At 42.1% G+C, this 264,838-nt stretch overlaps 4 protein-coding genes and 1 long non-coding RNA gene across 16 annotated transcripts; 4 read left to right on the top strand and 1 right to left on the bottom strand.

The window, feature by feature from the left end:
* Positions 1 to 7,604: 7,604 nt before the first annotated feature.
* LOC310700102 (uncharacterized protein) lies at positions 7,605 to 24,560 on the top strand. The gene is made up of 7 exons (XM_083489039.1): positions 7,605 to 10,276; positions 10,852 to 11,038; positions 12,847 to 12,889; positions 13,968 to 14,118; positions 15,578 to 15,927; positions 22,162 to 22,255; positions 24,132 to 24,560. Exons 1-7 carry the CDS (start codon positions 10,192 to 10,194, stop codon positions 24,176 to 24,178), a joined length of 957 nt encoding a protein of 318 aa, XP_083345165.1. The 5' UTR covers positions 7,605 to 10,191; the 3' UTR covers positions 24,179 to 24,560.
* A 3,650-nt stretch (positions 24,561 to 28,210) lies between these two features.
* On the top strand, positions 28,211 to 96,409 carry PFKFB4 (6-phosphofructo-2-kinase/fructose-2,6-biphosphatase 4). 6 transcript variants are annotated; one of them, XM_083489012.1, is made up of 15 exons: positions 28,211 to 28,635; positions 67,616 to 67,732; positions 69,154 to 69,250; positions 69,639 to 69,705; positions 71,000 to 71,074; positions 72,367 to 72,423; positions 73,715 to 73,836; positions 75,049 to 75,256; positions 75,943 to 76,089; positions 77,325 to 77,429; positions 79,441 to 79,570; positions 80,867 to 80,929; positions 82,436 to 82,500; positions 87,844 to 87,930; positions 93,159 to 96,409. In XM_083489012.1, exons 1-14 carry the CDS (start codon positions 28,554 to 28,556, stop codon positions 87,901 to 87,903), a joined length of 1,395 nt encoding a protein of 464 aa, XP_083345138.1. In that variant the 5' UTR covers positions 28,211 to 28,553; the 3' UTR covers positions 87,904 to 87,930; positions 93,159 to 96,409. The 6 variants fall into 6 exon arrangements, 4 of the variants coding, with proteins under 4 accessions (XP_083345138.1, XP_083345139.1, XP_083345136.1 ...); XR_014522416.1 differs by having other exon boundaries at positions 28,249 to 28,635; positions 87,844 to 90,661; positions 90,744 to 96,409; XR_014522417.1 differs by lacking the exon at positions 28,211 to 28,635 and adding an exon at positions 57,731 to 58,084 and having other exon boundaries at positions 87,844 to 90,661; positions 90,744 to 96,409.
* LOC310700117 lies at positions 82,777 to 86,846 on the top strand. Its single transcript, XR_014522430.1, has 2 exons — positions 82,777 to 86,203; positions 86,378 to 86,846. It is a non-coding gene; the product is annotated as an uncharacterized lncRNA (long non-coding RNA).
* A 3,420-nt stretch (positions 96,410 to 99,829) lies between the features above and the next one.
* PRKCD (protein kinase C delta) lies at positions 99,830 to 155,570 on the bottom strand. Of its 4 annotated transcripts, none has more exons than XM_083488981.1 (18): positions 155,434 to 155,570; positions 126,745 to 126,881; positions 122,763 to 122,962; positions 121,890 to 121,962; positions 114,773 to 114,929; positions 113,870 to 113,901; positions 112,949 to 113,034; positions 111,866 to 111,995; positions 111,125 to 111,225; positions 109,668 to 109,764; positions 108,559 to 108,680; positions 107,732 to 107,905; positions 106,506 to 106,597; positions 106,001 to 106,063; positions 103,596 to 103,734; positions 102,491 to 102,679; positions 101,907 to 102,035; positions 99,830 to 101,248 (listed from the first exon to the last, which is right to left on the bottom strand). In XM_083488981.1, the coding sequence occupies exons 2-18, from the start codon at positions 126,857 to 126,859 to the stop codon at positions 101,090 to 101,092; spliced, it is 2,058 nt and encodes a 685-aa protein (XP_083345107.1). In that variant the 5' UTR covers positions 126,860 to 126,881; positions 155,434 to 155,570; the 3' UTR covers positions 99,830 to 101,089. The 4 variants fall into 4 exon arrangements, with proteins under 4 accessions (XP_083345107.1, XP_083345109.1, XP_083345110.1 ...); XM_083488983.1 differs by having other exon boundaries at positions 121,902 to 121,962; XM_083488984.1 differs by lacking the exon at positions 155,434 to 155,570 and adding an exon at positions 155,115 to 155,314 and having other exon boundaries at positions 121,902 to 121,962.
* Positions 155,571 to 217,685: 62,115 nt separating this feature from the next.
* RFT1 (RFT1 glycolipid translocator homolog) lies at positions 217,686 to 242,470 on the top strand. 4 transcript variants are annotated; one of them, XM_083488997.1, is made up of 13 exons: positions 217,688 to 217,962; positions 220,277 to 220,362; positions 221,273 to 221,389; positions 222,839 to 223,028; positions 223,831 to 223,932; positions 225,137 to 225,271; positions 228,583 to 228,661; positions 230,472 to 230,522; positions 231,293 to 231,423; positions 232,821 to 232,965; positions 235,292 to 235,397; positions 238,025 to 238,274; positions 238,941 to 242,470. In XM_083488997.1, the coding sequence occupies exons 1-13, from the start codon at positions 217,879 to 217,881 to the stop codon at positions 239,106 to 239,108; spliced, it is 1,644 nt and encodes a 547-aa protein (XP_083345123.1). In that variant the 5' UTR covers positions 217,688 to 217,878; the 3' UTR covers positions 239,109 to 242,470. The 4 variants fall into 4 exon arrangements, with proteins under 4 accessions (XP_083345125.1, XP_083345124.1, XP_083345123.1 ...); XM_083489000.1 differs by having other exon boundaries at positions 217,706 to 217,962; positions 220,277 to 220,357; XM_083488998.1 differs by lacking the exon at positions 220,277 to 220,362 and having other exon boundaries at positions 217,687 to 217,962.
* Positions 242,471 to 264,838: the final 22,368 nt, after the last annotated feature.

Below are 264,838 nucleotides of genomic sequence, written 5' to 3'. Positions count from 1 at the left end.
GGGTTAAGTACTTAATTCGTTCCGGAGGTCTGTTCTTAATCTGAAACTGTTCTTAACCTGAAGCACCACTTTAGCTAATGGGGCCTCCTGCTGCCGCCACGCCGCTGGAGCCCGATTTCTGTTCTTATCCTGAAGCAAAGTTCTTAACCTGAAGCACTATTTCTGGGTTAGCAGAGTGTGTAACCTGAAGCGTATGTAACCCGAGGTACAACTGTATGTGAAATAAGTAGGAAAGATCAAAACCCTTGTTTTTGTCACTACCTTTTTGTTTATGAACAGAAACACTTCTGCCTAGTCGCAGCTAGCTAAACTCATCAGCGCCTGAATTGTTTTCTATGGGGCAGCAATCACTTCTTCAATAGGGAAGATTAGCATAAAAGTTTAAAAACCAAACCGAAAAGTCTCTTCTGTAGGGACAATGGGTTTTTCAACTCTAGGCTTCAGCTTCATTAACATGTGATCCGCTTTCCTAAATTTCAATAATTGCTGTGACTCATTTATTGTCTGGAAACACTGAGAAGTGTGATTAGGCAAGTTTTTCACAAAAGGAATGAGGAGATTAGTGCCTTTGCTCCACACCTCCTTTCTACAAATAGTAGAAAATTCCTTACAAATGCTAGGTACCCAAATGAGCCATGATATGTAGATTCCCAGCTTGCTTGCTTGCTTTTTTTTAAAAAAGGAATTGCATTGTTGCTTTTGGTAGATTGGGATGGGGAACCAGCCTGCACACATGCAGCAGGGTGGGGTCTTCCCCTTCCTGGGTTGCAAAGGTAGTGCCTGAACACTACTGTTTTCCTGCCTTTGGGTTGAGAAAGGGTGTTGATCAAGGCAGCAATTGGTCCCTCACTCTATGCACATACCATACATTTAAAGCACTTGACATCCTCAAAAGAATCTGGGAGCTAGTTTGTTAAGGGTGCTGGGAATCTTAGCTATGTGAGGGGTACACTACAGTTTTGGTGTTTCTTTGGGGGCAGTCATGTGCTTTAAATGCACGGTGTGCACACAGCCTTCAAATATAGCTATGTATGTGTAGCAAGGGAGGCATTGTTGCTTAAAAATGCAAGCTTCTCTTCTTCGTCAGGAATGATAACCCATACACAGGAGGAGATGATAGGAAGAAAGAAATTATCCAGTGGCCAGTCTTGAAAGTTTTTATTTTTCTATATAAAATTAAGAAGATAGAACCATTAAGGGTATTATATCTGATAGCTCCTCTGTTTAATTGTGAACTTGACCAAAGAAATAAAGGCCAGTTACTCTGCTGTCCTGTAAAAATAATGTTAAAGCTTCAAATATAATTCATTCTATTTGATTAACATGATAACTATTTTTTCAAGCAGCAGTCAAAGAACGTGTTAGAGATAATTAACAGATGCCTGCTGGCCTGGAAATGAAAAAGCAAGGAATGACTCACTGTAAACTAAACGACTTTCCATTTTCCAAGCCCAGAAGTCAAAGCTTCGTTTGTAGTTCAACTAAGCCCCTCCTTTCTACCACAACCTACTGCCTTCCCCCTGTGGTTATTTTTCTAGCCTGTTTCCCCAAGTTGAGAAACAACGTACATGCCAGCAGTGATTCATTTCGCAATTGGTAGAACTATGAAGAAGCAAATGAAGAACCACAATGTAACATTATGGAGGACTGCTGCTCTAAATGTGTTGTAAACATTTTTTGCTTACTGGCTAAATCTCTTTGTTTTTTTCTTTTTAGTGGTGAAGCCCCCTCCTCAAGTTACATTGGGAGGTGTCTAAAACTCCCCTATGTTATTTTTCCATTGAAAATCACCCACTTAAAATTGGTTATTTGCTGCAATTTTAAAAAGAATTGGGTCAGAAAAGAACCCACCACCACACAGCACAGTCCCAGTAGGGACCAGGGCTCCCCCCCCCCCCAGATGCTCTTTGTAAGCAAATAAATTTGTCCAGTCACAAAGACATGATTCAAAAAGTAGACACATCTAGCCTGACCCTCACATATCAACATATCAAGGCTTGCTTAGTTCTCAGATCTGACTTGTTCCGTTTCACATTCACATAGCAGAAAACAAAATCCAAGGACAGAGAAACAGTATTGAGTCAGAGAACACTAACCCTTCCCCCTTGACATTTTGATTTTCTGTGTGCATGATATTCCCATGTCTTAAATAAATCATGTGAGTCTGGAGTCTGAAGTAGTACAACCAGAGATTAGGTTTACTGTCTCATCTGCTGTTTTTGAGAACGAGGCCTAAAGCTGTAGCAGAAGCACTGCTATAAAACAGAGGTAGGAAACATCAGGCCTGAGGGCTAGATTCAGCATTCCAGGCCTCTCCATCTGGCCCTTGGTGGGGGGGGGGGGCTTCCCAGGCAACACCTCTTCCCAGTTCATATCCGCCATCACTAGCCTACACCCTGCAGTGGTCCTGCTGTGCACCCTCCTTGAGTGGTTTTGCCTGTGTGGAATCAGCCTGAGCTGTGATGGTGCCTCTTGTGTGGGGTGTGTGGCTGCTTGTAGAAACATCAACTGTTAGTGTACAAAAGTAAATGTCACGCTAGTTGCTCCACCCACCACTGGCATGAGGTCTCCAGAAGGTTGCCTGTGATATAATATAGTCTTCAGGCTCCAAAATGTCCCTCATCAGTGATATATAAGCCTTTCCTACATCATAGAATCCGCAGGAAAGATCCCACACCAATGAATAAATCCTATAGGGAGGGAGGAATTCAACATCACACCGTTACAAACATTCTGCTAGCACAAGTGTTTCTGCTCTCCAGACAGAACAGTCTTCCCCCTTGTGCTATTCTTCCCCCTTGTGCGGTTCTCTCAGCTACTATCACCCTGACACAATTTAGCAGGGTGTATGAGAGGAGGAAAGCCCCATTGCCATAGTGGAAGTCCTTCTATTAGCACTACCTGGGGACCTCGGTGGCGCTGTGGTCTAAACCACTGAGCCTCTTGGGCTTGCTGATCAGAAGGTTGGCAGTTTGACCACCACGCGAGGGGCTGAGTACCCATTGCTCTGTCCCAGCTTCTTCCAACTTAGCAGTTCGAAAGCATACCAGTGCAAGTAGATAAATAGGTGCTGCTGTGGTGGGAAGGTAAATGGCATTTCTGTGCACTCTGGAACTTGTCATGGTCCTCCGTGCGCCAAAAGCAGTTTAGTTATACTGGCCACATGACCTGGAAAGCTGTCTGTGTACAAACTCCAGCTGCCTTGGCCTGAAAAGCGAGATGAGTGCCACACCTCATAGTCACCTTTGACTGGACTTAACTATCCAGAGGACCTTTACCTTTACTAGCGGGACCAGTTAGTTGAATCCAGGCCATGATTCATGAATGGTGAAACATCACTCTTATTGCAGAGAAGCAAAAATCTGCACTTGGTGACAGTGTTGTAGTTAAGATTCCACCTGCTTAGGTAACTTCTCTATGCTAGGAGTGTAACCACATATGTTAAACGTTTTTAATAGTTTTCAATTCTTTCAATTAAGTTTTTATTGTACTTTAAATTGTACTGTTTCAGCATGTTGGTGCTTGCAACTCTAGGCTCCTTTGGAATAACCTAATTAGTAATGATAACAAATGATACATGTAAATGTCTGTTACTGATGCAATTTTTAAATGTAAGGCAATTTAACTGGAGAAGCAGCAGCAGCAGGAGGAGGATGCATAGCCCTTCCTCTCTTGCCAGTTGTTCTTCTTTTTAACTGCTCCAGCAAAGTGACTTTCCCCTTGTGAACTTAAAAAAGCCATGTTATTATCTCTCCCGTGCCCAGATAGGTCACTTTTTTGTTGCCATTGCTATGATTGTGGATGTTTTGTTCACCCTTAAATTTATATTGGCAACTTACACAGAAATGCATAGCTTACTTTGTAGCATCCTGTGTTAAATATCATGTATACACTCCTCAGCTGCTGTTTTTATAAGCTTACTGAGCATGGCCCATGTTACCTGATTAAATAAGCCCCACCTGCAGCCTAGCAAACCCTGCCAATTTCCTCTTGGCTGCTTTTGGTGCTTGTGGAATTGCTTCACAAGCCTCCTTCCTTCTGGCTGCCTTCTCACTGTTTAGTGACACTCCCTTTATTTCCCAAACAGTGTAAGGGATTCAAGGCTGCCAACTGACAGAGAGGTGGGGACCCTGGATGGAACTGCTGTTGTGCAATTAACAGCAGCAACATCTGCAGAGATCAGCAAGCAAAACTGGAGCATCATCACCTGCTGTTGATATTTAATGCCGTTAAAGCTGAAGGAGCAGGAGGGGGGGACCCCAAGATCTAACCTAGAATATAGTGCCTTATTCCCACTTTGTAGGGTGGGCAGCATGGTTAGAAGATGCAAGGAAGGAGAAGGCTTATCTATCTTTAAAACACCTGGTGCAGAGCAATAGCCATCACAAACCTCCAGATGTGACTGGGTTACAACTCCCATCAACCTCAACCATAATGGCTGATTGTCAGGAACTATGGGAACTGGAGCTCAACAACATCTGGAGGGGCACCATGTTGGATATGCTTGGTGTACAAGATGGACTTTTGGTAGGTGCAGCTTTGCTTAGTTTGCAGAGCAAGCTGCACCAGCCAAAGATGAAAGACATAGGGTGAGGAACCCTTTAGGCCACATCCCCATGGTAGGCAGCAGTGGCGTAGCGTGGGGGGTGCAGGGGGGGCCGGCCGCACCGGGCGCAACATCTGGGGGTTAGGGTTAGGGGGTGCAAATCCACAGGTTAGGGGGCGCAAATTACTTGCCTTGCCCCGGGTGCTGACAACCCACGCTACGCCACTGGTGGGCAGGGTCAGCAGGCAGAGCATTAAATGTGAATGTTCTCCTTTTGTAGTAATCTAGTTTCTGCACATGCAAACATTCCTCCTTATCTTCCAGCCAGGCAGGGCTGGTGAGAGGTGGGGCTTGGGGTGGTACAGGACCAGGAGAGAGACCTGGGGGGCCAGATAAAAAAGCCTGGAGGTTCCCCATGCCTGGTCTCTGATATGTGTTTCCTTTAATGCTATCCAAAGAGACACAAGGCAACAGTGGCGTAGCGTGCGGGGTGCAGGGGGGCCCGGCCGCACCGGGCGCAACATCTGGGGGTTAGGGTTAGGGTGCGCAAATTCACGGGTTAGGGGGCGCAAATCCACGGGTTAGGGGGCGCAAATTACTTGCCTTGCCCCGGGTGCTGACAACCCACGCTATGCCACTGCAAGGCAATTGCATATGAGCGCACTCATGTCCGCCATATTTTTGCACACCTCTCCTGGAGATCAGCAACCACTGCGCTCACGAAACAGGTCTCTTGATTCGTTTTAGTCAAGCAGTTTGTCTGACGTATGCAGAAGCAGCTGAACTGAAGGGATGACTGAACTCTGAAGCAGGAGTACTGGTGAATAATTCAAGCGCGCAACAGGGCAAAATTGCAGCCAATACAAAGGCCAAGGAGAAAGGAAGACTGTTTGCTGCATAGACTTTTGTTTTTAATAGGGAAGTTTTTAAAGAACATTTTAAAGAACATTAAAGAACACCCATTTAAAAATAAATGGGTATGTTTATGGCCACATTTTCTTACTACGCACCGTTCAAGCATATAGGATTGCTGGGGGTGGGGGAAGACAGTATTCCTGTACCTGTAACAGCATCATGGCAAGCAGTAATTAAGCAATTAATTACAGCATGTAGGTGCATTTTCTGTACCGCAGGCTGAAAAAAGAGCTTGTGGGAGTGGTTGGGTGCAGGGATACCAAAGAGGAATGTCAAAAACATCAGAGTTATCAGTTCTAGTGCTTTATTAAAGAAAGGTGTAGACTTACAGCAGAGCAGCCTGCCAAGTCTCCCAGACCTAACAGATGGGGGATGGACATCGCAGCAAGGAGATGGCTTGCACTCCCCCCAGCAAACATTCATACATTCTTTATCCACAAAGCAGTCTATGTCACTTTGGCTAGGACTTCCCATCACGCCACCTGACCAGATGAGGGCATAGGTGGCAAATACCCGAATCTTACAGATAGTTGTTCCCCTTTCTGGGTTCAAAGCACAGCACCCCAAGCCCCTAGATAAGGATATCATCAAAGCAAGCCAATTAGCCTATATCAGGGGTAGGCAACCTAAGGCCTGTGGACCAGATGCGGCCCAATTACCTTATCAATCCAGCCCACGGATGGTCCGGGAATCAGCGTGTTTTTACATGAGTAGAATGTGTCCTTTTATTTAAAATGCATCTCTGGGTTATTTGTGGGGCATAGGAATTTGTTCATTTCCTCCCCCCCAAGAAAAAAAAAATATAGTCCAGCCCACCACATGGTCTGAGAGACAGTGGACCAGTCCACAGCTGAAAAAGGTTGCTGACCCCTGGCCTATATCAAAGCAAGTGAACATAAGCATATATGAGCTCACTGCTACAACAACTACCAGTTAATTGTGGGGTTATCTTGACTACCAAGATGGCATCTGCAGAGTTTCCGGAACAGTTCACCTTTGGTTCAACACAATGCAGGTAGCTACGTACACACAATACTAGGAGTGGAGAACCTGTTGCCCACTTGCCAATCCTGGCGCACCAGATTCCCCATTGGGTGCACAAGACAATTTTGGACAAGCCACCCTCACCTGCCATAAACCTGAGCACATTCAAAGCACATTCTTCTTCTCTAGGGCACTGTAGTTTATCCCTCACAGAGTTACTAGCAACTCTTAGCAAATTGCTGTCCCATAATAATAATAATAATAATAATAATAATAATAATAATAATTTTGGCAGTGGTGGTGGTGGGGGAGGAATGTGTTTCCACTGTGCTTTAAAGGTACAGTGTATACATCAACAGCTAACTGTGTGAGCCTAAATGTGTGTGCTCAGAAGTAGGTCCTATTGAATTCAATAGGTCATGTGGCCAGAAAAGTAGAGATAGGATTGCAGCCTAAATTACTGAAGGTATAAGCTCAGTATGTCTTGCTAAAGGCATTGGTAGAGTGCAGCACATTCCTATGTATATTTGCTCAGCAGATACAGGTGGTCATCCATTTTATTAAAAACAGCAGCATGGCCTCATAGTTTTGTAAATCATCAATGTATTATAATTTTAAGGCTGGCTTCTCCCTGTCACATCTGTGGGAGTGTCCAGCTAGTCAGATTTTTAGAAAACATCAACTGTATGTTATATTTTATTTCTATACATGTCCCCACAGGTCCCCAGAGTTGTGAACAGCATATTAATGCAAAATAAATAGACTGATGGTATGCAATCTAAACATAAGACAGCCAGGAAAACCCCCCTGCTAGATTCATGTTTATTAGTGCTATTCTCTGCCCCAGTGAAAACAGGCTTCCATCTTTTACATGCAGACCGTGTATCATATAAATGCAACAGAACAGGGACTTCAGGAAAAAGCAGAAGTCAAGTGCTACATTTGTGACATTCTGTTGAAGATTGTGTGTAAAGGCCCTATGGACTGGTACCACACTGGTTTCCCCATAGGGTGTGCACATGCGTATCACCACTAGAGGCCACCATATATCTAAATCATAACCAAAAGTGGCTCTGAATCATTCATAAATACAGTAGTAAATCCAATCAACACACTCATGTTGAAAGGTCTTCTGATTTAGATGGTTAGAATTGCCCAATGCTTGTTCTCTGCCCATCGTGATGTGAGATTTCTACTGTGTATATCGGAGTAGAGACATAGAGACAAAACTGAAGGAAAGGAGAAGCAAAGGCTACAAAGTATAAAACCAGCATCTAGTAGGTTGAAGTTAAACAGAAAACTAGCACAACCACATCAACAACAAAAAGAGATCTATATACTCTTTTTGTTGTTGTTAAATAGGGAAAGGAAAGCATTTCCTCCACAGACAAGAATGGCAACACTAAAAACAAAACAAAAACAGGCAAGAAGCTGGCTGAGACAACCCACTTTATTATTCTGTAGTAGATTACAGTGGTACCTCTGGTTACATACGCTTCAGGTTACAAACGCTTCAGGTTACAGACTCCGCTAACCCAGAAATAGTACCTTGGGTTAAGAACTTTGCTTCAAGATGAGAACAGAAATTGTGCGGCGGCAGCAGGAGGCCCCATTAGCTAAAGTGGTATCTCAGGTTAAGAACAGTTTCAGGTTAAGAACGGACCTCCAGAACGAATTAAGTTCTTAACCAGAGGTACCACTGCATATTACTATTGAAACAAATTTTAACTATGCAAAGAGCTTTATAATATTCACATTTCTCAATCTCAGAAGAGCGTTGTTGCAGACAGTGAACTGAAGCTGAAAAATTGAAACTTACCCAACAACTTGTCAAGAGGTTCAGTTGAGATTTAATCCAAATTTCACCACTCCTGATCTATCTCAAGAGGCACTGGACAGACAGTGCTAGCTTCTGTAATAGGTGTACTTAATATGGCACAGGCTTCAATCCTAAACATTCTGGCGAGGGAATAAGTCTAACTGAATTTAATAGAGCATTAAATTATAAGGGGGAGAACCATGTATGCCACCTTGAGCTCCTTGGCGAAAAAGATAGCATGGAAGTGCAATAAATAAATGACTTAATTTTGAATGAACATGTTTAGGATTGCATAGTGAGGCTTGCGTTTGTCTGCAGCATACTTTGAGGCTGAAAGTTACTCAGTTATACTTTTAGACTTATGCACATTGATTAGAGAGTAAGTTCCAACTAACATGGTCAAACCTTTTCTGTGGACTGTGGGGGAAATCAGCTATTGACTGTTTAGTTTACAGAAGAAAATTTAAGCTCATGTTTCCTGATTTGTTTTCAGATACATTGCTCAGGAGTAGGATGGCCTGGGCAAAAAAGGAAGACTGGAATCCTGCACTTTTCAAGGTTGTGTAGAAGAGAGAATTTCAGCAAAGGTAACCACACCTGCTGAAATTCTCTCTTCCACAGAACAGGACTGGGGTGGATAGAAATTCAGTTCAGTTGTTTTTTTTATGCAAACTGTGGGGGAGGAAGCGAAAGGAGAATGTTAGCCGCTTTGAGACTCCTCTGGGTAGTGATAAAGCGGGATATCAAATCCAGACTCCTCCTCCTCCTCCTCTTCTCCTCCTCCTCCTCCTCCTCCCTAATAATGGAGCTACTTGTCAAAATGTGCACTTCTCTGAATTTTGCACTGCAATTCTACAACCAAAGAAGTATACAAAAATGCACACATTATGGGGAAATGTGTATGAAACTGGATATACATTTCACTGCCCATGTGAGTATAGAACTTGCATGAGCAATTATTTGCCTGGCTGACCCTCAGAGTCGATCCTGAATTGCCTTAAGTGTGTCGCAGCCAGGAAAATAAGTTTAGCATGTTTTTTCTGGACGACACGCCCCAAACTTGGAATCTAAAATTATCCTGGCCTGCAGTTTGATAGCGGAACAAATATTTTAAGCAGTATTGCCATCCTTTGAGCAGAAGACATGCTTCCCATGAGTTCACTGTATAAACCTCATCTGAAGAAAAGTTTTACTTTTGAAGGATGGATAGATGCCTGCACATTTGCAGGTAACATTGTCTTGCCTGGAGGGTTTACAGAAGGCACTCCCTCAAAAAGTTACAGCTGTAAGATCTGCATGGCAGACATCTGAAGTACATGTCTGTTGTGCACAGTGTGTATCAGCCTTGGATCATGCTTAGACTCCAGCTGTCCATCGCAAACCTCACCAATTTCAGAATGTGCTGTGAAAGAGGGTCATGAATTCATATCGAGGGCCAGTTCCCATGGCTATGTTGAGAATTGCTCCATGACTGCACAGGATACAGAGAAACCATCCAGCTGCCATTCCATAACCCTTTTCTGAGCGTGAGATACATTGGATTCAGTGGGGCTTAGTTATGAGCAGACATGTATCAGATTTCACTCCCAGACTATTTAGGGTTATTCTGGGAGGCAGCATCAGTTTAGAAAGCCTAACACTGTATTCAAGAAAACATGTTACACTAAATACTAGTCATCAGTGTAAGATTTTTTCAGTTGGAATCTCCACAAGCCTATCTGGTTGTATATGCAGGATTAGAGCCATGCTGAGGACCCAAGTTCTCAGTTCTGAAACTACTCAGCTCTAATTAGGCTGTAGCAGTGTTAACCACCAACTGCAGACTCTTTAGCAGTACTGTTCCTTTATCAATCAATAGACACAGATGATGTGAAAGCAGTACAATTACATATATATTAATTGCTTACCTTCTTATATAAACTCTTTCATGAGCTGTTCTCCCAAAAGTAGTGGGGCACAGTATACTTTGCATTGTGAGAAAATGACATTGTTTAAAAGCATTGTTGTTATTGGTAAGTTCTATATTTTTAAAAAAATATTGGCTGCGGGAATTGGGGACTGTGAGACTTTAGGCTATATATTTTCTCTTTATATGTGTGTTTTCTCTTTATATGCATGCTACCCACACTTGGTTTAATTCTGTTCTTATTTTTATTATATTGAATGAATAAAAACCTCTAGCTTTTAATAAAACTTATTTGCCTATAACAATGTTTGAGTGCCTTGGTCAAATGATTTAATTAAAATATTCAAAGCTATTCTTAGCAAACAGAGCCTCCAGTTCAATTTAAATGGGAGAGAAGAAGAAAGAAAACTGCTTTTCAAATGTTGGAAGGATTAATCTCTGACTCATTGCTAAGCGACTTTTAAAAATACTAATATAATGTAGCTCTTGCTATTATTAGAGATACAGAAAGCTCTAGTGGCCTAGAATGACTTGACTGAACCTTATAATAATCTTAAGGGGAAGAAAATTTAGGGACGAGATTCAAGAAGTTATTGTAACTACTAACCCTATGTTGAAACTAGCCCAAACTGAGAAAGAAAACTATTGTTAATTTAACAGAAATTTCTGTTTGTCTTGCAGCTCCTGTAGCTGAGGCAACTTGTCCATTATCTGAGCCTCATCATCCAACCACAAGATCACCAAACTGTAGGGTCTCATCTCCTTCACGTTGTGTTTCTCAAACACTGCGTGAGATAACAAATTGGAAAGGAAAACCCAGAAGGCATAAGCTAAGCAAAGACTATATTGGTGGCCCCAGTAACTTCAAGTAAGTTAAAATCAAGTAGCTTAAGTTGGATTCCTGCCTGCATGCACATCACTGAACTGAACTGAACTGTGTGAACTGGAAAGCACTGCATTCAGGTTTTTCAGGTTGTAATGAATGAAAGAAAATTGCTTTGGTGGCAGATTCTTTCACACGTACTAGTTGTGAATCTAGGCAGTATAGCTTCAAATACACAGTGGTGGAGCTTCATGCTCCGGCCCTGGGGGGCAGAGAGCAGGTGGGCACATGTCCTGGGGGTGGTGCGCTCCCCCCCCCCACTCCCCTTCCTCCACCACTGTGAATACAACTGTTGGGAATCAGAAGTGAGGATAGAGCTGTTGTACTTGAGCTCAGCTTTTGGGCTTCCCATAAGGGACTTCAATCTGTTGAATTTCATTGTACACAGGTTGTACATTGATAATAAAGGTATTATTATACAAGGACCTGAGAGACCAGGGTTTAAATCCCCACTCAGCCATGAAGCTCACTGGGTGACCTCAGGCCAGCCACCGCCTCTCAGCTCAACTTACCTCACAGGGTTGTTGTGGGGGATTAGATGAGAAAGGGGAGATTAGATGAGCTCCTTGCAGAAAAAGGTGGAAGAGAAGTATAAAAGTATAAATAAATAATTTTTTTAAAATTCAGCATCATACTGCTGACTATTCAGAGTATTCGCTAATCATTATACAGTCTAATTTCTTCTCTAACAGAAGGGGTATTGCATGGCTGGTGCTTCAGGTCAGCTAATGTGGATTCCAGGCAACTGTTGGCAGAGTCCACATAGTGCTAAAGGAGCAGCTTTGAGGCTGTAACTTTCTGCTATGCCTTTAACAGTTGCTTGATCTGCAGACATGAGCAGATACTGTAAAACTGAAGTCCCCTCCCCACACCCCAATGAAGTTGGTGTTAAAGGCACAGGAGGCAGGTCTGACTAGTTCTTGTCCCATGATCATCCCTGCCTTAGTGTCATATTGCATCTTAACTTGGGTTGCTTCTCATGTAGAGGTATACGGAACTAGCTGCATCAACTGGTTCTCAACTAAGATGGGGAACTTAGTTGCTGACCTGGGGAAGAGTGTTGCTTACCTGAATCATTAACTGCCTATAAGAAGAGGATTTTTTTTTGTTTTTATGCAATCTGCTGTAGTCTCTTAAGCTCCTGGCTATTGTTTGTTGAGAGGCATGTTGTTAGAATAAGCCTCCATGTGAGAAGTTGGTAAATTTACCAGTATTAATAAAATAAATAACAGCAGTTGGTCAGAGCTGGAAAGGAATCTTGTTGAAGCTTACTTGGGAGTAAATTTACAGGACAAAGCTCCTTGAAAGGGTTTGCACAGAACCAAGAAGGGGGATGGGTGGCAAAAAGCCTCAGAGACAGCCTCTTAGCGGATCTTATGAAAATGCAGTCTTTTAATGATCCTGTGACCAAATAAATCCAGTTCAAAACCTGACCTCAGATAGACAAGCTGCACATGGAAGTTCTACTTTTGACAAACAATTTGCTTTTACTGGAAGGGATGCTCATCTTCCCTTTGGTCATAGTCATAATACTACTTAGGATTTCTTTGTATTCAAATAAAATATTGCTTATTTTTTATGCCCTTTACAAATAAATGTGTTGAGGTGTGTGTTTGTGTATGTACACAAACATGCATCTGGGGTGTGTGTGCCAAACTAGGTCTTTGACCTGGGTGACAGAAAGCCCTAAGTTTCTACTACAGTATTCTAACTAACATGCTTGCTTTGATACACTTGCTTTGACAATCCAAGTCTTCAGTGATATCTGCTAAAAATGCTAATCTGTCTTTTAGACATCTCTGTCACATTGGATGGAGTCCCCAAACTGGTTTTGCTGTAAGTAACTGCTGTGGGTTATTGCTTGCTCAACTATCAATGCTTCCTCTTTTCCTCTCCTTTTTAAAATGGTTGCTACAAAAAACGAGCTTTCCCTCATGATGTGAGCATGACATTCTAACTTGTTTGAGCCTTACCCTTATGCAAGCTTTTTTGTGAACAAGTATGCATGCAAAGAAAGGTCCTTTTCTTCAAAGGCAGGGGTCTCCAAAGTGGTGCCTTGTACACAGCAGTTTGCCCACCATTGCCTCCTATGTCTCCTGCAAAATGTCTTGGTAAACAGCCATCTCCAAAATCACAAGGCACGAGAGACTGTTTGCTCTTCTTAGTTGCCAGATGGGCGGGGTATAAATAATATTATAATAAATTGTTGTTGTTGTTATTTGTTGCCTGGTCTTTCCTGCTTCAGATACATTCCCTTAAATAGACCCACTTTTCAGTAAATACAAAGCCTAGACATCTACCGTACTTTTTCTTCCTTCCCCAACAGAGGTGAGATGCAAAGACCTTCTCACTGTTGGTGCACTGCTGACTGATGCTTTCTTTTCCGCTGAATAGAGCATGTCTATATCATTTTATGTTTATGCCCTTTTAAGTTGAGGCAGCCTTTTAATGTTATGTCATTTTCTGACTGGTGCCCATTGCACTTCTTCAAAATTCCAAATGTGTCACAGGCTGGTGGTGAGCCCTGTTTTCAAAGCTCTGTAGCCGTTACATCCTCTCTCTTTTTTGGACACAGTTGAAGAACCTTGTCTACAGCAAAGCTCTGTTTATTTGCCCCTTATGGTTTGCTTATGGTTTTCCTCAAATAATGATGGGACTTGGTTAAGTAAGAGACACTTAATGATCTCTTTCAATACTCAGCACCTCCAACTAGTTTCCAGGTTCCCTAGCAAGACGAATGAACTAGTTTACAGGATTAGTGAATGAGAGGCCACATTAAAAAAAACACAGGAAAATCGTTTTGAATTTGACATGCTTTACAACTCAGTCCTAACCGTTTCTAAATGGGAAGTATTGGGGGGTTCATGATTAAGAAACATGCTGCTCAGTTTTACAATTGTACCTTGTCTTGCAGACCAGCTTAGATCCTGAACTAAAGATGATCTTTGCTAAGGCTGGCATAACGCAGGACCACCTGAAGGACAGGAGAACATCAAAGAAGATTTTGGAAGTAATTGAGAAATGTGGGGGTGTAGAAGCAGTATTGAAAGAGGCAAAGGCGACAGGTATTGCACTTGAGCACCTGTGTAGGTAGTGAAAACATTTTTCTGTATTAATGTTATGTAAACATTTATTCAAGCGGTCAGATGTATTGGTATAGTCACTGGCTGCCTTGCTGCATACAAACGCAGTATGGAATGTGGTTGCACAAGTATGGCAGCCACCAGTTGGCTAGTGACTGTGCTGTGTGAAACTCTGGGTAGACAGCTTTCCCTGCCCCCTTGTACCATTGATAGTTTCTAAAGATGTTTGTTTAAAGGCTTACCGTAATAGTCCCTGTCTTGTTTTCAAAAAGTGAACACCAGGGTGGGACTGTTCTACAGAAAAGGCCCTAGCCACCACCTGTCCTGTCTTTCATCCTTTGCTTTTATTGGTGCTTGGTGGGGCTTGTTATTTGTGCCATACCCATCCCAGGTGAAAAGACTATGCTTGCAACTGAGGGCTGTATCTGTTCACGCTTGCACTGATGATGGCACATCTTGAGTGAAGAGCACTCTAGTCCAACCCTCTGACTCTCTCTCCATCTCCAATCTGGCTAGTTCCATGGATTGGCAGGGTGGCTCCCTGGCTACTGTGGGAACCTTGTTCCTCAGAGGCATGGTGGAGTCCGACTTCCCCTTCCCTACTGGGATGTCCTAGGGCCGCAGGATGGGACCCTCATCCAGATCACTGTTCAAACTGCCTCTGCCTCGCTATCTCTGGGGCCTCTTCCTCCCCCTTCGAGGGATCCTGCCATTCCCGCCCCATCCCACCTGGGACTCGGCTAGATTGGAAAAGCAATTTACGGTATATATGCGTTGTGTATGCTATAGAACATTGTGCCACCAGATGGCGCTGTGGAGTCCCGTTTTCCTCTACCTGTTTTCCCTTTTTAAATTTACAACGCATTTAACTGAAACACTTCTTTGAGGTGTCTAGATTCAGCCCTGGTAACATGGGCCCATGATACCACCATGCATGCTTTGGGGTGCTGAGGAATCAGATGAGAAAGCAGGTCCCAAACCATCCAGGGCTTTAGAAGTAACCAGCAACTAACGGGCAATTCCTGCAGATCTCACAGAACTGGTATAATAGAATAAACCTTTCAAGCTGTTCTAACTACCTTGACCAATTCATAAGCAAGCACCCTTTTAGATTGCATAAAGTTGGTTTTAATTTTTGCATGTGGATATTTGCATTTTTACGTGCATAGCCCTGAATCCATATGTGGATTTGGAAACTGTAAAAATAAAGAAATCTGTGTTTGGGATGTAAGTAACAGTAGCTTCGTACATGGACATCAACAATCAAATTCAATATTGCTCTTGGTAATTTTTTTTTAAATCTTGCTTTACTTGGGACTTTGCTTTCTTGCTTAACTTGGTGGGGCTTTGGAAGAAAACAGCTGTGTTGAAAACTTTAATTGAATTGGCTGAGGAGCTGAATAGCTACACAGTTACCTGTTTCACACCTGTCTTTCTGCAGGCTTATTGAAAAAACCCCTTGACCATCCTCTGCTTTATCCTGCAATGCCCACGGAGCTGGATTGCACTTGCAGCCCAAACAATAAACAAGACTCCCGTAGTTTAGGAGTGAAGGATAGATTTAAGGATGTACTAGCAGCACCTAGCTCCATATCAAAATCAGATGAGTCGTCTCATTATGTTGATCTCCCTGCAGTTGTCATGTCTCCTTCCAAAATGGTATCTCAACACAGTTTGATCCAAAATTTGAAGGACGTGCAGCTGAAAAAGTCAAAGAGTGACAACCGACTAACTCCTTTCACCCGCAACATTCTAATGAGTCGGATCAGAAAAGGGACACAACTGAAACCAGCAAGTATCTTTTATTTCAATACTGCACCGGTTATCTGATAATAGCTTAAGCGTTCCTGTTAATCTCCTCCCCATCCCCTGAGTTGGCTTTTAAAACAACACTTCTCAAAATGCAAGCTTTGTGCCTATGTCTTCAGCTAATTTTCTAGTGAACTTTTAAGTCTAAAAACCAAGCCAAAATGGTGAGCACATAATAAGCATTCACTTAATAAACCTGTTTGCCATATCTCGGAGGTAATGCTTCTTATCTCTGTGCTCTGTTTGGAAGCTGGGGATTACCTAGAACAGGCATCCCCAAACTCGACCCTCCAGCTGTTTTGGGACTACAGTTCCCATCATCCCTGACCACTGGTCCTGTTAGCTAGGGATCAGGGCCGTCTTAACCGTTGGCCCAAGGCGTGCGGGGCACCCAGGAGCTGGGCTCTCAGGGGTGCCAGGCCGAAAGTCTGGGGCCTGAGAGTTGAAGTCTGGGGAAGAGCCCGTCGGAGCGCTGCGGGCTCTTCTGCTGCAAGGCACTGAGGTGGCCGGCCAGCTCCACCCTCCACCCTTATTCTCACCTGGGCTGCATGCGCACAGCTCCTCCGTAGCAGAAAGAGGCTGCCAGCTGGGGCGGAGAGAAGCTGTGGTGTGCGAGGTGCCTGGCTGTGGCTGCTCCATCCAAGTCAAGCCGGGGTGGGGGTGCTGGGCAGATCTTTGCACCCCGGCGCCCCATATGCTTAAGACTGATGATGGGAGTTGTAGTCCCAAAACAGCTGGAGGGCCAAGTTTAGGGATGCCTGACCTAGAAGATGGGAGACGCTGAACTTTGGCCTGCCTAAGTGGGTGGTATAACTCTCTCCATTTTGTTTTGTTTAACTTAATGGCATCAGCAGGTGGGTGGAAAGATGTTATGAGTAGTAAGATGTGATTGGGAATGAACCTTGTCTCATTTTGAGAGAAGGAGGGAAAATGCACAGCTTGTTCCACTGTACAGGGCCTTGTTCCAAATGTACATGGGTACTGTACAATGTAGGAGCTGCATTAGGCCAACAATACCACAGTGTTGGAACCGTTGTTCTTATATGTGAGGTTAGGGTGCCACTGGAGAATTCAGTGTATCCCATTAGATAAATATAGCTGTTGCTATGGTAAGTGAATACTGTATACTTATTCAGACTTTTGGACCAGGACTAGGACTGTGATACCATGAAATAGAATGTTACAAGGTAAACTAGCAGTGGTACCACACCAATCTGATGCAGGCCACACTGCCATAGCTTCACCCATCTCCACAGCGGATTATGGAAGATGGCTGTGAACCAGTGTGCAGATTAGCAGAACAATGAGCTAGTTCTGTAGAAAAAGACCATAGAACAGATTCTGTAGAGTAGACTTGGCTAAAGCCATAAACTTGACAAAGAGACTAGTTTGACAACTTTATGTTAATAGCTTCAGCAAAGCCTGTTAAGCAGAAGGAGCCAGGCTCACAGCGTACTTTTGAAAGCTTAGCGCCATTTGGGCCAAGTGACGAGGAGGAGGTGCACAGGTGCAAGGTGAGAGCACGGGACATTTCAGGAACCAATCAGAAGCCAGGATGGCTTCTGTAATTCCAGGGTGTCTCAGTCAAATTGGGACAGTTGGGGGTATGGGTTGCCCAGCTCTGCCATAGATGACCTGAATTTGCTGTGTTTGTACCTGACATTGCTGACGAGCTCTTCTAAATGCATGCAAGCTGAAACAAGAAATCCTCAGGGTGCTTATAGTAAGCTGTCTTCAGTTGCCTTCAGGAAGTGAGGCAAGTGCAAGCCAGCTATATAACGTGAATTCTGCACTTGCACAAGCTCTGGTTACACAAGCAAAAGGACCTTAATAACTGGAGGCTTATTCTAATCTCTTATGTTAAAAATAAAATAAAAATCAGTCCTAAGTCCCAGTGACAGGCTAATTACCTCAGCTGCTTTCTTGAAGCCAAGAAGAAAGCAGATTGAGTTCATGCATCTTGCTAGATAAAACGCCTGGGGTGATGGCAGCTCTCATCTAAGAGACAAAGCTTTGTTTCTAATTTGCTAGTCTTCAGCTGTTGGGAGCTGACTAAAAATGGATTGTTGTTTCTTAGAAGTCTTGGAACATTAGAACACTTTGCAAATTCAATAAATAAAAGCCCCTCTGGCCGATTTGTCTAACAAATTATTTTAATTATGACTGAAACTTGTTTAGAGAGGGAAAAAATATGGAATTAACATTATGTAGCAATAAATATTCAAACCCTGCATATCTCTAAATTTTATGTTGTAACTTTAAGTATAATGTGTCTAAAAGTCTCCAAACATTGACAGTCCTTGCTGTGTGGCTGGCCATCTTTTAAAAATCAGATTTAGTGGGGCTGACTTAAGTCGCATGGATGTGATCAACTTCATCTTGTGGAAAGTAGAAAATAATTTTTTGGATTGGTCCTTGCTTTCTGATTCAGAGAATGCTTTATGTGGGCATGGTGGTTTTATATCATGTGCCCTGTTAAAAAAAAAAGCTGTTTGGCAATTTAATTCATAAATAACAGACTACAATTGCCAGAGGTGGGGGGGGGGAGGGGGGATCTCTTTACAATCTGCCCTAGACAATCATTCAGAATATATGCAAATTATCTAATACAATGAGTTCATGGATAGTTTGAAGGATTCCCATAGGCACCCTGTTACCAAAAAGAAGGAAATGAATCACCAGGAAAAAGACAAGGATTTGCATATTGATATTTCCTTTGTGTTGATGCAAATTTATAGATAATGACTGCAATTTAAGTGGAAATGCATCTTACCACAGTGGGGAAGACTGGTTAGGGTGCCTACTTGGTATTCTGTGAAGGTGCTGTTGATGAGCACTTTCAATACCTCTTCTCATGCTTTTTTATCTTTAAACCAACTAGGGCTAGAAAGCCCTTGAAACAGAGAATTACAGTGGCACCTTGGGTTAAGAACTTAATTCGTTCCGGAGGTCCGTTCTTAACCTGAAACTGTTCTTAACCTGAGGTACCACTTTAGCTAATGGGGCCTCCCACTGCCACTGCGTGATTTCTGTTCTCATCCTAAAGCAAAGTTCTTAACCCAGCGGAGTCTGTAACCTGAAGCGTCTGTAACCCGAGGTACCACTGCATCTTCTGATGGTCCTTCTGTAAAGTAGGACACTTGGCCTACCCTACTGGCCACAGAGGGAACATATTAGACTGCACAGGCCTTAGTCTGATCTTCACTTATGTTACCTAATGTAGGCAAGGGTGCTAAGCTCGTTTCTTGAGGCTTTTCTTTTTATGTTTTGCCTGGCTGTTTTTATCTGTATTGTTGTATTTGCTGATGATTGCCTTGTGGGCAGGAAGATGATTCATAACATACTTTTAGGAATAAAAACAAATACCGAATTTTTCTCTCCATAAGACGCACCTAGTTTTTGGAGGGGGAATGCAAGGGAAAAAATATTATTTAAAGGGAGCGCTGAGCAGAGCCTGTATGCATCCCAGGCTCTGCTCAGCGCTCCCTTTCACGAGCCGCTTGGAGCGTGTGTGTGGCGCTTGCAGGCTTTTCCCCGAGGAGAGAGAAGAGCAGCCCGTCACTGACGGGCTGCCCTTCTCCCTCCTCGGGGAAAAGCCCCAAAGATCCGCACACACACTCCGGTGGCTCTTTAAAGGGAGTGTGGCTCTTGGGGGCTTTTCTGGGAGGTGGGGGAAGGGACAGGGGGCTAAGCCAGAAGCCAGGACAGCAAGCGGGATCGCTGCACAGCGATCCCGCTTGCTGTCCTGGCTTATGGGATAGCCGCGCGCAGCCTCTCCCAGGCAGTGGGATGAAGGCTCCCCCAAGAGCCACACTCCCTTTGAAGAGCACGTGGAGCGTGTGTGCGGCTCTTGGGAGCTTTTCCCCAAAGAGGGAGAAGGGCAGCCCCCAAGAGCCGGACACACGCTCCACACGGCTCTTTAAATGGACTGCTGAGCAGAGCCTTCCGCCTGCATTTGCTCCATAAGACGCACACACATTTCCCCTTACTTTTTAGGAGGGGAAAAGTGAGTCTTATAGAGCGAAAAATATGTATGTGGGCATTTACACTCCACCTTTTTAAAGGAGGCAATGAACAATATAAATCACAGCAGCATAAAAATACAACGGCAAAGTGAAGGAAAAGAGATTGCAGATTTAACTATAAAATGTAAACTGAAATAGAGCAGTCCAAGTACTCAGATTTAAAACTGGCCAATGATAATGGGGCTGGGGGCTGGGGCTTTCAGAAGAGAAACAATTTCCACCTTTAAAATCCTTTGGGCTGTCCAGAGAACACATACAGTGTGACCATAGTAATATAGATCTCTTTGCTCTAAATTATTTGTTAATCAAGTTGTTTTCCTGTCCACCACATACATATTGTTGTACTCTTCTGATATCCTTTCTAAAACCAACTATTTTCTCTATGCTGCTTGAAAATGGGAACAATTCAAATATGCATACTAAACAAGACTGAGGCCCCTGAGTCAACACAGCAATAAAAGTGGAGATGATTGCCTAGGCATAATTGCCATGTATGATAAAACAGAGATCTAAGCTTATGGAGGAATAAAATAACTTTCATTGCAAGTTCTGTATAAAATTATGTGGCCCTTTGAGACTACTTGCAGAAGATAGGAGGAAAAGAGACTTGAAGGTACAAAACTGCTACTTCTGGAACTTTTATTAAATAGTCTTATTTCTCCTTGTGCAAATGCAGAAGCACAATTTATAGTTTTTGACGTATAGTAGTAAACTTCCTTCTCCAACATAGCTAAAAATGGAGGCTTGCTAACTATATCTCCTCAATGGCATGGCTGCAAGAAAGAAGATGGATGGAGATATACTTTTGTTTTACACTGAGACATTAAGGCCCCATCTCAGAGTGATTTAACAACCAATGTGTACAGTGGTACCTCGAGTTACAGGCGCTTCAGGTTACAGACTCCTCTAACCCAAAAATAGTGCCTCGGGTTAAGAACTTTGCTTCAGGATGAGAACAGAAATCGCGCAGTGGTGGTGCAGCGGCAGCGGGAGGCCCCATTAGCTAATGTGGTGCCTCAGGTTAAGAAAAATTTCAGGTTAAGAACGGACCTCCAGAACGAATTAAGTACTTAACCCGAGGTACCACTGTATTCCCAGGGAACTCTAGGAATTGTAGGTCTCTGTAGGAATAAGGGTCATCTAACAACTCTCAGCATCCTTAAAGAACCACAGTACCCAGCATTCTTTGGGGGAAGCCATGATTGTTTAAAGTGGTGTGATACTGCTTTAAAGCTAGAGTGCAGATGATGGGAAAGACAAAAGGTAAAAGATGGGTGGGAAAGACAAAGCATAGCAAGGAAATATTTGATCCTTCTCAATCTGCTGGCAGCGAAAACTAGGAAAGTATGGAAAATAAGTGCTGAAATTATGCTTGGAAATGAGAGTTTTGTACTATTAATCCTGGAAGGGTAAAACTCATCTGAAGAAATGTTTTTATATAGTACCATCTATGTACATGGTGCTTGTTGAAGAATGAGAGACCACGGTCTCTCCTGCCCTCCCAAGGGCTTCCATTTTAGGAGACAACAGAAGGGAAAGAGGGAAGTTGGCAGAGGGGAGAGAGAATGTGAGGTTTTTGCAGCTATGTGCGTTTAGGCTTGGATACAGCAAGGCACAAAGATGACCAGTGACTTGTCCCGAAGTACTAATGGAGAAGGAAAATTTTGAGAAGGGGGTTGAAAGAAGCAGTGGGTGGCACTGCAATCATTGTGAGAGGGAGGAGCCCACTCCTGTAACTGGTACATGGAAGCATAGCATTAGAGGCTTTATGGCCATCACAACTGCTTTTGACAGCCAGTGTGGTGTAGTGGTTAGATTGGTCGGACTAAGACCTGGAAGACCAGGGTTCAAATCCCCACTTGGCCATGAACTTCACTGGGTGACTCTCAGCCTAATCTCCCTCACCAGGTTGTTTTGGGGATTAAATGGGGGAAAGAACCATGTCCCCCACCTTAGGAGAAAACGAATGGGATAGAAATGCAATAAATAAACAAACTAGCCACTGACAGCCTAATCATGAATTTGCCTAGATGTTTGTGTTGCTTCTTGGAGCAGACACAAAGCTACTTGATCCTGACAGAATAAAAACTTCTAAAAAGAACCAGATGGCTGATCAGTTATGCTGATAGTTCCAAAGTAGATTTGACTTCTAAAAGCTACATCACTGTTCATTTTTGAACTTTGAAAACAGGTGGCTCAGAATCCAACGCCTCCCATTGATGACGACATAGTTGCTGCTCTTAAGGATGTTGTTCAGAAGAGACACAAGGCAATACACCTTTCAGGTAGATAACCTGAAACCCCCTCTCCCTTCAACATGTAACTTAAAACTATATTACTTTATTGTTCCTTCGGACAAGCATCTGTTCAATAATTTTCACTGGAACAAAGTACAGTAAGTCATCCCCCAAGAACTGGGTGAATACGCTTCTGAAAAGCCAGTGCTTCCTTTCCCTTTTAAAATGTTGAATATTCATTCATTATGTCAGTTAGAAATGTGTGAAGATGGCAAGGATATTGAACTCCAACTGTTCCTAAAAAGCTATTGCTAAAAACAGCTGAAATATTGGGTGAAGTCTGGGATAAATGTGGCACCATATGAGGTCACGTTCTATTTAATTTTCTAAGTCTAATGGTAATGGAGGGGGGGGGGAAGTACGATGGTTATGACAGATTGAAAGCCATATGTGAGGAATCACAGAGGACAGAAGCTGAAGCTGACATTTATGATGTAGCAGCAATTAGCAAGCAATGTCATATTTAGAAAGCTGGATAGGAACAGGAACCACAAACTCATCTCTCCCTGGTGTTTGTAAATTTTTTAAAGGAATAATTCTACTTTTACCAGGCCTCTTCCAGATGTTTTTATGAGACAATGTAGCTTTAGAGAACATTCAGTGGACTAGGGAAAGTTATGCATCTCTTCCTGCCTTTAACTATTGCTTCTAGATATAAAAGGTTAATATGTTTACTCAATCAAATAAGCAATATTTTATTACAAAATCAGAGTCCTACACAACTACCTGCCTTTTAAAAAAAGGGGGGATTATAAAAGTTATTATCTGTACTAGAAAGAAACAAAAGAACCTTTTTTGTTTGATACTAGAAACTGTGAATGAAAGATCACATTATATTATTCTTTGCACACTCTTGGGACACTGATCTTGGTTACAAATTCTTTAGGTAGGTAACTGACATTTTATGTGGTTACATTGTACACACTTCTATCTTGTTTTTATTTATCTAAAAAATGTTATACCCTGTCCCCAGCCCCAAAAAGGGAGTTTCCCAAAGATGGTTTCAAAAATATGGGTGACATCCAATGTTAGTCATACTTGTTTACTCAATTTTTTATGAGATGGAACGCTGACTACTGCTCCAGTTCCAATACAGTTGTACATTGGTTCTTGAACGGAATTTGTTCCGGAAGTCGGTTTGAATTCTGAAAATATTCGGAAACCAAGGCGTGGCTTCCGATTGGCTGCAGGAGCTTCCTGCACTCAATCTGAAGCTGCGAAAATTGCGTCTGACATTCGGATTCCAAAGAATGTTTGCAAATTGGAACACTTACTTCTGAGGTAGCGGTGTTCGGGAGCCAAAACATTCGAGTCACAAGGCATTTGAGAAGCAAGGGGCAAAATGTATTCCACTGCCTTCTATATATGGTAAGATCACTCCCTTTAATAGGAAAGTTGGTGAATGCTGTAGGAAATTGAGCTGAAACAGACACTGAGAAACAAGAGAGAGATACTGCTGTCCTTGGGGGAACCTGAGGTTTGCAGAGGAACCTGAGGTTTACAAAACCAATACAAGGATTTTTTCAGTGCTGTAATTTCTGCATTACTTATGTACAATGTCATGCTCGTATTAATCTCCCTTTAGTTATTTGCAGCCCAGCCATTCATGCAAAACTTGCCCCACAATCCTAGCTGAATGGGGCTTGCTCCCAGGACAAGTAAGGCTAGAATTACCTACTTTCCTGAAAGTAAGCCCCATTGAACCCCACAGAGGGTTATGCTATTAATCACATTACAATGACTTTAAAATTACAATGCTATTAAATTGCAATGATCTCCAATATTTTTAATTAATGACATAATGGAACACCAGTTCATATTGGCTTCAATAGAATACACTACTATCCTCAACCTTTTCTTGCAGATACTGAAGAATCTGACTTGGAGAATGGCGATGAATGGAATGATTAAAATTACCATCCTTAAGGAGAAGAAATTAAACATGTTAACTACTACTTGATCTTTTAATACTTGATTGTTTAATACAAATATTTTCCAGGATACTTGGAGAATATGATATACTTTAACTGTAGGCTATTTAAATACTGAAGATGTCTAATATGGCACTGACATGACTTGTCTTAGTATTGTTTTTTAACAATCATGTGCAGGCTATAAGCTGTTGCTTGATTTTTCTTTCTTTCTTATTTCCTCCCAGTGCTGTTTTGTTGGTGAATGTATTACAAATATAAACAGTTTCTGCTTTTAACTTTTATTCCTGCTGATACTCCATTTAGTATCTGCTCCTACAATACAGATAATACGTGTCTAAAAATCAGTAATAAACTGTGTTTCCAGGCTCCAGTGAAAAATGACTTCTCTTTTTGGTGTGGTCATAGAGACAGTGTTCTTATCTGAAGGTTATAGAAACATGTTCCTGCCTGCTCGTCCGCCCAACAAAAGGAAGTTGTGTCAATAGCATGGAATATGCTTTGCCTCACTGTTCACCAGAGCTTTGGGTGTTTTTCCTCCACCCCCTGAAAGTAATGACCCTATTCTTGGTTTAAGTCCTCCTGCCACTCTCCCTGCAAGCTTTGGCTACTCATGTGTATTTGTTGCTTCACCGATCTTTCCATTTCATCATATGTATGTCCCTTTTTAAAAACCAAAGTTTCCCAGAAAGCCACCTTGGTTTCTTTATGCGCTTCTCCATTGTCTTGCTTTCTGGAATGGTTTGGGATTGAGCCTTTAACAACTCACTTTTAAGAAACCCCTACCCATCCTGAAGTAATTTCTCCTTTATTTAAGAACATTCATGACCTGCTTAATAATATCCAAGACAAATCTCTAAGCTACATACACAAGTCAATATGTACAACCCATATAAAACCATTAATCCCCATATGATTACAACAACAGACACCAATCCAAAGTTGTCAAACAGAGTCCAGCTTCAATAACCAAATTCAGTGGTCTGGGAAAGCTTGTGTAAATAAGTCTTGAAAAGATACCTAAAACAGATAATAGAGGAAGCATTCCATATGGCAGAAGGAAGAGCAGTCCAAACATAGAGCTGATGACAGGAAAAGGCCAGTTTCAGAGTTGTTGTCAAATTATAGTCAGTAGAATGTGGTGCTACCAATAAGGTTTTCGTAGGGTTCATGCAGAAGATCTATATGTGGCCAGGCAGTATTTCAGGTTACTTGACCCAATGGTCTTCAGGGCTTTGTAAGTCAACATGACCTTGATAAGTAACTAGCAGTCATTGCCATTTTGTCAGCAGTACAGGTGTACTATGTGCACATGAGGCTGTACCATCCTAGATCATTGTCAAGGAAAGCTTTATACAGTCATAGAGCACATTGCAGTAATCTGCTTGTAAGGTTACCAATGCATGAGTCTCTCTCTAGACAAGCTGTCCCTATTCAAGGGAGTGTGAAGTTGGCATTGGTAGTAGGGTGCCTTGCCACAGAGATTACCTGGGTCTCCAAGGACAAAGGTAGACCTAGAAGCACCCCTAAACTATGTACCAGTTCCTTTCAGAGGGAGTGCAACACCATCCAGTGTCTCTCTAGGAAGCCTCTCCCAAATTTTCTTGAGGTTTCTAGCCTCTTTTTTTTAAAAAAAAAACTTTGGAAATGTTTTCCAGATGTTACTAGCGTTTTCCCCCCTTTACTGGGAAGCCCAAGATGATGTGATCACTTCTAAGGTTTCTATGACTTTCATCTCATCAAATAGTAGTGGTGCTGTTGCCACAGAACTTACCAGGCAAAGGTCTGGGGCTGTTGCATAAATGCCACTCGACAAATGACCAGGAAGCAGTGGCAGTGGGCAGATAGCAGCAAGCTAGGAAGATACCTGATGGCTGAGACTCCAACTGCACAGCACAGTTTTAAATAGAACATTAAAAACTCCCCCCAAAGTGAATGTAATAAGAGTGGCAGTGAACTTGGTCACTCAGGTGACACTTTTGGGGTTTGGGGGGGGTAGTGAGCACATTATTGCAGAGAGGGGGTGGGCTTGGCCTGCCCCTCATTTATTGTGCCCTTCTTTTATTAACACAAGGCAGTCCAAAAAGTAATAATAATAATAATAATTTTTATTTATATCCCGCCCTCCCCAGCCGAAGCCGGGCTCAGGGCGGCTAACAACAATAAAAATTACCCAGGCCCCAACTCATATAGGGTTTTGCTTTACATAATCCCAGCAAAGCAATCTAGCGGAATGCTGTGTGTTGATATAGTGATGCAAGGTTAATTATATTTTTACTACCCAAACATGTCATCACCTTTATCACAGTTTCCACTCTTGGAACACAGCTCCCTCCTATTCTTAGACAGAAGTATGTATGGCATTGAGACAAGTTTATCAAAAGCTCCGCCAAGCCAAGAATTCTTCCAAGTGCTGTTTCTACAAGGCTACATTAAGGTCCACTTTCAGTGGTGGTACTGTGCCCACTGCTGGAGTACTGTTTGGCACTCCAGCAGAATCATTTGGTTCACAACCTATACTAAACAGAATAATGTAGAGAATCTATAAAAGTAGGGATTGATGTATCAATCAATATCATATGTACAAATAGGGATGGCGTATGAATAAATAGGGATTTGGTTACTTTCACATTTCCTATTTTTCAAGCCATGCATTCACTTTGTCCCATAAGGTTGCTTACAGTTGTGGACTTTGAGGTCTCAAATTTCAGGAGCACTCTCTGCATCGCCAAAATTCAGCATCCCTTACCTTCCGTGTTCCATTCTAAATAACAGCTGTGGTGCCCCCGAGTCTCTGCTCCCAGTGTGGCCAAATCAGTCGTGCTCCCCTAAATTCGCCTCTGTTGCCTAACATTGTAGTGGAGAGGAGCACGTGGGCTGGTGCTGGTTCACTCAAAATGGCTTAGCAGGCCTGAAACCTGGCCTACAGCAGCTGTTAGCAACTCTTGAGGGGTTCAGTCTTTCGCAACTCCATTTGGAGATGTCAGGGGTTGGTTTGGGGATCTTTTGAACGCAAACCAAGTACTGCACTGTTTTGCTTATGCCCCTTTCATAGGCCTTATGAAAACAGCTTCCAAGGCAAGTCATGGTAGATTTCTTCTCCCCACCCTGCTTTGTGTAAGACACACACATGGGTGGAGACGCTTTTTCAGACCAATGGCCTCCCTAACTTCTGGGCAACCTTCCAGGGGCCACATGCCAATAGTGGGCAGAGTGATGAAGGTGACTTTTCCCTTTGTACACTAGACAAGTGTCTGCACAGGCTGCTCACACGCCCATCTCTATGCTCAATCTGGGCAAGCCAGAGCCATTATCAGAGCTCAAGGTCCCACATCCCAGCTAGGCAAACACACTCAAAGCAGCACAAGCAGGGTTGGTATGGGATGTGGCAGTGCAGTAGCTATGGGGCAGGGATAGCTGGGTTTCCTGCCCCAGGTGAAGCCTCCAGAGGGGCGTCAGTGAGGCTCTTGGCCTGTGTGCATATGCACATGCTTGTGGGGTGTGTGTACCAAACTGGGTTTGGCCTGGGTGAAATAAACCTAGTTTTGCCCCTGGATGTGGCCTAGGGATGGCTGGAGCCTGCAGAAAATTCTGTGAGCCAGAGGGAGGCCTGGGGTCCACAATGGACCCTATGGGTCCCCAGCCCTCTGGTGCAATTTGCAGCCTGGTGAAGGTTGCTCACATTGCGTGTCATTTCGGTCAGTCCTGATAACTCTGTCGCTTGACTAAACATTTCTGAAGTGCTATTTGTGGTGTTGCTTTACTGAGTCTTATGGACCAACACCTTTGCTTTTTTAAAAAAATTCTCGTTCTAGGAAGCCTCCCCCCCCCAAATTAGACCAGAACCAGCCGTGGCCGTTGCGCCAACCGTTCCCCCCTCCTGCTCTTCTCTTAGTGATACACGAGGCGCTTTGGGACCTTTCTGTACGGAAGGAGCCAGTTATGATGGTGGCGAGCTCTCCCCGCCCCTCTCGTCCCAGCCCTCCAATCGGCTTGCCCGAGCGGCGGGAGCGGCTGGAGCCCTGGAGTGCCGCCGCCGCCGCGCACACGCCCCCTCCCTCCTTCCCTCCACGCCGAGGCGGGGGAAGCCTCTCCCGGGGCTTTGCGCCCTTAGCAAGATGCTCCTGCTCGGCGCTCAGGAGCCGCCTCAGAAGGACCCTCTCAGCTCCGGATAGCGAGCGGCGTCGCCCGTGCCCAAGCCACCGGGAGGAGGAGAGGGGGGTGCTGCCGGGCTTGTTTCCCTGCCTCCTTCCACCCGCTTCGGGGCGGCGACTGACTGAGGCTGGGCTCCGCTAACCCAGCAGCCGGTGCAGCGCCGAAACCCGGCTGGGTGGCGGCTCGCCTGAGGCGCACGGATGTCGGTGTCCATGTGCGGCGGCGACGGTGGCGGCAGTGGCGCTCGACCCGCGCGCTCTGTGCAAGGCCGGGACTGGAGAGGTAAGAGCGCAGCGCGCGCTCGTGTGGCGCGTGTCTGCCTGCGAGTGCGGGGGGGGGGGACACGGCGCGCGTGGAAAGTACAAGCGCCCTGGGGAGCGGGGCAAGGCGGCGTTCACGTACGCGGCTGAGGGCGCAGGAGCTGCTGGAATCCCGCCTCTTCCAGCCTGCCTGGGAGCGTGTGGCTTGTCCTCCTGGCCCGGGGCTATTTTTATGACTTGCTGCAAGCGAGGAGAGGGGCTTGTTTGCAGCCTGCCGTGCTTGGCCTCGCCCAAAGGAAGCTGGAAGGACCGGGGGGGGTCGCGGGGGGCTCAACATGTCGCTCGTCTTCCCGCCGGGGCGAGCTGCGACTCTGCGAACTGGCTGCTTGAAGGACGGCTGCCTTGTGCTGGGGGGAACTTGGCCTCCCACCCCCACCCCACAAGAGCTCTCCTTTGGGGAAGGTGGCGCGGCGCCCCGCTTTCCAGAGCGGACTCCCTCGCCTCAGGTCTTCCTCCCGTGGCAATGACCACCCGGAGGCTTCCTAGTGCTCCATCCCGGGGCGCCAGTCCCATGTTATGAAGCGTGTGGAGCGTGGCGTCCTCCGCCCCTCCTCCCGCTGCTGCTCTTATTTCTGTTGGCCCCCCGCCCCTCCTTGTGTTTACCATGCGCTGCCCAGGCTGGGCTGGGCTGCTGCTGTTTCTGTTGCCGACAGGAACTGCTCCTGACCTCCAAATCCACCGTCGTTTTCTCCTTCCCTCCAAACACACTACCATTCAGGAAGTGGTTAATTTATTGAAAACATTGGATGTGCAGAGAGGACTGTCAGATAGATCTTCTAAACTAGACCATGGTATCTTAATGGAGGCTTAGTGGCAAGGGAGTGGCACTCCACACGCGCTCAGAGGCACCTCTCTTTGTTGCGCTTTAAACACTTTTCAAGTAGAAAAGCAGCTAATGAGCACCCTATGGGCATATTTCCTATTTTAAAACTTCAGACATGTTTCAGGGCTTCAGAGAGATGGCTGCAAAAATTGGAAGGAGGTCAGTCTTCTGCTGCTTTAGGGATGCTGGGCTTTGCATCCTTTTGAGCTTCTGGTGGCTAACTAAATGTCTCCCAACCATTAATTATCTTTTTTGACTGCATTGTTTTGGGCCGTCAGTTTGGTGAAGTAGACATCTCTCTCTCACCTTACCATTCTCTGTTCATTTCTATGCTAGCAGTGCTAGTATCGGGTGTGATGGATAGTCCACTTACGAATATTGTATATAACAGTTCCTGCCAGGTGCTTCAAGGGAGTAAATGGCCCTGAGGACTGTGAAACAATGATGTTGTGCTTGTCCAGCAAGCTAAGGAAATACAGGTATAAGCAAGATTTGTTACTAGTTGCCATGATCACTTTTGGTAGAGATGAGTTTGCATGCATTTTTGTGTCAAGGGTTGAATGTGCCTCCAGTACCAACTCTGGGCCAAATGCAGGTCCCTCAGCCTGAGTTAGTTCCCTGCCTGGTAGCAGCATGGCTCATTGATGGACCAAGAATAGAGTCAGTGCATTTCCGGTGTAGCAATAAAAGGCTAAGAAAGGAAGTTGGGAGTTGGGAGATGCTTCCATGTAAACGTTTCCTAATACACTGAACTCTGGTCACTCCTGTGTGGAAAGGGATGTAATTACACCACTTAAGCTGTAATGTTTCCCAATGCTATATACATGTGAATTGCTTTGCATTGTGCTAGAAAGCAATGATTGGTTGTAGCTTCTCAGCGTGTATGCACACAATGAATTATCAACATGTGCACAGAATTAGTATACTATTTAAGTTATGCATGAGTTGCACACTGCTATCTGCACATGTGGCTTCCATGTAGGAAATGAACAATAATGTGAAATGGTCCTTCTGTACAAATAGATTCATTCTGATCTATTCCCCTGTTACATTTTTTGATACATCTGTGAATTTCAGGAGCATTCTCATTAATAATAGAACTAAGATTTTGGACAAATGGCCTATATAGTTGACACACCAGTGTGAAATAATTTTGTTGAATTGTATAGAGAAGAGTGATCTAGAGAATTGTATAGAGAATTGTATAGAGAAGAGTGAAATACAGACCGGGATCAAAGTAACTAAAAAAGTAAAATACCTCGGAATTTGGCTAACGATGAAGAATATAAATTTAATGGAAGACAACTACACAAACACATGGAAAGAAATAAGGAAGGACCTGGATACCTGGAATAGAATAAAACTCTCTTGGTCGGGAAGAATGGCGGCAATTAAGATGAGTTTATTACCGAAGTTGCTGTTCTTATTTCAAAATATACCGATAATCGGGGGAACCTCAGTATTCAAAGATTGGCAGAAAGTACTCTCAAAATTTATTTGGCAAGGGAAAAGGCCAAGAATTAGATTCAAATTACTCACAGATCAAAGAGATAGGGGAGGATTTGTGGTTCCAAATTTGAAGTTGTATTATGAAGCCTCGTGCCTTTGCTGGGTTAAAGACTGGATTGTTATCAAAAACACAGATCTATTACATTTAGAAGGCTTCAACATAAGATTTGGTTGGCACGCTTATTTATGGCGCAATAAGGAAAAGGTCCACAAAGGATTCTCTAATCATATTATTACAGGGCCACTGCTGGAAGTATGGGAGAGAAACAAAAAATTATTGGAAAGAAATACCCCTTGGTGGTTATCACCTATCGACATCTTAATAAAAAAAATAAATACTGAAGGAGAAAGATGGACTTATGAAGATTTGCTAGTAAAAACAGAAAATGGATGGAAGATTAGGCCATATGAGGAGATAAAAAATAAATTGATAGGCTGGATCCAATTTCATCAAATCAATGCTATGTGGACTGAAGATAAAAAGAATGGGATGAACGAAAAAAAATCCAGATTCCAGGTAGAAATATTAGAAAACAAATCAAAACTCCTATCAAAAATGTACAGCCAGTTGCTTGAATGGGACACTAAAGATGAAGAAATAAAAGAAGTAATGGTGAAATGGGCGATAGACTTTGGATACAACATAGAGTTTGATAAGTGGAAGAAACTTTGGAATAAAGGTATGAAATTTTCGGCATGTACAACACTTAGAGAGAACATGAATAAAACGATGTACAGGTGGTACATCACGCCGGTAAAATTAGAAAAAATGTATAAAACTGGAGACAAATTATGCTGGAAATGCAAGATTAAAGAAGGCAATTTTTACCACATGTGGTGGTCTTGTGAAGTAATTAGAAAGTTTTGGGAATCTATTTACAATGAATTAAAAAAAGTATTTAAATATACCTTCACACAAAAACCCGAGGCCTTCCTTCTGGGGATAATTGGAGAAGAAATTAAAAAGGAAGACCAAACATTTTTCCAATATGCAACAGTGGCTGCTAGAACACTAATAGCACAAAACTGGAAGACATCAAAAATCCCAACTATAAATGAGTGGCAATCAAAATTATTTGACTATATAGAATTGGCAAAAATGACACAGAAAATAAGAAACCAAAAAGGTACAAAGTTTAATAATGAATGGAATAAATTTATGACATATATATTGAAACAGATGTAAAAAATCTAAAAATCACAGTAGGCTCGATATAACGCTTGCGACGCAAAGAGTTTTAAGAAAACGAAACTGCAGATAGGAAACCTTTTGTAACATATTCCAAAACCGAGTTGAAGGGAAGTCAACTATTGTTGTGTGATTTAGTTATTTAGTTATTGTAAGTTTAACTTGTTGATGTTTTATGCTATGTAATGTTTTTCTTCTTTTTTGTTGTTTTCTTGTGTTTTGTTTGTCTTTTTTGTTGCTTTAATGTTTGGTGTTGCATAATGAATTTGAAACTAATAAAAATTAAATTTAAAAAAAAGAGAAGAGTGATCTATGGCAATTGCCTCTTAGTTTCTGGTTCACTGTTCACTGTTTTGTATTTGCAATGGACAGCTTACACAGTGGATCCCTGCGTTCCATAGGTTGGTTTACAGCACAATCCTATCCTATGCTGTGTGCTCAGAAAAAGAGATCAACAGCACAATTCGGTGAATCCCTACTCAGAAGTTTCAAAGTCCAATTTTGGTCAATGGGTCTTCCTCTCGGGTTACTGTGTATAGGACTGCAGGTGTATACACACTTACTTGGGTGTAGGTCCCACTTTGAATAGAAGTGCATAGAATTGTGCTATAAATCTACTTCCCTTCTCCTATACCTGTCAACATACAGAGAATTCTCCCGGTGTACAATTCAGAGTTAAAACAAAGTAGACGTCACATATGATGCTATTTACTAGGTTCTTTCTTGGTCAGAATATAGGGATCTGTCCTGTGGAGTACAGAACAATATTATTATTGCTTGAAAGCGCAAATCAAGATTAAGTTAGGGCCGTAGATTGCAGTGAGAGACGGTAATTAGTTTAAAATACGTTTTTAGGTCTTTCAGTTCCTATGTAATTAATGAGAAACAGAGTGCAGCCTTTGATTGAGTTGGAAGACAGAGTGCATCAGAAGGTCATCCTCTCTAGTTCAAGGCTTAAGCTAGAGTGGGCTGTGGCTGGAGCAGTGTTAGAAACTCAGATATATAGATCGCCAAGTGGCACCTTAAACCACTTAAACAGAATGTCTAGGCACCATTTTCCCCCTCCCCCGGTTATGAAGATTGCTGTTATTATTATTCATTTCATTTCTATGCTGCTTTATATTTTAAAGGAAAAAAATGGTTTACAACACATTAAAACATCAAATAAAAGAATCCAGAATAAAACAAATTCAAGTGTCAAGGAAAATATTTCAGCTCCTTCTCTAAGTGGCAGTTTGCTTTCCCCATATTTACCTGCTTTGTTTATGTAGCTGCCCCATAGCAGAAGTATTCTAGGAAGCTGGTGTGGTATAGTGGTTAGAGCAGGGGTCGGCAAGGTTTACCTGGCCTGGGCTGGTTCACTCCCATGGAGTTTGTTCCATAGGCCAGATCGCATCTGCGCACACGCAGTTTCTGGCGCCATGGAAGCGAGTCCCCATTCCGCGCTGTGCCGGTTTAGCGCAGTGTGCGGGGACTCACCAGGCGGGCAGCTCGGTTCGGGGGTGGCTCGTGGGCCATTTAAATGATCCCCATGGGCCACGGGTTGCCGACCCCTGGGTTAGAGTGTTTGACTAGGACCTGGGAGATCAGGGTTCAAAAATCCCCACTCAGTCATGAAGTTCACTGGGTGAACTTGGGCCAGTCATAGCCTCTTTACCTATCTCACAGGGTCATTGTAGGGATTAACTGAGGAGGAGGTGAACCATGTACACCTTGGAGAAAAAGGTGGGATATAATTGCAATAAAAAAGCTCTTCTGCTAACCTGCTTAAGGAAACTGAAGGGGCCATAGTTATAGCCACAGTTATGAGAGATTTATCGCCCCAGCCTACTGCTTCTTGCTATTTTAGAAGGCAGACTACACCTGCCTAATGATGAGGCTTGTTTCCTGTGGACAACTCTGTTTTGGCTGTATAGTTTTTCAGTCACTTCAGAAGCAGGAATTATTTATGGATCTATTTGGTTTTGAATTATGTAGTGCCTTCAGTAATGGCGGCGCTTCTCCCTGGCCAGAATTCCTAACCAAGGCTTGTAGCTGGATAAGAATATTTCGTCTTAATCATCATATTGGTGCTATTGCATCCTTTAGGTTTGGTTAAGTGGGGGATCCATTGCAGAGAAAGATTGGGCTGTGTGTGTGATATCATAATTTCATGGCCTGTTCCTGATCTCATAAGCACAAATAAGGCCTTTTTTTTTTTTACAACTGCGCTGGCTGCTAGTGCACCTGTTAAAAATGGTCTAAGGCAGAGTGGTCCGACTTTTCATTCCAAGTGGGCTGCAATAGTACTTGTTGAGGACCATGTCAGAGCCCTCATGCCTCCTTCCCAAAGCCCAGCACCTCGCTTACTCAGCTTTGGGAAGGCAGGGTGAGGACTGGGGGTTGTCAAATGTTGCTGACAGCCGCCAAAACGCCTAGGGCCTTGTGTTGGACCACCCTGGACTAAGGTATAGTCGAAGGTATAAACTAATTTTTTAATCATGCCTGGGGGCGGGAGAAGAGTAGGGGCAACAGAGGGGCAACACCCTGAGTGAACACAGACTAGAGCTTTACTGAATGGATGATTTCAACCAGTTTGGCACCAAGAATACATGGACCCTCGTGTTGTAATGCCTGCCTGCTGATGAAACAATGGAAGGGTAAACAGCACGAGTCAAGATTGGCAGATGACCAACCAAGACATGTGTGTTAACCACACTCTGCAGCTCTATTCAGATTTAATCAGAACTGGGATTAAATAACTCCCGTGGGCTCTGCCCTTATCTCCCAGCATCATATCCCCCCAATGGCATCCCTTCTCCAGCTGAATTCACTTAGGAGCCTATCTGCAACCAGAAGGACTCCTGATTGCTAAGTGAGTAAAAGTCAGAGGTGGAGTTGGCAGAGGTGCGAATCTAAGCTAAGCTAGTGTTATGCCTATTATGTGTCATCTGGAAAGACTGTAAACAGCATTCATGCACATGATGTGTAAAATAATTCTCATTCCATCTAGTTAACCATCCTTTCCCCCTTCAACTTTATAACTGCATCAGGTGCCTCCTTCTCCATTTAGTATTGCCAGAAGAATGGAGAACGAAGTACTTATTATCATGCTACGCAGGTTCATAACCTCAGGAAAAAAAAGTCTTTCAAAGTGAACATATGTTAACAGTGCACTAACCTTTTTTTAAAAAAAGAATTCTAATTCTCTTTTTAAGAATCTAATCCCAGCAATTTCTCCCCCTGATTTGAACTAGCACTTTGCTGTACTCTTGTGAGAAAGTACAAAAATTTGGGTTGGGGATACAGAGTGAGTTTATACCCTATAAACCTTGGCTTGTCTACTTCTGTTTATTGAAAGATATAAGGGACAGCACCAATACAATGATGTTTTGTCATTAAACTTAACAAAGTTTTGCTGCACACAACATAACAAATGTTTATGGAGCTTGTTTAACAACCTTTGCTTTAACTACAGTTACTTTTCTGTTTCATGTGAAATACCATCAACTCCTATAATAGTGAATTGATTGTTATCTCCCTGTGTTAAAGGAGAACCACGAGATCCATGAGATTCATAGATTATGTGGTGTTTGCAATAATGGGACATAATTCTATTTATTTATTTAAAGAATTTATGTACTGTCCTTCAATGAAGCTTCCAGCATGTTTTACAAAGTCAAAAGTAAAATGCACAAACTACTAGAATCTCTGTAGTTTGTCCTTCCTTTTCCCTAGCAACCAGGATGCATCTTTCTTATGCGGGGGTTCTTCTGAAAGCAGGTACTCTCTAGAACAGTGTTTCCCAATTAGCTAAGTACTGCAGACCCCCATTTTTTCCGAAAGCCAAGCCATGGACCCCCTAGCTTTGAAAATGTTGATATCTCTATAGTAGTTTTTGTTATGTGAATGGTGCCACCATACCTTCCAACATATCCCAGTGCCTTACAGGCTACACTCTTGCATGAGTTACGTGAGAGGATGCCCCCCCTCAAAGGAATGTCCTGGACAGTTGACAGATATGTGCCACGGATCCCCTTTGTGGATTACACAGACTCCATCGGGTGTGTGGACCACCAATTGGGAACCACTGCTCTAGAATACATTTTCTGCAAATGCTGTTACACAAAAAGTGTGGTGGATGTTAAAGAATCCCTTTCCCAAATGGTAAATGAAAAATGTGAAAACTTTGCAAAGAGGCTTAGGTATGTCTCCTGCTGTATGTGTTAAGAATTCACTATATAGTTAACCTACAGTACGATGGAATGCATGTCTATTCAGTAGTATCCCTCTTGGTATTAATGGGGCTTATTCCCACGTAAGCAGATACAGGTTGGCAGCCTAAGCTTTGGTTTAGGGTTGGCATTGCGGGAAACAGGTTTGTTGTGCCTTTAACAGCTGTATCTCCACCATCAGAACAAGCAGGACATAGTTGACTTCCCATGATAAACATGAGGCTGTCCAAGACGTGAGTGGGTTGGTGGGTGGTAGCAATAGCTGTACTCGCTCTAATTTTGTTTTGTGCCACGCCCCTTATGGCAGTCATTTTGTGTTTGGTGCCCACAGCACTCTCTCAAAATTTGAAATGTGTCCAGTAGTCCAGAATGTTTGGCGAACTCTGCATTAGTGTATAAGAACCATTAATAAAATATCTTTGTAGTTATTTTAATATGGCTAACATGACTTCAACAGGAGTGAAAAGAATTCTAAAAATCATTTTCTCTCGTGTTAAGTTAAAAATAGTTTGGCAGTTGCTTCACTGTTAATGTGAAAACCCATGTTCTAAGGGAAAAAAGTGGTCATGACCTTTTTCAGTTCCATGGCTGGAGTTCCTTGGAAAGGAATATCACATTAGCATGGCAATGTGTCATAACAAAAAAAGGTCAGTCTTGTCTTCTGAATTAAATATTTCTCTTTTCTCTTGACATTGTTTTTTTGTTTGAATAATTTTATTGATTTTTAAAAGAGTTTTATTTTTTTTACAAAGATTTAAACATCCAGTTCAAGAATACATTCAGTAAAAAAGAAGAAAAACAGACATGATTATTTTGTAGTTGTTTTCACTATATATCCATGACCCAATCTCCAACATCAACCTAGGCTGATGAATGTTTAGCATATGTTACAAGAAAGAAGTGTCATTGTGACACCTGCCTTGTGTGCTTGTTTTCACTAAAAACAAAAACTGAGAACTCTAATGTATCATAGAATCATAGAGTTGGAAGAGACCACAAGGGCCATCGAGTCCAACCCCCTGCCAAGCAGGAAACACCATCAGAGCACTCCTGACATATGGTTGTCAAGCCTCTGCTTAAAGACCTCCAAAGAAGGAGACTCCACCACACTCCTTGGCAGCAAATTCCACTGTCGAACAGCTCTTACTGTCAGGAAGTTCTTCCTAATGTTTAGGTGGAATCTTCTTTCTTGTAGTTCTTTCTTTCATTGCTTTTAATGGGACATATTTCCCCCTTGTGATCAGTGGGACTTAGGCTGCAGGCCTGTACAAGCCTTGGACTAAGCTGCACTGAAATTGGTGACACCTTTTCTTGAGTAGCTATGTATAGGATTCTACTGTCGGGCCTAATTCTCACCTAGGGGGTAAATTTGTGCCTAGACCAGGGGTCAGCAAACTTTTTCAGCAGGGGGCCAGTCCAGTGATCCTCAGACCTTGTGGTGGCCCGGACTATATATATATATATATATATATTTTGGGGGGGATTGAACGGATTCCTATGCCCCACAAATAACCCAGAGATGCATTTTAAATAAAAGGACACATTCTACTCATGTAAAAGCATGCTGATTCCCGGACCATATGCAGGCCGGATTTAGAAGGCGACTGGGCCGCATCTGGCCCCCGGACCTTAGTTTGCCTACGCATGGCCTAGACTCTACCACTTGAAAGAAAGCCCAAGAGAGGGAATGCTATTAACTCTGAGAAGGAACAGCAGAATTCACCCATGTATCAGGCACTTCTGATCTCTTAACTAGCTTTTATCTTGCTTATTTGACAGATTTATAGACTTCATGGCAAAAAGGCATTGACAAGGTATAGAGAGTAAATACAAAATAAAACGCAAAAATGCAAACTCTTAACAATAAAATCAATTCAGTAAACTCAAAAACCAGTGGAAACATTTAATGAAATATAAATCTGATTTTCCATATATGACGGGGTTAGCACTGCAGAGAAAGCCTTCCTAAACAAAACTGTCTTCAGTAGAGGCATAGACATCATTGTGCTTGGTGTCTGTCTGACCTCAGCTGGTAATTGATTCCAGAGAGCTAGAGCTGCAACACTAAAAGCCTGGTTTCTAGTACAGGCTAAATGCACCTCTTGTGTACCACCTGAAATGTGGTTCTGTTACATTTGCATTGGGCTTAACTTGGGAAATGTCCAGCATTGTGGATCATCAGCAATGAGGTTCAATTGCTCATATTCTGCTTCCATTCTCTAATACCTAATTAAAAGTCCCGAGATTTTGCAAGATAAGTGAGAATGCTCCAGGAGCTCCAATAATGCTTTGTTTCCTGCAAGACATAATGTAGGGAAATAACACTTGAAACATTCTTTCCCAAAGAAACAACATTTTTTTGTTTGTGGAAAATAGCAAACACTTACGTGTCTTTTTGATCTCTCAGCTACAAACTAGTTAGGTGAGGAAATGCCAGAATACAAAAGTGTCTTAACTTGGTAAAAGAACAGATGGTATACCTTTGAAGAAGAATATGGCAATTCTGTTCACCTGCTTAAACTTCTCGTAAGCCAGTATAACCTTTCTCTAAAATACATTACTGTACCCTTCAGCTGTGACACTAGTAATATGAATGCAGAGTTTGCCCTTTTAAGCTGTAATAAAAATGTTCTCCGGTATTACAGATAATTGAAATTGAAGAATATACTGTCTGCTTCCCAAATAAACTTTTATTGGATAAAACAAAGGAAATCTGAGGAATGCTGCTGTTTTGGGTTAATGTGATTTTAAAGGTGAAAAGGAAACTGTGGCTTGAGCTGAACTCTTGACGCGCATGTTCACAAACTAGTCAAAGGTCTGCCAAAGTGTGAGAGGACATGTGGTTCCTTGTACAGAAGACTTCTTTTAAATGTTGTTAGCCGTCCCTTGTCCCAAAGCAAGAGAAGATGATTCTGGAATTGCCTTTGAAACAGATACAAGATTTGGGCAATAGTCTAATGCACACTTATGGGACGCGGGTGACGCTGTGGGTAAAACCTCAGTGCCTAGGACTTGCTGATCGTAAGGTTGGTGGTTCGAATCCCCGCGGCGGGGTGAGCTCCTGCCGTTCGGTCCCGGCTCCTGCCAACCTAGCAGTTCGAAAGCACCCTTAAGTGCAAGTAGATAAATAGGGACCGCTTTATAGCGGGAAGGTAATGGCGTTTCCGTGTGCGGCGCTGGTGCTGGCTCGCCAGACGCAGCTTCGTCATGCTGGCCACGTGACCCGGAAGTGTCTCTGGACAGCGCCGGCTCCCGGCCTCTTGAGCGAGATGAGCACACAACCCCAGAGTCAGTCACGACTGGCCTTCGGGCAGGGGTACCTTTACCTTTACCTAATGCACACTTAGCTAAGTAAACACGAAAAGGATGGGTTTGTGAATGTGTTATTTGTCATTTGGTTCCTATCTTATTTTACATTTCATCAGCTAATACTGCTGTAAAAAGAAGGCACAATGTAGAAGTATAATAATAATGTAAATGGCAAGAAATGGGACATTTTTGTAGCATACCTTAATTCAGATTTGAAATGAATATGTACTTTTAAGGAGAGGGATGCCATGAAGTTGCATTTTGGTTATTGCTGACCAGCAGAGTGGGGTTTTTTTTTAAAAAGTAGTCATTTTTTTAAAGAACCAATTTTGATTTTAAAAAAATCAGTTATGTTAACTGCCACTTAAAAATAACCTGGACTGAAAGAGATATCTGAATAAACAGAGGAAGGCTACCATTATGAGCGGCTCAAAGTGCTGCATATGGCGCTCTGTCTATGGGGTAGCAATGGATGAAGCTCTTAACTTTGTATGGTAGCCTACATTCGAGCCACACAAAAGTCACACCTCTCTCCATCCCTTCAAGCCAGAGAGGCATTATTGCAGGTCAAGGATGCACTCCAGCTACACAAATACCCCAGAGAAAGGCGCAGAGCAAGACTAGTGTAGCCTGGTGAGGGAGCGTGGCCTAGCGGGTGTTCTGAGGGACAGTCAGAGAGGTTTAGAGGGATGCATTGCATTCCTCACCCCTATCAACCAAATGGCTCAGATATTTCGCTTCCATGTCATGAGGAAACAATGTTATGCTGAGGGCCTTCCAGCCTTTGCATCTAGCAAATATTTGGCACTTTTTCTTCTAATGAATGATATTGCTTAGTATCACAAGACTCAAATACTGTAGAACTCTTTAGGAACAGTTAAGACATGATGGCTAAACTATGGTTAGGCCAATGTGAGGGGCCACGTGTCCTTCTCTTCTGTAGGCACTTACTCACTTTGGGCTTTATGATAACCATAGTAATCTGTGATATGCAAGTTGGGCAAACTATAGTTGCTGCTAACCTTTGTTTGTTTGTTTCCAGACCAAAATTCTCCATGGCTATTAAAGTGAGATAAGGTTACTTTAATGTGTGGTGTGGATGTCTCCTTACTATACCTGATTGAGTGGCTCTGCTTCCCATCTATCCCTAATGGAATTGGTTGCTAATTTAAGAAATACAGTGGTACCTTGGTTTGCAACCTTTTTGGATTACAACCACATTCAACCCGGAAGTGTGTGTCCATTTTTTTGGATTACAACCCATTTTTGGGGAGGCCCCATTGGCAAAAGCACGCCTTAGGTTACAACCTGTTTTGGTTTACAACCAGACCTCTGAAACGGATTATGGTTGTAAACCAAGGTATCACTGTATATCTAATGCTATGAGTCCAGTCACAGAGGGTATTGTAAATTGAAGAGAGAGGTAGGTGATTTTTACAAATTCAGTTTTCTTGCTACAGTCCCCTGTGTGTGTGCACACGCACGCACGCACGCAGACACACACACACACACACACACACACACACACACACACACAGCATCACAGAGTTGGGGGAACATCTGGAACAGTGTGAGAGGTGGTGCAAAAACTGGATCCAAGAGCCTTCCATTGATGTAAGAACAGCATCTGGTACAATCCATTTTTATTGACCCTCCCCCAGGTACTACTTAGCACGCATGCTTGTTCAGGAATGGATGAATGAGAAAACTTGATACAGTACTGATAATCAGTTCTCTTTGCATGAAAAAACCACCTCAACACTGCATGTGGTTTTCCTCTTTTAAAAAGACCTCTAGTGAATCCTAGAAGTTTCCTGCAAGTGTGAACCTGAAAAATGTGTGTAGCTTGGCTTTTGTGTATATATCATGTTGAGAATATTAATTATTGTGAAATTTTCTCCAAGGAATTCAAAAATTTGGAGATTGCAAATTGCCATTGCATAATACAGTCCATATACATATTTGGGCTGAGGCTCTCATATTTTTTGGTATAGCAAAATTATGTTTGGACATTGTTACAAGTAACAGAGTAAGTAGAAACAAACATACTAAAACCTTAAAACTGTTTAGAATTTACAGTACAGTAACTAATATTTATAGGAAGTTGCCAATCTTCAAAGGAAAGTGCTTGTATCTGTCAGTGATGTGTATCAGACCGTCTCAGAATTAGGGTTGAATCAGCTCAGTAATTAGGCACTCCCATGTTGCCAAGTTGTAGAAAAATAGGAGATAAAAACTTAAGCAGGACAGCCTGCAGTTATCTGTATGGGTGAGTGAGCTGCAACAAATTTATTTGTTTATGAAGGAGTGACTGAGCTATTCATTCACAAATATGGTGTGACTTTAGACTTGACAGCTCAAAGCAGACATTTGTAGAACAGTCCATAGAAATGCAAAAGATCTTATGGTCAGATCCAGACACATAGAGAAGGTACATGTCTGCTGTGTATTTAATGGAGGTGAAATGATTTAATTAACCAGTAGGATTTATGTACCACTTAGTTCTCACAACCTCTATGTGGTTTACATTAAAATGACCAATAAAATCAGATGAGTAGTAGCCTAACTACTTAAGAATGGCACTGTGGTCTAAACCATTGAGCCTCTTGGGCTTGTCGATCAGAAGGTCGGCGGTTCGAATCCCCACGATGGGGTGAGCTCCCTTTGCTCTGTCCCAGCTCCTGCCAACCTAGCAGTTCGAAAGTATGCCAAAAAGTGCAAGTAGATAAATAGGTACCGCTCCGGTGGGAAGGTAAACGGCATTTCCATGTGCTGCTCTGGTTTTGGTGTTCCATTGCGCCAGAAACGGCTTAGTCATGCTGGCCACATGACCTGGAAAAACTGTCTGGGAACAAACACCAGCTCCCTCCGCTTGTAAAGCAAGAGTTGTCTGTGACTGGACTTAACTGTCAGGGGTCCTTTACCTTTTACCTTTGGTAGCCTAACATTTTTCAAAATAAAATCAGCTGTTTTAAAAATACAGTATAATATTATAAAATCACACATTAAAATACATGCCAGATCTACATGTCTGGATCAGCTTGCTGAATTGTATATCTTATTGCTCTTTGTTGTAAAGCTAACACCACAGAAGACTCAGAGTAGCCACTGCAAGCATTTAAAGAAGTAAGTTGTGAAGTTCATGTGGTTCTATCCAATAGGCGTCCCACTGATGATGGGATGCTCTTTGATCCAGGGGAACATTGCATCAGTGGAACAGGGATTGAGGGAATATGTGACAATTCCTTTCCCCCCTGCAGCCTACCATGCTGCCCCCAAATCTAGAGTTTTGGGGTAGAACAGGAGATGATGCAGGAAACTGCAAGGGGGAGGGGGAGCTCCCAAAGATTGATTCAATCCCTGTTCTGTTGAAAGAAGGCTCTGGTGGATTTAAAAGCCTTCCATTAGTGGAGGGGCACCAATTGGATATCATCCATAATATGTATTACAAAGCTGAGTAGCTTGGTGGATATATATATTAAATTCTTCAAGCCTCTAGATACCTTTAGTATTGGTACAGATTCAGTTTAGGCTGATCCCCCTTTTCTGATGTAAAAATATAAAAATCTGAATTGCAAGTCAAAAAATATGACATTGGCTAGATTTTTAGCCCACCAGTTCCTGTTGGGTGGAGGTTAAAATCCTATTTATACTAATTTAAGTTTCATGAAGAAAACCTTCCTGTTGCATAAATGGGTTCAGAACAAGAATTGAAACATTTCTATTGTGTATAATTGTGTGTGGGGGGGTTTTCCCCCTTTTGGGGAGGGGTGTGTGCCATGCCTTTAAAGTGTAAGATGATGCATTCTCAAAAGGGTTATATCCAACCACCAGGGCAGATGAATTAAGGCTTGTAAAAATAAATAAATACGTCATTTGTTTCAAAGGTTTCATTAGGATCACTTGAGACATGCATGCTCCTTGCACAGGACAGGAAGTATTTTGAGAAATCTTTTCTCCTTTCATGCCTTGCCCTGGGAGTAATCATTGATGTTGCCACAGAAACAGCACGTACTGCATTACGCAATTCCTTGCTTAGACTGGGGGTGTGTTGGGAAGTGTTTTAAAACCCGCCTTGAAATTTTGATACAGCACACTGTGTTTTCATTTGTCAGCTACTTCCCTGACTTGAGATTTATTGTCCCGTTCCAGAACATCCAGCGCTTACAGAAATTCCAAGTATTTTGAAGAGGAAGAAGGAAAAATGAACATTCAGGCCCCATCCCCCCCCCCGGTTAATTGTGGCTTGGACTCAGCAGTATCTTGCACCAATGTAAAGGCACTTCCTGTGCAAAGCAGCTTCTCTGAATTCTGGCAGCCCAGCTTCAGCCTCTGTGCCCCTCTATCATTACTGTTCCAGAGGATTCATTGACCTTCTCTGGTGGCAGTGGCTTTTTGGGGGGGGGGGTTGCTGCACAGAGGGTGGGCTAAGGAAGTCTCATTGGATCCTTCCCTACATGCAAATTTGCATATTAATATTTTGTTACTTAGTCTGAGATAAGTGCACACCAAGTACATTAAGCATTGTTGTTTTGTGCCTGTGAACATCCCTTTAGCTAGTTGTCTCATGTATGAATGCAGGACAGATTGTGAACAAAACAAAAGGAGGTTGGCTATTAGAGGGAGGGCCTTTTTGGTGTTGGCACCATCAGAGAAGCCTGCCTGGTGCCTACTTGACCATTTTTGGTGCCAGGTGAAAATACTTTCCATCTTAAATCATAGAATCATAGAGTTGGAATAGACCACAAGGGCCATCGAGTCCAACCCCCTGCCAAGCAGGAAACACCATCAGAGCACTCCTGACATATGGTTGTCAAGCCCCTGCTTAAAGACCTCCAAAGAAGGAGACTCCACCACACTCCTTGGCAGCAAATTCCACTGCCAAACAGCTCTTACTGTCAGGAAGTTCTTCCTAATGTTTAGGTGAAATCTTCTTTCTTGTAGTTTGGATCCATTGCTCCATGTCCGCTTCTCTGGAGCAGCAGAAAACAACCTTTCTCCCTCCTCTATATGACATCCTTTTATATATTTGAACATGGCTATCATATCACCCCTTAACCTCCTCTTCTCCAGGCTAAACATGCCCAGCTCCCTTAGCCGTTCCTCATAAGGCATCGTTTCCAGGCCTTTGACCGTTTTGGTTGCCCTCCTCTGGACACGTTCCAGTTTGTCAGTGTCCTCCTTGAACTGTGGTGCCCAGAACTGGACACAGTACTCCAGGTGAGGTCTGACCAGAGCAGAATACAGTGGCACTATTACTTCCCTTGATCTAGATGCTATACTCCTATTGATGCAGCCCAGAATTGCATTGGCTTTTTTAGCTGCCGCGTCACACTGTTGGCTCATGTCAAGTTTGTGGTCAACCAAGACTCCTAGATCCTTTTCACATGTACTGCTCTCAAGCCAGGTATCACCCATCTTGTATTTGTGCCTCTCATTTTTTTTGCCCAAGTGCAATACTTTACATTTCTCCCTGTTAAAATTCATCTTGTTTGTTTTTGCCCAGTTCTCTAATCTGTCAAGGTCGTTTTGAAGTGTGATCCTGTCCTCTGGGGTGTTAGCCACCCCTCCCAGTTTGGTGTCATCTGCAAATTTGATCAGGATGCCCTTGAGTCCATCATCCACGTCGTTGATAAAGATGTTGAATAAGACCGGGCCCAAGACAGAACCCTGTGGCACCCCACTAGTCACTCTTCTCCAGGATGAAGAGGAACCATTGATGAGCACCCTTTGGGTTCGGTCAGTCAGCCAGTTACAAATCCACTGAGTGGTAGCATAGTCAAGACCGCATTTTACCAGCTTCTTTACAAGAATATCATGGGGCACCTTGTCAAATGCCTTGCTGAAATCAAGGTAGGCTACATCCACTGTGTTCCCTCCATCTACCAGGCTTGTATTTTTTACTCCTTTTTCTATTCTCTTTTTCTGGTTCTATTCCATGTTAGATTTTATTTTCATATTGTATTTCATGTTTTAAAATTTTATTTGTAAACCACCCAGAGGGCTTTTGTCATTAGGTGGTATATAAATATTGGAAATAAATAAATCTATGTTGTGACCAATTATTTATTTAGCGCAGTTGGTGTGTATTGTGCTTCACACAAATCAATATGACAGATCCCTGTCCTGAATAGCTTAAAGTTTAAAAGTTGACACAGGGGAAGTGGAGGAAGGGGGAAGTAAAGGCAGGGCTAAACAGGGGAGAGTATGGAATTGCTTCAGTTTCCTGTGCATAGCCTTGGTTACAAAGTTGCAGCAGGGCGTGAGTTTTCTCATACAAAACACACAGCAGAGCAAACAACCACTGTTGGCCTTCCTGGTTTTGTGACCATTATCAGCCATTATCTGGAAGAATGTGTACAGTGAATGTAGGTTCATTGGGCTTAGGTCAGGACACAGATTGTGAATGGAACTATTCTCATTTCAGCCGAACTGTGTTATGATTTGTGTGGGCTGACACCTTGTAAGTGAAATATTAAAACACAACAAAACCTCTTTTTTATTTACAGCATTGATCATCTAAGCTAGGAATATCCAACAAGGTGGCCTAAAGATGTTTTGGATTACAACTCTGAACAGCCCTAGCAGTATGGCCAATGGGAAGTGTAGTCCAAGACATCTAGAGGACACTACATTGGTTACCCTGATCAAATGCCATACCCGCGACAACAAAGGGCACTTTACCAATGTGTATTGCCCAATGAATCTTCATATTGTCTTCATTAGAGCAAACTCAGATGTTGTAAACCTTTCCTCATAGGGGAGTTGCCTTGCTATGTAGAAGTATGAGTTACCTCTGATTTACTCTCTGTATTTTATTCACCTCGAAGATTATAGATAAACGTTTTTTCTGAAAACTTTGCTTGAAAAACCAAACATTTCAAATTAGAAAGGATTAATTCAAAAATGGACGTTGTGTCTCACTATTCTTAACACCGTCAAATAACAAATTATTTTCTTCCTAAGAGAAGTTGTAAAGTGGAGAAATCTGTCCTTACGTCATTAATATGTGAAATGATTCCTGATTTTCTGCACATTTCTGCATAATATGATTCATGGCTATAAAACAAGATATGTGACCTTTTGAGTCACAACTAGAACGTCTTCCTCCTTTTGCAGATCTGGGATTTACCTTTGGTCTCTCAACTAGCGTTTTTTTTTGGGGGGGGGGGAAGCGGTTAACACCCTTATTTTTCAAACATCATTATAATATACTTCATTGCAAAATACTTTTTAAAATGGACTTGTTAATTACCAATTGTCATGATGACATTAAGGTAGTCAGTATGTTAAAAAAGAAAAGAAAAAAGCAGCAGCTATGGAGTTTGGCAAGATAAATGTACCAAAAAGGCACTTTCAACATCCTAGAAGTAGGATTTCAAGGAATATATAAGTGTTGGAGGATATGAATGAGATTACAAAAATTTGGTTAAATGTAGCCATTTAGGCTATGCACATCTTTCTTAGCAAGCTTTTAATCTGGACAGAATATTTTGTGTTCATTGTCTTCAGTGTCATCTGCTTTCCCTTTGTTTACATCCCCACGCCGATAGGCAATCGTGTTGAAAACTGTACACACACTTATATACAGTATACACTTAAGCTTTATGGAGCACACTGACTCTCTTTACAATAGAAACATGTATTTTATTAATTTGTGGTTCTAACAAGTGGGGGGGAGTCTTTATCTGGAAGTGGGAGGCATGCCTATGTTAAAATGATTAAATAACTTTGCGGTGATTTGGATTTTGAAAAGAAAAAGAGTAACTTGCTTACCAGTTGTTTGGGAAATGAGACGTAGTGTTTTATTTTCTAGTCTCATTACTCTGCACCATCATGTAAGCAAGGATTGAGAATTGAAGACAGAAGGCATTCTGACCTCATTCTAAGCTTGGGCAGAGCCTAGTTGACACTGCAGGGATTTACCCCTTGACTGATCTTCAAACAAAGCTTGCAGTGAACAGGACAGAGCAACGTAATGGCTTAGCATGGTGACTAGACATCACAATATTAGTTTTTAATTGCTGGAGATAAGGTACTGTTCATTCTGTGTTGTGATGCATAGTTAAAAGATCACTTTGAGTAAACATATGCAGTATGTGGCATATGTCTACATTGACTGGGATTTGGGCAGCGTTAAGTGAATCTAATGGGATTAGGAAATACGTAAAATTCAGAAATGGTTTTGTCCTACTCTCCTGTCTGCTCAGCTACAAAACATTAATTGCATAGTCTTGGCAATTAGGCTGAGTTCATGCCCTAGAGAGAGCGAGAGAGAGCATTTATATACTTGGAACTCATTTGATTTTAGCCTGACAAGAGTACTGTTAGTTATGTAAGTCTGAATATAGTAGTGACTTCTCTAATATCACTAAGCAAAACTTTTAAGGGTTCAGGAAGTTGAACTTGGGTTTTCTGCACTAATCCCAAACTCCCTGGCTTTTTGAACAGTACAACAGCAAAGCACTCTAGGCCACGGTTCCAATTATATCACTGTAGTTATGGTCCCTTAAAGTTTTCATTCCAGTTCTCTGTAGTTGCTTCTCCTTTCCTTCTTGCAAAATTGACTGGCACTACCTTTAATAATTTATTTTTTGTACCCCGCCCATCTGGCTGGGTTTCCCCAGCCACTCTGGGCGGCTTCCATAGAAACAAAAAAAACACACTAAAATATCATACATTAAAAACTTACCTTTTTTCTTTTTGTAATAGTGTTGTAACTTCTAGTGGTTAGATCAAGGGTGCCTAACATTTTTTGGCCTGTCAGCTGCCTTGATTATTAGCCATGCCTCTGAGGGTTGCATGTCTGTGGCGGATGTAGCCATCATATGTATGTGCATGTACATACACACACACAATCAGCACTTCCAGCCCTCCCCACTGGGGTGCAGCTGATTGGAAACACAATCTTTAACATTACACAGAAAGGCAGTTTTCCTGCCTACCCCCATTCCAGCACTGGGGTGGAGGGAAATGCTGCTTTTTTTTTTTTAACTCTTAAAGAGCAGTCAGGCTCTGTCTCAGCACTGTGGTGCTTCGGACAAAGAATAGAGAGAGAAAAATCCTTTGGTTCTTTTGGGGTTATCTCTTAAGCAGCATGCATATATACCTTTTAGCAGATCTTGGTGGGCCAGATGCAGCCTATGGTCCATGAGTTATCCACCCATGGGTATCGCCAGGATTTTTGTTAGGGGGGAAGAACATCAGCTTTGTATTGATTATAGGGGACAGCTGCCTCCCTGTCCTCACCCCTGTATCCACCCCTGTTTTAGACAGTGGACTTACCCAGTGTTGTGGAAGGATGATACAGTCCAGGGTCACTGATTTTAAAGAGCTTGCAAGAGGGAGGAGAGGCTGAAGAATGAGCACACATGGGATCATAGTTCAGCTGCCCTTAAAGCAATGCACTGGCTGTGTGAGAGCTACAATTGTGCCCCTCAATTGGCCTTGAAGGCAGCTGTTAAAGACTTTATTTACTTCTGGGAATTAAGGGGCCTAACAGTTGTAAGAATGATACTGTAATTTTGAGCATGCTTGTGTTTTTATTTACTATTTATTGCTATTGTGGAATATTTGTAATGATGTTTATATTAAATGATGTTTAAATTATAATGTTTACCATCCTGGATTGCTGCTTGGTAGGACAGGCAATAAAGAAATAGAAAGAAGTGCCTTTCTGTGTAATGTTAAAGGCTGCTGGATCTGTTTTTCATGTAGCCTAATGACAAGCTCTGGAGAACTCAAAAGCTTGCACGCTGTTTTGTGAAATTTTGGTTGGTGTAATACGCAATATAAAACAAAATCTTTATTTGGATAGCCAGCTGCAGTTTTGTTACAGAATCATGTGTATTAGAAGAGGCATGTTGCACACAGATGTGGAAACAGTTGCATCGCTTATCACATGTGGAAATTATATTTCTGATTAAGGACTATTAAGCATATCTAATTAAATGACACTAGCTATTATCTTGCTCTGGGGGAGCCAAATTGAGACAAAGGATTGTACCAGTGCAGTGGTGTTTAGGATAGAGAAAGTTAACTGTTTTCTCCGGCATTTCTTGATAGAAAGCTATTGAGATTGTCTTTCTCAATATTGAACTTCAGTATTGAAATATCCATTACATGAACCAGATTGTTTGAGAGAAAAAGAGAATCTACAAGCGTAGGTTGGCTAGATTGGTCATGTTTTAAGTGTCTCATACTGGGATTATGAAGGACATTAATTTTAAGGCTTTGAACAGGGAGCTAAAAATAGGTGGTTGGATCCACAATTGCGTGAACGGGAGGTCATTTATACTATGGGACTTTCCTGCTTTGTCTGTTCCCCCCATGTAACTGCTAGTGTACATGAGAAGCATTTCCGGATGGTTGGGATTTGTTATTCCAAGCTTAATTTCTTCCTCATTTACAGTGTGCAAAGTACCATCAGATGAAATTTTTTAAATGGCAGAATAACAGAATTGCAAAGTTGGAAGAGACCCTGAGGGCCATCTAGTCCAACTTCCACAATGCAGAAATCCTGTTCGCAGCTGTCTCTGGGTGGGCTTGAACCACCCACCTTCTGGTTAACAGCCAGACGCACTGACCCATTACACCACCTGAAATATTTAACCCAGGATTAGAATATGAAGGCCAAACAGATAAAACACATGAGAGTTATGGGTTCTAACATAGCTCCCTCTTCCACATATTATCTCACCTTTGTTCATTTTCTATTCTTATTGCTTTGGATAAATGAATGAGAGCCAGAGCACAAAATCTTCCAGAAAATGTTGTAGAGAGAATCTCTAAATCTTTGTTTCCTGCTAGGTGATCTGGAAATAAGCTTCAGTTCTGCTCTAGAGCAATAAAGTTGTTTCCCCAAAACTTTCTGCATAGAGTTTCATAACAGGTGAAGGCAAAAAGGTAAAGGACCCCTGGATGGTTAAGTCCAGTCAAAGGTGACTATGGGGACTATTGGTATGCTTTCAAACTGCTAGGTTGGTTACCTTTTTAGTTTGATTACAACTGGCCTGTTGTCTCCTTAAATCTTCATATACATAGTGCTTGGCTATGTGACTATGAAGTGCCATCTACTGGTGATATTTGACTTTTTAAAAAAATGTGTGATATTTCATGTCATTAATTTTTAATTATATGAAATCAAGTAATGCACACATACACATACATATTTGGTTTACAGGATCAATTTAATTGATTAGCTGGTTCAACTGTGATGGAAGACTAAAGGGTAAATTTTAGGAGTAAATTACTCCTGTTGACTGAATACAAACAGATATAATGCAGATATTGATGAATATAATTGCTGTCAGAACTCTGCTTATTACTGATTAACTGACCATGCTGGGGAAACCCAGCCAGATGGGTGGGGTATAAATAATAATAATAATAATAATAATAATAATAATAGTCTCTCTCTACTGCCAGAGGCAGTAAGTCTCTGTATATCATTTTAGGAACCACAGAGGGGAAGAGTGCTGTTGTGCTCAGGTCTTGCTTGTGGGCTTCCCATGGTCATCTGGCCAGTGGCGTAGCTTGGGGGGTGCAGGGGGGCCAGCCGCACCGGGCGCAACATCTGGGGGGGGCGCTCGCACTCTCAGCTCTCTGCCCCTACCTGGCTCACTCACTCTCACTGCAGTGCTGGCTGTGCGAATCTGATCCGAGCCGCCGGGTCGCCGCCCACTGTGGGGTGTGTGTGTGTGCCAGGCGTGCGGTGCGGGGAGAGAGCGAGGGACTATCTGGGGGAGGGACAGTGCAGCGGCCGCCCAGTGCAGCGCTGAGCGCGGGAGAGAACCACACCAGACCAGACCAGGCAGCAGCAAGAAGCTGGCAGCGGCGGCAGGTTAGGGGTTAGGGGGCGCAAATTACTTGCCTTGCCCCGGGTGCTGACAACCCACGCTACGCCACTGCATCTGGCTGTGAAAACAGAATGCAGGACTTGCTGGGCTTTTGGCCTGATTCAGCAGGCCATATCTTGTGTTCATATAAACACACACATAAAGAGAGCAAGGGAGTGATATTTAATACTAAGATTGATTGATTTTTTTAATAAAAAGTTTGAAAAGTGTAATAATGTATATAATATTTTTGTTGAAGTGATTTTTTATATGTATATAAAAAGAATGTTTGTTAGCTTTGTGGATAGATATATGGTTGTGGTTCCTCACCCTCACCATGTGTTACCATTTTTTTTGGTCTTATTCACAATTTGCCCTTGCACTGCATTGTTCAAACATATATCATTGGGTGCAAGTAGTACTAAAATGCAGTTTTGCCTACCTGAGTCTCCTGATCTAATATAGCTGCTATGTTCAGGCACAGTAATGACTATTTCCTTTGTGCCAGGACTTTGACAGACATTCTGACCAATAATTTTAATAAACCACAATATTATAAAGAGATTTGCAAGATCCATCACTCTAGCTCACTACAGAAACTGTCCCGGCAAGCAATCACTTTCTCATCTCAAGTAATTGAATGTAAATCTTGTATTTGCCACACAGCATGTTGCACTACCATGGAATTCTGAGAATGAAAAGCAGGTCAAGCAACATGCCAGCATTGCAAACTACCGTAATAAAGATCTCACGTTAGAGCTCCCAAACATCAGGAAGTGCATGTAATGTTTAGACCTGGCCTTGCAGTATGGTATGTGAGAGGTAGGGGGAGCACAAGATCACAATGCTTAGACTCAACCAATATCATTACATCTGAGTCAAGCCTTAGAATCTCATAATATCACAAACCCTTTAAATAGCCCTAAATGTTAAAAAAAAAAACACCAAAGAGCAAAATAATCCTTAAAGAATGTCATTACAACCTCACATTATCACAGGCATATTACTTGGGAGAAGAGTATGTTTTGTGTACAGATTGGCTATTTTCAGTAGACAAGATTTTAACCTAATTTTTACATTAAAATATTTAAAGCATTTATTTGCACAAGTATTGTCTTGCAGTCTTAAGATACAGTAGTAAAGCACCTTTGAAGGTAAGCAGTTTAGCTAGACAGCAGTAGAACAATTAGTAAATCCTTACTGCAGTAATTATAGATAGCTTCCTGACCCTCTTATTGTTAGGTTATGGTCAAGGCCATCTTCCAGATGATAGAAAAGGAAATGGCACTAGAAAAGGAAATGTCTACCCAATCAGCTTTCATATTTGGTCACAAAGACTGCACTTGCTTTGAAGTTAAGTAGTACTGAAACATCTACCACCTGGGAAATAATTAAAAAACAAGAAGTTCCCATTGCTTTATGAGAGGCTTCCAAGGCTCAGTGTGATATCAAGGACAGCCCCTAAATCCCAGTCTCCCCCAACTGGGCGCTTTCCACATGTTTGGTGTGTGTCCTCTATCAGTCCAAGCTAACCTGGCTATGCTGGGTGAAGGTTGATGGGAGTTCCAAACACCTTCAGGGCACCAGATTGGGGAAGGCTGCTTTAAAGTGTCGTGGGACTTAGTTGTTTTTATACTTCTATACCACGATTTTCAACACGTGTGAAAATAAGCTGGGCTAAGTGGCAATTCCCCACCTGCACCCCAAGAAAGCAGGTGCTTAAATCCTGATTTGCATCAGAGGGACTGAATGAGCAGAGAACACATTGTAGTAACTACTGTCCTGCCCCATGATTCAGGACCAGAACAGAACATTTAGTTTAAAATTTCTGTTTTCCCTCTTTGTGTGGGAAAGACTAATATAAAACTTAGCTCTCAGCTGTTTATCTTATGAATATTCTGCAAATGGCTCTTCAGCGAAACTAAGAACAGGTTTTTCATGCCTTTTTAAGTACCACATCTAGCTTTTAAGAAGCTGGATAAAAAGAAACATAAAAGTTTTCTAGTGGGAAAGTATAACTCCTACTTGATAATTGCACAATTATGTAAAATACCTTTTCCCCCTCCCGCATGTTTCCAGGAACTCATAAGCCTTGCGTAAACGGGAATCGAGAGCTACCAACTGATCTTCTGGCTGGTTTCCAGTAAATGGGCATGGATTCTTCAGCCAATACTGCAGATCTGATTGGCTGGCCAAATAGTGCAGGATCTGCAGTACTGTTCAGAGATTAAAACCTTCGAGCATGTTTTTATTGCATGTCCTTGTTTATTGAGGTGAAGTTGTTGCTGTTGCTGTTCTGTATCTTTATTTGCTCTTTGGCACTCTGTATTTCTCCTGATTCCTGCCCTGGCCACTCCATTTCCCTCCCTCCCCTCAAATATTGTAGTTCACTCCCTTTTATCCTGTCTTCCCCCCTTTCCCTCCTACCCTCTCAGTTGCTCCACTTTCTGTTCAGCTATTGATCTGAGCCTTGAAAAATATGTAGAGGAGATGGGAAAAAGGGTCACTCTTCCAGCTTAACTCCTTTAGCTCCACATACTTCTCAGTGTGGAAAATAGGTACCCCTCCTCAGTATTTCAAGGAAGATGAGCTTTGAGGCTTCATGGGCACCTCAAAAGGGGCAATGTGCTATGAAAAGACTGGAGAAAGATGGATGGCAATAGGCAAATGGACTGGGTGTCCATCAATATGCAGATGATACCCAGCTCTACCTTTCTTTCAAATCAGAACCAGTGATGGCGGTGAAGGTCCTGTGTGAGTGCCTGGAGGCGGTTGGAGGATGGATGGCGGCTAATGGATTGAAGTTGAATCCTGACAAGACAGAAGTACTGTTTTTGGGGGACAGGGGGCGGGCTGGTGTGGAGGACTCCCTGGTCCTGAATAGGGTAACTGTGCCCCTGAAGGACCAGGTGCGTAGCCTGGGAGTCATTTTGGACTCACAGCTGTCCATGGAGGCACAGGTTAATTCTGTGTCCAGGGCAGCTGTCTACCAACTCCACCTGGTACGCAGGCTGAGACCCTACCTGCCCGCGGACTGTCTGGCCAGAGTGGTGCATGCTCTAGTTATCTCCCGCTTGGACTACTGCAATGCGCTCTACGTGGGGCTACCTTTGAAGGTGACTCGGAAACTACAGCTAATCCAGAATGCGGCAGCTAGACTGGTGACTGGGGGCGGCCGCCGAGACCACATAACACCGGTCTTGAAAGACCTACATTGGCTCCCAGTACGTTTCCGAGCACAATTCAAAGTGCTGGTGTTGACCTTTAAAGCCCTAAACGGCTTCGGCCCAGTATACCTGAAGGAGCGTCTCCACCCCCATCGTTCTGCCCGGACACTGAGGTCCAGCGCCGAGGGCCTTCTGGCGGTTCCCTCATTGCGAGAAGCGAAGCTACAGGGAACCAGGCAGAGGGCCTTTTCGGTGGTGGCGCCCGCCCTGTGGAATGCCCTCCCATCGGATGTCAAGGTGATGGACAACTACCTGACATTCAGAAGACATCTTAAGGCGGCCCTATTCAGGGAAGCTTTTAATGTATGATATTTTAGTGTTTTTTGGTTTCTGTGGAAGCCGCCCAGAGTGGCTGGGGAAACCCAGCCAGATGGGCGGGGTACAAATAATAAATTATTGTTGTTATTATTATTATTATTATTATTATTATTATTATTATATGTGCAGGATCAAACTGGGGTTAGAGATTAAATTCAGGTGCCTAAAGTAGCATAGGTTACTGGTTTGCTTGGAGAGCAGAAAGGACGGAAAAATCAGAAAATTAAAGAGGGAAAAGAACCCGGAACATGGTTGTTATCAATTCCCAGGGTAGTCAATATGTTGTCATCTAGATATACTTTGACTCCATCTCCCATCAGCCTTGACCATCGGACATGTAGACTGGAGCTGATGGGAGATGGAGTCCAATAACATTTGGAGAGCACCACATTGGCTACCCCGACTTATCAGCACTTGAGGGAGGATGCTGTCCTGTAGATCCTTGACCAGTCTGCAATAGAGTAACAGGGGGGCAAGCCTTTTGGGGTGAAGGCATAGAAGAAGAATTCAAGGTTGCAGTTTCCCTTGGAACCCTGATGAGTACAAAATAATAAAGAACCAGGGAACAAGGTAGGAAGGGTGAGCAGAGCTAACTAACTTGACTGAATGGGCATGGCCTGAACACTGCTTTTAGTTTTTTATCCTTTTAGAATTTGGTTATGAGAGGGAGCAATTTCCCTAGATATTTATTTAATTTAAAGCACCTGTAATTTGCTTAATATTTAAAAATCTCTAAGCAGTGTACAATATTAAAAACATCCATTATCATTAAAACAAAAAATTCAGCCTAAAGCTAATAAAACTACAGTATAAAAGCATCTAAAACAAAACCAATAATGCAGGGGATAAACAAGGAGGAGAGCATTTAAAAGAGTAGAGGCCTACCATGGATGACAAGTGCAGAACTGTGTGGGGTGTAATAAGGGGTCCTGCTTGAAGGGAGAACATTAACCTTGATAATGGGCATTACCTGTTTCCTGGTACTTGCAGTGCCTCAGGCATGGAGCTTCCTCTAGGCCAGGGTTCAGAAACCAATTAAAAGGTGCCACGCGTGTGGCGCTGTGGGTTAAACCACAGAGCCTAGGGCTTGCCGATCAGAAGGTTGGCGCGCTCCTGTTGCTCGGTCCCTGCTCCTGCCAACCTAGCAGTTTGAAAGCACGCCCAAAAGTGCAAGTAGATAAATAGGTACCACTCCGGTGGGAAGGTAAACGGCGTTTCCGTGCACTGCTCTGGTTCGCCAGAAGCGGCTTAGTCATGCAGGCCACATGACCCGGAAGCTGTACGCCGGCTCCCTCGACCAGTAAAGTGAGATGAGGGCCGCAACCCTAGAGTCGTCCGCGACTGGACCTAACGGTCAGGGGAACCTTTACCCTTACCTTTAGGCAAGAAAGGAAGGTGTTTTCCTTTTCTGGAGTTCTTGGTCACTTCTGCTGTAGAAGCTAATGACTGATCTTGTTATGGCTCTCTAAGCATCAGCTTAGTTCACCTTCCCAGACAGTGCTGAATTTTTTTGAGTCAAAAGTGCTGAGATATAATTAAAAGAGTGGTGAGGTTGAGCTCCTTGGTAAGAATTTAGGGGATTGTTCTGTGTGAGAGAGTGGCTGGCAGCAATGCAGTTCATTGTTAATACTGCTGGTCAGAGGTGAAGCTTGTTTGGATTCCTAGTTTTAAGAAAACAACTCTTCTAATTATCAGATTGCAACAGTCAGTCGCCTTAGACCTCATGCCAGAACAAATCCATGGCTCTGTTGCATGTATTAATGTTCTTAATGTTCTCTTGAGTTGCAGGCAGACTGGTTGCACTTTGAAATGTTCAGTACCTACTTAAATAAAATGCTTGAGCATACATTATGATTCATGTTAGAGCAGGGGCTTCTGTCTTCACTTTTAACTCCCACCCACCCAAAGCACACTGAGCACAGCTAATGGCAATATATTATTCCCCCTCAATTTTTAAATCAGGTGGTTGGAAATTTCTGCTGGCAATCCCAGAAACTGGGCATTTGCAGGGCCTGGCTGCCATCCCATGACCGCTGCAGCAAAGGGACATTTTTTTTCCTGCCCCTCCCCCCCCTTTACAACCTGAGCGATGGAGTTGTATAAACCCCAACGCTGCCAGTCAGTGATTAGGACTGCAGTCCAATTTGACTACCCCTCTGGAGATTTAAAGTGGTTTAGGCTGCAATCCGATATACACTTACCGTCCAATTTTAACTCAACGGCGATCACTTCTGAGTTGACATGCACAGGATTGCACGGTTAGTGATGTTGGATTTTTTAAAAAGTCGTTAAGGACTCTTAACGATCTTCCACACTGAGCCTTCTCCTAAAACTACAGCTCCCAAAATGCTAAGGCGTAACAAACCTGTGAATGACTGTATTCCCTCCCCCCCCATCCCCAAGGACAGTTGCGGATTAGCCTGAACACATTACTGCAGACGTTAAGTGGCATTTAAAGCGGGTTGATGCTTCCTTTACCCATATGCGCCTACCTACGAGTAAGCACCATGGACCCCAGTGCGGCTTTGCCTTGTGTTACCCCAGCCCGTTTCTAAAGCCTGCGCGGCCAAGGCATCCCTTTGTCTCCGCGAAGCGCGCAGGGGGCGGAGCCCAGCCTCGGCGCCTCGCGCGCATTGCTTCGCTCCGGAGTTGGGGGCGAGTCTTCCTGCTCCGCAACTTGTTCCCCGCGCTGGCCTGAGGGGGCGGAGCGTCCTGCAGGCCCCACCCTTCGGTGGCCTTGCCAGCACCCCCCCCCCCGGTGTAGCCGAGGATCCAGGACACGCGCCGGCTGGCTGGCTGTCGGCGGCGCACCTTCCCGGATCTTCCTTGGAGCTTGTCGCAGCAGGCGGGACCGCAGGAGGGAGCGAGCCCCCAATGCGAGAATGGCGTCTCCGCCGGCTCGAGAGCTCACGCAGAACCCCCTGCAGAAGATCTGGGTGCCTTACAACAACGGGCTGCCTGCAAAGCACAGCGCGCAGCGAGGCGGTAAGCAAGTAGTGGCGGGCAGATCTCGGGGCGCCTTGGCTTGCGGGGACACCGGAGTTGCATCAGCCCGGAGCCCGCGAGGGTGTGTGCCGGGGATTGAGGAAGCAGGACGTGGTAGCGGAGGCCTCTTGAGGGGAACGAGAGGCGATGCAAAAATCTTAACACCTCAGCAGAAAGAATAGGAAAGCCGGCGTCTTCCGAGGAGAGGCGGGGTAGCTGGATGACCCTCCCTCCCGCTGGTGCCCGGAGTGGCTGTGCTCCTCGCTGCCGGAGCGCCGTGTCCAACGCATGTCCATTGGGGTCCTGGAGAGGCGCAGCTCAGAGGGATCGAAGCGATGCCCTCTGAGTGCCCGTTATTCTTGGCGCAAGGGCTTCGCGACTCATACAGGCTCTGGAGATATTTGCTAGCTGCCATTCGCCTTCTGGTGGGCTGCAGTAAAAAGTACATAGAATGTGTTTCGCCTTAAAGATCCTGCCAATAAATACTTGATAACGTCCACCTTTTGGGAGGAAATCAGGTGGTTTCTCCATACTCTTGACATTGACCCCCTTTGCCAAGTGTACTGCCCCCCTGTTCCTCAGTCTCCCTGTACCCCAGCTTTCTTGCACGCTCTTTGCTTTCTAATAAAAGAAAGAAAGAAAATAAAATAAAAGCTATAGCAGGAGCAACATGAACAACAAAAAAGGCAAGGGGGAGATAAAGGAGGAATTCAGCTTTTGACAAAGTACCTCACCAAAGACTGCTTAGTAAGCCTAGCAGTCAGTGAATAGAAGGAAAGGTCCTCTCATGGATCATAAATAGGTTACGCTGCTGGAAGCAAAGAGTAGGAATAAATGAGCAGTTCTCTGAATGCAGTGAAGTAGAAAGTGGAGTCTCCCAAGGATCGATATTGGGACCTGTGGTTTTTAACTTACTCATAAAAGATCTAGAGTTTAGAGTGAACAGCAGTGGGCGTAGCCAGGATTTTTGGGGGGCAGGCCTTTTGTTAGGGGTGCAGAACCTCAGTTAGCTATGTATTTTTATTGATTTTTATTGATTATGGGGGGCATCTGCTCCTCCCTGCCCCCCTGTGGTGAGCAGTGAGGTGGCTAAGTTTGCTGATGATACTAATTTTTTCAGAGTCCTTAAAACAAGTAGAGATTGCAAAGAGTGGCAAAGGGACCTCTCCAAACTGAGTGAATGGGTGGTAAAATGGCAAATGCAGTTGAATGTAAACAAGTGTAAATTTACACATGTGGCTGCTGAAAATCTTAGTTTTACATACATACTCTTGGGGTCTGAACTGGGGTTGGTGGACTAGGAAGAAGACCTTGGGGTCTTGTTCAATGTAGTAGATAGTTCAATGAAGATGTTGACCCAGTGTGCTGCAGTGGTGATGAAAAAGGAAAATTCCTTGCTAGGGATCATTAGGGAAGGAAAAACTGCCAGTATCAAAATGCTGTCGTACAAATCTCGGGTATGACCGTATTTGGAATACTGTATAGTTCTGGTTGCCTCACCTCAAAAAGGATATTGTTGATTGGGAAAAGGTTCAAAAAGAGGCAACTAAAGTGATTAAGGGGATGGAGGGAAGGTTGCAGCATCTGCGACTTTTTAATTTAGAGAAAAGGTAAGGTTTGATATGATAGACATGTACATGGACAAGTGTGGCATGGAGAGAGAGAACGTTTTTTCTCCCTCTCTCATAACACCAAAACTCATGGCCATCCAGTGAAGCTGAATGATGGAAGAGTCAGGACAGATAAAAGAAAGTATTTCTTCATGCAGGGAGTGCATAATTAAACTATGGCATCCGCTTCCATAGGAGGCCTTGAAGGCTACCAACCTAGATGACTTTAAAAGAGGATTTAGATATATTAATGGAGATGGCTATCGAAAGCTACTGCTATTCCCTGCCTCCACAACTGTAAGCAGTAATGCTTCTAAACACCAGTTGCTGGAAACCACAGGATGGGAAAGTGCTCAGATCCTTGCTGTGTGTTTCCCACAGGCATCTGGTTGGCCACTGTGAGAAGAGGATGCTAGACTAGATGGGCCATTGGCCTAATCTAACAGGCTGTTATTCAGTGATCCTGCGTGTGGCCTTCTGGGACTCTGGGTTTCTCAGGCCGGTGGATTTCTTGCTTCTGCACTAAAGAACACATGCAGGCAATGGGTGTCAATATTTTTGGTTTGGTTCCGTTCCAGTAATAAATACCAAAGAACTGGAAAATGAGGCAAATCCTGAGAAGAGATGGGCTCCTTGTAAGCAGGATGTCTGTTCACCTATAGCAGAATGCATACTTTGTCCCACAGTCACCCACCCAAAAAATCAGGTATATCGGCAGGTGCGAGCCAACATAGTTTGAAAGAATGAGTGTGCCTGCCTGCCTGTCTATTGGAGTCATATCTAATCAAATTGGCTTTCACTTAAGAGGATACTCTTGTCTCAAGATTACATAGATTCATGTCCCCTTTGGCAATTTATTTTCTCCAGTAATCTGTCTCTGGAAGCTTACAGATGCCTTCTGCTCCTTTGTTGCACTACCTTTGACCGTATCAGGTATATCAGCCCCCATGTTGGCTGCAACCATTGAAAAAAAATGACAGCATATGTCTAGCATGCCACTTGGCAGGTTGCAGGGTTAAGTCATGAGCAGTACAAGTCACTTCCATGCCTATGTCTAAAATGGTGGTGTGGATTGCTACTTGGCCTAGCTAAGTGATCAAGTGGTTATTTGCATCTCTGATACAGGCAATGGCATGTTGTTATGATCTGAATGGCAGTGGTCCCCAAACAGTTTACAAACGAATATACTATTTTTTATCTAATTCCTGATATTGAAAGTAAAAGGCACCACTCTTGGGTCTTTTTTTTTGGCCTCAACGCTAATCTCTGGTTTGCATGCTCCTCCTTCAGTATGGCTATGAAGAGGAGATTGGAAGCAGCTGCTTCTGTTTGGGAGTTATTTGTGTTATTTATTACAGTGGTACCTCGGGTTAAGTACTTAATTCGTTCCGGAGGTCAGTTCTTAACCTGAAACTGTTCTTAACCTGAAGCACCACATTAGCTAATGGGGCCTCCTGCCGCTGCTGCGCCGCCGGAGCACGATTTCTGTTCTCATCCTGAAGCAAAGTTCTTAACCTGAGGTACTATTTCTGGGTTAGCGGAGTCTGTAACCTGAAGTGTATGTAACCCGAGGTACCACTGTACATTTATATATACCACCCTTTTCTTCCAAGGAGCTCAAGGTGCATGGTTCTGATCCTCCCCATTTCATCCTCACAACGACCCTGTGAAGTAGGTTAGGCATAGTGAGTGGCCCAAAGTCACCCAGTGAGCTTCATGGCTGAGTGGGGAGTAACATCAATTTGTTTTATCATCCCAGATTGGGTATATGGTTTTGGGAAGCAAGTCAACTTCAAACTATACTTTATGCATCTGGATTGTTTCAACTAATCATGGTTCAGATTAACTACAGTTTGGGGTTCAGAGGACTGCAGTTCCATCTAATATGGAAGCTTCTGATCTCCTTGCAGGAAGGTGAGGGGTGTATGTGCATGCAAGGCTCACTGACTTGTAGTGGTAAATCATGGCTTAGTGATATGTCCAAACATTCCTGTGTGTTTCCCACTAGTATAGGGGAAGGAAGAGGCTATGGAGCAGGGGTCAGCAACCTTTTTCAGCCGTGGGCTGGTCCACTGTCCCTCAGACCATGTGGTGGGCCGGACTCTATTTTGAAAAAAAATAAATGAACGAATTCCTATGCCCCACAAATAACCCAGAGATGCATTTTAAATAAAAGGGCACATTCTACTCATGTAAAAACACGCTGATTCCCGGACCATCCGTGGGCCGGATTGAGAAGGTGATTGGGCCGCATCTGGCCCCCAGGCCATAGGTTGCCTATCCCTGCTATGGAGATGCGTGGTTGAGAAAGGAAGGGTAAAATAAAACTGCAGAAGAAGACTATAGTTCATAGTAACAACATCAATTTGCTCAATTCCTGGAGGGGTCTGTGCGTCCATGTGTATTAACTATAATTTGGCAAAAACTGTACTGTAGATGTTACTGTTTTCCTACTTTCCTCTAACATGGATTTTTCATGCACTAACCCCCCCCCCCAAAAAAAAACTTTAGTGGTGTTGGGACAATGGGAATATTAGTGTTTTGAACAGAGTGATTTATTACCACAGAGGCTGAAGGCTAGGAAAATGAAGATAGAAATTGAAGGAGCTATTAAAAAGTGACATTGAACTGACTAACGGGGGGGGGGGGAGAGAGAGACTGCTCTTAGCTTAAGTTGAAGCATTAATGATGAAAGAGTGTGATATCCATCTGCTATCGTTTTCAGTAATCTAATCCTGAAGATGTTTTGTACTAAGCCGAAACTGAGCGCAACCTGGCCCTTCTATAATTGGCATGAACCAAAGTTATTTTGGAGTTAATCTTTCAGGTTGTTTTAAGATCTGCACAGTCCTCCCGGAACCTGTGTGTGAATGTGGAGTTGAATAAATTTATACAGCAGTTTGGCCCCATTTTGGCAGTATTCCAGAAGGATTTGGCTGGTTAATGGTTTCAAATAGCTTCTTGTTGGAATTATTTGAATTAGTGCTTCTTGGAACACAGTTTAACACTTTAACTAGTGCTTTAAGTGTGCATTTGGAATAAGATATGGTCAAAATAATGGAATACTTCTGTTAAGACTAGGGGAGAGGGGTTTAGGCCTGTTCTGAACCAGCAGGCATACGTGCAAAGATCTTAAAGGTAGTACTGAGTATAAAATAAATGCATAGATGGTGCAGTTTCTAAGGCTGGGATGGGGAGCCTGTGACTCCATTTGTTGGACTGCAACTCCCACCGGCTCCAGTCACCACAGTGCATGATCAAGGATGATGTAGGCCTGCAACATCTGAGAAGAGGACAGGTTCTTCCTTTCTGTCCTAAGGAGACTGGCGCATGAACAAATAGCAGATATGCCACTTCAGACCTTTGGTCCATCTAGCCCCGTATGGTTCTCAAGCAGGGACATCAACTGCTTCCTGATACTTTCAGCTGGAGGTGTTGGGTATTGAAACTGGACCCTTCTGCAGGCATGTGCTCTGCCACCAGACTTTGGCCCCTCTCTATAGCAGTAGTGCAGGACTGTCAAACATTTATCATAGTGGATGTCTCTAAACATTGGGAAAACAATTGTCCAGGCCTTCCCTCATGTGAAAATGGATGTGCAGAGAGAGAGAGAGTTCCGGTTGTGATGGTTATCTTTGTCCTTGTCATGGAACAGGCTGATGAAAGTAAAGAGGAATGCACAAGGTTACTATTTCCACAGTAGCTGAGTAAAAGAGCTCAATTAAAAATAGATGACTGACCCATAAATGTTTTTGCACTGTTTGACACTCAGTACAAAAGTTGGTACTATTGAAGCCTGGGCAAAAAAAGAGACAAGGACTGAAGGGAAGTATAGGCTTAATGGTAAGTCTTTACGGCTGGCTTTGCTACAGAGATGGGGAACCTATTTCCTTCCAGACAATATACATGAAGTGCTTTCAACGTCCTAGAGAAACACTTCGTGTAGTAGAAAAAGACAAAGTATTATTTAGCATTCTGTCCTTGAGGTTGTTGTCTCAACGCAACAGTGCCCCAAGCTGACCACAAGTAAGCAAGAGTAAAACTGCTAAAGGGAAAGTTTTGTGGTTGTTGTGCTGCATTTCAGTAATTGCTGGCTATCTCCCTGGGGGGGAAGAGTGTTGTGTGCACTGGGATAACAGGTTTATTTCTCTAGCTCTTTGGCAAGTTGTTTAATCTGATGTGAACAAGGACCTTGTCATTTAGTGACTGGCTAATTGAACAGGATGGGTTCAAAGGCAGATAAATGCAAGCTTCCAGTGCCAGTTAATAAGAAGCTGATTAAACGCTTTAGCTTTTGAAAGTATGAAAGTGTTTGTTGTTGTCATTGATAAAGTCCGTGGACTATTAAACTTTGGAATGTTTTTCTAGAACACAGGTTCTCATTACTTTTACAACAACATATTAAAATTCAGTTTATTACTCCACTCAAGTAATGGTCATCATATCATAGTTCTAATGCAGGCTGTAGAAATACAAAGAGACGCATAAGGTTAAACCAAACCATGGCTTAGTGCAAACAAGCAAAGGTGCAGGTTTCTGGACTGAATATTGCAGCTGCCTCACTCCTGTCCTGGTACTGCTGCTGCCCTGGAGGCTGAGCCCAGGGGCTGACTTAGTATTACATTGAACCCATACTCATGGTTTGTCTTGCTCTAACAAACCAGAAGTTGTAACCAATGTTTGTTCTTGGTTTACTGCTCATAGCTGGCCTGGGGGGTGACAAACTATAAGTCTGGGTACATACACAACACTTAAGACAAGCCATGGCTTAGATGCCAGCTTCAGTGTTTACTCTGGGAGGCCTATCTAACGATGCCTTATGAGGAATGGCTAAGGGAGCTGGGCATGTTTAGCCTGGAGAAGAGGAGGTTAAGGGGTGATATGATAGCCATGTTCAAATATATAAAAGGATGTCATATAGAGGAGGGAGAAAGGTTGTTTTCTGCTGCTCCAGAGAAGCAGACACGGAGCAATGGATCCAAAAAATTTTTTTAATACATGTTTGATTGGGTGTTTACAATAAAAATATTGGTACCATATTTTAGTTTTCAAAGCACTCTACTTTTTATTGTTAAATTCTTTAACATATTGTGTCTATCCTTAACATATACTTTGAGGCTTCAAAGCACATACATTTCAGTAATACAGTGATACCTCGGGTTACATATGCTTCAGGTTACATACGCTTCAGGTTACAGACTGCGCTAACCCAGAAATAGTGCTTCAGGTTAAGAACTTTGCTTCAGGATGAGAACAGAAATTGGCAGCAGCAGGAGGCCCCATTAGCTAAAGTGGTGCTTCAGGTTAAGAACAGTTTCAGGTTAAGTATGGACCTCCGGAACGAATTAAGTACTTAACCCGAGGTACCACTGTACTTGAGCGTCAGCCAGGTGCAAAAAAAAATGGCACCCAGACTTTTTGAGGTGCTTTCAAATGAAGAATCTTTGGGTGTAAAATGTTCCCTGTTAATTTCAAACCCTGCTCTTAAGTGCAGAGTTCCTCCCCCCTTGGAATAAAAGACATGGTCCTAGTGAAAGTCTTGTGCCTGCTTTAGATACTCAGTGGTTACATTCTGGCAGCTTTGAACATGCAGGCTTCTGTAACCATGGTTTCACACCTAGACGTCACCTAGTTAATCCAATATTTTTATTCCCATTTCATTTTGTGATAAGCTCCTATTGCCTTTTCCCCAGTCATATGTGCCTTGTGTAATCCTTAGTTGATTTCTGGTTGCTCAAAGCACCCCCACCCGCCCGCACATTGCACTGAATGCATTCTGTTTCTCGGTTCATCATATTCTTGCTTCTATATCAGCCACTCGGCCAAAAGGGAGTCTGCAGGCATCACTGATCACCTGGTTGTCGGGTCTTGCTTAGCCTCTTGCAAAGCATTGTGGGTAATAGTAGTATCTTGAAAGGGGCTTCTCAAGGCCAGACAGTCAGGTTATGTCGGGGGATTGGCTGTCGTGAGAGGTGGGGGGGACGTGATAGCCAGACCCAGTTCACTCACCTCTGATATGAAGAATAGTTGCAGTACGTAGTGGCTTTTTTATTGAGAATAGTTTGTACAACTTTCTAGCATGGAGTTTTCTTCAGGCAGCTAAGTTCTAGTGTGTCTGATGTTTTCATTGATGGATCTTAAATCAGAATTAGGCCAAATTCCTTATCTCTCAGAATGGATAACAAAGGTAGAAAATTATGTATTGTTTGCCACAAACATTGGCAACTTCATTTCCCCCCATTTTCTAGCTAATAAAAGAGAGAGCAAATGCTATATTTGCACTGTTCGAGCTTGAACCCGAAATAGTCTGATTTTGTATATTTTCCTCCCCCTTTCCCTTGTTGAGAATAAATCTTAGCTTTTTTTCCTTACTTATCAACAAAATCGCATATACTTTTCATAGAATTTCTTACTGTGCTCAGCTAACTAGGGTTGCCATATTTCAAAAAGTGAAAAATTGGACACAAAAGTGGTTGGACTTTTTTTTCCTTTTCTTTTTTGCAAACCTGCTATATTTTAAGGAAAGCTGTTTTTAATGAAAACTGCCGACATGGGTTGCCATACGTCTGGATTTTCCCAGCTAGTTTTCGCCTGGACATTGCTTCCGACTGCAGTACTCCAGGTATGTCCTGGAAATTCCAGATGTATGGCAACCCTAGCATTGGCTGCAATGCTGAACTTGGTCTGAAGGACATTTTAAGCATAGCTAACTGCATATTGTCTTGTGGCCATCATTCTTTGTAAGTAAGTAGAGCTGCGGAGGTGATGGCACTTGAGTAATATCAAAAGAGTGTTCGAAAACATGCTTCTACTAGCTCACCTTTGTGGAGCCCGAGGGAGGCTGCCCAGCATTTTCTGACTACAGTTGAACAGCTCCTTCCAGGACCTCTTACGGTATAAAGTAGTGTGCTTTCTTCTGTGTTTTCCTTGCACTCAGTCAACAAAAGTACTTAGTGAGGGAGACTAAAATGGGACTGATAAACCAGTGCTTCTTAGCCTGTTTAGGGACACGATGTGTCTTTCACATGTTTGTTCCTTCTTGTTTTTGTTTCTCAACACATGCTTCTGTTGTCACATACTAAAATTATTTGAAAAGACTGTTGCACAACATTTCAGGCACTTTCCTAAGCGAGTGGTTGACACATGGATATAGCGTTGCACATTGTTTGTTTTGTAATTTTGAATTCCTTTCAGAAGTTCTAAAGTTAGATTGCTTGCACTGAATTTGCCCTTAGCAAAGGGCTTGTTAATGTAATCAGAGATGCTGAAATTTGCTTTAGAATTTCAGCTGGTGGTTGTTTCTCAGTAACCCTCTTTTCAAGTTAGCCATAACAGTGTGTTTGACCTTTTTGCTGTATTTGGAACACTCTGTGATTATTTTGAATGCTGAAAATGCTGAAAAATACTGTTTATGTCAGGAAGAGAGATATATGTTCACTTAGGCCAATTAGCACAGGCTAGGGACTCCTGAAAGAATAATAACTGTATTGGTTGCAAACAAAAGTTTTTAAGTGGATTAAATCCATTTATCAGTGCTGCTGCCTGTTTTCTACCCTGCTTTTATAGGATTGAGAAAAACTGAAAAGATGACTCAAGGGGAAACCTTTGGCTTTGCAGAAATTTAAGAATAAACATATAGAACTGATAGCAAGGATTAGGAATGTGTTAGATTTCTAAGCATCTCTTCTGATAAAAGTAAAATGTAGCTTTGTACAGTTCATCCAGTTAGGCAGGCTTTTTTTGCTGGGAAAACATCAAGAGTTGTGTCAACCAAAAAATCCAAAAACCAAAACAAAACCACAGTGGGAACGACAGTATGTTCACATCCTGTCCAAAAAAACACAGCTGTTTCCTAAATGGACTTAATTGTAACCCGAACTTCTACTTGGCATGATTACCAAGTATATATCTTTATTTTCAGTATGTATGACCAACTGCCCTACGCTGATTGTTATGGTTGGGCTCCCAGCAAGAGGGAAGACCTACATCTCAAAGAAATTGACACGCTACTTAAACTGGATTGGAGTACCCACAAAAGGTGATTGCTTTTTTCTTCGTATGGTACAGATTTTGTTGGGAGTAGGTTGCTTAAAATTATTTTGTTAACTTTAATATTATGATTATTTTTTATAGTGCTATCTGGGTGCACGACACTTTGGGACACACCTGGGCAAACCATGTTCATCTCTTGACTAATTCCCCTGTGGCCCCCAGCTGATTCTCTCCTCTCTCCCCCCCCCATTGAGCTGGTTGACATTGGGAACAGCTGAGGAGTGCAGCAATTGGTGTGTTCTTCAGATGTTTCCAGCACTAAAAAGCTGGGCAGTGGGAGGATATGATGAATCCCTGAAATCCCATCAAGTGCTTTCTTCCCCCTTCCCAATTGTCCAGTTGATTGGTGCTGGGAAGATCTGAGGAGTCTCCTGATTGGACCACTTGCAGAGGGCATAGCGTGATAATCAACATGTTAGTTTGAGAAGGGAAAGGAATGAGTTATTTTCATATAACCCAAGGGCATCCATGCAAAAGCATAAAACCCAAATGTGTTTCATCAGCAAACAGTTTCATCTGTTCTGTTTTTATTTTCCTTAAATTTTGAACTTGTCATGCAGCCCAGTCTTATGATGACCATTGAGGGAAGGGGGAACTTCCCTCTCATTAGTACGGCTTGTCATATGGCTGTGTTGCTTAAAATCAGCCTGGCGGTTTATGTATTACTATCTAAAGTTGAGTGTTGCTGTTTTGTTCTTAGATGAACATTATATTGACAAGAATCTAGAAAGTTACTGAGGTTGCTAGGAATTGTTACCGTTTGCTACAGGTCAGCAAGTGTTACGTATTTTATTACTTTGTGGATCCAAAGGTTGCCATACCTGAAGGCTGATTCATACACTCCCAAGTCACAATATTATCCAAACCAGGATACAAGTTGTTTTAGAAAAACAGAACATTATTTACTGTTTTCTTCTGCAAACTCATTCTGAGTAAAGGCAGCCAGGCTTCAACTAAACTACCAAGACCTTGTGTCAACGCATTGGTCTACACGCGAAGCCTTTCATACAGTGGGAATCCTGAGGGTTGTGAATCATGCAGCCTACAGGTGTTAGCCTATGAGACTCGCAACATGAGGCTGTTCTCACAGGGCTTGCTCCTAGGTATGCACACAGGGCTGCAACCTAATACAAGGGGAAGCAAGAACTAACATGCATTATCTAGTTGCACTCCTTACAAAACCCTGTAAGGTCAATCTGTATTATTGCCTTCCTATATTGTACATGATTTGAAGCAGAGTGGTTGTAGCCACCTGTTGAGTACATGGCACAGGTGAGATTGAAACCGGGGTGGGGGTAGGGTTCCTGATTCGTAGGATCAGGATTGATGCTATGCTGGCTCATCTATACATCATAGGAGAAAGCAGATGTTGTTAAAGCCAAGTTTCTTGATTTTTTTTCCATGCAGAATTTAATGTTGGTCAGTATCGGCGAGACTTGGTAAAAACATACAAGTCTTTTGAGTTCTTCCTGCCAGACAATGAAGAAGGCCTGAAAATCCGAAAGTAAGTTTGTAATGTGTCTTTTTCCTTTTGCTTCACAGTGTTGCTTTGATCTGCAGGAATGTTTTGTGTTTTCAGCATTTGAGGCAGCTGCTACCAGCTCTTATCAATTCAAGGAAAGGGACCCTACAATGGCTCAAATTATTGACCAGCCCTAAGGGTTGCATTCCTCATACAGATTATAATCTTAGTACTACTATACTAGCTTTATGGTCTGAAAGAAAATGTTTAACTTGTTTCTACATTTTTAAAGTGTGTGTCTTGGATGTAAAATAGGTTAATTGATTCCGAAATTTTGTATTTTGCTTTTAAGCATGCTGTAAGTGCCATGTATATTTAATGATGCAATTTTTTCGGGAATATAATTGTTATATTATCCCTTCTTTTAAAGACAGTGTGCCTTAGCAGCACTGAATGATGTTCGGCGATACCTTTGTGAAGAAAATGGGCATGTGGCAGTAAGTGTTTCTCTCACCCCTTTGCAAAAAACAACAACACCCCAAACCATTAACTAGCTGCATTTTCTGACATTAGTTACTGACACCACCGTTCTAAATGCAAAATTAATATTGCAATATTGTTCAGACCAGTGGGGGTTTAATTATTGATTCCATACTAGATGGAGATTAGGATGACATGTTTATGAATTATAATGGAAAGGTGGGGGGGGGGGAGAGACCAAGTTAGGACCATGAACCTCTTCTCATAAATTCTGCTTTAGGAAGTATCTCTCCTGTTTGAAATATGATGTTAAGTTTCTGGTGCAGTAAATGTTCAACAGAATTTGCAGTGTTTCCATTTTTCTCCTCTTCTTGCTTTTTGAATTCCAGGGAGATGTCTAGTGTACAGTTTGTGCTGCATAGAGTTTGTGATGTTGACATAGACCTTGCATGATTTTTCTAAGAACAGAAAGAAATGATAACCCAGTAGCCATCCTTGACCTTCATTCATGCAGTTGATTTCCCCCCCTTCCTGTTGATGAACTTGTGCCTTTTGCTACTTACTGGTTTCCTTATTTTAATCTTTAAAATTGCCCCTCAGCTTTCTAGCCTGTAATGTTTGTTTGCATGGTTTTGTTGAAAAAGCTTCTTGAAAGCATGTTGTGGTGTTACACAAGGACAATGATGAAATGTGTGGGAAGGCATAGTTTACCAGGAAAGAAGAATTCCCCACATATTTCATACGTACCATTGTTCATTGTTCAGAAATGATCGGTTCCAGTCCACTTACATAATCCAGCTCTCAAATTCTATGAATCAAACCTTAGTCAAACCCACTGGAAGTTCTTAATTGTCTAGTCATTTGTGACATTTGTGATCTGGCAAATGACCTGAACTGTGAGGACTAAATGATAAACCTGATTTGATGTCTCAGTATATACTTGTGTTTAGTGGTACAAAATTGTTGAGTTTATTGCACAAAACAACAAAAAGCGAGCATGAATTTTTTGGGGGAAGGGATACCAAATTTGGGGGTTTGCACTGGGCTATTTGGACTGCCTCCTATCCTTGTTCCATGAAGTGAACCAAGAATAAACTTTGTACCTCTGTGTTTAAACATGTATGCTTCACAGAGCCAGTAACATGAATTTGCTATGTGCCTGTATTTCATTTCTACAGGTACATGTAAAAGGTTTGGTGGGGAAAGAGTAGTTTGTGACAAATCTGTTCCCTTTGGTTGCTGTTACATGAGATCTACTCCTTCCGGGTTGTAGCTTTCTATTTTCTAATATAGCATTTATTTTTCCTTTAGGTTTTTGATGCCACAAACACAACAAGGGAACGCAGAGAAACCATCTATAAGTTTGGGGAGGAAAATGGGTATAAGGTGAGTTAAGAGCCAAGATGTTTGAAATGGCTCGAATGGGGGAGTACAGACTGATGCTTTGTTCTCAATACACGATAGTTAAGCGATGGCATTGACTGGAACTTCATGTGATATTTTCCAGTAGCAGTCTTGTGGAATAAGTATCGCCTCCATTAAACCATACTAATTGCAGCTCCTAATGTGTAATCAGTCGCCCTGTTTGCTGATAATGGGTCCTACTGTGCTAATGGTTACTGCCACTGAGTGGGAGACAGGATTCTGAGACCCTGTTCTAGGATTTCAGACAGTGGGCTGGAATAAACTGTCTTTCTCCTTAGCATATCATAGTTGTCTTATTAGCATTTAACTCCCTTGGCAATACAGCTTCTCTGTGGGTGGATTGCTTTATGGGGGAGCATGCAGTTGCAATGCAGGTGGCGGGATGAAACTGCAGGGCTGCCTTCCCAACACAGGCACCTCTTCTCCTTACCTAGACAGAGCTGGATGGAGGTGGTAATGGGGTTGGGGCTGTGCGACACCCACCCACCCCACTCGTGGTGCTTCCACTGGTCTTCTGCTTTGTCCAGTGAAGCAACAATGATGCCACTATTCCAAAGGGCATCTCTATGACTCTGCCTCACCCCACACACCACTACTGGGGCGTGTATTCTTTGTTCATCCTCCCAAAGATACCTTGCATAGAGTTCAACTCAAAAGCATCTGTGTTTGTTAACAGTTTGTAATACTGCAGCTAAGTATTCTGTATTAATACTTTTATTTGCTGGTAGGAACGGCCTGTTTATACACCTCTTATTCTACTTTCTGGGTCTGTTTTGTCTTTGCTGCTGGCAAATCAACAGTGCTGCTTCTTCACCACAGCAGACTTCACTGACAGAGAAGTAGTATGGTGTGCCAACACCCCAGGCTTCTACTTTGTGTTGCAATTTTGGAAAGAAGCTGTACTTTTTGATCAGAGGTTATGTCAGGCTACAGTAAGGCTTTGCTACTGTGCCGTAGGCTCTAAGCCAGTGTGCCGCCTGACTCCCTTTCAATGACTCGCCCTCTTAATTTGCAACTGCTTCATTAACACTATGCTGTTTGGAGGTGCCCAAAAGTACCAGGGGAAATGCATAAAGTGTGATCTCTGATGGGATGTTCAGCAGAAGGCGTATTTAAAGGCAAAACATAGTTTGTAAGACTAAATATGCTGCTGCCTATACAAGCCTGCATTTGCAGTATTAGTCACTGGATCTGTTCTAACCCTTTCCCTCTTTTGTCACTTCCATAATTGTTTGTTCCTGTTTGTCTCAAAGACTTTCTTTGTGGAGTCAGTATGTGTTGATCCAGAAGTCATTGCTGCAAATATTGTGGTGAGTATCAACTTCTGCTTTAAAAGAAGGAAAAGGTTTTATGTCTCAATATAATTTCCAAAATCAGTCACATGGTACAGCTGCTTCCTTTTACCCTTCTCCATTTTACCTACTTTTATACAATCCTTTGGATTTATGGATTGCACACAATCTGTTTCTGCAGTTTTCTGTTGAAGATTGCAATTGAAGGCATTTGGCCCACAATGCTTCCTGCATTCTGCTTCATGGCAAATCTTGCACATCGTTAGATGCAAGGCTTTGTCAGAATTGCTTTGAACAAAAGCTCTTGCAATGTCCACTCCAGTTTCTTCACAATCATTATATTTTTTAAAAAAGGAAGTTTCAATATATGTTTTATTTGAAAAAAACCTAAATTACAAGCAGGCAACCATTTTTTCCTTGCAATACAGGTTACACGTGATGTTTGCTGTTGTGCAAATTTGTTATCTTAGCTTCTATTAGACCGTATCGGAGCACTGGTCCATCCAGCTAAGTATTATCCACACTGACAGGCAGCCTGTCCCCAAGGTTCCCAACAAAAGTCTTTCCCTGTCCTACCTGGTGATGCCAGGGATTGAACCTGGTCTGTTCTGCAGAAGAGCAGCCTGCTTGATCAGGCCAGTGGGCTATCTAGTCTAGCATTCGGTTATCACTGTGGTCAAGCAAATGCCTGCAGGAAACCTGCAAGCAGGATCTAAGCTCATTAGCACTCTCCACATCTGTGGTGTCTGGTATTCAGAAGCATACTGCCTCTTGACAGTGGAAGTCAAACATGGCGGTCAGTGTTTGTAGCCATGATCGCCTCTATGAATTTGTCTAATCCTCTCTTAAGGATGACGACCAGCACTGCCTCTTGTAGGAACAGATTCCATAGTTTAACTATCTTCTGTGTGAAGAAATACTTCCTTTTGTCTCACCTGAGTCTTCTGACATCAGTAACATTGGATGTTGCAGCCTTCTGGTGTTATGAGAGAGGGAGAAGAACTTTTGTTTATTCACTTCCTCCACACTATATGCATACACTTTGTACACTTCTATCATGTCACTCCTGACTTCTCTTTTTCTAAACTGAAAACCCTTAAATTTTATTGTATATTGTTAACTGCTGATTTTATTTATGTTTTGTAAAAAGAATTCGATAACTTAACACTGACTTTTATTGATGCTTTAATTTTATGTAAACTGCTTAGAAGAGGTTTTTTTAATAGATAAGCGGTATACAAATTTCATTAAATAAGCAAGGGTATTTTTTTTAAATAAAAAAGAATCCCATACTTTCTTTCTCAACCAGCAAGTGAAGCTGGGAAGTCCTGATTATGTTGACTGTGGTAGCGATGAAGCTGCAGAAGACTTCATGAAAAGAATTGAGTGTTACAAGAATTCATACGAGACACTAGATGAAAATCTAGACAAGTAAGTCGCCACAAGTCTCCGTGATGCTTCGTTTACCTTCAGAATCTTAATTCTGCCTATGTGTGGCTTAATTCTCACTGGTGTGATTAAATCTATGCCTATTTGAGATTTTCCGCTTCAGATTGCAGGTGGGGCTCACTCCATTTGAATTCTCATCCATGCCTTAAAAAATCATTAGTTGTACTTGGAATACTAGGAGGGGAAAATAATCTAGTTTCTTCTGGACATTTTAGTTTTCTACATGTAGGGATATATTTTTCCATGGGGAGGCACTCAGTTATAGGAGCCCAGTTCTGCGGTCTTAAAGTGCTGCCAAGACACAGGTTTATCCCCTCACTGGAACAAAAAATTAGAGAGACAGCCACCTTCTAACAACCTTATGCTTACCATGGAAAGTCACCTATGTCCTGTTGGTCCAGATTGTGGAGATCACACAATAATAATGATTTTACACACCCACACCCACACCCCTATTGCTGTCTAGCGGCAACAGGAAGCATTCCTCAGTATCAGGAAAAATATACAAAGTGCCCATACCACACTTACTATCATTTCACCGAAATTGCTTAGAAGTTGCTTGCACAGTTGCCCAATAACCTTCTTTCTAGGTGGGTTAGAACCTTTAAAAAAAGAAAAGAATGAATGAATGAAAACTCGAGAGAGTTTTGGGTACCAGTGAATGCCTTCACATTTGCCATGGTGCCTGTGGCTGCTTGGTGGGCAAACTATGCCCTAATAGAAGTAAAATTTACACACACACACACACACACACACACACTTTCAATGAGGATTGGGGATGCTAAATGGGCACAGAATGCTGACTGACTGTTGAAGGATGGGGAATTATTATTTATTATTATTTATTACATTTCTATACCGCCTATACCCGCTGGTATCTCCTGCAAAAGGGCATGGCTGCCTGACTATCTCCACCACTATAACCAGGGACACCATATGTTGCTGCTGGTCCTGCTTGCCTTAACTAATGGCAAGTTATCGGGATTGGATAGTTCTTCCCATTATGTTAGGGTATAATTGTGCACTACCCAACTTTCCCTTGCTAGTTGTTCTGGGGAAGTTGTTTCCATCATATTCTAGCACAAGGTAAAAACAACCCCTTATTTGTGATCTGGTGCCTTTGGAGGAGATAAATGAAGCACTGGTTTGAATATTGTAGTTTTCACATATAGTTTTGTCTCTTACCGTGAATAGGGATCTTTCTTATATTAAAATAATGGATGTTGGACGGAGTTACCTCGTGAACCGAGTAATGGACCACATTCAGAGTCGGATTGTTTACTACCTCATGAATATCCACGTAACTCCTCGCTCCATCTACCTCTGTCGGCATGGTGAAAGTGAACTCAATCTAAAGGGAAGAATAGGAGGAGACACCGGGCTGTCTCATAGAGGGAAAAAGGTAGGGTTTGTAATCTCTAATGTAGGGATTCTTTTTCAACCAATTTATATCTAGACCAGCTTTTCCCTACAGGTGCCTCTTTTGGACTATTATTTCCATCAGCTCCAGCCAGGACAATCATGATGGCTGGGGCTGATGGGAATTGTAACCCAAAGCTCCTGGAGGAAGACACCAGGTTTGGAAGGGCTGACCCCAGACTGTATTTTAAAATTTAATTTTAACTGGTTAAACTTGTTATGTGAGCAGGATTCCCCCTGGCTGCCTCCATCCTTCTGTAGCCCCCTGTATCCTGTGAAAAACCACTACTCAAAGTCAGAAGACCCTCAAGAATGGTGTCCAATGTGACAATAGAAGTGCAGGGGACGGGGGGGGGGGCGCAGTGAGAAGGGAAGACTGGTATAGATTAGGGAATGTCCCACTCCTTTTGCACAAGTGGGAAGTGTATTGTAGTTGGAGAAGTGCTCAATTGGATCCAAGCTAAAGAATAGCATAGAAAAGTTGAATATCTGTTGTGGCCCTCATTTCACAGGCCAACAGACTTTGTTTTGTTGAAGGCATACACGGAACCTTTTTGAAAGACACCATTACCTCACGGTTAGAGAATTAGGTCCTATTGGCATCTAACTCGACTGGAGTGCTTCAGCTGCAATTTCCTCATGACATTATTATTTGACGTGCTTTTACAGTTTGCCAAGAGTTTGGCACAGTTCATTAACGAGCAAAACAGCAAAGATCTGAAAGTATGGACGAGCCAGATGAAAAGGACCATTCAGACTGCAGAGGCTTTGGGAGTGCCTTACGAACAGTGGAAAGTTCTGAATGAAATAGATGCGGTAAGATCATCTCATGGTCACATCTGAAACGGTTTTGAATTTGTATGATGGAAAGAGACTTACTTTATGATGCATTAGTAGGAGTTCTCCTGTGTGTGTTAGATTGCAAGTCTGCAGGTACTTGTTTTCATAATTTATAGGTTGAATGGCACCTAGCTATGTATATGCATTATAAAACAGTGTTGTATTTGTCATCATTATTAGGATTAGAAAGTAATAATGATTAGATTCATGTTAGTCCACCATCCTTGAGAAGTCCTTCAAGCCTTTACAGTGGTACCTCTGGTTGTGAACGCTTCTGGTTGCACACGTTCCGGGTTACGAGCAACGCTAACCCGGAAGTAGCTGCTCCTGGTTGTGACCTTTGCCCCAGGATGTGAGCGAAAATCGTGCGCCGGGAGACGCCATTACTGAAAGCGTGCCTCAGGATAAGAACGGTTTCTGGTTACGAACGGATTCAGTTCGTAACCAGAGGTACCACTGTATCTCACTTTGGTACTGAGCTTTATTAGTTCAATTAGATCTGCATTGTATTTCTCATTGAAGCATCACTCAACTTACTTCAGGGTATTTTTAAGTGAAATCATTGATCGGCTCACACCCTCAAAGTTCTAAATGAAGAACACCATGCTCCCCATCCTGCAATTCAAAATGCATTGGGAGTGTGCGGTGAGGAAAATGTGCAGAGTGTGTGATTATCTGTATTATCTCCAGCAAAAAAAGAAGGAAAGGGAGATGAAAATAGTTTGTCTTCTCTTCTTGCAGCTTTTGCCGCGAGGATAGCTGGCAGGACTGTATAGATTGTACAAGTAACCCAAGCACTTGCTTCAGGTAGCAAGACGCTTAAGACAGCGTGGCAGTGAAGTCGCAGTAAAACCCAGAATTTTTGCAACACCATAAACGTGTGTTATACAATGTGCACCTTCGGGGGGGGGGATGTCACAAGCACTGTTTAAATGTATATTACGTTGTAAACTCCAGTGCCCTTATGGAATTGGTAGTAGTTGTAATAGTAATAAAAATACTTCCATAGTTCTTTTTGAAAATCCAGACCACTTACTTGTAGTGCTTTCTACAACCTAGGTAACATAAGTCAATACTTTTATTCCCATATAGTACAGTAGGTGGGTGTCTGATGTTGAGAGTGTTTTATGTCAGATGAACAACCTCTATAAACAGCCCAGTCTTTTAACCATAAACCTACACTAATTCTCATGTTTTCGTTGTTTCCCTAGGGAGTCTGTGAAGAAATGACATATGAAGAAATTCAGGAACATTATCCGTTAGAATTTGCTTTGAGAGACCAGGACAAATACAGATATAGATATCCTAAGGGGGAGGTACGCTATTTTGTTATATTTTCTCTTCTTGGATGCGAAGTGTGTAAGGATACCTAGCAGCAAATGGGATGCTAAGTGCAATGTTTAAAGGGGGGGGGAGCTTTTGAGGCAAAGAGGAAAAGCGATTTTTTCATATTAGCTCTACAAATGTCTTTCGGCAGATTTCCCCCCATAATATCTATCTCTATCTCAAGTTCTCACTTGTATACACATGTGTTAAACATAGCAGTTTGTTTTATGTTCATTGTGGTATACCTTTTTGTTTCAAAGGGTTGTTTTTTTTTTTTTTGGTAAAACTGAAATACCTTTTTAACCATTCAAAGTTGTAGGCAGTGGGGATGAAAATATTGAGCTGGGCCCACCACCTTTCATGTATTTCTTGAATGTATGGAGAAATAATTTCTGAGGGGAGCTAAAATAAACTAATACGGTTGAAGCAGTTAATTCTGCATCAGGTGGTCCAGTCTTCTACATACTTGCATTAGAGGTCAAGCGTTAAGCTGTGCTTGGAACAGCTGTTCCAATATTTGTAATATGTGCAACATGCCTTATTGTTAGCTGAGTGTTCCACCTCCCATGAGTTGGCTGTGTGATCACCAGAACAGTCCTGGATCCCAGGTGGCCATTATTTGTAGCACATTGAAGCAGCCGTGTCATAATAGAGAAAGCTTTCTAGAGTTGTTTGCTAACCTTTCAGAAAAAAGAAATGGGTTTTTTGTTTGCATTAGCGGCCGTGCACCCATGCTTAATGGCTAATCTTTGGTGTTCTTAGCTGTAATTTGTTCATGCATTCATAGAAGTAGCAAAGGTGAATTACTGACTAAGTGTTTCAGGGTGGTTAGTCCCCAAGAAGTGCTAGTTTTTATTAATATTTACAAAGTAAACATATTACAAAATGAGTCATTAGATCAAATCTTGATATCTAACAACTTAATTAAACATGTTCTGAGTCCAATTTACAAACTGGCAGCAAATTTAGATACCTTGGGTAATTTGTATAAATCAGGTAATTTGTATTAATCAAAATGGGAAAAAGGTTTAATAAAGATAATCCTTTCAGCATGGGATTAGCTGTTTGCCTTGTACACAACAATGAAAGAGAATTTCTATAGACAGATGTTCAGGTACTATTTGATACCACAAATATGTACAAACAGAGGTAAATGTTGAAGGTTTAACTAATACGGTGAATATGTATCATATTTTTGGTCATACCCCCAGATCAAGTGATAATTGGGTTTTCATCATAAGGGAAATAACAAAATTACAGTGGTGCCTCGCAGGACGAAATTAATTCGTTCTGCGAGTTTTTTCGTCTTGTGAATTTTTCGTCTTGCGAAGCACGGTTTCCCATAGGAATGCGGTTTTAAGAAAAAGGAAACAAACTTGCAAGACGTTTTCGTCTTGCGAAGCAAGCCCATTGGGAAATTCGTCTTGCGAAGCAACTCAAAAAACCAAAAACTCTTTCGTCTTGCGAGTTTTTCGTCTTGCGAGCCATTCGTCTTGCGAGGTACCACTGTACTGTTTTTGATTTGCAGTGGACCTACTGGTTATCTTATTAGGTTTATAAAAGGCAAACTATTATGGAGATCTTTAACAGCAGCAGGACTCTGTCGGTCACAAAATGGATAAACCTTCCTTTATATAGAAGACTCTGGTGCTTGAGAGCATTCAATATGGCTTACTCAGTTAAGCTTACAAACATGATGGAAATCAGAGAAGGGAGACAGCAAAGCTACAGATTTATTAAGTAGAGCTTTTTAAATGAAATGATATAAAATGGGAATGATTAAGTATATGATACAGCTTAACCACACTCACTTTGGTACTGATTTCTGTGATGGTGCATTCTTTCAAGATAAATTGGTTTAAATTTAGTGTTTTGTCTTGTACGTGTGTATGCACACTTATCTGCAGAACATCTTATTATGTTTTGTCTATAATGGACAGCTCTTTGTTTGCTCTGTGTATACAGTCAAGAGGTTGATTATATTGTTGATTTCTCCCCCAGTCATACGAAGATCTTGTTCAAAGGTTGGAGCCAGTGATTATGGAGTTGGAAAGGCAGGAAAATGTGCTTGTAATCTGTCACCAAGCTGTTATGCGCTGTCTGCTTGCTTACTTTCTGGACAAGCCTGCAGGTAATTATATTTGCCTTAACATGGAGAATTTTCACCTTGGTCAATCAGTAACAATTTCGTCCAACAATTATTTCATGCGCATCTTAAATGAGCAGGAAAAGTGCTGCTCTTCATGACTCATGCCAGACTTACATTTTCGCCTGTGCATGGGTCAAATGCTTCTTTAATCAACACTTGCTTTTCTGGGGTATCAGGGCTGCTTTTGTGAACCTCCTATGCTCTAAGATCATCAAGGGAAGACACTCTCTGGGTTTTTCAGCCTTTTGTGGTCAGGGCAGGGGAGATCTGTTCCACCCCATCCCTGTCCCATAATGGTGCTCCACCTGTGGAATACCCTCCTTAAATCTGTGTTCGTGAAGCCTGTAGTTAGGAGCTTTTATTCAGGAGTTTAAATTCTGGGTACTTTTTATTATGGCAACTTCTAGAATTTTGGATATCTGAGTTCTCAAAGGATTTGTTGCAAAGAGACAGCATGGTTCTTTATCATGCCTGTTTGTTTTTATGATGGAAGTCTCTGCAGTTTTCTTTGAGATAGGATAAAACTTTATTGAATAAATAAATAAATAAGGGATCCCCAACCTTTTGGGCTCAGGGGAACATTTGGAAATCTAAGAAGCTATCACAGGCACCACAAAATTCTTCAGTTTCACAGAAGAAGAAGAAGAAAACAATCTGATGATCAAAAGGGCAAATAACACAAATTGCCCCATGGACAAAACAAGCAGGAAATACCGTCTGAAAAACAAGCAATGCCCCCCCCCCCCGCCACAAGCAAGCAAGCAGCAGCAGCAGCAAGATATACACACTGAGAGACAATTAAACAAAACGCAAGTGGTGGCAGAAGCCCTTTATTTCTTTTCTTTTCTGTTGTGTTTTGGGGACGGGGCACAGGAAGGTCAGACGCCATCCTCTGAGAGCCCCCCCCCACTCTTTTCTTTCTCTTCCAATGAAGAATGCATATGTGGGGCCAGAGGCCTTCTGGGAAACAAAAAGGAAGCAGGCAGAGCAGCTGGAGACCTACACATCTCTTCCTTTGCAGCACAACCACTGCTAAATGTGGTTTTTGAGAGAGAGGGAGAGATTTCAAGAAAAGCTGTATTCCCCACCCCCCCAAAAAAAAATTGTGAGTGGCTTGGAGCCCCAGTAGACACAAAGTAAAATGTCTAGGGGTACTATGGCAAGTGCAGGTGCTTTGTTGGGGACCAGTTCCATTGCTGCACTAACATGGTTAGTGGTTTGGAAGAGGGGCATTTCTGTTACTCTCTATTAAGTTTATTTTCTCTCCATCTGTTTTAGAACAACTGCCTTATCTCAAGTGCCCACTGCATACTGTCTTAAAGCTAACCCCAGTGGCTTATGGTAAGCTGTTCAAAATGTATTCTATCAATCTATTTGTATTTCAGCTATTAACTGTACAGCGGACACTCAGGTTGCGAACGTGATCCGTGCAGGAGGCACGTTCGCAACCCGCAGTATTCACAACCTGCAGTGGCGTGTCTGCGCACGCGCGGGTTGCGATTCAGCGCTTCTGCGCATGCGTGACCGCCAAAACCCGGAAGTAACCCGTTCTGGTACTTCTGGGTTTCGGCGCGCCCATAACCCGAAAAAATGCAACCTGAAGCGTCTGTAACCCGAGGTATGACTGTAATTATTAAAGAAAACATCACATTTGTCGATGGCAGATATCCAATAGTTTAAAGTTATTTGTATATCAAAAGGAATTGTTCAGTTTTTAAAATAAAGTTACCAGAAAGTCCATGACAGTGTTTCATAGAACCATCCTACGCATGCCTACTCAGATGTAAGCCCCGTTGAATTCAGAGAGATTTACTCTCCCATTAGTGTGCATAGGGTTGCACATTGCAAATTGTAAATGTGCAGGTCATCATTGGGATTTGATTGCTTAGTTAATCATCCTGTTAAAATTAAAATTTATTATTTTTGTCTCTGTTCTTCCTGAGTCTTCAGATTGGGGCAGGCTAGGAATTTACATGAAACAGATTGGCAATAAAATGTAGTGTGGTTGTGTTAAGGATGCCAGCAAGCCATGCTCTCTTTGGGGAAACACAATTCCATGTCCCTCCCTCCCAAATTTCAGTCTTCCCCTGCCTAGCAGACAAGTCAGCATTCTAGGTCCTGTCCTCATTGGGCTGTTTGAGGGAGATTTCCCCATTGTTTTGTGTGGTTTTTCTCTGTACCTGTACGAACCCTGCTGCTACCACCTCCTTGTGTGTAGATGATGCCATTTTGACTAAAGGGTATACACTAGGGCATTGAGTTTAATATTGGTGTGTGAAGGATAAAAATTAGAACTCATGCTGATGATGTATTTGTAAGTTGATGGCACTGTTGTGTGTGAAATGCTTCCCCTGTGAACTGATTTAATCTTAAGTATTATCTTCCGTTTCCTTTTCCCCAATATAAAATTTCTGAAGTGGCATAAGCTTTGGCTTACTTTTCCTTTTCTGATCTCAAGCCTGAGAGAGTTTGAATCCTGAATTTTGAAATTCTAGCTGGTTCAACTAAAGTACATTGGTTACCATTCACTGTGTTCTTGTTCTTTGTAGCCGGATTGGAGCACTCTTTTAATATGTGGTTGTTCTTTTAAGAAACAGAAGTCTGTAGTGACATCTAGTGTCCAAAATAAATTGTGAATTGCAAATTCATTTTGTATCTTAATGCTTTTGTATCTTAACTCATACTCTTGAGTAGATCCATTAGTTTCAATGGGCTTAAGTTAGTCATTACTGACTTTTAAAGTATTATCATTCCCAATGTGGAGATGGAAACAAGAACTGATTTTACAGTGATGGCGGCTCCCAAAACGAGGAAGACAAACATCTAAAAGTTTCCTTCTTTTTACAGGTTGCAAGGTGGAATCTATATTTCTGAATGTTGAAGCTGTAAATACGCACAGAGACAAACCACAGGTAGGTGTCTTCTGCTGTCACAAATGTGAATTTGGAACTCTGCAGGAGGAATGGTGGTGGTGATAGAGACTGGTTTAAAGTTGAATAACTGGGAAAAAGAAATAAAGAAATAAAAGCAGGGAAAGAGTTAAGCACCCTCTCCTGCCCCAGTTTTCCATTCCTAAAGGATATTGTAGGTACCTGTGCTTTGATATCTAGCTTCACCTTTGGAGTAGAGGTTTGTACACAACCAAGTGTGTAAGTGTGTGTGTATATTATATTATATTATATTATCATATCATATCATATCATATCATATCATATCATATCATATCATATCATATCATATTAGTGACAAAGTATGCTGCTATTCTCTCATATTTAATGCCCTGCAGGCATGTTACCGCAACCTTTGTTGCAGCCCCTTCTTCTTTTCCCTACCCTTTTTCTTGCATTATGCCTTATTTAGGCCATCCTATTTTCACACATTATTGAAGCAGCCTCGTTAATGCCAGATACCCAAATTGTGTGGGTGCTTCTCCATGGCTAGCTGCCTGTGTGGGTGTGAAGCAGAGCTCGGACCAATTTTCTTCGTACTTTGGTTTTGTTTGATTTTGACTTTACGCTTTGCTCTTCATTTTAGAAGGAAGCCTCCCACTGAATTCTCTGGCATGCTGAAAGTTGGGATGACTGTACTTAATAAGAGGCTACTAGCTGCGTGGGGAGGTGTCTACATGATTTGCCAATCAAGAGAGCCATGTATCCCACCCCCCACCCCCGTCTCTCATGTATGCACTAGGCCTGGGTGATGAATCAATACATTGGCCAGGACTGTTTTGAGGGCCAGAGAGCGATGGTGCCTTCATCTTGGTGATATATCGCTGGTGAAACCCTTGCCGCTCCTGAGTCAGGATAACAATAATGTGCTGGTCATGCCTCTTGATGTTATTGGATTCAAGTATGACAAAATGGTGCATATTTATAGCCCAAGTTATGAGGTCAAACAAAAGTATAACCTGCACAGGATAAATGGCCTGCTCAAATACGAAGTCGGGCCTCTTATATCTTGTTGCTCTTACATGTGTGGGTTTGGTGAACGTTAGAATAAAAATCAAGGACTATGTATAATGCATTGCAAGATATATTTATGTAGACTGAACCAATGGTAATTATTCTGGAAGTTTTTGAACAAGTCCCTTGAGAAACAGTAACCAAAGTGAGCTAGTATAGTGTCATTGGTTTGAATGGCCTGGGGTGATGATAGGATTGTAAGCTCCCAAACATGTCATTATTTCTACTAGCGAATTAGCACACAAATGCCTAATTATATACCATTAAAAATAGAGGAAAATGTGCTATGTTTGCTCCTTTGTGATGCTGGAAAATGACCAGATCTTCATTATATACCTATTTTTTGTGATGTCATTACCTTCTGCACATGGTCTCTGACTTATTGGCATCACTTGAGGAGAAATAGAACAAGAGGTCATGTGCAGTGGCGCATACAACAGTCATTTAATTTGAGCATTTTTTAAAATGGAGCTTGTAGTGGATTTTGGAACTTCAGGGAAATGCTCTGCAAAACAAAGGAAATTGTTTTATTCTCTGACAACTCATCATCTTCATGCCTGCTTCACTTGTGTTTCATGGAATCTTCTCTCCTTCATGACAACATTATGACACTCTTTAACTGCACAGTGCTTTCATAATACAGCGTATGTCATCTGAGTGAATTTGGCAGCTAATTATACGACTCCACTTCGGGGAAATAACAGTGCCTCAATTGTGACAGTCTGTGTAGCCTTGTATTCAGGTGATGTTATGGTGAGCAGTGATGCAGAGCAGACAGCAAGCTGTTCAATGAAAGCCCTAAAAACTGCCACAGTTAGGCATTGTGCTGCAGTTGTGCCGCCACCCAATTGTTTGCTTAACTCAATACAGTATTTTCATTGCGTTAAGTCGCTCTGTTGGATCTGAATGCTGTGTGTTTTTAGCAGCTTTAACAGTGTTGCCTTACTCTTTTGATCAAGGAGTGTTTCGCAAATGACTCATCCATGGCCACTTGGTTGGTAGGCAGCTGTTAACGGCTTCTATTTAAACTGTGTGTGAATAAAAAGGTGAGAGAGAAGCTTTTCTGGGCATGCTGAAGCGTTTAAGAAGCACTCATTCTGTAAAATGTGCAAGTCCTTGAAAGGCAACCATGTGTTTCTTTGTTTGTTTGTTTGGGTTGGTTGATGCAGCGGCACAATACCAGCATTCAGTTCTGATCTGGCTTCATGGTGCATAATTGTGTGAAACTGCAGGAAGAACAGAACCTGGATGAAAACATTAGAATATATTTTTGAGATTTAGGATTGGTTTCTGTCAGCTGCTCAGTGTCTCATAGGTTTGGGTAGCAGGGTCTCTGGCTCGTTGTAAATGAACATCTTTTGGTGACTGTAGGTATCCTCTTGACAGTGATAAGATTGTCCTTTAGGATTGAGCAGTAACTCTATTTTTAGTGATGTTTCATGGGAGATTTTTTACCATGTTCTTGCCATCATATTCTTGATTATGGCAAAATGATACTGGATATCAAATGAATCAAAACGGCCACTAAGACATTTTTCCAAGGCTGCCTACAATTTTAGCCAGCCTTGGCTGCCAAATTCCTGTTTTACAATGTTTGGATACTGAAAGTAAGTAGGTATTGTTAGCTCTGCAGTTTTGGGTAGCAGGTTTAACGATGTTTTGTCACAATAAGAATACAAGCCGGCCATATACATGTCTTCCAATATTACTAGCCAGCCTGTGTACACACACAGGGGTGCAGTTCCCTACTCACATAGTTGGGAGTAAATCCCATAGAACACAGTTTCACCTGTTTCTTACTAAACAGGTATAGGATTGATTGCCCATAAAAGCAAGCCTGAGAGTAAAGAACTATGGTAATGCCAGCACGTTCCAGGAACTCTCTTTATTGTGACTTATTTTGGGGTTAGTCTGAAAGTTTGTTTGGGCCATGGATGAGAGCCAGGAGGCTGAGAGGTGTTGTAGAAGGTGAATATGCTGTCTGTAAATATTTATTAGTAATTTCTGTTAACTGTTTCATATGAGGGTCCCCCCTTTCTGTAGACTGCTTAAAGATCTTTTTATATATTCAGCGGTAAGGAAGTGCTCTAAAGGAAATGAATAAATAAAATGTGCTGCTTATTTTTTCCGCCTTACCCTTCCTGGTTATCAGTGGAGAGAAAGGAGAGAGACGTGAAAAGTAGTGATGATATTCATTAGCCGCAGCAGACAGTTCCTCTGATTAGATACTCATTTGGGCTAGTGAGTGAATAAGAGAGAGAGTGTGCCCTCATCCAGGTGGTGGCCTGGTCCTCATTTCTCCCGCTCCACTTTCTGCTTCTCAGCCATGTTTGTTGTTTTTCTGTTTTGCATTAATCAGGACTGTTATGGCGAGCACAGGTAGTGTTATCCCAGAGGGAAACTTTTCCTTCTTCTTCTTTATCCACAATTGAAGAGTTCCCAAGTTCCCAGGGTGGGTTCAGGCACTGCTAGCATAAGCCTAAAGCAAGGGAGATTGACATGTTGTTGGACTACAAGTTGCATCATCCCTGACCATTGGCTGTCCTGGCTGGGGCTGATGGGATTTGGAGTCCAACAGCCTCTGGAGGGCAGTGCATTGACAACCCCTGCCTTAAAGGTGCTGAGAAGGCAACGGATAGTGTTCTGTTCTTCCGTCGTTTGTTCTGAACCCATTTGTTCGGAAGTTTCTAGTACCCAAGTTCACAGCATTTTGTGCTCCTGAGACATAAATACTGCTGCTGCAGTTGCACTGGCACAACCATGATGCAGTGCTGGCACAGACCCATGATGCTTCATCAGTGAATTGACCTTAGAGTTCTGTCTTCAGCTGTTCCTGCTGTGCTGATAAACTTCAGAACGTGAAGGCACAACTTGTGACATTTCAGAAGTCTGAAAGGGGCCAATGAAAGGAAATGGTTTCCAGGGCTGAGGGGGCGGAAGAGGAGGCAAGGCTCCAAGGCCCATTAGAGCTTCTTCTAAGAACATCAGAAGAGCTTTCTGGATCAGGATAATGGCTCATCTCGTCTAGTATCCAGTTCCCACAGTGGCTGACCAGATGCCTGCGGGAGACCAGCAAGCAGGATTCGATCACTCTCCCCTCCCGTGCTTTCCAACAACTGTCATTCAGAAGCTTTGCTGCTTCCAGTTGCGGAGGCAGAGAATAGCCATCATGGCTAGCCACCATTAACAGTCCTCTCCTCTGTGAAGTTGTTCAATCTTGTCCTTCCTCACAATGAGCAGAAACATTATAATAATTTATTATTTATACCCTGCCCATCTGGCTGAGTTGTTTTTTTGTTGTTTTTTTTTTTTTTAAAAAAGCTCATGTACTTATTCTGTGTAACTTAAGGAAGAGAGCAGTCTCTTAATGGTCACAGGATTTGATCTAATTTTGTGCCAGATACTCAGTTATTGGTAAGTTCTCCATATAATTTGAGGGCTGTAGTTACAGCTTCATGACTGAAAGACATGGAAATGTATGCTATCCTAGACAGTAGGAACTCTCTATTTTCCGTCCATAAGACGCCCCCATGTATAAGACGCCCCCTATTTTTGGGGACTCAGATTTAAGAAAATGGGGGGGAGATGTATCGGTGGATAAGACACCCCCTAATTTTTGACATTATTTTTAAGGGAAAAACCCTAGTCTTATACATGGAAAAATACAGTAATATACAGGGGCTAATGTCACAATATGACTAAAATTATTCCAGTAGAACCTATGCACCAGGACACATAGGAATGTAGGAAGCTGTGTTATACTGACTCGGCCATTGGTCCATCTAGTTCAGTATTGTCTGTATTCAGTGAGTGACTCCATGTTTTCAGATAGGAGCTTTTTCTCCAGCTCTGCTTGCAGATGTCAAGAGATGCTCTACCAATGAGCTATGGCCCTTCTCCTGGCACCCAACCCCCTCCCAATTGTTCACTTCTATTTAATGGTATCTGGCTGATAAGACTTGCTTTTTGCAGTATGAATGTGCTATGCATAATGTAATGAATCACAAGCTTTTAAATATAGTTATATAGTTGAGATACTCTAAACATAAGCAGTTTCTGTGTGTGTGTGTGTTTTGAGGAGAGCTGCCAGCACTTAGCCTGTGGTCCACAGAATTATTAAACGCAGTCTATAAAGAAGGCAATTCCACTGTCTCTGGTTTAAAAAAAGCTTTATTGCTCTAGATACGTGACTATATTTGTTAATTTAACAAGCTCGGCTGTTTAGTTGTGAAGAAAGCTGACTGGCCATGTTGCATGATAAACATTTTCCTCTGTATTTTTATTATTACACAGAATGTAGACATTTCAAGACCTCCCGAGGAAGCCCTTGTAACTGTCCCTGCTCACCAGTGAAGCCCGTGTCCTGATCAGCTATGAAACGTGTGGTGCTTCTTTTCATCATATTATATTAAAATTATTTCAATTGTTCCAATCACTTTGGAATCATCCACAGATAATATCAGTTTTTGTGTAGCTCGTGGCTTTTAGAAATCAAACAATCAAATCTTATGGTCCCCTACCCCCTGGATTGGAACTAATTGGCTGAGCCATCTGATTACTGGCTTCTCTGATGTAACACTTGATCAATTGGTGATTGCTAATTTTAAACCTGATGTTTTATGTCCGTTAAGGCTTGATCAAATCCTGTTGGGAGATAATATGGGGCAGTTGTCTATTAATGAGTATTTTTATTTTCTCTTGAGTGATTGGATTGTTTTACATAGAGGAGCATAATTAATAGTCTTTCTACAGTTAGTTTCACAGCTAGTGAATAGTATCGGCAATGTAGATAGTCTGCTAATTCATAGAACCATAGAATTCTATGACTGTTTAATAGTAGCTTCTGGGAAATAGTGTTCTTGCCCCTGTCTTTGTGGAAGATGTATTTCTGTGATTTCAAAAAAAGGTCTGCAAAATTTATTATGGGATTAATTGATCATTTAAAGTTTAATTTGTACTTCTAATTACTTTGACAGCTAATTTTTAAAAGCTAATTTAAAAATATTGTTAGTTTTTAAAAACAACAACTGCAGGTGGTGTTAAGACTCTTTTAAACACCCATTAAAAAGAGGCCTTTCTCTTTTTGTTCACATGAGAAGGAATGCCTCTTCTAAGAAGTTGCCTGCTATAACTAAACTAAACATTTTATAAGAAAAAAAGAAATATGCTTCTTGCTTCAAGACTCTTTTATTCTATTCAGATGCAATTTCTGGAAATGGCATGAATTTTAGTGAATAGATTCAATCAGTCAACTAAGGTGTTTTTAATAGGGTGGCAGCCCTAATTTATAATTTATATGAAAAGGACTCATAGTAGTAATGTCTTAATTTGTTTTCTTTATAAAGTAGAATCATAGAAATATATTTCTTCTACAGTTTGGCAAACGGAGGCAAACTGTTATTTCTTACTCCTGTGAAGTTGCTAGACATTACTAATACCAGGGTAAACATGCATTTGAAACACTTCTGGATAGAACCACTGTCAATATGGAGTAAAGAAATGGCACTTGTGGAAAGGAATAATACACAACTACTCCTTTCCCTGTTGCTTCTCCATTCTAGGCTGTAGATGGTGCAAAGTTGGGCTGCTGAGGGGTGTGGCCTGGGGGAGAGAGGGTATGTTGCTGAGGAGGAAGAGGAGAGTCCTGAGACCCAGACAGAGAAGCCCCCCAGGCCTGAAGTTCCCAACCCCTGACATAAATTTACCTCCTCGGAGATTCGAAAGCAGCTTGCGGGGGGGGGGGCGGTTCTGAGAAGAAACATTCTAGTGCACACAATGGCATTTGTGCCTCAAGATGATGCTGTAAAATTCCAAAAGGAAAAAGGTGGAGCTTCCCCATATGTCGAGATGGGCCAGTAAACTGCAGTCCTTAAAAAATAAATACAGTGGTACCTCGGGTTAAGTACATAATTCGTTCCAGAGGTTCGTTCTTAACCTGAAACTGTTCTTAACCTGAAGCACCACTTCAGCTAATGGGGCCTCCCACTGCTGCCGCACCGCTGGAGCATGATTTCTGTTCTCATCCTGAAGCAAAGTTCTTAACCTGAGGTACTATTTCTGGGTTAGCAGAGTCTGTAACCTGAAGCGTATGTAACCTGAAGTGTATGTAACCCGAGGTACCACTGTAAATCATTTCATACTTCCTGACAGCCAAATAATTCCCAGGGTGATTCACAAAACCAAACCAAAGCAGTGTAGCTGCTGCTAACTTACATACTCTAAATTTGACACTTGAATCCTGCATTGCCACATATAAACAAAACTATTATAGGGGCCAGAGATGTTGCCAGGAACAGCCTCTCCCCCAACAGAGGCACTTGCTTTGTTCAACCGATTTTCACTAGACTAACTTCATGTTGGGGGTTGGGGCTGGAGAATCAGCTTCGGTGGTGCTTATGGTTACATTGCTTAGATCAGGAGTGGCCAACCCATCAGCTAAGAGGTTTGATGGCTTCTTATTTGAAACGTTTTTGGCAATTTCTCTCCTCTTCCCGCGTCAGCAGAACAAAGAAAACCAATGGCATCAGCATCACAGTGAATAAATAAAATGAATTTGTGTGAATTTTGAGTGGCGGAAGTGGGACTTTGAGGGAAAACAATCAGCTAAAAGTATATAAAAGAAAATACAAATAGAATGAATTGGGGAAGGAAAGAAATGGGTTGGCTTAAATGGAAAGATAATAAAAGGGATTAATTTCCTTCTTTGGCCTTAGCCCAGTTTACCATTCTTTTCACAGCGTTGGGCATGGGTCAGTGCAGCCCTTGACCAGAAAACATTAGCCCCCCTCCCCAGCTTAAATCCAGGAGTTTTAGTTTTGTAAGATCAATATCACAATTATGGTGATATCTCGTGGCAAAGTAAGGGAAAGGAGCACATATCCTTGTGAATCTCTAGGAGGTCTTGCATTTGAGAACTGAAGGAAAAGATCCTAGATACTGGATTTTTTGTTCTTCAGGACTGGTTAAGATTTCTGTATCTGTGTATCTTGGATTCCAGTAAGATGTTTAACTGATGTTAATCTCAAAGGCCAGGTGCAAGACTGTAACACCCTACAGTGCTTTGATTAGGGATCTCATGTCTTTCCTGGATAATAGTCAAGGTCAGGCATAGGCAATTCCCATCATCCCTGACCACTGATCCTGTTAGCTAGGGATGATGGGAGTTGTAGTCCCAAAACAGCTGGAGGGCCGAGTTTGCCTATGCCTGGCCAAGGTAATAAAGGGAGGAGAGGATCTGGTAGATGAGGCTAGCAGCTTAAATCAAGAGCCCTTTTGATAAGAATGCATGTTCTCATCTCACGTTTTGTGTTTGAAGAGTGCAAATACTACTAATGTCTTCATTCTAAGAGATTGAGTTCATTCTTGTTAACTGAAACCTATTTAATTTCACTTAAGGGTAGAATAACAGCTCATTTTTTTTGAAGTCTCCGAGAAGGAGAATAACAACTGTTATACTGCCAGCGGCTAGCAGGCCTTGCTGAAAACTGATACCTGTACAGGTGTCTTATGAATGTCTTCTTCCTACTTCTTTGATCTCTGTTCTGCACCAGGAAGCCAGTTTGTAGAAGTCGATGTGTAGATGAATGGAAAACGTATTAGCAGCAATTTTCTTAAAAGTTGCCATGAACCATGCAAACCTACACTGGAGCAGGTATAATCATTAGGGTGCCTTGGGTATGTGCCTTACACATTTGTGTTTTGTACTTCCATTGAAGAGTAGGATGACTCATTTCATCCTGCAAAGAGATGAGTTCACTGCTCCCAAATCTGTTACCTGGAAATCTTGCTTTTGGGGAGATGTACCACTTCTGATGGTGGAGAAAAGTTGGTTCAGGCTTTTAGAATAAAATGACGGTGTGCTTGATGGTAGGTAAAGATCATTGGGGCACTCATTAGAGCTCCTTGGGTACACATCTGTCTGGCTCATTGACAGGACAAAATGTTCATATTGTGCGGGAGAGTTGAGTATCGGATGCAGTCGGACAGGACAAACTTTGAAAACTCCAATAGGAGTTTGAAAATGTGTAAGGAATATTGGAAGCTGCTGCATATTAGATCAGGCTCTTGGTCCATGTAAGCCCAGTATTACAGTAGCTCTCTAAGGTCACAGGCAGAGGTGTTTTGCATTGCCCACTAGCTGAGATCTCAGGGATTGAACTTGGGATCTTCTGCATACAATGCATGGGATCTACCTTGTCCAATAGCCCTGATTTGAACACAACTAGAAAACTATTTGTGCATTTCATTGCACTCTGTAGTGGTAACACAAAGCCTATGTATAAATGGCTTTTTTTGGCCTGAGCAGAAACTATGTAGGGCTGTATAACTTGACCTCAAGGATCAGGTAGCAACTTGTATCCAATGGCTGCTGCTAGAACGACTGTGGTCTAGGATAGACTGAGCTTCTAGGATAGAGATTTGCAATTGGCAGCCTTTGAGTCCCTGAGGGGTAATTTTTGGTTGTTCAGACATTCTACTTGTGTGTAAAAACAACTTGCAAGTGGGGAGAAGTGCACTAAACTTCACCCACTGTTTTCCACAACACTTGAGTCACCAAGATGTTGCTGGGCTACAACTCCCACCATCCCTGACCACTGGTCCTGCTAGCTAAGGATGATGGGAGTTGTAGTCCAACATCTGGAAACCTAAGGTTGAGAAAGACTGATCTAACATGTACAACCTCTTGTATCTGTGGAGGCTTCCTTAAGCAATTTCAAACCTATATCTTCCTGGGTCCATAATCACACTGGAAGCCTCCATGACTGTAGGAGGTTGTCTGTCCCAACTTATGGAGGGTGATGGAGCCGGAGCTTAGCAATTTGCCTCTGCTTGCTTGTTGTTTTCACATGCCACTGGAATGCCTGAAGACTAGTATGTTGAGTGTTAAATGTGTCGTGACATATCTTATCTGTGATGAGAGGTGGTAGTATCACATAGCTTGTTGCCTAATACAGTTATTGGTTTAAAGGGAAGGAAAAGTATTGTGTATAGGCATCGTAGCTGGGTTCAAACTTGTGACTCTTAAGGATCTCTCCCTCCTGGACTTGTGCATGTGTCATTGCATTGACTGTGATAATGAAAACATTTCATTTGGGTTGTTCAATCAGCTAGCAGCATGTGCTTATGTTGGTAGTTCCCAGTGAATACTGGAAAAAACCAGACTTCTACCTAGGGCTACATAAGGGGCCCAGAGGCCTAAGACCAAGCATTCAAAGTGCAACTGAACCTATATTGGGATCTCTTTGAGTTTCTGATAAGCTGGTGTTCAGAACAATGGAACTGAAGACTGATGCATATTGAGAAATGTATTCGGGAATGATGGAAATTGTTACAACACATGAATATATAGAGGAACCAGCTAAGACAAAATATTGTGATTTTATCCAACCCAACTCTATGCATATTTTCTGGGAAGCGAGGCTTCACTGATGTCGGTGGGTCTTATGCTAAAGTAAATGTGCATAGGATTACAGCCTTAATTTCACCATATTTCCATGAACTAGCAAAGGAAAGCTCATAGGTAGTGAGAAGTGTTCAGGAATTGGCCAAAGGGCAAGCATTGTGTTTGAGTGAAGTATATAAAGTTTGCTGTCTTGTTTTCTTTTCAGAATGTATGCGTTAGCCGCTCTCGAGAAGAAGCTTTGAGGACTGTACCTAATCATTTGTAGCACCTTTGACCTCCCCTTGCCAGCACCGTCCCAAACTGCTGAAGCAGTGCTAAGGAAACCACTCAGGGAGCTGAGAATGAAGGCAGCCTTCAAGGAAGCCAAGCAACACAGAAATGCATGCACTCCTCCTCTTCTTGAAGACGTGTTTCAGCTGCCTGGGTCTGGCACAAGGCAAAGTTGGCATTAAAGGTTGAAATGGACCAAGTATTTGTGGAACAGAGAATGAAACTGCTTTTAAATTAATATATGTTGTCTTTATCCTGTTGTTCTTCGACTGTGGGTGTTAAAAGTATGAAATGCTGGTGTCTCTCTTAATGCTGTATCTTAGCTTTCTTCTGCAATACTTTCCTAAGCCTTTCTTGCTGTGATTTCCTGTTTTATTCCTATATTATATATAAAATCTTTACCGGACATAGAACAGGTGTTTCTTCAACTGAGGATTCTTCCAACTATTTATTTTAGTATACTACATAAGGTACCACCAGTCTCCTTGTGAGATATATTAATCCAGTTAATATATCAATTTTAGCAACAAGCAGTGTTGTCCACTTCAAGTCATTGCTTTGCAGTTAAACATTTGATTTTCTTTCTTTTTTTTGGTAGCTGCACTAATTTCTAGGTAATTTTACTAAAGGCTCCGCTTGATGCTTCACATCATTTAATGGAAAGCCAGAATAGGTAATATTTTCCCAGATGCATTCCATCTATCGTGTTGAAATGTTCCAGAACTCCTGGGTTATTATTATTATTTGAATAGTGTGTGAATAGTTTCCTTTCCACATCATGCATACGGCAAACCTATTTTGTCTGTTTATTGAAAACCACATATTTTACTTAACTGTTTTTACCTGGTCCCCCCCTTTTTTACACCCCCTCAAACTCCAAACCCCAAGCAGAGAAGCTATGAAAAGGGAGGGTTTTTAATTGACACTCATGTAAATATTGCTCCAAATGGAGCAGATTGTAATACAATAAAACAATGTGCATGGTGGTTACCAGAGGTGAATGGCAATAACAGTGCAGGGAAGGTGTAAGACAAATTACTAGAGAGACCAAATTATTATGAAGCGCTCCTGAGTTATTGGCATTAATGCAAGCTTGTTCTTACCCATCTTCTTGAACCAAAGTCACAGATGAAGTATTAGCTGTTTTGGGTTTTTATTTTTCTTATGTATTGGTGATATTTAAGTTAAAATGCATTGGATGGGAAAGATGAAAGCGATCCTTTATTGCATATCTTCTAATTTATTGATGAGAACAGGATTTGCACATTCATAAATGGAAACAATCTTCCGTCCCCCCCAAAAACGAGGACTCAGGATTCTTTCTTTCCGTGAACCTTAAGCAGCCACATCTTTGCCTCAGTGCATTCCTTGAGTGGAGCTCAAGAGCATAGTGAAGAACGGGGCCCTCTAGGATTTTCAAGTATTTATATGCAAAGAGGGATGCTATGCTGTAAGTGAACTTGTGAAATTGGATCAGTCCTGCTTTAGGGTCACAACCCAACAGGGATAAGCTCCAGATATATCCTGTTGCAATGAATGGGAGACGTGTGAAAGAAATTCCTGTTAGTGATAAAACTTCATGCATGTTAGGCCAGTTGTGTTTGTTGTACTAAGCCAACGTATAGTGTAAATAATCTGTCCATGTGATACAAATCAGCAAGCGGCAGATTAGGTGCCTGTTTGTTCTTTAACCGAAGAAAGCTTTGTCCCGTGTGATTTGAATGCTTTTTTGCCTTGCTGTCTGTGCTGGTACCTCATCGAACCTTGCCATGCTGTTAATGTTAAGAGTTCTCTGCAATGGACTATGTAAGCTTTGCCTAGTGGGGACTCGTTTATGTGGCAGGGTGCTATAATGTAACATACTGCCGTGTTCTTCATTTCTTTAATAAGGTAGCTTAGCAATATATTCAGCGTTCTGGAGATAAGCCATAAAGCCAACCTTATTTCAGAAACATAAAAAGGACTATGTTAAACTATCAAACACTTCAAAAGCGCTTTAGCAGTACTCCATCCTTTAAGATAATATGCCTTGACATCATAATGTATTTATTCAGGTAGATCACTACTTACTGGAGTAGATGAAAAGGGAGCGTTCTGCTGTTGGCCCACAGTACAGTGTCAGCTGGAGAAGGGGATTTTGGGTAATGGCTTAAATCACAGATGAATCGTGTCAACAGCCTAGTCCTAACTTCTCTAGATGTGAGCCACAAGTAATTATTCTTATTATTGGCTACTTAGTGGGCTTGAGTGAAAAGTTGGGGATTAATGAGCAGAAAATTGTGCAGGTATAACTTTGGATTTTAAGTGGTAAATGTGGTTCTTATAAGAAAATACTCTCCTTTGAGTTAGCTAAGCCTGCAAGCTAGCCTTCATTGGCAGGTGTAGCATTTTCTTCTAACCTTTTCTTAACCAGAAGTATTTGCTTTCTCTCCCCCCCCAACCTTCATATTTCTCAATGTGCTGTAAAACTGTGGCTAAATATTTTATGTATAGTAGATATTTTTATAGGCTACATCTAAATATACTGTGATAACAGTAGTTTCTATTTACAAGATTGTATAACTGAAAAAAAATGTTGTGTGTAAGAATAAATTATAAATGTATGTTGATACTTGAAAATGAAAATACTAAGAAGCTCTGGATTCTAATTTAACTTAAGATGTGATCCCAATTCCACAATTTGGAAATGAGCCCCTTTGAAATGAGTTTGCTTGCTTCAAAGTAAATGAGTTTAAAAATGATATGTTAGATGGTTGGTGTGCCACCAGCTTCATCTGGGTTTCTAGTGATCAACTAATCCAGAAGACCTTTTGCATTTGTTGATCCACAGGACTGCTTCATTCTCTACTTTTGAAAGTGTGAATGAAGAGCGTTTCTAAAAATATGGATCTGACAGGTACATTTATCAGAGAGTTGCCATTACTAGCCATTTCCTTTTAAGTGTACACTTGAATAAAAGCCGGTGGCTTTGCTTATGTGAAATGCCTCTCAGTAGGTACTAGAAATGGAAAAGGTTATGAAAATTATTTCCTTTTGTCATAACATGTATCGTAGACCCAAATGATTTTGAATGAGACTAATTAGGATGTGACTGTTAACTCACCTAGTTCTAAGGATATATTTGGCCTTCAATTTAATCTTACATGAGATTTATTCCAAGCTAATAAACATTGTTTTAAATTGTGAGGGATGCTAATTGACTTTTCTCTCTCCTGGATTTTTTTTTTTTTGACACTTCAGGTATGTGCAAACATGTCCATCTCAAGTGCAATGATGTTCAAACTGAAATCTGTCATATTGGGTCAAGCATATATTTCAAATGCTATTGATGAATACTGAGTCATTTCCAGGTTTTTATATTCTATAACAACAGGCCAGGAACTGTGAGGTTTGCTGGAGTTAGTGCTAGATGAACTGTCAATGTTTGGTTTTAAGCAGCACTGCTGTATTTACATATGTTTTTTAAAGTGTTGCTGGCACTTTGAGACTAGCAGAAACAGGGGACTGCTTCTTTTAAACACCTACTCCTCCTTCAACCATAATTTATTTACCCCCTGCCATTACTCTTAAAACGACTCTTCTTTTAGGCTGCCATTGCCAGTGTTTAAATAGCACTGTCGTTGTTCCAGGTTGTTTCCTGAAAATGTTGGATTAATTTAGATCAAAGAGAATCAGAACCTTATCTTTCTACAATTTTCAGCTATCTTTCTACATTTTTTTACATCAAAGAGTGCGATTTATTTAATGTAGTGATGCAAGTGTAGCACTGTATCCTGACATGTCCATTTTATAGGGCATAGAACCCACATGGCTCGTAGCCGCTGGGAGAAAAGGAAAGCATTAGGACAATCACTAACTCTGTTGTCTTCATGACTGCTGTATGATAATTCTATGAACACGCATCCCTCTCTTTTCTTAATTCATTGTACCAGTCTTTGGCCAGAATACATTGTCTTAATGTATGCCTTTTAAAAAATTCCTGTGACTAGGGTAGAGCCCGCTAATAATTAGAGCTGACAGCAGCAGTACAGTCCCCTCTATGTAGCAAATATTCTATAACTCTCATCACTTTTCCAGCTGCCATCACTCTTTCCTCGGCCATCCCTTCTTTTCCATCTTTTCCATCTTCCTCTGTGTTTGCATCGTTCCTTTTAAACTGAATTGTTGAGAGATTTCACTCCCTAGAGAATAACTACTTAACAGATTTTAACCAGCTGGTTCCACAAAGTCATGGTTCATAAGATGCTGAGATGATAGATTCCTTTCATTTTTGTTTAGGATGGAGATAATTGCGGTTAGGGAGTAATCTGTTAATTGTGCCTCACAAGTTGGAGGCTTTAAATGCTTAAAGCAGACTGAACTCCACCCTGCTCAGTATTTAAACCTCTCCTATTTTATCTTAGTCTGAGTCTTTGTTGTTGACAAAATCTAAAAACATGGAAAATGGTGTGATGGATCCTTTTTTCACCCTATTCCAAACTTATTTTTGAAGGGTTGTTTTGTTCTTAACAAAACAACAGATAGAAAATGACCCTTCCTGCTAGTCAGTACTTTTCCTCCTAGGACAAATGGGATGATTCTGGGATCAATTCTGCCCTGCTCTCTATCTTGTGTAGTCCGCATTAACCACAGACTTGTGGCTAGGAAGGATCTGTCTAGAAGCGTTCTATTTTCCCTGAAAGTTACCAGGCATCTAACACTACAAATTCTTGAATGTTTGTTTGTGTGCCTGATGTTGATGATGTGTAATGGGTGAGGACACTGAGTTGGCAAGTACAAGCCATGCTTTGGTAACATGGCACAAATTCATTTTAAGAATTCTAAGTAATATAATTTAATGTAATTAAGGTATGTCAGTAGCTGAATTAACACTATGTGCCCAAGACCCAGCAAAGGGTTGGCCCTCATGTTCCCACTTCCCATTCTCCTGTGTGGCTAGATTTCAGTTTCAAATAATGTTGATGTGTCAAACAAACCAATTCCAAACCATGGGTTATGAAGTTGTCTTGTTTAACTAGGTAGTTTTGTAGACATCATCAGCTGCTGTCTTGTAATTCATAGTATTGTTGTATTTCTTTTCTCAGCTGATCAAGGAATTTTTACTTTCCTTTACCATCCTATGATGTTTGGAAATAAGCTGACAAAGTAGTGCAGGAATAGGGAAAGTTAGGCCTGGGTGGGAGGGAAAACTATCCCTGGACTTTCTAGTCCAAACCTCCTCCTGGCCCTTCTTTCACATCCTGTGTTTTTGTCTGATTAGACCGTGTTATTGTAGCCTAATGCCTGTGTGTAGAAACTAGCCTGATTTACAAAAGTTAAATTGAGTTGCCTCTCTGCCCCTTCTAAACACTCGCATGCACCCCCAAGAAGCGTGGCCATTGAGCTGAAAAGGATTCCTGATTCCTGATGGCAGTATAAATAAAGAAATAGTTTAAATGTTACAGAAGGCAGTTGGCAATTTTCTGTAATGCTGCAATGCTTCTGTAATGTTAGTCAGTGCTAATCAGATGGAGGGAAATCAATTATGGAATAAATAATGAAGCTAACATTCCATAGTTTTACTTTTACTTGTAGCTCTAGGAAGTGGCCTAATATGTCCAGAGGTACATTCTGAATTTATGGAGGATTTAGAAATTGCTGTTACGAAGGAAGTTGCCTGAGGAGAATTCAGTTTATATCAGGCCAGTCTTGAGCCCAGAGTCATTTTTAAACTTCCTAATTTCATGAAATATCTGGATAATACACCCAGAGTCCTGGCTGGCAAATCTTGTGTAGACTACCATGACAGACCTATATTTAATTTAGTATTACCTCAGTGTTAAAAAAGTAGTTTACAAATGCATAGTGGTATTTGTAGCTGTGGAAACTTGTGCTTTTGCCTATAAAAACAAACTCCTAGGAAGTATTGTACTGCCTGACTCTTTAGCCAAAGTGTCTGCTGTTGATGCCTAGAGAATAAATATTTTTAGTAACCTATGAAACCTGGCACATGGGAAAGATACGTCTTGCAGCAAGCTGGACTTAACAAATCATGTGACTTTCAACAAGAGTAAGGCTAGATTTGTAGCTATCAAAACAAAGAGTTTCCACAGTAGGGATATTTCAAGTTGCAAGTGGTGTGCTTCTGCCTTGAAGCATAACCCAACTTTCAAGAAGCAAAAATATTAAAGTGAAAGTTTCTGTGTATCTTAAAAAGAATCATGAATGTTTAAAAATGCTGTCATGTGTTCCTGAGAGAGCATCCCAGGGGACCATAGCCATTCTAATGGATACCAGAGCTCTAATGTTGGTGCCTCCGAAGCCTAGGGCTGAACCAATGGCAGAACACTCTTGGCATTAGAGATAGAAAGGGAGTGTTGCTCTGGCATCAACACCCTGGGAATTAATTCCAAGGGACATCCATTTTAGGCCTCGGGGGAAGCCATTGCAGGGAAGGCAATATTTATGGTAGTGGAGTGGGGGAAGTAGGAATACTTGGTAGCTAGGGCCCCTGCAGGTTACCAAGAATATCCTCAAAGTCAGTGGTGGCTTGTGCTTAAAAGAGCCTGCTTTGTGGGTTAGTGTCCAGGTCATTCGATTTCAGAGGGTAAAATAGGAAGGGCAGCGTTTCAGATAATAGATGTATTTTTATTTAGCCTTCTAAGTTTTTCAACAATCCATAATCAATACATCGGTTGGACAGCATTCCTTCCCTGTTACCCCACATCCCACCCACCCCACAGTTTCAACATGCTGTACATGTTGTAGGGTGTTTCTGCTTAGCCTAAAAATCTGTTATCTGGATCAAGATACAAGGTAGCAATGATTAGTTATCACATACTGGGTATTTAAATACTCCTACAGGAACTAGCCTTCATCTTCTCAAGCGTGCGGAGGCTTGACTAGACCTATATTGGCTGGCAACGAGACCAAAGTTAGACCCAAACCACACAGGTCTTTAACAGCAGGTTCTTTGAAATGAGACCTGCCCACTATCCTTCATTAAAGCTGTGTTGCCCGGTCTCATGCATGTCCAACTGCATTCTACCTCACTGTGTGCCCAATACAGATTGATATCTGGAAAAATAAATGACAACATGGCACCTCCTCCCCCACTTACACAACTAAGTTGAGAGTTCTATTTGTCTTCCAACACTGAGGACAGGACAGCATCCTCAAAGGGGGCGGGGGACTAAATGGCACACATACACACAGCTCTGTTCTCTAGCACCTCACTTCCTCACTCACTGGGTTGCAGATAGGGGGCCTGTGGTAGCTGTAGTCTAATAAGTAAAGGCCCACATGTTTTTAAATTAAAAAACGACTACTTTCACTGTCTTTTAGATGGGGCTTCATCCATGAACAGCAAAGCAAGAACAACTTAAAAGGCTGTAAACTTGCTGGATTGAGGGCCTGAGAAGCACCATAATCAATTGATGCCACTTTTTTAAAATTAAAAATAGCAATATTTGAAGCTCAGAATCAACTCAAATTATTTAGTTTGATGGACGTTAAAAACTGCCTAGCCATTTCACTTTATTTGAAGGGTAGTACCCTTCGATAACCTCTTTCACCTCTTGAGCAAAATATACAGCATATACATAATTTCCCCCCCAAACGGATAACTACATTCAAGTAACCACGTACACAATTTACATTTTCCCTACTGCAGAGGAAGTCATTTACATATGATTCACAAGGATACTTAAACTCAACCATGCACAATGAAGCTACCGCCAGTTGCCAAAGAATGAGCACAATTAGTCGCTATTGAGTGTTGTTCGGAATGAAAGGAAAGAGACGGTGGTATCCTTTGATCACATTTCACATGGAGTGCTCGAAAACTTCCATTACAGCAGTACCTGAAAGTTCCTCTGTGCTGACAAACTATTTCTCTAAAATGCGTTCAAATTTAGGGTTGGTAAAAGAGAACCCAGCAAATGCAGATTGATCCATAGAGTCTATTAAGTTTTTGTCACTGTATGATAGCCGTGGTTTCTCACTCAAAAACTCTCTGTCAAAATTGCTGTAGTCACTTGCTGATTTCTGTACAGAAGAGAAGCAAAGGACCGAAAGAAAGAAAAAAATTAGTCCAGGTGACCTCAATCCATTTTGCCCTTGCTCAGTAGGAGTCCCATTTCATTTTAACAAGCTCAGACAAACAACTGCAGCATGAGTTCGGTTGGCTGCACTGCTTCAGCAAGTAACAAGTAGGAATTTATCACACATCAGGTGGAGATTGTTTTATCAAACAATCACCTGTAATGTCTAGTAATACTTGAATCCAGAAAGTCCTGCATATCTGCCATCTAGCCATAATATGCTACCAGTAAGAAATAAGATCAACCACATATTGAGGGCAGAGCACAAATTAGCATACAGAAGGTTCCAGCTTCAATTCCAGATACCTTCCAGACCCAAATCCTTCCCTTTACCTTAAAAAAACACACCCTGCACTGATTTACTTAAAACTGAAAAGAAATCACTTTTAAAAATATAACAGTGAACAGCATTACCCATAGGGGAAGGGCCACTGCTCGGAGCAACAAGTAAATATTGTTTATTGTTATATTTTTAAATATTGTGTTATTTGTTTGGTTATGTGGTATAATTGTGGAAAACTTAATATATATTTTTTGGAAAAAACAACAACAGATAAAAGCATCACAGTTTTACACTTGGCTAGATTCAAAAGGATACCTACCACTTTGGGTTTGAAGGGCGGTTCCACTTCCCTCTTCTCAAGTGCTGTCCAATTAATCGTTTTGAAGAAAGAATGATCTCTGATGTTTCCAGTTATTCCCAGTCGTCTTGTTGGATCCCTTTCAAACAACTACAAAATATAATGCGCATCCAGCTTCAGTTACTTGGCCTGCAGATCACATTTCTGATAGAAACTATGACTTTAGCTGCTGTTCAGAAAAATAAGACGCTGGACTCAATGGAATTGATCTAGGGCAGCCATTGTGGCCAGTTCTAGTCACTATTGCTGGCAGCTGCAAAAGCTGCTTTGGATGGGGAGAAGGGGTGGTATGTATGCCATATGACTGCCCAGTTGTTGTGTATACAACATAATCTGCAACAAGGGGGCATATTATCACTAGGCTGCATGTGACAATGCAACAAGACCCTCCAGTCCTGTAGCTGGTTATATAATTACTGATTATTTCACAAAATTCTTTGCCTGGAATGCAGGGCACTTAAGATCTATTACTAGCTTAAGATATTCTCCAGGCCCCTTTCCATTTTGCCAAACAGAAAAACAATTTAGCCTTAGCAAGTGTATACCTTCTCTAGTATATCCTTAGATTCCTTGGTAATCCAGCGAGGGTAGTGAGGTGTGTCCACACGGATTGACTCAAATAACTCATCCTCATCATCACCATGGAAAGGAGATTGTCCAATAAGCATCTCATACAGCAAGACTCCAAACGACCACCAGTCCACAGAAAACGTGTATTTTAGACCTTGCAGGATCTGTTGTCGATACAAGAAAACAACAATGTAAAATGCAATGGGAAGCTTTCCTAACTCCTCAAGAGTTGTACAAATCAGGATTCCGGCTTTTCACAATTTAAAGCAATTTTTTCTCTCAGTCCTTTTATCACATTCTCAGTCCTTTTATCAGCATGAATCACCTTTGATTCATTGGCTGCATTGGGACTCAACGTTAACCTATTTACTTTTGAGTTTACCTCTGACAGGGAATGAGGTGTGGGCTGTCATGTTTTTGCCCACCATGTTGTGGCAGATAGTAACATCCAATTGGGTTGAACAAGTTTACCTGTACTGAACATTCTGGCCTGAACCCATAATATGTACCACTATTTCAATTGTGGTACAAACTGTGAGCTTGAAGAACCTAGGAATAAATAAACTCAGCATATAGATGGCTCAGGTGTAATTTTCTACTCAGGGTATGGCCATTCCCTCTCATACAGAGTTCCCTAAGCAATGTCTAACTAGGCTTTATCTAGAGCAGGGGTGGGAAATCTGTGAACTTCCAGATGTTGGATTCCATCTCCCATCAGCCAGTCTGGCCAATGGTCAGGGATAATAGGAATTCAGTAATATCAGGAGGGTCAAAGATTAGCAACCCCTTCCTTAGGAAATAACATGAAACTCTATTAATTATATATTCAGTAAGCCCACAACTTACATGTGGGTTATGTTCCATGCGCCTAAATCGAAAATCATGTATAGTCAAAACATTCTGGGTGCAATGGCGGATGAGATAGCCAGTCTTTTCCCTCAGATGCCAGCCCCCTTTTAAAAAATTTATAATAACATTTGCCAAGTGTGTAAAGTTGAATGCACACAAGTTAATTGTGGACTTAATGAATTCTAAATGGCTATTTCAAGAGCTGGTATGTTACACATGTATGTTCCTTACTTCAGGCGCTATGTAGTCTGGAGTACCGCAGAAAGTTGTCGCCTTGTTCTCACCAAACACATTCTCTTTGCACATCCCAAAATCAGCAATTTTGATGTGACCTTCTTTATCAAGCATCACATTGTCTAGTTTGAGGTCTCTGTGTGAAAAAAATAAAACTAATCAGCACAACCATTCAAATTGGACAAAAGCACCCCAATGACTTAGCAACTGCATCCACTTAAAGGCATTTGCTTTCAACCTCATAGGATACTTTCAGCATTAATAAATAGTTAATGGCATGTCTGTCAGAGTGGAGAAGATACTGAAGTTGGCAGATAAGTAAACAATAATTTCCCCAATTTTTTAAAATGAAAACTAAGGCAGAAGAACGGTTCCAATGCTAACTCCATGTCAAAAGCATGAATTAAAATAAATCCATGGGGAAATGAAAATTGAGGCTTTTGAGGTGAAGGCGCTATGTAGAATCCTTAATGGGGCACAATGAATTTTTGCACTGGCAACAAAGGCCTTCACCTCTAAAAGATTCAACAAGTTGTTTTAGTCACATATTTTCTGTTTGCCTCTGTTGCATAAACCATTAGTTTTAATTTACACAGATCCATTATCAAGCCACATTAACAATAGTTCATTGCATTGCAATTAATTATAGCTTTAACCGGAGGGGTAAATGCTGCAAAAGAGTCAACAAGCAAAGCTCCAGCTATAGTCTGGGTTCTATCCTACAGACATGTGTTCATCATTAGCACTCTGGTCTTAGACAGCAGCCATAAGAACCAGTGGCCAATAAACTTAAAGCACACTTCCAAAAAACTTACTGCCAAGAAGCCAGTAGCAGAGAATTAAGGATGCATGCAGTCAACAAAAACTTTCAAAAGTTTCAAATACCGTATCTTAATGAAGCTTGATAACTCTATGCTGAAATATGTACAGGAGGGTGGAAGAAACGGTATTTCCCTACCCACTTTGGACAACTTTTCCTTTTTAGAATGGCTGCAACATCCAGTCAATTCATTGCTGAGATTAATTAAAAGCTTTCTGATTAGTTAAAAAGCTGCTCTCATTAATTGAGCAACACCTTATTTTTATATTAATAAGTACTTATTTTTAATAAAAGTGCCAGGCATTATCCTTGAAAATACATTCTCAAATAGGATAGAGCAGCTTTTCTAAAATGTTGCCTGGTGCAACACACACACACACACACACACACACAGGCATGTACATATGCATAACACATCTAAAAACAATGTGCTTCCCCCCTTTAAACTGTTTTATTCATGTGCAAGTTTATATCCAGCAATTAACTCTGCAACAGCCCCAATCTCTAGACGTTTGCATTTAGCATTGTACTAAAGCGAAAGGCTGCCAATAGCTGTTACTGGCCAGTAACGATATCATGAAAGCCCGTGTTTCATATGACATCAAGAAATTCTTTCCTTGTTGGCAGCTGAATTCCCAAGAGCAGCAACCATTGCCAAGGCACAGTCAACTGCCATTTCTCATCATGAAAAATTTAGACAAAGCTTCTGTAGAAGCACACAATACAGCTCTATTTAAGTTCAAGTTAGCAGCCCTCCCACTCACAGGACTGATACTTGTAGATTAAAAAAAAAATTCCTTCATATTATTTGCATAACTACTTCATTCTGTAAAACAGGACATTAACAAATAGCTAACTTGCAGTTTCAGAAAATGTTGCTAAATATAAAATGCTGCAGAGTAGCTTTCAAACCGACTCTTAGATGAAAGCTAATAGGAGACTGAGTGTGGCTTATGAAACTGTAGCCCGCTTAGTACAGTCTTCAGATCTGGTGAACATGGCAGAGATTTCAAAACGAGGCATCACTTGAAGATGTCAGCCAAGCCTGAGACTTGTTGGCATCAGTCTGTCTACAAGTAACGTTATCATATGAATTGTGTCGTCAAAGAACATTTCTGCATTTTATAGATAGGGAAAAGACACCGGTAACATAGACAGATGTGAATTCTCTTTGCCTCTCATGAACAGCCGCCCACTGAGGATGCTGTCTCCCCTTTCCAGGATTGTATCCTGGATTAATTACTATCAATCTCCTTTGGCACTAGAAGGAAGACAAAATATCTCAGTCTTGTGTCTAAGTGCTTGGCAATCAAGAACGTGAAACAAAGGGTCTTTTGTCTAATGTAAATAACATTTCTTTATTCTTGTTGCCAAGGAGAAAAACACAAGAAAACAATTCTATATTGGCCTCAAGTGCTTGCTGAATTGCTTCTTTTCAACACATTTGGAATAAAATCAGATTTTTAATAGGGAACAGTTTCTTGTAAAACACTCTGCTTGTCGGTTAATGACAGAATCCTCCAATTCAGGACGTAACTGTTGCAATGTTTTACAAGGCTTACTGAGGTCAATCAGCACTCACCTATAAATAATGCCTTTGCTATGAAGAAATTGTAGGCCACACAGTATTTCAGCTCCATAAAACCTGAAACACAGTAAAAACACTTTAAATGGAGGGATTAATTAAAATAAAGTAGGGGCCTACTGAAGATGTAGTACTTCATTTTCTTTTGGTTACTTTTTCAGAAACCTCTCACTTTCCCCTTAGCCACTAAATGCTGGAGAGTTTGTCGAACATCCTAGGATACAGCTTAAGTTGGAAAAGGTTTTTCCTAAGTCAACTCCTTCCACAAATAAACTTCTTGGAAATCTAATTGTTCCCTTTAATACCTTGGCAAAACTGAGCAAGGCAATGGTGCCGTAAAGCTAAGCGCTTGTGGAGGTGCAACGATCTGTGATATGAGTAGAACACTTGCTGTTACGTTGCATAGGTGCAGAAGCTAAAAGCACATCCCATCTTAAACAGAAGGGCAGTTTTAGAATCGGGCACACAAACCTTGCCACAACATTATGTTATCAACACTTACGTAGCTCTGAAAAGATCAAAGCGGCCTTTGTCCTGTATATGGAACATTAGGTCTCCGCCATTAAGGAATTCCATAACGAAAAACAGATGGTCCTGTTTACAAACAGGAAAGAACACAACATTAGCTGACTGCTGTCACTATATACACAGTATGAACATGTTGTTCTTCAAGTGAGTCGCGTCATATATTGGTGGCAGCCTCTGGATGGAAATCTTAACAAGCAGCGTCAGATGTTTATTGATGTAGAAAACTTGTATGACACCCTTCCAATACGTGTGCATTGCTTGTGAAGGCTGACAACAATTAAGCACAAGACCATTCCACAAAAGCCGTAAAAACAGCAGCAGATGACAACACTTTAAAAATGAGGTTATGCTGTGTAAAGATCATCTGCCTGGCATGACAAGTACTAATTGGAACAAGGAAATTTTAATCAGTCAGTGAAAAACAGTTAAGAGAGGGGCCCAGAAAGCAATAACATGAGAGCATTGGTGGATTTCACCAATGACCCACCTATCCAAGCATCCTCCCCTCACAGTGGCCAACAAGATGCCTATGGGAAGCCTGGAAGCAAGGATCTCACAGGGTAGGTTATTCCACAGTCGGGATGCAGGCACTGAGAAGGTCCTTTCTCTCATGTGGACTACTTGTGCCTCAGTCACAAAACAAGATAGAGAGAAGAGTCTCTCCAATAGATTTGGGGGTTTGGTATAGGAAGACATGGCCTTTGGGTATCCCAGACCCAAACCATTTAGACAGGAAGGGAAGACCGCTTCTCCTCTACCAGATTCCAGAGCCTTTTGTGAATCTATCTTTCATTTCTGTATTTAATGAAAAAGTTGCACCAGGCTCATTTCTTCAGGAAAAGTTTTATTTTCATGTCATGGCTATTTCAGGGTCCCTTCCAACTCAAACATGCATTTGGGAACCTTCTTTATAATTTCTAACCATATATTTGTGTGGTGCCGGTACTACTGTTGCGACCCACCTTAGGTTAGGCTGCAACCTAGGAATGGGCCCCAACATATGAGCTGAAGTCCAATGGTGTCCATTATTTGTTTAATGGACAAATAATGCAGAGCCTGCAAAGGGATACTTAAGGAGCATGCAAGAAGACACACAGATGTAATGATAGCTCTTTAAGCAAACATACTCTCTTCAAATAAGTCACCCACATATTTCACATTGCCCGTCACAGCAACAGCAAATTAAGGATTGCAGTGTACCTTTGTCTGAAAAGTGCAGTATAAATGAGTCAGAAATGGATTTTCCCATGCCAGTGCTAAGACCCGCTTTTCTACCATGGTGCATTCCACATCATCATCAATTAGCACCACATCCTTTTTCAAAGCCTTTACTGCAAAAAATTCATTCTTCCCTTTCAGTTCAGCAAGTAGTACCTGTAAAACAAAAGATTACTTTGGGATGTGAATTATGCTTTAGAAGCTCACCAGATGATCATGCCCTGGATTTGCCCCTCTGTGCAACAGTGGAATTAGACCTGATCAGAGTGCTATACCCTGTGCTCAGGCAAATAAACGTGTCATTTTGCAGCCTATAGTCATATGTGTTCATAAAAAGCAGAAAACAGTCTCATGGCATCCTGAGCTAAGAACTGAGTGTGACTGAAGCCTTCATGGGTTAGAGCAGACATCAGGTACAGCAGGTGCTGCCTAGAGTTGGCCAAGAGGCCATAAAAGTTTCCCCTTGTACCTGGGAACTCCTTCCCAGAGTCAAGCCAAGCAGCGAAAAGGCAGAGCACTAGGAAATGTTTCATTTCACAGCAAATATCAATTAAAAGCCACAATAAAGCCACAACTGGAGGTAGGGATGTAAGGGGAGTGGAACAACACCTTTCCTCACAGCCACCAAAGGCCCCAGGCACCTGTTGCCTTGAGTCTTAGCCCCCTGGTCCCACTTTGCTGGTGGCCTGAAGAATCACATGGATCACTTTCTCTCCCCCACACCATATAAGGCATTCTAGCAACATACAACCAGCAGTTTGGCAGTCGTTTATACATGTAAAGAAAATCATGCCCTACCAGTTACCTACCTTTCCAAAGCTTCCTTTCCCAAGAACTTTGTGGAATACAAAACTGTCTATGTTGAATTTCCTCCTACCAGATGGTCGTGACAGTGAACGTCCCTCCCAAAGCTTATCATACTCACTATTATCTGTAAAAAGCAAAATGCAAATTTTTCTATTAGGACCAGGAAGCTTCTCTCTCTTCTCCCTAAATGGCATGCTATTCTATGACTATGAAGTGTTGATGTATCACACGGACCATTCCATAAATCTGCTCCTGTCACTAAAGTGAAGGACAGAGGGAATGTATGCTGTCATGTGCATGTATGCATGGAATTATAAGTTCAAATTCCATGCAGGCATGAATTCAAAACAAATTCAAAACATCAGAGCTGCCTTATATACACACAGTTCTTGACTGGGTTCTTAACTAGAGGCTTTAATAACTGAAGTTTAGGGGAGCTGTTATATTTCTGCCTACAGTGCTTACAGGGGCATGGAAGGGAGAAGATTTTATTTAGATAATTGTTATGCCACCCTTAAGGCATAAAATAAAAGTATACAAACAAAAAAAATATAAAGAAAGGATCTGGCAGAAAAGCTAAAGCCATTAATAACAACAAACCATGTTACACTACATGCTGAAATGCATCTACAAATAAAACAAATACTTTTGCCTGGTGCCAAAAAATGACATCCGCTTGTGCCAGTTCACTTTTCCTAGCCTGCTCATGAGGCTCGGGTGAGGCAGTTGTCTCAGGTGGGAAGCTGGTGGTCCTTTCGGTACTAAGCCAAAGGTGATTTCATAGGCAAGGAGATTCTGAAAAACTCTCCGCCACCAACAAAAGTTATAGTCAGATTGAATTAGAGTTGAATTAAGTTGAGAGCTCTCCACAATCTTTGTCTATGAATTTAGGCTCTCAGCTACAAGGTAGGATGCTGTAGTTACATGTGAAGGAAAAGTGTTGTGCATAAGTCATTACTTGTTGTCCATGTCTTTGCATAATTACTTTAAGAATAAACCATCAAACCAAGTGACAAAATATTGTTTGTACTATATGGGTATTGACAAGTTTTAAATTAATGTGTTAACTGTTAGAATTATGCATACACAATAAAGAAAAAATGTTTTTCACCTGTTGTATCGCCACTCAAGGATTTAGGTTTTTTATCAAAATCTTGGTAAATTCCAACACTTTCTACTGACCCAGAATCAGATTTTCTGGAAGATTTCTAAAAAGAAACAATGACTATTCAGAATTACTTTATACTTAAATTAAGAAATGATTGCTTTTCGCTAAAATAGCCAGGCTAAATATTAGTACATTGTTTAGCATGATGTAAGGCATTTTCTTATGTAATATGAGTAGTATGTGTAGAAGAAGAAGAATGGAGGATTTTAATTTTCCACTGGGTTTGTTGTCTTATTTTACCAGAATAGATTGCACATGACCATTTTCTGCAAACCATTTCTGCAAACTGTGGGGACACAAATACAGAGAATGGGCACCTGATGATGTGAAACATGCATGTGCCACAAGTGTGTACATGAATTCTTACACCGAGAGTCTTTTTGTGTATGCAAATTACATGCAAAGTGGCAAACTTATGTATTCTGTGCATGATGCTTGTAGACGCAGTTGTCACATTAGGAATTCATGGTTACCAAGCTGCTAAATCTGACAGTTTGTGAAACAGTGTCTCTTGTCACCAAAAGCTTCTCCCACATCCCCATCTTCAACTATGAAAACTGGAAATGGACTGCAGATTCTTATTTAAAACATTCGAACATTTGACTTGAATGTCAATAAATTTGCATTTCTAGAGACAGAGGTTGTGTTCAGTTGTCACGTTTCCAGTTTTCCAAATCGGTTTAGAGGATTGTGAATCAGCTCTGTGCCTGCGTGATTTCCCTACTTTGCAACCCTAGTCTGGAATATTTGCTTACACCACTGGTTGGTTTGGATTAAATGGCAGACTGTGACTTGATTAAACCAGAAAATGTTCTACTAAGTTTGAGGCAAGAGGAACAGGAGATAATGTGTATACTGGTGGAGGAAGGGGGGTAGGGGGAGCATACCACCCCTGGCAGCGCGATCCCAGTGTGGTGCCATTGCAGCTGCCCCCGCCTGCACTAGGTGCTACGCCCCCCGCAGGCGGCACGCCCGGCCCCGGGGACACACACCAGCCATGCCCCACCTGCTCTCTACCCCACCCCCGGTGCCGGAGCATGAAGCTCCGCCACTGAATGTGTAACACAGGGTTTGTCCCTGATCCACCAGATGTCCAAATGCAGCCACAGAGTGACCACAGATGCACATTTACACAAGTGCCAATTTGCAAAGGGGCGTTTGTAAGGGCTTTAGCTGTTCATATGAACCTCTTGCTAAATATTGAGGAAAATCTTACCACAATTCTGCACTTCATCTGAAATCCAAGTAAGCGAGGGGGTGGTAATATCCCCATCACTTAACAAGGTAAACTGGATGTCAATGTTATACATATGATACGGAATTTATCACTTGAAAATTATCATTTGTATTGACTATTAGATCATAAAATATGATATGATGAAAAGGACTAAGCAGCATACCTGACTAACTTGAGTTAAAGCTTCTGCCAATAATTTCTGATTGATTCCACAGAGATTTGCCACTTTCTTCTGACATTTGTGGTGCACATTCATTCCACATTCTGAAGAAATACAGTTATGAACAGCATCAGCATAATGCAATTTATAAGCACAATTGATGAATCTACCATTTTTACAGTGATCAGTTTGCTCACTGGGTCTTTTAACCGAACTGAGATCTGTGTTTGCCTTTCCCCCATTTTTACTCTCAGAATTAAAAAGAAGCAAACATTACTACATGCATGAAAAAACAACAACAAGAAAAGCATTTGGTTTGGAGATCATCTATTTCTTTTTACTTGTGAACACAGTTGAAGGTTGTTAAGTTGTGTTTTGTTTTGTTTTTTTAAAAAAAACTTTAGAAAACACAAACCATGCGCATACTTTTCTGTTTAACTCTTAAATACAGTACAAGCATATACAGTGGTACCTCCGGTTTCGAACGGGATCCGTTCCAGAGGTCCGGCCAGATCCTGAGGTTTTCGCAACCGGAGGAGAAGCGGTAAACCGCTTCTGCGCATGCGCGCGCAGTGAAACACTTCCGCGTTTGCTGCTTTCGCAACCTGAAGTTTACGTTAGCCAAGGGTAATGTAAGCCAAGGTGCTACTGTAATCAAGAAACTGATCCCTTCCCTCTTCAAAATTCCCCCTAGCACAGCTATTTTGCCCAAAGCTTGTAATGGCCAAAAGAAACAGACTGTACCTTCACATTTTAATCCTTGCTTAACAAGTCCCCAGAGAAGACTACCACAATGATCACAGAAGGTAGGACTCATGTAGTTGTAAACTTTGAACCTGTGAGGCATATCGATGTGGAAGCGCTCCTTCTGAAACTGAAGACACGTTTATGTTGGGGGGGGGGGAGTAAAACAAGTATTTGGAGATTTCTCTCACACAAGATTTTCAAGGAGAGGGAATGAGAAATCCATTATTTATCCGATCACGTAGCCAGAAGGTTGACACAAGCAACAAGTTGAACAAAATAAAAAAACAAAACCATTTATAGAATTTAACATATTAGAGACCCTGCCCACAAGAATTCTAAATAAAAATGTATTCTAAAATGTCCAAGAAAAAGTCTCCATGGACAGTGTTGTGTGTATACTGTGCTTCTTTGTGCCTGAAATGGCAAATTTGAAGCACAGTATCCTGCCCACTCATTCACACACATTGCGTTTCTTTAGAGCAGATATATCTGCAGCCACAAAATATAGGAAAACATCAATACATGTGGGAAATGACAGGTGAGCCAATGCATAGAGGAGTTTTTGAGCAAGTCAAGAAGAATGCCTTTATTCTGACAAATTATGCAAAAGAAGGAAGCATATGTTTTTTGTCTCTTTAAACTCAGGAACTTCTTTGTGCTTGGTCAGACAGACTTAAGGTAGGGATTGCACAAATCCCTTTCTCCCAGGGTAAGGGAACAAGACTGCATAGTTCCTTAAAGACTTTTAAAAAATTCTCTTGGGCCTTTTGGATAACTTCTGCTGAACTGCAGGACCTGGACCAAAAGACAAAACTTTAAACTGAACAGCAATTTGCTTAGCTGCTCAGACCCACATGTTGTCTTTTCTTGCCTTCCCACTTGCAAAAAATAAATCACGCTCAAGATCTCTGATAACTTGATTCTTAAGAAACAAAATAATAGGCAAAAGTAAATAAGCATGCCAAATTTACATAATATGTGAAAAGCACATATCTGGTTTTCTTTACCGCTGCATGTCTTTTTTTTGTACACACAATACATACTGCGGTTAATGAACATATAAAATGTTTTATTACTTACCATTGTATCTCTGCTGTTCGCTGCAGTACCAGTACATCTCCCAATGATTTTATCAATGCATTTTTTGTGAATAGCAGCATTACATTCTTCAGAAGAGCAACAGGAATAGAAAGATACAGGCAGTTAAGTTTCATGGAGGGAGATATATATAAATAAAGTATTCTACACAAAAATGTTATTTTCTCTGATTTTCATTTATCAGTTGTATGATAGTTACAACTTTATATACATCAGTAGAAATGATACATTGGAAAGCTTTTACTATTAGGGTTGAATTTTAAAGATATCTGTTAGCATTTTAAGGTATCACAAGATGCCTTCTTGTTTTTCTGTGACAAAAAAAATAAAAGGCCCTTTTGTTATCTGGAAAATGGTAGCCCTAGACAAGCGTAATATTTATTTATTTAAAAAATATATTCATACCACTATATCATAAAAAATCAAAGTAGTTTACAACAATATCTTGATATAATTTTTAAAACTACATAAAATTTTAAACCAGCATCAACTACAGGAACATGTTTTCTTAATTGCCTGCATAAGCCTGTTAGCACAGAAATGTTTTCAGCAGGTGTTTAAATGTTAAAACAAAAATGAATAATTAGGAACTGCTGCAATTTAATCTTATTTATTCAGCTACTTCTATAGCACCCTTCACCCAAAATGGTCACAGGGTGGTTTACAAACATAAGGTAACAAGATAAACAGAAACATTAAAATAACTCTCATAAACCACATAACAGAATTGTAAAAATGACTTAAATGATCAGCCTCTAAAAGCCTGACAGAAAAAGTAGTGTTTTACCTGGCATCTAAAAGAATAGGTTACCTATAGTGATTATCAACAATTTGTACTACATCTACTAAAGTTTCTCACCGGCTATTACCACCCAAGAATAAAAGACAATGCAATTAACTTACGTCTACATTTATATCCCTGCTTGTTTAGGCCCCTGTAAAGGAAATGGGGGGAGGGTTTAGTCACAAGCAAAACTTATAAAACATAATATATTCAGACATACAAGTTGCTTTATCAGCCCAAGGTCTTATTAAGAATATGCAGCTGATCCCACTGAAACACGTGAATCTTTCTTTTCCTAGAGAAGTCACAATACACTTTTGAAGTAGGGAAACATCAACCTGCTGTTAATACCTAGCTACCTGCATTTCAAAGTGGTCCCAGATGGGAGAAGCTGTCTTAGAAAATGGAGGCTGTACCCAAGTGGATGAGAGAGAACAGTCAAGCTGAAGAAGTCAGCTGCCACAAACCTTCAGAACACCGTATGAAATATTAACTGCACATCAGCAGAAGTGATTGGATTTGATTTCTAGATTTTGTAGAGATGCTTTTCTTGTTTGTGCATCTTGTATACCACTCTGATGACTTCATGATGAGAAGCAGTGTATGAATTTGTCAAATAAATAAACTGTGGTTCTGATTGGACATTCCCCAAACAGGTGCCCTCTGGATGTTTTTGGTGGACGTTGCCGTCCAAAGCATTTGGAAGGTACAAGGTTGGGGAAGGTTGTTGATGAAATCCATCAGTGGTTGATGCAGGGGTTGTTGGCTGTTTTGACGTGGTTCTGAAGGTTCTTGGTTCAAGAAGCCCACTTAAGCCACCCTTGTAAACTGTTAAAAAGCTCATTTTCAGGTCAGAAAAAAAGAATCTTCAGGGTTTCCTAGAGGCAGTCACTCTATGGAAAACTAATGCTAGAGTAGTATTCAAGCTAGCAGAAGAAAATGGTAAAACTGAATCCGCCAGTTCTTGCTCTAGGCCAGAGCTGTGTGCAACATATAGATAAAACACAGACAATAGCTCTCACCACACAAAATCTTTACAGACAGAGCAAAATGTAGGTTGCCCAAAGAAGGTGGCAATGAACTCATGGTTTTTGATGTAGTGGATCTTGGCCTGTTTGATTGCTCCTCTCCTGTTCATAGTCACAGTTCCTTCATCTTCTCTCATTGACTGCTTGCTGTCTGGAAGCAAAGAAATGAAACAGTGAAATTTGTATTTATAAAAGGAATAACTGTTTCATTATTTAGTTTAACAGGTACATTTTAACTTAGTGATAAAACACTATCACTAAAAAAAGAAGAGCACATGCTTGTTCCTTTCCTTCGACTGTCTTCTGTCAAGTGCTGCTGCAGTAATATAAAAATTAAAATGAACTGAAGATATGGAGCGTGTTAGAAAAACTCAGCAATATGGAAATTCTATATCAGATAGCAGGCACTCTAGCCACAACTACAGTGCTGGGGGGAAAGGCACAAAACCCCAACCTTTCCCCTATTTCCATGCTGACCACTAAAACTTAATGATCTGAACACATACATCCTTTTTGCATTTTTTTTTCTGTTCCGCCAAGGCACCCAAGACAGTTTAGAATATCCAAATATTACCATGAGCAAAAAGGTACACAATATTTGTTGGCCAACTTCCGGAACCAAACTACTGTGAAGCTATACCTTTAAAAGGCTGGAATTAGGTTAATGAATACATCATTTTTCTTTTATTCTGCTATAGAAATGCCCTTTCAGTACGCAAAGGGAAATCAAATGATTTTATTTAGGGCAGGCTTAGGGAACCTGCACCCTGCCCGACCCACTATTCAGCTTGAGACTCTTTCCAGCAGACATGCACTTTTGACTGCTTTTGCCTGGTGGCACTGTGGTATTGACTTGTGCTTCTTGCTTGCCTGTGTAAACGATAGAAAAATGTGTATAGATATATTCACGTGTGCAGAAAGTCTTGATTTCTGTACATGGCTGGAATGTTGCTTACTGCATACAGATAAGAATCACAGCCATTGCTCTGCTGCCCACTTCTGCTTCTGGTCCCACCCAACACAGGCATACAAAAGATTTCTCACAAGTTTCTATGACCTTTGGGCTGAAAAAAGTTCTCCACCCCAGATGCAGAAAGTCTGTGGAAGACAGAGGAGGAGAAAATAAAGTGATTGAAATGTGAGCTAAAATCACTTGAAAATGCAACCAAGAGATTGGGCACAATTTCTGTTTTCTTGTGCAAAGTGTTTGTAGTTAGGCAAGAATATGAAGAATGATGCTTGGATCCAAAACAACTTACTTTCAGTGTAGGGGAAGTAATGGCACCACAGTGCCTGGCACTACTATATTTAAAAGAAGGGTGTGTGTGTTTTAATAAGCATGATGGCGCTGCTTCTGGTAGTATTAGTTCAAACTGATGGAATTAGGAAATCATTTCACTGTAAATACACAAGAGTAGTAGTTTTTTTAAAAGTGTTTTGTTCCCCTGCAGTTTTATTTTAGGCAAATATTGAAGGACTTGGCAAATGCACTGACTCAACATGCAAAATTTGCCCTGGCTTCCCTCTGCTTGGTCTGCTATCTTTTCTCTCCCACATCTCCCTACTCCTTATTATCCCCACATGCACAAAACATGTACAGCAAAGTGCCAAATTAATCTGGTTTTGCTGTATGTAATGTGTTCCTTTAGCAATAGGGGGGAAACAGTTAAATTGTGGATGTGTCTCAAAGACAAGGGGAAATCCCCTTTCTGACCTTTTCAATCTTCCGACACAAGTGCTGTTTCCTCTTGTGCAATGGAAAGCTACAAACAACCTGAGTTTGATGAGTTTCCCGTTAAAAGAGTATCAGTACATAGACACCATTTTCTCTATGGCTTACTCAGTTTTAGCACTCTGTCTTTCTCAAAGTGAATGGAACAGCAGCTAGTTTCTGTGAACTCTGAGGGCTGGAAGACAGGAGCAAGATACTAACCAGTACATTTGCAAGTCTGGAAAATTATTCCAATGTTTCCTTAGTTTTTGTAATCTCAAACTGATCTCAATAAATACATGCTCCACTTAAATCTAGCAAATGTGTTTAGGACCAAGATAAAAGTCCAAGCTGTTTCATTTCTCCATTGCAGCCCAGAAATTACAAAATTATCTGCTCTGGTGACACATTTTTTGAAACAATCCTGGTGCTCGAAGGTGTGCTTCCACTGTAACAAATTCACTGCAACACTCCAAGCAATTCCCGTGAGCCCCAAGTCCCCCTCTGCCTCCCTTATATCCAGTGCTTTCTTCAGGCTCTTCCCCAAGCTGTTACAATTCAGAGCATCAAGAGTGATGTGGGCTGGAGTCTTGTAGAAGAGAAGACCAGCAGTTGATTAAGGAGGAGCGGAAGGGCCCTGGATTAGGTGGAATGGCTGAATGCTTTGCAGCAAGCCTGCCTAAGATCAGGGGATGAGAGCTGAATGCCAGTAGGGATCTCTTTTGTATGCTGAAAGGAAGGATACTGCTTCCCTAAGTTTTTCTTTTTCCTCTTTTACGAATGTATGCATCAAGTGTATAAAAAGTACATCTGAAAAAGAACACAGAGCAGAAGTAGGAAAAGTAAGGGTGTCAGGGAAAGAAGAAGTGACAGAGAGCTCTGTTGCAAAGGAAGGAAGTAACAGGAGGAACTCCAGCTACTAGTCAGAATTAGATTTTGTATGTGGCTCGTAACATTTGAAACTTATAAAATGCTTCTGAAATACCAATGATATTTAACAATATATATGCAAAAATGATGCTCTATTTAAAAATAAATTACTAGAATTAGAAAGAGAACCGTTTTTGAAGCAACCAGTCAATTCATCTGGTTGGTAACCAGATGAATCATAGAATTGTAGAGTTGGGTCATCGAGTGCAACCCCCTGCAATGCAGGAAAACTCAACACACTGTCCCCCATCCTATTTGAAACCATACTGGAGCCTGCTTAGCTTTGCAAACTGTACTAGCAGTTTTACTGCTGCACCACTGGCCAAGTCAAAGTCAAAGGAGTGGCAATAACTTTCTCTCTCCCAAAATCGAGATGTTTTATTTTCCACATTTTTAAAGAAACATTTTTTACAATACATCCACATATACACATCAGGAAACTGGTGTAATACTAGATGCTGCTGGAAGTTGCATGTATTTGCTAACATCACAAAGTATCACTTCCCCTTCAGTAAAGTGAGTGCTTTATATGTAATACACTGACTGCAATCTATGCATAATGCTAAGCCATATTTTAGCGCTATGTAAATGAGATGCAGAACGCAATGCACTGGGCTCACATGCTCTTCCCGTTGACGGCTTGTCATGTTATATGGAAGAGGAACCCAGACTTACGACAAACTTGAGGAAGCTTCAAAACAAGCCCACAGGTTTGAAGGTGGCTTGTGTCGAAACTTCCCAGAGCTTAAGGCAGGATTTCTGGTTCAGGCAACATGACACTAATGTGAAAGGGACTCTAATGACTGCAGAAATCCTCCTGCTGGTCATGAGGGAGGAGGAAAGGAAAAGTGGCAGCTCATCTAGCATTAAACAATGGTGTAGTGTTATGTATGAATGCAAGGCACCAAAAAGGTCTGCATAACGCAGTTCTAGGAAGAGGGTAGGAGCAGATTCCTGCATACTTGGGGAGATGGATTCCTGAGGTATGCAGGAAAAAAGATAATACCGAGCTGCCCAGAGGCTAGCAAGAGCAGGGACTGTACACCTCTTTCCCCTATAATTGAGGGATCAACTTTCATCCAGTCAGAAATGGGAGGTTGGCTGAAGTGAATAAAGTGGCTTGGTGCTTGCTCCCCTTCAGCCTGGGAGCTTGGCCTCAATAATTCCCCATTGTCATTTAAAGGATCACAAGGGAAGAACTGGTATTGGAGGACATACATAGAATCCCCCACCCTCATAGGCATTCTGAAGCCCAGGTGGGCTATGGAATCTGTCGCCAGCACTATGGACCAATCCAGGAAAGGAGATCCATGCTCAGAATTATGCATCTCCATGCATAGTCACTCACTGTGTCAGATGTTCATACAAATGAACCAAAACGTGCACAGGTGGTCTGTAAACACTACATTGTTTTCAATGGGATGCACATTCAGATCTGCATTTGGATGCAATTCACAAACGTAATTCCTGATCCACTAAGTGACATGCCTAGCAGAAGTTGTCCTCTATATTTAACTGAATCAAGGATAGGAAGCATCTGGAACAAAGTGGAAGGAAAAATTACCCTTTTTGCCCTACCCCTCATCCTCCCCACATTCTATTTTTATGAAGCTATGAAGATGTGGACAACTTTTAGCAAAATCTTGCATTTTTTAAAAATGGAAATCTATACTTCTTACACACTATTTAGGGAATTCTGCCATGTACAGCAGTCCAAGTGATAGCAACTAGCATGAAAAAATTGTGGAAAGCTGTCAAAGGCTATAAATATTAGAACATGCCACCAAGCTTTCACATCTTACCAAACAAAGGAAAAACCTTTGCTCAGACCTTTTGCACAGTTTCCATTGAAATGAATGGGGGTAGTGAATGAACAGTGCAAGAAAGCTACAATTCCCATTAAGAGTTTTATCAGATGGAAATATTGCCAGTTATTGTCATTTACTGTAGGTCCATTAAAAAGAAATTTAGCTATGGAGAACATGCATATGTATTAATACAATCTATAAATCACACAGAAATAGGCAACACTTTTCAGATAACTCTTTCCTGCATTAACCTGCAGTTAATGAGCATTCGATTATCCATATAATCTTCCCCACCCACTGAAAGTGCTAAAATACTTTGTTCCCTACGGAAACTACCTATTTTTAAAAGAAAGCAATTGACAAACCCTTCCGTTTTATTGCTGAAGTCCGCGGCATTATTCCAGAAAGAGAAAGCTATTCTTGCTGCCTCCAAAGCTGCTTAACACAGAGAGTGAGACACTCAGTACGAAAGTAAACCAACCACTGAGGTGCTAAGTTCTGTGACTGGATAAGGTCAGTAACTTCATTAAAATAAACAAAGAAATTGGCAACCAGTTCTGCTTCTTATAAGCATCATTTTTATATGGGGGGGAGGGGAGAAGACTCATTTGTGGGACCCCAAGTCTAGCGTTCAACCATCTTCTACCCCTCAATTCCAGGAATGATGGCATATTCTTTCTGCTCTCATATGGAGAAGAGAATTTAATCTAGGGCACATCAATTTGGAAACATGCCATTTTAGTTCAATGACAAGCGAATTGCTCTGTACATCATGAAATGATGGAAGAAAACTTCTCATATACCAATAGAGGCTTGGGTTAATAACATCTGGAGCATTGTCTATCAGAATGCCTCACATACCATCAGCAACTAATCAAAGACATCTCCAAAAAAGATAGCTTTGAGACAATCTGGTCTCTCTTTTTCTCTTTTATTGAAGAGGAACAGAATATTTTAATGCCACCATCATCACAGAACTGTCTGTGGAGGGGATATATTGATTGAAAACGTATTGTATAGTAATTGTACTATAACTTTTGAATAACTGTCTTAATTTTTTTTAATGAAATGTGTGCAGCAAGCTGCGTATACCACTGATTAGGTGAAGATCCTTAGCATGTAAGAGTGCCATGTGTGCATTGGAGATATGTGCAGGGAGCTCCTAGACCAGATGTATTGTGAAATTTCTTGCCATAAACTTGCATAATAAATTACTATATATGAGAATATTTTCTTATTTTTATGCTTACACGTTCCAATTCTTAATTTACCCCCACATTTGAAAACTAAGGCTACAACATTTAACTGATTAATTCATCAACGAGGAACCTCTGGCTTGTGGGCCCAGCAAAGGTCCTAATTAGGCACACAAGGTAATTTCCCCCAAGACATGCCCACCTGCCCCACACATAGGGGCAAGTAAAGATGTGGCCTCTTGCAGCCCATATGCCAACCATATGACCATCATTGCCTGCAATCCCCCAAGGCTTTGCCTGCATAGTCAGAAATCAAACCATGCAGGCAATGGGAGCAGGCTTTACAGGCAATGATTCATGGTGCCTGCAAGCCCTTGAGAATTTCTTTGTCCATGTCGCTTGCAATCAAATGGGCAAAAGAATACACTTCACAGGAGATCATGGTACCTCAGGTGACTGACAAGTAGAAGATGTGCTTTGGTAGTTTACCCACTGAAAATTCACCAAACTAGTGTGCTTTCATGAGCAACCATGATGAGCTAAAATGAAGAGCAGCAGTAGAAATGTTCATCCCCTGTGCAACCTCTTGAGGGTGGCAGAGGATCAAAGTGACTTCTTCTGCTGAAGCAAAGTGTCTGCCAGTGCACTTTCAGGTAACAAGAACACTTTGATAACAGGCTGAGAAACACCTGTGGTATAGAAAATGAATTTTCAGCAACGCTTATGAAGCAGAAGCTTCTGAGTTTGTGTGCCAGATGACCTCAACACGTAAAAGGGGTGCATAAGGTGGTTAAGAGTCCCTATCAGCTGGCCTCTCACCACATCCCATGGCCAGTCACCCATCCATCAATGCTCATGCACACATCAGAAGGGCATCTACGCACATTTATGTGCAACCTTGAAAAGTACTTTATATTGACTTACATCATCATTCCACCTAGCTCAGCTTTCTCTACATTGACTGGCAGCAGCTCTCCAGGTTTTCACACATTGCCAGCCCAACTTGGAGATGTTGAGGACTGAATTTGGGACCCTCTGCATGAAAAGCAAATGCTCTACCACTAAGCTATGGCCCCTTGCATGGAGGAATGCTCATGTGAGTATGTGCACAGAGCCTCTTCTCACACATGTCTGACTTGGGTGAGGCAAAGAAGCTCACACTCTTCCCCTGGCAGCCCTCTGAGATGCCCCCAAACTTTTTCTGAGGGTTGGGGAACCTCCCATTCAATCTGGGAAGATCTCCCCTTCCTCAGCTCCCATGCCACAACTCACTCCATTCCATAGGCTATCCCAAGAGGCTCTTCAGGGGACTTAGGAGGCTGCTGGAGGGAAGGAGGAACAGGGAAGTCACCTTCCATTCTCACATCTCTGGATCCAAGCTAACGTCATCAAATTTAAAGTTAATGTTTACTATATATTGGATAATAATAATGATACTGAAGAATAATATTAATATTAATATTCACCCATTTCCTTACCTCCATCTTCTAGAAAATATTGTACAGCCATCAATACTTTCCCTTGAGGTTGCAAGTCAAGCTAAGAAGAAGAAAATCAACAAATTACCTTTCAGTTACACTAAAATTCCTGCAACCATCTTGTTTTACATTCTGAAAATATCACATGCAGAGGGGCAAGTCACAGTTGAAAACTACTTTCCTTCTCTCTCACATCTATTTCACAATGAAAACAATGTTGATACTGTTAGTTTCTTACTTATTATGGAGTCACCCCACATTTCATTTATCGTCAGCTGAATGGAAACAAACCATACAAGGATTGTCTGGCTGTATGGAAGTTCCACATCATTTGCATTAACCCAAATACCACCAATTCCCACAGTTTCCCACTGACAGCCTCTCTAAATAAACAGAACATCATTTGAGCTTTGCCCAGATTTATGGACTACCAGGTTACAACGCCACCCACTGCTGGCAAATTCACTTTGGGGTAAATTATCAGCCTCAGATCCACTAGCCCACCAGCACTTCATCTGACAGATTAAAATCCTGAGGGCACACGTCACAATTGCAAGGCCCGTCAGTTTATCACATATTAGCCTAATCTTTTCTCTATCCCCGTCAGGGATACAGAACAAGGTTGTGGAAATAAGACACAGTAATGACATCAAGGACATGAGGCACATTGAAGCACACATTATGTTCCTTTTCTAAGGAGCATTCCCATTTTTTGAGAACATGAAGTTCTGCTGATAATTATCTTAACAAGTGAAAAATTCATATGCTATGAGCATGTGGTCCTTTAGAGATCTGGTTCTAAGCTGTATAGACCTAGGGTAACACAGTATAAAATAATTAATCACATGGTGTCATACTCACCCAGAATTCTGCTTTCCCATTGCCTTTCTTACATCTTTCAGCCAAAACAGATACACCCACAGTCACCTCAGATAATGGGTCTTCTGCTGCTTTCATGAGAACAATCTGAATGACGCGGCCTTCATAAATGTGGGCATCAAATGAAGACTTCCAGTCTGGGTACATAGTGGGTTTCTTTTGAATCAAGGTTTTGCCTCTCTCTGGAAATGCCACAGAAAAGGCATAAATGAAGAGTTGCCAGGAAAACACTAAATTTCACAATCACAACCAACAGACGATTTTAATTTTATTAAAACTATAGCCAGGAAATAATCTCAACAATGTTAAGATAACAAGGAAGGATTTTTTTCCAAACACATCAACTGCAATAACAGCCAATGAACATTGAATAAGTCTTATTCTAGTCATTGCTTAGACTGCCTTATTCCTAGGGTCCCCAGCCCATTGCCCCAATGGAGAACGCTGGCGCTTCTCATTGTTGATTAAAAAGTTTATTTTCCTTTATTGTGCTTTGGGTGGCACTGAGCTTCTAGGAAAACCAAGTACAGGCCTCCAACCACATCACCCCTCTTCCCTTCCCTTCCCCAGAATGGCACTGGGACCCATATGGGATGTTTCTCTTGTATGTGTTGATGGATTTTGCCTTCTACATGTGTGTTGCTTTTTGGGGTACATGGGTGGGCCTCACTTGTTTGACTTCTTCAGTAGAGTTTGCCTGTTTTTTGTGCCTTATGGTGGTGAGTGGATTTCCCCTGATTTTCCCAATGCCCCCACAGCTTTTCCAGATTCGGGGAATTGCCAAAATTGTTTAGCTGCTTTTGGGGGGTGGATGTGTGTTACTTCTGTGAAATGGGTTATGCGGTTGTGCTTTGGGGCACGGGAAATGTCTGTTTTGAAAGTTGGGATTCAGAGCCAACTTCTCTCTTATAGGCATGCTCTCCCTCTCTCTTTTGTAAAGTTGTTTGTCCTCCATGACAGCAAAGATCCCTTGAGCAGCTTTTCTGTGACTAGATAGATGCCCAAGGGCAGCCATTTTATAGTGATGCCCACAAGAGTTTCTCAGATTTCCAAATGTGGCCTAATATCCAGGCCCAATTTTGGCAACTGTGTTAGTTGAGCCATGATAAATAGCTGAATCTCTGTAAACTGTATGGAGAGTGATTGGTTCCTTAATATTCTGACATAGGATTTAAGTTCAGAGTTAAGTTTATGTTTATCCAACAGCTGTTTTGTTTGATGCACGTCTCTCAGTATGATGGACTGTCCAAACAGTAGTAAAGAATAGCACCTCAGTTTGGCTTTATTAGGTAAGGACTGCCAAAACCAACATTATAAATTAGGTATTTGACAAGCAGGCTGATGTTAGCTTGCCAAATGTTCACAAATAGCCACCTGAGGATATTCTGCATTCTGCAGACTTCTGCTTTATCTCCTCTGCTTCTGCCAAAAAGCTTTTACCTGGTCTCAGAGATCCTTTCTAGTAACAGCTACTCAGAGCAGATGTTTTCAATTAATGCAAAGTGAATCCCAGAGCTCCCCACCTCCACCCTTTCTGCAATTTTGTTGTGGCAACTTCTGTCACAATGTCCTCAGCCTATGAATTTCCAGATAAAGATAAATGCTGCTCTAGTATCCCCTCCAGCATCTGTTACATTTTTTTCTTGAAGATTTTAAAGGTGTCATGGTGATCTAACACATGCTTGACTGTGTTGGCCTAAAAGTAGGAAATCCAACTATGCAGCAATCAGCCTGGGCCTAAGAAAATATTTTCCCCATTTTACATTTGGCCAGAAAATGTTCACTTGAGTGACGTTTGGGTGCACCAATTTTACTGGTACATGGACCAGAATTAGAAAATGTTAATTATGAGACAGAGGGCAAATGATATTTTTTTTGTTCAAGTTCAACATGCTCTCCCTTACTGATTACACTAACATAAAAGTGTAAATGTATTACTTATGAACAGATAAAAGATTAAAGATTTTCAGTTTATCCATTTTGCTGAACTATTTGCGTATCCCAAAATATTTAAAATAAACCAGAGCAATACTTTTAAATCTTCATTCACAGTATGGATATGCATTTGTTCCATAATAAATGAAAAAAAAGGGTCCATTCATTTCTTTCCAAAAAGGGTCCATGGAACATACAGAATGGAAACGAACGAGCTTTTCTAGTTCTAATAGCAACAGCCATTAGCTTAAAGTTAGAAGGAAAGAAAGCACTTAATTATGTAACTATTTTTAGTCCAAGCTCTGGGTGACAATTGGTTTTCATGCAGTGCAAAAGAAAAGGCCTCAAGAATATTTTTAAGGGTCTAAAGTTCACCAAGGAAGGCCAGCAATACTCCTGAGCCTTCTAAGAAAGGAGTCACACAGGGCCAGGGTTTATCCATCGAAGCTCTAGGGAACCTCCTTATCCTGATAAAAGGTTATCAAAGATACTGTTTCCTAAGATGCAGGCATACCTTGTTTCCCTGACCTCTTTAGCCAAAGGTGTGGTTTTTTTCTTTTTTTTAGTTGGAAAGCCTTCCTCCCAGATGCCGAGAGTTTTCAGTGCAAAACACACATACACATACACATACGCACGCACGCACGCACGCAACACACCACACCACACCACACCACACACATGGAAGTACTGTATCAACATGTAAAACCTTCATGAAAACTGAATGGAAAGCACAGAAGTTATAGGCAGCAGAAAGGCAGATGGGTGCACCACTGAACTGGATGGGAAATGACATTGAAAGGTAACAACAACCTGAATTAGGCTTTCAGTAACGAAAGGAGAAATTCTTTTTGCACCCCCTTCTCTGAACTATGATTTTTAAAATAATAATAATAATAATAATCCTTCGCATGCCTGTGTACAGTGGTCTTCTTCTAAAAAGAATGACAGAATATGTAGGTGGAACCACAAGACAGTTCCTGCTGATGAGTTGAGTTCCACCCAAAAAAGTGACTTTTGAATAATGGACTCTGAAGAGAGAAGAAAAGCAGGCAACAAAACAATCTTCTGCTAATTGGACAACAAAGCCTTCCGGCTCTAGTAATGGATTGTAGTAAGGAAGTATCTTTTCAAGATATGACGGGGGTGGCATTTCACACCGAATCCATTCTCACATTATGCTTTGGATTTAAAATAATGCAACAAGACTAAAATAATAAAAATGGAAATAATAACTGATTAACTTCAGCTTTCACATTAAAAAATAAGGTGTTAAAAATTCATAGTACATACCAGCATGGTGGTACATCCATTTGAATTTTTTATTCAAAGCTACCTTTATCTCTCGGTCCAGTATATCTGAAGGAGCGTCTCCACCCCCATCGTTCTGCCCGGACACTGAGGTCTAGTGCTGAGGGCCTTCTGGCGGTTCCCTCACTGCGAGAAGCCAAGTTACAGGGAACCAGGCAGAGGGCCTTCTCGGTAGTGGCGCCCTCCCTGTGGAACGCCCTCCCACCAGATGTCAAAGAGAACAATAACTACCAGACTTTCAGAAGACATCTGAAGGCAGCCCTGTTTAGAGAAGCTTTTAATGTTTGATGTATTATGGTATTTTAATATTTTGTTGGAAGTCACACAGAGTGGCTGGGGAATAAATAAATTATTATTATTATTATTATTATTATTATTATTATTATTATTATTATTATTATTATTATCTCTTCCTGATACATTGCCTATGATCAGATGACTTAAATCCAAATGATGCTGTACACAAATAGCCATATTCTTCACTATTTCCCTGTCATTGGGATTAAACTGGCCTATGCCACATACATTAGACTAGAAACTGCATCCTTTGACACCTTAAGGTTGTAATCGTATACACATTTACTTTGGAGTACATTGCTACCGACTCAGTGAGATTTCCTTTCTCATAAACAAGCACACAATTAGACTCTGGTCCTGCCAGACCATATGTGAGGAATTCCAGACCACAAATGGAATCAATTCAACTGATCAATCTTCTTACCTGTAGTCAAGGCCTCTTTCATTTTTATTGCACAGAATGGCTGTAGTTGCTCCCCTTGATTCGGCATAGGTCCTAGCTCAAAGGAGTTGAATGATATTCGTAAGAAGGGAGCCATTTCTCATAGCACAATTGTAAACCTACACAGGGGGAGAAAACAGACAAAAAAGTTAAGGCTAGAGTTAAAAATTGGGCTGTGTGGAGAAAATAAGACGAAGAAAGGACTCAGTAAACCATGCTTGAAATCAACTCCTGGTGTGTTCTAAGACCCATCTCCTGAGTTGACTAAATTTATAGGGAAAAGATTGGATGCTTCTTTCTTTCCAGTAAAATTATAATAAATCAAATTCAGAGGAAATCTGAATCCAGACATTCTAGTTCGCATATAGCTTTTTAAAAACCAAAAACCAAAATGCATCATGTTATTGTGTGCGTGTTGGCTCATATCCTAAGAACTAAGTGTCTTGCTCTTCTCATGGAATAGAGGTTTTCACACTTTCTGTACCCCAAAAACCAGATCTATAAGGTCTGAGGACCCTGGGAAACGTTGTGAGATATGGCATAAGAGAGGCTGCAGATGGCTGGAAGATTTGAAAACTGCAGGAACCCCTTCCTTGGATGAGCAGAAGTGCTTTTCTGCTCATAGTGCACACTTTTTGGAACCAAACCACATATCTTTGGCTAGTGGCCATAATTAACCTTTCTAACTGACACATCATACATAAATCTCTTCATTTTTCTTATCCTGCTGTTGGAAACGTATTGCTCTAGATCACTGTCCATCTTGATAAGACACTTAAGCCCCACAAGTATTTAGCTAATGACAAATTTATTATCAGAAAGCAAACATGTGTTTGGCTCCCTGCAGTTCTGTCATTGTGTTTAAGGCTGACACAAGCGCCAAAAACAAGTCATCAGTAGAATGTTTCATTCTTCTCTGGACTAAATGAGAGCACAAATGTTGTTCATTTGTTTGCTTCATCTTACTTTAAATAAATCACTACCCCCACTTTGTCTAGACGGCTTGGTATCAAGCTTTTAATGTTATAAGTCTTCTCATTCAAAATACTAATATCTTACCCAACCCCCAAATTGAAATCAAGGTGGCTTACATAAAAGCATATCATAGAATAAATAAAAAATACAGTATAAAATTATAAGCAAATCATACATACTTAAATATAAACATTGAAGTTAAAATGCTTCCAATTTGATATATTAGCTATACATCTTTTAAAGCAACACTAGATGACAAATATTTCAGACCTAAGAGAAAACTCTGCTTTAGAAAGCCTGTGGTCCAATATTACTATAAAAGAAAAACAAAATCTGTAATGAAAGATAAACTAAAAAGAAGTCTGTTTGATGTTTACAAATAGACATGAGGTCATCCTTACATTTTCTAACATATCACAAGACATTCAGTCTGCACATTCTCAGTGCAAGCTACAAGCATTACAGCCAGAAACTATGATCTAAACCTCAAAATATGTGAAGCTTGATTGAATCATCATTCATGTGCATGGGAAACCTTTTACACAGATAAACTTCTGTGATCTATTTGCCTGCATAATTAAGAAGTCCAGTATTTCACTTGTGAAATATGCATGAAGTACAAAAGCATCTGGCTTTAGTACTTTCCCCTGCCACCTAGTAGTTTCAGTCTTTAAAAAAACCCAAAAACTACTCCAACCCACAAATCAGATCAGGTTCTATCCTGTCTTTCTTCTTTCCCCAATTTGCTTGCTTAAATCATTCGGAATTATTTGTACCCTATTTCCTACTGTCCGCTTGTTCTCTCAATTACATGCGTGTTATTATAAAAATATTTTCAGATCTGATGTGTATTTTGGCATGAGATTGTAAGGCAAACACACATCTTGGTTTCCTCAATTAAAAGACAAAAACGAATTCACAATCGTAATCCCCATTATATCTATACAGTATATCTATATATATTTAATTTATCCATTGCTTTTAGTAACACTCTTCACCTGTCCTGCATTAGCAACCACACAAATATAACCTTTCCTACTTCCTTACACTGAAGTCAATCTTAATCACAGAGCAATTCTGTTCCACAGGTAGATTTCCACATGAGATCTGCAAAAAACTCGCTTGTCAGTGGCTCATCCTGGCAAATCAGTAGGTGGCGCTCTTTCCACTGTATCAGTAATTGATCTCCAGAAAACATACTACAACACAAATTGTTGCAAAGTGTCCCTTCTGTCTTAAATTGGCTTAAAACCATTTTTTTTAAATGCACAGCACACTCTTGCATACTGTTTTGTTAGACCAAAGAATGATTAATGATTTGCTATCATTAAAAATGTCGTATTTTAATGTTGTATTTTAACATAACCATAAATAACTGGTGTATAATTTCAAATAAGCAACACTTAATATATTATAACCTAAACTGATAATACACCCTGATTACTATAAGCAAAGCCAACCATAAGATACACAATGATGCCACAAATTCCTTGCCACCATTTGCCACCTCACACAATGGCTGGTGTGAATGAAGGATTCTTCCAATCTTTTTTCATTTTTTAAAAAATGCAGTGGCGTAGCGTGGGTTGTCAGCACCCGGGGCAAGGCAAGTAATTTGCGCCCCCTAACCCATGGATTTGCGCACCCTAACCCTAACCCCCAGATGTTGCGCCCAGTGCGGCTGGCCCCCCCGCACCCCCCACGCTACGCCACTGAAAAAATGTTTTTATTAAAGATTTTCTTGGGTTATTCTTCCAGTCTTTATTATTCAGACCACTACCATCCCATCCATTGGTCATTCCAGTCATTGGCACAGGTATGCCACCTTCCAGATTCTTCCAGTTCCACTTTGCAGAAAGTTCCCCTTTCTTTTTGTTTCACTCCAGACTATGTTATGAATGGAGTAGATTTCAAAGCAAAATGGAAGTGAGAAGAACATGCATTTTGCAGTAATAACATAACCCTGGATAGCTCAGTTGGTTGGAGTGTGGTGCTGATAACGCCAAGGCTGCAGGTTTGATCCCTGCATGGGGCAGCTGCATATTCCTGCATTGCAGGGGGTTTGGACTAGATTATCCTCAGGGTCCCTTCCAGCTCTATGATTCTTACCTTTGCCAGAGGTCTATTTATCCCTTGCTGTCATGAATTAAGACAGTATCAGTGATGGGCAGTGCTTTTTCTGGGGGTGCTCAAGGGTAAAAGTATGGCACAATTTCATGGTGAGTACTGGCACCTTTTCTTTCTAGAAGAACAGCACTGGTGATGGGGAGGGCCAGAAACAAAGCCAGGAAAAGGCCTTTCTCACTGGCAACTCATCTTTCAGAGGCACTTCTTGGTATTGCCAGTACATCTCCTAGCTGTGTATTTGACTATGTGAGTTTAGCTCCCCCCCCCACCAATTATTTCTATTTATCCCAAACATATATATGAAAGACACAGTTTCTAGAGTATGAATCAGATCCTTTTAAACAGTTCAAACCGAAGGTTTTTTCCTGAAACAAATCTTGAATTAATATAGTACATATTCCTGAACTGACATGCTCAGATAATGTGCTTTGCTTGCTACTGAGTAGGAAACAAACTATTATAAACCCTTTCATTCCAAGGTACATATCCTTCTTTGAAAATGGAAGCTCTTACAGCAGGCTATAAAACTGAAGATAAATGAAATATTATTTTAAAGAGGAAGAGATTGTAATGTGGATCAAATGCTTTTTATTTTTGCTGTGGTGAGCATTTTCCTAGTAAACTAATGTTCATCATTGCCAACATGATTATTCGACTACCATTTAGGGGGAGAAGTCAGCATTTCCCATCTAGTCTTTGAGCTGACATTTGCATAAGTGTTTGTGTACCGTATACAGATACACCCATTGCAAGCAAGTGGTGCTTAGCAAGGATCCTAAAACACATTTAACAGCCAACATGCTTTCCACAAATTTTATTCAAGATGTCATTGACTGTTAAGAACAGGAAAAGAAGAATTCAGGTTTGATAGTTTCCAATTACTTGGTGACTCGCTGGCCTGGTTCACACATAAGCATGATTCAGTGTGCACAAATGGGCGCCAAAAGTGAAGATCACACCTGCTGCATTATTTTCCCAGTCCTGCTGATGCTGGGCTCAGTACAGTGGTACCTCTAGTTATGGACTCGATCCATTCTAGGGTGCTGTTCACACCCCAAAAAGTCCGCAACTAGAGTGCCACTTCTGTGCACACGCACAGCACGATAGAGCGCTTCTGCACATGTGCGAGACGCGCAGAGTGCTTCTGTGCATGCACGCATGGCGAAACCTGGAAGTATACACTTCTGGGTTTGCCGCATTCGTACCTTGAAAAAACGCAACCGGAGACTGACGTAACAAGAGGTACGGCTGTAATACATCTGAATCTAGGCTGTGGTTTTCTTGTCCAGACAAATCTCAAGCTGTAAGCAATATTTGTTTTCTGCAGCTGCAGCAGCAGCAGATGAGGAGCACAGCAGATGCGAACTTCACCTTGGGAACCCACATTTGCTCATTTATGCTGTTCCATGTTTGAGCATTGTGCATGAACTGGACCAATGTCTCTTTATTGGCTCCCATGTTTAAAACAAAGTACTGCTAGACTGACAAAAGCTGAGCGGAAACTGTTTGCTTTCCCTATATTTCAGAGGTCTCTACAGCAGCTCTCATAGCACTCCAAGGAACATAACAGCTGCTAACAAAACAATATTTACTGGAATGAAACATAGTGCTTTATCTGTTAAAAAAACAAAACAAAAACAAAATGTTAAGATATTCTGTTTGTGATAGCTTTAAGGTGGGAGAAGGATAAGCTACCTACAAAATGTAGAAACAATATTTCAGTAATCTATGAGAAATAAAAGTAAAGATTTAGTCACAATATTTCAGTGTATTGTGGAAAATATATTGGCCTGGTTCACAAATCACATTAAATGGCCATTAAAAATAAGCTATGCTTTAATGAGAAGCAGCAGCACATAGTACACCTGGGGCAGGGGGGAAGCTCAGAGACCAAGGGTGGCAGCTGCAGCTGCCCAGAGGACTCCTAAGGAGAGGGGAGAAGAGAGGAGGCTGAGGGAACACTCCACAACAAGGGAGGGTGTTCAAAAAAAGGGTGAGAGGCTGCCAGCTCTGCAGGCAAGGGGTGACCTAACTGGGCTCCTGAGTCCCACAGGGGTGCCACAGAAAGAATGTAGTTGGTCAAGGGAGCTGTGGACCCAAAAAGGTTGAAAACCTCTCAGTCAAAAAATAAATATGAATTTATGATATAAAAAATCTTAAGGAACTACAGTGGCACCTCAGGTTACAGATGCTTCAGGTTACAGACTCTGCTAACCCAGAAATAGTACCTCGGGTTAAGAACTTTGCTTCAGGATGAGAACATGAATTGCTCGACGGCGGCAGCGGGAGGCCCCATTAGCTAAGTTAAGAACAGGTTAAGAATAGTTTCAGGTTAATAACAGACCTCCAGAACGAATTAAGTTCTTAACCTGAGGTACCACTGTATACTGGAACTTTCTTATCTGGGTAAAAGACCCCCAGAAGCCACTCCATACACATGCATAAAGCTTGGAAGGTACAGACATCAGTTTTCAAGGGAGAATCTCTTGCAACTCTCAAGGCAAAAATGGATTTGAAAGTGCTACCAAGGCCCAAGTTTGACCTTCCTGCTACCTTGTCAGGCAATCTCCCAGTTTCCCATCCCCAACCCTGTCTACAAAAAAAGAAAAAGAAAAAAGCAAGCTCCTACTGAGACTAGGTGTTTTGTTTTATATATAAACAGCCATTATATACTTGCTGGTTACATAAAATATGTATTTAAATAAAATATGTATTTCCATTTCACAAGTTAGCCACTTATACCTCTGGATCAATATTTATATATCTTTTTTCCTGTTTATTTGTTTTTCTCCTGTATCAGTATAAGCTATGTTTTTACCAATATACAAGTAGTTAAAAGGTTGCTATTTGCTATAGATGCTTTTGTGTAAATGAGATAATAAACATACTAGAACCACAACTTATTATGCAAAGCTTTGGTGTTTGGAAAGGGTTGGGATTAAAAGATCAGTAGCAGGCTTTGATTAGCAAATTATACTGTAATCAGTGTTTGAAACTTCTAGGTGCATTCTGCAAGAGGGAATGTCATTAGTGTGAGCAGTTTCTGAGCTCAGGGCGCAGTACTGTGCCTAAGATTTCAAATTAAAACTGCAGAGTGGAAGGAAAGGAGGACCTTTTTCTGTCTCCCCACTTGCAGCTACTCTCTGAAGACGGGAGTTCCAAAAGACCGTCTTAAGAGTATTAGGGGGGTGGTTAGGGGAAGGACTAGAAGTGTGCCTAGACATTCCGTTGTGCCCATAACCTAGGTTTAAGGTGCCATTTAGCTCCTTAGCTTTCATGTCTCAATTTGCAACACTGGCTGTGATGTACAAATCTTGTTTCCCAGCATTTGTTTTAAAAGGCGGAATAAAATTTACCTTAAAAAGCATATTTAGCTCCTTTTTAGAAGAGTATTCTGAAGTGAGTGATACAATTAAAATAATTTGTTGTGTAAAAAAATCACAACTAGGGACATTCTTGCAAACTGGAATGTTAATCTCACAATTTGTTCTACCAGGAGGGCAACAACTGTGACATTTTGTTCTCTATTCTGAAGACAAGTGAAATTGTTTTTTCCTTGGCAAATTAATCACCCAGCTTTTGTCATATTAAAACTGCAACCTTACATTAAAAACAACAACCTTCCTCTAACAGTGTGAGTAGAAATACAATTTTATTCCTATTCTTTATACCAAGGTTATACCCATTTTTTTTCCAGCATTGCCTGACAGGTTTCCCCTCTCAGTATGCTACACACTTGAAAACTGCATAGCCACACAATGTAAAATTTATTGACTAGTTCAAAAAAGATGAAATGTAGCTGGGTGCGTGCTAGGAAATCAGGGCACACCCAACATTGAAACTACTGTAAATTCAGTGCCTTCAAATCAACAGAACTAAGCAGAAGGACCAGTTCTTCATGTTGTTTTTATGGATTCCTACCCTTGGTGAATAATAGTGGGTTCAAAACATGCAGAAATAGCATGTGGATAGGTTTCCCCCCTATATTTGTCCTTAGCATGGGGCTGCTAAGGCAATACAACACATCTAGAGAGTTATGCAGTTAATTCAGTTGAACTGTATGATTTGTTTTGGCATTTTTCTGTTTGCAGTGTGTAAATCCATAGTGACAAATGTAACATTTGTAAGCTTCTTTACATAATATTTGTGTTTCAGCTCATATTATTTGAACTCCAATTAACATTAAACCATTTATTTGTTGACCAGCTTGATCTTCCCTACAAATAATCAATGTGATTCATGTAACAGTTTTGCAACATCAAGAATTGATCTGTTACTTCATGACAACTGTTCTCACTAAAACATGAATCAAAACTAAAATTCCACTTGCAGCAATATACACAATGAGCGAATGTTTAATGGGCAAGTGTCAAACTTACAGTAATTTTGACTGGAAATATGGAAAAAAGGTTTTCTGGCATATGTCCTGTGACCAATGTAACAACAACAATTTTATTATTTATATGCCACCCATCTGACTGGTCTGCCCCAGACACTCTGGGAGGCTTCCAGCAAAATATAAAAACACAATAAATAAATAAATAAATAAATAAAAAGAAAAGAACAGCTTATTTGATGAGAAAAAATATTCTCCATCCCTACATGTCTCAAGTGGTCATTTAAAAGAATGTACTTCATTTATTTATGAATCCCTCTTTCCTCTCATTAAAGTACTTCAACTCCCAAGATGTGTAAAACAACTTAAAGCTTCTTTATGTTAAGAATAATGAATGCTTGTAGAAAGTGTTAGTGGTTTTGCTTTATGCTTTTGCATAGGCAGCCTTTAGCCTTCTACCATTTACAGTTATGCTCTGCAGTACTTTCCGTCTGAATGCCAACTTCCTTCACAAGTCTAACTTCAATGCTTAACATAATTGAAATAATGGATTAACTACAGGGATTCTGCTGCACCAATATGTTAAGGAGTCCCAAACAGCTAATGGAGCAATTTCCATTTATATTTTGCTTTCCAACATCCTCCTCCCCGCTCTCAAAGACCAAATGGAAATTTCACAGACCAAAGAGTTGGATGTAGCTCTTTTCAGATAAATTGTTTTGAACAATCCATAAACAGTCCATTTCCATTATAACATGACTTTTTAATAAAATACAAAATCTACAGTGGAAAAGTTACTAGTCTCCAGGGGATTACGCTCAACAGAAAGAAAACGTAAGTGTGAGTAATGAGCATCTGGACCATATACACGTAATTTAGTGCATGGGTGGGGGAGGGGTGAATGTAGAAATAAACCAATTCTTTATCAATTTTTGGGATCAAGCTAGATCATTTTTCTCCCAGCTGTACACCAAAAAACTGTGAAAGCAAACCAAAGAGTATAAAGCGCCTTAATTCAAGGATTAAATCTATTACTCTCAACCTGAACCTCTATTTTAGCTTCCTCTCATAGGCAAGATTTCTTTTGAACAAGCACTGACTGTACTAGATGTTGCCCAGAACAAAGAAATGATTACAGTTCCTGTTCAGAGGATTTATAATCAATCAGAAAAAAGAAAAATAAGGTAAGATACTTGGATGTAAGCAAACTATTTAAGATTTGTGAACTTGTCATAATGACTACAGAGTAATCCATTGATATACTGTAAACTGATTTTTATTTCTTTTTAAAGCGGAAATTCAAGAATTAATTATTTGACAAAACAATTCTGGAATATGTATGAGAAACCAGAATCAAATAAGCTTTCAGGGCTAAATTAGATATATTATTTGTCTGAATGCAATCAGGATGTGTGCTAGAAGGCCAAGGGAAGTCTCAGCAGCCCTGGAACAGTGGGGTCTATAGAGGGGGGAGTTTAAGTATCACTCTGCCAGGTACGGGGGGGGGGGGGAAATCTAATCTCTGAAGTTACCATTTTGATTTCAATGAAAGCGTCCAATGGGAGTTTCTCTTAGAAGTCACGTAGGAAGATAAAAGCACAAGTGATCCCTCCTGTATTAGAATAAAGACCCATCCAAGTCCAGCATCAAAATTCCCAACTAGATGTCATTGGGAAGGCCAATAGCAGGACATGAATGCAACAACAATCTACTACTTTTTTCCCCTTCGGAGACTGGTATTCTGAGGAATGTCACCACTAATCCTGGAGGTTGCATATAATTCTCATGATTAGTAGTCATTGATAGCCTTATCTTCCATGAATTCGTCTAATTTTACTTTAAAGCTAAGTTGGTGGCCATTATCCCATCTTGTGGCACTGGCTTCACCAGTGCAACTACATAGAGCATGAAGGAGTACCTTTTCCCACACGTTTGTTGTGAATCTCCCATTTCCCCTGAATTACTCTGGGTTCCAGTAACCCTACTCACTCTGTCCACGTTGTGTGTAATTTTATGCATCTCTATCATCTCCCCACTTACCGGTAAGTGTGCGTGTGTGTGTGTGTGTGTGTGTGTGTGTGTGTTTCTAATCTGAAAAACCACAAACATTGTAACCTTTCATTATAGGGAGTTGCTCCTGATCATTTTAAGTTTCCTTTTTCTGTGCCTTTTTCAGCTCCACGGTATCCGTTTTGACAAAAATGACAAAAGCTTTAGACAGCATGCCAAGTGTGGCCACGTTGTAGGCATTATAATATTAGCAGCTTCATTTCTGATCTCTTCCTGAACAATACCTAACATGGAATTTTAATCTCTTATCGAAACCTTTGCTTCAGGAACTGCATGGTTACATTTCCCCCATGTTATTGGTGATGACATGCACAATGACAACAGACTCCTGCTCCCCAGCACTACCAGACATGTTGAGATGGTCAGAGTTGTGTCAGGGAGTGGAAGAGTTACATTTCTCTTCCCCATCCTCCACAGTGGCAAGGCTGCTCAGGCTTTCCCTTGGCTTATATTTACAGAACACAAAAGACAAGCACGTGTAGTTTGTACTCAGTAATAAGATATCCCCCCAAGCACATATCTTCAGATATTTTCTAGCTCCTTCCCTACATGCCCTCCCCAAAAAGCGAAAAGATAAATATATCTATAAGTGCCTGCTACTAAAAGAACGGAATCGTATTTAGCAGCATGCCCGAGGATGTAGTTTTAATGCTAGCTTTCTAGTTTCTATTCTCTATGTTGAGTTTCTAATTGATGGTAATCAGCGATCTCCTCCCACTCACATAGCTGGGTGGTTTGAAGACTGTAGCTGCTTCCCAGCAAGACTGCAGCATTGACATGAGAGTTCAGATGGATGTAAACACTCATTCATATCACCCCCGTGATCAGAAATTCACACTGTCCCTTTATTGCACAAACACTTTGTTTGCTAGCTGCCATAACCATGTTTGCTGTGACATACATTCCATGCAGATCAAATCACACTATTTCTCCTCCCTCAGAATTGCAGGGGGGAGGGGAACATGGTTTGCACCCGGCCAACCATCCAGAGATGACCTTGGAACTAACTGCAAAATGACTGGTTTTGTTTTGATGGGAAGGATGCGGGTTGGGACTGGTTTTATCCAGTGCAGCCTCTGCGGTGGGGTCTTGACCAGTACGCACCCACCTACCCTTGACCCAGTGAGGGATTTTTTTCCTTTTCTGGTTTCCAATTTTGGTTGCAGCCACAGAGGAATTTTTCCTCCCCTGGAGTTCCTGATTACTTCTGGATTTTACAGGTTTTCTGCCTAAGTCACACTGGGCTTGAGAAGTTTGGCAATTGTCCAGGCTCCCACCTTTTCCCCATTTTGGCAGATACAGTGCTGGGTTAGGTGAATTGGCGTGAAGGGAAAAAATGGTGAACATCTTGAGCCACCTTCTAGGAGATGAAAGTAACACATCTGTTCTGTTTTGCATGCAGAAGGTCCCAGGTGTGGGAAATTTGCAGTCAAACCTAACAATCCATATTTCCTAGTTAGTATATGAAGGAGTTAAGGACCACAGAGTTCTAATTGCTACAGTCAGCTAATTTAGTCCACACTCTCTCTTCTCCTGAAAGGAAGTAAATAAGGCCTGTTTCCTGTCATCCACCCCACTCTTCACACTGCAAATAATGGAGTGCCATCTTGCTGAATTTCAACTAAGATTATTTTTGCCTGCATTATTTTATTGCTGCTGCATAGTGAAAATGCATATCTGAGACCTATAAACTAAGTAAATCATTTTAAAGCTTGTCCAAAAAACCAAGGGTTATGTATTATGATTCTCTGACTTACAGGAGCCCACACTGTTTTGAACCACTTCACGCAGCAGCAATACCTATTTACAGATGCTTCAGAGTTTTTCTAATAAATTTGTTGCCAATTAAAAATCCCAGACCTCATTTGCAGGGCTATGGGTGCAACTCTCATGCTCTACTTGCATAGAATCGCCAGAATCTCATAGGTGTCCAAGTCTAGAATGGATCTTCCTTGTCTGCAGCATTTCTAGAATTTAGTTTCTTTCCATCATTTCTTTTTTTAATCTATGCATTAGCTGGCAACTCATCATACTTCCTTTACTAGAGAGGAATAGTATCCAGGCCATTTTCCTGCACTGCTGATTGTGAGCAGCATTTCCATTTGAATCAGTGGCTTGCTATGAATCAACCCCCAGCCAGTCCAATTATCCCACAATCCAACCTCTCACATCTCAAACCTCCTTTATCCTCAATGGATAAAATACACAGAAGTTAAAATCCATTTCCCCCATACATAGGCGCCGACTCCATGGGGCTTGAGGGGGCCCGAGCCCCCTCAAAAATTCGTTTGGGGGGGCTCCGCCCCCCAATAATCTCCGACGCCCCTCCAGCAGAACGCCATCGCCGCCCCTCCCCCAGCCCAAAATGCACAGGGTCGGGCTGCATGCCTCCTGCCCTCCCTCCCGAGCAAAAGCTCCACCCAATTTCCTTCGGAGCTGATTAATAGGCGCAGCACACTCTCCCCTATTCACTCACGAGGAGGCGGTGCCACTTTATTTGCATATTCATGAGCTTATTTATTATTCATGAGCTCCCCCCCCCCCAATATTTTTTATAAGTCCGCGTCCCTGCCCCCATACATTCTGGGGCAGGGGGAAAGTATGATGCCATTTCTCTCTCTCTCTCTCTCTCTCTCTCTCTCTCTCTCTCTCTCACACACACACACACTTCTCAGGATTACATTCTTTCATAGTTCCAGAGGGTTCCTAAAGATGTACGTCTCTCACTGCTCCACATCTAATCCAGGGACTGATAACAACACTGTGAGAAAGCCAAGAAATCTTTTGGCAGTTTTACAAGGAAATTGTTGATGGGACAGAAATTCTGCCCACATTCAGTGTTTGTTTCTTAAAAACCTATATTGATTCCTAGTTCAAAGAAAAAAACCAGGGCATCATTTGGCTGGTACCATTGAGTGGCTACCTCTCTAGTCAGGGATATCATTTTAGTTCAGAGTCCTGAACTAAGAACTGCCTGCTGGTGCACTTGACTGTAAACTCTGTTTCAAATTTGAGGAACAGATGGATACACAATTTCTTCTGTCTGAGGACAGCTTAGAAGTAATTGAGTATGACGCCCTAGCATGTCAATCAATGGCTGGTAACACCTTTCAACTTTTCTTTTTCTTTGTTTATTGCACTCTGCCCTAGAACTAATAAGCTTGTACATACTTCTCCAACACCAAATTCAGAGGTTGCCAGGAACAATATCAAATAAACTTTAATACCCATATGAACAGCCTATTAAATTCAGTTTATATTTGTAGAAAAGAATCATTCTACTGATCATCAGAGTGTTTCTCAGATAGTCACTTTTATTTTGGCAGTTGCATTACAGCTCTGTACAATATCCAGCTGAGCCTTAAAATGAAGCTTTTCCTATAATTATCAAGTGCATTAGGCTTCATCTCCTCTAAACATGTAACCATGAAAAGATGTGGCAGTCAGTTATTATTTCAGTGGCTTTCAATGAAATGACTGCCTTCAGCTTGCACAATGATTTTGAACAACACTGACTGGGCTGGGATTTGAGCATGCATCTCCCAGGCCAAAAGGAAAATGCTCTTATCTTCCAGACATGAATAAAGCAGGCATTAGTTCTTGGCAACTTCTAATTATTTGTTGATCATGTGGTTTAGGCTCTGGTCCTCAACAAACTCTACTAGAAATAACTAGTAGGCTTTCATTTCTAAGTAATGAACCAGGATGTTAGCAGCTATTATCGTGCTTAACCTCACAAATACGTACCAATTATTTGTGGTGAAATTTAACATAAAAGAACCATAGATATTCCTTCCAGTAGTACTCTACTGGTGTCAAGGATTAAAAGAAACAAACAGCACCAAAGTGAAAAGTACTTCCATTTTTTAAAAAGAAGCCTTAGTTTGAAATTGTGATCTCGGCACAGCATGCCTTGTCCTAGACATTATGTAGTGGCATTTTGTTTTAGGGTTCAAGCTCCTCTACAGCATCAGGATCAATATAATATTGTTAAAGGTAAGAACACATGGGTTTCACAAGGCACTCTTGAAACTGAGAAGACATTTCATAGAGAACACTGAACACAACCCACATACTCTCATGTACGTTATGTTTCAGTCAGAGCTTTTCTGCATGCTATAGCTCTGTTAAATAAGTGAAAATAATAAACATCAGAACTGGTGTGTCCAAGGGATATGGATTTCTACCACTTTGAGGCAACATTGAATCACAAATACATTTTCATCTTCATGGGAAGAAATTAATGGAAGACAGGAAACTCAAACTAGGACCTGAAATAAGGAAAAACCCAAAGCTATGTGCCTAGCATGTGCCACCCAGACCTGTGCTTATTAATTTGCCCACACCTCAGTGATGTTTGGAACAACCAGGAAGCATATTTGCAGCTTCCAGCTGTGATGAGTCCTGTCATGCATTATGTTCAGGCCTATCTTTTTGCGTCGCCAGCTTTATTAAGTCAGCAACAGGGATTCAGCCTACGGTACATACAATTATCACATTCCACCACAATGGCCACCTGGAGACCCCAGAAACTATCTTAATCTTCCAGTAAGAGGGTCACATTTTATATGTATTTAAGCTTGATTGCTGACAACTAAACTGACCAAAAAAAAAAATTTCAGATGCTGAAGTACTGCCCAAATAATGTCTCATGGTAGAAGACAGAACTGTGTGCATAATGCTATCCACCCTGTGCAGCTGGTCTGCTGCTCTCAGTTCTGGTTTTCCTTTAGTATATGGAATGGGAGAGAAGTGTAATTTTGTCCTTTGCCCCTGGCACCAAAATATCTTGGACCCAGCCCTGCACATAAAATAGAATTTACTTTCTAACAACTGTGGCAGACTCCATTGAGAAGATGCTGGGAGGTGGTGGAACAAACCAATTTAATTCCATAATAGGCTTCTCGCAAGCAACGCCTTCCCCATCTCTCCACTGCCCATTTCTCAAGACGCACCCCCCACTCCCAGCTCTCATTCCTTTCCCCCTTGCATTTCTTCTGGTAGAGAACTGTAGCCCTGAGTGACACAGTTTCCTAATGTTTCTTATTAGCAGCAAGAAGCCATTGCTTAACAATGGCTCTGCTTGCCCAGAATTCCCTCTCATCTTTCTTCACATTCCAGGAAGGAGCATTTTGGAAAGCAGCTGTTGCATAAATGATAAGAGGGAGAAAACATGAAAACATACCCATCCTTTTTTACTCATTCATCTGCGCTCCCGCCCTCTCACAAGCAGTGTGGAGAGAAAAGAGGAAGAGGGGAGTGCTGGGGGAGGGGGGGAGCATCTGCATCAGTTATCTCCTTCCCATTCTTAATTACCATTGCCTGAAACAGCAGTTTCAAAGATGCAAAAAAATAAGAAGAAAAGGGGGAATGTGGGTTGGCTGCTTAGGGGCCAGGAAGTTCCCTTGAAGGGAGCAAAGCTGGCTCACAAAATGCCACTTACCACCTCTAGCTATCAAAAGGGAACTGTCAATCATCTGATGTCAGATGACCAACTTTTACCTGTGTGGTAAACACTGTGGGCTCAAACCTCAACAATTGGGCACTGGCAATCAGCTGGTTGTTGGGGCATCAAAGCACTGCACACAGCTCTGTAAAAGCTCACTTGCAAAGAGCAGCACATAGAATTTTGGAGCTGTCAACAATCAGGTGATCAGCGGTGCCTGCTAACCCCTTATTGGTCCAGCCACTAGTTTACCCAACACATGCCTGACGTCGCATGTGATACTATGTGATAGCAGGTGTACGACAAATGGGTGTGGCTTGGTCCAAATGGCTTAACAGGCCAAATGAAGAGGCTTGGAGGACCTAATTAGGCCCCCAGTCTGGAGGTTCCTCAGCACTGCACTACAGAAACTTGTATGCTGGGTATAAGCAATAACAGCTCTAAGGCCAATAGTGAATTTCCCAGTGTGGTGTAATGCTTAGAGTGCTAGACTAGGACTTGGGAGACAGGGGTTCAAAACCCCACTTGGTGATCCAGCACACCTGGTGACCTTGGGCCTGTCACTGCCTCTCAACCTAAACTACCTCACAGGGCTGTTGTGTGGATAAAAGGGGGAGAGGGGGAATTGAGCTCCTTAGAGGAAAGGTGGGATATAAATGCAATAGTAAAGGTAAAGGGACCCCCGACCATTAGGTCCAGTCGTGGCCGACTCTGGGGTTGCGGCGCTCATCTCGCTTTATTGGCCGAGGGAGCCATACATACAGCATACAGTCAGGAGGCCAGCATGACTAAGCTGCTTCTGGCGAACGAGAGCAGCACACGGAAACGCCGTTTACATTCCCACTGGAGTGGTACCTATTTATCTACTTGCACTTTGACGTGCTTTCAAACCTCTAGGTTGGCAGGAGCAGGGACCGAGGAATGGGAGCTCACCCCGTTGCGGGGATTCGAACCACTTACCTTCTGATCAGCAAGTCCTAGGCTCTGTGGTTTAACCCACAGCACCACCCGTGTCCCATAAATGTAATACAGTATTAATAAAGTCACATAAGACACTGATAAGAGAGAATAACAAATGCTCATGTGTGTTGATGGAAGTTTATCATACCTACCACAGCCGGCAACTGAATAAATAAAGTGCTGTTACAAAAACTAGTACCGTCGTACCTTGGTTTTCAAACAGCTTAGTTCTCGAAAGTTTTGGCTTCTGAACGCCGCAAACCCGGAAGTGACTGTTCCAGAATGCAAACTATTTTTGGAAGCCAAAAGTCCGACGGGGCTTCCGTGGCTTCCAATTGGCTGCAGGAACTTCCTGCATCCAATCAGAAGCTGCACTTTGGTTTCTGAACATTTTGGAAGTCGAACGGACTTCCAGAATGAATTCCGTTCGACTTCCAAGGTACAAATGTACCGTATTTTTCGCCCCATAAGACACACTTTTTCCCCTCCAAAAATGAAGGGGAAATCGGGGTGCGTCTTATGGGGCGAATGCCTGCAAGCCTCGCGCGCCCGGCAGGAGGTCCCACCGGGTGCGTGAGGCTTGGGGCAGCAGCCTGTCGCCCGAAGCACGGGGAGCCCTGCGGAGGGCTCCCCCTGCTTCGGGCGAGTGTCTGCAAGCCTCGCGCACCCGGCAGGAGGTCCCACCGGGTGCGCGAGGCTTGGGGCGGCAGCCTGTCGCCCGAAGCACGGGGAGCCCTCGGGAGGGCTCCCCCTGCTTCGGGCGAGTGTCTGCAAGCCTCGCGCACCCGGCAGGAGGTCCCACCGGGTGCGCGAGGCTTGGGGCGGCAGCCTGTCGCCAGAAGCACGGGGAGCCCTCGGGAGGGCTCCCCCTGCTTCGGGCGAGTGTCTGCAAGCCTCGCGCACCCGGCAGGAGGTCCACCGGGTGCGCGAGGCTTGGGGCGGCAGCCTGTGCTTCTAGGTGCACGCAAGCAGTCCGCTAGCCTTGGGAGAGCCACGCGGCTCTCCCAGGGCTTGCGGACTGCTTGCGCGCACGCAGAAGCTTGGGGCGCGCTGAGCTCAGCATGCCCCAAGCTCCTGGTGTAGCGCAGCGATCCGCTAGCCCTGGGAGAGCCCCGCGGCTCTCCCAAGGCTAGCGGACTGCTTGCGCGCACCTAGAAGCTTGGGGCGCGCTGAGCTCAGCACGCCCCAAGCTCCTGGTGTAGCGCAGCGATCCGCTAGCCCTGGGAGAGCCCCGCGGCTCTCCCAAGGCTAGCGGACTGCTTGCGCGCACGCAGAAGCTTGGGGCGCGCTGAGCTCAGCACGCCCCAAGCTCCTGGTGTAGCGCAGCGATCCGCTAGCCCTGGGAGAGCCCCGCGGCTCTCCCAAGGCTAGCGGACTGCTTGCGCGCACGCAGAAGCTTGGGGCGCGCTGAGCTCAGCACGCCCCAAGCTCCTGGTGTAGCGCAGCGATCCACTAGCCCTGGGAGAGCCCCGCGGCTCTCCCAAGGCTAGCGGAGTGCTGCGCGCACCTAGAAGTTTGGGGCGCGCTGAGCTCAGCACGCCCCAAGCTCCTGGTGTAGCGCAGCGATCCGCTAGCCCTGGGAGAGCCCCGCGGCTCTCCCAGGGCTAGCGGACTGCTTGCCGGCACGCAGAAGCTTGGGGCGTGCTGAGCTCCGCACGCCCCAAGCTCCTGGTGTAGCGCAGCGCACCTGGGGGGGAAATAATTTTTTTCCCCTTTATTTCCCCCCCAAAAAACTAGGTGCGTCTTATGGGCCGGTGCGTCTTATGGGGCGAAAAATACGGTACATATATGTACAATAAGGAACTGTGTCATGGCTACATGCAAAAATTATCCCAGATATTTGCTGGAAGACTAAGAACTACTGTTAATTCATCACTGAAACTGCTTTCATTTAACCATTTGCACCCACCCTTACTGTGTGTCTCTGCCACCACCCTATTCTAGGGTGTATCAACATTTAAATGCTTTAAAACTTAAGATCTTAAAAGAACTCAGTAAACCAGAGAGATGTCTGCTTCGTGGCTTAAGGAGTTTATATCAATACAGTCTGATCCTCAGCAGCATTAAGATGGGTTTAAAGGCATTTATTTCCATAGACTTAGACTGTGACCCTCTGCATGCTTATCTCATACTAAGACCCACTGAGCTCAATAGGACCTGCTTCTTCATAGACATTGTTTAGGATTGCACTGTGCATCCCACTTAAATCTGCATATGGCTGGGCTGAGGTAACGCTTAAAGAAAAAGATTAGAAATATGATCAGTGTCTTTGGATTTTTTAAAAATCTATTTTTTAAATGCTCTATATCATGCATGCTTAATTAATATAGAGAGCTGCTAGTTATACAGTGGTACCTCAGGTTACATACCCCTCAGGTTACATACGCTTCAGGTTACAGACTTTGCTAACCCAGAAATAGTACCTCGGGTTAAAAACTTTGCTTCAGGATGAGAACAGAAATTGTGCTCCAGCAGCGCGGGAGCAGCAGGAGGCCCCATTAGCTAAAGTGGTGCTTCAGGTTAAGAACAGTTTCAGGTTAAGAATGGACCTCCGGAACGAATTAAGTACTTAACCCGAGGTACCACTGTAATAGAAAGCACTCAAGTTGTTTCATCCCAAATAACTACATATCTGCATTATATATTAACTATTTGGGCACAAGAATATCCCTATTAGCATTCATTCATGAGCCATTTGAACAGACACACATTCATGCAGAAAACAAAATTGCTTCTCTCCCCCCTGCTCCATCCAAAATAAAGATGTCTAAGGTTAAGTAAGCCCCACTGAATACAGTGGAACTTACATAGTTTATACTGTCACACTATAGCAACCAAAGCTAGGAGCCTTTAATATATTTTGTTAGAGAAAAATCTCATTCTCAAATTTCATGGGGGTTTTTAGGCCTGACTCCTAAATTTGCCTACACTTAGGGCTTGATTCTGCCTCATACAGGCAGGATTCCCTCAGAACAATACAAAACTCCCTTTTTGCCTGCCTTGGCTGCACATACATAATAGCACACAAGGTAATTACAGAAAAGAGGCACACTGCTCTAATGTGCATAGCCTGATGCTACATAGATGTGAGAATAATTGTATTATGCCCTACATAGATCCTTACATTTATAGACCCTCCCCATGCCATGTCCTTCCAGTGAGCAACACTAGATTACTTCTCCCTTCATTTGAAAGTGCTACTGTCTCAGAAGTACAGGTAATTCTTATATCAGTAGTCAAATACAGGGGGTGGGGGGTGAAATTGCACTAGTTCAATCCACAGTATTCTAATTACATCACCCATTAGCAGCAGACGTAAACTCAACAAAATTGTTTTACAAAACATTTAAAGGATATTCTGAGTATTATTATTTTTTAAGGCTTGTAAATTTGTTTTTTTAAAAAATGTGTCCAATGGTAAATGAATTTCCAGATTATTAAACAAGACTCTAGAAAGCATGAGTAATGAAACTGGAATGTTGCATTCCAAACAAACATAGAATAGCCTTGCATGTCCCCGAAACCTGTATTTTAAGGAAACTGTCGTTCTGCATATTTGCAGCAATAAGTTATTAAGGAATAAGTTCCACTTCAAGTAATAACTCCCACTGCAATAAGGCCCACTGAATACATGCACAGGACTTGTGCTTTTATGTACTAGCAGCAACTAAGGTGGTTGTTTTTCCTTACAACTACTGTTTGCCATTAGTAATGCTTTGTTTATAGATAAAATGCTAAGATACAGAAAATAGGTTATTTGTTTATTTTTGGAAGTACTAGAAAATGACAACAAGGCTAGCTACAGCCTTCTACCACAATGGGCCCTCTTTCCATTTGGCCTGTTAGATATTCCAGGAACACCATTATGTAGATGGCACACATTTTTATTTTTATTTTAAATCAAGAATGGTATTATTTGCTAGAAAGGATAGGAGCAGGTACAGCTTGCCTCTGCAGCAAGAAGGCAATAACTACTAGCTATATGAACAGGAGGAACACGAGCAACCATCAGTGACAGAGGTCACTGCTTCATGGGTAAATTGATTAGAACGAGGGAAACTCAGCCATGCCATTCAGTGGTGAAGTTGGACCAGCCACATGGTTAGCCTCCCTCCAGATTTTTTTTTTGTGAGGAGAAGAAGACCTTGCACACAACCTTCAATGACAGGGTTGGAGAAGAGCGCAGAATAAAAAAGTAATAAAACCAATAGTTCATGAACATTAACTTTAAAAGAAATCATATTGTTTCACAATAATAGTTATTTGATTCAGGTTTTGTTATTAACCTAAGTATGAAACTTGTTGATAATGATCTTCTTTTATTGTTCTTACAACATTAATATTTAAAAAATACAGCCTCAGTTTTTAAGCTCGTCAAGTGTCCAAGCATAATTGCCCCCCTCTTTGTTTAATTAAAAACCTGAGTGCTCTTCTCCCATGTACAAAAATGTACCCACAAAACCAAGCAATTTCCAATCACTGCATTTAGACAGCTACTCATGTATCTATAAAGGCTCTTGATCATGTCCCTCTTCTAAACTTTCAGAATTAAAGGGGATAGCACAGAAGAAAGAAAACTCTTGTTAATTAGCAAAATGCACAATTCTAGACTACCACCACCTCACAGGAGTTTTAACTCTCCTGCTCATGAAGACACAACATTTGTCACATGCATCATGGCACCTAACCTTCAACTTTGTCAATAAAGTGGGATCACTACAAAGTCAGTCACCATATTAGTGCAGCCAAAATAATCACATTTCGGATAGGACACAGAGGCAGCCTTATCATAAGTCAAGCAAGATGAAGCAAGCCGTTCAAGAGATGGAAGGTTTACAGCTTGCTTCAGTTCCACACCAAGAAGCTCCCAATGCAATACCACACATGGCAACAGCAGCACACAGAGGTAGAGAGATGCAGTACTTCTTTTAAGATGGCACTGCATGTTGTCTCACAGACAACAAATGCATTGTTATTATTTATTAATGTATAAATACACAATTCAGGAGGATATGGCCCTCAATGAATATTAGTCAGTATCAGAAGTAGCATGCCTCTGGGATTTACAAGTGGGAGCGTGCTAATCCACTCATGTCCAGCTGCTAGTTGGCCAGTGGCCACTAGAAGAATAAACTGCACTAGATAGGCCTTTGGTCCGATCTAGCACAGTTCTTTTTATGTTATGTCATAAGAGTATATTAAAGTGTCCAAATGACAGGTGGTGGTGTTTTGAGTTTTGTGGTTTCCCTCAACTGTGGAGCAAACGCTGGAGTTAAGGACCCAACCAGATCATATTTGTGCTTACTTAGGATTAAGTCCAGGGCTGAACTGGGCTTACAATGTCACCCTTGTAACATTGCTAAAAGAAAGAGGGAGTGAGACTTTCCTCCCTGCACCATCCACAGAGAGATAAATGAGCAGAGCAGGGCTTGGATTACAAGCTGGAGAAGAACTATTGGAGGAAAGAATGTGATTTGCCTAGCTTGGGATTTCTGCAACAGCATGGTTATTTCTGAGTGTCCTCCTTTATTCATGCTAGGGAACATCCACTCATTTAATACATTTTTGGGAATTGTGAACTGCGTCATCAGCACCCTATAGTACTCATAATCATAGAAATGATTATCATGGGTAAAAATGACCATGGGTAATTCAAAAAAAGGAAAGGGGGTCAGTTTGGTGTAAGAAAACTGACCCCCTTTCCTTTTTTTTTTTAATTACCCATGGTCATTTTTACCCATGATAATCATTTCTATGATTTACTCATTTAAAATAATTTTATGAATTAACCACGATAATCATTTTTATATCAAGCCACAAATTGAAAACCTTGTCCTAGTCATGATTGAAAAACTGGATCAGCCATGTCCATGGTTAGCAAAAATGCTAGTGTAGAAATAATGCTAAACATGGTTATGTACAAAAACGAAAGGTGACAAATCCTCTTGGAAGACATGGAGGCAGAGAAGCACGTGTCAGTGGTGTTCTAAGAAGAATATTGACAAGCTGGAACATGCACAGAGCAGGGTGACCAAGATTACCAGGGGTCTGGAAACCAAGCCTTATGAAGAAAGGTTGAGGGAATTGGGTATGTTTAGCCTGGAACAGAGGAGACTGAGAGGAGATATGAGCCATCTTCAAATATCTGAAGGGCTGTCACATGGAGGATGGAGCAAGAACTTGGATCTAGCAGGAGAATGTGACAATCAAATTAGAAGAGACATACATTTTGTTACTATTTATTATTTTACTGTTCATAGGCAGTTCACACAGGCTTGATTCCCTGCTGCTTCTTATCTGTTTAAAAGGCATAATCATAAACTAGATTATGCAGAGCAGCACACTTCCAGAGTGAATTAAATGTTTTAGATACACTTAGAATAGGAATAGTAAATGCAGCAATGCAAGATTCTTACAGTTTTACATGGCCATCACAATTATTTATAACACTATCAATCGCAATATAATCACCACTAAATATGTCCAAGAAGGTACCTTACATAAACAACACCAAAATACATGACTGGGCAGTGTGGTAAACAAATTGCATAGTAATTCAGAGAACTAAAATACCTAAAAGCCAAGTTTCTATTTATGCTAAACTGCCCTCAAATTCCGCTTGCAGAAACTGGTGTTACTTTTATAGCAGCCTGCCAGTAACAACTGCATGAAAAGGACTGTATGTTGACAAGTTCAGCTGCTATACTGATTTAGGGCTTTATTGTTCCACATGAAGATTGTGTTTTTCTCTGAATGGATGCAGTTCAGGGATGAGGGAACCTGTGTCCCCCCCCCCATGTGTTTCTGGACTCCATATCCCATCATCTCTGACCATTCATCTTGGTGGCTGAGGCTGAAGGTTGGGACCCAACAACAATTGAGAGCCAGAGGCTCCCCTTTCCTGATACAGCTGCATATATAAATCTGAAAGGGTTTTTTTTTGTTTTTTTAAAAGAGAATTGAATTCTCCATCTCAGCATCAAAGGTACAACAGCCTGAGGCAGGACTAGCCAGTCTGCTCTCTGCCATGGTAAGAGAAGTAGGGTACGTGGCTGAAAATGAAATAGAAGCAATGCATGCAAGAAGAAAGGAGAAATGCAGTAGCCTCTTAAATTATTTGAAAGCCATATATTAAGCAAAGTTGTGATTTTAAGGAAATGGATCGTGAATTTTCACATTAGATCTCAGCAATATACAGTGGTACCTCGGTTTATGGACTTATCCATTTCTGAAGTCTGTTCTTAAACCAAATCCGTTCTTAAACTGAGGTGCACTTTCCCTAATGAGGCCTCCTGCCACTGGTGCCCTTCCACTGTTTGGCTTCCGTTCATAGAGCGAGGTAAAGTTCGCAAACCGGGACACTACTTCTGGTTTTGCGGAGTTCGCAAACCAAATAGTTCGTAAACAGAACTGTTCGTAAACCAAGGTACCACTGCAATGATTTACAGAATGAAATGGTGAAGAAGAATTTGGCCTATCAAACATGTTCTGCTAGAATACTGATGCATACAACATTGATAGTGTTCATTTATAATGAATAAATGAAGCTTCAGTTGTATATGCATGCTATTCTGCATAATACGGTTCACATCTTTCAAAACCTCATTTTCCCATTCAGAGATTTTGAAGATGACACATTAATACCTGCAAGTGCTTGGAGTGGGATCTCCTCATTTTCCAAAGGAATATTCAATGCATGAAGTTCAGCAAGCAGGCACAAACACAAACACAAACACAATTTATAAAACTTGTAGGTGGATTTAAACAAGTATTCACGCGCATGCAACAAGACATGAAGGCTGGCGACATCAAACCCGTCATGTGCAAATCCCATGACGACGATCACAGTGCCTGGAGATGCACAGTCAGGTAATGAATCCATAGAAGTAACCACAGGAGGAACGGATAAAGAAGCAACACCAGGGTACATCTACATCAGCATAACCAGATGCCTTCATCTGCCCCAGCTGCAACCAAACTTGTCTTTCCTATACTGGTCTCTACAGCCACACAGGAGTAGTTGCAAGTAACTGTCAACAACACACATTTCGGCGAACTATAAAACATTTGTGGTGTCAAAACTTATAGAATAAAACTCAAACATTACTTTTTAATATCACTTTGCTGTCTTCAAATGCAGACATTTATCTTTGATAGGTAAGTAACAAAATAATTATAAAAATAAGAATATATTTTTCTGAGCTTTTTATATGGATTTAATAAGCACCTTGATTTACAAAAGCTAAATATGCTATGGTTTTCAAAGCTGCCTTCTAATCTTATTTACTTTCCTCTCCACCCAAGTTTATCATTGTCATTTTGGCTGATGGCCACGACAGCAATCATACTTTTGAGAATCTTTTCTGGCATTCAGATTACAGACATCTCCAGGAAATTAACAGGAAATGCTACGCACACATATGTATATGCTAATTCCTAAACTGATAAGGGACATTTTAGAGCCCACAGCATTTATATTTATTTCTTTATAAATTTATTTATGAGCTGCTCTTCTGGCCTCAAAAGGCCCAACAGGTGAACTACACTCTTAAGACAACATCATAGCACCTGCCGGGGTGGTGGTAGTGGGGTATAAAACAACAAGTGCAACTAATTGGATCTGAAAACATCTGGAAGCTATGAAGGGTGGGAAAGAGTTCCACTGAGAGGGTGCCACCACAGACAAGGTCTTAGAAAAGGTTGCTGCAACTACAATATTACCACCAAGTGTCAATTCTTGTATGCAAACCAACAGCATAAAAAAAAAGTTTCTTTGGTAATTATTTTTAATAACAAAGAATACATTTGATTAGCCGAAGGCACCTTTGATGAATTGCTTCAGTGTGAATAAGCCCAACTCTGGACATGTTTGTTCCCTTTGTTTATTCATCTGGTCTCGTGTTCGCCGCACATCCCACTCTGCTTCCTCATGCCTCTGAATTTTCCCAGCTCTCCAGGGAAATAGTCTTGTTCCTGTCCACAGATGCAGTTGCTGCTACTAAAAATCTCTTGGGGTCACATTCTTTTACTTCTTTTCTTTACTTAAACCAATATTCACCAATCTGGTGCCCTCCGGTCTGAAATACAATTGCCATCAGATCCAGCCGGTGCACTTGCTGGCTAGGGTTGATGAAAGTTGTGGTCCAAAACATCTGGAGGGCACCAGGTTGGCAAAGGCTGGTTTTGAACACTTCAAGGTGGATTCATTTCCTGCTTTGTGCACTGACTCCAATGTAGAGCATCCAATCATCCACAAGCCCAAGAGTCAGGAATGCACTACTTTGCCTTCGTAATATGTAATTATATAAAGGGACTACTTGACAAGTACAACATGCCATTTCACCTGCCTTCCTGAAAGCTACAGTACTTCATAGGCTCAAGTTGCCAGATCAAGGGAACAGACAAAATTAAGGACATTTTCGTATTTAATGAATAACAGCAGGCTGCAACCCTTCACTGATTCACATCTCAAAATCTGAAAGCCATTTGACTACTCAGGAACAAATAAAGTTTAGTATTCTATACACCAAGTGTACACAATCTGATTTCCTATTATATGCTCCATTCTTAAACATATAATTTTGACCTAATTGCAATAAACATTTGAGTTTTTAAAACTGTTTTTACTGATAATTTTATTGTTTTACTTTTTTTAAAAAAAAACTGCTTTGAGGGTGGGTGGGTGTGGCTAATACATTCTAATAAATGTAAGCTTAAAGTACAACCACCCAACATACACACAAATACCAAGAATGTAGACCTTTATTTCCTACATTTTAAAATATGATCAAAACGTACCCCCACCCCACCCCAGCATTTTTACCCTCAGAGGCAGCAAGAGGCCCAGGTAACCCATTCAGCTTCATGGCTGAGCAGGGATTTCAACCTGGGCCTCCTCAATCCTACTCTTGACATTCCATCCATTACACCACATAGGTTCTCATGCATTCTCTTCACTCAGAACCCTATGTTCTTCGGCATGTGCTTTGATAATTTAAGTAACACTAAAGAAGTGATTATCATGCTCAATTTGTGCAGCGAATACAGGAAAATCCTACGCATGTTCAGTCAGATGTAAGTCTCACTGGATTCAACGGATGAAACTCCCAGAAAAGTGTACATAGCACTGTAGCCAAAGAGTAAATGAATTACATTGTTTAACATGCTGCTTCGCCTTCCCATTAACCTAATGGCACAGCATTTTCACAATCTGCATTAAATCAAACTTAGAGATAAGCAAGTTGCAGCAATCCATAGTACGTATTCCCGGATCTTTAGGACTAAAGTTATTAACTCATCCATGTATGCTCCCCAGACACAGCTAGCTACACTTCCTGGAACTAATTATTTTATGGCTTAAGCCTAGACTAACCCATCTGTTCGGATCATTCAGCCATTTCATTTAGAAATTTAATGGCTAGCGTGTCAGGAAGAAGCAACATATTGCTCAATCTGCTGATTTTTCTCTAGTGCAAAAATGTCATATTCGGGTATAGAAAGTCTAAAGATCAAGGCAAATAAAATAAATAAATAAAAGCTGCTGGCATATTTTGCAGGCAGTCAACCTGCGGCATGGGTCTCACAACTGGAAATTTGTTACAGCAAGCATTTGTGCCTAGCTACATATTATTATTAAGGTAAAGGTAAAGGACATCTGGACGGTTAAGTCCAGTCAAAGGTGTCTATGGGGTGTGGTGCTCATCTCACTTCAGGCCAAGAGAGCTGGCATGTGTCCACAGACAGCTTTCCGGGTCATGTAGCCAGCATGACTAAACCACTACTGGCGCACGGAGGACTGCCAGAGCACACAGAAATGCCGTTTACTTTCCCGCCACAGCAGTACCTATTTAACTACTTGCACTGGTTTGCTTTCGAACTGCTAGGTTGGCAGAAGCTGGGACAGAGCAATGGGAGCTCACCTCGTCACACAGATTCAAACTGCCGACCTTCTGATTAGCACGCCCAAGAGGCTCAGTGGTTTAGACCACAGCACCACCCGCATCCCTCTATATTATTATTAATATGCCCTTAAGTGTCCATGTTACACAAATTGAGAGTTCATTTGCTGCACATATATCAAAACGTTTGGCCACTACTCCTGTACCTGTTTGAAGCATCTGATAAATTTCTCAGCAATGCTGGTATAGCACCATAGAAACACTTAACATGGTTTGCATTCACAGGACAATGAAGCTGTTGGAAGATACCAAATGAACATCCAGTCCATGAACATCATCCCACCCACTGCTCAAGAGAACAGGTGCACAACAGAAACAAACTCAGATGGCAAACAACTTGAGATGACTAAATGCAAGCAAACCTAGCTGTACGCTGCATGGGAAGACAAACACATTCCAAACTAAGCAAACGCCTATAGATACTAACCAAGCTTGGGGGGAAACCCTTTCTAATCCTCAACCCCAAACCACTCAACATGCTGTTTCTAGCTGTGGGGTAGAGAAAATGGGGTGAAAACCATCAGGACTCCAGTGAAGCACAACTGAGGCAATTGAAATAGCAATCATAATACGCACTTCATAAATGCAATGAATATTGTTAATACAGATGACAGCCATTGTGTTCCACCCAGGCACCCACTGGTGTAGTAAGTCTAAAGATCAGGCAAACAGACAAATGCTGAATGCTTCTATCAGATAGTGTGGTCATGTGAGGCTGCCTTTCAGTTTTAACATCTGTCAATAACTGCCAGCTGAAGAACACTGTCACTGTGTTTTCCCTGTCCTGACTCCTGCGTCGCTTCTGCCAAAGTAACCAAATTCCTACAAACGCCAAGCTGCAGAGGCCAGATTTCAGACAGTGCCATTCTGGCACACTCAAAGACAGCAGCTTTTACAAGTGATTTTGATAAGTTGGGAGTGTCCGTGTGTGTGTGTGTGTGTGTGTGTGTGTGTGTGTTTTCTAGTTAAACAAAGTTTGTCTTTAAGTTTGTTGGGTTTAAAAAAAACAAAGCCCCTAAAGGTGCTAGAGACCATTCAGAAAAGAAATTTGAGGAGGGTAACTTGCACCATACAAGTATATGCAGTGAGCTTAGAGAGAAAAGTCCAAGCCCATCAGCCCCACCCCCTCCCCTGACTAAGTCAACCATTCGATTTGCAAGAATTTGGCGGAGCACTTAAAAGAAAACATGGAGGCTCTTAAAACGAGGAAGTCCCGGTGGAGACAAACCTCCGCGGGATGTTAAAACTCAGTCGCCCTGTGTTCTCGCCCCGGTTGTGCAACGCGCCCCCTCCGCCATGGGCAAGACCCGCTCGAGGGCGCGCGCGCCTTGCCCCGTGCCGGGCTGCCCCCGATTGCGAAGCGAAAAGCAGGAAAGAGGGAGCGAGAAAGAGAAAGAGAGAAAGGGCAACTCCGAGCGCCTGTCGCGAAAGTGTGCCACCCAGCACACCCAGACGAGAGGCAGGCAAGCGCCCAACTCACCCAGCCCAGGCAGCGACTCGAGCGCCGGAGGGTCCCGCTCCTCTGACGAGAAGAAGTGCTCAGCCCATTCGCACAACCCCTCAGCGCCGGAAAGTGGGGTGGGCGAGAGATAAAATCTCTCTCTCACACACACAAACACACTCGCTCACTTCGAAAAGGGATGGGGAGGCGCTGCCCGCGCCGCTTCCTCATTCACCGAGGAGGCAGGCGGAGCAGGAACTACCTCGCCCTCCTCCTTACTCCCCCCCCCCCCGCGAAAGTGGCGGCCCGCCGCAGCAGCAGGTATGAGGCGGCCCGCGCGCGCCAACGAGTCACTCACCCGTTTCGCGAGAAGGACCCTCGCCAGGAAGCGCAGGACTTGCTCGGCGCTCCGAGGCCGAGAGCGCTGCCCCGAAAAGAGAAAGGCAGTCAAGCGGCGCTGCCTCCGCCTCGGGACCGCCCTCCCCTCGCTCGCTCGCTCCGCCCTCCGCCCGCGCGCGCTCCGCCTCAACTTTTGCCGGACGCGCTCACCTGCTGCTCTTGCAGCCGGGCAGGGGAAGAAAGCGGGGCGGGGGCGCGCGCTGAGGGGCGGGAATCCCCTGCTTCGCGCGGGCCACATCGAACCGAACAGGCGCTTGGAGGCTTCAGCGTCTCCCTTCGCTTTTCCGTCCTCCTGCTTCTTCTGCCGCTCGCCCGGTCTCTCCCGTCGCCGTCGAGGAACTTTCCCGGGACGAATGGAGCTCGTTCGCGGCTTCGGGCCTCTCGCGGTTGGCCTGTGCTCGGCCGGCCTTTCTTGCTCGGGTGTGTGTGGCGCGCACAGCTCCGCGCGCCTTTACCTGACCCGGCAACTCCCTCGTCTTCTCGCTTTGTTTTAAAGTCGGTCGGCCTCCACCTTCCACCTTCCCTCTCTCAGCCCCGGGAGGAAGCGGCGTCTCGCCTCGTGGGGCTGTCGCGGCCGGGCGGTTTCCCCGTGGAAACGCTGCGGGCGCGGGCTCTCGAAGCCACGCGGGACAGACCTCGCAGTCGCTCGGTGCTCAAAGAGGTCATGGCCGAGCGGGGAAAAGTGTCTCGTTTGATTAAAGCTGGGTGGCAGAGGCTGGCCCGGGGAAGGAGGTGGTCTCCGCTTCCTTTACCATACCCTCTGCATCACTATTTCTCAGGTTTGCTTAAAAACAAATTACCGGTAATTAATAACATCAGTATCTTTGCGGCTCTGGAGCCGCTGCCTTTGGTGCAACAATGCTGTTTTAATATCGCGTTTCCTGTTACCTACCGATATTTTAGACCGTATGGCATTGGAATTGATACTATTTTACGTATGTGTTGTCCTCTCTCTGTATGTGTGTGGGGGGGTTAGTTGCTATTTGTGCAATTGTTTGAACTGTTTCTATGCCCATGATTTTATTTATAAAAGTATATGCCACCCTTGCCTAAAATTTCCAAGTGGTATTTTGTTGTTGTTTAATTGTGTCCGACTCTTCGTGACCCCATGGACCAGAGCACACCAGGCCCTCCTGTCTTCCACTGCCTCCCGCAGTTTGGTCAAACTCATGCTGGTAGCTTCGAGAACACTGTCCAACCATCTCGTCCTCTGTCGTCCCCTTCTCCTTGTGCCCTCCATCTTTCCCAACATCAGGGTCTTTTCCAGGGAGTCTTCTCTTCTCATGAGGTGGCCAAAGTATTGGAGCCTCAGCTTCACGATCTGTCCTTCCAGTGAGCACTCAGGGCTGATTTCCTTGAGACTGGATAGGTTTGATCTTCTTGCAGTCCATGGGACTCTCAAGAGTCTCCTCCAGCACCATAATTCAAAAGCATCAATTCTTCAGTGATCAGCCTTCTTTATGGTCCAGCTCTCACTTCCATACATCACTACTGGGGAAACCATAGTTTTAACTATACAGACCTTCGTGTACTATATTGTAAATCGCTTTGATATGCCTTGTGGGAAGTCATTCATAAATATAATTAAACAAAGAGTAAAATGTATTTATTGACAATGCAGTATTTAGTAAAACTGTTTATTAAATTGTTGCTGTTGTTGTTTATTTATTAATTGTCTCTCTCCCTAAGGGCAGTGGGTTCTAAAAATATGCACCTCTGGTGTCAAAAGCCAGGGTGAAGAGGCATTCACCAAAAGCTGTATAATGGAGGTGCCAGATCCCCCTTGGTGGGAAGGGAGTTCAACAAGGTGGGGGCTGCCACATAGAATCCCCTCTCCTGTGTTACCACCCCTAACATACTGTATTGTTAATGTTGCAATGTCAGCTGACCTATGTGATGCATTTGCCCTGGAAAGGTGCTTGACTTTCTGTGAGGGGCAGTCAGGGTAGAGCCAACCGTGGATGGAGTCTGCAGCTTTACAGGGATCTCCAGTTGATTGTGAGAGTGTAGAGCTGAATTGAAAAATGAGGACCTAGGTCTGATAGAAGTTTGCATTTTTACTTTTATTTTTTCGCTCTGCAACATTTGGCTTGGCTGGCTTGCATGACTCATCTGGTACCTATAAAGGCCTTTCTACTCTGCTCTCTGCAGTTTATCGATTTCTCTTCTCGTGGAATCTAGGAGGCTGGCCCAAGGCTAACTGCTACCTGAGGCAAAGGACAAGATGGTGTCTTTCCCGTTCCATGTAGAAAAGCTGAATATTACTTCAACACTAGAGATGGGATAGTGTCCTCTGCTACTCCTGAGGGCCTAAGGCTAGCTTAGTAGGGGAAAGGGCACACATAGTTCTGTTTTACATTAACATTGGAGAAATGTATGTTTTCTATTTTTGTATAAAATGCAGAGCAATCCCACATTAAACTAGTCTCCTTTGAGAGGAAGGGTGGAATATGCATTTAAAAAATAAATGACGATAAATGATAAACTTTCTTCCTTAACAAGTGACACTTCCTGTTGCCTAACTCACTTAGCCCTATTTCAAAATTGATAGTCACATACACTTACAAAATCTTACACAGAAAGCAAAAAAAGAAATGGGGTGGAGGAAGAGGAAGAAGGAAACAAGGAAAGTTAGCTGTGAGTCTATATAAAAACAGACCACAGTTCAAATAATTCCAAGAATGCAGGCCATATGTTGTTGAATTTATTACTGGCATTCCATCTGCTAATTATTGCTTGTTCCTTTACTGCCAGATCTAGCAGAACCCCTATCCTACTGCCAGTTTGTAAAGGATTCTCTGCTTTTTGGACACTTGTGGCTCTTAGGAAAACACAAATGTTAATTCATTGTAATATTCCACCTGAATGTTTTATACCCAAGAGTCATATTGGAAGCAGCAAAGCAGCAATGATCTTTTTTTGATATCCCGTATTTTTCGCTCTATAGGACGCACTTTTTCCCCTTCAAAAATGAAGGGGAAATGTGTGTGCGTCCTATGGAGCGAAGACGCCATAGCCCTGCGACCCTCTCCCGGCTGGAGAGGTAACGCGGGGCTATGGCAGGAGCCTCTATAGCCGCGTGTCACCTCTCCAGCCGGGAGAGCACGCGCAGGGCTAAAGCAGCCCCCTGCGACCCTCTCCCGGCTGGAGAGGTGACGTGCGCCTATGGCAGGAGCCTCCATAGCCGAGCGTTACCTCTCCAGCCGGGAGAGCGCGCGCGGGGCTAAAGCAGCCCCCCTGCGACCCTCTCCCGGCTGGAGAGGTGACGTGCGCCTATGGCAGGAGCCTCCATAGGCGCGCGTCACCTCTCCAGCCGGGAGAGCGCGCGCGGGGCTAAAGAAGCCATAGCCCCCCGACACTCTCCCAGCTGGAGAAGTGACGCGTGACTATGGCAGCAGCCTCTCTGCTGCGCCTTTCCGCTGCTCCCTGACCTGCTCTTTGGGGCTGGTGGTGGGCTTCCCCCCGCCAGCCCCAAAGAGCAGGTTGAAAGGAACCTGAAGCCTGGAGAGCGAGAGGGGTCGGTGCGCACCGACCCCTCTCGCTCTCCAGGCTTCCAAGGTAGCCGCCTGAACGCACCTTAAACGGCACCTTGTTTTAGAGCGGGAAAACAAGAGGGGGGAAATTCTCCCACTCTCTGCGCAGCGCCTCCTGCCGCTTCACTGAAGGGGCACTGGGCAGAGAGCAGAAGAATTTTTTTCCCTTGTTCTCCCCCCTCTAAAAAAAGGTGCGTCCTATTGTCCGGTGCGTCCTATGGTGCGAAAAATACGGTAGTTACAAGCTCGATGGATCAAAGGAATGCTGTGGCAGCAGTACATCTTGATTTCAGTAAGGCTTTTGACATAACCCCTCATTATACTCTTGTGCAGAACCTAGAAAATGTGGTAACTGTTAGATGGATTTGTGGTAACTGTTAGATGGATTTGTAGTAGGTTGACTGACCAAATGCAAACAGTGCTCACTAATGGTTCCTCATCATTCTGGAAAAAAGTGACAAGTGGAGTGCATTGATGCTGAACCAGGAACACAATAAGCGTATTTTGCCTCTGGGACATCCTTGTACTCAACAGCAAGAGTCAAACATTCAACTGTACAGCTCAAGTAGGTTGCATGCCAGTCTACCAGCATGTATCGGCCCAAAGTTAGCCCCATTGAAATAACTGGACTTACTTCAAAGTTAACATGCATAGGATTCTGCTGTTAGGCCTTAAAATACTGGCAGTTATGTCATTCAAAGTCTCACTTCCTCTTTCCTGACAGAGGGAGGGAGAGAGATGTGGGTGGGTGTCTGTCTGGTGGTAGATATTTTCAGAACCAAGTAAGCAACAAAATTGGAAAACATTGTTCTTTTGGCCTAACCTGTCTTTTATATTTCATTCACTTTACATTTCTTAAAAATACTGCAAATTGCAATATTTAGTCTACATTAAGCCCTTTCAAACTATGCAGAACTGGTGTGTCTGTGTCCATTATCTTTCATTTTTTTCAAAACTGTTTTTTCAATAGTAGTGTTGAGTGAAACAGGAAGTGTGCCTGTTTAATCGTTTCTATAGTAAAAATAACATTGATAGTGTGCTTTGTGGAGCCTATTGAAATGTCAAAAGCATGGTGTCCAAGAGCCCTTGCTTCAGAAATCACATTGCGATGTATTGTACTTATTTTCGCCTTTACCCTTTCAAAACAGCAGATTCAAGCTGATGTTTGAACTTCAAACAGAGGATTATGTCATAAACCAGAGAGATGGAGTGGTGTAGTGCAAGGGTCGGCAAAGTTTTTGTGGCTTGGGCCGGTTCACAGGCCCTCAGATGGTGTGGTGGGCCGGACTGCGCATGCACGCATGTGCAGATGCTATTTCCGGCGCTCCTTCTGACACGGAGGAGGCATGCGCGGCTTCCCATTGGCTGCAGGAGCTTCCTGCAGCCAATGGGAAGCCAGCCAGCGTCACGGAAGGCGGTCCCTGCTCTGCTCCGCACTGGTTTAGTGTGGCGCACGGGAGCCGACCAAGTGGGCAGCGGGGGTCCATGGGCCAGTTAAACGACCCCCATGGGCTGCTTGTGGCCCATGGGCCTTAGGTTGCCGACCCCTGGTGTAGTGGTTAATGCTGGATTAGGATGACCCAGGTTCAGATCCCCACTCAGCCATGAAGCTCATAGTGACCTTGGGCCAATCACTATCTCTCAGCTTAACTAGCTCCATGGGGTAGTTCGGAAGATAAAATGTATGCGTATGTGGTGGGGCAGAAAACAATGTAGGCCACTCTGAATTTGGAGGGAGGGTGGGTTAAAAATGTAATAAATTATAGCTAAACGATCTTACATTACAAATGATATTGGTGATTCAAACAAAATGATTTAAGTTCACATGGCAGCCTAATAGTTATACTCGTTTTCAAAGGAGAATGAATATACCCTAGATAAGTATCTTGAAGACTGAGATAATGGAATACAAAAACAAGGTTGCACACACATCGTGTATTTAAAGCACATTTCAAGTACACACCCACCCCAGAATTATCCCTCACAAAGCTATAATGCCCAGCACGCTTATCAGGCTACAGTTCCTAGGATTCTTCGGAGGGGATGTGCTTTAAATGTATGGTGTGTACACAGCCTAATTTTGTATTAAAGGATCTCAGGAACTCTGACAAAATATAACGTTTATTCAACTGGAAACTATCCATGTGCTCCCCCTTGCCCCTTCCTTTCATCCTGATTTTAGTATGGTTTCTTTTAAACCACAGTTCTCTGTTACATCATATCTTCTTACTTGATATCTTCACCAAAAATGCTCACTCAGAGCTAGGAAACAGAGAGGGAAGGTGCCCTTTTGCCTAAGTAATGTTTGTGACAAATAAATAAATATATTTTTAAAACAGACCTTTTTATTAAAGTGATGAAATAATATATTGATTTGCCTCTATACCATCGTCTCCTGCAACATGCAGGCAATTTTTGTAAGGAACCACAGGCATAGCCAAGGGGGGCAGAGGGGGCAGCCCCCCCCCAATCAAGTAAGTACATAAAAATACTTAATTAACTAACCAATTGCATGGCGGATAGCTCTGTTCTGCCCCCTCGCCCAAACATAAATCCTGACTATGCCTGTGTAAGGAACCTCGAACACTACAAGGCAGCAAAGTATATAAAAATATTCTGAATGAGCAAACAAGCATAGTACAGAGGTTAATTGCAGCATGGTATCCACAAACCATTTCTTATCCTGATACAATCTATATTTTCTTTGTAAAATTTCAGAAGGCGAGTTTGTGGTTACAGTATCACTTGTCAGTTCAGATAACTGAAAATCCAGCACCTGGGTAAATAATTAAGAGAATAATTATGTGTTAGTCTTAGGTATATTAATCTATACTGAAGAATTATATTTTTCCTACAGTTAAAAAAAGGTTAAGACCAAGTACTGGCTAATAAATGTGTGTCCACAATATATTACTGAACCTCATTTATTAGCATGGGTATAAATCTCAATTATTTAAGAGCATCAGAATCAAAATACGGTACCTATGTCTGGCAACTGAAGTTGTTCTGCGTACATATACAACTGTGAATAGTTATTTATGCAGGAATTTTTGTACCTCTACCTCAACCAAGGCCTCAGGTTAGTTGACCAGGAACTTTTTAACTTTTAGTAGCAAGTGAAATTTGACACTAATGAAAAGTGTACATTTTATGATTCCAAAGTTGAACCATTTTTTCCTTCAGCCCACAAGGTCAATCCCTCCAGCAGCTGAATTTAGCAGATTTGTCTTCACTCCCGAGGATAGCAATTAGCCATTGTGATTGTGATACCTGCAGGGATCCCAATTTCAGTGTGATCCCAGAACTTGGGATTGTGATCCCTGCAGTGCCTGTGGGAGAAGTTTAAATTTTAGAGGATGTAGGTTTCTGGCAGGAGTCAAAACTAATTTAGGTGGCTGGATAGTTTTTCTGTAAAACACTTCAAACCACTTCAGCAAACTACAGAATAAACATACTGAACCAACCTGTTACCAGAGAAGTCCAGGACCCAGCTATTCAGCTGCAAATAAAACATTTTAAATGTGTTGTAAAGGGCAATATACAAATGTGACACTAGATGGCGATACTGAGCTATGCAAAATTCAATGTATTTCTCAAAACGTTTTTTTAAAAAGCATTTTCACAGCCATTCTATGGCTAAATTGATCTATCCAGCAATTGTACCCTCTAATAGTTCCCTAAGCATTGGGAAGAAGAAGGAAACTATATTGCTTTTGTTTAGTAGGTGCAGTATGCTTACTCTGCTTTTACAGTCTGGAAAGCACAGCTTCAGAATGTGACTGCAGCTGTAGTGAGTTAGGGAGAAGGATGGCAATATTCTTTTCATAACTGGAGGAGGAACTGGGATGTGTTCCAGATGCAAATTAAGGGCTATAAGGGGAGCTTGGTCCTCCAGCATCAGAGGAAAGGGCACAGATCTGGGCTGTTGTCCATGCTGACTTGATTGTTAAGCTGGGTCACTCAGGCTGGGTCACTCAATTTGCAGATAAATTCTGATCCACTGTATAAATGGTTTGTTTATCCTAATAAAAAACCCTGCTTGCCAAAACACACCGATGTGAAGTTCCATTCCTACTACCATTTCTGAAAATGCTTTCTAAAGTCTGCTTCTTCAATCTGGGAGATGGGTTTGAAGACTTACACCATTGCCACCTTCTCATATCATGCTAATAAATATTAAAATAACATAACTTCCAGTATTTTGGTTTCTCAATTTATGGAGCTTCCTTCTCCTTTCAAGTATAAGATTTTTCTCATGTATCTTACAGAGCAAGCCTATGCATGTCTACTCAGAAGTAAGTCCTATTGAACTCAGTAGAACTTACTGCCTGGTAATGGTTGTAAGGTTACAGTTACAGTCAATTTCAAAGTTAAGGAGTAAAATGAAACAAGGCTAGTTTATGCATATTGATAGAATTGTTTAAAAATGCACTTCTACTAGGCAGATTATAGTTAAACGTGTTGAATACTAGCAGGGTGTGCCTGGTATTACCTAGGAATTCTTAAAAACCAAAAAATACTGGATTTTTTTTTAAATGATAGTGTAATTTGTTAATTTTGATCCTTCACACCAAAAATAAAGTCATGTCTTGGTCCACTGTCTTGATTCAAAATGGTACTCAGCAGTGGCGTAGCGTGGGTTGTCAGCACCCGGGGCAAGGCAAGTAATTTGCGCCCCCTAACCTGTGGATTTGCGCCCCCTAACCCTAACCCCCAGATGTTGCGCCTGGTGCAGCCGGCCCCCCCTGCACCCCCCACGCTACGCCACTGGTACTCAGCACCCAAGCCTCAGTAAAGCCCACTGTCCCCGCTTTTGGAACTCGGATGCCGAGTTTGGCAGCGATATCTCAAGAGGCAGCCAAATCTATGTCAAAAAACAGGTGAAGTCATGCCAAAGTGACATTTTGGTCTGCCATCTTGATTCAAAATGGTGGTCAGCATCCAAATGGCAATAAAGCATGTTGCCCCCACCTCAGGAACCAACGTGCTAAGTTTGGCAATGATAACTACAGAGGAGGCCAAATCCTATAGAGAGCAAATGAACAAACCATTTCCTAAAATATATAGTAGACATAATGTGATGCATTTGGCTACATTATTCTGCAAGACTCCTGGAGTATGTATTTCTTGAAAACAGAAAAGAAAAAAACTGAATTAACTAGCTGTAAATCCACTCGTAACGGCAACACTTTTATCATTTCTTCCACAGAAATCAGATAAGGTTATTTCGATAACAGAGTGGAAAATTAACAACTTATGTCCTATTCAGTCAGAAGCCACCAAAGAAGCTGTGTTATGTGAACTTCTATAAGCAATTGTGGGCTTTTATAAAAATATTTTATTCAGAATTACCAAATCAGGAATAAGTAGTATTAATAATAATAAATTAATAATAAATCCTTCTCATTAAAATGCTTCAAACATAAAATGATTCAAAATTCAGTTATATTTTAAAGCAGCTAAACTCTTGAATATTTATACTGAAAAATGAAGACATAAATTCTGGAATTTTAAAGTCCTTTGTTCATTTCAGCTTCATTGCCCTCTATGCTCTTCTCAACGGGAGCTGCATTTCTAGAATTCCATCTGCTCTTCCTCAAACATAAGTGTGTGTATATACATTTACTTCCAAATCGCACTAGTGCTGGAGAAAAATCTGTTGCTTTTATATAGATAGATAAGCAGGTAGGTAGATACATACATACATAGATAAAACAACTCTCCCACAATTCTGCACATACATCTCCACACTTGACAGAATGGATATGTATCCTTCATGTGCACCTGTGTATACACATGTAGTTTTCATGCGTAAAATAGGATTATGTGGTGGTATGTCACACAAGAAAGTGAAGAGGAAGTGGGACAAGTATCTAGATTTCTGTTTATTTCCTATATACATAAGCTTACAAAAAGTTTTAGGAATATTGAATTTTTTAAAAAATCAGTCAAAGCACTTTCCTGGGCTTTCATTCGTCAGCTAAAATGACTATTGAAAAATTTAACCGGAACAGCCTGTCTTCAATGTACTTGCTTCTTATTGTGGTTGGCATTGACACACCTGTTCAGCATGTAGGATGGATGAACGATATGCAGGGCAAAATATTCCTGACAATTATTATTTAGCCTGATATTTAACTTCTTAGTAAAATATACATGGTTTCTAAATGTACCCAGTGAATCTTATATCTACTTTCTTACCCAAAGTGTTGCAGACTAGTGTATTGCTCGATAAAGGTTGTTCCTGTACAATAAACTTCTTAATAAGAAGAATATTTATTATTAATTATCATCAAACTATTTTTACAATAGTTTTAGTTACAGTCAGCTACACGAATTCCCTGGATAGACAGAGCAACACTATACCTCCTTGCTAATTCAAGATGGAAACCTAGACATAACATAGCCCTAAACGGCCTCGGTCCAGTATACCTGAAGGAGCGTCTCCACCCCTATCATTCTGCCCGGACGCTGAGGTCCAGCGCCGAGGGCCTTCTGGCAGTTCCCTCATTGCGAGAAGCAAAGCTACAGGGAACCAGGCAGAGGGCCTTCTCGGTAGTGGCGCCCGCCCTGTGGAACGCCCTTCCAGCAGATGTCAAAGCGATAAACAACTACCTGACATTCAGAAGACATCTTAAGGCAGCCCTGTTCAGGGAAGTTTTTAACGTGTGATATTTTACTGTATTTTTGGTTTTTATGGAAGCCGCCCAGAGTGGCTGGGGAGGCCCAGCCAGATGGGCGGGATATAAATAATAAATTATTATTATTATTATTATTATTATTATTATTATTATTATTATTATTCTCGGCAGCCAGATTTTGTGCTGCTATGATGGACATTCGGGGAAGAATGCTTTGGGTCATGCACCAGACTTAAACTGAAGGCTCATACGCCAGACCTGTGCCCTCTCTTGCACCCTCCCTTCTGTAGTTACTTTTGCAATTGCTTGCTCTTAACTCTCTAAGAAGTTTCCCTCATGCATCCCCCCTTCTCTGAGTCACTCCTTTTATCTGTTTTATTTCCTAAATTACTGTGTGTTTCTATTTTAACTTATGTTGGTCTGTGGTCGTAATAAAGATGCTGTTGATGAATCTCCTTGTTCTTTTTTAAAAAGCCACTTAAATGCTACATGATGTTAGCAGCCAACAGATAGTAAGAGAGAGAGAAGTATATATTTTTATTAGGTATCATTGTGTTCTTTCCCCAAGTACTGATGAATTTCTTATTACAACTGTCCTTATGGCAACCTCTTTTTCATAAAGGAAACATAATTTCTTGTGCTTTACCTTTTCCTGTTCTCTATTCCCCTTTTCTAATTAAATTGAGGTGATTTTATTTTTAAATATTGTAGTAGAACTTTATTTTCTTTCTATTTTCACACAAAGGTAGGTTAAGTTTGCCATAGCTGCCCATATGCAAAGTGGCTACATGTAAATCTATAGTGTTTTTCCCCCGTTTTAAATTCTTCTGTTGTTTTTAAATAGTTTCTATACACTGTTGAGCCCTTGGGATAGGCCTGCCTGAGGGTTAAAAATAAATAAATAGAGGGGCCCTATAGAGTCTGAGTTCTGAAATTCAGTGGGTGCAGCCTTTTACAAGGCCCTTTCTTGTGTTTTTGTCAAATCTGCCTCTGCTATGGGTGGGACTGAGAGAAGCAACTGGGAAGTTTCATAACTTGGACAGGCTTGTATGGAAGAAGGCAGTCCATCAGGTAACATAACCCCAAACTCTTTGGGCTTTGTAGGTCCTAACCAGCATTTCCTTATGTATTTAATACATTTATATAACACTTAAGTATTCACATTTCTAAGCAAACTTTTTAAAAAAAAAATCCACAGAAAATGGGACAATAAAATGATTTTTAAAATTGTCATAAAGCCAAACATTACCTTTGAATGCCTGCAGGAACAAGAAAGTCTCAATCATGCACTAGAAGCTCAGCAAAGAGGACGTCTGTTCCACCTGTCCACAACATTGGTTGTACATCTTCTAGTAATCACAATTGCGCCTGAAAATAAGCTGGTAGCTAGTGATGCTGTAACACACACAACATGGCGCTGGAGAGATGTAGCCCTATGAAGCGTGTCCCATCATCTGAGTTGTGTTCTTCTTGGACCTTCAGCTGGTTTGGGACTACAACTCCCATCATCCCTAGCTAACAGGACCAGTAGTCAGGGATGATGGGAATTGTAGTCCCAAAACATCTGGAGGGCTGAGTTTGGGGATGCCTGTTCAAAGGACTCAACCCTTGCCTGAAGACTCACAGCAGTGGGGTTGCCGGTGCTTGTGCACAGGAGATCATGGAAAGGGGGGTACAACAGCGTTATCATGTGTGTTCTGGTGGGTGTCCCTGTCATTGGGGACTCATTGTCTCCCTCTGTGTGTGGATGGCATGTGGGAGTCATAGCCACGCAACTCCTAATTGGTGGCATTACTAAGGATTCTGAGGGCATGGCTGCCATTTTTGTGGCATTTAATTCTTTCCCAAGTAATTTCTTTCACTTTCCCCTCCTAGGCTGAGCACATATAGGACACAGTGCTCAGTGTGCTACCATGCAGAATTGCTTGAAAAGTCTAGGAAAGTAAGCACAGCCAGCTGAATGGCCCATTTTTCATACGTCTTCTCTCTTCTTTCCACTGCCACTACAGAGCTACATACTGTATATCTGAAATAATTATTGTACCAACCAACCATTTGTTGTTGTTGTGCTGTAATCTATTAGAGGAACATATATTTAGTCTTTCCAAATGTACAGGCTCGCTATTCCAAAAGCTACGGTAATAAAAAACATATTTTTTTCCTGGACCTAAATTATGTTTTTTGTTTCCTTTCATGTATTGGCATTTTATTTTTTAATTTGATCAACTCCATATTATTCATTTTAACCAGACTTAACACCATAAGAGGAGCCCTGCTGGGTCAGACCAAAGACCTATCTAGTGCAGGATTCTGTTCTCACATGGGGGTGATGCTGTGGTCTAAACCACTGAGCCTCTTGGGCTTGCCGATCAGAAGGTCAGCGGTTCGAATTCCCACAATGGAGTGAGCTCCCATTGCTCTGTCCCAGCTTCTGCCAACCTAGCAGTTTGAAAGCATGCCAGTGCGAGTAGATATATAAGGTATCGCTGTGGCAGGAAGGTACGGCGTTTCTGTAAGCTCTGGCTTCCGTCATGGTGTTCCATTGCACCAGAAGCGGTTTAGTCATGCTGGCCACATGACCTAGAAAGCTGTCTGTGGACAAACACTGGCTCCCTCGGCCTGAAAGCGAGATGACGGCCGCAACCCTATAGTCGCCTTTGACTGGACTTAACCATCCAGGAGTCTTTTACCTTTTTCTGTTCTCACAGTAGCTAACCAGATGCCCTATGGGAAGCCCATAAACAAGATGTGAGCATAAGAGTAATCTCCCCTCCTGCAGTGTCCAGCTAGTGGTAGTCAGAAACATACTGCCTTTGACTGTGTATAGCAATTGATAGCTTTATCCTCCATGAATTTGTCTAAGACTCTTTTAAAGCCATCCAAGGTGGTGGCCATCACTGCCTCCTGTGGGAGAGAGTTCCATAGTTTAACAATGGTCTCTGTGAAGAAGTATTTTCTTTTGTCTGTCCTCAATCTTCTAGCCCTCAGCTTCACTGGATGTCCACATGTTCTAGTGATAGGAGTGATAGAGAAAAACTTTCCTCTGTCCGCTCTCTTCATGCTATCCCTGGTTTTATACATTTCTGTCACCTCTTACTCACATTTTCTCTAAACTAAAAAGCCCCAATAAACTATAACCTTTCCTCATAGGGAGGTATTCCCATCCCCTTTTCTGAACCTACAATATCCTTTTCAAGGTGAGGTGACTGGCTTTTATTAAGGAGTACCTGTGTATTCAACCCACTTGTGAGAAGAAGAAAAACAGCTCAAAAGATTCACAGCAGTTCAGGAAATATTGAATTAGCTAATGACTACCTACACTTTATTTTAAGATACACACAAAGATTAAGAGCAACACCATAGGCAGCTATTTCTAATTTTGTCATCATATGTTTTAGGGCACCAGCTGTTTGCCTTTTTTAAAAAAAAAAACATAAAAACTCGATGAAATGTTTTACTCTTCCAGTAGCAGCAGCAACAGCAGCAGCAGCAGCAACAACAACAAAATGAATATGCCATCCTGCTATTAGTTGGCATAACAAAACGTTTCTTCCCTTGGATTTTGAGTGACCAGAGGAAGTTTGCAGTAGTTGGCAACCACCAAGAATGTGCAAATGTAGAGATGTAAGAAACAGTCCCTTAATATAATTCCCTTTATAGAATCCCCATTAGTCGTCACGATGGTGTAAAATTGCAGCATCTTACTGCGAGTATAGCCCCACTGCTAAGGAGCCTGTTTGAACAATGGTACAAATGTGGCAAACTTACTGTTGACCTTACAACATCACCCTTCCTCAATCTGCGCCCCCCCATATGTTTTACACTGCAGTTCCCATCAGCTCTAGATAGCATGGCCAATGATCAAGGATGATGGGAGTTGTGATCCAAAGTATATGGAGCGCACCAAGTTGGGTCGGGTGACCCTGTATTTTCCTCAGTTATTTACATAGGAACCAACATTCATTTCCTTATGATGCTTGGAGAATCCTGTCAGGTCGATCATGCAAAAAAGAGGGAAAATATTCTACTGATTCTGACTGTTTAAAGGCCATTGTTGAGGGATCATTCCAGGTCTCTAACTGGTCAATGTACAAGACGTTAATTAGTCAAGTGAAATATGCACATATGCTTTAGTCCCTTTTCTGTGGCTTTCATTCTGTAGTATCAGTAAATAATATCAGTCTTTGCAAATACGTTTCTGTGAAAGCAAGGAATATCAAGTAAGGACATCAGTTCATCATAACTGACGTGAACTAATTTTGCTAATGCATCTGATTAGCAAAAATGATTATGGGTTAATTACGCAGAACTTCTGTTTTGCCATAGGCATAATGTACATATCCAATAATGACTCTGGAGCCTAGAAAATATGCATTATCTACTTGCTTGCTTGCTTGCTTGCTCACTTACTTCATTTATATACTGCCTTGAGTGCTATGGCACTCAGAGTGGTTTGAAATTTAAAGCCAAAAAACATTTAAAAGGCAGAAGGCAAAACAATGAAACAGCAGAATCATCTCAGGCCATTTTGAGTCTTTCCGATAGTTGATAGTACAAGCTCCCTGACCTTGACAAATCCTCTGCTGCCCTTTTCTGTGAGCACATGGTCTTTAAGTTATCCTGGGAAAGCTGTGGGAGAACTTAACATTCCCCCTGTACTGAAGACCCAAGTGTTCAGCTTGCAGTTAAATAAGCAGCAAAAATAAGCATTGATTGCTTGTATGCCTTCCCTCTCAAAGGAGCCCAGGGCAGCAAAGATCAAAATGTTAAACAAATACGACTTAAAATAAAATAAATCATATTTTGAACAATTATATCCATCTAAAACATTTAAGACCACATAAAAACATTCAAATACTTTCACATCGTGGCACACAGCTTCTATTGCAGTAAAGAGCCTTCTGTGAACAGATGGACAGCACTGGACACAACCTATTGTTACTGCACGAAATCAGGATGTTATGTTACATTGTAGTACAATTTATGCCATAAATTTCCCACATTAAAGCACTGATTGATGCAGAAAAACCTCTATTTTTTTACCTTCAGGACAATTTATATATTTTTTGCTTTTACAAAACTTACTATTTCAGTTACGTTTCAGATAAGATAAAAAATAATAATGGATACTCTTTATTTGACTAGATCGATAATGTTCAGTTGGAGCCAGCAAGCTCACTAAATAATTGCACAGTTTCACCATCTGAAAATGTGATGGGAATAGCTCAATTATTCATCTCAGAGGATGCTTTGGAGAAGAATGAGGCCATAATATCCTGCCATACCCACTGAAATCTGACAGTGATCCAAGCCCAGAACATTAATTCTGTGAATGGAATGTAAATAGCTAGAATAGATTACAACACTATCCAAACCCCAAGCAGGAGAATTCAGAGATACCTAAGGTTTTGTCTCACAGAGAGAAGAAAAGATACGGGTATATAAAAGAACCCTTCTTTCATTTGCTCATGATAAATATCTGATACGCATGTAGAAACATGCAACACAAAGCAGATCATGAAAATGCTGCTGATTCTCTGAGCTTGCTTTCCCTCACAAGAGAAACGACTTCAAGGGAGACAGTCCAACTAGTCTCTGCAGGATCTGCCTAGAGCTGGAAACGAGAGGCAGCTTGGATGGCCACCTTGAACTTCAGGCAGGTGATGTTGATGAAAGCCTAGGAAGTCACCTTGAAGACATTAATCATGCTGCCTGCCTGGAGGCTTTGGAGCTGGCCCCATCGTGCTCAAGGAGAGTGTGTGTTGCCTGAACTCAGTGAGCAGACACGTTTCCTGGCCTTTTATTAATGAATAAAGTACCGTATTTTTTGCACAATAACACTCACTTTTTCCCTCCTAAAAAGTAAGGGGAAATGTCTGTGCGTGTTACGGAGGGAATGCCTACAGGTGGCATGCCTACGGATTTTCCTCCTCTAAAAACTATGTGTGTGTTATGGTCAGGTGTGTGTTATAGAGCGAAAAATACAGTAATATATAAATCCAAGCCCAGCAAATGTCTGGCTGCCCACCTGAGTGCAAGGAAACAATTACGCTATAAACAAACGAGATGCAAGATATTAGCTTGGGTCCTCAGTCTTTGTAAGCAGAATTTGGCTCATGGGAGATTTCAACTGAACAAAAAAGGGGAGAGGAATTTTTTTTATCATTTCCCACCCGCCTTCACTGTAATTTCCTGTGCTCTCCTGAAAACCGTACAGTGTAGCAATAGATGGAAGGAACCCTCCCATTTGTGGAAACAACACTGGCTCTGAACCAGTTATCTATCTGTAAAGCCAATATAATTATTCCCATGCCTTCTACATAGGCTGCTGGAATTCATCTTTGCTCCATGCAGGGACTCAGCTAGATTGGCAAAGAAAAAGTGTTTTATATGTGTTGTATATGCATTATAATACTGTGACACCAGATGGTGATGTGGAGTTCTGTTCTTGCCAACGTGATTTCCCATACAAAGTTTACAATGCGTTTCCCTGAAACACTTCTTTGATGTGTCTAGATCCAGCTCAGGTGACCCGAGACACCAGTAGCCAGAAGACCTTCATAGCTAGAGGTGAGCTATGGAGTTTTTCATTCAGGCCAGCGTGCTCTACCCAGTTTTCAGGCTGCTCAGCCAGATTCCCTTGCCTTGGGTGGATCAAGAGCAGGGGTAGGCAACCTAAGGCCCATGGGCCAGATCCGGCCCAATCGCCTTCTCAATCTGGCCCGCAGATGGTCCGGGAATCAGCGTGTTTTTACATGAGTAGAATGTGTCCTTTTATTTAAAATGCATCTCTGGGTTATTTGTGGGGCATAGGAATTCGTTCATCCCCCCCCCCAAATATAGTCCAGCCCCCCCACAAGGTCTGAGGGATAGTGGTCTGGCCCACCGCTGAAAGAGGTTGCTAATCCCTGATCAAGATGCTGCCTAAGGTAAGCACAACCACTGCCACTGCTGCAGCTGGAGTAGCAGCAGTAAAGTAAATTACCGTATTTTTTGCACCATAACACTCACTTTTTTCCTCCTAGAAAGTAAGGGGAAATGTCTGTGCGTGTTATGGAGGGAATGCCTACGGGTGGCATGCCTACGGATTTTCCTCCTCTAAAAACTATGTGCGTGTTATGGTCGGGTGCGTGTTATGGAGCGAAAAATACGGTATGTAATCAAAGTACAGACATACCTCAGAAGTCGAACAGAATTTGTTCTGGAATACTTACCTGGCAGGGGAGATACCATGATCACAGAATTTGTTCTGGAAGTCCATTCAACTTCCAAAGCACAGCTTCTGATGGGCTGCAGGAAGTTCCTGCAGCCAATTGGAAGCTGTGGAAGCCCCATCGAACATTCGGCTTCCAAAAGACGGTTCAAAAACTTAAACACTCATTTCTGGTTTAAGATTGTTTGGGAGCCGGAACGTTCGACCCCCAAGGGATCATTTGGGAGCCGAGATATGACTGTAAACCACAAAAATCAATAAAATCTAGGCAAAATTGCTTATTCAGTATAAACACCAAGATACGTGATGAGCTTTTGCTGAGTTTGGAATTTTTGGTGAAAAGCAAGTCTGGCACCCAGCTTAACACTCCAAGCTTAATTCTAACGCTTAACTCAATCCAGGAATTTAGAGAAGTCTATCACCCATGAATTCAGAACACTACAAAAAACCAACAGCAGCACCAGCAACAACCGCCCACCAAAAACCCCCTCAAACAACACTCCAGCCCAGTAATCTGTTCAGCAGCCTCAGTTTTTGCAGCTGGAGTCAGTCAGGGCCCCAACTTCCCTGGCCAGGTGGGAGACGGCCTGCAAGGCAAAGAGCAGGTTTCTAGGATTTACAGTTAGATGGTCTCTGGCCTCCTCAGCAGTCTCAGCTTACAGAAGAAGAGGCAAGGGCTGGTGCTGGAGGCCCTTGTGGGATCTCCAAACATTCCTCCTTTGAGCAATGTGCTCCAGGGGCCTTATGGGGAAAGGAAAGAGAGGTGGAGTGGCATGACTGGATGCTTGCGCTTCACTCTCCAGCCAGTCTTGTATCACCCAGTCCAAAGAATGAGTGAAAAGCAAAACCAAATAAATGTAAAACAAAAATAAAAATTGGGAGGGGTGTGTGTGTGTCTGAGGGCATTATGGTAAATGATACTGACACCTGCAAATTGGGTGTTAAGTGATAAAAACATGATTTGGAAAGAAGCAGTTCATTTATTAGTTAAGGCAATGACATCTATTCCAATAAATTTAGGCACGTCTAATGTAATGTAAAAGGGACGCGGGTGGCGCTGTGGTCTAAACCTCAGAGCCTAAGGCTTGCCAATCGGAAGGTCGGCGTTTCGAATCCCCGCAATGGGGTGAGCTCCCATTGCTCGGTCCCTGCTCCTGCCAACCTAGCAGTTTGAAAGCACATCAAAGTGCAAGTAGATAAATAGGTACCGCTCCGGCGGGAAGGTAAACGGGTTTCCATGCGCTGCTCTGGTTTGCCAGAAGCGGCCTAGTCATGCTGGCCAATGACCCGGAAGCTGTACGCCGGCTCCCTCAGCCAATAAAGCGAGATGAACAACCCAACCCCAGAGTCATTCGCAACTGGACTTAACTGTCAGGGGTCCTTTACCTTTACCTTTAATGTAAATTAGGAAGTGAGAGTAAGGTAGCTTCTGCATTCACTGTCCTGTATCTATCTCATTTTGTGCAAATGATATCCCCTGCATTTGCTTCCAGCATTTGAATCTGGTTCTGTTCATAACCCTGGTAATTTAAAACTGCTGTGGACTACCGTTTTTTCCAAAACAACCGTATGGGTAGGACAGACAGCTGGGATTCATGTATGAAAGCACTTCCAGACCCTTCAGCTTGAAAGCAATAGGGTATAGTCTGAAAACCACACTTCCAAAGTAATAGATTTTAAGGTTTCATTAGTGTATAAATGTTTCATTGTGAAGAGCTTGAAGACACAATGTAAAAGTACTGAGGTGGAACCTATGATAAGATTCTGGACCAGGTTTATCTTTCAGTGTCTTTTGTTATATTCAAAAAGAGCTACCCAGGACTGAAAAGGCTGAATTGCACATCAGTTCTTACAAATCCTTTGAACTGCCCAGTACTGAAAAGACCAAGGTGTATAATATCAGTTCTTACAATTCCATTGAAATGTATCTTTCAAGGTTTCTGCATTCATTGGTCACGACATGAAGAATTACTTGAGCTTGCTGTGGTTTCTGTGGTAGTCAGACCAAACACATATGCAACTTATTTTTGCTAGTAGGTGGCAAGGCATTGGCAACAAAAGCCATAGTTAAAGGTGGCTAAATGTTGGGGAACAAACACTTTAGGAAAGGTACTCAAAGACAACTGAATAAACTAAAAGAAGGTGAGGTAGCACCCTTCCTGCTCATGCCACAGTTTGTTTTTTAACCTGTCTAATGGACCTATCTTGCTTCGTATGAAGAGCAGGAGATAAAAATTTGCCTTAAGTCATTTAGAATGCACAAGGGTTTGTAAGGAGAAACACCTGCCGGGTTATCAGGTAGCCAAATTTACTACTTGTTGGGTCATATTGTGCCAATCCTCATTAGGTATCACATTTTACTCATATTGCAGAGCAGTGTTCTGTACAATATAGTGATGGCAGCAGTGGCCAGCCTGATGTTCTTAGTCAGTTCACAATTTTATCTGTTTGTTAAATGTACAGGGCAGGATTCAACTTATTGACTTCTGCCAGTGGAAACCAGCACAACGGCTCCTGCTAGTGCAACAGGGCTTTTCACCTCCCTATCTTGACCTGCACCCCCCCCCCAAAAAAAAAATTACAAATGGTCAGGAAGTCCCTCAAAACATTGTATGCAAAGAGGAGAGGAGAGCTTGCACTGACAGAATAAATGCCATCGTGTTATGCTGCCTTCCCCCCATACCCTATTCTTCTTTTCAAGAGCTGTCAGGTGTCAGGGAATCTGATCCCCACATGGTAGGCTGCCAGGGATAGATAAGACAGGGAAAGTTCTTAGCAATATATTTCATTCAATACTCACAGAGAGAGGCTTAGAAACACAGCCTCTTGGATTAATGGTGTTGCTCTGAGTAAATCTCCATCCTCCCTTCTTTCCACTTCCTTATTCATCAACAGCATCACCCACCTTACGGTGGTCGCTTAGGGTCATTTGTCTCTGAGCCTTGCTCTCCTACTTTTAATGTCCGCCAGGGCCTGGGAGAAGGAGGGTGTGGAATACTTTCTAGTGATAACGTGTCAGCCAGCTGTTCCAGCTCTTCCTCCTCCTCTCCTATTATTTCCCAACTTTGCCCTTCATCTGCTTCTGGGCTATGACCTCCTGCAAACCAATGTTGTAAATCTATACTGTCTTCCTCTTCTCTGGAAAGTTGAGACAAGGGAGGCAGTCTCCACCATTCCTCCTCTGTCCAGTCCCTAACATCAACTCAGCGTGGCTTACATGTATTGTTATGTACACCACTAGGTTATTTTATGAGAGGGTTGTATATGCAGTGGTACCTCGGGTTGCGAACGGGATCCATTCTGGAGCCCCGTTCGCATCCTGAACAGAACGTAAGACATGACTGCCCGCGAGCGGGTCGCATTTCGCTGCTTCCGCGCATGCGCGCGATGTCATTTTAACTGTCTGTGTATGCACAAGCGGCGAAACCCGGAAGTAACGCACGCTGTTACTTCCGGGTTGCCTTGGAGCACAACCCAAAAATACTTATCCTGGAGCGTATTTATCCTGAGGTATGACTGTACCTTAATAAATAAGTAAGTTTTCCTACTGGTCTCCAACCCAGGCACCATTCAGAGTCAAACTCCCTTCTCTTCAACCGTTTAACCTTCAGACCATTCTCTGCCAACAGAACATGACAGTTTGAGTCATGATGTTGGTCCAGTGGTTCCTTTTCCTTTTCATTCCATTGTTCTAATGCAGTGGCTTACTCTAGAATTGGACCATAAGGTTTTCCCCTCCTTTGGCAGGACCTGCGTCTGGCAGAGTAACTGCATTTGCCTATAGTTCAGTCAGATAATTAATAATGCTGTAATCAGTGGAGCTACTCATTGTTTAAACATCATGCTGAAGAACTGGCATAGTTCAATATGCAAGGATTTTTTTTTGGTTAATAAATAACTTAGTAATATTAATTTGTATATTTTCTTTGTTCCCTTGTTCTATGGCTTTTCATTTATGGAGAGAATTTGGTTCCAGCATTAGCAGCATGCTTCCCTGTGAGATTGTTATTTGCAATTCTAATTTGCTTTATTGCCTTAAAAAAAGTTACCATTTTGAGGATTGGGTGGGAGAAAATGCCTATTTTCCAGCTCAGGCATAGTTGAAATGAAGCCGTGTTTTGTTTGTGCTTCGGACAAATTCTCTCGCAGGATAAATTTCTCTCCAGGAAATGTGCTGTTTACTACATACTGATTAAGTTTCATGACTAAGGTACATGCCCTCATGACAACCCTTCTTATGGATCTACTCTTGATTAACTGGAGTTATATAACTACTTTAAGTCTTGGAAAAAAATTCTTAGGCAAGAGTAAATACTGTAGAGGGAAGGGAGGATAGCAAATGTTTAACAAAGGATGTTTTGTTAATCTAAATCCCACCATGAAACTAACATAGTACGTCCAGCCTCTTATTCATTCTTCTATAGATGCAGTTTATGGGGAATGTGTTGCTACCACACAAAACACCTTCTGCAGTTCTTTGTCTACAGTGGAACCGACAGTACGACTTCATTTGACCCAGTTCCTTTGAAAGAGATTCAAGCCTGAAGAATTTACACCAGACATTATCAGAACAGAATAAAACCACCCAGAGTTTGACAAGGAGTTCCCGGGTGCCAGAGAAGCCCAGAAGAAAATAACAGAGTTATTTTACACACCCCATACCAATTCTCTGTCACAATCTGTAACTAACCTCCTGTTATTAGCTGTGGTGGGGAAAACATACAGGCAAACAATTTACACTTGTATACAGTATTTTGCTTTCCATTGTCAGGACCAACTTGTGCATCTCTGTGACTGACATTGAGGAAGTGGCGTGTGGGAAAGTTAACACCCCCTTCTCCCTTATTTACTTATTATTTCATTTATACTCCACCTTTCCTTCAAGGACCTCAAGGTGATGTACTCTCCCCATCTCCATCTTATCGTCACAACAGCCCTGGGAGGTAGGATGGGCAGAGAGACGGCAAATGGCCCAAGGTCAGACAGTGAGCATGCCCCAAATAGCCCCCTTTTAGCCAAAAAGAGAGAAAGACAGACAGACACGGACAAGGGAAATGAAATGAAAAAGGAGAGGAAATATGTCAGAGTCATGATTAGCTGACCATTTGCTACATACATGTGACAACTTTTAAAGCACATTTGAGACACATTTTCCCCCTCCAAAGAATGTTGGGTACTGTAGTTTGTTAAGGATTCTGGGAATTGTAATTCTGGGAGAATTAAACTACAGTGCTGAGAATTCTTTGAGTGAAGGAATGTGCTTCAAATGCGCATTAAAGGTATCATGTTTACACAGCCAAAGCCTGCTCTAGTCCACAATTATATGCCACAATGAATTTGTTTTAAAGTAACACTGCATTTATTATTTGCAGATTGTGAGGGAAGGGGAAGGTTAATACTGCAGCAAATTAGCACAGCTATTCATCTGCAGTTAACCTGATCCATGAGCATAAACATGAGGAAATTCCCAGCTGATTTTTTTGTTTTGCTTTCGGGTGCTGGTGCTGGACTGTTTCGGCTAGGACTTCCTTGTTTGCTCAGGCAATGACTCAGGAAGGTAGCCCTGCAGTAGTCAGTTTTTTAACTTTACATGGTGTGCTCACTTTTTATTTTCTTCATGCATAATGGTTTTGCTTTCTTACTTTCTGCGTGGGTTTGATCAGCTTTACTGATTAGAGCATGTAGATGTCAGCAGTATGGTTATCAGCAGCCCAGGATAACAGGAAAAACAAACTTGCTTCCAGAAGCAATGAGCAACTCTCCAAGAGCAATTTGCTCTGCTTCAGCTGAGGAGCTCAGGACTTAGAACTGCTCCACACAAGCAAGTAGTCTTAGTAGGCATTATTTTTTAAAAATTAGAATTTTTAAATTAAATTAAATTAGAAGAACCCCTGGAGTTTTATGATGGTGAAAATATGAAAGTAAAAAAACAAAGCAAAACAGAATAGCCATAGCAAGTGCTTTCTCTCCTTCCTGAGTTTGTTCCATGTGTTCTTTCTCAGGAGGCCTTTAATGAGATAAATGCACAAGTCACTGGCAACTAAGCAGCTTGTACATTTGCAGTCGAGACTGCTGACATTTGGCATTGGGGCAGCTTATCAGTGTATTGGCAATGTAAAGCCTATGAGTCATATCTGGCCTTGTGAGACTCTCCCACAAAGCTTAGTGCTGCCACTTTGTGGTAATTCATCCCAGGCCTCTCAGTCAAAGGGGGAAGAGGAGGGAAGACTCTAGTATCATACTGTGATCATACTTCTAGTATCATACTGTGAAGTGCTCTCCACAGGACACATTTGGAGTTGTGTAATATCTTAAACACAGGAATACTGAGAGTGTTTTTTAGTAACAGAAACTGGCTTCATTTAGAACAGTCTCAACAAGCTATGCCAATACATGGGGTCCTCAATGTGGTGCCTGTGGGCACCTTGGGGTCCTCAAAAAACCCACTTTGGGTCACTTAAGGCCTCCTGCCCCCCCCCAATTCTTAATTTTAAAAACTTGAAATCTATTTATTTATTTAGTAGGAAGTGTTGCCAGCTTTCTTTTTCTTTTTGTGCTGTTTGGGGTTTTGTCCTTTTGTATGTGTGTGTGGAGGCAGAGGTTCTGAGTTGCACCAGTTTTAATTCTATGAGATGGACATTTTGTGATGTCTGTGAGACATTTTTAAAATTTCCAAATATATCCAGGCCACTGCTTTACTACTGGGGCTCTGCAGGAGCCCAGATGGAACAAAACTAGAAACCTACATATCAGGAATTCTTCTAGTACACATTACAAGCTGTTTCCTGGAAAACTTCCAGAAGTCAATTAAAGAAACAGGAACAGGGAAACACTGAGCTGGGTTGGGCTGACCTTATACCTGTAATGTAAAGCATGTCTGTGTGCATACTTGCATATGTGGTTCTTCATACTGTCTGATACACTTACCTATACGGCCACAGACCAGCTCTGTCTTTGGATTCTTCTACATAGACAAATTCAGCCTGCCACTTGTTTGCTGGAACTGCGTCAAAGAAACCACTTACAACTTATAATTTAAGTGCTAAAACTGGGAAATGCCAAAGTGTGCCTAGGCTGGAACCATACCCAGATTTTGAGCGACACCAGGAAGATTTGTACGCATGCCGCAAATAGAATGCAACTCTTTTTAAAGATAAACGTGGCCTTTTCGTCACGCTGGCCGGCTTGCAGTTAAATGACGGCTTTTTGTGTTTTGTCAAATCTCTGGCGAAATAACAACACAAATACGTGATAAAGCCTACAACGTATTTTGTTCTTTCAGGTCTGAATGATGACCATTTGCCTTTTAGGCGGGTCGTGTCTGTGGTCAGTAGCATTTATGGCAGATCTGTCCAACCACAGTCTTGGAGCAGACACACCTTGTGGTCTAAGGTTTCTTAGTTTGGGCACTTTTATCTGAGGATCTTGCACAAACAAGCAGACATGACAACAGCAACTAGAATAGTTCAGGTTTGCCTGCTGAGATTATATGAACTGTCCAGACACATAGGGAAGTTGCAGTGGCTTAACTAATGGAGGAAATAATGAACAAAGAAAATGGCAGACTAACAGACTCACTTAATTTGAAAAGTTCCTATAGACTTTTTTCGGGTCCCCCCCCCCCTTGTTTATAACATTTGTTACCTGCTCTTCAACAAAAGGTCTCAGAATGGGTTATAACAGTGTAATAATTCAAAATTAAAATCAGTGAAAACAATTTAGAATCAGGAGAATAGGGTGGGTCCTTTAAAAAAAAATCCTCATGTATCAAAGGCCATGGGAAGTTATATATATGGAATAAGAGTGCGCACATGTGACTGGCCAGATAACATGAGACCTCTGGACTGGGAAGATTAGGTGTAAGTACTAGGTATCTGCCTTCTGCTCTTGTCAGAACAAAAACATGTATTCTGTATCTCAGTGCTCAAGCATCTGCTTTATATGCACATTGTCGCAGGGACAATCCAGGCAGGGAGGGCAAGGAATCTCCCATCTGAATCCTAGGAGATTCTCTGCCAGTCAGCGTATACAATAATAAACTATTTATTTATTTCATTGAACTTATACACTGCTTGATTGTAAAAGAAACCCCCAAAACCTCAAAGAGGTTTACATAAGATAAAACAGTAAAATCAAGCAAGATTTACAACCTTACTTCAAAACATGCAAAAGTTAAAATGCTAAAGCAGATTAAAATTACCTCAACTTGTACCAAACAATTTCTATTCTTTTGACATTCAAAGCACAAAGCAAACCAGTATCAGATATGCCTAAGCCATCACTATATTTGAACAAGAACAGCCTATTGCCATTTCCGCATGTACACACTGCTGGAAATGTTACGTAGGGGGCCTCATTCCTCTCATGAGAATATATCAAAGATAGGGTTGACAATTTCTGTCACTGCTTCGTCTTTTGTTGCATGGAAATACAAGCCTCTATTTCATCTTAGTTGCAAAATCCTGTATGGTACATCTACTTTTGAAAGTTCAAATGCATCTGTTTTTGATTTCTCATGCAAGTTATGAAAACTCTTTCTAATGCAGACAACATTTGGAAATTAAATTATTTTACATAAGATTCAGAATTTCTACTACTGTAGAAATCTCTGTGAAGGGATGATTATGTTTAGTGTCTTGGCTAAGCCAGTTGTGCGGGCTTTGTAGTTTGGCTTTCAGGCTGCTGCTTAAAATCTAAGAGTGTGACTTTATTCACCAGCAGTTTAAGGAACAGAAAATCTCACTTTGTTGGCTGCCATTGCATGCCCAAGTCACATGCTCTCTCGTCTCTACAGCATGCCCAGTGCAGAAAGTAGGTCATTAGAAAAGGGGAAATTCACCAAGTATGTCTGGAGATTTTGCAAACTTCAGAGAAAACACGTCGGAAATTGTTGGCATACATTTCTGCACGTTCCTCTCTACGTGTTCATAATTTTTCTTGCCACATTATCCCCATCTTGATGAAGACAAACAACTGGACTAACATCAGGTATAACTCTGGCTGTCCTTCCTGCTTAATCATTTTATTATAGGAATCACACTGGTCAAATTGAAATCACATATTTATTATTTCAAAACAAGTGTAAGTTCCCCCTGCCACCTCTGCAAACCTTCTCCATCCATTCGTCTCCTCCAAAAGGAACATTTTGCCTGCTCTTTCGCTTAGGGTGTAGCCACACCAGAGCGAATAGAGGATTTGCACTAATCCGTTTCCTCACTAATGTAGAGGTATCTACAAAACACCCTCCCCTCCCCCCCAGTTTTGTCTCAGACCTTTCACGCTTTAAATTGGGTTTTTATGAACCTTGGAAAGTCTGAAACAGGCATTTGAAACTCCTCCCCACAATAAGATCAGGTCCTTGTACAAGTGGATATCATTTCTAGTTAGATGGGAGAGAGCAGAAGGACAGTACCTGCTCAGGACATTTTGCTGCCTGAAGCAGATCCCAAATGGGGCATCCCTCCCCAGCCCTACCATGCCAAAGTCAACACTTTCACAAAGTCTTTTGTCACCACTCCTGCCTTCGTGTACCCTCTGCCATTTATGGAGCTGTTGCCTGAAGGAGATGGCTTCTCTCTGCTGCATTACAGAGCCATTCCTGTAGAACAATGATGGCCAAACTTGGCCCTCCAGCTGTTTTGGGACTACAACTGCCATCATCCCTAGCTAACAGGACCAGTGGTCAGGGATGATGGGAACTGTAGTCCCAAAACAGATGGAGGACCAAGTCTGGCCATCGCTGCTGTAGAAGAAAGTCACCTAGTATCCATCTAAGGGCTTCTGGGAAAAATGATTGCTAGGAATTGCATTGATTATTGCATTCAGCTGAACTTCTGTGACTGACCTTATGAGCTCAGTCATTTGGTAAAAATGTAAACTACTGAGTATTCAAGAACGAGTTGGCTAGGAATCAGCAGGAGACCATGCAGCTGCACAAACATATTTCTACTGCTCCTTAGATATTTAAGAAGTCCACAGCAATTCTGCCACCACTCTTGAATATCAATATGATTTCAAGTTGAAGAAGAAAACATGGAAACAGTACTTTTTTCTCTGCTTTCCTCCTCTCTGATATTGTTTTCTAAGCAATGTGTTAACATTGATTTCTAGGTCTAATTCACTTCTAAGAGTAATATATATATATATATATTAGCCCTCCCCACAAAAACCGACACCAGAACCAGAGGCACACAGAACGCCATCACCAATCAACCACACCAGACCCAAACCCAGACCCTCTCCACAGATAAATTACAGACTCCATCCAGTAGCCAAACCATAGTGGCACCTCCGGATGCTGCACCCCTCTGCAATCCCTACACAGATCTGGCTGGCACAGGGCACAAAACCACAGCTCGCCCCTATACACGAAGCCAAGCCAGAGCACAACTAAGTGCAGTACAGCCATCTTCTCAGAAAAACTCTTCACAAGCTCAAGAGGTCAAGACACGAAAGCTTTAGCAACTAATCCACACTTAATGACCCACCTAAGTGGTACTCAGAATATCACTCAAGAAATCACTCAAGATATCCCTCAAGTAATTAAGGAACAAAAGAAGAAAAGACACACTAACCTGGGAACTTCCCCTCTGCCCAGAACGTTGGAGGCTATATACCACACCCCCTCAACAGTATTTCTAGGAACTCAAACACTGAGATCCTGCTCTGTTCCAGTAACAAGAAGCCGAAAGCACCAGCCTGAAGATGACGAGTGAGACCTCGTCGAAACGTCGCCTAGACACCCCAACTCTTACACGGGAAGACACCCGAAGACACCAAAACCTGCATATATATATATATATATATATATATATATATATATATATATATATGCTTTCGTAGATTTTCACGGGTACAGGAATGCAGGTTTTGGTGTCTTCGGGTGTCTTCCCGTGTAAGAGTTGGGGTGTCTAGGCGACGTTTCGACGAGGTCTCACTCGTCGAAAGCACCAGCCTGAAGATGACGAGTGAGACCTCGTCGAAACGTCGCCTAGACACCCCAACTCTTACACGGGAAGACACCCGAAGACACCAAAACCTGCATATATATATATATATATATATATATATGCAGGTTTTGGTGTCTTCGGGTGTCTTCCCGTGTAAGAGTTGGGGTGTCTAGGCGACGTTTCGACGAGGTCTCACTCGTCATCTTCAGGCTGGTGCTTTCGGCTTCTTGTTACTGGAACAGATGGGCGGGGTACAAATAATAAATTATTATTATTATTATTATTATTATTATTATTATTATTATTATTTAGCTGCAAAAAAAATAAATAAATCTTCTGCTGGGTGAAATACAGCAGAAATGCTTTAAGATGTATATTTTCTCTGAATGGAGAAGTACAAATAAGAAGGGATTATATATATATATATATATATATATATATATATATATATATATATATTTGCTTTCGTAGATTTTCACGGGTACAGGAATGCAGGTTTTGGTGTCTTCGGGTGTCTTCCCGTGTAAGAGTTGGGGTGTCTAGGCGACGTTTCGACGAGGTCTGACGAGTGAGACCTCGTCGAAACGTCGCCTAGACACCCCAACTCTTACACGGGAAGACACCCGAAGACACCAAAACCTGCATATATATATATATATATATATATATATATATATATATATATATATATAATCCCTTCTTATTTGTACTTCTCCATTCAGAGAAAATATACATCTTAAAGCATTTCTGCTGTATTTCACCCAGCAGAAGATTTATTTATTTTTTTTGCAGCTAAATAATAATAATAATAATAATAATAATAATAATAATAATAATAATAATAATAATTTATTATTTGTACCCCGCCCATCTGGCTGGGTTTCCCCAGCCACTCTGGGCGGCTTCCACAGAAACCAAAAAACACTAAAATATCATACATTAAAAGCTTCCCTGAATAGGGCCGCCTTAAGATGTCTTCTGAATGTCAGGTAGTTGTCCATCACCTTGACATCCAATGTGAGGGCATTCCACAGGGCGGGCGCCACCACCGAAAAGGCCCTCTGCCTGGTTCCCTGTAGCTTCGCTTCTCGCAATGAGGGAACCGCCAGAAGGCCCTCGGCGCTGGACCTCAGTGTCCGGGCAGAACGATGGGGGTGGAGACGCTCCTTCAGGTATACTGGGCCAAAGCCGTTTAGGGCTTTAAAGGTCAACACCAGCACTTTGAATTGTGCTCGGAAACGTACTGGGAGCCAATGTAGGTCTTTCAAGACCGGTGTTATGTGGTCTCGGCGGCCACCCCCAGTCACCAGTCTAGCTGTGCTGGTCCCGGGGGTAAGGTACCGTGAGTGTAGCAGAGTCCACACGAAGAGGGGCGAGGTCCGATGCAGAGAGCCGGGCGGGGAACAGGAACGCTGGAACAGAAGGCGGAGCAGGTAACAGGAACGCCGGATGGTCGGGAACAGGAGGCCGAGCAGGGAACCGGAGTACTGGATAGTCAGGAACAGGAAGCCGAGCAGGGATCAAGAACACAGGAAGGTCCGTAGCCAACAACGACGTTGCTCCCGCAACCTGGGGCCGGCCTGACTGGGCTTTTATCCTCTTCTAAGGTCAGGGGCGGTCCCGACCCCCAGGAGCCCCGCCTCCTCTGGCCTTAAGGCGAGCACTCCTCCTGGGGGCAACCAGTTCCCTTCGCCTCTCTGCCCTAAGCCTCTGCAGATCAGGAGAGGCCGAAGGGTTACTGGGCCCTGGAGGAGGCTCACCTGTGGCCACTGAGTCATCCAGCACCTCTGGGGCCAGAATGGTTTCACCTGGTGCCTGCTCTTGAGTTTCCTCAGCATCTAGGCCTTGCCCCAGTTCAGCCGGCCCTGGAGGCGGGGACTCCTGTGCCGGCTGGGATTCCTCCGGATCACTCTCAGACTCGGAATCCCAGGCCATCACACCATCCCCCCTCCCAGGCCCCCCCCTCACTTGAGGGTCCGGACCCGGCTTGCTGGGGTACGCCGCATGAAACTCTCGGATGCAGGCAGGCGCGTGGACGTTGGCCGCTGGTTCCCAGGAACGGTCCTCTGGCCCATACCCCTTCCAGTCAATGAGATACTGCAGCCTTCCCCTGCGGTATCGGGAGTCCAGAATGCGTTCCACCTCGTACTCAGGCTCTCCCTGCACCAAAACTGGCTGCGGTCGGGGACAGTTCGGGTGGAACTCGTCGGGTGGGGCCACCGGACTCAGAAGGGACCTGTGGAATACCGGGTGAACCTTCAGGTGTGCTGGCAACCGGAGACGGAAAGCCACAGGCGAGACCTGGTTCACGATAGGGAACGGGCCGGTGAACCGGGCGTCCAGCTACCGCGAAGGTCGAGAAGGGTGGAGGTGGCGAGTGGAAAGCCACACCAGGTCACCGACGTGAAGTTCCGGCCCCACCTGGCGGTGGCGGTCGGCCTGGACCTTGTACGCCTCCTTGGCCTGGCGCAGCTGCTCCATCAACAGCTGTTGCTGGGACTGGAGCTCCTGAAGCCACTCTGTCACCGCAGGGACCGCAGATGCCGGCAGCACATCCGGAAACAACCGTGGATGAAAACCATAACTGGCTTGGAACGGGGTCTGCTGGGTGGACGCATTCACCGCGTTGTTATAAGCGAACTCCGCCAATGCTAGGTGGTCGACCCAGTCGTCCTGCTGGTAGCTGCAGTAACACCGGAGGTACTGTTCCAGCACCGCGTTCGCCCGTTCCGTCTGGCCATCAGTCTGTGGGTGGTAAGCAGATGAGAGACAGACCTCTGTCCCGAGGGCCTGGTGCAAAGCACGCCAAAACCGGGACGTGAACTGAACGCCACGGTCGGACACTACACGCTCAGGTAGGCCATGCAGGCGGAAGACATGCTGAAGGTACAGCTGCGCGGTTTCCTTAGCTGAGGGTACGGATGGGCAGGGGGCACAGTGCACCATCTTCGTGAAGTGGTCGGAGAAAACTAGAAGGCAGGTGCAGCCACGAGACGGGGGTAACTCCACTACAAAGTCCAAAGAAACTGTGTGCCAAGGACGTGGTGGAACCGGCAACGGCTGAAGAAGGCCGGGAGGTCGCCCGGTAGGCCCCTTGGCCCGCCTGCAGACGTCACAACCAGCGACGTAGCGAGCCACGTCGGCCTTCAAACGGGGCCACCAAAACTCACGGCTTACCAGATGGGTGGTCCGATACCGCCCAAAGTGCCCCGCCGCTGGCGCATCATGGGTCATCCGGAGAATCTTAGCCCGCAGCGGCCCTGATGGGATGTACAGGCGCCCGTGGTGCAGCAGAAGACCCTGATGCGAGACCAGCCCTGGATACTGAGGGCATGATCCTTCGGCCAGTTCCCGGAGTCGTTCCTGGGCCCAAGCGTCGACCCGCTGCTGTTCCCGCACCCGAGCCTGCAGTGGCTCAACCTCCTGGGTGGCCAGGAATGCCGCTGGTGGTAGGATCGTGGTGGGTGCTGCTTGCTGAACCGTGTCTACGTTGTCTTCGGGTTTCCGGGACAGGGCATCCGCCTTCTGGTTTTGGGAGCTAGGGATGTAGCGGATCCGGAACTGGAACCGGGAAAAGAACAACGCCCACCGGATCTGCCTTTGGTTCAGCTTGCGGGTGGTCTGGAGGTATTCCAGGTTCCGGTGGTCGGTTCTCACCTCCACTGGGTGTCGTGCTCCTTCAAGATGATGGCGCCAAACCTCAAAGGCCACCTTGATGGCCAGTAGTTCCCGCTCCCACACGGTATAGTTACGCTCCGCTGGGAGGAGCTGGCGGGAATAGAAGGCGCAAGGTAAAAGTGGCGCTTCCGGTCCGTGCTGCTGAGACAAGACGGCACCGAGAGCCGTACTGGAGGCGTCAGTCTCTACCACAAAGGGTCGCGAAGGATCCGGATGTTGCAAGATTGGCGCTCTCTGGAAACAGGCCTTCAACCCTTGAAACGCCTCCTCCGCCTCCTTGTCCCAGGAAAACGGCGTCTTGGGGCGCAGTAGTCGGGTCAACGGGGTGGTGCGGTGAGCATAGTCCGCAATGAAAGTCCGGTAATAGTTGGCGAACCCCAGGAAACGCTGTAGGTCCTTGCGGTTCCGAGGTGCCGCCCATTCTCGAACCGCTGCCACCTTCCCAGGATCCATCTGCACCCCACCTGGTGAGAGTCGGTGACCCAGGAAGTCCACTGACCGCTGATGAAACTCGCACTTGCTGAGCTTTGCATACAGACGATGCTCGCGCAAGCGCTGCAGCACGGTCCGGACATGGCCTTCGTGGCACGCCGGGTCACGGGAGTAAACCAGAATGTCATCCAAGTACACCACCACGTACTTGTCTAGTAAGTCCTGGAACACGTGGTTGATGTACCGTTGGAACACAGCAGGCGCGTTGCACAAACCAAAGGGCATAACCAGGTATTCGAACTGTCCGTACCGGGTCCCAAATGCGGTCTTCCACTCATCCCCGGCGCGGATCCAAATCAAATTGTAGGCACCCCGGAGGTCTAGCTTGGTGAACACCTGCGCCCCTTGCACCCGCTCCAGTAACTCCGAAATAAGTGGCAAGGGGTACCGGTCCGGGATGGTAATTTTGTTCAGGGCCCGGTAATCATGGCAAAGGCGGAGCTCCCCACATTTCTTTTTAACAAAGAGCACTGGCGCAGCAGTGGGCGAGGTAGAAGGCCTAATGAACCCACGCTCCAGGTTCTTGCGCAAGAAGTCCTGTAAAGCCTCGCGCTCTGGCTCTGTTAACGAGTATAAGCGACTCACCGGTAGAGGTGCTCCGGGCTGGAGGTCTATGCCACAGTCAAAGGACCGATGCGGCGGCAGCTGGTCTGCCCCCCGTTCCTCAAACACGTCGTGATATTCCCGGTATTCAGCGGGGAGCGTTGCAGCAACCTCCTCAGTGGGCGCAGCTGCTAGCATCTCAGTCTCAGCAGGAGAACTGGGGTCTGGGAAGTGTACAGTCCGTTTGACCCAGTCGATCCGCACATTGTGAGCCTCCAGCCAGTCCATCCCAAGCACCAGGGGGAACCGGGGCATGGAGGCAATATCCAGAGTTCGCATCTCACGGTGCTGCTGGAGGCACAGGACCAGGGGCTGGGTCTCCTGAGTGACGGCACCCGAACGCAGGGGCCGTCCGTCGATTGCCTCCACCTGCACCGGTTCTGGCTTGTTCTGAAGTGGCACCCGATGCTGGGCAGCAAAAGCAGCGTCCATATAAGAGCGGGTTGCGCCCGAATCCACCAGCGCATGGGTAAGAATCCATGGCCCTCCTGGAGGGTATAGATGTACCGGAACCATAAGGTGTTGTAATTCAATTGGTGCGGCCCCATTCTGTGCTGTTTGGGACCCCAGGTAGCCAGGGTCATCAGCTACTGGGGTTTGGTGGTTTCCCTGCGGCTGGCGTTTCTCAGGACAGGACCTTGCATAGTGTCCGCTTCCGCCACAATAGAGACATAGATTCCCCTCCCGACGCCGCGACTTCTCTGCGGGGGAGAGGCGTGGCCGCACTGCCCCAAGCTGCATAGGTTCCTCCAATGACTTAGCTGGGCCCGTGGGGCTGCTGGTAGACACTGGGGCGAAGAACTGGAGGTGCCGGCGGTCCCGAGCCTGACGCCGGTCCTCTAGCCGATCGTCAATCTGTAGACTCCATTGAATAAGAGTGTCTAGCGTGGTGGGGCGTTCCATTGTGGCCAGCTGGTCCAGTATCTCATCTGAAAGCCCCTCGAGATACTGGTCCCGGAGAGCCGAGTCGTTCCAGGTCAAGTCCTGTGCCAGCAGCCGGAATTCTGTGGTGTATGCGGCCACCGTGGTCTTGCCCTGCCTCAACCGCCGAATCGCCCGGTTGGCTTGACTCTCCTTCTGGGGGTTGCCGAACGCGGCCTCCAACAGATTGCAAAACCCCCCGTAGTCTGTCAGCAAGGGGGAGTCTTGCCTGAGCAGCGGCAACGCCCACTTGGCCGCCTGGTCCTTTAACAAACTAATCAAAAAATGCACCTTGGTGCGGTCGTCAGGGAAATTCCGGGCGCGCCCCTGAATATACAGCTTGGCCTGGGCAAGGAACATGGGAAAGCTGGCCGGGGCCCCATCAAATTTCTCAGGCAAAGCCACTGGGTACTTGCCAGAAGCCGGGGCGTCGGCCCCAGGAGCCGGTAGGGTGTCCAAACGCTGCTGCAGTGCCGTAACCGCGTTACTGAGCTGCTGCACGGTGTGCCTCAAAGCCTGGTTCTCCTGGGCTATTGCCAACAGTGTAGCCGCTTGGTCGGCCATGGCCTCTGACTCTTCCCGAACGCACCCCTACGAAGGGGGAGTGCGGGTGTGGCGGGAGCAAACTGTGCTGGTCCCGGGGGTAAGGTACCGTGAGTGTAGCAGAGTCCACACGAAGAGGGGCGAGGTCCGATGCAGAGAGCCGGGCGGGGAACAGGAACGCTGGAACAGAAGGCGGAGCAGGTAACAGGAACGCCGGATGGTCGGGAACAGGAGGCCGAGCAGGGAACCGGAGTACTGGATAGTCAGGAACAGGAAGCCGAGCAGGGATCAAGAACACAGGAAGGTCCGTAGCCAACAACGACGTTGCTCCCGCAACCTGGGGCCGGCCTGACTGGGCTTTTATCCTCTTCTAAGGTCAGGGGCGGTCCCGACCCCCAGGAGCCCCGCCTCCTCTGGCCTTAAGGCGAGCACTCCTCCTGGGGGCAACCAGTTCCCTTCGCCTCTCTGCCCTAAGCCTCTGCAGATCAGGAGAGGCCGAAGGGTTACTGGGCCCTGGAGGAGGCTCACCTGTGGCCACTGAGTCATCCAGCACCTCTGGGGCCAGAATGGTTTCACCTGGTGCCTGCTCTTGAGTTTCCTCAGCATCTAGGCCTTGCCCCAGTTCAGCCGGCCCTGGAGGCGGGGACTCCTGTGCCGGCTGGGATTCCTCCGGATCGCTCTCAGACTCGGAATCCCAGGCCATCACACTAGCTGCCGCATTCTGGATTAGCTGTAGTTTCTGAGTCACCTTCAAAGGTAGCCCCACGTAGAGCGCATTGCAGTAGTCCAAGCGGGAGATAACTGGAGCATGCAGCACTCTGGCCAGACAGTCAGCGGGCAGGTAGGGTCTCAGCCTGCGTACCAGGTGGAGTTGGTAGACAGCTGCCCTGGATACAGAATTGACCTGCGCCTCCATGGACAGCTGTGAGTCCAAAATGGCTCCCAGGCTACGCACCTGGTCCTTCAGGGGCACAGTTACCCTATTCAGGACCAGGGAGTCCTCCACACCAGCCCGCCCCCTGTCCCCCAAAAACAGTACTTCTGTCTTGTCAGGATTCAACTTCAATCCATTAGCCGCCATCCATCCTCCAACCGCCTCCAGGCACTCACACAGGACCTTCACCGCCTTCACTGGTTCTGATTTGAAAGAAAGGTAGAGCTGGGTATCATCTGCATATTGATGGACACCCAGTCCAAACCCCCTGATGATCTCTCCCAGCGGCTTCATATAGATGTTAAAAAGCATGGGGGAGAGGACGGAACCCTGAGGCACCCCACAAGTGAGGGCCCAAGGGTCTGAACACTCATCCCCCACCACCACTTTCTGAACACGGCCCAGGAGAAAGGAGCGAAACCACTGTATAACAGTGCCCCCAGCTCCCAACCCCTCTAGACGGTCCAGAAGGATGTTATGGTCGATTGTATCAAAGGCCGCTGAGAGATCCAGCAGAACTAGGAAACAACTCTCACCTTTGTCCCTAGCTCGCCGGAGATCATCAACCAGTGCGACCAAGGCAGTTTCAGTCCCATGATGAGGCCTGAACCCTGATTGGAAGGGATCCAAATGGTCCGCATCCTCCAGGCGTGCCTGGAGTTGTTCAGCAACCACACGCTCAATCACCTTGCCCAAGAATGGAAGATTAAATGTGATATTATTATGCCTACCAACAAACTAGTTTTTGTTAGGTTTTGAACTACCACATAACTGCTATTACCCCTTCTTCATTAACTTAATATGTTCATTAATTTAGTATGTTGCTCAGAGACACATTTGCACACCTAACTGGGCTAATGCCACAGGATGCCTGGCAAACAGTTTGGAGGGGGGCACTTGCAAAAATTCTAAAAATATTTTAAAAGCCAGCTTCTCAATGTTATGAACATTGATGTCTTAAAATATATTTAAAATGACTTATTACGTGGAAAGCAAGCAAGGAACGTGCTGATATTTAGCAACCAACAATATGTGACAGAAATCGAACACACTTTGACTCTAGAAAGGTCTTCTTCAGTGGTACATTTAAATTACTCATGAACTGTCACAATAAGAGAAACAACCCTGTTGAGGGAAGTTTTATCGTGTTTTAAATATTCTGTTGGGAGCCGCCCAGAGTGACTGGGGAAACCCAGCCAGATGGGTGGGGTATAAATAAATAAATAAAAATAAAAAAATATATTTTAGGCCTAGTCTGCTAAGCAGTTACAATGGTTTTGCCTAAAAGTAAAATAAAATAAATGTGATTGTTATATGGAACAGATAACCATTCCACTCATAAAAAATAACAATAGTAATGTAATATATCCACACACACTCTCTTTCATATATATATATATATATATATATATATATATGCAGGTTTTGGTGTCTTCGGGTGTCTTCCCGTGTAAGAGTTGGGGTGTCTAGGCGACGTTTCGACGAGGTCTCACTCGTCATCTTCAGGCTGGTGCTTTCGGCTTCTTGTTACTGGAACAGAGCAGGATCTCAGTGTTTGAGTTCCTATAAATACTGTTGAGGGGGTGTGGTGTATAGCCTCCAACGTTCTGGGCAGATAGGAAGTTCCCAGGTTAGTGTGCCTTTTCTTCTTTTGTTCCTTAATTACTTGAGGGATATCTTGAGTGATTTCTTGAGTGATATTCTGAGTACCACTTAGGTGGGTCATTAAGTGTGGATTAGTTGCTAAAGCTTTCGTGTCTTGACCTCTTGAGCTTGTGAAGAGTTTTTCTGAGAAGATGGCTGTACTGCACTTAGTTGTGCTCTGGCTTGGCTTCGTGTATAGGGGCGAGCTGTGGTTTTGTGCCCTGTGCCAGCCAGATCTGTGTAGGGATTGCAGGGGGGTGCAGCATCCGGGGGTGCCACTATGGTTTGGCTACTGGATGGTGTCTGTAATTTATCTGTGGAGAGGGTCTGGGTTTGGGTCTGGTGTGGTTGATTGGTGATGGCGTTCTGTGTGCCTCTGGTTCTGGTGTCGGTTTTTGTGGGGAGGGCTAATTTCCAGATGTCTGGCAGGCGGGACGTGTCGTCACGCTTGTTCATGTTGTGAGGGTGTTTCTCTATCTCGATGGCTTCCATGATTATTCTCTTGTGGTGATGTTCCATGTTAAAGAGCAATTTGGAATCTGCAAAATTAATTTCGTGTCCTGTTTCTTTCATGTGTTGGAAAAGAGAGGAAGTTTTTTCTTCTTTTTTGACGGCATTCTTGTGTTCTGCGATACGTGCATTTATTCGTCTGTTTGTTTGTCCAATGTACGTGGCTGGGCAGACTTTGCAGGGTATTTCATAGACCCCTTGGTTTTCCAACTGGATTTTGTCTTTGGGGTTTCTGAGGATATTGGCTATTTTTTGGTTGGTGCAAAAGGCTGTTTTGATATTGTGTTTATGGAGGATTTTGCTAATTTTATCTGTAGTGCCCTTGATATAAGGAAGGAGGGCCATGCCATTGTTTTCTTCTGTGTCTTGGTTTTTGGGGGGTGTTTCTTTTTGGATTAGCTTCGTAACCCTGTTTTGCTGGTATCCATTGGCGATTAACACATTTGAGAGATTCTGTAACTCAGTTGTCAAGTGGTCTTTGTCAGCCAGGCGTTTGGTTCTGGAGATGAGAGTCTTGGCTACGGAGTTTATTTGTGCAGGGTGGTGGTGTGATTGTGCATGTAAGTAGCGGTTGGTGTGTGTTTTTTTCCGGTAGATAGTGTGTCCTAGGGAGCCATCAGGTTTTTTGTAGATTAGGACGTCAAGGAAGGGAAGTTGGTTGTTGGCTTCTATTTCCATAGTGAATTGTATTTTGGGGTGTAGGCTGTTGAGATGTGTGAGGAAGCTATCTAGTTTTTCTTTCCCGTGTGGCCAAATTACAAAGGTGTCGTCAACATATCTGAGCTTCCTCACTAGATAGCTTCCTCACACATCTCAACAGCCTACACCCCAAAATACAATTCACTATGGAAATAGAAGCCAACAACCAACTTCCCTTCCTTGACGTCCTAATCTACAAAAAACCTGATGGCTCCCTAGGACACACTATCTACCGGAAAAAAACACACACCAACCGCTACTTACATGCACAATCACACCACCACCCTGCACAAATAAACTCCGTAGCCAAGACTCTCATCTCCAGAACCAAACGCCTGGCTGACAAAGACCACTTGACAACTGAGTTACAGAATCTCTCAAATGTGTTAATCGCCAATGGATACCAGCAAAACAGGGTTACGAAGCTAATCCAAAAAGAAACACCCCCCAAAAACCAAGACACAGAAGAAAACAATGGCATGGCCCTCCTTCCTTATATCAAGGGCACTACAGATAAAATTAGCAAAATCCTCCATAAACACAATATCAAAACAGCCTTTTGCACCAACCAAAAAATAGCCAATATCCTCAGAAACCCCAAAGACAAAATCCAGTTGGAAAACCAAGGGGTCTATGAAATACCCTGCAAAGTCTGCCCAGCCACGTACATTGGACAAACAAACAGACAAATAAATGCACGTATCGCAGAACACAAGAATGCCGTCAAAAAAGAAGAAAAAACTTCCTCTCTTTTCCAACACATGAAAGAAACAGGACACGAAATTAATTTTGCAGATTCCAAATTGCTCTTTAACATGGAACATCACCACAAGAGAATAATCATGGAAGCCATCGAGATAGAGAAACACCCTCACAACATGAACAAGCGTGACGACACGTCCCGCCTGCCAGACATCTGGAAATTAGCCCTCCCCACAAAAACCGACACCAGAACCAGAGGCACACAGAACGCCATCACCAATCAACCACACCAGACCCAAACCCAGACCCTCTCCACAGATAAATTACAGACACCATCCAGTAGCCAAACCATAGTGGCACCCCCGGATGCTGCACCCCCCTGCAATCCCTACACAGATCTGGCTGGCACAGGGCACAAAACCACAGCTCGCCCCTATACACGAAGCCAAGCCAGAGCACAACTAAGTGCAGTACAGCCATCTTCTCAGAAAAACTCTTCACAAGCTCAAGAGGTCAAGACACGAAAGCTTTAGCAACTAATCCACACTTAATGACCCACCTAAGTGGTACTCAGAATATCACTCAAGAAATCACTCAAGATATCCCTCAAGTAATTAAGGAACAAAAGAAGAAAAGGCACACTAACCTGGGAACTTCCTATCTGCCCAGAACGTTGGAGGCTATACACCACACCCCCTCAACAGTATTTATAGGAACTCAAACACTGAGATCCTGCTCTGTTCCAGTAACAAGAAGCCGAAAGCACCAGCCTGAAGATGACGAGTGAGACCTCGTCGAAACGTCGCCTAGACACCCCAACTCTTACACGGGAAGACACCCGAAGACACCAAAACCTGCATTCCTGTACCCGTGAAAATCTACGAAAGCATATATATATATATATATATATATATATATATATATATATATATATATATATATATGCAGGTTTCTGAAACAGCGCAACAAGGATGTCTGCCTAATGTTAAAAGGCAGGCATTTCATAATTACAAAATACCCCCTCATAAGCTCAAGAGATCTGCTTGGATCAAGGAGATACATGAGATACATGGCAATTAACAACAGAGACTGTTTCAAGGACAACAGCTAGCAATATTCAAAGTACAGTGGTACCTTGGGTTAAGTACTTAATTCGCTCCGGAGGTCCGTACTTAACCTGAAACTGTTCTTAACCTGAAGCACCACTTTAGCTAATGGGGCCTCCTGCTGCCGCTGCACCGCCGGAGCACGATTTCTGTTCTCATCCTGAAGCAAGGTTCTTAACCTGAAGCACTATTTCTGGGTTAGCAGAGTCTGTAACCTGAAGTGTATGTAACCTGAAGCGTATGTAACCCGAGGTACCACTGTAAAGTAGAAATGTTGGGCAGGCATTAATGAAATCCACAAACCCTGCCCCTGCCTCCTTCCAAATCATGTCACTTTACTGTAGGTGTGCAAAACAGAAGCAAGGGGGAAGTCGCAGAAGGTAAGGGGGTACCCTCCCTCTGACCTCTTGTAATTCAAGCACAGATATAGCAAAGCAGAGGTGGTGACCTCCAGCTGCTTTGGACTCTCAACTCTCATCAGCTCCCAGCCAGTATACTGGTCAATGGCCAGGAACTATGGGAATTCTGCTTCAACGGTGTCTGGCTGGTTCCCCATCCCTGTGTTTGAAACATAAGGAACGCTGAGAGAGAAACAGTATCAGAAGATATCAACTTTAGTATCTAGAACCACTTTTCACCGAATGTGTTGCATTTACATGTATCAGCAGGAGAACATTGTTACCATTATATATTGGTGTAATTACAAATGATCGCAGTTTTGAGGAAAATGAGAAAGTATGTTTCCTGTGGTTTCAAAGGTTTAAGAGATTAATGCCTCTAGCCACAACCCAAAGCATTTTCATTTCCTTTAATAGGATTGTGCTGGCAGTGCTTTAAAATGACAGCTAGTTCTCTCCTCATTTAACTTAAGAGTTTCTTCTTATTAAAATATTTAAAAAGTTTGATTTCCCTTATGTTCAGCATTATTACCCCATCATCTAGTACTTTCTAGCAATTCTCTAAAACTGTTAGAATCTTTATGTCATATGGAATCTGAATTTTGTAACTGCACAGAAACTTTGATACGGAGTGTCATTTTATTGGGGGGGGGGCACAGAGTCTTCTGGCACTTTAAAGTCTAAGAAATTTATCATGATATAACCTTTGGGGACCACTTAGTCCACAAAAGCTTATGCAAGTAGATAAATAGGTACCGCTCCAGCGGGAAGGTAAACGGCGTTTCCGTGTGCTGCTCTGGTTCGCCAGAAGCGGCTTAGTCATGCTGGCCACATGACCTGGAAGCTGTACGCCAGCTCCCTCGGCCAATAAAGCGAGATGAGCGCTGCAACCCCAGAGTCGGCCAATACTGGACCTAATGGTCAGGGGTCCCTTTACCTTTTTAATTATGCACAAGGCAAGGCACCCAGTTTTCCATGCCCCCCCTTGTCTCAACCCTCTGTGCCATCTTCAATAAGTTACAGAGAGTCCCCAACTGGAGGAGGAGCTTTTTGGGGAGCACAATTAACTGCAGTATGTAGCAGGAAGCAAAAATCAGACATCATGGAAGTGGTTTCAACCTGCACCACACCGGCAATGGACATAACCCATTCTTAGGACAAGTGATAAAAATGGCAACTTTTGTTAACATACAATTTCAACCTATGTCCTATTAGCATAAATAGTTTCCAGTGAATTTTTTTCTGGATGCATGTAGAATTTGCTGTGTCCCCCTCCTCTTTTTGTGGGAGCATTTCTCATGTCACTTAATCATTTCATTACGCAGCTTCTTGACATGAACTGCAGCGCTCTTCGAAAGACAAACACTCCTGTTCCCTAGAAAATGACAAACAGGAGATGAATAACTCCTGGTATTTACTTGGGACAATTAGTCCCGACACCCACATTGATCACAACGCTAGCTGTCACCAACCACCCCAGTCTGGAACCTATACAGAAAATTAATAAACAAGTGCAATACTGGCTAGATTCACATCTTGAATGAGTTTCCTTTAAACCTATTTTGTAGTGTTTGGGGAGAGACCATCCAAAGTGGGGGCCCAGCGAGGGAAAAGACCCTTCAGTGCTCACTAGACCATGGTACAGACAGTGAGCATACACCCCACCTCCCCAATCCCCAACCCTGGTCTTAAAGACGCTTTAGCTGATAATGGAGGTGCTGCTGCAAATATCTGAGCAACAAACTATTTAGGGCCTTGTGCAACATTACTAATACCTTGAACTGGGCCCAGTAGCACACAGGGCCAATGCAGTGTTTTTAAAATTAGTGTTACCATGATGATCTCACCCTGTGACTGACAGTCACATTTTGCACTAGCTGTAAATTTCAAGGGTAGCCCCAAGGAAAGCTCATTGCAATAATCACTGACAATTTCATTTCCCGGAAGGTGGAAGAAGCAACAAGGGGATCATCTACCTTGGACCTGGTCCTCACCAACAAGGAGGAGCTGATCAACAAAGTGGAAGTAATGTGAACCTTGGGAGGAAGTGATCCTGCACTCTTGGCTTCATGATACAGAGGCAAGAGAAAGCTGAGTGTGGTCAGACAGGCACTCTGGACTTTAAGAAGGCTCATTTCAAAAAGCTTAAGGAACTACGGGGTGAGACCCCATGGTCAGAAATACTCAAAGAGAAGGGAGTCCAAGATGGGTGGGAGTTTCTTAAAGGTGACATACTGACGGCACAAAGGCAGACAATTCCAACAAGAAAGAATAGTGGGAGGCATCTAAAGAAACCAGTGTGGCTGCATAAGGAGCTTACAGATGAGCTGAGATTTAAGAAGGGCAGGTGCAAGGTCTGTAACTTGAACTTCAATGAATATTATTACACACAACAGCACAAAAACCAGCATATAAACAAAATGTGGCATATCCAGAAAACTTTGTTCAGTAAGCTAAAAACAAACCCTGGCTACAGATCGTGGCTTGTTTGGAGTGAAACAAATTTGAATCCCAGCTCCATGGGAAACGGTAAGGCAAGGATTATGGTTTGTTTATTCCCGGACCTAGAGGGAAGAAATATAAAGCTATCATGGCTAGTAGTCATTAATAGCTTTATTTATTAATTATATTATTTATTTATTATAATAACTTTATTTATTTAATATGTCTTAGGCCTTTTTAAAGCCATCCAACTTGGTGGCTTTACAACAAGCCAATAAAAGACTTCAGTGTTATTATCCCTATTCAGCGGATGAGTTCGAAAGGTTAAGGACCAAAGATCAGCTCTGATCATGCTGAAGGTTTTGTGCATAGACAAGGAAATGGTATGTGAATGGGATCACACCAGCATACCCCACTTGCAGACAGACTTGTGCATGGAGACTGTGCAGAATAACTAGTGAAGAGCTGAAGGGCAGTTCCTCCTCCTGCAATCCCGCCTTGGCCCCCTCCCACATTCAGTGTGCTCAGTTGGTCATTTTTGTCATTGTGAGCAGGGCTGTACTGTCTCACTGTACTGTTAAGAGATATCTGATCCCAGTGATGACAAAATCGAGTCATGCTCACTGTTAGTCAAGACATAATATATGTGGCTGTATTTCTCGCCATGAGTCCGTTTATTTGCAAAACAAACAAAATGTACATTTAAAAAGATCCTATGATGTTCTCAAAATAGAAAACGTCACTCCACATGTCAGTTCTGAATCTACTGATGACTGCTCAGTGTGGGCATTGCCACCCACACGAATCATGCATGTTTACTCTTGACAGTTGGGACAATCATTCTCATGGGAGGCAAACCCACACAGCTACATGCTGAGATATTATTTTGCATGGTGGTCATGTTAGGAGAAAACATTTTCTTTGCTGTTAAGTTTGTTAAGTCAAAGGAACAGAAGCAGCGAAACTATGGGTATGTTTGCACTAATGATCAATGTGTACTCACCATGTTTCCCGTACCGTATTTTCGTTAGATGTTCTCAGCAATGCATGTGCATCCTATTTATTTTTGAAGAAAAAACACGATTGAAGCGCTCATTCTCAAACTCGCTTCACAACAGTTGGAATCCACAAAATGATGCAATATCATCTTTAGCTAATGTGTGAACCTCTTTACCAAAGCCACTTCTTCTGCTGTAGGTGGTCCTACACTGGTGATGTGATAGTGAGAGTAAACAGGACCAAATTCAAATTCTTCAGAGTACGGGTGTGCAGAGAGTGGTGTGCAGATGACTGCTACATCACATCCTTTGTGCATGCACAGATGGAACAGAGAGTACAACATTGCACAGAGGGTAAAAACACCACTACCCCATCAATGCCCTCGGGTGTGAACACATATTGAAATGGATCAGAGACTAATCAGCAAAGGGGAGCCTGCTTTCAAAGCGCAGTGGGGAAAACAGACTTCTGTGTGCTTTAAATGGAAAATGTGAAGATACTGTTGTGAATTGAGGGGGGTCAGTCTACTTCCAGAAGGGTTAAAATCTAATGGGAGGATCCCATTGTTGTACTAGTCAGGCATGTTTTTTGGTGAGGTAATGGCTGCACTTGTCACCTAAGAAGTGCCACCTAAGTTAGTATTGTTAATATAACAAAATAAGTTGCTCTGTGCCAGAGGGCAAATGGGTGGGCCCCTTCCCTTGCCTGGCTGGTACAGTGGTACCTTGGGTTACAGACGCTTCAGGTTACAGACTCCACTAACCCAAAAATACACTGTAGAACCTCAGGTTAAGAACTTTGCTTCAGGATGTGAACAGAAATTGCACGGCGGCAGCAGCGGGAGGCCCCATTAGCTAAAGTGGTACTCAGGTTAAGAACAGTTTGAGGTTCAGAACGGACCTCCAGAATGAATTAAGTTCTTAATGCGAGGTACCACTGTAGTTAGAAGACAAAAGCAGAGGGTGTGAGAGCTGAGCTGGGAGATAAAGGCCAACCTTGATTTCTGCTTGATTCCAAGGCTGTGACTATGGGAGAAGCAAGACCCTTCAGGCTGTTGATGCTGTGAGCCCCTCCATCTTAGGCTCAGGTTGTATATGTGTGCAAATATACCCTACATCAAAAAGACAACACAGGCTCTGCAAACTGAACCCTGGGTAAGTGGCTGGAATCCCTGCAATCACTTGCCAATTGGAGATTGGGGTGGCGTGTAACAATACCCTCGGTTTGATTAATCACACTTGCATTGCCATAACTGCAGTGTTTCCTCTAAATGCTAGTGGAGAGTTGAAACAGAAATTAAGCCTAGGGTGGAGAAGGTATATATAGAAATATATTTTTCTCCTTCCCTCATAATTCTCCAACTCAGCTGTAGCTACTGGGGTAGGGAGGTGACTAGCTAGGGATTTTGCCCCAGGTGAAGCCTCCATAGGGCCACCATTGAGGCTGCCAGCCTGTGTGTGTGTGTTCGTAAAAGTGTGTGGGGGTGCCAAACTGGGTATTTGTCTCAGTTGAAATAAAGTCCAATTTCATCCCTGCTCAGGGCCTTCCAGTGAAGCTGAATGTTGGAAGATTCAAGACATACGAGAGGAGGTACCAAGTTAAACTATGAAATTTGCATCATCAAATCATGCTGGCTGGGGCTGATGGGAGTTGTAGTCCAAAATATCTGGAGGGCATCAAGTTGGTCTGAAAATGCCCTTTTCTCCCCTATTTCATTCTGCGTCTTTTGTTTCAACATAAATTCAGTTGCCACCTGTAATCTTAAAGCCTATTAAGAGAAACCCTACTAAAACCATAAGGACTACTCTGAAGTAAGAGGCTTGAGGATTGTGGCAATAGTTTAGAATGTGGGGAGGACTTTCAGGCAATCACATTTTGTGAGACTCATTTCCTGAGCCAACGCAGAACTCTGCAAATCTCAGATTCCGAGAATGGCAATCTACTGGGACCAATTACTCCCAGCCACCTTACCATTCATAGCCACATAGTTGTGTCACTGGCTTAATAGCTCCTTCCCTTGCCATACGCATGCTGCTTTGTTTGATTTAGCATACAGGCTTTATCAAACAGATAATCTGTTTGTTTTAGCAAGGCTATTGTTCAGGAGGCTGCAGAAATAAAGGAAGGCTTCAGGGGTGTCAACTTTATCAGAGAAAAACTAGTTCAGCTTGAATTATGGGTTTTCTTATTTAATCGAACCCACTTCAAGTGACATGCTTCAAACCACCCCCCAACCCAACCCTAACCCCCAAATCTTGGAACAAACCTCATTCTGTACATCAGAGCATTTCTGTATCCATTAACTGGGAAATCAGAACAGAACATCGCATAGACATCCAGCAGGATTTACTTACTACTGGCATTATATTACTGTGGTGTTAACTCCTGTAACTGAAGAGAAGCAGATGTTGTTTGTTTAGCAATGCTGGACATGATGAGACATTGCCCTGAAAGCTTTAAACAGGGTAGAAAAGTCTGCACAGCACGACACTGGAGCATTGTAAAACTACCCATGTGTAAAGTCTGCTATTGCTTTCCCAGGACACTTATTTCTGGACTCCTCCTCCCTCCTTTCAATTCGAAGAACAAATTGGACTTTTCTTTTTCCATTCAACCTCATAAATTTGTTTTCGTGAAACAGTTTAACCGAGCTTCAACAGCATTGTTTTAGAAGTATATAGTTTAATAAATGGCTGGCACATTTATTTCTGGTGTGCTGCTGTGGCCCAGCCACTTCTTCTGAATCTGAATGGCTTCCAGGCGGCAGCTGGTTGCATTTTTAGCTGGGTCAGTGTGAGCCTAATTCACAAGGAACTGTATAAATGTTCTTTATAATTGTTTAGCTTTGGATTCTTTAGGAATACTGTGGGGTGTGGCTGCTGTTTTTAGCTGCACGGTAATATTTAAAAGTGATGTGTATTTGTGTAATAGGATTATGTGACGGGAAAAGGGTTTTCCATGATTCTAACTTATGGGATTCATCACTGGGAGATTAGCACACACGCCCTCCTTTCCCCTTTGCCTGGATACCTTCAGAGGAAGAAGATCCAGCCAAGATACCCTCCCTGGTTGCGTGTGAAGCTCCACCCTTCTCCTCTTGAATAATGACATATACCATATACATGTCCATTAAAATGCAGGTCTTCAAAATTTGCTCGACACAGTTCAATGAATATTATTACTCTAATGACTAGAGAACACAAATGCAAGGCCAAAGAGAGAGAGAAAACAGAAAGAACTGATTTCTAATCCTAAGTATTAAAATAAAATGACAAAACGTCACAAAGTCTGTTCCTGAGCCCATGTTTGCCAAGGTAACTTAGAGGTTTAGGGGAGGATTTGGGTGTGGGGGGCAGCTGTTTAACTTCTGATCCTAAATCTATTTATGTTGCTGTGGGTTAAACCACAGAGCCTAGGACTTGCCGATCAGAAGGTCGGCGGTTCGAATCCCCGTGACGAGGTGAGCTCCCGTTGCTCGGTCCCTGCTCCTGCCAACCTAGCAGTTCAAAAGCACATCAAAATGCAAGTAGATAAATAGGTACCGCTCCGGCGGGAAGGTAAATGGCGTTTCCGTGCGCTGCTCTGGTTCGCCAGAAGCGGCTTAGTCATGCTGGCCAGATGACCCGGAAGCTGTATGCCGGCTCCCTCGGCCAATAAAGCAAAATGAGTGCCACAACCCCAGAATCGGCCACGACTGGACCTAATGGTCAGGGGTCCCTTTACCTTTACTATCTTTTACTGGTTTCAAGTTAAGTATGCTTAACACATAGTCACTACTAGGAGCTTTTGTACCCTCCACCAACTACAACTCCCATTAGCCCTAGACAGCACCACCATAGGAGCCCAAAATGTTTGGAAGACACCCAGTTGGAGAAAACAGATTTAGTAATTCTGAAAAGACTCTGTAGAGCTCACAGATTTCAACCCCTGTGTCTACCTGCCTGAAGTATTTATCTTCCTTGTTTTTAATTTGTGCTTTGACCAGCATTTCCCACAAAGTTTGCCTCATTCCAAATTGTAAATATTGTCTGGTTGGCAGCCTAAGAACCCACATTTTTGTGCTTTTTTGTGTAATCCATAAATGTATGGGTTGCACAGTGAAATTACACATGTTTGGCCAAGCACGACAGTAACAGTATACATTGGGAGCCTGTGAAAAACCAAAGCACAGGTATAGTTCTGCTGTTACACACTCTCACTTTCCAATAATTCAAACATGGGACTGAATAGATGAGACAGTTTGTTTGATTTGGCCTCATGCTAAGCAAATTCTGCCATGCCAGAACTCATATAGAGCGAGAAACAACAAAGTATAACTCCCAGACGGGTAGCCCTGTTGGTCTGTGGCAGCAAAAACAACAGTTCTGTAACATTTAAAAGATTTCTGAGACAAAGAATCTTTTTTATCCATTTGGAATTCTTTTAAGCATGACTAAAGAGGTTGTATGAATGACTTACCAGCAGGAGTGGGGACTTCTTTGAGCCTGGGGGCTGCTGTACCTTCCGGGCAACATTCCAGGGGTCATGCCCTAGCAGTGTGTAGGGCCAGAGACAAAAGCTAGCAGGCATCAAGTGTATATTTTACCTTTGTGCAATAGCCTGTTTTGATGAGCCTCTGTAGAGCTTGCTCAGAGTGCGCTGTCAAGGCATACAACTTCTCTCGGATAAGGACCAGCCACACTTTTTTCTTGGTGTGTAGACGCGTCAGGTTGAGCAGACCCCATTGCTCTCTGGAATGGAGATACACTTAGTCTTCAGGTGTAGGACAGGGAGAAGAACATGCCAAAGAGAGCTGGGGTAAGAACACAGCCCTGTTTTACATCATTGAGAGTTATGAGTGCCAAGTAAACAAGGCTGGGAGGCTACCTATGATCCCTGGGTCTAAGGTCCCCCTGCCCATTTAGAGATACACCAGTCAGGATGCTATACAAGAACTTTATCATCTCTCTCTTATATAAGATTGGAGCAGCACCATGCTGCATCTACAGGAGGCACTGCCGGTCTCCTCCTACCCTTGCCCCCAGTGGAGATCTTAGCTCACCCTTCTTCCCTGGTCTGTGTGCCATTTCGTGGTTCACCTCAGGTGCCAAAATGTATTGGATCAGCTCTGTGCATAAGCATATTTAATCATGTTCCTATATACAGGATTCCTATTGCATAGTTAAAAGGGCTTTAGAGTCCTCTCATGCTACCAAAAGCAACCTGAAGAATGAAGTTGCTTTTTCCCTTCACTTCCTGTGTTTCATGTTATTCATTTAAAGAGGAGAGGTCTTTTCCCAGAACATGCTCTCCAGGACGAGCGTCAGGCCTCACTGCCGTTAGAAATGTTGCAAAGCCTTCGAAAAAGGTTCTTCGTTTTCACCCTTTTGTTGGGGCAAAAGGCTCTTGTTGAATAAATCCGATCATCCTATTCAATTAGGCTGTTGCTGGCTATCTATTATTCATAAAGTGCTTGATTGCCTTTTCATTGTTGACTGTGTAAGGTTGGATTAGATACGATTTCTGACTGTATTCTTAGTCTACCATTGCCCGACTTCTCGGAGTGATACAAAAAGTCCCCTAGCTGGCTCCACATTAAGCTGTCATCACCTGGTTATAATAGATACTGGATCATAGGAATGTTCACCATGTGCCATCAAACAAGTTCACCAAAAGCTTATAAGGTGGGAGCTTTCTCTCCTTGCTAATTTTGTGCTAAATCTGAATTAGGAAAGAAGTTACTATGAGATATCAAGCAGAATAGGTTTTATGTGCACCTAATAGTGTTCCTTTGAGGTTCAGCCACCTGTTCGGACACTGAGACTTGCTGTCTACCATTTGCCCTTCAGACGTGGAGCACAGACCCAGCAGTGCTGCAGGAATTAAATGTACAGTGAATCACCATGTCTGACACTGAAAATCTTGAAAAGCGTGGCCCTCAAAATACACTGAAGACCAGTTTAGATGTCACACTTGCCACACCCAAAGCACACATTTAATGGGTGCCATTTTGTCTGAACGCACCAGCCACTTGCACTCAGGGCTGGCCCTCCCATGAGGCATGGAGAGGTACACACCCATCTATTTTATTTGCCACATATTTTGAACACACATTCTACATGCTAGCCTTCAGAATGATTTTTCAATGCATGACACTATATATACACGTTGGCCAGCATCTTCCCAAAATAAAGGTTTTCCCTGGAGACGAAAAGTTTACAAGCAAGCATCAAGACTGAGACAGAGAAAAATGCCTTATTGGGAAAGAAAATAGCTGCAGTCATCAGATACATTAAGATAATATGTTTTTCTTGTTCAGGGACCTTTTCTGGATTTTATATCTGGAATTAAAGAGAAAAGCCTTAAGCTGCAGCTTCACCACTAATAAACACTAGTGTAACCATATTCAAGTCAATAGAACAGCTCTACAGTAAGATGACTCTATTTTCTTATCCCCCAACAGGCTTCAAAGAGATATTAACTGGGTCAGAGTTCAGCAGAGAAGTAATGTGGAGTATTAGCATAAAAAAATGAGAGGCACAAGCTTCATGGGTTTGCTGAGTGGCATTCAATTTGTGGCAAGCTGTCCAGTTTTTCCAAACATGCTGAAAGGTGAGCCTTAGTTTGGAACAAACCATTGAGCTGTCTTTCTTGAACTACTAGCTGCAGTTCACTAAACTGTCTAAACCCTTAACAAAATGCTTGCCTTAGTTTTCGAGTGAAGTATAGCTGAGCTTCCCAAGTAAAGTCATGTGCAAGGCTTCATTCAAACAAGCCTAGAACTGAGGATGTAAATCTGCTTGCAAATGGTTTAGATCCAGAACAGCTGCTCCTGCTCGTACATGGCCCTTCTCATTTGCTCTGCTTCACAAGAGGAGCGGTGGGTGTAATCAAGATATTTTGCTTCTAGGGGTGATGGACAAGATAGCAGCCCACCCCATACCACAAAGAGAAGCTGATTTGACTGGCAGTTGAGTCTTATCTCCTTGGTAGTGATGGGCTAGCACTGTCCACTGCTCCTGAGGGTAGCAAGCGAGTTTTAGGGGTGCAGGGCAGTCTACGTTACCCACACAGCACTGTCCTCACCTCAGTGCTAAGTCCCCACAATACCCAATGCCTGAGGTGGCTGCTTGACAGTAGGTTCTTTCCCTGAAATTCCTTTTTTAGGGAGCCCCATTTGACCATTTCTGAATTTTTAGAAAGGTTGTTATGGCCTTTTAAAAAAAAACCAACAGCAACAAACCAATACCATTTAGGACTCTGGGTTGTTTTATTGCACTGTTCATTTTCCTTTCAGCAGCTGACTTTAAACAATAATCTCAGTGTTTAATTGTGTTTTTTATTGTACTGAAGTTATCTGATATATGCTGCTTTGAGAGATCCCATGGGCTAGTTAAGTGGGATGAAAATGGTTTAATGAACAAATAAAGAGAACATTGCCCTGAAAATGAGAGAGAAAAGAATGTCTTTTTCTAGTCTTAGGGCTGGTTCACATATTCATATCAATTCCTTTGGTAACTTCAGAATCATGTGAAGAAATTTGACTCTGGAGTTCTTACACATAGGGTGGCTCTCAACCGGGATTGTACTTCTGTGTTCAAAGTAGGAAGACAATAGAGCAAGGATAGGAGAATACATGGCTCCTCCCACTGTTGTTGGACTACAACTTCCATCATTCCTGATCTTTGGTCATGTTGGAGTCTTAATAACATTTGAAGGCCCCAGGTTCCCCATACTTGCACTAGAGATACAAACGAAAGGAACATTTCACTGACTGGTGGGTCTGCTTATTATATTGCAGTCACTGTGTTCCTCTAACTACAATACTAAAACTCCCATCATCATTGACTATGGACCATGTTGGCTAAGGCTGATGGGAGATGTAGTCCAAGAATATCTGGAGGACACCTCAGCTAACCAAGCTGTACTACTCTTAGAAAGCCATGACACAATGCTTGCTGCAATGAAATGGGAGTTTTCCAGTAGATTTTGAGGGAATCTTCATAATACACATGTCCTAAAGACAATAACTTGAAAAAATCATACTTTAAAAAATTACGAATGAGAACCTTTATATGAAGGATATACAGATGAAATAGGCATTAAGTGGTGGAAGACATCGAGTAATTGAAGTTACAAAAATAACTACCAGAATAGAATTCAACTGAGCAGTTCAACAAGGGAACAGGAGAGCATCTGAGAAGGAGGGTAATTGGCAGGCATTCAAGCATTCCATTCCTTTCAAACAACCACCAGTCCCAGCATGCCTTTTTTGGAAAATGAAGTGTTTTTTGTTTCCTTATTTGCATGAATTGATCCATTCCCATCATTTTCTGTAAATGCTGAACCAATGGTGTTGACATTGCAAATGTGCCATGAATCAAAATACATATTTTTCTCACAAAAATATAGATACTAGAAACAAATTATATTTTATTTTTCCCTTTACACAGATTGAAGTCTGATTCACAAAATTGCTTCTTGGGCCAAATCTATGACCACACAGTATGTATGTATTTCTATATTTCGGTATGCATAGATAACTAATCTGTGTTCAGGAACCTAAACGAATCATACAACCACTGGAGCACAGTACTCCAGAATGGACTGTGGCTCTGTACACATTAAAGGCATAAAACACAGCACGTTTGCTCCAACCCCACCCCCATTGCATTTTAACTTGAATTTGCAGTGTTGTGCACATCAGAGAGGAGCAGGGATGTCTTTACCCAATGCTCATGGCCTGTTTTGTTTCCCTGCCCCACCAATGCTCCAGAACACATACCAGTACTCATGAAGTTCTTGTCTGTGCATGTGCCCTCCTCTGCACATGTGTGGCAGCTGTCTCAAATGTACACGTTCAGCTTAAGTACAAAGTGAATGTGACTTAAGTTTTCTAGTCAGATTGAAGCTCCCTTGAGGGGAAAAAACATCAAAGAGCAAGAAACTATAGGATGAATGTGGATTGGGGCTAACCTTGTGTGTATGTGGCTTCAAAAACTAGCAGTTGAAGTGCGCTGGAGTAAGCAATAATGTATACGAGGCCTGAAAATAAGCCCCAGAGCTGCTTGAGTGAATTATCCCTAAGTTATGATTTCATTTGTGTGGTGCGTAAAAATATTAAGCTTTAGAATAAGTATCAATCTTCTCTAGGACCTGAAAACTTGACTACAGCATAGTTTAGGGTCAAAACACAAAAGGCACCCCCCAATTTTCCTGTTCAGATTAATGATTTTCTTGGGGGTGGGAGGGATGACTAATAATTTCCAAACTTTGTGCTTGGAAACATTACTAGCTATCTATTGCAGAAATGAACTTGGCTCAGTTATTATCCAGCTGCTACAGACTGGAGATTGAACAAAGGGGAAGGCTTTTGCATCTAGTATTTCAAGAACAGAATAGCTGGCCTAAAGTCAGCTCTCTTGGGGAGAATCTTTCTGCTCCCCTTTGAAACTAAAACCCCTCAAACAAAGAACTGTTCTCTCATGTAGTTTTTTCCTTCTTGATGGAGAAATGAAACTTCTTGGATCTTTTGCTTGCTTCTTTTTATGCTTCTTTATGCACCAGCAGTTTCTTACTAAATATTTTAGTCCAATTTCTGTACAAGTCACTTATTATTAATTGTATTATTAATCGCAAATTTAATTGCATATATGTATAGCCCACATTTTGAACTAAAAGTGATCCCCATTCCAAGATTCTCCACAAATTTAAAGTCCAAATACATACACACATACATACATACATACATACACTACCACAAAAAAATGATAGCAAAACAGAAACAGACTTCTTCTTTGGCGATCCCTTGAGACTAAATTACTGCAATGCACTTACTATGGGGCTGCCCTTTGTTCTGGTTCAGAAGCTTCACCTGGTGCAGAATACGATGCCTAGGTAGCTGACAGTATGTGACACCTCTGCTAAAATATCTGTGATGGAAAGGAAATTAACATACCAAGTTTATTTAGTGTCATTTCACTATAAATGATTACCTGAGCTCTTTTAAGTTTGACTCAACATAAAATTAGACACTGTAGAATGCAAATAAGTCAAATTAGGGAAGACATATTTATGGTGTCTTTGTTGATTATTTTTCATTCTAGTCATATAGTTCAGGGATGGCAGAACCACCATCTGAAAGCAGATCTTATTTTTAAATCTCTCTAGTTTGAATAAAGACACAGGTTTGAATAGATGATCTGCATCAAGAAAAAAAGGGTATATCTTTTTTTCCTGAGCTGGCAAATTCACCTATCTGTCAAAGAGAATTTTTTACTTTTATCATTTAGCAATCTGGACTACTTACCACGTGAAATAGTTCCCTGTTATTTGAGCTGCGTGATCTAACCAAAGAAAGAGTCATCGCTGACTTATCATTTTTATTTGTTCATGTACTACCTAAGAAAGTATTGGAAACAAATTTATTGTGCCATGGCACCATGAGCATTTTCCAAAGGGGTATTATACATTTGCTGCTGATTAAACTCACTGAGCATGGCTACTTTAAAAAGAAAAGAAAAAGACCAGTGTTTTGATATCCAGTGCCCCAAGAGCTTCAAAAGATTACAGTGTAGTTAAATGGAGGTACAGAACTCAAACAAAGGCAATGTTTGTTTGACTACATTCAAACTGGCTCAGTTTCAGCTCCTGTTCTGGTTCAGCACACTGCATGTTTTCAGTAATTTTCAGAAAATCTATGTAAAAATGAAGAAAGAATGGATGAAGGTTATAGTTAATCATCTTTTTACTCTGGCTTTAGGCACCTGAGGTGTATATTTTTAGGACCCACCTTAGTTTTGTGACTGTAACTTGTTTTTAAACTGTTTATTATTATTTAATGTTGTGACCTGCCCTGGGACCTTAGGGTGGGTAATTAACAACAACAAATGTCCAAATGCCTGAACTATCCTGAAGTACATTATGAAATTACTCTTAGTATATAATATGCAACTTCTTACTTGTTCCCCCACGAAAAATGGGATACCATCTTTCTTTTGTACATATGGCCAAAACCCCCCACTGCTTCTGTACATTGTCAATCCAAGTATCATAGCTAAACGAGGAAGAAAGGTGCTTCAGAGTGGCGAACAACTCGGCATGAGGCTAGGAGGTGCATTAAGGAGCTAAAGCCTGTGAAATCTCCAGCACAAAAGCAAAGTCCATGCTTCAGAATTATCATGGGTTTTAAATCCAATCTCAGGGCAATGCCCTGATTAGAATGTTTTATAATTAAATATGTCCCCATTAATTGACTAGACTAATGCGCTATTGTGTTCATTACTTTGAGCTGTGAATGGATAAAAGGCCTTTCTGTTTTTGTAATCCAGTAATGCACTTGGATTTATTGTGTACAAAAGCATAAAATGAAGGGATTAAAGCACTGCAAAGCAGAATTATGTGCCACTTGCTACAATTTGTTCCACTGATAACCTTCTTTTAATAGGCACTTTACAAAAGAAATTTATTTTATTATCATCCATTTGCTGTGCCAAGCAGGGTTTTTAAAACACTCAGATGTCCTTGCTGAGTACCTTGATGTGTGTTAACCACGAAATAAGATGTGGCTTTTAAATAGGACGTTAATTAGTGCATTTGGAGGAAATCTTCAGCGTTGATAGCTTAGCTGTCAATGATCATTGTCTGTCTCTTGATTCATGTCATCCATTTATATTTTCTAGAGGAAAAAAAGTAGTTTACGGGAAGGATGCTTACAAATATATAGTTTTATAAGTGAATCCTCTGCAGATACTGCAATTTGGGAAAATAAACTTTGCCCCCTGTATATAGGGAAATACAGTCTTTAGGTTTTAAGCACAAGACAGAATTTCACAGTGAGGCACATTCAATGAACTTGGCATCAAATGTGAACTGACTCCATCAGAAGGCACTGTGTTGTGAAGAGCTGATGAGACTATTTTGTACCTGGTATGTGAACAAGTTGGTCTTTCTCCCTGTGCTCTGCTTTATCTATTTCCTGTAGAGTTGGACTAAGTCCTGATTCATTCATGACCACAGCAGGTGTACCACGCCTTCAACTCGTTCCCAAGTGACAAGATAGTAATGGCTGTGTGGAGAAACTGTATGGGCAGGATGCGTGATATGGTTTCTTCCCACACAAGCATTACCCATCTGCCCAGAAGAGTGACACTTGCAAGGCAAGGAACTATGTAATTTGCCTGGCTCATGTAGAGATGTTTCCTGGAGCAGTGTGGGAGTAGATCACAGGGAATCAGCTCCCACACTTCTCCAGTGTTGCAGGAATCACATCTAGCATAAAACACTAACACAAACCCTCTATAAATTTACACATTGAACTTAGTAGAATTTATTTTTCAAATAAACAGAGTGTTTGGCTATATGGCTTGCCCCTACAACTTACCATGTGTTGGAACTATTCACCTGACCTGCTGCCCTGTTTAACTGTAAGTCGTTATTCATTTTGAACAATTAAAAAGTAGGACTTCCAGTGATAAGAAGGCATCCCTGTATTTAAGGTTGCAATCCTAAACACAGTTACTTAGAATTACTCTCCACAGAAATACAGAGCAGATATATTTGTGTGGCTACCCATTTTCTGTGGAACAGCATTCCTGCTGAGATACAACAAGGGCTCACTATCTGCATTTTATGGAAACTGTAAGACATTTTTTGTTCTGGAAGGTTTTCCCAGTGGGACAAATGAATCTTCACCATGAGGGTCCATTTGTTAGAGTTGTACATGTTTTTTTCTCTGTTTTTTAACTATTTTAAATTATTTTATGTGTAAATTGCCACAGCAGCAGCAGCATCAACAGCTTTCTTCCTTGATACAATCATGAAATTAACATACAACAGGAAGGAAGAGTACGCCATGTATATGTCTGCCCTTTCCATACCATGTTATAAATGTGTATATCTATTTTTGTATCTACAGGCCAGTTGAAGACAATACTTCATCTATGTTTGTGCCCATGCAATCGGATGTAGTGGGTTCTAGTCCACAAAGTCTTATACCACAATGAATCGCTTAGCCTTTTAAGGTGATGCAAAACTCTTAAAACTATAAAAAGGAACTGCGAAAATGATTTGGTTACAAAGTTGACTATTTCTATACTGGGATTAATTTAGCTCAGCAAATAAAGCAAATCCTGACTAGCCCAGTAATTAGACTTCCGGCATGTGATTGTTTGGAGAACATGGTGCCTTTCTTTGCCTTAGCAATGAGATCCTGGCCATGAGTACAGTCCTCCATAATCATCGTCCTGACTGAGGAGGTTGTGGAAGGCGGAATTGCACAGCTGAGGTTTTCCTGATGGGTGGATGTATTTTAGGTTATCTTCATCTTTTATTCTCGAAAAGGCAGCTTCCACTTAGCTCTGCTTTAAAAATAAAACAAGGCATTCTGAACAAGTGTCTCCGACTGCCGACTGCCACAGGGCCTTCTTGAAAGTTCTCAGTAGAGATACCCCTGGCCTAGAGGGAACTATACAAAACCGTGTTAATAATCCTGTATTGGTGAAGAGAAGTCACTTTTCTGCTGTTTGCTAATGTGTCCACAGGCCCCAAAAGTTTGTTGTCAGGTTAGGACGATATCCCCAGAGAACTGTAACACAAGCAATGGTTTTCTATGGTTTTTGAAACTGGAAATATTGTAGAGAACTGGTCTACATAACAGAGGTGGCTCTAGATAAGTGCAGTGTGGAGCTTCTGGGATGCCTGAGAGGGGGCCACCATTATTACTCCAATGGAAGACGAGAAATTTGAGACACCAAAGCCCACCACTGTAGATGAACTCAGCGTATGAAGAGGTTTCAGCTGGTTGCTTAAGCTGCATGGCTCTCACAAACCATGCTTGCGTTCCTATACCAATACAGTGGTACCTCGAGTTACAGATGCTTCAGGTTACAGACGTTTCAGGTTACGGACTCCACTAACCCAGAAATCGTATCTCGGGTTAAGAACTTTGCTTCAGAATGAGAACAGAAATCGTGCGGCGGCAGCGGGAGGCCCCATTAGCTAAAGTTGTACCTGAGGTTAAGAACAGTTTCAGGTTAAGAACGGACCTCCAGAACGAATTAAGTTCTTAACCCAAGATACCACTGTACTTCCATGCTTTACTTTGCTACATATTACATGATTTTAAATCTCTGCTGGGGTTCTCTCACCAAAAGAGTACTTGCAAAACTAGGATCTTGGCATCCAGGAATTCTCCTTTCTATATTTTCATTTGCGCCAACAGAAGTAAGCTGGGGCTTGAATCCAGCACATGGCTGCTTGGTCATACACTACTGAGTAATTTGTGAGGGTGAGGTTCAAAAGATAGTGAGTGGACACTTTGGCTCCTGTCTCTGCAAATTTCAGGGGCACCCAGAAACAATTCTGACTCAGGATTGGAGGACTACAGGGGTGGTGGCTGTACTACCAGGCAGAGTTGGTTTTCTTTGGGTTATTATTACCGGTAATTATAAAAATATTTATTTATAGCCTGCCTTTTTCGCTTACAGGCACTCAATGCGGCTTACAGACAAAACAGAAACAGCTAAAAACATGGGGTGTGTGAAAGCATCACACCCACACACCCACACACCCACACACACCATTATATTATATTATATTATATTATATTATATTATATTATATTATATTATATTATATTATATTATATAAAACATAATCCAGGTCACTACAATAAAAAAATCACAGTACAGTACCATCCCTTTCCTTAAATACCGTCAGTTCCCAAAAGGCTGAAGGAAGGATAACAAAGAAGGAGCCAGTCTAACTTCTCTAGGAAAGGAGTTCCAAAGTCTGGGAGTGGTTACCAAGAAGTGTTATCACACATGGTTTGTAGCCTAAGCAGAATTCTTTATACGTTGGCCATGATGAGATGAAAAAATAAACCACAAACCCTTTACATGGTGTCAGCATGGAATAACACAGACTGTTCATGCTGCTAGTTTTGGATACGAGGCACAAATTCATTACATGTTGTGGAATGTCCTCTGCTGAAATGCAAAAGGACCCAGCAGTATTGGCATTCTGCCAGCTATTGGAGCCACACATATTTAGGCAAGAATCCCCCTGAATTTCCTAATCTAATTATTTTAACTGCTCTTTCAACTGTTTCAATTATTAGGCTTTTATATGGGCTTGTTTTATTGTAAATTGTAATTATGGATGCTTTTAATGTTTTGATGGAATTGTTTTATTGTGCATTTTAATTATTTATGCTTTTTTACTTTAAAATTGCTTAGAAGTCATCAAATTCTCAAACCTTTATTGACATACAGTCATACCTCGGGTTACAGACGCTTCAGATTATGGTTTTTTTGGGTTATGGACCCATCAAACCCCAGAAGTACCGGAACGGGTTACTTCCGGGTTTTGGGGCTCACGCATGTACAGAAGCGCTAAATTGCGCATGCGCAGAAGTGCGGAATTGCAACCTGTGCGTCCACAGATGCGCCGCTGTGGGTTGCGAACGTGAATCCCGCATGGATCACGTTCACAACCCAAGCGTCCACTGTATATACATTGGCTCATAGTGGCCAGTTAGATGTCTGCAGGAAGCCAGGAGGCTGGACACAAACCTAACAGCACTCTGCTTACCTGCCCTCCTCACCTGTCCTAAACGGCACTTCATTCACACCTGACCCTAATTAAAGAGGAATAGCAAATACCACAAGAGAAAATCGACTTTTACTAATATATTCTAAATTCTGGGAACCAGTGAAAATATACATATTTTTTTCTTACTGAGTTTAGTTGGCTTCTTCCTATGTAACTGCATAGGAAACTGCCTTATACTAAATTCAGGTAGGTAGCCATGTTGGTCTGACGCAGTCGAAATAAAAAAAATAAAAAATAAAAAATTGTCCAGCAGCACCTTATAGACCAACTAAGTTTGTTCTGGTATAAGCTTTCTTGTGCATGCACACTTCTTCAGATACCATTTTGCCTTATACTAAGTTAGGTTATTATCTAGCTTATTACTGTCAACACTGACCAGTAGCAGCACCACAGGATTTCAGGTTGGGGGATATTCCTAGCCCAAGCTCTAGGTGACAGAGATTGAATCTGGGATTTTCTGCAAAGCAGCTGCCCCCCCATCAAGTAAATAAATAAAAATACTTAACTGACCAATCAAGTTGCAGATAACTTGGTTTTGCCCTCCCCGTTAGTCCTGCCCCCTAACATAAATCTGGGCTACATCCGTGCCCCATACTACAACTTTCCCATTTACAGGTTGTTGCATTTAGTTAAAACATAATTTCAAAATAAAACACAATTAAAACATTGATATGATAGTCACAAAAGAAAAGATGATGCTAGAATACAGGGTTGAAATAAGGCTGAGGCAGCAATTTTCCCTACTGATTGCCTTGAGGAAGGCTTGCCATCTAGTGGATCCAACAGATAAAAACATGTTGAGGAAAAGTCCCCTTGATGCCAACTGAAAGAAGTGAATTTAAGTTCTTAACTGTTCCAGTTATTCATTTCTCTTATTATACATTTTTCCTGTACTTTTAGAAAGTGTATGATGTGATACAGGACTATAAATCACATTATACATTTACTATAAATGTAAAAAGTACATTTGCTCTTAGCACCAACAGCTTTAGATGTCACAGGTTTTTTTATTAAACTATCTGTTGTGACCATTTCTACCTGTTACGCTAAGCCAGAAAGTAAGAATAAAAAAATTCCTTCCAGTAGCACCTTAAAGACCAACTAAGTTAGTTCTTGGTATGAGCTTTCGTGTGCATGCACACTTCTTCAGATACACTGAAGAAGTGTGCATGCACACGAAAGCTCATACCAAGAACTAACTTAGTTGGTCTTTAAGGTGCTACTGGAAGGAATTTTTTTATTTTGACTATGGCAGACCAACACGGCTACCTATCTACTACCAGAAAGTAAGGTTTATTAAGTCATACTGTGTAGGAACTAAGTGCTAGTTAATGCAGCCTGAGCACGTCTGCCTTGCTCCCTCCTTTAGCAAGTAGGAAAACAAAACACCAAGTCACCAGTTTAGCATAGTGTGACATCCAAACACACAAAAAGTCCTAACTGCTAAGCTAATTCTTGCTTACCATTAGATTCTTCCATTCTGTGTATGTGACCAAGCTAGTATGTGACCAAGCTGTGTATGTGACCAAAAATATTGATCATTAAAAAACACACAAAAACGGTTACATTGTAGAGATAGCGAGTTAACATGAAGATATCAGTTAACATGGGACCAAGTCTGACTGAACAATTGACTAAACATACATTTATTCTGAAGGAAATCAGCCCTGGAAGGAGGACAGATCCTGAAGCTGAGGCTCCAATACTTTGGCCACCTCATGAGAAGAGAAGACTCCCTGGAAAAGACCCTGATGTTGGGAAAGATGGAGGGCACAAGGAGAAGGGGACGACAGAGGATGAGATGGTTGGACAGTGTTCTCGAAGCTACCAGCATGAGTTTGACCAAACTGTGGGAGGCAGTGGAAGACAGGAGGGCCTGGCGTGCTCTGGTCCATGGGGTCACGAAGAGTCGGACACGACTAAATGACTAAACAACAACATTTAAGGGTTGTATATGTTAAAAAACAAGAGACTTTTGGGACGTTAATGCTGTGAACTCCTCCCTCGTAGGTTCAGGTTGCATATAGTGTAAATAAATCATGTATCATAAGGCACCACAGTCGCTGCTGTGCCTCATTTCCAAAAGGAAACATGAACGCTGGGTCTTTCAGCCACATTATCAGGGCACCTTGCAATACTAAACTCCCGACCCTCTCCATAGGGATGACTGGTAGTCACTTGGGGGTGCAAGGCTGTTCAAATAAATCCCTGCTCCTTAACCCGGCTGCACCTGCACTTGTGTGTTCGATAAGGAAATACAGAACGAGCTGGGAACTGGCAAACAACTTGACCCCCCCCCCCAAACTGTGGTGAGGCAGAGAAAAGTTGCCCAGCCGTCCTCCCGTGCCAGAAAGCACCGGCACAGCGTGAAGAGAGAGGGAGAGGCGCTACTGCAGGAGACAAACGGGCTTTTTGCGCGCCAAGAGCCTTCAGAAAGATGGGGCGGGGGCGGCTCATTTCCAGCTTTGCCAGCGTGGCTCCTCGCATTCCCCAGCTATGGCAGACGAGCAGCAGGCAGAGCATTCCTGCCTCACCCCATCCCGGCTCGTCGTAGCTGCATCTAAGCCGAGCGGCCGCCTCTTTCTCGTCCTCCCACTTTGGGCTGACGCGCTCGGAGCGCGACGGGGAGGAGCCATGTTGGGCTTCGCCCTCTGACTAGGAAGCGGCGCTCGCCGGCTAGCAGGACAGGGAGAGAGGAAGAGGAAGGGAGGAAATGAGGCTGGCGGGGCCGCGGGGAGCGCTTTCCCCTTATGCACGCGCCAGCTGAGGCGGCGGCGGCGGAGGGCTCGCCTGTGGCAGGGAGGAGATGGAGGCGGCAAAGGCAAAGATGGGCTCTGAGGACGTGCTTCGGCAGACCAGCCGGCTGGCCTCTTCCAGCGCCCTCTTGCAGGTATCCGTCGTGGCAGAGGACGGAGGCGAGGCGGTGCTCGCTCAACCCTAGCCTCGTCCCTTTCCCTGGCTTCTCTTCGGTGACTCGTTTGCAGAAACGCCCTCTCGACCCAGTCATGGATGCCTCTTCCCGCAGTTTGAATTGCTTGCCTCCTCTCTGCAAGAGGTTTGCGCAACGGACTCGCTGGCCACCCCTGTGGCTTGGTTGCGTTTGGTTTGCTTGCTTGCTTTGGCACCCTGTCACCTGTGCGTGTGTGAGAGAGACATCCACATATCTTTATTCCCTCGCAGAAAAGACCCTTCGCCGGCGATGACACGTTACCTTGCTCAGTGGGTAGTCTCAGCTGTTGTTGGACCTCAGCTCCCATCATCCCGGACCGCTGGCGCAGCTCGCTAGGGATGATGGGAGTTGTAGTGCAACAACAGCTGGGTCCTCGAGTTTGAGAAACACTCTGGTAGAGCATGGGACTCTTAATCTCCGGGTCGTGGGTTTGAGCCCCACATTGGGAAGAGGATTGCTGGCAGGGGGTTGGACTAGAAGTCCCTTGTATGATCCACGCATTTGCATTCCATTTGCATTTGTGGTCATGGAAGAATATGAGGCATGAATTTTTTTGGAGGCAGACCCAATTGGCGTATCTCCTCAGATAGTATTGTCTGTATGACATTGTCATACTGATCACACAAGAGTGTTCTTCAGCATATGTGAACAGGACTATTGGCTTCCCAATAGTCTATTGGACTGTTGGTGTCCCTGTACAAGTACACACATGTATAGTATGGACATGCTCTCTACATGGCGTTTGTGCAGCCTCCTTCACATGTATTTTGGAGCATCTTTCACAAAAGTGCCTTCTCTAGGGATTAGTATTTGTAAAATGTTCCTGAGCATCAATTTCCCAGCAATGCCCACTATTTGTTGTTAGAATAAATTCAGAAAGCTGTGAGTTCATGCGATTCAGTTAACTGCTTCAAATAATTTGTGACTTGTGGCAGAATATGTGCATAGGAGAGAGCTGTGAATCAACAACACAAAATTGTGTAATTTTAGGGCCGTTCCTTATACAGTGGTACCTCGGGTTAAGTACTTATTTCGTTCCGGAGGTCTGTACTTAACCTGAAACAGTTCTTAACCTGAAGCACCACTTTAGCTAATGGGGCCTCCTGCTGCTGCCGTGCCGCTGGAGCACAAATTCTGTTCTCATCCTGAAGCAAAGTTCTTAACCCAAGGTACTATTTCTAGGTTTGCGGAGTCTGTAACCTGAAGTGTATGTAACCTGAAGTGTATGTAACCCGAGGTACCACTGTATTCATGTTTGTGTTCTTTGCTTTCTGTATGTCTCAGCATAAATAAACAGATTATTTATTTAGTGTTTGGTTCCTTGTGTCTGAGTAAGACCTAGGTTCAAATTCCCACTAGGCCAATAACGCTCACAGGGTGACCTTGACTTAGTCACCTCTCAGCCAGACCTACCTTACAGGGTTGTTATGATGTTAATAAGGAGAGCCACGTACATCACTTGAACTCCTTGAATAAAAGTTGGGATATGAGTGCAATAATAAAGTGACTTCCATTTCAGGAATGCGGTTTTAGAAGCCTCAGGTCACAACCATATATATGCACACAGTGGAGACCATTTCCCCCAGGACTAATGGCATCAGGTAGATTTTCACTGGGATTGCTGCTGGACAGGGAAGGAACAAATTTCTCCCTATACTCTTCAGTCCTGAGGAAAACCTGTCCTTTCCTCACCTGCTCTAAATTAAAATCAAACAAACCCTGATGTGGTTTCAAGTGATGTTCTAAGTGTCCTGCCTAGCTTGGTACTGAGAGGAACATGCATAGGATTTTTGTAGTTGTGTAGTCTACATGGCTGTCCTCCCATGCTCAAAATTATTATACAAGAGAAAAGGTGCCTATGTTTTCCAAAGTTTGAGTTATGCTGCTGGTTATACTCTAGGTTGGAATGTGGGAAGACAGGGCCAAGTTCACACGAAATGCTAAATCATGATTTAAAGTTGCAGATCATGTCCCGCTCCCTCCCATGTGGCTGGGAGGATGAATTTTGATTTTAGTTTGGTTTTGAAGAATCTTCGCTTAGTGTTACCTATGAACCAGAGCTTCAGTGGGCCTAGTATAAATCTATCATATTGCAGCCTTAGTACTTATGGCTGAGGTAAAATTTGTATTCAAGACTTCCAGTTTACATAATTAGTAAGTTGCTCCTTGAATCTGATTTTGTTTACATGAGTTGAAAGCTGGTGTAAATTTATTTCCTGTTTCACTTATTTATTTATTTATTTATTTTTTACAGATACTGTTCCGCCTAATTACATTTGGGTTAAATGCTTTTACCCTACGATATGTTTCAAAGGAAATCATTGGCATTGTGAATGTAAGGTAATAAATAGTAATCTGTTTCTTTTAAGGTATGAGTGATTCATGATTCAAAATTATGGCAGTTTGTCTCACTATATTCTGTTCTATTTGATTTCTTTTTAAACCTGGGCAGTGACAAAGTAAATTACTCCACTTAACGTTTTGCTTGGCAGGGATGCTGCAAAGAGACATTTTGAATGGTTTAGTTGAATTAATGTCTGCTGTGTTGTCTAAATGCAAATTTGAATTTGTGATTCGGTTTCTTGGACAAATGAATTTCCATCCTCTAGTATGCAAATCTATAGTACTATTGAGAGTGCTGTGTTTATGCAGTAGTTTATGACTTGGGTGGAGATTCAGTAATTTTTAGTCTTTCTTGAAATATGATGTGTGGTGTGTACATCTCTGATTTTTATTATATTCTCATGGTGTCCTTCTGGGGCGGGCATTCCAATTCCACCAAATGTTAGTTTTGAAACATATATCTATTTTTATTGAAAATCTCATCTGTCTTCTGGACTGCAAAGTTCTCTGGTTTTTCTTTTCTTTTTGCTAGCAGTGAATTGAAATACTGAAGTGGTTTGCATGCTGTACTGTTCTTATGTTGTTGCTGCTGTTTTATCTTGAGGGTACTGTTATAACAATGCCAACATATAACAACGTTAACATATAAAAAATAATTGATACAAAATGTACTGCTGAAACATTTGTCTGTCTGAGGCAGCAACATAGTTTTGCATTTGGTGATATGTTACTGTAACTGTTGGCATTCCCTGCCCCCAACCACTTATAAGGGGACAAACAAAATTTGTATTGGTTGGTTAACCCAACCTTCTGTGCTGTTTATTATTAGAATTATTGGAATTTTTTTGTCTCGTTGACAGTTAACCTTGTACTGAAATTACTCATTTTCCTTTTTTAAAACGTTTAGGCTGATGCTGCTTTATTCTACAGTTGTTTTCTTAGCCAGAGAGGCATTCCGAAGAGCTTGTCTGAGTGGAAGTACAAGGAGAAACTGGACCAAAACATTTAATCTTTTGTGGACAATGTATGTTTAAATAAGACATTGGAATCCTCAAATTAACTACTCAAATTAGCTCACTCAGTTAACCCTTCCCCCATTTCTCCTCTTATGTCTAAGTACATAGTAAAAACAAAATACTACCATCCTAATTTATTTTCTCTGGCAAGGGTTTCACCTGTCATCCTGGAGATCATACTTGCATTTTCAAAGATTCAAAGCAGATGTTCCACTTGCTGTAGGAAGCTTTATTACACAGCAGGCAGTGAAGTATTATGGGATACATTGGCTCATTTGGCTTCCTACATTTTAAGGGAACAGGTAGGATGCCTGGAATGACAGGTGGCCATCCTAGTTTCAGTTTGTAGCACTTCTGATAATCTCAGAAAGGTTAAATCGTTTCGAAGTGCCTGTTTAATTTATCTGAGTTTTACGTGTACCTTTGAAAAGGTAGGGCAGCCTCTTGCTTTCAAACCATGAAAGAATCAAAGAGTGAGCAGTTTAGTTTTTTGGTTTAGTTAAGGTAGAAAATGGAATAAAGGTAAAGGTAAAGGGACCCCTGACCATTAGGTCCAGTCGTGGCCGACTCTGGGGTTGCGGCGCTCATCTCGCTTTACTGGCTGAGGTAGCCGGCTTACAGCTTCCGGGTCATGTGGCCAGCATGACTGTGCCGCTTCTGGTGATCCAGAGCAGCGCACGGAAACACCGTTTACCTTCCTGCCGGAGTGGTACCTATTTATCTACTTGCACTTTGACATGCTTCCGAACTGCTAGGTTAGCAGGTGCAGGGACCGAACAACAGGAGCTCACCCCGTTGCGGGGATTCGAACTGCCGACCTTCTGATCGGCAAGTCCTAGGCTCTGGTTTAACCCACAGTGTTACCCGGTCCCTAGAAAATGGAATACTTATCGGTAAATAACTCAGTACCTATCTAAACTGCAAATGAAATATTTGAGCTTAACTGCGGTGCTGCGTTTCTGGGGATTTAACTCTTGTTTCATGAGAATCTAATGTATATATTAACTACCATGTCTACATGAAGCACATCTGGGGGTTGATGTAGCTTCTAAGTCAGTGTTCAGAAAGCTGCCCTAGATCAATGTAGTGGTTGGGGGTTTGTCAAATGGAAAAGTGTAGATTTCTTGAGGAATTGGGTATTTGTATTGGAAAGTTTTTAATGTTTTATGGTGTTTTTATGTTTGTTGGAAGCCAGCCAGAGTGGCTGGGGCAACCCAGCCAGATGGGTGGGGTATAAATAATAAGATGGCTGATGAATGTCCCATGCATTCTAAGGGGTAGTGTAAGTAACTTAGAAGTAGCCTATAAATACAGATGTACAGAAAACAGATGCACATATTTTTGATGTTGATTTTATTTGGACTCCTGGCTTGGAAAACCAGCTCATTTATAAAAATTGCAGAGAAAAGGACACCATGTGATACTGTCTAAAGGACTCATCTTTTCAATTTCCATAGAGTCCCCTTGGGCGTGTGTTGGTCTGTATTCCTGGGCTGGGTCTGGCTAGATAGACTTGAAGTTCCTGATGAAAATGCTGTTCCTTACTACAACTTTGGAGTGGTTGCCTTTGGTCTTTCTGCTGTAATTGAACTTCTAGGTGAACCTTTTTGGGTTTTAGCCCAAGTACACTTATTTGTAAGGCTAAAGGTTAGTAAAATGTATGCAGCATTGTTCTTGTTTGGGTTTTTATTAATGTGACACACACACACACACACACACACACACACACACACACAGACTGATGAATGAAGCAGTGAATCTTTTTTTAAAAGCTGTTTAGTGTTTGTTTTTAAAAAAGAGCTAGTTTCACTCTAAATTTGGAGAGCGTGATGAAGAAGAAGAAGAAGAGTTTGGATTTGATATCCCGCCTTTCACTCCCCTTCAGGAGTCTCAAAGCGGCTAACATTCTCCTTTCCCTTCCTCCCCCACAACAAACACTCTGTGAGGTGAGTGGGGCTGAGAGACTTCACAGAAGTGTGACTGGCCCAAGGTCACCCAGCAGCTGCATGTGGAGGAGCGGAGACACGAACCCGGTTTCCCAGATTACGAGACTACCGCTCTTAACCACTACACCACACTGGCTCTCCTTTTTATTGATGTACAATAAAACATTTTTTTCATTGTCTAAGTATTGATTTAGGAGCTGATATAAATAATTTGTCTGACTTGCACACAGTGCTAAACCATGGTTTATTTAACCATGGTTTAGTGTTGTATTCAAACCTTGCTCAGCAGCTTAAGTATGGCTTGTACGTGCCATACTAAACTTTACCTCTTATGAAAATAGGCTTAATTGCAGAGACTATTTGTCACTATTCACAATTAAACATTCTTAAAGATGTTTGAAAGGGAAAATCTGATCACAGGATTTTTGAAGCTAACACATGTAAGAATTGCCATTAGGAACATAGTGTCTATGTCTAACATGCTTTTTGTATATTCTTTGTAGGTAATTGCTGAAAGTCTCTCAATCATTTGCAAATGCTTTTTGACAGTTATTTTAGTAGTTACGTATCCTCACTGGGGGCTTTACATCTTTTCTTTGGCCCAGGTATGATTTCTGCCATTTTTACTATTGTCTCTTTGATCTGATATAATAATTTTAGTTGAAGAAATTAACATTATTTTTGCTATAGCTTCCATGCTTTGGTCCCTTCAGTTTTTCATGGATAAAAGCAATGTCCACACAATTAGTACCTCTATCCCAATATTAGGCTAGCTTAAGATAACGTCAGATCAGGGGCATAGTCATACACAAATGCACTTTTATTCAACAAATGTTTACTTAAAATCGACCCATTATACATGGTTCGTAAGGCTGTTGGGTAGATCAGTTTAGAGTCAGTTGTATTTCAGTTAAGCATATAAAGAAAATAGTATTTTGGACTGTTAGGCTGCAACGCTTTCCTTGCATACTTTGGCGTAAGCCCCAGTGAACTGAGTAGACATATATAGAATTGTGTTGTTAATTTAGGAGGAAAAAACTATAAGAAGTTGACCCTTTTCTGGTCCATTTAAGTCCCCCACAAAAACTGGTGTGGAAAGGATCAGGAATGAACTTGAAATAGAACTCATGAAAACCCTGGCTCTAATTTTTGAGAATTTTCTTAATTGTATTAATTTGGATTAATGGTAAGGATAAAAATGCAAGAAGTAACTTCAGAGCCTGGATAGCTCAGCTGGTTAGAGCTGGTCAGCTATGGTGCTGATTATGCCAAGGTCGCAGGTTCGATCTCCGTATGGGACAGCTACATATTCTTGCAACGCATTGATGTGGACTAGCTGATACTCAGGGTCCCGTCCAACTCTACAGTTCTATGATTCTATGAATTGCAATACATAAACTGAGCATCATAATACCAGATTGTTCATTGAGCATCTTTGTGATAACAGTCAACAGCATGTTAAGCTCCTCTATAACTGCTTGTATCTCAGTGCTTTGATTTAGGACTGCATGTCCTTAAAGGCCTTGTGAGAACTGCACAATCACCTGTGTTCTGTTGATGAGGTTTCTGCAGGTACAGCAGTCTGAAAAAGGCCCACTGCAATTGCAGTTTAGGCAATGCCCACATGGAGGCGCTAGTTCATGCAAACAGTGTCAGTGCTGTGAGGCCTTAAGCCTGGGAGCTGCCATCATGTCTGAACTGGAGCTGAGTACTTGGCAATTGAATTTTACTGGTATTTATTTTGTTGCTGAAGTGGAAATGCTGCAATGAATGGTATGCTGTGTAGCTAATGAGATTTTGTTCTTTCAGCTTCTATACACCAGCGTTCTGGTTTTGTGTTATATAATGTATTTCATGATGTTTCTGGGTTCTCCTGAAGCAACCAAAAAATCATTTCCAGTTACTCGTATGATATCTGTTTTACCTAATTTTGGACAAGATGAGGTAAGTAAAACAGCTTTATGGTAAAAACCAACTATTCATAATTTTGACGCAAGAAAAAATGATGATCATGTACAGCCATTGTCCCAAGTTAATTCTTATAGTGAATCTCATTACAGTTGTGCCCCGCAAGACGAATGCCTCGCAAGACGGAAAACTCGCTAGACGAAAGAGTTTTCCGTTTTGGAGGTGCTTCACAAAACGAATTTCCTATGGGCTTGCTTCGCAAGACGACAATGTCTTGCGAGTTCCTGCTGGTTTTTTCCCCTCCCCCCCTTTTCTAAGCCACTAAGCCACTTATCAGCTGATCCGATCAGCAGATAAACCGCTAAAAGCCGCTAATAGCGCTAATCCTTTAATCCGTCAATGGGCTTGCTTTGCAAGACGAAAAAACCGCTAGACGAAGAGAATCACAGAACGGATTCTTTTCGTCTTGCGAGGCACCACTGTATAGGTGACTTGCTTAGTGGCCATCAAATCAGTGCCATGCTGCCATTTTCAAAGTCTCTTTAACTGCATTTCCCCTGTTAAATTTTATTGCCTGGAAAAAATAATCCATGCTTTCATTCATACAACAAATACCTTTCTAAAACTTCATACCTCAAATGGTCTATATACAGACTTTGTTGACTGACTTTCATTTAAAAGCTATTATTATTATATTTTTATTTCCAACAGAGTACCCTCTGTTCACCAGCTACTCACAATTTCCCATATATAATTTAACAAAAACATGTGTGGATTTTTATGAACAGCATATCCCAATATTTCTTGCATTACATTTATAAGTCTCTACATAATTTATATTAGTGTATATTTTCACTTTGTCCTCTTTTTAGCATAGCATAGCTTTTAAATACATGTATTTATATTTCCAAATTTCTCTAGATATTGTAGTTCCATGTAGTTTTCATTTTTAAAATGTTTTCTTAGAATGTTGGATATAGTGGCTATTTTGATTTCCCTACATCTTTTGCTATATCTTGCTGCCATTTTACCACAGGTAGTGTAATTTCTTCTGACAAATTCCATAATAATACATTATTTTGTGAGTCAAAGCAAAAATGTTTAAAAGAAGCCAACACTCTGGATGAAATAAGGTTTTTCTATATACATGTTTTTACTCCATTACGTTAAGCCAAAATATTATCTCAAAAGGAGCTTTACAAACCTTTATGCTTAAATTAATATTTCAGCTATAAAAATACAGTATCATCCCCAGTATTTTGATTATATGTGCCAGATACATTTATAAAAGACGACTTGCATGAATTGAAGATGCTGACTCGTCTGGTGCACAATACATTCAATAAATTGTGGAGCAGAGATTAAATTTAATATAGTTAAGAAATCCATGCATGAAAAGAAATAAAGGTGGCGTTTTTCAGCCTCTGTATCATTGAATATATTAAGGTGAAAGCAGACCTAACTTTAATGGAACTTGACATTGCTCGGTTTGCATAAAGTTTGTAAAACTACTCTGAAATATTTCAGAGAGGAAAGGGCTGAGGTGGAATGAACTACTGTAAACTAGCCTTATTAAGTAAGAATACAGTTTCAGCTACTCTAATATTAGATTTAAATTTTTCCTCCATAGAATTCCTATTTATATAACCAAAGTATTACATTTAAATCTCCAGAGACTATTCTTGTCTCATAGCTCAGTAGATATATTCGACCCTCTTTTGTCTATAGCTGATCCTAGCTAAATCTTCCTTAGTGCGGATGGTATTGCAGGGAAGTGAAAGAAAATATTAACACTGTACTGTGACAAAAAGCAGCACACTTGACTTTTATGAAAAAGCATAAATTAGCTTAAATGGCAGTGAAGTATAGCTTCTTTGGTTGTTCTGTTAGGAATTTTGAAAAACAGCTTACCGACTTGTGAAGGAAACTAACAGTGCAGTAGACATAACATTAGAAGGAATTTCCATATTCTGTACGGAAATATTTATAATGAGTATTTATAAGAATACATTTCTGAGACCAAGCTGCCTGGATTACTTTACTAGCAAAATATTAATTGCAGTTCAGAATAAGAGAATGAGAGTACAGGTTTACATAGCATATTAGATTGTATTCTTGAATTATATATTTGATTAATAATAATAATAATAATAATTTTTATTTATACCCCGCCCTCCCCATCCAAGGCCGGGCTCAGAGCGGCTTACAAGCAATAATAAGAACAAGTTGAATGATTACAACTTAAAAACAAAATTAAAATACAACATTAAAATATATTAGTTATTAGTTATAAGATTAATTGTACCTAACCAGATCTATAATATCATGCAGCAGAAAGTTTACCAGTCAAATCTCTAAATAGCAACAATTTGCCTTTTTTCTTTCTGCAAAGAATATTTCTAATAATTGCATGCTTCTCTCTTTCATGTACTTACTCAATTACAGTTGATATAATAAAATGCAAGCTTCATCAAAACTGTTTTTCAGAGTAAAGCTTAATGGTCACAAAAATATTGAGAGTGATCAAATACCAACAAGCAATTATCATTTCGAAAAGCATACTTGGCTAGAAACCACTTTGAGCAGACTTTAATATCAATAATTTTTTGCATCCTGCCATGGCATCAAGGCAACTGAAATAATTTAAATACCTTTCACTTCAAAAGGCCTTGTCTTACAAATGTCTGTCTGCTTTGCTTATCAGAAAGCTGAAGCTTGCTGTTCTGAGATATGTGTGTGAGGAGTATGTAACTGTTCCTATCTACAAAGTCAAGTGAATTTTTTGTTTGTATTCTTGGTGCAAAAATGTATGCTTTGTCTGATTTGGATGATGGAGCGCTGGTGTTGGAGCTGAACCAACCATGGCTTTGAGGTGGTTAGCTATTGCCTGCCCTAATTGTGCAGGGAATTTTGTGGCAGCCTGGAGGGCCACAGTGTAACAACCTGTGGGCTACAGGAAACTTGTACAGCCTTGAGCAGAGAACCAAAAGGTTATTGGGTTTGTAATTCTGAGTAGCCATCTCTAGTTACAGAGTTCTCACAGATGATAGTATTGTATGAACCGATGCTCCATGGATGCAGTTCTGCTGCAGATGATGTGATGTAGCATCTCCCAAAGTGCTGTGACTGTAGAAATAATGATAGGAGTTTATATGTGAAGCCATTTCAACATAATCCTTGCACCTAGAATGCGTGTCAGGGTGCCATGTCAAGGTTGTTCACCTATGCGAACCAGCAATAGATAGTATTACGTGCATGTTGTACACAATGTACTGGTCATATTGATGTCTTGGGAGTATTAATTCCTTCAATACTTCACAGTAATTTTATATCTATTTAACTTTCAGGAATTTGTTAACTGGGAAGAGGCTAAATTGACTTGGAGTTTCTTTAAGCAATCATTCTTGAAGCAAGTTTTAACAGAGGGTGAGTATGATAGCCTCTTCAACATCAATTTAGCCCCTCTCTGCAAACACCTACCCCCAATATTTTGCGGTTTCCAGAATTGTTTGTTTTTATAGCTTGGGCTTAGACAGCTAGGAGAAACGTGTTTGTTGTTGAAAGATACCAATTTGGTTTTGCATATTCATTGGAATGTGAAAGTTGTAGATAAAATATTTAGGAAGGCATATACTTACTTTGGGTTTTCTCCTTGGTCCTTCATGCTGTGGTTTCATTGTTAAATATTCCGATATGGACTGAATGCTTAGTGGAATCATGTCCCTATGGTGAAATGATGACAGGGTATGTATATAATATTGCTTTATTCATATGGACAAGAAATTGTACAATTGGCACTTGTAACCTTCGGTAAAAGTTTATTAGCGGCTCATAATCATTATTGGACTTGGCTCTGAGCTGATGTTGAAACAATAATTGATCAGATGTCTCTAACAAAAGCTGTCTCCCCCTCCCTTTCCCCTCTCAAGTATCTATCACCTGAGATACCTCTCAGATCATTCCTAGGGTTCTAGTTCCACAGCTTCAGAAGTTTTGTCATAGTAAAGTCGTTACATTATTCACTTTGCTTAGATCTTATTTTTCAACTTCTTTTATTTCCTTACGCGGTTAGCAATACGTTTACAAATATCTATTGCTCCAAAATGCAGGGCTGTAACAAATGCAGGGATGGAACTGCTGAGAAGCAGATTTTGGCAAAGCATTAGAAAAAGTCTGCTAATGGTAAGAGCTCTTTGACGGGGAACCCACTGCCTTAGGAGGTGGTGAACTCTCCTATACTGGAGATAATTAAGCAGAAACTAGATAGTTATCTTTCAAGGATGCTGCAGTTGCATCCTCCTGAAAAATCCTCCTTTTAAAAACAATGCTCCACCAATTAATAAGAAAAGGAACCGCATTTGAAAATTATATTAAGAAGGTTTAGTAAAGTAGATTTGAAAAGAATAAAGAAAAGAAAAGAAAAGAAAAGAAAAGAAAAGAAAAGGGAGATAAATCCTTACGGGTAGAACACAGGCTTTTTGTTGTAGGTATCTATCTCCTGAGATGGTCAAGGTGTGTTTTATTAGCATCCGTCCTTTCATTCTATATTTTGCAGCCTTCTCAAGTGCCTGTACTTCCTAAAAGTTCATTTGATTTCCACAGCTGGGCTTCCTTCTAAGAGCGAGCGGGTGGGGAGACTGCCTACTGTGTGCCTGAAAACTGTTTGTTTGTTTTTAAAGTGATGCCTTTTTTACTTCTAAAGAAATAATCAGTACAGAGAGATATTTTTAAGATTAGAGGAAGCTCTTCCATTAAAGACAAAATCAGGAAGTGTACTGATCTCTGCAGCTAACTTCCCCAGCTTCACAAGTGTCAGTTAAAAACTATGGGGAAGATATCATGTGGTAATGTCTCCCATGAGATATTTTGGGGTCAGGAAATGGAGGCTTCAGAATCCTGGATAAATCTGCAAAAATCCTGAAGAAATTCTGAAGTACCTTGAGAACGATGCAGAAAAAAATGGAAGCCTCTTTCGCAGGAGAAAAGAAACTTTTGAGAAATTGGAATACAAGATACAGCATAGTGCTATCCTGCGCTGCGGATTCTGCATTGAGCAAGCTGGGAGTAAATGACCTCCAAGATGGCTGCCAGTTCTTTGATTTTGTGATACTGAATAGCAGTGACTGGGTCCGACATCTCTTGTGCTCAGGATAAGTTTGAAATGTCTTGTTGTGCAACTGCTTGTAAGTATAACAGAAAGATAAATAAATACTAATATTAAGTATTACTTTTGTAGGTGAACGGTATGTCATGACATTCCTGAACGTGTTAAATTTTGGAGACCAGGGTAAGCAAGACATTTTTTTTACATTGCATTGGTTCTTGAAATTGGAAGAAGCATTCTTGGCTTACTTATTGTGATTTGTTTGCACCAACCAGCATGCTTTCATGCTCTCCTTTAAACCACAGTTTATTCATGTGAATAAGGCCAGTAAATGGTAATCTGATTCCACATTCATTTAGAAATGTGGTAAGTCTGCAGATGAATGGCTGTAAAATAAGTGCAAAGGCGGCAGCTTTCTTTTTAATTTGAATATGGAAATGCATTTAATTATGTTTGGAACTTTAAAAGTGATTTACCTCTTCTGCTAGTGCAGGGCTGTCCAACTTCTAAGAAACTGGCAGTGATCTACCCATTGTTGAGCTTTTTTTGGAAAAGCTTTATCAAAGTTGTTGAGCTATTTGGGGGGAGGATAAGCCAAAGTTGTTGAATCGACCAAGGGCATCCCGCGATCAACCGGTAGATTGACCTCTTGGACACCCTTGTGCTAGTGGAAGCCAGCACAAGGACTCTTGCTAGTGCAATAGGACTTTCTACCATTCTACCCCCATGCACCCATCACACCACCCTCAGCTCCACTCTGGAGGCCCAGGAGAACCCTCAAAACAATGCATGGGGGGGGAGATTGGGGAAATTGTTCTGTTGGGCAAGCAGAAATGTTTGTACTGGAACGGTTGCCTTAAGTGCTGCATCCATTGAATTTTTTTCCTTCTTTTAAATCAAGCAATAATTTTACTATTAAACACTTAATTAGATGTTTCTGTTTATTTATAAAGGAGTGTATGACATAGTGAACAACCTTGGTTCTCTGACGGCTCGATTTATATTTTTGCCAATAGAGGAGAGTTTTTATGTTTACTTTGCTAAGGTTCTGGAACGCGGAAAAGATACCAGGTTTCAAAAACAGGTAAATTAGTCTTATTGTTCAGTAGTCTGAAAATGTACATTTAAAGCGAAGGATAAATAATGTTTATTGATTTAAAATTAGTGTATGCCAACTTTCACTGGGCATTTTACATAAATAGAATAATTCCTGGGGTTGGATCCAATGTTGTTGATAGGGAGGAGACTATTTTCACCTGCTTGACCCTTTTCTTCTCTTCCAAAACATCCCACACTGTTCTCTCTACCAGATTTGGGGATTGCTTCAGAGGGGAGGGTGAATATATGGAGGGAAACCTTTTGTTTTCTGCTGACAGAAGCCTCCTCTAAACCAGGACGTTTTCTGTTATCAGGGTACCATTGGATAAAATCCTTTCAAAATACTAGGTTTGACAGATAATTATGGGGGATGAAGTGAGAATAAAAGTTAATTGTGCAGTCATTATCAGAGATAAGTAGATGATAAGGTTATGGTCGTTGTCTTATTTGTTTCAATTTTTAACAATAGCTTTTAATACTCTTTTTTCTTCATAAGTAGCCTTGAGTAAGATTTATCATAGAACGAGTATGCATGTTGAAATAAATAAATAAAAATAATGGGTTGTATTCAGCGAATATCTACTCACAGTAGAACTGTGGAAATTAAATGTTGGTTGAGTACAAACCAGTAAATTTAAATAATGCTGTGGTCCTGGTGTGTATATTTGTCAATCTACTGAAATTATATGGTTGGAGGGGGGGTCTAGGGTTTAAAAGGACTTCGGGCAACTGAAGAATGCGTATTTGAATGGGACTTACTGTGGTTAGGAGTGAGCTATTAGTGTCTAAAGAGACGCTGTGCCTATTTTTAGTAGAGAAGCTAAGGTATGCTCATATATCTCACAGGAGGATATTGTAAATAAAGTATTAGATGAGTTCAGGGTCAAATGCTCTAGTTAAGCATAGTTTTAGTTCAGGAACTATATTCTATATCATACAGTACGATCTCTTATTTTTAATTTTTAATTATTTTCTGCAGAGGTAGAAGTTGCATACTGTTGTGTAATTTACCAGAAGTGTTAGTGTTCTTGGTTTTCTCTGATGCATTAGAAGCTAGTTTTTGTCAACCTGTTTCCTTTGTCACAGCAGATTCTCAGGCATTTCCTGATCTTCTATTTAATGAAGGGTTTTGTGCAGATTAATTAAGTTCTGCCTGGAACTTGCAGCACATTTGATATATAAATATGGCTGCTATTGAATATGTTCATACTTCTAGACACAAATAGTCTACAATTATTATTGAAAATTATTATAATTTGCCATTAACTAGCCAAGTAAAAATAGTGAATTGTAAAATCTAATTATTCCACATATAAATTTAACACAGTAATCTGGCATATGTTGTTTTGTTTTGCCCATTAAATGAATGCAATTCTTTTTTAGGATGATATCTCCATGGCAGCAGCTGTATTAGAATCACTGTTGAAACTTGTGCTTCTGATTGGCCTGACTATTACAGTTTTTGGTTATGCATATTCCCAGTTGGCACTGGATCTTTATGGAGGTTCAATGCTCAGTTTGGGATCAGGTAATGTCACATCGCAGCTGCCTTTCTGAAAAGTAGCTTCATTTTGTGAACGCTTCCTCAGTTTGCTTTTCATATATGAAAGTACTATATCCACATGGAAGAACTAACACAGAGAATCCGATCCATTCACATTGCATGCCCTACGATGTCTGTTTCAGAAATGGTGCTTTTCCTTGTGTTAGGAAATTTCATTATGTATACCTTATGGAAGAGCAATCTAGGATGGTCGCAGTATGACATTTTGCATGTCACTTTTAGTGCTGAGAGAAACAGGACATCTCTTTTCAGCAGTGTTAATCATTGTATTCTTGAGTACTTAGCCCTCTTGAAGATAGTAATTACTACAATATTGGGATATAAATGTTTAAAAGCTCTAAAAAGAAGATAAGATGGATTCCTCAAAAAATTGATCCAATACTGATTAATAGAGGAACGTTCATTTTCTATATTAGAGGAACGTTCATTTTCTATATTAGAGGAACGTTCATTTTCTATATTAGAGGAACGTTCATTTTCTATATTATATGCTGTTGCTCAGCAGAACCCGTCTTAGGTCAGGCTTCCTGGCATGCAGCTTGAGCTTTGTGGTTTTAAAAATTATCAGTAGAACAGTTAACTGGAAATAATCAGCAGCTACATTCATTTATTTATCCAGATAAACATGCATAAGATCAATCTGTATTAGCAAAGCTGCTATACTGTCTTCAAAAAGGCCTTTGAAACTGTGTGGCAGAGTTCCTAGTAAGAATTGTTGTCCTGTTCCAGTTAGGGGCGTGAACTCACTTCAGAGAAATTGTGAACCCAGACTGAATCAGGCTGCTTTGGAGAGATTTGGTAGCTGTTTGAAGGAAAGCAGAAGCCCTTCAGATTGGTTTTAAGCTAATCAGACTGTTCCTGAACATCCAGGCCTAATTCAGAGGCACATAGACACTGGGTCTTTTAAAATTCATACTTTCCCCCCAGCTCTCCATATAAGCAAAATGCCAGGGAGGGAAGGAGGAGGAGCTTTGAGATTGATAGCACTATCAAAAAATAGAGAAGTAAATAAGATTTCTATTTCACCCTTATTCCCAATGGAGCAGATCCCATCTTCACTCTTCCAATATCAAATTTAAATGTGACTACTCATCCCCTGTGCATTTCACCAATTTCACCATGACATATCTCTCCTCTCCTCTCTCTCTCTCTCTCTCTCTCTCTCTCTCTCTCTCTCTCTCTCTCTCACACACACACACACACACACATACACACTCTCTCTCTCTTAAGCAAACTCAAAACTTAAAGTCTACTTGCACAAACATCCCTGCAGCTATTTTTTCTGATATTTTGTAGGCTTCATCCACTCACAAACTGCTACTGTTTCTGTCAAGTTCATCCAATTCTGTAAAAAAGCAAATAAGCTGTCACTGCTTATTGATTCTCCCATTATAGTCAATGGATGGCATGAAGCTTCACGTTTTCTAAAGTGAAGTTCTGATTCAGTCACAAAGTGAAAAGTGTCCTCCAAAGCAGTCTGAACTGAATTGACTCACTTCTTGAAGTGGCATTGAAATTGAATTTTGTATTTGGTGCATGCCCCTAGTTTCAGTCAGAATTGGGTACAGTGGTATCAGATGGAATATACTTTTTGTGCTTCTGTTATTTATTTCAATAAAGTCCCCATCTAGAAGTGATAATTCATCATGGTTGAAGTGAAAAGGGAGGAGGCCATGTGTCCATTTGAATTGTGAGACCGGGTGACTGAGTGGAAGGTAACAAAGCAGAAGAAAGGAAGGTCTTCTTCCTCTCTTGAACATATATTGAATTTTGCAGATGCCAAGAGTGATATGGGGGTGGGGAAAGAAATCAAGGAGCTCTCCAAAGTATTGTGGTAATAAATTACTCCAGTCTCCCTCACATTGGTTGGATAAATGCAACAAAAATGGGCAACATTTTCTAGACTGGGTCTTAGAACTGCTTGTCATAGACCCACCAGAAGAGTGGCAACAACCCTGGACTAAATTCTAAATGTTGTCCGTGACTTAGTACAAAATGTCGTACTGTAGGTGATTTCTGACTAAGTCATGCTCAGAGTAGTCTCACTGAAACAAATGGACCATCTCAGAGTATTACTAACATTGGATATTGGCCATTGTGTCTTGCTGCTCAAGAAACAGTAGGGATATATTTTGTTATGAACATGATTTTTTTTAAAATAACATGGATTGCAAATTGACAGTCTGATGCTGTTATAATTCATTAATGGCATGTTAAATTGCTTTAATGCACAGATCTCAGCAATAAGGGGTTTCATTTTACTAATCTTCTTGTCATAATATTTTCACAGGGCCAAGTCTCCTGCGTTGCTATAGTTTATATGTCTTGCTGCTTGCTGTTAATGGGGTAACAGAATGTTTTACATTTGCTTCAATGTGTAAAGAAGAAGTGGACAGGTGAGTTTAAAAAGGCCATAGTTCCATACTATTATTTAGCTTTTCTTTGATTTCATGTAACTTTGTATGAGGATATTTTATATAATACACACCTCAGAATAATGTGCCTGATAACTGCTTGATGTGTCCCGTTGCTAGAAAATGTAATGATATGAGGAATAAGTGCTTACATTTGAATATCTTACGTGGTTGGGAATTGAATCTTCTGAAGGGTGTGGGTTATAATGACTCTTAAATAGGTATTTCTCTGAAATCGAATACATATATTCTGTTCTTTCTGTTTCAGAGCTACCGTATTTTTCGCCCTATAGGACGCACTTTTCCCCCTCCAAAAATGAAGGGGAAATGTGTGTGCGTCCTATGGGGCAAATGCAGGCTTTCGCTGAAGCCTGGAGAGCGAGAGCGGTCGGTGTGCACCGACCCCTCTCGCTCTCCAGGCTTCGCGGACCTCTCCGCAAGCAGCGGGATCGCTCCCGCTGCTTGCGGAGAGGTGCTGGCATGCCGATGCCTGCGCGCGCTGAGAGCAGCGCGTCCAGGCTTCACGGACCTCTCCGCAAGCAGCGGGAGCCAGTGCTGGGCTCCCACGGCTTGCAGAGAGCAATTTGGAATCTGCAAAATTAATTTCGTGTCCCCCCAAAAACCAAGACACAGAAGAAAACAATGGCATGGCCCTCCTTCCTTATATCAAGGGCACTACAGATAAAATTAGCAAAATCCTCCATAAACACAATATCAAAACAGCCTTTTGCACCAACCAAAAAATAGCCAATATCCTCAGAAACCCCAAAGATAAAATCCAGTTGGAAAACCAAGGGGTCTATGAAATACCCTGCAAAGTCTGCCCAGCCACGTACATTGGACAAACAAACAGACGAATAAATGCACGTATCGCAGAACACAAGAATGCCGTCAAAAAAGAAGAAAAAACTTCCTCTCTTTTCCAACACATGAAAGAAACAGGACACGAAATTAATTTTGCAGATTCCAAATTGCTCTTTAACATGGAACATCACCACAAGAGAATAATCATGGAAGCCATCGAGATAGAGAAACACCCTCACAACATGAACAAGCGTGACGACACGTCCCGCCTGCCAGACATCTGGAAATTAGCCCTCCCCACAAAAACCGACACCAGAACCAGAGGCACACAGAACGCCATCACCAATCAACCACACCAGACCCAAACCCAGACCCTCTCCACAGATAAATTACAGACACCATCCAGTAGCCAAACCATAGTGGCACCTCCGGATGCTGCACCCCCCTGCAATCCCTACACAGATCTGGCTGGCACAGGGCACAAAACCACAGCTCGCCCCTATACACGAAGCCAAGCCAGAGCACAACTAAGTGCAGTACAGCCATCTTCTCAGAAAAACTCTTCACAAGCTCAAGAGGTCAAGACACGAAAGCTTTAGCAACTAATCCACACTTAATGACCCACCTAAGTGGTACTCAGAATATCACTCAAGAAATCACTCAAGATATCCCTCAAGTAATTAAGGAACAAAAGAAGAAAAGGCACACTAACCTGGGAACTTCCTCTCTGCCCAGAACGTTGGAGGCTATACTCCACACCCCCTCAACAGTATTTATAGGAACTCAAACACTGAGATCCTGCTCTGTTCCAGTAACAAGAAGCCGAAAGCACCAGCCTGAAGATGACGAGTGAGACCTCGTCGAAACGTCGCCTAGACACCCCAACTCTTACACGGGAAGACACCCGAAGACACCAAAACCTGCATATATATATATATATATATATATATATATATATATATATATATTCAGTGTACTCATGTTTATAAAGCACATTTTGTAACAACATAATTATATTTAAAAACAGCTTATTGTGTCACTAAAATAAACAAACATGAAGCCCTTTGCAACAATATTAGATGTGTTTTGACCATTACTTTTTAATCTACATCTCCAGTGTCACAATAATCACAATTTCATATATAAAAATATTGAAAGTAATATCCTGCCTCTTTGCCCAATATAGTATAATAACATCAATGGTATAATAGTGGTTATATTTGTAAAGTAGACAGAAACGGAATGTTCAAGGTATTATGATTATGAAGAGCAGGCGGAAGAGATTGAATCTCTCTCTTTCTCTCTTACTATGTCTGGAGCACTCCTGCTTTTGCTCAGATGGATAAGTTGTCTGGTTAAAGAGGCTAGGGGAGAAAGTGGACAACTTTTGAATGTCATATTAGTTCAGAAAATAAGCCAATCTATTTCTAATTTGAGGGTGGGGGTGGGTGGGAGGTAGCTCGGCTTACTTTCTGAGCCAATGGTTGAGAGTTGATCCATCTCTATTGCTATTCTCATATTACAGATAGGAAGCTGGTATATAGTCGCTCATCTATGGCTATCTATTGAGTTAATAGATACGGGAAGATTTTTATTGGTGACTTGCTGATGAGTCATAAACAAATCTCTTAACTACTAACGATTGAGACTTAACATATATGCTACCAGATATGGGTCTGCAGCACTTTACCATTGATAATGAATTTTCCTCCTCCACCCCATTCATCTTAGAAAGCAACTTGTCAAGCTCGTAAAAGACGAATACTGAAACCATACGAACTGTTCCTTTTTTGTTTTGTTTTTAGGTACAATTTTGTCATGCTCGCTTTGTCCTTGGTTTTTCTGTGCATGTCCTATTTCTTGACCTATTGGCAAGGCAGCATAGGATTCATCTTTGCAAACTGCTTCAACATGGGGATCCGAATCGCACACAGCATCCGCTACATCCACAACTATTTTGCACAGAGCCCTTACAAGCCTTTAAAGGGCCTCCTCATATCACCGTTGCTGTTGGTCGTTTATGTCATCTGCGGAGTGACCACGGGCTTTTCTGAGGTGGGTAGTGCTTTTTCTTTGTGCTTTTGTTCTGCCAGAACAAGTGAATAAAGTAGTCCTTTTTTTTGCTAGTAAGTAGCCGGTTAGTTAGTTCCGGTTTATGATGTACACAGAGCATATCTACAGATATGCATAAGATATTGAAACATACCCACATGTAGAGAATTAATTTTTTAACGCTTTGAAATGTTATTTCTTTCTTTGTGTTATTTATTTATTTAAAAAGTTCCTCACTCAGTTTATCATAGCAGTGCACAACTTATTTTTACACACACACAAAAATAGAAAACTCATAAAGGTGCAGCCTACAGTAGACATGAATGAGTGAGCTGATGATTCAAATGCTTGGGTGAATAAAATTGCTGGTGGAAACACTAATGAAGATGCTAATGAACAGTCTCTGAGGGAACACCGTTCTGTAAAACAGAGTGACAGAAGTTTGTAGCACCTAGACTAGCTTTTATGTGATTGTTTGGCCTACCTAAACTATCTTATAAACACAGGGAGGCTTTACTGGGTTGTAGTTTGGTAAGCATTGGTGCAAAAGTATTACTGTGAAGAGAATTACCAGGTCTGTCTTATATCTGAATTGGAGCATGAGCTGTAACTTAAAATAATATATTTCTTAAAACAGTAAGTTAACATTCTGCCTTTCTTTCTTCGTAGGTGTTCCTGTGCTGTGATAAAGGGTGGCTGGCCAGGTTAATTCACGTTGCTGTGGGAGCACTGTGTTTTACAGCAACTCTTGCCACTATATTCTTCACAGAGACCAAGCTGATCCATTTTGTTAGGAAACACATTTTGTCAAGATATACCAAAGAAGTGCTAAAATAATCATGTACAGGCTAATTTCTGTACAGTGGTACCTCTAGATGTGAATGGGATCCGTTCTGGAGCCCCGTTCGCATCTAGAAGCAAATGTAACTTGTGTCTGCGGGTCACGGTTTGGTGCTTCTGCGCATGTGCGCGACGTCATTTTGAGTGTCTGCGCATGTGCAAGCGGTGAAACCCAGAAGTAACGTGCTCCGTTACTTCCGGGTTGCCGCGGAGTGCAACTCGAACACGCTCATCCCGAAGCACATTCAACCCAAGGTATGCCTGTATATGAAATGTATATATTTGCTATGGAGGAGATATAGGGAGAATTAAATATGTAACTACTATAATATACAGGTGATACTGTCCATGAAACGTACACAACAGGTAACAAGGTAATTCACAGCAATTTAAGCTGATACAGTTGTTCAAAAGTCCAAAATTATACCCGTGGCAAGCAACTTGATAAGTTTACAGTGGAAGGTTACTGCTGCCCGGTATATGAATGCAAATATTATGCTTAATCCTCACTTGCGGAAAGCAGTAGCTGGAAAGTACTGGGCATTACTCTTGTGATGCTACACTAATGTCACATTGAACTGTAATATACTTTAGAGACTGGAGGTGCACATCACCTGACTGCTTCTTAACTTTTGACACTTAGTTTACTCCCAAATTTTATTCTAATCCCAAGACAAAAAAAAATAGTTAAGTACACTGGAGTCCAGCTATTTGCACTGGCCAGGGCGGAAGTGGTTTTTTTTTTGGGGGGGGTGGATTTTGCTGTGGCAGCATGAGGCTGGTGCAGCAGAGAGATTGGATTAGGCCTATTTCTGGTAACAAACCAGAATGTCCCATTTGGGAGGTATATGCTGCTGGTATCTTTTGCTTACCTGCAGTTTAGGTGGGCCCAGCCAGGAGTTTGAGAGAGGTGGCGGCCCCCATGCCAGGACAACCATGCAGAATGTGGTGGATGGGACAGCTCTGCCTCATCAAAACACCCTTCAGTTCGGTGGATTGCTGTCTTTAATAGGTAGTTTGTCTGAAATGTCATGTAGCCATGCAAAATTGTTGTTGGACTATGGCACATTTAGGTTTGAATTGCTTTATTTTATTGTCCCTGAGCCTGGAAGGCACTATAAAAGAATTTAAATTAATTTTTTTTGCTGCCCTTATAAGATTATTGCAATCTAGACAAGCATCTCTGGCCCCTGTAAAAAGTGCTATTTGTAGCACATAGCAGCAAACCCCTTAACTACATTGGGACCTCTGAAGAAAATAAGATTTCCACCCCCCCCCATGTATTCTATATATCATGATTTACCAGTAATTCTTAAAACAGTTGTTAGTAAAAATGGATGGAAGAGGCATAAAACAAGCACAGGATTTTCATATATTGATGCCTTAACTATTTTAAAAATAGTTTTGAGGGCTGCTGTAAGCCAATGTTTTGATAGCCTTATAGGGGAACAGGAAGATTGGTAAACACAAAAGCCAGAATACAGTATTACAAGAATATATATGGACAAATAAGGTTTGTTGTCAGTAAAACTGAAACTTGAAAAGTATTAAGAACATAACTGTTTACTATAAACATCTCTTATTTTGTTTAACACAAACAAATCAAGCCTAAAAGTGACTGTTCCTATTGAGGTATTGCAATGTATAGGATTGCACTATAAAGGCCTCATCACACCTAAATTTTGAATAAGACTATAACAAGTGTGTGTGTGTGTGATATGGTAAGAGTGTCAGCTGAATCATATTCTGCAGTATAATGAGACTATGGTTGAGGAGGTATGTTCTATGATTTACAATTAGAAAATGGTTCAGCTGTCTGTTTTGAAAACTGGACATGTAGGAGACATAATTTGAGGGTGGTCCATACAAAATTTGGGGAAAAATATTATTATTATGAATGAGTTAAACATTTGCTAAGAGAGTAGCATGTTGACAGATGCTGTGCATTTTTCTTTTATGGACTATGCTAGGGTATTTTTTAAAATAGCCATTTGTACTGCATCTTGTACTGGGGAAATGGTTTGTTGTGTTAGTTTAAGGGGCACATCTAGTATGTGCTGTTTTGACAAATAGTACTCTTGGGCATGTAGTTTTTTTTCTTATTGAAGAGACATTTTTCTGGCCAATGTTAGTCAATAGACTTGATCATTCTGCTGTTGCCAGGTAACAGTTTTTGGCCAATCTTAGCCTCAGGAAGTACAGAAGCTTGCTGTTGCTAGGCGAGATTCACACAGACCAGGCCTCAGCCTTGAAGAGTTGTCCAAACTGTTAACAGTTAAACCAGCAGGTTGTTTAATTGAATGTATTTTTTATAATATATGTTTTCTAGCATGTTCATGAAATGTTCTGTGGAATCAGGATTGACTTCTGTTCTCTGCTCATATTCATATTCTGTTCTCTGCCAATTCATTGTTTCAAAAAATGTCAGAAACAAATTAAAAGGTTTCTATAGAGGCAACGCCTTTTTTTAGTTAAATGTATAATTTGTCTCCAGAGTTTGCAACTGTTTGTTATCTTGTATGGCAGGGATATACATTTAAGAATGCAGTAAAGTTGTAGGGGGCCAAAACATACCTGTGATTGTAAGCTGTGATTAATGAAAGTGAATGGGTCTGTTCTTTGTTGTTGGTTAAAACTGTATGTCTTTTGGGTTGCTGGATTTTAGAAATTCTGCATTCCTTTCACTGTAATTCTAAACACACTAATGAGCAGGCTTTGTTGAATGCCATGGGATATACCTCTGGAGAAAGGTGCTTAAGATTGTAATGCAAGATCCAAAATGAGTAAAAAAAATATTAATGTTAAAATTGAATAAGTCCTTAAATTTGTACTTCTGAAAGAAAAACATCCTTGGTTGCTAACTTGGGGGGGGTGTGTGTGTGTGAATGTAAAAGTGCTAGTGGAAAGCACACTTGGTAGCAAATGTCAATCAACTTGTGAGGCAGTTGCTAAATGTATGGTGTTGAAAGATGCTTTCTTCATTGCTATCTTTGACCCATTGACTTATTTACAGGCACACTCCTGATTCTGCCTTGTAGGGTCATGTGTAGGCACTGCACGAGTTGTAAATCAAATGTTTAAATTATTTAATTTTGATTAATTTTCCCATGCAATCTTACCTACAAAAATACATACCACAGCAAATACGTATCCTACAAGATAGACTAAACAACACAAACTGCCTCTCTGGAATTAGTTTTAACATTTCTCCAAAGTTTGATATAATCTGAATACGTATTATTGAAGCTCTGCCTTATAAAACAAAAAGTTGGAATATTTTATATTCTGAAAGTGAAGGCAAGTCTGGTTCTATTTTCTTTCCTGTCTTAATTTTATTATAATAAAAAAAGCAAATCTTACTCTGTTTTGATAACTCTTTGTAGTTCATATAGATCTCCTTTTCCAAAGATTCCAACTGTGGTCTATAAAGAAACTGTGGTCTCGTAATTCCTTAAAATGGGAATCAGGCCAGATGTTGTTGAACTACAACTTACATCACCTCTGGCTATAGTTGCTGGGGCTGGTGGGATTGTAGTTCAGCAGCATCTGGAGGGTTACATTTTTCACACTCATGCTATAAACTATGGGAGGCATTCACCCACCACATCCTATTAGCATTAAGGTTTCCAGTTGTGTAGTAGGACTCCCCCCCTCCTCCCCATGCATGTGACTTGCACCCTCTGAAAATCTGCCCCAGAGGGTTGGGGGACCCCAGAAAAGATTTAGGGAGAGGAGATGTGAGAAGAACATGCAATTGCACGAGGAGAAATCCTTGCACTGATGGAAGCAGAGACTATATTGGATCCCCCCCTTTGGAGTGTTGAAAGAAGAAGAGTTTGGATTTGATATCCCGCTTTTTCACTACCCGAAGGAGTCTCAAAGCAGCTAACATTCTCCTCTCCCTTCCTCCCCCACAACAAACACTCTGTGAGGTGAGTGGGGCTGAGAGACTTCAGAGAAGTGTGACTAGCCCAAGGTCACCCAGCAGCTGCATGTGGAGGAGCGGGGAAGCGAACCCGGTTCACCAGATTACGAGTCCACCGCTCTTAACCACTACACCACACTGGCTCTCCAGTGTGAAACTGGCTCTTCAGTTTAAACTGAAAAACAGTTTAAACAGTTTAGGGGAGGGCTGTGAAGTATTTATCCTGTGGGCAGCTATGGAACTGAGGCTAAAGTTCTAAATGGAAAGAACATGAAATAAGACAGAGCAGATACTGGGTTGAAAGGCAAAGAGCTTAGATAAACAAGAGTGAAAGGAAACTGAGGAAAGAGGAAAAGACCGCCTGCAGTCAGGACAATGGAAGTGAGTTGGTAAAGGAGTTGGAAGGCTGCAGACCAAGGAGGGGATGAGGGACGAGCATTGAATTTCATGTATTTTGATTCCAGACCTGTAAAACAGATGATTATCAGACTTTTCTCTGTGCCATATGTCTGAAAAGAAATTTGGGCTTAATAATAATTATTAATATTATTATAAAAATTGAATGTTGGACAGAAGGAAATGTGTTTCATGAAATTGAGAGGTGAGAAGGTTCCTGTGATTAATTTGCTTCATCTGTCACTGTTCAGTTATTTCATGGCCATCAGTTCCATCATTTTATGTAATTTTTCGATCAAAAAGCCATGGAATATGAAGAGGAATGCGGCAATAATTGAGCAAATGGATTAATTAACAAAATGCTCTTCTGATAGGTACGTTAAGAAGTTTGCATTAAAGCCCTTCAAAATGACGGAAATTGGCTCAAATGCTGTCCATTGTTTATATGTCTCTGTTTTTACATGGTCAATTCATGAAGATGTTTACATTCTACTGACTTTGCCCTTGGCAAATGTTGTTCTTGGAGCAGTGAGCCGATTTGCAAATAGAAACCATCTGGCTCTGCTTTGTGGATGAATGGGTGTTAAGGAACAACCCCTACCCTTAATTTTAAAAGGCCTTTTGATTTTAAAAGAACTTTCAAGGTAACAATGCCTTTTTGAAAGGCTGATTCTGGACCTGAACTAAAGTTGGTGGAGCGAAAATTGCGCCACCTGGGTAGACTGGTGCTAAGAGATTAGAGATGGGGTTGGGAAAAAGTTATTGATCAGTGTTGGTTTTGTGATCACTCCTGTATTTTCAAGGTTGAGTAGACCTACCAACTAACTGCACTTGTAAAGGCAAGAGGGTACTGGATAGACAGGATCCTACTTGCAAATGGTTTGTATGAGTCCAGCTAACAACAATGAGATCTTAAAGAATTTGAGCTTATGGCAACAAATGGATTAAAATATTAGAGGCCAGAGGCTCAGGTCAAGTCTAAAAGCAACAACAAGATTTGAAATGGCCAGAGGTTGACACCAAGACAGGCCACTGGTTGAGCTCTTAAGGTAGGGGCCAGACTTTCGTATAAATTATCATCATGGTTATTCTTTCTTAGGCAGTATTGATGACTAGAAAAGAAAGAGCAACCAGGCTTTTATTCTTGGTGTTGTTGTAAATAAAAATTGCCCTTTTCCCTTATGGGGTATTCAAGAACCCATATAGAGTCCTTACATAGGTTCCCTATTGGTAGGAGAGAATAACAGAGGCCAACCAGAGAATATTGAGAAGCAAAGCAACTAGTAAGCTTGATCTTTATTGATCTGTTGCAACAGGGTGCTCCCCTCACCCGCAGGAGAGAGGAGGAACCCAAAAAAATGGCGTGCAAGGCCTTATAAAGACTTTTGAAATTCCCACCCTGTAGATCAAGACCACCCCCAGAAACATCATACATACATCACAGAAGGGGTGTAACCTAAGACCACCCCTCAGATACATCATACCTACATCACAGAAAAGGCGGTCTTAAAACAGAAATTTGAATGTTGTTTTTCTCCTGTCGTTTATCTCCTGTCTGGCAGGTTACTTGATTGGATTGCCTGGGTAGCCTGGCCAGTCTTTTACTTACTAAATACTTAGTTCGTGGGCCAGGTCACAGGCTCACACCCTATTCAAACACAGACATACTCTTAAGACAAGACTTGTGAAGGAAAAAACAATGGGGAGGCTTTTCCATTTTCCTTTGACCTTGCAGAGAAAACATTTGGTCAGTTTGGGACAGTTTGAAAATCAAAATGGTTCCAGTTCGGTCTTCCTGTGCTGATCTATGTATGTGCTTGGTTGGTACACTTATGAACATTTAACATATATCTAAGACCTCAAAATTCCTATCACAGTGTACAGCTCATGCACTCAGTTTCCAAAACATCATGGACCTTATATTATGGCCATACTTATTTTCCAGTCCTCTTTATGTCAGGCCTAAACATCAAAACATTGGGATTAGACAATAAAATACATAACAGCAATGGTGTTGCTATAAGTTATAAATGCCCTTAGAAAGTACATCAAGCCCACTGGAAGTATTCTTCACAAATGTTCCCTGAATATTTTCATGTGCAAATTCTGGTGGATTGTGGAAAGTAGAAATAAAAAATGAATGCTTTTCAAAATTTTAATAAACTTTGCACGGATGGCTTACGTGCTTTCAGTTTCGATGCCAAGTTGAGACCTCTACATTCCAAATTCTGTTTAATTGCTCTCTTGTATGTGACGGACTCACTAATCCTTCTGTGTTCTGAAACTGTTCACTAGGAGAAAATGCGTTACAAATGCAGCCCTTTGTTCTGTCGAACTGTCAGCTGAAGTGAGGCTGAGTACAGCTAGAAGCAGAACATGTGCTAGTTGAGAGCTAATTACTAATGAGGACGAGAAGTGGTTTTTTTTTAATAAAGAAATAACAATGAACCTTGCTGCCTGGAAGTGTTAACAAGAGAAAACAAATAATTTCTTACAAGGTGAGAGGAATTGGCTTAATTTGTGGGAAGCAAGGGCCTCTTTTGCTACCCTTATGTAGCAGCATCTGCGTATGTGTGGTCAACATGCAATGTGTTCTTCTACCTGGAGGAAGGAAAAGCCCTGCTGAATCAGACGAAAGGCCCATCCTCTCCAGCATCCTATTCCCAGTTTTCCACACTGGCCAACCAGGTGCCTATGGGAAGCCCCCAAAAGGACATGAGCACATCACCCTCTTTGTTCATGTTCCCCAGCAACTGGCATTTTGAAGCATACCACTTACATTACTAGCAGTAGTACATAGCTATCATGACTTAATAGCTACAGTACTAAAAGACAGATTATTGGAGCATAAGGCTAACCTTTGAAAACGAACCATGTTGGTGGCCGTCACTCTATCTTGTGGTAAGGAATTCCATATAGTTCAGGCATAAGCAAACTTGGCCCTATAGATGCCTATGCCTGATATAGTTTATCCACTGTATGAAATACTAACTGCTTTTGTCAGCTCTTGAGTCTTACAAGATTCCGTGTCCTTGGCTGGCCCCGAGTTCTATCATCATGAGAGAAGGAGAAAAAACTTGCCCTCCACCTACTTTTTTGAAAATTTTATAGACTTCTATCACATCCCTCCTTACTTGCCTTTTTTCTGAACTAAAAAGTTCCAAACGTTGCTCGTTTTGGTTACCTTTGGCATAGTAGGCCCTACACCTATTTCTGTTTCCTGTGTAGAGAACATTATATATATATATATATATATATATATATATATATATATATGCTTTCGTAGATTTTCACGGGTACAGGAATGCAGGTTTTGGTGTTTTCGGGTGTCTTCCATGTGCAAATTCTGGTGGATTGTGGAAAGTAGAAATAAAAAATGAATGCTTTTCAAAATTTTAATAAACTTTGCACGGATGGCTTACGTGCTCTGTTCCAGTACAGAAGCTCTGTTCCAGTAACAAGAAGCCGAAAGCACCAGCCTGAAGATGACGAGTGAGACCTCGTCGAAAACGTCGCCTAGACACCCCAACTCTTACACGGGAAGACACCCGAAAACACCAAAACCTGCATATATATATATATATATATATATATATATATATATATATATCTCACTGCCCTTCCATCCTCATCTGATTCACACACAGACTGCTGTCTCTACAAAGTATCTTGTCTTCTAGCTTGCTCACAGAGGTGAAGAATCACATCTCTCACACAGTATGATGGAAATGGCACCTGAGCAGACTCACAGCAGCAGCATTATGCAGCATACAGATCCGTGATAATGTTTATCTATCTGAGTCACGATTCAGGAGTAGGAGGGAAAGTTCAGAACTGGATGGAAATGGAAGATATCCTAACAGTTTCCTTATCCCCCCCGCCCCCCGCTGCCTAGTGGCATGCTCGCTTATGAGACTTGCCTTGTGGGAATGCTGAGATAGCAAGTGCCTGCTCTTGTCAGGACCAGTGAGTTTGCTTCCATCTGAGGAAGCAGTACCTGCTTTTAGGCACCTGGGGACACCCTGCAGTTCTGGCTCTGGTTCAGACATTGCTTTCTGTTCTGCTTCCCCCTCACTTGCTCAAAGGCCTTCCCAAAATACACTGAGGCTCTGTGCTCTGCAGGAAGGTTTGAGGGGCAGCCAGCATCCCTGCTCTCCCCCAAAGCGACTGAAGTCAAGATGGAAAGGAGAGATCCTTCTTCCTCCAACTTGGGTTTCCACACTTCCATCCCAGTCTGTTTCCTCCTCCTGTAAACCCAAACCCAGTCCCAGTCCCTACAGCGCTGCAGGCTTCTACAGAATTCTGCTTCCAGCGGCCATTTCTAAGGTTTATTGATTTTCAGATTTAGGTCCTGTGTTGCTGCTGTTGTAAGCAGTCAACCAATTTGACTCTTGCTTTTTTAATTTCTTGCAAGCTGGCGTTGGTCTTGAGGTGCTATCTTTCAACATGAGTGAGCCTGCTTGTTCAGAAAATAGAAGGGAAAATTGAACGAGGCACGTCAATGTCTCACTAGCATTTATCTAATGCTAGTGTGAATTCCAGTGTGTGATTTTTACTTGACATGGTAAAGTTTATATAACGATTGAAACACAGGACATGAAAATGATGTGCTGTGAAATCACAGGGCACTAAGCAAAAACACTGTTCCGGAAACAAATTGCTTCAGCCACCAGAATTGGGGCTGGGATGCTTAAGAATGTTTGCCTAATCATTTTCATCAGTTTCGTAAATTGCTTCAGCGGGTTTGTTTAGGTTTCCCTGCAACTGTGAATTAGGCTTTAGAGGGCTGGGGAGAGAAATGCAGCAACCAAATATAATGTTGCTTTGTCACTAAAGCACTCATAGCTGCCCATGAATGTGGCTTGAAAAAAGAAGAAGAAAGAAGGCAATGACACCATATCTGGTTTGAGGAGAATATAGATAGCTATATTAGCGCCATGTAATTTGGGAAAACTGGAGTGCAACAATGACTCCCAGACTGATAATGGTACCTTTTAGAGCACTGATCATCTTGCAGGGTTTTGTTAGCCAACTCAAGTCATGGGAGTGGAGGAAGACCACAGTGCTTCAGGCAATGGATGAAGGGCTGGCAGGACTATTAGGTAGAGTGAGGCAGCCACATCAAGTGTGGATGCTGAGGGGTTGGGAGTAATGGCAAGGTGTTGGGGAATGGAGCTGTGGGGGCCAGGCAGTCACCAAGCCTGCCACCCTCCAGCTATGGAGGATGTCCCCTCTCCAGGATCAAAGTTAGAGTCAGCTGCTGGTCCAGTTAGCCTTAAATGGGGAGCAGGTTGCTGCCTTGACTTTTGTATCAGGCAGCGAAATGTCTTAGGCTGGCCTGGTTCACACACACTAGTTCATTACTTGATGGGGTGGGGCAGAGCCAAGGATGAGTGGCCTGACTGATTCATTTGCAGGGTTGGTTCATGCAAGGTGTGCCTGTGTGAAACAAAATGCAGAGTGTGTTGGGACCATTCCAGTCAAACACACCCAACTATCCAGGGTTAGATACTGAAGTAAAATATGTCAGTGCTCTCAAATATTCAGGCAATATTTTCAGTTGAGGTCAGACAGGCCCGTCCTGACTGAACTTCTAGTGCCTACCAAAGGCAGCTGCTTCTGTTTCAATTACAGCAGTTGAAGTTTAATTTTATATATTTATTTTTAGCATCTTTGTAAATGGCTTAGAGACTATTGCAGTTAAGTGGTATATAAACGGTTTAAATTAAAAACAACAACAATATTCACACATTCACACATTTAGAGAATGTTGTTGTTGTTTTAGTCGTTTAGTCGTTTCCACAGGTTTCCAAACTAACCTGTGCCTTACACTGAGCAGTCTATTAGTCCATGTAGATCAAGGGTAGCCTCCTAGTGTCCTCCATGGATGGATCTACACTGACTATTTTAATGTTATTAGAATGCTATTTGATTTGTTGTTGTTTAGTCGTTTAGTCGTGTCCGACTCTTCGTGACCCCATGGACCAGAGCACGCCATGCACTCCTGTCTTCCACTGCCTCCTGCAGTTTGGTCAAACTCATGCTGGTAGCTTCCAGAACACTGTCCAACCATCTCGTCCTCTGTCGTTCCCTTCTCCTTGTGCCCTCAGTCTTTCCCAACATCAGGGTCTTTTCCAGGGAGTCTTCTCTTCTCATGAGGTGGCCAAAGTATTGGAGCCTCAGCTTCACGATCTGTCCTTCCAGTGAGCCCTCAGGGCTGATTTCCTTAAGAATGGATAGGTTTGATCTTCTTGCAGTCCATGGGACTCTCAAGAGTCTCCTCCAGCACCATAATTCAAAAGCATCAATTCTTCGGCGATCAGCCTTCTTTATGGCCCAGCTCTCACTTCCATACATCACTACTGGGAAAACGATAGCTTTTACTATACAGACCTTTGTCGGCAAGGTGATATCTCTGCTTTTTAAGATGCTGTCTAGGCTTGTCATTGCTTTTCTCCCAAGAAGCAGGCGTCTTTTAATTTCGTGACTGCTGTCACCATCTGCAGTGATCATGGAGCCCAAGAAAGTAAAATCTCTCGCTGCCTCCATTTCGTCCCCTTCTATTTGCCAGGTGGTGATGGGACCAGTGGCCATGATCTTTGTTTTTTTGATGTTGAGCTTCAGACCATATTTTGTGCTCTCCTCTTTCACCCTCATTAAAAGGTTGTTTAATTCCTCCTCACTTTCTGCCATCAAGGTTGTGTCATCTGTATATCTGAGGTTGTTGATATTTCTTCCGGCAATCTTAATTCCGGCTTGGGATTCATCCAGCCCAGCCTTTTGCATGATGAATTCTGCATATAAGTTAAATAAGCAGGGAGACAATATACAGCCTTGTCGTACTCCTTTCCCAATTTTGAACCAATCAGTTGTTCCATATCCAGTTCCAACTGTAGCTTCTTGTCCCACATAGAGATTTCTCAAGAGACAGATGAGGTGATCAGGCACTCCCATTTCTTTAAGAACTTGCCATAGTTTGCTGTGGTCGACACAGTCAAAGGCTTTTGCATAGTCAATGAAGCAGAAGTAGATGTTTTTCTGGAACTTTCTGGCTTTCTTCATAATCCAGCGCATGTTTGCAATTTGGTCTCTGGTTCCTCTGCTCCTTCAAGATCCAGCTTGCACTTCTGGGAGTTCTTGGTCCACATACTGCTTAAGCCTGCCTTGTAGAATTTTAAGCATTGCAAAAATAAAAATATCAGAAGTGACTTTTGAAAGAACCCTTTAGAAGAAATTCATTTTAATCGATTATTCTTCAACCCACTTTGTGTGTTTTCTGGGCAATGAGAATTTATTCCCTGGGTTAGCCCAATCATGGCAGAAAAATGTTTGTTGTTTTAAGGGATTGGACTATTTCATTGTTTTAATGGTAAAGGTCTCTCCTTTAATTTAACCTGTCATCTATAGTTGCTTTGCATCTTCTTTCCAACTGTGTTTCACTGACATAAGATGAACAGTTCTTCTTCATCTCCAATTCTGTTTTTGGCAGCAGTGTAAATACGTATTGATTAAAGTCATGGCTTTCTCTTTAAAGTCAATAACCTTTGAATAACATTAGCTGGAAACTGTAACAAATGTGTCTGATGATGATGGATTGTATTTTGAGGTGAAGTGTTTTCTGTGCTGGAAGAGGAACCTTTTGCAGAAATCTTCATAAGTAAATTTGGGACAGTTGTGTATCAGGCAGCAGCAGCCTTCAGGTCTAACTAGCTCCAGGCAGCAAGAAGGGATCCTGTGGATTCAAATCCCTGCTCAGCCACAGACCTTAGCCTATCAGGGCCAGATATGGGTGGAATCTGGAAAGAGTCGGGACTGAAGGGAAAAGGCAGGACTGGGAAACAAGTAGAGGTCACAACAAAGCACCACCAGCATCAGACAGCAAGTGCTAACACTCACATACACCTCCTTGTTCAACCTCAGCTGGAAAAGGAAGCCATGTAGATCCTTTCCAGCCCAGCAGGAGCCAATGTTCAGCTTAGGTGCAGCCAGGAAGATCTGGGAGGTTCTTCCCTGATAGGTTGCAGTTATGCAGTTAACCACACGGGGCAGTGATCAGCAGTTCCCGACACTAACCTAACTCTAAAGCAGGGGTCGCCAACTCCCAAGAGACTGCGATCTACCCGCAGAGTTAAAAACTGGCAGTGATCTACCCACTTTGGGGGGGTTCAGGTCAAAGTTGTTGAGCTTTATTTAGAGACGAGGAAAGCCCCATTTTTAAGGGGTGCAGGGTGATATTGTTGAGCCAAAGTTGTTGAGCTTCTTTGGGGGGGAGCCAGTGATGTACCACAGGTGTCCAGTGACCTATCTATTGGACGTGCCTGCTCTAAAGCAGTTGTGAGGATGAAGGGAAACTGCAGCGAGGAGCTCTTTAGAGAAAGGTCAGGATAAAAAAAGCATGTGAGAGAATTTTTTATATGCATTTTCCCTTCCTTGGTTCACCTCTGGCTGAGTGGCAGTGCATCCCTCCCCACTGGCCATTGCTGCATATACTCTTCTAGTCAAAACTTCTCTCCTATTAACTGTACTGTGAGTGGATGCACATGAATGATCTGGATGCTTTCTGGCTCCTCTTGACAAAGGATATAGAATTTGCATCTTGGAACCATTTTAAACACTCCCTTTACATTCATTTCTGTACTTTTATGTTCAATTGTTTTTCCAGTTCTGTTGGTTCACATATGCAGAGTTGAAAGTTAACTCTGAGAAAGAAATGGAGCATTGTGTCTGTTCCTTCCCTTCCCTTAATTCGCCAAAGATCATTTGTTTCATTAGTTTACTCCATAAAGCAACTACATAAGTTACCACAATAGAAGTGGAATAAATTATATTTACTGAAAATAACTATGCAATTAATTTTCAAATGATTTGCCTGCAGTGTTCTCCCACATATAATAGAATTATTCAAACGCCTGCAAACATTTTACATGCAGTACTGGAGTGAATTAGATCAATCAAAAATTAATTGCTTCCAAGGCATCAGCATAGTCTTCTGGGATTTGCTGAACTCCAATAAGTCACAATAAAGTCATAATAATTGATGTAGCATGGAATGTTACAAGTGCCACTTCCTCATAATGGAGGTTTTATTAGCTAAGCACACTGGGTAGAAAAAATGAAAGAAAAAGATAAACAAAAAAATAAGTTAAATATCAGGAAGAGGCCATTAATATTAATTTTATTGTGTGGAAACATATTCAATCATATTGGCACTTTGCTTTAGCTAACCTGCCGCTTTTTGGCTGATTCACACGGGAGAGCAAGAATGAATCTTTACATGGTCAGAAATCTCTGGGTGACTGTAGCACATATTTGAACAACTGGCAGAGCTTTCTAGCCTTGGCTGGGTAGTCTGAAGGAAACCTCTTTCCCGTGAATGTGGCATCTGGCCAATGAAAGGACTGGTGACATTTCCTGCAGCTAGCTGCTTTTTCTAGGCAGTGGGGACTGCTTTGGGAAGAAGCTTCTCAGTGTTTACAGACCCCCTGAGAAGTCAGTGCTCCAGAAGACATCAGAGTCAGCTAACAGATGTGTTCAGGGGGTGTAGAAGATGTACATGGGAAGGATTGGGAATGGCCCCATCTCCTTAGGTCAGGGGTCAGCAAACGTTTTCAGCAGGGAGCCAGTCCACTCTCCCTCAGACCTTGTGGGGGGCCGGACTATATTTTGAAAAAAAATATGAACGAATTCCTATGCTCCACAAATAACCCAGAGACGCGTTTTAAATAAAAGCACACATTCCACTCATGTAAAAACATGCTGATTCCTGGACCATCCGCGGGCCGGATTTCGAAGGTGCATCCGGCCCCTGGGCCTTAGTTTGCCTACCCATGCCTTAGGTCTTTTGTTGTTGGAGGCCTCTGGACTTGTGGATCTCTGGCCCAGCACCATGAGTTTCATCCACCTACTTCATCTCCACTGTGAAGGGATATTAAAAGAGCAGCTTTTGTCTGTCAAATACATGGAAGTGGTGCCTCACATCATTCCAAAGAAACATTACAGCAAACATGGTAAGAATAGGCTGTCAGAAATGCTTCCTTCATGACATGGGCTGCCTTATCACATGCCAGCTTATTCATCTCTTACACATTGTGCTATTTTCTGGTTCTTCTGTGGACTCAAAGACTGAGGAGCCATAGCCATCCCCATTGGCATATGGTTAGGTCATAGGAGAAAACTCCTAGAGTCTTTAGGTCCTTTTGCTCCCCCCTAAAAAATTTGAGGGGGTGGGTCCCCCCAAAGTTGATGGGCATTGCTGATAAAATGGTGTTTGTGTGTGTGTGTGTGTGTGTGTGTGTGCGAGCCCTGCGTTTTGGGATCGATTATACAGGGCAGGGCTTCCCTGCCCCCCTCCAATATTTTATTCAGGGTGGCACCCTGGGATGGGATAGCCGGGTGGAGCTGCCACTGCCTGGGGATGAGATAGTTATTCAACCCTAAAGGAGCTTTCTTTTCCAAACCAGGAAACCTAGGAAAGGAACCTGGCATCTCAGGAACAGCTTATTCCTTCTCATCAATGCGTCACACCTTTTCTGGCCCTCGACATGCTCCACCTAATCGTAGCCCACAGCTAACAGAATCATTGAGCTGAAGTGACATTTTGAGCCAAAAATTAAAAGAGCAGGGAGCAGATAGCTGATCGCTTTGTCACCTGTAGGCTCCAATGAGGTGGCTTGTCTATCACTGCAGGCTAACTGCATATGCATATTTGTGTGTGAGTATCTATATCTATGAATGCTCCAACTACCGCTCAATTTCACTCATTTCACACGCTAGCAAGGTTATGCTTAAAATTCTACAAGGAAGGCTCAAGCAGTATGCGGACCGAGAACTCCCAGAAGTGCAAGCTGGATTTAAAAGAGGCAGAGGAACCAGAGACCAAATTGCAAACATGCGCTGGATTATGGAGAAAGCTAGAGAGTTCCAGAAAGACATCTACTTATGCTTCATTGACTATGCAAAAGCCTTTGACTGTGTCGACCACAGCAAACTATGGCAAGTTCTTAAAGAAATGGGAGTGCCTGATCACCTCATCCGTCTCCTGAGAAATCTTTATGTGGGACAAGAAGCTACAGTTAGAACTGGATATGGAACAACTGATTGGTTCAAAATTGGGAAAGAAGGAGTACGACAAGGCTGTATATTGTCTCCCTGCTTATTTAACTTATATGCAGAATTCATCATGCAAAAGGCTGGGCTGGATGAATCCCAAGCCGGAATTAAGATTGCCGGAAGAAATATCAACAACCTCAGATATGCAGATGACACAACCTTGATGGCAGAAAGTGAAGAATTAAATAACCTTTTATTGAGGGTGAAAGAGGAGAGCGCAAAATATGGTCTGAAGCTCAACATCAAAAAAACAAAGATTATGGCCACTGGTCCCATCACCTCCTGGCAAATAGAAGGGGAAGAAATGGAGGCAGTAAGAGATTTTACTTTCTTGGGCTCCATGATCACTGCAGATGGTGACAGCAGTCACGAAATTAAAAGATGCCTCCTTCTTGGGAGAAAAGCAATGACAAACCTAGAAAGCATCTTAAAAAGTAGAGACATCACCTTGCCAACAAAGGTCCGTATAGTAAAAGCTATGGTTTTCCCCGTAGTGATGTATGGAAGTGAGAGTTGGACCATTAAGAAGGCTGATCGCCGAAGAATTGATGCTTTTGAATTATGGTGCTGGAGGAGACTCTTGAGAGTCCCATGGACTGCAAGAAGATCAAACCTCTCCATTCTGAAGGAAATCAGCCCTGAGCGCTCACTGGAAGGTCAGATCGTGAAGCTGAGGCTCCAATACTTTGGCCACCTCATGAGAAGAGAAGACTCCCTGGAAAAGACCCTGATGTTGGGAAAGATGGAGGGCACAAGGAGAAGGGGACGACAGAGGATGAGATGGTTGGATGGTGTTCTTGAAGCTACCAGCATGAGTTTGATCAAACTGCGGGAGGCAGTGGAGGACAGAAGTGCCTGGTGTGCTCTGGTCCATGGGGTCACGAAGAGTCGGACACGACTAAACGACTAAACAGCAACAATCTATATCTATATCATCTATAGCTATAGCTATATGTGAACATACACACACATATGCAGTTCCTTCATCTTTTGAAATAGTTTCTTCCTGCTATCTGCTTGGAGCTGCTCTTTGAAAAGATAGAACAGTTTTAGTTTTATAGTTATCCAATGCTAATAATAATAATAATAATAATAATAATAACAACTCAGAAGCCATGACTTGTCATACACTTGTGAAAACCACATGTACATTAATTAATTGGCTTATGACTTTGTATCCATTTGTACTTGTTCTGTTAATTAGTCTTGCAATGATTTTGGTTGCAGTAGTAAAAAATAAAATGAAATAAAAATAAAACCCAGCTATCTTATTGCTGGAAATTGATCTAAAAATATCTTGTAGGGACATCTCTTGTTTTCCTTCTAAATTATTGCAGATCATGCTTCCCATTTCCCTCCATTCATTTCTTTCAGACATGAATATCCTTCCTCATTCTGCACTGGAGACGGCTTTAAATCATATTTAAAATCACAACAGCTACAGTAATGAAACCAGTCATGGCAAAATTATAAACAATTGCATATTGCTTCTGCCCATTAAAACTTGTGCTTCAACTCTGAGGGATAGTAAAGGGAATGTTAGCAGGAAAGCTCCCCACCAAACTTTCCAATACTACTCACTCATCCCCTGAGTTCAGCACTGGACAGCTGCTCATCAAGTCTTCTAGGAAGAGGGTGGTCTTGGATAGGCTGGTGTGATGGTTGTTGTTCACACCAAAAGGTGCTTGTGGAACTAAAACAAATTCCACATAGCAATGGTAACTCTAACAGCAGTAGCTGCACAATTTATTTATTTGCAGGAGGACGGGAGTGGAGGATTAATATGTCTTACATATAACATGTAGTGCTGGCAGTGCTTGAAAATACAAATGAAGGCCTTCTGTATCAAATACCCGGATCTCCTGTGTCAAAACCACACACCCAGAGCAACAATAACAAGAAAGTTACATGGAATTCCCCCCTATCCGAAATCTACAATTGTATCTACAACATGGGCATGGATTTTTAAGAACAACAATGGTATAAAAGAATTGCAAGGATTTCTCACTGAGCGTCAAGAATTTTACATTAAAAGGACCTTCAAGTTTACTCTTATACATATTGTCAGTAGGTCAGCCATGTTTATGAAGCCTGTTCAAAATTAAGAGTGGGAGGAATTTTTTGAAAGCAGAGACACCGTATGTACTTTTGTTGCCCAAGAAAATCTTCAATTAAAATAATTTGAAAGAAAGAAAGAGATTATATAGAGAGGAAAAATAGATAGGGTTAGATATAGTTTTAATTTTATCAATATGAGCATATTGTTCTCATTTGCATTATAATACAGAATGACTTAAGTAATAAAAATAAAAAACATTATTATATATATATTTTCTATTTAATGGGCTTCTATGTTGTTATTCAAGAAGTATTTCCAGGGGGCTTACAAAAGAATAGAATACAATGGTGATATTATCATAAAAACATTGAAACCAACCAACCAGGAAAGCAAAATAGGAGCATTAAAAACTCAGAACGTGTTAAAAGCTCAACAAATGTTTAAATGCCTGGTAAACAAAAAGTTAGATGAGTATCCCTGAAGAACAAATTCCATAGGGAGATCATCACTAAGAAGGCCCCTTTTCTAGTTCAGATAGCAGCAATGCCTGGAGGAGATCTCTAAAGGTCTTAGTCCACAGACAGATGTGAACATAGCGTTGGAAGAAGACATTCCTTTCTCAGCTCCTTGGGCCCAAAGGCTTACAGGATCTTAAAGGTAAGCATGAACTGTTTTGAGTTGTGTTCAGAAACATCAGGAGCCACTGAAGCTCTTGAAGCACCAGGATGACGTGTTCTCAAAGACTGGTCCCAGCTGGTAATCTGGCAGCTGTATTTATCCTAACCAAAGTTTCCAAAAGTCTTCAAAGGCAGTCCCACTTACGATGCATTGTGGAATGTGGAAGTTTGCTAGAGCAGGGATAACGTGGGCCAGGCTGGAGAACGGTAGCAACTGCTGAATGTTCCCGGTGCTTGACCAGAGAAGAAAAAGTGTCACAGAGGTATCCCAAGTGGTCAACCTGTTGTCAGTCCTTCATATTTGTTAAAGTGAATGCACCAGGGCCTCAAGATACATCACACGTCAATATACTTTGGCAAGGAACAGTATTATGTGGGGCTCAAAACTCACCTTGCAGGTGCTTGACTTTTTACTAGCCTGGTGCAGGCTCTGCCTGCTTTGGGTGGTTTCAAGGAGGGAACTCTCCTTTCTGAGCCTTCCCTGCTGCTGTCTTCTCCATCTGATCATCGTCCTACATATCCCAGCAGAGAAAGATCATTGTGTATTTGCATAGCAGGAAGTCCCACACCATCCAGACCTAATTCCAGGGACTGAGGTTTGCCTACGTGCATTGAGGCTTTTGTTCATCGCTGTGAGTGCTGGACCATGGAACTGCTGGGTAGGAATGGCGTTTCCTCTAGGAGCCAGTGTGCAGGCTCGCTAGCAGCTGGCTTCAAAATGTATAATAGAATAGATCTCCTGTTAATAAGTCCAAAGAATGATCTGAAGTACATGAAACAGGTTAATTGTTGAGGCTAAGCACCTGGCCCCATGAAACTGCTCAGATGGGAGATCACCCAGGAATCATTTGTCAATCTCCTTCTGTCCCTTGAGGTAGCTATATAATAAATAAATAAATACAGTTAAAATCCTCCTACATAATTGGAAAAAAACACACACAAAAAACCTCTTCACTCATTATATTCTTACAATAAATAAAAAATCAGACATGTCTTTTGGTGTTTAAATATTTCATTACTTACCTAGAGGTACATTTACTAGGGAAAAGATAGCATAAAGGTGCTTGACTTATATTAAATTTTAATGGAAAGTAGTCCCTCTCTAGTTGTGTTTGAAAACCCCTCCCCATAGTCATGTAGGTTTTTTTAATTATTATTTACACTTCCAAATGATCTGTATGTCTACAAATAGTACAGGATGTCTGTATAGCATAAGGAGTTTGTGTGTTTGGAATAATTTGCAGCCCAATTTTGAGACTTGCTGTGTTAGCAGATAAGTGCTTAGGCTGAGGCATACTAACTGCTGTGCCTTTGCAATGCAAGTAACAAGCTATGATGCTATGATGATATTGCAGAGACGTTGCACTGACATTGCAGGCAAATAATTATCATGCAAATGCTTAGGATTAGGATGGCAGTCTGTTTCTTTGAAGCACGAATAACAGTTTTTCTCTTTTTACCAGTGAAACCGGTTAAGAGTTTTGAGACTGACTTCTCTTCTCATGGGGTTTGAAGTGTGAGATTTGCAAGATTTTATGGTAAGGCACACATTTATTATTATTAATTTGCTCATTCTCGCCTCCATAGCAACAGTCAGCGCATTTTAGCTGGCAGTATCACTGATGCATCACTTTGTACCTAAAGGAAGTTCCTGGTTGTACAAACAGATCAAACTGCATTTCAGCCCCTATAGGAGACTGTTCATCAACATATATAACATGGCATAAAACAAGGCCCCCAGTGCAACTAAAATAATATACTTTTTCCCACTGATTTTAGTGCGGTTTCCCATGAGAATTAAGTGTTTGTTTCTGTGGATTTGGGGCTTACAGATGAAACCTGCAAATAGGATAAAAATGAGCTATGAAAACACTCTGTTTGATGCATTTCTCCATATGAAATGTTTTTCTAGTTCCTTATTGTTGCTTTTAAAAATTTTTATTCAGTTTAACAGAAGCGTACTTTTTTGAATCTTGATGAACTCTTCTTTTTTTTAATTGTGTGAATGATTCTTCAAGCTGTCAGTGCAGATGCCTTTGTAATGGGCATGCAAGACCTTTGTACAAAAAATTATCTTCAGCCATTAAAATGCTAAAAATAGTTTGGCATCTTTGCTTTTACAAGGATTTTTTTTACAATATGGGCTTTAACATGTTTCACTGCTGTTCTTTTACAGCTAATGAATTAATTGCAAACACAAAATGAAAGCTTGTAAAAGGCTAATGGCAAATCATTTACAACATGTTTCCCTTTAGTTTCTTCCAGTACAGTTTGCTCTTCCTTAATGTGTGTCTAGCTCAGCTGTTTTCCATGAGTGGGGCAACCCCGAGCAAGAAGAAGCTAGAACAGGTAGCCACTGCTGTTCTCAAGCAGCTTCATTAATTATGAACCCCAAAATTTGGGATGCCCTCCAATCTGGTGCCAAAGTTTTGCAATAGTTTTGCAGTGAAAACTTTATGTTAATAATAATAATAATAATAATAATAATAATAATAATAATAATAATAATAAATTTATACGCCGCCCATCTGGCTGGACTTCCCCAGCCACTCTGGGTGGCTCCCAGCAGAATATTAGTAATAATAAAAAAGTGATACAACATCAAACATAAAAAACTGCCTTCAGATGCCTTCTAAAAGTCAGGTAGTTGTTTATTTCCTTGACATCTGGTGGGAGGGCGTTCCACAGGGCGGGCGCCACTACCGAGAAGGCCCTCTGCCTGGTTATATAATAATGTAATAATAATAATTTATTATTTATACCCCGTCCATCTGGCTGGGCTTCCCTGTAACTTCACTTCTTGCAGTGAGGGAACCGCCAGAAGGCCCTCGGAGCTGGACCTCAGTGTCTGGGCTGAATGATGGGGGTGTTTTGCAGTGCCCCCCGCCAAACTGTGTAATTGACAATGATTTGGAAGGAATCCCAAATTTGGGGGTTCGTAGTTAATGAAGCTATCCCAAGCCCTGCCCCAATGGGTACCATGCTCAAGTTTCTTTACTGGAAACAAAATAGAGTGGTACCTCGGGTTACAAACACCTCGGGTTACAAACACTTCAAGTTACAGACTCTGCTAACGCAGAAGTAGTACCTCGGGTTAAGAACTTTACCTCAGGATGAGAACAGAAATCTCGTGGTGGCGGCAGCGGGAGGCCCAGTTAGCTAAAGTGGTACCTCAGCTTAAGAATGGTTTCAGGTTAAGAACGGACTTCCAGAACGAATTAAATTCAGAACCAGAGGTACCACTGTATATGCTAATTTTTCCACAACATGACTCTTGCAGTGTTTGGACAAACACTTGAAAGGTTCTTCATCTTTAAAGGCAGGCTGCAGATTGGGATTCTTAGGACATCTGCCCTTCAGTAAACCTATTCTAGAGAAAGTACGGCAATCCTTTTTTTATGGCATTTATATCCCACCTTTGTCTCCAAGGAGCTCAAGGTTCTCCTGCTCTTCATTTAATCCCCACAACAAGCCTGTGAAGTAGATAAGGCTTGGAGGCCATGACCAGCCCAAGGTCACCCAGTACAGTAAGCTTAATGGCAAAGTAATGCAGCACAAAAGCAACATTAGAAAACCAGGACAGAAGCACAATAAATACCATGTATGAATGCACACTTAGACTAGAACCAGACCTTCCCAATACACAGAATGGATATTGTTTGCCATGTCCTATGAAGGGCAGGCAAGTCAAAATCTATATAAAGAACAATAGTTGGACTGTGGCATCATTTGAGATCCCCAAGTGAAGAGGTGGGGTGTCAACATAGAAACTCCAAAATAACCTCCACAAATAAATACAACTGGAAGTGGAGGAGGAGAAAACTGTTCCAGTTATTCTGAGGGGCTGGAGGAAGGAAAAGTGTTGCCAGGTTTGTATTATAATTCTTAACCCCATCAAACCTCTTAAACCTGGGCTTGTGATGGCTTGGGGGGCTCCTTCCACTTCCATAGGATCTGTCGCACCACATTTTGACAGTCCATCAGAACATCTGCTTCTCTATGTGGGCTGACAGTGTATGTGAGAAGAAAGAAAATAAAGATACACAATTTGTAATCTAGTTTCATCTAGATCATAGAATCATAGAGTTGGAAGAGACCACAAGGGCCATCGAGTCCAACCCCCTGCCAAGCAGGAAACAAGATTGCAACCCATATTATTGTTATGGTTCTGAAATGGCTGAGGGCTCAGTGGAACATGGATACAAGTCGGGTGGAGATTACCTCACAGAACTCTTGACATTCTTTGCAATATCTGAATTTATTTCAGTGAATTCTGTGTGTACTTTCTGATTTGGCTAAGATGAATATCTGTTGTATCTAAGACCCAAAATGGTTCAGTCAGAATATTTTGTCATTTTCAAAACCAACAGTGGAAACATTGATCCTTACAGGTCATGTGGACAAGACCTTGAGTTTATGGAGTGCACTTTTATTGCAAGTTGAGAGAAGTAAGAATAAACATAATGGAACTGCACTTCTCTCATGACAGTAGGGGGAGCAAGTGATCTGCAAAAGATGCTATGTAGTTCACTGGTTCCATAAAGGAAGCCTTTTGTTGTGACACAGAAATTGTGTTTTTTCTGTTTCCTTATGCTGTACCTAATATAATGAGACAAGTCTTCTTAATGAAGTGGCCAAATTGATTGCTGACAAATGGGATCAGGAGAAGGAGCATGTAATCTATAGCTTCGTTTTAAATTATTTTGGATGCATTTGTGAAAAAAGCACCTTCAAGAATAGCTCTCTTTCAGGAGGGAAACACACTTGTTGCTGAAGAGAATAAAATGGCTTTTCTGTATGCCTGGGGATTTAGTTTGTTTTCTCTATTTCTAAAAAGCAGTTTACCATGAGTGGGTCAAATCAGTTCACTGTAAGACAGTAGCATGTGGTTTTATTTTTGGATTATGGGATTTGTCTTTAATAGCAAACAGTTATAATCCCCCAGGCAAACAAACCCAAGGGAAAATAAAATATAATTTTACATGTTTTAAAACCACATTTTTTATATGTTTAAAAGCATTTTAGACAAGTTATGCTGAATGCTGTGTTTTCACTGACTTGAAAATTGGTTTGTGTGCAGCAGGTATATTGGAAATTAGATAACATGTTTTCCACTGAAACCTACCTACCTTCCTTCCTTCCTTCCTCTCTTTCTCCCTCTCCCCATTTTGGATTTTTTCAGAGCTGCGCATAGGACTTCAGCAAGCAAGGGTTTGTGGGGCAGGATTGAATGAAAGTCATAAGCTGCCTCCTCTCACCACCTGTTGACATCAGGTACATGACACTCCCTTTTGCTGACGAGGATGATCTAATTACACCAGCCAGCTGTGTCAAAAGCTGCAACATAATTGTGGAGTCCTCTAGAATGGTAGACATGTGTCACACTGAGAACTCAAAGCACAAGGAAAACAAATGGTCCTGTAACCTGTAGGATTTTATCACCAAAATAAAATACAACAAAAGCAAGAGGAAAATCAGAAGCAAACACTCTTTTTCATAGTGAAAAAGAAGCTTTCTCACTTCTATTTTAAATATGGGTATGTCACTTGAAATGTCCATATACTAGCAGAGATTAGCTGGGGTTATCCAGGAATTTGAAGAAACTGAAAAATGTTTGTGATTTTTAAATAGATTGGGGGCTGTGTGTGCAGGCACATATACACACCAAACCCAGGGCTCTGATCTGATCCAGGGAGCAACTGATAATAATAATAATAATAATAATTTATTATTTATACCCCGCCCATCTGGCTGGGCCTCCCCAGCCACTCTGGGCGGCTTCCATAAAAACCAAAAATACAATAAAATATCACATGTTAAAAACTTCCCTGAACAGGGCTGCCTTAAGATGTCTCCTGAATGTCAGGTAGTTGTTTATCGCCTTGACATCTGCTGGAAGGGTGTTCCACAGGGCGGGCGCCACTACCGAGAAGGCCCTCTGCCTGGTTCCCTGTAGCTTTGCTTCTCGCAATGAGGGAACCGCCAGAAGGCCCTCGGCGCTGGACCTCAGCGTCCGGGCAGAATGATGGGGGTGGAGACGCTCCTTCAGGTATACTGGACCGAGGCCGTTTAGGGCTTTAAAGGTCAGCACCAACACTTTGAATTGTGCCCGGAAACGTACTGGGAGCCAATGCAGGTCTTTCAAGACCGGTGTTATATGGTCTCGGCGGCCGCTCCCAGTCACCAGTCTAGCTGCCGCATTCTGGATTAGTTGTAGTTTCCGAGTCACCTTCAAAGGTAGCCCCACGTAGAGTGCATTGCAGTAGTCCAAGCGGGAGATAACCAGAGCATGCACCACTCTGGCGAGACAGTCCGCAGGCAGATAGGGTCTCAGCCTACGTACCAGATGGAGCTGGTAAACAGCTGCCCTGGACACAGATTTGACCTGTGCCTCCATGGACAGCTGTGAGTCCAAAATGACTCCCAGGCTGCGCACCTGGTCCTTCAGGGGCACAGTTACCCCATTCAGGACCAGGGAATCCTCCACACCTGCCCGCCTTCTGTCCCCCAAGAACAGTACTTCTGTCTTGTCAGGATTCAACCTCAATCTGTTAGCCGCCATCCATCCTCCAACCGCCTCCAGACACTCACACAGGACCTTCACCGCCTTCACTGGTTCTGATTTAAAAGAGAGGTAGAGCTGGGTATCATCCGCATACTGATGAACACCCAGCCCAAACCTCCTGATGATCTCTCCCAGCGGCCGCATGTAGATGTTGAAAAGCATGGGGGAGAGGACAGAACCCTGAGGCACCCCACAAGTGAGAGCCCAGGGGTCTGAACACTCATCCCCCACCACCACTTTCTGAACACGGCCCAGGAGGAAGGAGCGGAACCACTGTATAACAGTGCCCCCAGCTCCCAGCCCCTCAAGACGGTCCAGAAGGATGCTATGGTCGATGGTATCGAACGCCGCTGAGAGATCCAGCAGAACTAGGAAACAGCTCTCACCTTTGTCCCTAGCCCGCCGGAGATCATCAACCAGTGCGACCAAGGCAGTTTCAGTCCCATGATGAGGCCTGAATCCCGACTGGAAGGGATCCAAATGGTCCGCTTCTTCCAGGCGTGCCTGGAGTTGTTCGGCAACCGCTCGCTCAATCACCTTGCCCAGGAATGGAAGATTTGAGACTGGGCGATAGTTGGCCATCGTGGCCGCATCTAAAGATGGTTTTTTAAGAAGCGGTTTAATAACCGCCTCTTTCAGCGGGTGTGGGAAGGCTCCCTCACGGAGGGAAGCATTCACCACCCCACGAAGCCCATCGCCCAGCCCTTCCCGGCTTGCTTTTATTAGCCAGGATGGGCAAGGATCCAGGAGACAGGTGGTTGGTTTCACTCGTCCAAGCAGCCTGTCCACATCCTCGGAGGTAACTGACTCAGTCCTGAATCAATTCTTTTTCTGTAGGGGAGGGAACTAAGGTTTAATTAATTTAATTTCACCCTCCATCTTGATTCAGAATGGCGCCTAGCATCCAAATGTAGCAAAGACCTTGGGAACACTCAAGTGAGCTTTTGTGACAAAATCTTGAGAGATATTCAAATTAGTGCAGGTTAGAACCATCCT

The sequence above is a fragment of the Podarcis liolepis genome (genome assembly GCF_965112155.1).
Source record: "Podarcis liolepis genome assembly, chromosome: 2".
Classification (NCBI taxonomy): Eukaryota; Metazoa; Chordata; class Lepidosauria; order Squamata; family Lacertidae; genus Podarcis; species Podarcis liolepis.
The sequence above is the reverse complement of the archived record's forward strand: the minus strand, read 5'-3'. Positions and strand labels throughout refer to the sequence as shown.

Coding starts and splice junctions, on each gene's coding strand:
- LOC310700102 (XM_083489039.1), top strand. CDS start 10,192: ATGAGCTGTTCTCCCAAAAGTAGTGGGGCACAGTATACTTTGCATTGT. Junction 10,277..10,851: donor TAAAAGCATTGTTGTTATTG/GTAAGTTCTATA, acceptor TTTGTCTTGCAG/CTCCTGTAGCTGAGGCAACT. Junction 15,928..22,161: donor AAGGGACACAACTGAAACCA/GCAAGTATCTTT, acceptor CTTTGAAAACAG/GTGGCTCAGAATCCAACGCC.
- PFKFB4 (XM_083489010.1), top strand. CDS start 57,982: ATGGCGTCTCCGCCGGCTCGAGAGCTCACGCAGAACCCCCTGCAGAAG. Junction 69,251..69,638: donor GAAGGCCTGAAAATCCGAAA/GTAAGTTTGTAA, acceptor CTTCTTTTAAAG/ACAGTGTGCCTTAGCAGCAC. Junction 71,075..72,366: donor GGGAGGAAAATGGGTATAAG/GTGAGTTAAGAG, acceptor TTTGTCTCAAAG/ACTTTCTTTGTGGAGTCAGT.
- PRKCD (XM_083488981.1), bottom strand. CDS start 126,859: ATGGCTCCCTTCTTACGAATATCATTCAACTCCTTTGAGCTAGGACCT. Junction 121,963..122,762: donor ATGGGAAAGCAGAATTCTGG/GTGAGTATGACA, acceptor TCTTCTTCTTAG/CTTGACTTGCAACCTCAAGG. Junction 102,680..103,595: donor CAGACTACATAGCGCCTGAA/GTAAGGAACATA, acceptor TATCGACAACAG/ATCCTGCAAGGTCTAAAATA.
- RFT1 (XM_083488997.1), top strand. CDS start 217,879: ATGGAGGCGGCAAAGGCAAAGATGGGCTCTGAGGACGTGCTTCGGCAG. Junction 220,363..221,272: donor ATTGGCATTGTGAATGTAAG/GTAATAAATAGT, acceptor TAAAACGTTTAG/GCTGATGCTGCTTTATTCTA. Junction 225,272..228,582: donor CTAATTTTGGACAAGATGAG/GTAAGTAAAACA, acceptor TTTAACTTTCAG/GAATTTGTTAACTGGGAAGA.